At 32.2% G+C, this 288,358-nt stretch overlaps 11 protein-coding genes across 62 annotated transcripts; 4 read left to right on the top strand and 7 right to left on the bottom strand.

The window, feature by feature from the left end:
* Nucleotides 1-3,172: 3,172 nt before the first annotated feature.
* Nucleotides 3,173-7,828, bottom strand: LOC132734729 (bifunctional polynucleotide phosphatase/kinase-like). The gene is made up of 8 exons (XM_060721572.1): nucleotides 7,516-7,828; nucleotides 7,072-7,253; nucleotides 6,481-6,570; nucleotides 5,896-6,016; nucleotides 5,515-5,636; nucleotides 4,896-5,027; nucleotides 4,637-4,739; nucleotides 3,173-4,065 (listed from the first exon to the last, which is right to left on the bottom strand). Exons 1-8 carry the CDS (start codon nucleotides 7,760-7,762, stop codon nucleotides 3,824-3,826), a joined length of 1,239 nt encoding a protein of 412 aa, XP_060577555.1. The 5' UTR covers nucleotides 7,763-7,828; the 3' UTR covers nucleotides 3,173-3,823.
* A 19,181-nt stretch (nucleotides 7,829-27,009) lies between these two features.
* On the bottom strand, nucleotides 27,010-33,147 carry LOC132734726 (uncharacterized). 2 transcript variants are annotated; one of them, XM_060721568.1, is made up of 4 exons: nucleotides 32,661-33,147; nucleotides 30,604-30,773; nucleotides 28,058-28,156; nucleotides 27,010-27,927 (listed from the first exon to the last, which is right to left on the bottom strand). In XM_060721568.1, exons 1-4 carry the CDS (start codon nucleotides 32,671-32,673, stop codon nucleotides 27,481-27,483), a joined length of 729 nt encoding a protein of 242 aa, XP_060577551.1. In that variant the 5' UTR covers nucleotides 32,674-33,147; the 3' UTR covers nucleotides 27,010-27,480. The 2 variants fall into 2 exon arrangements, with proteins under 2 accessions (XP_060577551.1, XP_060577550.1); XM_060721567.1 differs by lacking the exon at nucleotides 32,661-33,147 and adding an exon at nucleotides 31,354-31,532.
* A 3,829-nt stretch (nucleotides 33,148-36,976) lies between these two features.
* On the bottom strand, nucleotides 36,977-65,413 carry LOC132734731 (lim and transglutaminase domain protein ltd-1-like). 3 transcript variants are annotated; one of them, XM_060721575.1, is made up of 11 exons: nucleotides 64,904-65,413; nucleotides 56,795-56,935; nucleotides 51,326-51,523; nucleotides 50,174-50,403; nucleotides 48,202-48,395; nucleotides 46,669-47,505; nucleotides 46,150-46,269; nucleotides 45,567-45,724; nucleotides 44,738-44,860; nucleotides 44,127-44,312; nucleotides 36,977-41,218 (listed from the first exon to the last, which is right to left on the bottom strand). In XM_060721575.1, the coding sequence occupies exons 1-11, from the start codon at nucleotides 64,934-64,936 to the stop codon at nucleotides 41,168-41,170; spliced, it is 2,271 nt and encodes a 756-aa protein (XP_060577558.1). In that variant the 5' UTR covers nucleotides 64,937-65,413; the 3' UTR covers nucleotides 36,977-41,167. The 3 variants fall into 3 exon arrangements, with proteins under 3 accessions (XP_060577558.1, XP_060577559.1, XP_060577560.1); XM_060721576.1 differs by lacking the exon at nucleotides 56,795-56,935 and adding an exon at nucleotides 53,176-53,211 and having other exon boundaries at nucleotides 64,904-65,412; XM_060721577.1 differs by lacking the exon at nucleotides 56,795-56,935 and having other exon boundaries at nucleotides 64,904-65,410.
* A 21,097-nt stretch (nucleotides 65,414-86,510) lies between these two features.
* LOC132734725 (uncharacterized) lies at nucleotides 86,511-90,368 on the bottom strand. The gene has a single exon (XM_060721566.1). The coding sequence runs from the start codon at nucleotides 90,366-90,368 to the stop codon at nucleotides 86,511-86,513; it is 3,858 nt and encodes a 1,285-aa protein (XP_060577549.1).
* A 9,087-nt stretch (nucleotides 90,369-99,455) lies between these two features.
* On the bottom strand, nucleotides 99,456-114,314 carry LOC132734723 (uncharacterized). Its single transcript, XM_060721565.1, has 6 exons — nucleotides 114,159-114,314; nucleotides 107,577-107,667; nucleotides 104,876-105,088; nucleotides 103,065-103,544; nucleotides 102,685-102,732; nucleotides 99,456-99,808 (listed from the first exon to the last, which is right to left on the bottom strand). The coding sequence occupies exons 2-6, from the start codon at nucleotides 107,650-107,652 to the stop codon at nucleotides 99,456-99,458; spliced, it is 1,170 nt and encodes a 389-aa protein (XP_060577548.1). The 5' UTR covers nucleotides 107,653-107,667; nucleotides 114,159-114,314.
* A 5,426-nt stretch (nucleotides 114,315-119,740) lies between these two features.
* On the top strand, nucleotides 119,741-141,132 carry LOC132734715 (uncharacterized). 2 transcript variants are annotated; one of them, XM_060721508.1, is made up of 16 exons: nucleotides 119,741-120,071; nucleotides 130,789-130,879; nucleotides 131,031-131,336; nucleotides 131,808-131,855; nucleotides 132,869-133,069; nucleotides 133,777-133,860; nucleotides 134,410-134,520; nucleotides 135,168-135,353; nucleotides 135,639-135,845; nucleotides 136,253-136,402; nucleotides 136,832-136,933; nucleotides 137,291-137,388; nucleotides 138,015-138,215; nucleotides 139,334-139,436; nucleotides 139,645-139,736; nucleotides 140,042-141,132. In XM_060721508.1, the coding sequence occupies exons 2-16, from the start codon at nucleotides 130,804-130,806 to the stop codon at nucleotides 140,111-140,113; spliced, it is 2,037 nt and encodes a 678-aa protein (XP_060577491.1). In that variant the 5' UTR covers nucleotides 119,741-120,071; nucleotides 130,789-130,803; the 3' UTR covers nucleotides 140,114-141,132. The 2 variants fall into 2 exon arrangements, with proteins under 2 accessions (XP_060577491.1, XP_060577492.1); XM_060721509.1 differs by lacking the exon at nucleotides 119,741-120,071 and adding an exon at nucleotides 129,303-129,325.
* A 3,630-nt stretch (nucleotides 141,133-144,762) lies between these two features.
* Nucleotides 144,763-154,423, bottom strand: LOC132734730 (polypeptide N-acetylgalactosaminyltransferase 5-like). Its single transcript, XM_060721574.1, has 13 exons — nucleotides 153,753-154,423; nucleotides 153,226-153,275; nucleotides 152,655-152,801; nucleotides 152,048-152,145; nucleotides 151,256-151,409; nucleotides 150,798-150,961; nucleotides 150,020-150,184; nucleotides 149,288-149,498; nucleotides 148,535-148,652; nucleotides 147,608-147,796; nucleotides 146,890-147,018; nucleotides 145,665-145,772; nucleotides 144,763-144,945 (listed from the first exon to the last, which is right to left on the bottom strand). Exons 1-13 carry the CDS (start codon nucleotides 154,134-154,136, stop codon nucleotides 144,763-144,765), a joined length of 2,100 nt encoding a protein of 699 aa, XP_060577557.1. The 5' UTR covers nucleotides 154,137-154,423.
* Nucleotides 154,424-167,247: 12,824 nt separating this feature from the next.
* LOC132734719 (uncharacterized) lies at nucleotides 167,248-217,712 on the top strand. 36 transcript variants are annotated; one of them, XM_060721525.1, is made up of 54 exons: nucleotides 167,255-167,411; nucleotides 167,996-168,039; nucleotides 172,100-172,221; nucleotides 172,429-172,470; nucleotides 172,862-172,900; nucleotides 174,699-174,869; nucleotides 175,383-175,550; nucleotides 177,497-177,658; nucleotides 178,255-178,323; nucleotides 179,385-179,549; nucleotides 179,930-180,109; nucleotides 180,537-180,701; nucleotides 181,075-181,254; nucleotides 181,604-181,777; nucleotides 182,403-182,576; nucleotides 182,883-183,056; nucleotides 183,615-183,788; nucleotides 185,803-185,976; nucleotides 188,222-188,404; nucleotides 188,608-188,775; nucleotides 189,246-189,281; nucleotides 189,619-190,092; nucleotides 191,434-191,595; nucleotides 191,808-191,984; nucleotides 192,456-192,608; nucleotides 192,808-192,972; nucleotides 195,051-195,212; nucleotides 195,971-196,129; nucleotides 196,595-196,759; nucleotides 196,984-197,148; nucleotides 197,408-197,572; nucleotides 198,017-198,181; nucleotides 198,424-198,588; nucleotides 204,190-204,354; nucleotides 204,801-204,965; nucleotides 205,208-205,372; nucleotides 205,638-205,802; nucleotides 206,246-206,410; nucleotides 206,857-207,021; nucleotides 207,263-207,427; nucleotides 207,693-207,857; nucleotides 208,301-208,465; nucleotides 208,704-208,868; nucleotides 209,130-209,294; nucleotides 209,719-209,883; nucleotides 210,331-210,495; nucleotides 210,922-211,086; nucleotides 212,137-212,301; nucleotides 212,734-212,898; nucleotides 213,322-213,474; nucleotides 214,202-214,366; nucleotides 215,045-215,209; nucleotides 216,673-216,837; nucleotides 217,553-217,712. In XM_060721525.1, the coding sequence occupies exons 3-54, from the start codon at nucleotides 172,107-172,109 to the stop codon at nucleotides 217,606-217,608; spliced, it is 8,334 nt and encodes a 2,777-aa protein (XP_060577508.1). In that variant the 5' UTR covers nucleotides 167,255-167,411; nucleotides 167,996-168,039; nucleotides 172,100-172,106; the 3' UTR covers nucleotides 217,609-217,712. The 36 variants fall into 36 exon arrangements, with proteins under 36 accessions (XP_060577534.1, XP_060577530.1, XP_060577510.1 ...); XM_060721521.1 differs by having other exon boundaries at nucleotides 195,965-196,129; nucleotides 204,193-204,354; XM_060721517.1 differs by having other exon boundaries at nucleotides 195,965-196,129; nucleotides 205,641-205,802.
* Nucleotides 217,655-246,422, top strand: LOC132734721 (uncharacterized). Of its 11 annotated transcripts, none has more exons than XM_060721555.1 (34): nucleotides 217,655-217,718; nucleotides 218,436-218,600; nucleotides 219,325-219,486; nucleotides 220,303-220,467; nucleotides 222,083-222,247; nucleotides 222,939-223,103; nucleotides 223,581-223,745; nucleotides 224,485-224,649; nucleotides 225,254-225,430; nucleotides 225,872-226,189; nucleotides 226,678-226,896; nucleotides 227,769-227,981; nucleotides 228,745-228,978; nucleotides 229,178-229,390; nucleotides 229,980-230,213; nucleotides 230,678-230,890; nucleotides 231,536-231,643; nucleotides 232,164-232,397; nucleotides 232,988-233,200; nucleotides 233,877-233,984; nucleotides 234,304-234,537; nucleotides 234,873-235,085; nucleotides 235,350-235,457; nucleotides 235,730-235,813; nucleotides 236,011-236,223; nucleotides 236,756-236,947; nucleotides 237,363-237,551; nucleotides 238,163-238,381; nucleotides 238,934-239,068; nucleotides 242,023-242,241; nucleotides 243,771-243,931; nucleotides 244,372-244,474; nucleotides 244,782-244,879; nucleotides 245,740-246,422. In XM_060721555.1, the coding sequence occupies exons 1-34, from the start codon at nucleotides 217,670-217,672 to the stop codon at nucleotides 245,845-245,847; spliced, it is 5,961 nt and encodes a 1,986-aa protein (XP_060577538.1). In that variant the 5' UTR covers nucleotides 217,655-217,669; the 3' UTR covers nucleotides 245,848-246,422. The 11 variants fall into 11 exon arrangements, with proteins under 11 accessions (XP_060577538.1, XP_060577540.1, XP_060577537.1 ...); XM_060721557.1 differs by having other exon boundaries at nucleotides 219,322-219,486; nucleotides 220,306-220,467; XM_060721554.1 differs by having other exon boundaries at nucleotides 219,322-219,486; nucleotides 222,086-222,247.
* A 1,928-nt stretch (nucleotides 246,423-248,350) lies between these two features.
* On the top strand, nucleotides 248,351-262,121 carry LOC132734718 (uncharacterized). 2 transcript variants are annotated; one of them, XM_060721512.1, is made up of 16 exons: nucleotides 248,351-248,528; nucleotides 249,723-250,301; nucleotides 250,552-250,575; nucleotides 250,864-250,976; nucleotides 251,249-251,333; nucleotides 251,771-251,956; nucleotides 252,295-252,480; nucleotides 252,995-253,075; nucleotides 254,554-254,673; nucleotides 255,321-255,482; nucleotides 258,210-258,403; nucleotides 258,780-258,846; nucleotides 259,336-259,454; nucleotides 260,216-260,324; nucleotides 260,803-260,891; nucleotides 261,759-262,121. In XM_060721512.1, the coding sequence occupies exons 2-16, from the start codon at nucleotides 249,728-249,730 to the stop codon at nucleotides 261,825-261,827; spliced, it is 2,178 nt and encodes a 725-aa protein (XP_060577495.1). In that variant the 5' UTR covers nucleotides 248,351-248,528; nucleotides 249,723-249,727; the 3' UTR covers nucleotides 261,828-262,121. The 2 variants fall into 2 exon arrangements, with proteins under 2 accessions (XP_060577495.1, XP_060577496.1); XM_060721513.1 differs by lacking the exon at nucleotides 248,351-248,528 and adding an exon at nucleotides 248,666-248,689.
* Nucleotides 262,122-262,373: 252 nt separating this feature from the next.
* On the bottom strand, nucleotides 262,374-282,928 carry LOC132734717 (late secretory pathway protein AVL9 homolog). 2 transcript variants are annotated; one of them, XM_060721511.1, is made up of 18 exons: nucleotides 282,755-282,928; nucleotides 279,767-279,887; nucleotides 279,203-279,288; nucleotides 278,560-278,631; nucleotides 277,540-277,689; nucleotides 275,860-275,949; nucleotides 275,090-275,159; nucleotides 274,678-274,792; nucleotides 271,109-271,715; nucleotides 270,125-270,638; nucleotides 268,740-268,951; nucleotides 268,338-268,472; nucleotides 267,152-267,290; nucleotides 266,408-266,488; nucleotides 265,994-266,162; nucleotides 265,381-265,469; nucleotides 264,954-265,045; nucleotides 262,374-264,901 (listed from the first exon to the last, which is right to left on the bottom strand). In XM_060721511.1, the coding sequence occupies exons 1-18, from the start codon at nucleotides 282,833-282,835 to the stop codon at nucleotides 264,890-264,892; spliced, it is 2,835 nt and encodes a 944-aa protein (XP_060577494.1). In that variant the 5' UTR covers nucleotides 282,836-282,928; the 3' UTR covers nucleotides 262,374-264,889. The 2 variants fall into 2 exon arrangements, with proteins under 2 accessions (XP_060577494.1, XP_060577493.1); XM_060721510.1 differs by having other exon boundaries at nucleotides 262,374-264,875.
* Nucleotides 282,929-288,358: the final 5,430 nt, after the last annotated feature.

The following is a 288,358-nucleotide window of genomic DNA, read 5'->3' as shown; positions in this document are numbered from 1 at the left end:
CTATTACTGTCAGTAAAGCATCCTACTAAACATTCATGAGTGTAAAGTGGTGAATATGACCCAGTTCAAAGTAAGGTCAGCAATGCTTTTACTTGGATAAATTAAGATACTAGTAACTTGGTCACTTACTGTTATCAATTATCAATTGTGGAAGAGGTGGGTTGACCAGAAGTATTGTTGCTCATGACCATGTAATCTTTATGTTCATTTTTGATAAGTCAAGCTGGATTCATTACCTTAAGATTACCGTAAGATTTTTTGTATTCTTGATTTGAAAGCAAAGAATGATTAAATTATACTGTATGACACTCTGTAATAAATGTACACTACATGTTTTACCTTGTTTAAAATACTAACCATACAGCTAGATGTGATTGTGTGAAAGATTTTTTAACAATTTTATGAAAGCACACTTGTCTGGTATTTGACCAAATATTTATAAGATAATTAATGAATTATTTATATCAACTGAAATAATTTATTGTTTATAATACTATGATTGATTGAGTGAGATTATTTATTTATTAAACAACATTGTTAATGCTATATTTATCTTTTTCAAGGGTTCTATGCCATGAATTTTTGACAGTTAATCTAATATCATTTGTCATTTTATGTAAAGAACAAATACTTCTATTGCTTGTATTGGCTACTTCATCAACATACGTGTATTTGACTAAAATTACAAATATTGCCGGTGATTATATGTTTAAAACTTCCAGATTTATATATGTTAAATACTAGATGCATCATATGTAAACTTTTGTGTATATGTGAAGACATGTAGGAACAATATAAGGACAAAACTTGTCATCTAGCCTTATTTGTGACTGATAGAGACATGAGCTGTAATTATTTACATTGTATGCAACTTTTGAACTAATAGATACCATTATTTGTAAATCATTATATGTTAATAAGTAAAAAATTACTGAAATATTGAATATATGAATTCCCAAATGTGAAATGGATTTCAGCTGTCGTACAGATTGTGACTATACATCACAAATACACAAGCAAGTGTTTCTATGTACAGTTAATGTAGATATGTCCTTATTATTATAGTAAACAACATGTGAGTTAGCTTTTAATCTACATGTCGATTATCAATTTAAGAGACATTGATTATGATATAAAAATATAAAGTTGTTTGACCAACAGTATAGAGTCTGGTCAGACTGCATAAATGTGCACACTAGCCTGGCTCTAGTAGGATGGCAAGGGATAATCACTTACAGCAGATTGAGGGTTTAGGTTAAGATTAATGATGGGGAAAAAATCATATATGCTTGCTACAAAATGATTGAATTGAAGCCAGTTCATATCAGTTATGATGTTTGTGTTTGTAACATTTTACATTTTTATCAACCTAGTACTAATATACATTTATTGTACTTTGTATATAATAACTTATTTGACTGTGTATAATAATATCAATGTCATAAATAGTCCTAACATTCTGTTCTCTTGTATTGTAACTTAAATAAGAGATTCCAATTTGAAACTGTAACTCTGTTATTTATAGCACATCATGGCAAGGTCTTTAAATCTACTTAGATCTTAAATCCTTACAGGTAAATGTAGTACATGTATGTATTTATAAAAGATGTTAGCTATATGATGTATGGTTACTTTGAAATGTTCAGTAAAATTGTTCACTTGTTTGTTAATTGGTACGATTTTCAAGTTGAAAACAGTTATTATAATAAGAACATCATATGTAATAACTATACATATATAACTTAAGTTTAATATTTGTATACATAAAGTATGCTCATCTTAAAATGTACATTGAACTTTATTGAATGAAAAACAACTCATTTTTGGTTCAGCAATTTAAGATACTGTCCTGACATTGGAAGGTCTTTGAAATGTTTATAATTATCCTAAAAAAAACTTTCTGTAAGTCTTGACATAGGGAAAAACCTTTAAAAAGCAGACCCTGGTGAAATCTATTAACTGGTATTCTGCCTGTACCATTATATTTGTGTTTTTAAATCAGATTTTTTTGTAGTGTGGAGAAACAGACAGAATGACATTGTCTGTATTTAGAATTGTTTTCATCACATTGATGAACATTTGAATTTTTTCACCTTTAATATCGAAGCGGGACACCTTCAAGTTAATGTTTATTGTTATGAAAATACAGAACTTGTATTAATCTATAACGATTACATACCTTAATCTAGCCAAATGCACTTACTGTCCTCCGTAATTATATATTTAAAGCCTGTGTAATTGTAATAGTTGATGACTGCATACTTGGGGTGTTTTTATTGTTTGTGGTTATGATATAGTAGGTTAATGTTTTGAAAGTCTTTCAAAGAGCTATGATTGTTTTGTATGTTGTAACATTGATTCATTTTGTTGATTTATACACATCCTGATGATTGTACAATAAAAAAAAATGGCAACAAAAATCCAACGTTTCATGTTATATTTGTTCTATATAGGTTGTTTTACATGTTCAAGACTCCCAATAGAACAGAATTTTCAGCATGTACCGTCTGACTAGGTCTAAATTTGATGCATTTACTAAGCATGTCAATATTATCATTATCCGTATAATTCAGTTACTTAAAAGGACATTTTTAAATGACATTTTTAATCAATATGTTACAACAATTTAAGTAGACCTTCTTGCAAAGTCTAGGACCCCAGCAGGTGTTTGACTCAATAAAAGATAGATAGAATTTAAACTGTTATTTTGATGAATTACCACCTATACATTACATGATGAATGGAATGGTAATTTATAATACTGGATATCAGTCAAGGTTTTATAGTGAATGTTCTGTGATAACTATTATAGTATATGCATTTGAAAGAAAAAAAATGTTGACGTCAGTCACATTGACAATTTACAATATACCTTTAAAAGATATAAAGGTATATCTAATGACATATTTTTATAACAATTATTATTGGTAAAATTATGTTATTTTTATAACTTTTAGGTAAATTCTCGTAGGACTTGTAACATAGGATGTTTTCTTATAGAACTTATCTTGGTCTTCACTTGTTACATCATAGAACAAACCACCATTAGTAGGCTATACGTAACGTAATTGCTACAATACTTAATGTAATGTAACATGTCCCACTGTTCCTTTTCATGCCTTTGTTAGACATATTTACTTGTATATTATGTTAAATTATTTAAAAAGCAAGATGAAAGTGCAAAAGATTTTATTTTACATGTATTAGTAAAACATCAACAATATTCAACAAAAGAATGGCAAAATGTTATAAAAAAAAAATAACATTTCATCATGCTTTGGTGAAAAATATTTACAAGTAAAAAGTATATAAATGATATGTATTTTAAAAAGCATTGTAAATCTATACTGTTAGTTGACCTTGCAATCTGATTGTAATATCACAATTATTTTTATAGTAAGAATAAACAGGGAAATTGATATGAATAAAGGAATTGAGATATAAAATGCATATGATCACAAATTTAAAACAATAAAACTTCATAAAAAATATATTTGAAATGTAAATAGATACAGTTTTGTGGGGTATAAAGTACATGACAGTATGTGAAATACCTTAGAAAAATGTCTCCAGGTGATGAAAAATAAAGTAAATATAATGTGCTGTCGTTGGACTGAACCACTTTGTTTTGTTTTAGAGATGAGGAAGAATGACTTTTTTATAAGGCTTAACAACTTAGCATCACAAGGTGAGAGAAACAATATCAAACATTTAAAACAATATCACAACAAATCTTGATGATGCCAGGATATTCTGTAATGGAACACTTTTATTTTTACAAATAGTCGAGGCAAAACTAAAATGTAATCAACAATGTTTTGTTTTACGTCCACTGTTTGAATATTTCTTCATCCTTTTTACTGTCAAACTTGGGAACAAAAGAAATTTGGATAATCTCAGTAAATCCCTCCGCTTTTGTTGGAGCTTCAAAGTTTTTCTTATAAACATTGTAGCCTACATCTGGAATCCGTCGAACACCGCCTTTTGTCTGGTTTTGCCGGACATAATTGAGATGATGGGCAAGGTCAATGGGAGTGTCCATCACAAAACACCGACAGAGTACACCTGAAATATGTTTAAATGTTTTTTTCCTCAGGCATAATTTATAATAACATATAATATTATAAGTTTCTCATATGGTATCACACTGTTATACGGCAGTAATACCACTTAAAAGCATACACATGTACATTATTCATGGGTCTGTATTATTTAAACAATTTGCCATTACCTGATAATGACCTGATTTATTATAATACATAGCTTAACTACTGGTGATAAATTTTAATCTATATAAAGAGAAATGCAATAGAAAACAGATATAAACTGTAATTTGCCAACAGGTGTTAAATAGAACACGCATTATTATGATATGGTTATCATTTGAAAAAAAGAGACCGCCTCCGTGGTCGAGGGGTTAGAGTCGATGACTTCTAATCCAGTCACCTCTCTGGCGTGGGTTCGATCCCCGGGAGATGCTTTGGTAGTTTAGCGCGGAGGAAGGTAGTCTAGTACTGGTGTAACTCTCCAGGAACGATGGTTAGGAAACTACCCGCCTATATGACTGAAATACTGTTGAAAAAGGCGTAAAATGAAACAAACAAACAAAATTTGAAAAAAAGATGAAATAAATTACCACTTTTCTTGGCACAATCGATGAATTCTTTCCTAGCTGCCTGTGTAGGGTTAGTATTGTCGGCAACAACACTCTTCCCTGTCTTCAGAGCCTCAGTAGCTGCCTGTAACCATAGTAACAAAAAGATAAAATCTAACGAAAGCAAATGATTGTAAATAGAGAATACTGAAAACAATCATCAGAATAAAGTTACTTTACTTTGGCACTGTACTGTAATCATTCCATATTTTTTATACCACAAATATACAGAAATATGTACCTTCACACATTTCTGCATGGTTCCCATGGTGTCTCTGTTGACAGCTATATAACCATGAGGTTCAAAATAACGTTTTCTGAATGTACTCTTTCCTGTTGCTGGTGCTCCTACCATAATTACCATCTCTGGTGACTGTAAAATAAAGTCATTACAAGATCAATGTCTGGTTTTATTAATGAAATCGTTAATCCTTATATACTCCCTAATTTTAAATATCACCATAAACTGAATTGGCAGTAGTTTATAAAGTGACTGTATAGATTTTTTTTTACTAAAATAGCATGTTTTCCTAAGGTGTTTAGTGTACATATATTATATCTTATGTTATATGAATGCATAGATGAGATGGACATTTAGCATATGTAGTACAACTAAAGCTTCTACAAAAATTTTCTTCCACATATTAAGTTCAAAAACGTCACATATCGTCTCTGTGTGTACTCAAAAGAGACATTTTAGCAATTATCACAGTATTTTCTATATCAAATTTTAGCATAATACATTGTTTATTGTAAATGATCATCTAGTCATCTCTTCAACCTGAAGCTTATTAACAGTGGTTATGAACAGGAGGTGACATACCTATATTTGTATAAAACTTGGTATTTATTTTACTTACTTTACTGTGGTATTCTTTACTTGCTACATCTGCCTTTTTCAAGACAGTGTTTGGATCAACTGACTGCCATGCAAATTTCGCTGGATCCTCTCCAAGGAAAAATTCTTCAGGGGTTTGAAACTCTGAAAATATATATTTTTGTTCTTTGTGTAACATAACATTTACATAGGGGATGTTGGGTTTTCTTGAATATCTAAATTACGTATGTCAAATATCTGGCTATAAAAGTTCTAATTTGAAATACTGTATTGAGGTATAGAGGGCATTTTCTGCCATTGAAATTAAAGATAGCAACTGAACAGTTTTTAACTAGTTTGTCTGCGTAACAGCACATACTTCTCCAAAAACAGTACAACTACATAAAGCATCTATAAAACTTACTAACTCCAAGGTTGGCAGCAAACTTTCTGTCACTACAAGAAAAATCTTTTGGTTTTCCTGGTGCCCACTCCTTGGCTCTCCCAGCAGCATCTCCAACATACAAACATTTAGTCCTATCAACCTGAAAATGACGTTAAATAATTGAGCCGCGTCACGACAAAGCCAACATAATGTGTTTGCGACAAGCGCAGTCTGATCAGGATTCATCCTGTTCGCTATCAGTTTCTCAACTTGTAATAGAGTTGGTAAGCGAACAGTATGGATCTGATCAGACTGCGCGGGCGCAGGCTGGTCTGGATCTATGCCGGTCGCAAACCCATTATGCTGGTTTTGTCATGACGCGGCTCATATATGGTTTTCAAAAATCCGGAATATGAAAACATGTCATATGGTGTCAGTTTTTACGAGTTTCAAATTGTTTCGGAATTGTATAATGACACCTTAATAAACTATAGGATTTCAGTGACATAGAGCACTTTAACTAATGACATTTTAAGGCATATAGTTCAGACAATGCTGCAGCAATTCGTATATCATGTGTACATGTTGGAGGGAATTTTTTAGAGCTTTATTGATTTTAGGTACCTTTACTCCTTGGTTACATTTTGTCTCCCAGTATTCCCACATCAAAGTACTTGGTTTTCTGTAATGATTCTCCCCGGTGCATACGAACGCCTGAAAAAAAGGCGGGAAATTATCTTTAATACCAGTTTTTGTTTACTTTTATTTCTATACAATGAGGAAGGGTACACATTTTCTTTAAAATCAGCTAAAAATGAAGCTATGGGTTTAAGATAACTCATCAGGTTTCTTTTGTAAAGATATGGAAAGATAAACGCACTATTTTCAAGAACGTTTATATGAGTCGCACGAGTGAAATTAAGAAATTTATGATTTAGTTATCAAGTTTTCTTCCCATTCGGAAGATTTAGCGAGACCCTGTTTGAATAAATTCGATCTAGTATTATAATAGCATATCGAATATAATCTCTATATACATTAATCTTTATGAAATAGAACGACCCGGAGAAACCGGTATGTAGTACATTTACGTCTACTTTTTAATTCATACCAATATTTTTCTTTATAAAAAAAACCACCGTCATGTTTTAATCAATAATTATAAGCAGGCAGGGTTATATATTTTATATGACTGAAATATGTAAGTAGACTTACTAAAACTGGTATATCTAACTCTTTGATAATAGCTTCAATTTTCCGCTGAAGTTCTTCTGGTTGGACTTTAAGTTTTTCTATTCCCGCTTGATTAGTAAAGAAAATCACCCTATATCCATCTTTATGAAGCTCTCTTATTTTATCTGGAACACTTTCATCCCACCATTCCCAGTCTGACGCCCCTGAAGATAATCATATAAAATGAATTAATAACAATAATGTCAGCACTATTATTTTATTGATTGGAATGCTAGAAAATATAACAATATTAATTATTATGATATTGCAATATAAAGACGCTTCTACGAATGTACATGTCCGTATAGTGTAAATATGGTACACAACATGTATTTATTTACTTGTGTACCTACTAATATAGTAATACATAAATAGAGATTCATTTTGCCACGCCCCTTTCTCAACATCTAAACGATTATTTAATACCTGTTGCGAATTTTCTCCCACTAGCAGTTTTAATCACAGTGAAATCGATATCGAAACCTGCGGCTTTCTGACTTCCCGGTAATGTTGGGGATGTAAGCGTTAACAGTGGACATACATTTTTCACAACTTCTCCATGATAATCCCACCTTAAACTGTCACTTAAATCCGTCTCCCCTTTAGCTCTTTTAGCTTTAACTTCTGCTTGTTCTGCAGCTTTACGCTTTAACCCTGCACGCCTAGCACTCATGTTTAGAACTGCTGATGTTCTCTTTATTTTCTTCTTTATTTATACACCTGATGCAGGTAAACCGGAAGTGATAATGTTTATATATATAAATCGAGCTAGACATGTTTAAACAGGTAAAACTGTACAGGTAGTCACCGATATAGTATCGATTTTCTACCGAGACATTCCGAAACTTTACGAAAGATAACGATACTTCTCTATACTATGGTGGCTATAGGGGCACTTTCAAATATTAATAAAATTCTTACAAAATGTTTCTGAAAAACAGAATGTTGATAGAGTTCTCAGGTGATTTAGTATATATATATACATAAATTCTAGAACAAAATATTATATATATGATGGATAATAATATTTTGTTCTAGAATTTATTATCTGCTATTTAAATATATGTTATATCCATAGATGATGCTTTCTTTTTAGTTATATCTACTATCAGCATAATTATTTATTGTATACCATTTATTGTATTCCAATGTAGGCTAATTCACTTTAAATAAGTGATAATTTCTACACCTTTTATATGAATGCTAATGTAGGTTTAGAAGTAAAATATGTATATGTTTTAAATATTCTTCTATAAACCTCATATTTACAAACAAAATAAAGTGTACAGACATGCATTTGCAATGTTTCACATAAAAATGTTCATACAATAATCTACCAGTACGTATTATTTTACATAAGTTCATGGTACGTTGGTTTATGTAGTTACATGTATGTTAATGGTATGTTTGATGGTTTTAAATAAAAGAATTTCTAAAGGGAAAAAATAAATCTTTTTTTTTGCTTACTTTTATCTCCCTACCAGTTTATCATTTTCAAATGATTTTAGCATTTCTTGCCAGTCATGTTCATAATATGAGGGAAATTATGACTACCTGCTCTTGAGTGTCTGTCAAACTTTAGCATGTGTGTAACGTATGCCTTACTATTGAACTCAACAGTTAGCTACAAGAAAGCGGGAAAAATAGTCAAAAGATCGACGACTTTGTACCTAATGTCTCGATACTGTTGGAAGCGATATAATGCGGAACTTATCTCAGACGTTTTATGTAAAATTGACAACGAGAAGAAGATGATTTTGAAACAAATTAAAAAAAAAAAAAAAAACGAACAGGAAAATGAACAATAGCGTCTGCTAAGCGGAACATTGCTGTCAATAACTATAAACTTAAGCAGGCTATTTGGGAGTCTCAACAAGAACATAACAAGTTTATTGATAAGGTGGAAAGTTTGCTTACTCTGGAAGTAAACCGGGTAGAAGAAGAGACTGAATGCGTTATTGCAGGAAAGACAAAGGTATTTGCACACTTTGACAATAGACTTGAAGCAACTATCCACAAAAATTACCAATATTGAAACGACAGATTTATCTATCTATCTTCCTTATAGTCGAACCCCTGCTGGTGACCTAGACTTGACGCGCGTCAACTGACAAGAATGTTAGTAAAAGAGCTGAAAAAAAAGAATATAAAAGTAATGGAAATGAGTATATTGTTAAAAACAGATTAAAAACAGAATAGGTATTAAAAACAGAATAGGTATTTTAGGGAGACGTATGTTCAGTCCGGCTTACAGCCAGACTGAACTCAGGGCCAGACAAGTTTATGATATCAGGTGGTAAAGCATTCCAGTAGACTATTGTTCTTGGGAAAAATGAATATTTATAGTAATCAGTTTTAGTTTGGACTTGCAGGAATGCATAGAGATTGGATGTTCTAGATGATCTTGTAAGAGGGATGATATACTGTACTTTGGGAAAGGGATAGCCACCTGGTCATGCAAGATGTTGTGAAACATGACCAGGCGTTGGTCAATACGCCAAAGGTCAAGGCACCTCCATTGAAGGCAAGTCAACATGTCAGTGACACTTGACATACGGCCGAAGTCATGTTTTGCCCACCTAGTAGCCCTATCTGGACGGACTTTATCTGGTCAATGAGAGTTCCTGTGAAGGGAGACCAGACCGTGGAGCTGTACTCGAGCTGGGGCCTGACAAGTGTCTTGTATGCGGTTGACTTTAACCTTTCTGAGTGAACTTTGATGTGTTTGATTCGCCTTTGTTGTGATGTTGTTTATGTGTTTGTTCCATGTTAGATCATTTGATATTGTAATGCCAAGGTATTTTGCAGACGGAACTGTTTCTAATGTGGTGTGATGTAGAAGGTATTGTGTTGGAATGACTGTTTTTCGTTTTGTGATTTGGATAACCTGGCATTTTGATGGATTAAATTGCATGTCCAATTTTGTCTCCCATTGTTCAAGTTGGTTTAAGTTACTAGTATGTTGCAGCAAGCTAGAATGAGAAGCGGCAGTCAGAGATAGATAGATGGCCGTGTCATCAGCAAATAGGTGGACTTTAGATGATTGGACATATTCAGGAAGGTCATTAATGTGTATAAGAAATAAAAGAGGTCCGAGGATCGAGTCCTGGGGAACACCGGAGGAGACTGGTATGGAGCTGGATGTGGAGCCATTTACCACCACGGACTGTGACCTGTTATCAAGAAAACCTTTGATCCATTTAAGAGTTTAACCACCTTATACCGTAGAAATGCAGCTTATACAGAAGTTTTTCATGGTTGACCATATCAAAGGCCTTAGAGAAGTCAAGAAGGATTAAGTCTACTTGGCTTCTCTTATTAACTGACTGTAGGATATCATCTATAAGCATTAATGTTTGGGATTGACATGACCTTTTTTCTCGGAAACCATGCTGCTATTCATAGAAAAAGTTTGGTCTAGTAAAGTGCTTGTTATATTGGAGGAGACAATATGTTCCAGGGTTTTACACAAGATACAGGTAAGAGAGATAGGGCGATAGTTGGCTGGGTCTGACTTGCTACCTTTTTTAAAGACAGGGGCGACATTTGCCATTTTCCAGATGTCTGGTAGAGTGCTGGACTGCAGTGATTTCTGGAAGAGTTTGGACACTATAGGGGCTAATTCTTTACTGGTATTTTTGAGCACAATGGGTCTAATTTGATCAGGTCCTGCAGCCTTATGGGGGTTGAGGTTTTGTAAAAGCTTCTCAACACCATTTACAGAGATATCAATATCACGCATGGGGTTATGGGGGCTAAATGATATGTGGGGAACCTCTCTACCTGTATCTGCCTGATCCTGTACCTTCATATCAGCCAGGTATTTAAGAGAAGCAGGGGATTTAGGAGTGAAAACTGATTGGACTTGGTCATTTAGTACTGTTGCCTTGTCTTGATCTGATGTATACAGTTTTTTGTGTTTTTTCAGTGAGTTAATGTCCTTGAGTGTTTTAATAGTGAATATAGCTTTTTGGTGTTTGGTCTGGTTTGTGTTTGTTCATGTTCTTGAGAGATGTTGTTGTTAATGTTTAGTATATCTTCTAAGTAATTTTGATAGGCTTACTTAGTTTCTTCTCTGCAGAGATGTTTAATGCTGAGATATTTTTCTCTAGATTTATTTGAGCTATGGCCATTGTACTGTTTGTAGGCTTTGTCCCTTTTCCTATATATACGTTTGAGGTTGATCTTGATCCAGGGTAGTTTATTTTTTTAGGATGACCATTTTGATGGGATGAAAGTATTGACCCCTTCCTCAATTGAGCTGGAGATTGTTTGCCATAACTCTTCCACTGATTTGTTGGAATAACTTTTTGACCTGGTAAGAGAATCATGAAGGTTGGACATATGTAACCTAAGACCGTCCCAGTCTGCCTTGTTATATAAGTGAATTTTACGTGGTTTTTGGAGCTTTATACGGGCGGAGGTATTTGTGTCGATCACGACAGCATTGTGATCATTGATACCTGGGATTACGTTGGCTCTGTTTACAATGGAGGGGTTATTTGTCAGGAACAGATCTAATATATGGTTTTATCGGGTTTGGTCTTTGACTAGTTTGATAAGGTTATTATCAAAAAGGATGTTAATAAAATCTCTAATATGTGACTGAAGTTTGCAGTCTGGGGTTGGAGTAATATTTGACCAATCAAGTTTTGGCATGTTGAAGTCCCCGCCTACCCATACTGTTGCATTTGACTTGGTAGCCATGGATAGAGATTTATTGAACTCATCCAGGCTATAGGGGTCATTTTCTTTTTGTTTGTAGTAAGAACCTACAAGCAGTGGTTTGGAACCTTGTATTTCTATTTTCACCCATATATTTTCACAATCAGTTTGGAGGTTGATAGCTTCTTGTGCTATAATGCAGTTTTTAACAGCAATAAATACTCCTCCCCAGCCTACTTCTTCCTATCTCGGCTGTAGGAGGTGTAACATAAGTCTGGGTGGAAAATTTCATTATCAAAATGTTTAGGTTTTAACCAAGACTCGTCCCAATTATGATATCTGGGTTTGTTGATGTTACCATATTTTCATAATCTAATTTTGTCCACAATAGATCTGCAGTTTACAATCAGGACTTTTAAGGAACGTTTAATATTGTTTTTGTGCTATGTTTTGCTTTCTTGTTATTACTTTTACTTTTCGGCGTAGATGTAGAGACTGTGTGCTCGCCGTTTTCGAAGTTTGACTCGATTGTACTAGAAGTGTTGGTTACCGAATTTGTTTGGTGTGTGGAATGAGTCGAGGCTGCAGAGACTTGATGTTGTTATATTCATGTTGTCACATGCAATGCACTTCCAGACCCCAACTCGAGAATCTTTTCCCAGTCTGTCATACATACTGTCAGATATGTTCTGGCAGTCTGCATGGTACCATATGAAGCAGAAGTCACACTCCACGCCCTTACATGACCATGTTACTGGCTGCTCACAATTACCACATGGAAATACAGTAGAGGTATTACCTACTACTTCTGGTATTAGGGTAGGTCCAGGGCAAGGGTTTGGTTCGACTTTATAGATTGTAAAAATAAGAGGACACTGAGGAATAATGCCGACTTGAAGCTACATTTATGTAAGTTTTTGAATCTACATGTAATTATTATAGAGTTATTGGTGCCTTTGTAAAATTCGAAGGACAAACAATTAAATAGTTGGAAGATTGAATACTTATTTATAAACAAGCAACAAGGTACAGTTATGCGAATTTATGAAAGCGAGATATTGGGTGAAATATTGACAAAATAATTACAATAAAATGGAAAATGAAAACGCCCGAGTTCGTCCGTCAAATGATCACAACATTAACAGGTCAAATACAATAAATGATAATGGATATGGAATCACATGGTACAATAGTAAAATCGAAGTAAAACTGGAGCTAACAATTTATATGCGTAAGTTTCATGTGCAGACTCGATCAAACCGAGTCTGCAGTTTTCATGTAGTTTTGCTGATTTTAATGCTTCCGAGGGTTCAGATATTTATTTATTTAGCGATTTTTCCAGATATTTATTATCGACAGACAAGTGAGTTGTATTGACGATCTACTAGAAAGAATAAAATTGATGAATATTCAAAGCAACATTATAAGGTAGTCACTTCACAACTTACGGCATCGCATATTATAATATATATTACGCTGTAGCAACAGTTCTATTTAGAAACTTTGTAAAATTCAAAGTATGACTGCTGATGCTGAATATTACGGTATGTTTCATTTCACGAAGGGATAAGTAATATCTTTCCATCAACAAATAAAAAAGTTGACACTTTTGCAGATAGTGTCTTTCAATCTTGCAAGAATCTGCATGGCATAATATTTGTCGGAAAATAAGCATATACAATATCATGCACATATTGTTTATAAGGGCGCACTATGAACCCAACTGGCCGTTATGGCGTTTTGCACCGACATATCAATATGCCTCAAGACACAAGGTATCGTTAGGTCAGTGCTGTAACACATTTACGAGTAACACAGAGTTGACAGAAAAACAAAACATGTATTGAATGCCTTCTTATACAAAAATGTTTGACTCAATAGCAATGAGAGAAATCATGTTATCAAGGATTTAATGAAGAAAATACATCACACGGACGTCACAAAACACGTCATTGTTATTTTTATTTTTTTTTTATCTCGCAAGGCGAATGTTCAAGATCAGCTACTATTCCTTAACGACTAGTTTGAACATAAATTTGCACTGTTTTAGAACCAGAATAGGTTCATATGTCCGTTGTATGTTTGTGTTCATTTAGCGATATGCCGGATGGCCGTTCGTGTACATCTACACAATAACACCGTTGATGAAAGAATAAGCCCGTTTTCCACAGCTTGAGACTTGGTGTTTTGTCCAAAGGATGATTCCGGTACAACAATGAAAACATTATTAATTACAGAAAGTCGCAGACTATCTAATAGAGTCTGATCTTAACAACATATCTCATTTTCCGATCTAAAGTTCAATGAAAAATACCGAACGTATAGGTATCAGAACAAAACAGGTATTGACATGTAATAGACACTTGTTAGCAACAGTGTCATACAAATTTATGTTAGTTCGATTGTGTTGGAAGCTTTAAGCTTATTGAAACACTCTCAAATCCGTTCCTGGAACCAACCAGTACTAAGCAATGAATGTAAAGTTTTTTTGCTCAAAGAAACAACGGCTTGCCCCTGACAGGGTTTGAACCCACGCGGTCATCATAGATTACTAGTCCGACGCGTTAACCACTCGGTCACGCCACCACTCAGCAACAGTATACACGACACTACATTTTTATGCATCACGTCTTTATTGAAAATAACCACAAACTGCTTATTCTTCTTAACTGTTACCATTAGACATGACTAGGCCATATACGTAGTATATATGGGTATCAAATATTGCTATTAAAAGTGCTCCATATAGTTTTGCATGCACGGATAATTGTGTTGAAATTTAACATGTAAGTAATGTTTCTCCCTTTATTACAATGAAACGAAACAAATTAATGTATTATATTTTTGTGATACTAATGCATTATATTTTTGTTACACAAAATACCTGTTTGAAAGAAACAAGTCTTGATTCGGTTGGATCGGCATGAATTTAGATTATTATTTGCAAATCTTAAGTTGTTTGGTTTTTAACGAGTAGAGATTATTCATAAACTGTCGTGATGTAGTTCAAATTGTTTGATATAGCAGTAAAATACACCGTGTATATCCCGTTACACAGTCCTGAATTTAAAAATGATGCAGGACTTGACACAAGAATGTGGGTAAAAGTAATATCGAAATGTGCGAATGTACGGTAAGAAATAGAGGATATTCAAGTTTGTTTTTATTATTAATATAGGATCTATTTTCATCGAGTTGTGTAGCAACGGTTGAAATATGATGATTTTTCATACCGCGGGATGAAAATAGATCCTGTTATTATAGGAAAAACTTTAATTTTCTGTTCGTTATATACTTTTCTCTTTTTCGCCCTTACGAAAATCCGAAAGACTTCTTTAAATTTGTGTATTGCTTAGTAGTCCGGCAAGACAGTAGTGAAAATATGGAAAATATGTTTCACTGCAGTGAAAAAAAACTTGCTCATCAACATTTCTCAATATTTCATTTATAATAATCGAAATTAATAACGGCTTATAATGTTTTTATTGACATGTTTGAATGGAAATTGATATAAAATTTTCTTTCTGGATAGTTTAATAACGCACGGTTTATTATACAAAACGATTTTCAAATAATCAGGGTTTTTGTTTTTGCTATTAAATTTTACATAAATCATACAAACATTTCTTTTATTACTCTTGGTTTTATTCTTGGCCATAATACAAGAGTTCATGGAAATCCCTTACAATTTGTGGTCTCTTCTTTCAGTTTAAATATGTAGACTGAAAATTCCTAAAGAATGGAATTACCTTTAAGTTATAAAAAAACCCACTCACTACAACTTCTTGCACATTTTTACACAGTCATTTGAAAAGAAAGCCACTTACATGAAAAGTGGAAAAATAAGGACTTGCTAGCCTTGATCATGAATTATCTGCCCTTTGATTAGGCATAATTTTCAAATTCAAGGACAGATAACTTTTAAATAAGCTAGGCGACCTCAGTTTTATCTGGTAAAATATTTTTGATATCTTTCTTTATGATCATGCAAAGTTTCTTTCATGATATGGACATGCATAGTTTTAATAAATTCTATGTTGTAGTTTTCATTCTGTTTAATGTCTATATATAACCCTAGCAAAAGGTTTCAGTATAGATCTATCACATACTATAAAAGTTGTTCTTTTTTGTTTTCTTATTTCTTCAATATAAATTGTTTCATTGTGTATGTGTTGCTGTAATACAAAAATTCAACGAATATAAAAATTCAATTAGAACTAACGCCTTCTAACCTGTTAAAAATAGAAGAAAAAACAACAGTTGCTACCTTTTTCTATAAGGTATGTTTTATTCTTTTCAGATTTTTGTGTGTAAAGTTAAATATGAGTCAGGGTCAAGTGTCAGGAAGGAAAGCTCTGGTACTTCCCAATAAATTATGTGACCGCTGTAATTACGGTAATGAGCAAGTTGTAGCGGATGGATATTGTAACACCTGTACAGAAAATCTCTGCAAAACATGTTTGGATGTTCATCAGAAACAGGCGATTTTCCGGGGTCACAAAATTGTAGGAAACGTCCAGATGAACAACAAAGTTACAAAAACGTCTCCCCATGGCTTAGAGAAACTATTACTTCTTGTTTTATCTTTGGCAGTTTTGTGGGCTTTGTGGAAGCTATTATGATTGTAAAAGTATTAGTATTCTAACAGCGGATAATGGACTACCTGGTAAAGTTCACTACAGACTAACTAAAGTCTTGAAAATATATAATCTAATATATAACTTGCATTTCAAATGTAAGTCATAAAGTCTATACGTATTCAAACTGGCTGATATTCAAAGGTAGAAAGTGGAAGTTTTCGATAAAACACAGGAACATTTATAATATACGGAAGACCGGTAGGGCCATATCAACTTCATGAATTTCCGATTTCATCTTCATGAATTCACAATTCAAACTTCGTGAATTCCCGTTTTCAAAATATAGAATTCACGAATTCATGATTTAGCTTCATGAATTCACGACTCCAACTTCACGAATTCACGATTTCAACTTCATAAATTCACGATTTCAACTTCACGAATTCAACTTCGTGAATTCATGTTTACAACTTCACGAATTCAAGATTTTAACTTCACGAATTTACGATTTCAACTTCAAGAATTCACGATTTCAACTCATGAAGTTGAAATCGTGAATTCATGAAGTTGAAATCGTAAATTCTTGAAGTTGAAATCGAAAATTCATGAAGCTGAAATCGGGAATTCATGAAGTTGAAATCGTGAATTCATGAAGTTGAAATACCCCCACCGGTCTTTCGTAATAGTATGTCTTTTGTCAATTACTATTCAAATTTGTGTTTTATTTCCATCGAAACATAAGTTTTTGTCTGTTAAGTAAGAGTATGCTTGTGATTATTGCAAATGATACACACAAATCCACCATTTTATGAAATAAATGGATTTTCTTCAAATAAAATGCATGTATATAAACCATACATGAAAAGCAACTATTACGGACTTTGTGTGAAGTTACAATCTTTTCCCGACTGGTCCAGTCAATAAAATGTTTTAAAACCGTGCACAAAGGAAGGTATTAAAAGAGTTGTGAACAAAAACAAGAAGTATCTTTAAAAAGATACTCGGTCGAAGTCAAACTTGTTAACTTGCATAGGATAAGCTACTACTAACCATACAGAACATTTATTCTTCCTCAATAGTTTTATTTCAGTTCATTTTTACCCGCAATGTTTTTCCCCATTAATTGTCATCTTAGATTTAAACAATATTACTGAATATGATATTGCTATCACTTTTCCGTCACAATAAGTAAACCCCAGCAAAAATGAATGCTCTGGAGTACGGGTAACTAATACCTGCACTCCAGTTAAAGCACTGTATACGATTTAACTCCGGCACATTTTCAACAGAAAGGTCCCCAAACTATGATACAAGTTGTGTTTTAAATCCCGTTAGCCTCTTTGTCACGCTTTTGATCCGCGGGGCGCCAGATAAAAACACGAAAATACGACAGAGTGGTTACTTTGTCGTATTTTTATGTTTACATCTGGCGCCCCGCGGAGCGAAAATACGACATGGCACAAATCAGCCAACATACAATAATACAATGGAAACTTTCAATTATTAATAAAACTCTTATGAAATATTTCTGAAAAACAGAATGTTGATAGAGTTCTAAAGTGATTTAGTATGAAGATATATATGATGAATAATAATATTTTGTTCTGGAATTTTATTATCTGCTATTTAAATATATGTTATATCCCTAGATGATTCTTTCTTGTTTTTTGTTTCTGTTATATCTAATACCTAATACTATCAACATGCTTATTTATTGTGTACTATTTAATGATTCCAATATAGACCAATTCACTTTAATTAAATAATAATTTCTCCACCGTTTATATGAATGCTTAAGTAAGATTAGAAGTAAAATAATGTATATGTTTAAAAGATTCTTCTATAAACCTCATGTTTACAAACAAGACATGCATTTGCAATGTTTCACATAAAAATGTACATGCAATAATTTACCAGTATTATTTTTTTGATTTATTTTACATAAGTTCATGGTACGTCGGTTTGTGGGGCGTCCGTGGCCGAGTGGTTAAGGTCGTTGACTTCAAACCACTTGCCCCTAACCGCTGTGGGTTCGAATCCCGACAGGGACTTTGTATTCTTTCATGCGAGGAAGCTATCCAGCTAGCTTACGGAACGTCGGTGGTTCTACTCAGGTGCCGTTTGTGCCTGAAATAATGCACGGAAGGGCACCTGAGGTATTCCTCCACCAATAAACCTTGAGCGTCGCCAAATGACCTATACTGTGTCGGTGTGACGTAAAACTCAAACAAACAAACGTCGGTTTGTGTAGTTATTGTCGATTCAAATATGATCGAGAATGGGAAAACCTAAATACAAAAGTACATAGGGGTGGCAGGAATAAGTCAAATACGAAAATGAACTACAAGGAAAACAGTTTAAGAAATATTATCTGGCCCGTTAGTGTAGTGGTTTGTGTACTTGTTTTGCATGCGGAAGGTCTTAAGTTCAATTCCCATAAGGGTAATACTTTTTTTAGTCTAAATACTTTTATAAAGTCTTTTTATTTTATTTTTTTTTTAAATTTATCCATTCATTTATAATTTATTTATATATTTACTTGTTTATTTTTATATATGTTTTCCACGATTTTATTTACGACAGTGTTATAACATATATAATAAGATACAATTCAATTCAATTTTTTCAGCAATTCAAGTTATGTCTTCGCCCTCTGTCGCACTCTCAGTCGCGCTAGCGCTGTCAGTCGTACCGAAATACTCCCCCTCGCTTGCAGTTTCCGTACCTTCATCTGATGAGTCAACTACAATGCATATTCTGTCCATCTCCTTATTGACAGCAATGTCTGATCCGTAGTACCTGCTCTCTACGGTCTCCACATGTTTGACACATGATTTCCAGTCATCAGACTATAAACATGTAACGAATAGTAACATGGAACCTTCAAAACTCCTTCAATAACCGCTTTTGCGTGTTCGCAATAAAATAAATGATTTTCTTTGCACGCCATTATGACATGTGTAGCACAAATTCTCGACTCAATTGTAACACACCTGAGGTGTGTAATTTATATGCATGACAAAAAACACGAAATACCCGTTCATTGAAAACAATATATCATAAAAAAATAGAACTACTGGGATTTGAACCCGCACAAGTATGATTGAGAGACCAACGGGCTAACACTATACACTACAGCGTCTCAATACAAAGACTTTGCTCAATAAGTATTACTATACTATTCTTGCACACTTGACTTACCTTTTTTGAAGTGCATCGATCCATACAATATTTACAACGGTTCCGAAATAAATAAACTTCAACAGTACATGTATGTTAATGATATGTTTAATGATTTTAAATAAAAATATTTCTAAAGGGAAAATATAAACACCACGACATTGTTTTGCTTACATTTATCTCCTTTACTTGAAATAAGATGCTAACATTTCAGATAATACCAGTCTATCCTTTTCAAATGACTTAAGACTGTCTTGTCAGTCATGTTCGTATGAGGCATATTATGATCCCTCTTGAGTGTCTGTCAAACTTAAACATGTGTCTAACGTATGCCTTACTATTGAACTCAACAGTCAACTACAAGAAAGCGGGAAAAATAGTCAAAGAGCGATGATGTTTGTACCGTACAAGAGATGATAATGTCTCGATATATACTTGTGGTTTTAGATCAAAAGCAATGTAATGCGACACTTATCTCAGACGTTTCATGTAAAATTGACAACGAGAAGAAGATAATTTTTAAACAAATTAAAAAAATGAACGGACCGATGAACAATAAAAAATATTCATCCTCTGCTAAGTGAAACATTGATGTCAATAACTTAAGCAGACAACTCGTATTATGGAGTTTAGACAAGAACTTAACATGTTCACGGGGGAGGAAGTGTTACACGAAGGATGGAGTTCTTATGATAACTTGTTTGGAGTTCTTATGATAACTGTCACGGAGTTCCTGGAAAACGTTACGGATTTCTGTGGAAAACTTTTCTATATACTTGGAGAACGCGCCTAAAAAATGGTTATTTTTCACTTTAAATGGGGAGTTTGAGGGGCTAAATTAAACTTTGATAATTAAGCTTGCCCTACATATTGTATTTTGTTTCAGAAAAAATATTTTAGTCCATATTTTGTCGCCTTTTTAAAAAAAATCTGCAAGTTTTGAGAAAAATTACCAAATTACTTGCTAATTCGTACATATTGACCTTTTCATTTGTGATCTTCTTCGTTGCTATACATATTCACCTAATTATAGTGGAGAGTTGCAAACATAAAGCCCGGGCTAATAAATGTATACCCGATTTTTCAAATGTTACGGAGTTCTTGTGATAACTCAAAATATGTCCTGGAGTTCTTATGATAACTTTTGTTACTGCCAGTGTGTTTCTTGTGCTTAATTACGGCACGCTTAAGCGTATTTTATTAGTCAGTAAGTGTGTAAATCATTATGAAGCATAGTACGCTTATCATTTGCACAAAAATTTGGTTATATAACGTTGGTTTTGATCGTGTTTTAGTTCCTAATTAAATCTGTGCGAAATCATATTGACTTTATAAAACCCAACGAATGCACTAAATGTTTCTGTGTATACTGTTCGTCAACAAAAGTGTTATGTCATAAGTTTCCGCAAAATGCAACATTGAGGCTATGTGGCAAAATTAAAACACGATCATTCAATATATCTGGAGAAGACATGAAATTGCTTTGGTGTACAGTCTACATAGGATAAACAGGTGCTAAGCTATCTTCAGGAACGACCGCCTCCGTGGTCGAAGGGTTTGAGTCGATGACTTCTAATCCAGTTACCTGTCTGGCGTGGGTTCGATCCCCGGGAGATGCTTTGGTAGTTTAGTACGGAGGAAGGTAGTCTAGTACTGGTGTAACTCTCCAGGAACGATGGTTAGGAAACTATCCGCCCATATAACTGAAATACTGTTGGGAAAAGGCGTAAAATGAAACAAACAAACAAACAAAAATCAGGTTTTTAGGAAAAACCTGAATCAGCGGTCACCTGTATTCAGCAGTAACATGGCTTAAACCGCCAAGGAAAAATTGTTTAAAACTGTTTTTCTCAGTTACATGTTTTAAGCAACTGCCTTTCTAAAGCAGACAATAAGTTGGGTTTCCCTCAAGAAGCGGCTAAGTAAATTGTATCCTTATATACCATGTATCGTATATAACCGGGATATCCTTCACACCCATGCACCCGAAATGTATGATCTTTTTATGCATAAAAATCAACCGATTACTACCGATCTCTTCGACAGATTTGCACGTGCACTACGGGTTGGAGCGAAAGAAGTTCGACAATATATTTTTGTAATCAATTACAGCAAAAGTTGTTGCAATATTTCCACTAGGACTCCAACTTTGATAAGAAAAATGTATGCAGTAATTTTCCGAAATATGGAAATTGCTGTACGTACGTCACGTGATGCTACATTGGATTTAATAGAGAAAGGAACAAGGTCGATAAACGGCATGAACCTTACGGTGACTCACATATCTTATTGAAGACTTACTTTCTATCGTCATATCATTGTCATAGAACTTTATACGTTTCTATGACAAAAACTGATACCTTTTAGAAATTGAAATTCCCGTTGAAACATAAAGACGACACCCATCTCATTAAATTTAGATAAAGGTAGTGCATACTACCTCCTATTTTGCTGAAAACCATTTACATGCATACCGATAGCATAGTTACTTAATGTTCTCTAAAACTGCCAGGAATAATGTATATATGACGAAATCATGATTCAAAGCGTATTTTTATCCTGTAAGTAAATGCTCTACATCAAGTATGTTTACAGTCATTCCAATAAAATATAAAAAAAAACACACACACAAAAAGACCAAAACAAACACAAAAAAACACAAGAAACGGAGGTAAGAAAAATAACTCTTGAACTGAAAAACACGATCAAAACCAACGTTATATAACCAAATTTTTGTGCAAATGATAAGCGTACTATGCTTCATAATGATTTACACACTTATTGTCTGATAAAATATGCTTAAACGCGCCGTGATTAAGCACAAAAACACACTGGCAGTAACAAAAGTTATCATAAGAACTTCAGGACATATTTTGAGTTATCGCAAGAACTCCGTAACATTTGAAAAATCGGGTATAAATTTATTAGCCCGGGCTTTATGTTTGCAACTCTCCATAATAATTAGGTAATTAAGTATAGCAACGAAGAAGTTCACAAATGAAAAGGTCAATATGTACGAATTAGCAAGTAATTTGGTAATTTTTCTCAAAACTTGCAGATTTTTTAAAAAAAGGCGACAAAATATGGACTAAAATATTTTTTCTGAAACAAAATACAATATGTAGGGCAAGCTTTATTATCAAAGTTTAATTTAGCCCCTCAAACTCCCCATTTAAAGTTAAAAATAACCATTTTTTAGGCGAGTTCTCCAAGTATATAGAAAAGATTTCCACAGAAATCCGTAACGTTTTCCAGGAACTCCGTGACAGTTATCATAAGAACTCCAAACAAGTTATCATAAGAACTCCATCCTTCGTGTAACACTTCCTCCCCCGTGATGTTTATTGATCAGGTGGAAGGTTTGCTTACTCGGGAAGAAGAAGAAGAAGAAGAAGAGACTGAATGCGTTTTAGCAGGAAAGGTATTTGCACACTTTGACGATAGATTTGAAGCAACTATCCACAAAAATACATCACCAATATTGAAACGACAACGATTTTCTAGTGTCTTTGTAAAAATCGAAGGAGAAAAATGAAATAGTTGGAAGGTTGAATACTAATGTAGATCTAAAAACAAGCAACAACTTACAGTTATTGGACTTTATGAAAAGCGAGATATTGGGTGAAATATTGACAAAATAATGATATTAAAATGAAGAATGAAAACGCCCGAATCCGTCCGTCAAATGATCACGATGTAAACAGGTCAAATGCAATAAATTATAATGGGTGTGAAATCATGTATTTTCCCGCGTTTGAGCGAACGAATTAGCGGGAAAATATTTTCTCCTCATTGGTTTAGAACGGTAACAATTTATGTTACGGTTAGTTGAATCGACATGAGTTGATTTTATCTGAGGGCGGTCATTCTGAAGCGTTAGGACAGCACATGTACAACATATGAAGGCTAAGTTTTTAAATTTAATTAAATGGGTTGAATGATAAGAATGTTAGTATGTTCACACTGACTAAGATAATGGCTTATATATGAGGGTACAAATATTATGTGGTGTTGATAAAATTATTGTCTTGCCATACTTTTAATGTATTAAATAAGTTTGTTTGAATATTGAACAGGGCAGTATTGAATGAATCAGAACGGAGTTTGTTTTTTCTACTTAATATTGAATTGTATACTGTAATGTATTTGATAATTCATTCATGGATAAAGGATTGTGGGTAATGGAACTTTGAAATAGTGATATATGTTTATAAAGTGTACGAGACAGTAACAGTTTATTCAGGACAATCATTTTGTGGAGTTATGAAATGAGACATTAAGTGATGATGTTTTGAATGGATTAATTTTGAGGAGTAATGAAATAAGACATTAAGTGATGATGTTTTGAATGGATTTATGAATGAGTTGTATTAATTGTGCATACCTAAACGCTTGCAACAAATTAAATTATGTTGATTAGTTGGTTTTATGTTGTGATGTTCTATATTTGGTACAAAAATGGTACACATAGATATAATCTATATCTTTGTGTTTTTTATGCATTTTGGTCGTAGGGGTACGTTATGGGTAAAGTAGGGGAAATATGGTACAATAGTAAAATTGAAGTAAAACTGGAGCTAACAATGTATATGCACAGGTTTCATGTACAGACTCGATCAAACCGAGTCTGCTGTTTTCATGTAGTTTTGCTGTTTTTAATGCTTCCGAGGGATCACTTTTTTCGGATATTTATTATCGACAGACAAGTGAGTTGTATTGACGATCTACTTGAAAGAATAAAATTGATAAATCTTCAAAGCAACATTATTATTATAAGGTAGTCACTTCACAACTTACGGCATCACATATTATAATATATATTACGATGTAGCAACAGTTTTATTTAAACGCTTTGTAAAAAGTATGACTGTTGATGCTAAATGTTAAGGTATGTTTCATATTGCGAAGGGATAAGTAATATCGTTCAGTCAACAAAATAAAAAAAGTTGACACAATATTGGCCGTTATGGCGTTTTGCACCGGCATATCAATAAGCTTGAGTTACAGTCCTAAAAAAATATGTATCGTGAGGCGTATGCCGTAACACATTAAACACAAAGTTGACAGAAAAACAAAACATAAATTGAATGACTAGTTTGAATATAAATTTGCACTGCTTTGGATCCAGAATAGGTTTCTATATAAACGGCTGTTTGTAAATATAACCCGAGCCTCTAGGCGATGGTTATATTGCAAACAATCGTTTATATTCGGCCATATAACCTGTCAGGAAAATTTATAAAGAATTTATAATACTTCAAACTTCTTTTTTAGAGAAAAATATGAGATTTCTTTATAGATAAACAACAGCCGTGTATATAAAACTATATAAACATCATGATTATCCATTGAAAAGCGACGTTACAAACGTGCAGAATTTTTTTTTATAAATACACAATGACACCGTTGATGAAAGAATAGACCCGTATTCCACAGCGTTAGCCACGTGTTTTGTGCAAAGGATAATCTCAGTACAACAATGAACTCATTACATGTATTAATTAGAGAAAGTCGCAGACTATCTATTAGAGTCTGATCTAAACGAAAAGTGCAACATATCTCATTTCCATATCTAACGTTCAATGAAAAATACCGAAAGTATAGGTATCATGACAAAACAGATATTGACAGAGTAGACCAGTTGTTAGCAACAGTTTTTTTTTTAATTTTAGTTCGATTGTGTTGGAAGCAACACTCTCGAATCCGTTCCTGGAACCAACCAGTACTAAGCAATGAATGTAAAGTTTCTTGCTCAAGGAAACAACGGCTTGCCCCTGACAGGGTTTGAACCCACGCGGTCAGCAATCCTTAGTTTACTAGTCCGACGCGTTAACCACTTGGTCACGCCGCCACTCAGCAACAGTATACGCGACACTACATTTGTTATGCATCACGTCTTTATTGAATAATCACAAACTGCTTATCCTCATCAACATAACTAGGCCATATACGTAGTATATATGGGTATCAAATATTGCTATTAATAGTGCTCTATATAGTTTTGCATGCACGGATAATTGTGTTGAAATTTAACATGTAAGTAATGTTTCTCCCTTTATTACAATGAAACGAAACAAATGAATGTATTATATTTTTGTGATACTAATGCATTATATTTTTGTTATACACAAAATAACTGTTTGAAAGAGCGACTTCTTTTGAAACAAGTCTTGATTCAGTTGGATTAGCATGTATTTCGATTATTATTTGGAAATCGAAAGTTTTTTGGTTTTTATAAACTGTCGTGATGTAAATTCTATTTGTTTGACATAGCAGTAAATGCAACTAAGAAAAAAGCTTGATGGAAATGCATGCAGCATGCTTGTTTCAAAAATAGCTAAATGAAATAAAACAAGAAGTATCTTTCAAAAAGATACTCGGCTGAAGCGTTTCTTGTTAACATGCAAAATTATGTTATTTCAAAGTATTTAATATAACAAAATATAAAAAAATGCCAGCAATGCTTGCATAACAATGACATAATAATTATTTCTTGTGGCAAAGAAAATAACCATTTTGTTCATATTAAATTTAAGATATAGCATATTTTTTGATCATTTTTCAAAGTAAGACAACTTCTAATTAAAGGAAGACACGGGCAAAATTTTTATTTCTTAGTTTTGAATTCTTCATTCATTATTCTGTAAATGCTCTCATAATGAATATATAAGACAGTCAAAGGAACAAAACTTTTGTCCATATAAAGGTTAGAGCACTAGTATTTCACAAAAGTTGTCACAGTGAACTCTGTAAACGTTAAAGAACATGTCAAATGAATGACCTAGACTTGTTTCAATCATACAATATCCACAATATCTTTTATTGTCACTTCAATGGTTTGTTCAAGTCACCTGACTTGTTTTAAAACTATTCGGTGATTCTATAGGCGTCTAAATTTTGTTCAACATATATAGATATATTTACGCTTCAAACCAAGAATATATAGACTTTAAACAGAAATTCATGCTGAGACATGAAGAAATGTCATTTAAAAGTGGTTTGAGTACATAAGATCATTTTAATATTTTGTCATTATTTTTCCTGAATATCCCTTTAAGATGTCCCTTTTACTTGTTTTACGTTTGACTTTATAAATTTTGTTATTATTTACAAAATAACAGAAAAGTTAAAGTACTATTCTCATTTATTTTAGTACTACCCTTTGTATTTCATTTTATAGTGGCAAAACTATCCCTTACATTTTATCTTAGAGCTAACCTTAAAATTTTGTTTTTAAAATGGTAAGAACTATCTTTTACATTTTATTTGGTTTAGAATGGTTAGAACTGTCCTTTACATTTTATTTTAGATTGACCAATTAGATTTACCGATTTTAGTTTGTAATTTTTCAAATACCCAATGAAAATTCTTCTTATATTCAGTCCTTCCCTATAATTATACAGGAAGTCAAACTGATAACAGACGGACTTCGTACGAAAAATACGATGTGTTTCGCAATTTTTTAACAATATTTATTTTTATTCAAATTTATGAATTTCCTTATACATAAAGTTCAAACGTTAATTAAATACATTTTAATAGTTTTACAAATCACAAAATGTCATAAAAATGGCTGCTGGATAAAATAACCCTAGATCAATTTTTGTGTTTGCTCAATCCTTACCTATATTTAGTACCGCAGTGTTTCTTTCCTTTCGAAATAATCTTACAAATACATGTACAGCATCTAAAAGATCGATTATAAGCAATAAATGCTGCAAAACATAGGTGAAACTAGACTTATATATCATAAGTGGAGCTAGTGTCATGTGAAACTATTGCTATTACTGTATGATACATTGGTGTAATTATTGTCAGTAAAGATCAAAGATAAATAAGACAGCGGTGAAGCGATTGACATTTAAGATAAGGCGATGGCCATTTGTAGTAAAAGAAGGGATTGGTCGTTTTTTTTTTGTTTTGTTTTTCGGCAGAATAAAAACCTTGAGTATTATTACGACTATTTTCAGTGGGAATAAGACGGAGCTGTAAAATTGTTCTGCTGTATTCCAAAAGATGTAGGCTGCTGCTGGCTCATTCCGAAATTGCCTTGTGATACCGGATTAGAAGACGGGTTTGACGTTGCGAGTCCTCCAGTATTGAAAGGTGGCTGTCCGCCATTCAGTTGACCAAAAGCTGTTTGGCCTTGAAAAAAATGGTTTCCATCGACCGTTGACGGGTAAGTTTGCATCATTCTTTGGTTATATTCCTCGCACTGGCAACATATCCCCGATGATGTGAGGGATATAATTGTTGCAACTAAAAGTAAACAGATCCCCGTCAAAATACACACAGCTAGAATAAAATGGATCTTTTTCTCCCCCTCAATATTTACAAGATATACTACATCCATCATGATTCCAGATACTGCAGGGAGGAATACAATGTATCCCAAAATCATGTTTGTAGTCACCTGAAATAGACCAGAAACGACAATCTGTATTGTTTTGGAATGGCAAAAAAATGTTTAAAATATTATAATAATGAAAATAAAAATAGTTCATAATAAGTATTAGAAACAAAAATAAATTATAATGACTTACTTGACAACGTACTTCTTTTTGAAGAACGATAACATCTTCGCCGTCGTACAACAAAGCTTTATACGTGGTGTAAATGCCAAAAGCACCTGCTACTGCACCCTTGAAGCAAAAAAAAATGATAAAATGTGTCAAATGTATCATTTAAAATTTTAAATAATTTCAACTAGAAATGATGACGGCTGTGACAAAACTGTAGAAGGGATAAGAAACAAATACCTTGACATTACTGCTGTAACGATGTTTTTAAAGGCTTAAGTTCGCTTTGTAAACAGTTTGTATATCCAATTTTACACCATAGGAACAAATAATCAATGAAGAAATCTATTTCAATTCTAATGCCTTATTCTAATGAATGTAATTAATACTGTTTAAATTGTTTCCTCGCAAAAACAAATTGTAAAAAGAAGACCGTTACTCTATACATTATTGTCCATAGATAATGGTTTGAATTGATTATATCCCATCAGTTAAATAAACTTTATTTGTCATTTCTTCATCAATATATTCCTATCATATTCCTATGGTGTTAGATTTTAACGAATTGTAAATTATGAGTTTGTGAAACTGTAAACTAAATAACATTGAATACCGGCGTCAATGATAACAGATTGCTTTAGCGACGAGAGAAATCTAATATTATACTGATTACTACAGGTAAGTTATAACATTGGTTGGCATATTTACATTACACAAAATATGACCACTTCAATGGTATCAACTTACTATCCATTAACTGGGGATAAAGTGCGGTAATTCTGGACTAGTTTCACCATTTCATAAAATACATTGTATTTTGAGCTGGTTAACAATGGCAGTATCGGGAAATTGCGCAAAGTATTGTTTTTATTCAAAATATCTCAAGTTTGAAATAAATTCAAATATTTCGCATGATACACAAATTATAATCATTAAGGGTCACGCATGCAAAATATCCACCATGTGTGTCTTTTTTTGCATCCAAAAAGAAAATTATGCCATGGCAGGCAGAAATGTATTTTCGAAGCTGCCACAATAATGGCAGAAACATGACAGAAAATCAAGATCACTCTCGGAAGGGTGATACCAATTAGTGTCATAGATTATTGTAAAACAGTCACACTTTGTATATCAAAAGCATTTACACAATACTTTTATTTAATATACCATATAACATGACATAGTTTGTATTTTTAGGATAATGTTTTTGCAAGGTTTTTATATTACAAGACTAGAACATATTTATGTTCAACACTTATTCATATTCATTTTGGTACCTGAGTCTGAATAAAAACAACAAAAAAACTTCAAAGTTGTAAAATAAAATTGTAATATATAAACATGGCAAAACAATATATGAAAACATTTTATCAATGCGTGGAACCGAAGTAGCAATATATTAATTGATTATCACAACACATGGCTTTCCAAAGAATGACCTGGATTTTCTGTCATTATATGTTAGCCACTTTCAGAGCGTTTCTGTTATTATCAGCAGCTTCGACAATAGGTTTCTACCTACAACGACAGCATTTTCACTTCTACTCGGGCTAGTTTGGAAGTCTGTAACATTCTAAAGAAAAAATTGAGGTATTTTAAACAAAAAATAAAAAATAAATTAATAAATAAAAACATACATACAAACAAACAAACCTTTCATTAATCAGCTCAAAATATTTTCTGAAAAGGTGAATCGAATTCAAATTTACAATATAGTTGATCTACTCAATGGACAGTAAGTCAATGGAATTTGTCCTTTTTGTGTAATATAAATATACCAACTAAGTATATCACCTAACTGTAGTAATCAGAAAATTTTAGATTTCTGATACCACTGCAGCGATATGTCAACACTGGCGCCGGTAATAATTAAAGTGTTCGTGTCGGGTAAGTAATACCGACATTGTAATGGTCTCAGCTTAACTGGTGTAGGAAGATCTCAGCGTCCCTCAATGAAAATTTCATGCTCGAGCTGGCAGCTGAGTAGAACCACCAACTAAGCTATCTGGATTGCTTCAACACATTATAGAATCCAAAGTGCTTTGCGGGATTCGAATTCCCTGTCGTTTAAATTGATATTCTGTATTTTCTTAGTAATCAGGTGAAAAAAAATCGATATTATAAGAGACAAAGTTATATTACGTATTGCATTCCTTATGAACAACTTCAATAATGTTTCTTCAAAGTTTCAATCTAATGCGTCAAAATTTTTCAGATATATTTATGGAAATTATCATATGTGGAAAATATTGGCTCAACTAAATTATAAAAACAAAGGTCAGAGATACGGAACAAGGCATGTGAACTGGTCTTTTCGGTGAAATATAAATTTTCTATTTAGCATACTTTATATTTTTACAATTCTTTATTCAAATATTTGTTGCCAAAGCAACAATATTTTTCAACATAGGGCAATAAACGAAAGTGAATTATTTCCTATCTGTCCAAGTTAATGTTCAAGTACTTTTTGAATAATCACAGGACTCATTTTTCGTGGTCGTGCGGGCGGACGAACAGACGGACGCAACGAGGTCAAACCGGTAGATGAGGATTAATTACAATTTACTTACCACAATACCACATGTATATCCCCCAACAAAGTATGCTGTAAAAATATCTTTTATTTCTGCATGTTTTGAAGTGGCAACAATGGCACACACTACCAGTCCTACCCCAAAAAACAGTTGAGCTCCTGAACTGTACTTCAGTCTTTCTATACCACCCTTCCGCTTTGACTTTTCTGCCATTTACAAAACAAACAAGTACAGTATATTAATTACTCATTTTTTGTTCATAAGTAGTTTATATACGGGACATTGCTGTATTATAAAATGTTGAAACGAATAATTTTATATGTGTCCCTCGTGTAACTTGTACGCGCGATTCTTTTCTGTTTGAAAAAGTGTACATTGAACATTGAATTCCTTTTAAGGAATGTATTCCGAAAATGGATTATTCGGTAATTGTATCTTATATAAAGCTGACATTCATGTAAAATTTGTATACATTTTTACACCTTTCGTGTCAGCTAAGTAAACCAAAATAATCCGGGTACATCTGTACTTAAAATATCAAGTGACGTTGGGTGGCTGTCTACCCCAGTTTTGTGTATTAGGCGGGTATGTTGCACAATCTCAATCACAATCAATTGTACTGATCTGTACAGAAGTATTATATTCCAACGCTAATTAATCATAAATTTTCAATCGACTGTAATTCAACACATGTTAATATCTTTATAAATCTTTAAACACCGGCAGAAGAATTAATAATAATAATAATAATAATAATAATAATAATAATAATTACTTAAAACTTACCAGGAGAAAACATGGTTTTCCAGTTACATATCTAAATCCAAATGACAATGGATACAGAAGGAAAACAATGCTATCGATTAATCATTCCGTCATTATTTCTGAACTTAAACATTTGATACCAGGTAAATACATTCTTTCACAATACCATAATACAATAATAGTCTGCTGATCAATATTTCGTCATATCAGGCGGTTGTTAGTTGGCAAATATTTCAAACTACAAAATGTTAAACACAGGTATCTTGGTAAATAACAATATAGAAATATACTTTATATATGTTTCCGGTCTGCTGGTAATGTGCAACACAGAAGACCGTGACAGATATACAGTATACTGACCCAGATTGTATTGTATTGTAGTTTGAACCATACTTGCAGTAAGAATTTACAAAGTTTACAAATTTACAAAAAATGGTTAAGAAAGGTGCAGCCGTTTGGTCAACACTTACTAATCATTAGTAATAAACATTGCGCCGCGCCTGACCAATTAAATTTGGTAAATACGTACTAATTTTAAACTTTATGTTTAACTTTATGTCGGATGAACACATCTGAGGATGTTTCTAAATTCAAATTTTCGCCATTTACATGATTAAATGTTGAATTCTGCTTAAGCCGGTGCTAGGGGGTGTGGAGGGTAACTTGCACCATTGACTGGCTCAATGAAACCGAGCCTACAACATTTTCAATTTTGTCTTTTTGGGCTTTCTTTAGGGATTCTTTATTTCTCTCTATTTTATCGCCACATCAGCGTTGTTAGTGCAGTGTGGAGGCTGTAAAACGTCGCTCCGTACATTCAATCAGGGACGATTTATTTTCGATTCTTCAAGATCGTTCAGAACGACATTATTGTTGTGTTTGTGGTACTTTCAGTTTTTACTTTTTGGCATTTTTCTTGGTTGGTGGTTCCAAAAGTCCTACTTGAATAATGTTGAATCACCCTTAGGATATGTTGCCTACTTTTAAAAATTTTCTTTTGACGTCATATCTGTGATATGCAGGCTTCATAACCTCTGATCCCCTTTCAAAATTCCATTTTATTTAGTTCCGTCCATTGTTTTCTCGTTGAGGGCACATGCATTCTTTTACATGGGGACCATAGGCCTCTTTTTATGGAATGGCACAAAGTGTCACATTGAAGGTTCCATGATAACCGCACAATCTCAATCACAATCAATTTACTGATAAATTCTCCATCTTTATAAATCTTAAAACACCGACGGAAGAATTATTATAAATAATAATAAAAATAATAATAATAATAATAATAATAATAATAATAATAATAATAAATACTTATAACTTACCAGGAGAAAACATGGCTTTTCAGTTACATATCTACTTTAAATCCAAATGACTTTGGATACAGAAGAAAAACAATGCAATCGATTAAACATTCCGTCTTTATTTCTGAACTTAAACATTTACCACGTAAATATATTCTTTCACAAAACCATAATACAATAAAAGTCTGCTGATCAATATTTCGTCATATTAGGCGGTTGTTAGTTGGCAAATAGTTCAAACTACAAAATTTATACTACACAGGTATTTGGGTCATTAACAATATAGAAATATACTTTATATCTGTTCCGGTCTGCTTGAAATGTGCAACACAGCAGACCGTGACAGATATAAAGTATATTTCTAAATGTTACTGACCCAGATTGTATTGTATTGTACTGTAGTTTGAACCATACTTGCAGTAAGCATTTAAAAAAAATACAAATTTACAAAAATTGGTTAAGAAAGGTGCAGCCGTTTGATCAACACTTACTAATCATTAGTAATAAACACTGCGCCGCGCCAGACCAATTAAAATTTTGTAAATACGTATTAACAAACTTTAACCTATACTCAAAACACTAAGAACTGATTAAAAAAACTAATCGTTACAATTTCTTACCGAAATGGTAGTGTAAGACATATAAATGTAATATGGATAATATGACCAAAAAAAAGAAGAAATATAACTAAATTTCTACTATATATATATATATATTCCTAAGTTCCTATGTGTGTTTTTATTTTATAAAACAAAAAAGTTGGGTTCTACACTTTGGTTTGCAATTGCATCATATCAAGTGTCATTCAAATCACAAAGAATTTCAAACCAAAAGTAATTTGATAAGTTATTGTTTATAACTATACATTGATCTAATCTAATCTAATCTAATCAAATTACTGAATAATTTGACTTTCGAATTATCAAAAATACTCCAAATATTCTTATAGTGATATAAACAATTATTTTACATTGTATTTATGAAATACGTATTTGATAAAAACAGAACAGAGCAGAATTTTATGTATTTAAAGCGCCTTTACATTTAAGATAGGTCGATTAGAATGTACGTACCTGCATGTCAACATGAATTTTTTAATTAACTTAAACTAATAAATACAATTTGCATTAATGTTCCACTAAACGTATGTCTTGTATACATAATTTAGTTTAAATGTATTAAGGATTTTTTCTTTTTGAAGTTAGAGCAAAACCATAATGCATATATGTATATAAACAAACTTTCTATATCCATAATTGATCAAGACTATAAATTATGTTTATTAATATGTAAATAGATATTTTGTGAATATTCTTCTTCCGCGAATATTATGATCGATGTCATTCAACAGCAATGAGGAATTATTTCCAATTTTGCTACATTACGACAGTTGTTCAATATATTATGCAGTAAGAAGTATTTTTTCTAATGTAGCTCGTGATTCTTGTGTTTGTGTAAACTATGGTCTGCTTTAAAGCATCTGCTTTCAAATGATACCAAAATCATGTGTGTAGTCAGCATATCAAGAATGTTAATCACATTTAAATACACCTTATACGAGTAACTTAATGCAAAATATAACTGTTAAACGCTCGGTTAAAAGTGCTGAAATACGGGATTAAATAAAAGCTCGAGTAAAACTTGGAAAGTCTGCTATGAATATTGAAAGTGGTATTTGTATTACTTATGGCATCAATAAAGTTTCTTGTGCAACTGTTTTATGGTGAATAATTGTCACGAGTCAATTAAAGATGCCTGCGATTCTGGAAAACTGACAAAAACAATCATAAAGTCAGCTTGTCTGTCAGATGGATACGATATTTGCTGATATCTGACCAGAAAAAAAGACCGAGTTAAATGCGCTCAAAAATTGCTAAAGCTTGTTTTCTTAATATGACGGTCACCGTATTTCGAATATTGTGACAAGTTTGGAAGATGGTTTCACTATTTTATGCCAATTCGCAAGTGTAATAATAAGAATTGGGCACCAAATATTGCCGTCGACCATGTATTGCCAAGCGATTGAAATGATAGCTTTTTAATTCTTCCGGACGTGTCTTTGCATTTTGTTTCATTTACTGTTGCGTCTGTTATATCTAAAACTCCTTCTACTGTTCCATTTCTATATGTCCATGGTCCTTCGGTATCATTGATACCTGCACTATTAAGTTTTGAGAATTAAGTACCGCTCAAGCCGGTGCTGGAGGGTGTGAGGGATGTTGTACGTACTCATTATCCCTCATGTACAGACTCAATCAAACCGAGTCTGCAATTCTCTTGTAATTATGATGTGATTAATGCTTCCGAGGGATCACTTTGTTTCCAGATTTTTTCCATATCCTTCACATAACGGTTTAGGGTCATCTACCAATGTTTTAGACGTTTCCTCCATATGTATCAATTTTTCATCTCTTTCAAGCGGGTTAACTCTTATTTTATATGCTTCACTAACGTTTTTCCTATTACATCTTCTGAGAAGTCGCATTTGACTCTTGATTCATTCTGTTTTTCTCATGTTTTTTTTCTATTTTCACGTAAGTCTTACACACCTCTCTATGCTTTTATCTTCATTATCTGTATCGAATAAAATTTATGATTTTCCTTTACCAAGTCTTGCTACGTTTTTACCTATAAAAGTGCCAATTTCATAATATATGAAAATAAGCTTGATGTTTTTTTTGTCTTCAATTTATAGTTGGCAGCTTACACATACCAGCACGACAATGTGATACGGTTCAATTTCAAAAATTAAAACAACACAACACATATATATATATACACTGATATTTATTCAACAATTTCAATAAATTCCGTTATGAACTTACACGAATTATATATTCTATTTATCACATGCCAAAAATAAAGACGGTTTAAAGCAAAAAAGTCATTTTTCGTCGAAGCCCCTATATATAATATAACACTTCTCTGTCGTTACCTCCCCTGTTCAGTAACGTAATGTAGAATCAACGGTCCAGAATGCAGGATCAAGAAGCTTTTAATATGACTTCACTCGGATTCAGAAAATGGTTCTTAGCGTGAAAACAACTAATTAATATAACTATGCAAATACAGTTGTATTGAAAAATTTGAAAGTGCTTTAAGTGCTGTGATTACTTAGTGCATTATAATCAATCCCTTCAACCCAGTACGCTATGAACAACTCTATCTGAACACTTGGTGAGTATATCAGTATAGAGTGGTATTGGCCAAATAAGTTAACCTTTCTTATGACTGTAAAGTTGTTACTGATGAGGATCTGTCTCGACTGTGTGGACAAATTTATTTGTTCACGTTAACTGTATCTTGCATTACTGCATGAGCATTTAGTAAAAAATGGTTGTTTCCATTGGAAATCCTCCTGTTACAAGTTCAGATTGCTATGAAACTATAAAAGATGTTTTAATAATGATCAAACTTGGCACAAATGCTGACTGGACCATAGCTTTTGTAACGGCATGCTCAATCTTAAAGTTCCTGTTTTCATGGTAATGAGGGAACATCTCAAATTTGCTAAAAAACACTTTTTTGCGTTAATTTTTCCATCAAAACTGATTTCCAAGTGCTGCAACTTCTCAATGGATTGGGATAGATTCAAAAGATTTTTTTCGGTACACATTACCTTAAGATCGACCTGAGGCCAATGTTAGGTGTTAAAGTAGTTTTTGTTTGGGGTAGATTTCATTTGTATAGTAAAATATGAAGAAGAAAAAACAAGACCATCAAGGAATGGCGGCGTTCAACGATCCAGCAACACAGGATCACCGGCAAGTATTGTGAATGATATTAATCTCCTCTCATGGTATGTTGTAACTTCGTATTTTAAAGATTTTTTACATTTTCATACTTTCTTACATCCTGACTCAAGGGTGGTTCATAAAATGATGAGTATATTTCTCAAATATCTGAAATATACTACACGTATATCACAATCACACCACAAACATTCTCACGTTTATCTTAAAGACTTTTTCACTAATATCTCACAATTATCTCAGATATAACTCACTATTATCTCACAAATAGTCTGACATTTTATCTCAAATATTTTCACTAATTTCTCGAAATATCTCGCGAAATTTTCATTACATAAAATATGGTAGTACTAATTTTCACTGAATTCTCAATGAAATATATTTTAACCAATTATTTTACACAATATTTTCAATAATAATATTTTTAAACAAAATATTCTCAATACAAATAGATAGTTCATTTTGGCCCAACGAATTTCACAAATAACAAGGCAATGTTGCACTACTAGAATGAGAAATTCTCGTTTATTCCGCACGAATATATCAACTTCATTCTCCTTTGAGAAATAAATATATACACACGTGGACAATTGGAGTGTTTAATTTGAATATATCACAGTCATTTACATGTAATGAAGTTCATGAGTTATGAAAAGCATATATCAAAAGATATAAACATATATAATATGTTTAATATATGAATTATTGTGTAATATATTTTTTTAAGTACAATCTTCAAAAAATTATATCCATATAAAATCATCATACAAATTTCATTTTATATAATAAAAGGATTGAAAAAAACATATGAAGTCATCCTTTTGCACAATTTCGAAAGTGCAAACTGTCAGTTCGTTGAATAATGTCAGTTCGTTAAATTGACTTCCGGAAAGGGACAATTAAAATCGACAAATAAGCCTAATGGCAATCTAAAGTCTGAACAGTGATGGTTTTTAAATAACTTCATTTTTCTGTTTTATATACTTATTATTCTAATTTAGTACTACTTACACCCATGTTAGTGCAGCTATGTTAAATTAACCTATTTTAAGCACGTTATTTCTTGTATAATCTGTTAGATTTTTTCATATTTAATCGGTCACAAAATCTTTCAAAAAATAGATATTTACAAAGAGGCATCTCAAAAATATCAAACTAGTTCCTTTACCAAAAATCATGTGATTTTACTTTTATGTAGTAATTCATAAAACATTCCCAATCAATTATAAACTAATGAACTAAATGAGTGTATTTATTTGAAATAAGTTGAAATCATGTGATTTTAATTTTCATGTAGTAATTCCAAAACATTTTCAACTTAAATAATAAAGCAATGAATTTAATGAATGTATTTGATTGAATAAAAATGAAACAACATAACGTCAAGCAACTTGATATCACAGACGACTTTTGGTACATGTACACATTTCGTATTGTAAACAAATACAGCAATACTACAGTAAATAATCACAGTTTTTTTTTTGTAAAAAATAAATACATAAAATAACTTGTAAAAGACGTGATGTATGTTCTTTAATTCAGACATGCATGCATTGTTTATGAAATGATTAAAGTGTGACCATTTGTGAAGTTTAATGAAACTTTCATAACGTGCGTGCCCCAATTATACGTATGTTAATAAAGAAGCAGTTGCCGTGTAATTGTATGTATGTTTAAACCGTGTAAATTAATGTATGTTTTTACCGTGTAATTTAATATATGTTTTAGCCGTGTAATTTAATGTATGTTTAACTTAACAGCATATAACACTGCGGTATACCGTACCCCGGATATTGCTCGATATTATGAGGACTTTCATCCCATTTCGCGACTTTGAACGAGGAAAGAAGGTAAGTTCAGTGGCGATATTTAGTCATTTTGAATTGGTTTGATATAAATTTTATAGAAAAATAAATACTTCGATAATTTCTCTAGTTACTGAAACCCCAAAAATGCTGAGAAATAGCTTTGAAATGTAATTATGAGGTAAAATTCGTCTCTTTGCTCACGTGATAAATGAGCTCGGATCAGCCAAATTTGATGTTTTTGTGCATATACCTTATTAACAGAAAAACTTGAATCGAGTGAAATGTGATAATGATGATAATGTTTATGTTGTAAATGTTCAATCAACAATAGACCTTCAGATGACAGTGCATTTTGAGAATAAATACACATGTCAGTGTACCGAGTATTGCGTTGGAGTTGCCCGCCGGTGTCACGAGTATTGCTTTTAGTGTAACGAGTATTGGTGATCAATATAGAGTAATGCAAGTAGTAAACATGTAGTATTTACTACATTTAATCTTATATATTTGTTATTGTGTATACTTATTTACACTATGTGTGCAGAATATGCAGAGTTCGGAGGTACTTTACTGGAAACATCTGCGAATAATCCTGCTCATGAAAAATCTCAGTCGAACGAACTCAGCAATTTTCTGTGTTTAAAAAGTTCTCGTTGCTATCGAAGGATCAACCTTTCCAGTATTTGTTAGTTATTATTGCATATCTTACTTTAAATAGTAACAAAATGCATCCGAAGTGAATTAATGCTGCCTCAAGATTGTAGACAGTATTGAGCAAATATCAACCGACTTCCTACTATGCCCAAAATACATATTAAGGTAACTTTCGGTCATTTTGCACCTACACTCTAGCAATGGCGGACTGTCTGCACGTGAATTTGTTACGTCATTAGCAATGAGTTACCATATGACTGCCGAGCGGGCACAGCTAAAAAAACGAATAATGCATTTTGACAAGATTATTATAAAGGGCAGCAGATGCAATAAAAAGTTTATGTTTCTTATAACCTTATACCTCATTAAGGCGTGTTTTGAAGGCTTTACATCCCATATCTTTTGAGGCCTCAAATAGTGTAAAACATGCGCTGTTTAGACCCTGTTTGAGAAATGTTGTTCAAAAGAGCTAGTGATCACTTTTTCGGCGCCACCCATTAAAAAGATTCATCAAGGGGTGCCACAGGGGGGGTGGGTGCCCCCTTCTCTGTTTGGGAATTTGAAGTTGGGCAGTAGCCCCTCTAATCGCCGAGAAGACTTTGGACTTGTGGGGGAGGGGGCTAAAATGGCATCAGGTCGATTTAAAGCTACCGTGTAATCAACGCCGAATACATTAGACTTTATCTCAATCAATTGAGAAGTTGCTGCACCTTGAAAACAACGCAAAATAGAGATTTTTGGCAATTTTGAGAGGTCCCCCGTTGCCACGTGGTAACTGGAAATTTAAGATTGAGCATGCTATTCTATTCCACAGGCTATGGTCCAGCCAACATTTGTCCAAGTTTGATTAGTATTGAAGCATTTTTGTTATAGTTTCATAACAGTTTGAACTTGTAACAATAGGCTTAATAAAATGAAAACAGACATTTTTCGCAATATGCTCATGCAGAAAAAGGTTAAGGTATCCGGCATGCTTGGACGGCATAAGCCCTCGGGCCAATATTTTACTAAGTGTGTCGATATGTTTCTTAAGGCAAACTTGCCCTGTAAAACCCTATTATTAATGGCATCTAAATATGCTTTTTTTATTCTTCTTCTTTTCAGAGATGGGTCTTCTTGATCATAGTTTCTTGGGACATGTATTTAAAGATTATTATCGTCAATTTTGATGGTTCTACCCTGCTCCCGACCCTGCACACACTTTATTTCATCCATAGTGTGATTTTCAATCAAATGGGAAACTAAATCTCTGTATTTGCCGTAGGAAAAGAACAGTAATAACACTGAAAATGCATTGTTAAATCTGAAATTTTTGAATAAATATCATATAAACAGTACATCATCAGCAAAATGATAAACAGACGTGAAAATTAGACAAAATATTGATTTTCCATACTAATGTGCTCATTCTGTTTTGCAATACACTGTACACTAAAGTTGGGATATTTTGCAATACTCTGTACACTTAAAATCAATACTCGGTACACTTTCTTGTTTCTTTTTTGGCCTGTATCTTTTTGTACTTTCACACTTTTTGCCTGAAATTTGGACAAAGCATACTTGGTTTGTGAATAAAAAAATTGCTCGATTCAATTTTTTTTATATTGGTAATATAATAATTTCTAATGATTCTACAGTATCGCGGTCACTATTTTCTAGTGAGCAGCGGTTCGTTTAGGGGTAGTTTAATCAAGTTTACAAATACCTGTAATACTTTTACGTCTTTTAGAGCTACAAAAATAACTCTAGATATATAAAACCCGTTGAGATAAATGAAATAGCCATTAGTTTAGAAAATATCTTCGCTGAACTTACCTTCGTTCCCCGTTCAAAGTCGCGAAATGGGATGAAAGTCCTCATAATATCGAGCAATATCCGGGGTACGGTATACCGCAGTGATATAACAATCAGAAATAATCAATCATTTTAAAACAATTGAAAAATATGTAAAGATTAGCCTTAACAATTATTTTATAGAAATGTATAAATCAAGAATAACGACTCTACATCAACCCTTGTCATGGTAAATTTAAACTGGTAAATTAACTATTTAATACAGACATCAACTATCCTGACCACAATGATTGCAAAGATAAACAACTCCTGGGATCGTCTAAATGTCTATAATAATAAAAATTAACACATGCGTCTTTTCATGATAATAAAGTTGTAATATGTATACATGTAGTTATTCTCATTTATGATGCAATGTTATGATTTTATGAGTACAACTAAAAATGTCAGGAGAAAATCATTAGTGAAAAATTTCTGTCAACTTTGAAGTGTTGTTTTGTTTTTTTCTCATGTCGCTCTGTTACTTAGCTTCTTGTTTCCTTAAATCGAATTCTTCGGTGATTCCGAAAGACTGAAAAAAGAAAGCAGAAGTTTACATCAACATCACAAATTAATGTTAAAATAATTGCATTATATGTAACATATGTAGTTATGATTGGTCGTACTATACTTTCTTCAATATTGTAGCAGATGTCATAACTTAATGTTATTCTGTTACGAAAGCAATATGTATCATATGTATCAATATTTTAAAATACAGTTTTATAAAGTTTACCACACCAAGTCAACAAAGATTTACAGTGAAATAATCAAATAATGTGTTTGCAATTTGTCTCAATGATAATAAATATAATATATCGTCACCTTAGAGCAATAACTGATTAACTGTTACTAGTATTCAAATTAGGAGTTAGTACGTTATTGCACTAAGGTGACGATATATGCTCTAAAAGCATTACAACATTTAAAAATTGTATGAATTGTATGTTTTTATTGCTAATTTCTGTGATGTTATTATGCCTTTATTTTACATCGTATATAGATTTATTTGTATATCATTTTCACATGCACATATCTACATATATTCCACGACGAGTATGTATAAACAATTTCTGTACTATAGTTATAATCTACTCATATACGTCCATGCAAGTTTCAAGTTAAACATTTCAGAAACTAGATCTATATTAATAACCACATTCATCTAATACAATACAGTATATACGAATGCAGTAAAGATCACACTATTCTAATGACTCCTATCTATATATTAAATATTCTGCAATGACCCTTGCTATTGACCTCTAACTAAAAGCTTTAATCCAAGCTATATATATTTATAACTAATTCATTGTCAATGGATATCATCAAGACAAACTAAAAATCAAAATTGTACACGTTGTCTAAGACGAATTTCCGTATCGTGATACACAGATATTACTGTCAAGTTATCGAATGATGGTAACACTTATGTATATCTTATAAGGCGCATCCCGTCATAAGTCTTTAGTCGACATTCTTACAATAATATTTATTAAGTCAAAATCAGAAAGACACGCTATGGGATTATCCACATTGACAGACTGAGCGTTTATTGGTTACTTAATAAACATTTAATTTAGTAATTACAAAATGCTGTATTTATAGTACATGTAAAAGGCATAGGGCAGAATACCCTTTAATGACGTAATACATAATGCGAAATATATCATGCATTTAACATAAAGCTGCTGATACAGTGTATATGTACACGATTGCATCACATACTTAGCTCAAAGGCGTCAATCGCCGAAACAACCTGCAAATATTTCTTTAATCTAAGGTACAGTTTTTTTTACCAAAGGATTAATATTTTGAAAGTGAAAGTCGTATATTTTTTTTATTCTGGAATTTTAAAAAAATTAAAGTAAATCTTTAATTAATTTCGTTTGAAAAAAGGGGGACCAGCAATATTTTTTTCTTCCTTACATGGACATTAGATTGACCAAGAATAAACAAAACATAATTATGATAGTATTTTTCCGATTCTAAGATATCTTAACAAAGATACTTGTAAATAAGCACAAAAGCGGAATACAAGAATATAAGCACCACCAAAATATAAATAATATTACCGAAATAAGTTTTATTCAAATAATCAAGTGAGAGACTTCAAATTAAAAATAGCATATATTGTCCATATACTTTTGATATTCACATTTTTCAGAGAAAATTCAAATTCACATCGATCAAAGCGAATCTCGAACAAAGACAGATATATTTTGAAAAACAAACAACACCGAGCATGCTTAATAAATCATCTAGTAAACAAGATGAAGTTATATATTATCTTAATATATAGAAAAGCTGTAGAGACATTTAGAAATGTGTACTTGTACCTTGTATTATACTTGTAAAAGTGTATTGACTAAATCGAGATTCAGCGATGGTAGCAAGCCTTTACTTAATGCACTTTCTACATTTTATGTTTTAACTGACTTAGATCACAAACTATATTTTCATAAGACTCGAAACACTACATGCTTCTTTGTCAGACGTTTTTTCAAAGTTGAAAATTGAGGTTATGTTCAATATAGAACATAGCTATTCAGCACTTCAAAAGATTCTGTTTACACTGTAATATCTGCTCACATTTGTTATGTTAGTATCTTTAACAGGTGAACGTAGTATGTAAAAGGGATTATATGATAATGTGTGTAATCATGCTCATAAAACAACGAGGACAGAAAAAAACTTCCTTCAATGACTATATTTGATATAGATATTTCTGAAATTTCAGATCTGTCAGCCTTATTCAAAAGTAATACTAATGTAGAAACTACTCCCGTGGGGCTGTTTGTTTTGTAAGAAAATGCAGTTTTGAAGAATTAGGTTAAAGTATGTGTTTATAAGTACGACGATACGACGTTACAACGTAAATTGAATGAATATAATAAAACAATATAAATTACAATATGAGAAACTCACCCAGGATATATGCAAAAATATACCTAACAAACTTCTACATAAGCACAAATGCCTTTCATAAACATGAAATTATTTCAATTCGTTTCCATATTTATCGAATTATATGTTATATGTAGAAAGAATTATATCTAATGTTATATATCATACAGTAATTATATAATTATTATATTATTATATTATTACATTCTTATATAACTGTATCAATGTTCAGTTCAGCGCAATCATCAAATGGGAGATTACATTAAAGTAATTCGTCCAATGAACTGTTATCAAACATCACATTATTTCAGTGTTAAAGTTCTTTTCGTATTTATTTAATGTTAGTACAAAAAACAATAGATTTATGTTCCTATAATAAAATATCTAACATTCTACCATTATATAATTACATTGATTATATGATTTTCAAATTATATGTTTTGTTTTAGACGTGTCCTTTTATAGAAATAAAATGCACAAGCTAAACTTATGGTTATGTAATATATTGGCTTATCAAGAGTACACTTTCTTACCCATGAGTAGAAGGTCGCAGCACCGGCGCTCACTATTACTATATCTTCCATTCGGATATCTTTTAGCAAAGCCTTTGTTCTGTTTACCGTGTCCGCCTTTAGTTTGTTTAGGTCAATTTCCTGGATTCTCCTCTTCAACGAGACTTTCCCAGTTTTACCTATCAGGGCCTGCACATTTTTCCAATCCTACATAAATGGAGTAATAAGGGTATTACGATTTCGTTAAAGGTAAGGGAGACAATTTTTGTCATACATATATAAAGGTAAGAGTTGTTTACCTTCCCAATATAAAAATAAAAAGTCGCACGATAAATAAGTCATTTATATTTCACTCAGTTTTTGCTTTAAAAATCTCATTTATACATTCATTTGTTCGTTCGTTCGTCGTTCGTCCGTCCATTCGTTCGTTCTCTCATTCCTTCATTCATTCATTCATTCATTCGCTCACACGTTCCTTCGTTTGTTAGTTCTTTTGCGTTCGTTTTTTTCCATGAATTGTTGATAAATAAGCTTCATGTATTAAAGACCGTTTGTATAACTGGCAAACGTAATGTAGGACCAGAATTCTTAATGTACGGGTACAATTGCTTGACTTTGAGATATTTGGATACCTTTGTTTCTTCTTCCGTGTTGCCTAGCAACATGAGCGTGGCTCTCATCACTGTATGAACCTCTACTGTCGGATGAGCGTAAGATTTTATCTCGGCAATTGTTCTCTGGTTCAACGTCATAACCTGGATTTGAATAAATAATAAGTATAGGTAATTATATAGAAGATGCACATATATGCATTTGTACACAAATCTAAAGTACTGCAACATAAGTTCGTCGAGATCTATAGTAACCTGATTAACAAAAGAAGAATAACAATGTTACAAAATACATGTACATCATTATTGAATGCTGATAATAATATTGTCAAATCACTGATATATGCACATATGAGCCGTGTCACGACAAAACCAACATAGTGAGTTTGCGACCAGCATGGATCCAGACCAGCCTGCGCATCCGCACAGTCTGATCAGGATCAATGCTGTTCGCTTACATACTCTATATATCAAGTAGAGAAACTGATAGCGAACAGCATGGATCCTGATCAGACTGCGCGGAGGCGCAGGCGGGTCTGGATCCATGCTGGTCGCAAACCCATTATGTTGGTTTTGTCGTGACGCGCCACATATATTTCAATACTTCGACTACGAACATATTTAATTCTTTTCTCTATTTCATACGTTTGACTGAAACAGATTCTTTTAATTCTTTAATTTTTTTCTAAAGAAAAAGAAAATAAGAAATTTATTCTTTATTTAGTTTTTTTGCAAGTTATCAAAGCATGTAAAGTGAAATCGATTTAATTTTTATATGCATTAAAAAGGGGGAAATTATTGTTGAAAATGAATTAAACAAACAACTATGCATATTATAACACTACTCTACCTCGTGTATGAGTTTTTGTAGACGTTTTAATCTTGCAATAAGATCTCTGGCTTCTCTAAGTTCAGGTCCGAGTTTGGGGGCATAGCCCTTACTCTCCACTAGGTCCACCGTCCGTTCCAGCTCCTCAAGATTCCGTGATTCTATAGCCTTCGATAATTCTGGTAAGTAAAACAGAGAGACAAAGGTTTTACATGAAAGATAATCTATTGATAAAACACATAAAGACATGTATATTTTTTAAAAAATGTTATTCAAGAGTGTGTTCAAGATTAGTCCTTTCTATTTCAAATGAGTACTGTTTGAGTTTCAAGTTGAGTTTAATTCACATTTAATTTATGCGAAGCCTACAGTCCTCAAACGTTTTTGTTGTTGTTGTTGTTGTTGTCGAGATAAATATGTAATTTTGAATGACCCGAATAGGTAGGAACATAGCAAAGGCCATGATTTTCTTTTGTCAAAGAAAAATAATACACACACTTGATGGCCAAGAAATCATATTTAAAGAGTTTCATCGTTAATCTCTGCACGTGTAATGCGTATTACTTTACTACATCACACGATGTCATTATTTACTAATACATACTTTCTCTGAGTTCTCCCTCTTCGTCAACTTCCGGAGTAGGAGTTCGGTCTCTAACCACCGGTTTAGGGGCTGGTGGAAGGGCACTTATGATATGGTAGTTGCAAATGTTCCGTTCGTGGCCTAAAATTATATCAGTGATAAAAATACTATGTTGTTTTCACTTTAACAATTTATGTTCACGTATATTGTATTGACTTGTTTGGTGTCAAACACGGTTTGAAGTTGTAGGATTTTATGAAATAATGTTATAGTAGATCTAATAGAAAAATTGATGCGCACATATGAATGCTGGTATATAATTCAGATGATAATTATAACTCTGATCTGCCATTAAGTAATTTTTCTTTATCAATTTCAAATATGTATAGCTTGGCTATGTTTCAACACAGATATTTCTTGAAATTATGTTCTTTTCGTGTTTTACAGATAAATTGTTCGGGTTTACTTTAAATTAAATCATCTTCTGTTATTGATTTAAACATTCAATGAGGACCATGGACTTTGTTTATGTATACTAACCTTCTCCAAACACGTGACTAATTTTCATTTTGAATTCTCCTTCGTTCACATTGAATGCTGCCTCGAGGATATCTCCATTTTGTTGGAATGGGTGTGACTCCGTCATTACATCATCTTCCGCCCCTAGAGGCAGCATCTGGTACATTATGTTTGCTTTCTTGAACTTATCATGGTCTATGATTTTAAATTTAACTTCCAGTGGCCCAGGTTCGGTCTTTATCGTGCCGTTTGGATGGCTTAAAGCCTGAAGACCGAACTCTCCCAGGATTTTTCCTGGTCCCCATCCGGCTGCCTCCACTACTGGGAAGAAAGTTTGGCGTTCTGGAATACTATTAACAGTCACTTTATAAATAGCTACCCAATCAAAATCATAATCCGGTTGATTAACAGTTATGTCTTTACCAACAATTTCAAGTTTGTATACACCAGTTTTTGGGAACCTGACTTTTATAGATAATACATTCTCATTTGGACGGTTGATGAAGTCAAGCTGCACGTTCTTTTGAGGCAATTCAACCGGCTTTGTTCGGATTTGCTTTGCGTTTTCGATGAAATGTGTAGGAATACACAGAAAAGTGTGGTTGGCTGATTTTTCAGGGTGTAGACCAAACAGAATATCTATCTCGCCGTCTTTCGCTTCAGCGTTGCACTCGGGATGGGATAAAACTCGCATTTCTAAATTAAAGAATCTGTCCTTTAAGAAAACCATGGTTTCAAATTCTTTTATTGTTTTCTTTGAATCTAGTAGTTGCCACATGGGTTCTTCAGGAAAATGGGTGTATATCAACTGCTGGGGGTCAGTCAAGAAAAAGTTTTCATCACATGTGTAGAAATAATCTGAAAAGGGAACGCGAAAATTATTATACCATTATTATTTTATAATACGTGGTGGCAATATAATAAATAACATAGATGCTTGAATGTGTTACTTTATAAAATTTCTTGCTCTTTATAAACTTGAAGCGGATGGGCGAAATCTGACAATTCACTTCAAACAAGGTAAATGCTATTTAAAAACATTTAAATTGTAAAAAATGTTTTCTGTCTGGTTCGAAAAAGAAATAAAATATATATGCAGCAAAGTAATCATAAAGAATTCGAGACTGGCATATGATGACTAAAATTGTTGAAACATTAATTGATTAAATCATGTATAAATAAATCAATTCAAGTGTTAAATGTTAACAGAAAGTGAAAATCAATCTGTAAAGTCAATATAACATATTTGCTTTTGACAATTGTTATTGACGTAATATTATCGTATTGTAAAATCTTTACATAATACTGGAATTTCATTTGACGTAAACAATAGTTAAATAGTTAAATGGTTAAGGGACGGGAACACTTAGTAGTTATGGTTTCATAACTAGAGATTCCGAGTTAAAACTCTTCCTTGTCGCGAGAAGGTTTCTTTTTTATACAAGTTAGTTCCAGGAGCTAACTAGGTTGTTATGACTTTTAACTTGTTATGCATGGAATTCGCTGCATAATGGCAATTTAATAGATGGTAACCAAATTCGCAGACTGAATTACTTTGCTTAGCATCTTCATCTTCATCACCAGACAATACGCATGCGCCCCAGAATGCATTGACTAAACGCCAGTTTCCGTCGATGAGGACAGCGTTCCATTCACCACGATGGACATCTTTATTTATTTTCTGACCAACTTCATACGTAGACCCTTTCAGGTATCCCCGTACTATGGCACATGGTAAGTCGGCATACCTAAATAATGAGAGAAATAAGGTTATTTAAGCATACAAAGTCTCAACTTGGATCTACACAAGTATTTGCCAACTTCTACACATCGTTTTATTTATTTTGCGAGAACAATATGTAAATATAACTACGTCAAGGTAATGTAGTTAAATGGTATCATTTAAATAAATTTAATTCTTAATTATTTATGAAGGTCTTAAACCCCTACGGCAAATGTTCTGTATAACATAATTTAACGTTTATCACAAGGCTTCAATTGACATATAATACAAACCATCCTGCTGATGATCTAAGAAAAGTTTACAAATAATTTAAAATATTGTGCATTAATGTGACTTCATCACAGGGGTACAAAGCTTTGTGTTATCTTTTTTTGAGAATCATAATTGAGCCGCGTTACGACAAAACCAACATAATGGGTTTGCGACCAGCATGGATCCAGACCAGCCTGCACATCCGCGCAGTCTGATCAGGATCCATGATGTTCGCTTATCTACTCTATTACATGTGGATTAACTGACAGCGGACAGCATGGATCCTGATCAGACTGCGCGGATGCGCATGCTGGTATGAATCCATGCTGGCCGCAAACGCATTAAGTTGGTTTTGTCGTGACGCGGCCAATATATAAATTTACATGTTGTGTGCGATAATTTACTGATTTTGCAGTATTTACATATATCACTATACATATCTTGTTACTGCGTGACTAATGAAATAAGGGATATTTGCATACTTTGACACATTTTGATAATTTAAAGTGACGTTTGCAATAAAAAGAGAAATAGCATGAATCTGGATTAAATAATGCATTGGTGAAATCATAAATGTTATCAATTCAAAAGGATACCAACTTTCTTTTAATATGACTAATCTGTCTTGGCATAGTTTCTTAATTTTAATCTTCAGTTCTCAACTTGTATTAAAAGTGGATTTCTTTACTTTGTGAAAAAAAGTTATAAAATATGACAGGACTTTGAATTTTTGGTAGACGTAATCTCTGACATGTCTATGGTATATATGAGCCGCGTCACGACAAAACCAACATAATGGGTTTGCGACCAGCGTAGATCCTGATCAGACTGCGCGGATGCGCAGGCTAATCAGGATTCATGCTGTTCGTTTACAAACCCTATAACAAGTAGAGAAACTGCTAGCAAACAGCATGGACCCTGATCAGACTGTGCGGATGGGAAGGCTGGTCTGGATCCATGCTGGTCGCAAACCCATTATGTTGGTTTTGTCGTGACACGGCTCATATATACAAAACGACGTTTAAGTGTTTGAGATTTATTTTCTATAGAGACATAAGAAGGGCATTAAGGTGGAATCGTCGGTGGGGTACGAAGATAAATGCTATTTTCTTTTTTTATATTCTCTTTTTTTCTTGTTTGATAAAAAATTGGAAATTTCTCGCAATAAATTATTCTGTAGAGAGTAACTTTAATTGTTCTTTACAGTTATATTACAATAAAGATAAAGACGTTATTTAAGTACATGCATATAGGTTAACAAACAGTTTCGTGTTTAGCCAGTAAGCAGAATGATTCTTAACAAAGATCTTTCAGTCTAAACCTTTATTTAAAGATATGAATACTTTCTTACTTACTTTATAAATATTAACGACAATAATATATTTTAGTAACACGTTTTTAACGCCTTATAAACTGAGCACACATATGCTCAAAATTTGAGATTTATTCATTAGTTGTACACAGGAAGCCTTCATGTAAAATATATAAGTATCAACTTGTTATTTCTCTGATTTCAAAGACGCCTCTTACCAGCATAGTAAACTGAAGAATCCAGCATAGGTATTCCTCTTATGTTTCAAGTTCCATAGCTGAAACATGGCGGTGTTCTGTTTGGCATTCTTCTTGTAGTCGGACGTCTCGACTGGCTGAGATGTGAACCAGCGGTAAAGGGCTCGAACCTTAGAGAGGTCATCGTCGTAGTCGCCAGTCAATAACCGGATGAGTTCTGAAAGTGGCTTTTCTAGAGCTTGATCTTTGACCTGTACATATATGAGATAGAGAATAAATTATTTTTCAATTATGCTATAACGGTTATCTTTATATTTGACTTCGAAATATTGGTAAAAATATGATACTCAAAGACCGACACAGAACAGTTCTGTTGTGCGCGTCGTCAGCTGAATTGAATATAAAAAAGACTAGATCCTACGAAAGAGCGTTGGGAACATTAAAACTTTGTGAAGTTGAAATCGGGAATTCATGAAGTTGAAATGGTCCTACAGGTCGTTCGTAATCCTACTGAAATGGTATTGTAATGCGTACATTCTAAAATTAAAGTGATAAAACACTTACGTGACATACAAACGCATAAAAACAAATACAATATGGATATAGATTACTTTATAATAGGGGAAATTTTTCGAAGACCACGTGGAGTTTTAATTCAATCATTTATGTAACAAGTTTAACAGTGAAACAAATCCATAAAAAGTTGATGTGTTTATTGATGATGGTGACAAGAAGGTAGTAACCGCTACAACATGGTGATTTCAAACGTTTTTGTTTACTTCTGTTTTTTATTCTTTAAATTGTTAACAACCTGGCATGATTATAAATTGTTACCATGATATCATGTAATCGATGTTCACATATTTATACACTCAGCGTGAGGTTTAGGTGTTTCAAATTGCTCGAAACTTCAACAAATTAATCTTTAGATTGTCATCGCGCTCGCTTTGATTCATTTGAAGTATGAAGTATAAAAAAACTCGTATTGTTTTTACATTAAATTGCATTTTGTTAATGCTATCGTTGAATAATATTGTCAAATAAACGTACTGTATTACCAAAGCGAAGAATGAAAAATTAAAGATAAAATAAAGTGAGTCACTCAGTTAAGTTATAACTAGGCCACGTGTTACCACATTACTACACATTACGAAGTAATAGATTATTACATACCGCGTCTGTCCTCTCATCCACGTGCACATAATCGTCTGGATCAAAGATCTCGTGTTTTCTCGTCGGTGCAGTGTGAGGTGGCGGGATATCCTCGAGACGTACAATGTCATTTGAGTACAGGAAATGTGTGTGCGAATACTCATAATGTTCACCGTAGGGTGGCAAGTAAGTTAGTAAATCCCAGGAATCTGGCTGGTCCTAAATAAAGTGTCGTAAATATAATAATTAAAATAAAACAAAAATAAACTAAACAAAAATGTTATGGCTTAAAACCGGACATTATAACATCACACCTGAAATGAAAATTCAATATGAATTTATTTATGACTCTGTATGACTACAACGTTTAAATTTTATGTTCATGTTAAACTGATAATAAACTTAAAGCAGCGAATTTCTATAATTTTAAAGAAACCAAGTTGTAATCAAACAAATGTAAAGATTTAGGAATGTTACATGTATAACCCACAACATTTATAATTTACCAGTATATGATAAAATTTCGATTTACATTTTATGTTTCCTCTTTTTTACGCACTAATTTACTTTGAAATAGTTGTTCATAATAATTATGTTGAAAAAAGGATAAAAACAGAGATATCCATATAAATATTATGTTGTTAATTCTAAAGGAAATATAAAAGTACCAAGATCCAAGTGAAAAAGAAAAAACCCAATGAAAAAAGTTGATGTGAATACAAAATTTAAACAGAATGCATTTGGAAGAAAGTAGTAAATACTACAGTTACAAAACTATTAAACTATTGTAACATAAGAAAGTAGTATGTTCAATATCGTTTTTATCACGTATAATGTTCGTAGTATTGCTGCATAATGTACATATATCATATACGTAGTATTGCTGTATAATGTATATACATTGTATATCATGTATGCAGCATTGCAGCATAATGTACGTAGTATTGCAGCATAATCAGATATCATATACGTAGTATTGCAGCATTATGTACATGTGTCATGTACGCAGTATTGCAGCATAATATACGTAGTATTGAAGCATGATGATATATGATGTACGAAGTATTGCAGCATAATTATATACCATGTATGCAGTATTGCAGCATGATGTACATATATCATATACGTAGTGTTGCAGCATTATGTACATATATCATGTACGTAGTATTGCAGCATTATGTACATATATCATATACGTAGTGTTGCAGCATTATGTACATATATCATATACGTAGTGTTGCAGCATTATGTACATATATAATGTACGTAGTATTGCAGCATTATGTACATATATCATATACGTAGTATTGCAGCATTATGTACATATATCATGTACGTAGTATTGCTGCAAAATGTACATCGTGTGATGTACATAGTAATGCGACATAAAAGAATTCGCTAAAAGTATTTAAGGCTAATTTAAATGTTTCAAATATTACACCTCTAGTTATAACAAAAGTGTTGAGATGGTTTGTTAAATACTAAACAGGATAACTATTTATTCAACATCTAAACAATAACCCTGTGTGTGCGAATTAGACGTGTTAGTAATTCCAGAAACGTTATAAAAATATATAAACAAATAAATAAATATACAAATTAAAAATATCGATTAATTATTTTCACGATTAGCTCAAACAAAAATATACAAGAATGATTGCATTCTATTAATATACTTTAGTTATTTTATGACAAAATAGTATACAAAGAAACATTTTTTTTTTCAAATTGCACTGTATCCAATTTAAATAGACAGAGTCAAATATAAATATCGTACTAAAGATACATGTAGATGCTAGATTTTAGAACAAATTGAAGGATGACTACTACTAGGTAAGTGGTTCAGTGAGTACGAATAAAATATTTATTACCGGAATCGTGTCCTGTTCAATGCTGGGAGGGCTTTGCTAAAATATTTAAGGTAGTCTTACTTTAACGCTTTCCCGCCAAAAATTCTAATATTCCGAAACTTTATTTTTTCAAAATCTAAGGGCATTGCATTACTTACAATCTCAATTCCGGTTACAAAGGGTTAAAAAATTATTGAATACCGATGATTGTGAAAAATAACGTTCCGGAAATGACCGATTTATTACGATGTTTGCCGATGTTAGAAATCTTTTAACTGGAAAGCATTACAGTAAGACGACCTTAATAAATGAACACTATACGCCGTCTATGGACAGAATATCAAATGTTGTTTAAATTACATGTTTTCTTGGTGAGATACATTGACAAAACTGTGCTGATTTGTTGGAAAATGGCCAGAATCTGATTTTAAGGTCTACCCATTCATTTTCCCTCATATTTATCTTATTTATAACTAATAATATATATTTGTGTGAATCATTTTTTTTTCATTTCCATAGTTCAAGTCACAAGTTCTTTTTTCAATGGCGTTATCTTATACTTTGAAGAGTTAAACAATGTATAAATAACACATGGGTTTGTGGTTAACAGTAAAAATATCATGAGGAAAATATTGTATTTTTATGATAAAGGATGATATTGTGACCGTTACTTACATACCCATGTGTTATTTTTTGTATTAACCCGAGCAATTATGTAATCTATAATACTATGTTTTAGGACACACATCTCATCACCAAATCTATATACTGTTGAAAAGTGCTGTTACCCTGTAACAGTATAAATTTCTTAGTCGCGTGGAACAATTGCCTTTACAGTAAAAATAACTCCCAGATTAACATTACACAAAAAAGTGAAGAGTAACAATATACAATACATTGATGTAATGATAATGGTGATGGGCAGCTAAAGCGGATATCTTTTGAAGACATTTCACCAGCATACTAACATTCGAACAATAGACAAGATAAATTTTTCCTGCTGGAATGAATCGTGATATTCACAATAAGATTTTATATTGTATGGCTTCGAACTGTGAGCATTGATGGGAATGATGAGACGATTATATATATACAAAACCATTATAAACTTTAAATGAGCCGCGTCACGACAAGACCAACGTAATGTGTTTGCGACCAACATCCGCGCAGTCTGATCAGGATCCATGCAGTTCGCTATCAGTTTCTCTATTGGAATAGGGTTTGTAAGTGAACAGCATGGATCCTGTTCAGACTGCGCGGATCCATGTTGATCGCAAACGCATTACGTTGGTTTTGTCGTGACGCGGCTCAAATATTGTTAAATCTAACGATTAATGTGTCAAGAAATGGCTAGCTTTTCTTTAAATATTAATACACCAACAATGCCAAAAACATAGTTTATATATTACCTATAAGACACAGTGATAGCCAATAAATCAAAGAGATAAACAGGTGTTAAAACATCATACCTCTTTAATCTAAGTATAGACTGCCAAATATAGTGTACCTTTAATCTAGTTTTTATTACTTTTAAGGACAATTACTTGAAATGAATGCGTTTACAAGTTAAATGCCAAACCAGTGTTATACTGTTCTGGATTGACCTCTTTTAGAAAGATTTTTTTAATACAACCACGTTGTTCTCTACATGAATCAGAAATACCTAAAACGCGACAATGATGACATAATAAGCTAAATTTGGTGTGAAGCAAGAAATGATCGAACAAATAATCAAAAACAATGACTAAGCATTTCAAAAGAAATACTCATGAAAAAACAGTCTTATCGTTTAATGATATCTAGTACGGAACAAGTTCAGTGAGAAAGGATCAAGTTCACTGAAAAAAGAGTAATAGCAATATGAAAAAAGGACAGCTTGGTGTTATAAGGGACTCCACTGACGTTTTTTGACATGTCGGGACTGGAAATAATTTTTCGCGATTATTACTTCATTTGATGTGGGTCTATACCAACAACCTGACTGTTTGCAAAATTTCAGATCATTAACTCCTTCTGTTTTTCCAGAATAATTATTTCAATTGTGAAAAATGACCCAAAGTTGAAAAGCGTTGCAACGCTTTTCAGTCAAATCGGACTGAGAATACCACAAACATACGATTTTCAACGCATTTCTGGGTATATGTCTTAGTTTTATTTTAATTATATCTCTGTTTTAAGTTCCCCAGTTGATCTATGTGAGGAATTGAAATTTTATGTTTTAGGCTTATAAACCTCAGTGGAGTTCTTTTGAGGATCCAGGCCAGTTAAAATGAAACAAGGTCAAGGAGTAAATTAAAGTATCAAGTCCAATGATTATGAGCCGATTAATAGCTGCAGATGGTGACGACAGAACAGAACAAGTCTAAAGAGAAACAGCTATTACAGAAATTATAGAATTCGTCAAGAGAGAAAGGTAGAAATCGAGCAAATAAAAAACACAACAGAACCAGGTACATGACAAGCAAACCAGTTCATTTGGAAAGGAACCAGTCCAGTCAGACAGGACTAGTCCAATGACAAACGAACTAGTCTAGTGACAAAGGAACCAGTCCTGTGAGAACGGAACCAGTGCAGTGACACGGAGCATTTCAGTCACAAACGAAACAGCCTGTAACAAAACGAACACGTCCAATGAGAATGGATGAAGTCCAACAAAAAAGCAGTTCATTGGAAAATGAACAAGTTCGGCAAGAAAAGATCCAGGTCAATGAGAAAGAAACTAGTTCAGTACAAAAGAATCAGTCCATTGAGAAAGGGACATCCTAGTGACGAAAGAATCGGTCCAATAAGAAAGAAATTAATTCAAGTAAAAAAGAACTGGGTCTACATTAATCAGATCAGTGAAAATGGAGGTTCAACGAGCAATAAACCGGTCCAGTGAAAAAAGATTCAGTCCAATTTTATGTTCTGTATGATCTATATTTACATTTTATAGATGGCCAGTCTGTATTAGTGACTAAGCTTCTATGCCTAAAATTTACTATGCATAAATACTTTCTCGGCGTGAACCAAATTTGTTCAGCTGTTTTGCCTTTCCTGGCCGATTGCATAAAATGGAAGAACAAATAATGTAAAGAGGCCAGATGAATAAAAAAAACAATTGATAAAGTTGAAAATAATGGACACTAGTTTTCTTAGAAATCTGAAATCTTGGTTCAGGTAAATGTGAATGTGTTTAACTTGGTATGCATCCGATTCTAAAAAAAACGTTTTACCGTCTTAATGACAAAGAGAACAGAACAGTGCATAAGTTACACTACTTTGATTCCCTATGTTGTTTTTGTATAACTCTGTAAAACGTGCACATCAAAAATAGTGATAGTGAAAGTGTTTGTTCTTATTCTTTAATAAATCCATTATATTTTTGAACATTTCATGCCCCAGCATTTGTTTAAGTTTTGGCGTTCTTTGCGGTTCATTGCACGATTATTTTGATACTTCGACCAATAAGAAAGTAATTACTGTTATTATGTTTTTATAATTTCATCAGTTATCTTTCGAGTTTGCCTTACATTCCGTGTTTTGGAATAAACACAAGATGAACAGTTTTAATATTCTAATGATACTTAAAAAAGCCAATATCAAATCCTCCACCAGAAACTCGTGCAATGTCAAATAACAAAATCGTGCAGAGATTCACCGGTCTTCCTTTACTTGACTTAGGCCTTGTTTTGCTTTTGGGTCTCGTTTTGCTGCTTGGCCTTGTGTTGTTTGACTTTGTCCCATTAGAATTTCCAACAACGTCGTAGACGTTAACGTCTGTTTTCGTATTAGCGTCGTCCTTTTTATTGATAAGAAAGTATATGTTTATAGAAATATGATTGAAAGGCAACCATCTGGTATGAAATAGATGAATGTGCTTCTTAAATTTACAAAAAAAGCAGTTTTATCAAACAAAAGGAAATTTACCGTAAATACGAGTATATCACTTTTTTATCCAAATCTAATTGCTTAACTTTGAAATGCGAAAAAGTTTCATTTATTGAATACTAAGTTATTTATTAATTTATTAATTTATTAATTTATTAATTATTAATTTATTAATTAATTTATTTATTTATTTTTCATTCATTCATTCATTCATTCAATCAATCACTCACTGACTGAGACAAATGGAACCTCAAATGTCTACCCCAAAAAACTCATTTGTGTGACAAATGTGCTCCGACCAGAAAGCCACATTTGTCTCATGATTTTTAAGGGACAAGAAAGCACATTTGTCTTCATGCAGATTTTTTCGAGGTTTCGCCCGTTTTACCTATACTGTCAAATGTAATCAACAATAGGTTTGGCAAATGTTTATTTTTTATGAATCTTAAACCTACAGTGAACTATCAATTATAATATCTCCTAATTCAAGAAATTTGATTGGCTAAACCTGAAGGCAAACACTGAAACATACGGAATCCCGTTCACGATGTACAATGGTAAAAACGAGATAGACACAATTGGCATGATGATGAAAACGCGATGGTACGCATGATGAACACACGATGATACAAACTTGAAACAACGCATTGTACGATGGTGAAAATCGTGGTAGTACGATGGCTGAAAATGCGATGGTACGATGATGAAACTGCAATGGCATTATGTTGAAAACGCGAAATTATTTTCAACATCGTGTCATCGCATCATAAATAATTTAAGCATCGTGCCATCATTGTTTTCATCATTCATGCCGTCGCTATTCTATCATCGTACCTTCGCGCTTGAAATCACCATTGTACCATCGTGCATATCGGTTTCAGGGAGACAAAAATGTTACGGATCACCGTAATCGGTAGGAGCAGTAGTCCAGTGGTAGGACGCGCGCTTAAGGATCGAGAGGTCCCGGGTTCGAACCCCACTAGGGGCACTGCTAATTTCCTTGAGCAAGAAATTTACCTGCGATTGGCTTCACTTCACCCAGGGTAAACGGGTACCTGTGAGGGTGGTATAAATCCGTTGCGCCCAAAGTGTCGGCTGCACTAAGCGGAGTTAAAAGACTCCCCAGGGAGATTGATAGATAGATACCAGTAGCCCGATGACAAGGGGTAATAGCTGTAAAGTCGCCGTGAACGTGCGTAAGCATGAAACTTAGACTATAGAATGCAATTATTTTTACTTTATTTACTTTAATCGGGGCGATATTTGAACGATACAATATCGCGACTCGTTCGCATCTCGCCTGAATCTCGCGTCTCCGCTTCGCATATCGTTCGGCGGCGCGCGAAAGAGGCAATATACGACTAAATAGTATTCCCTTTATATTCTATATAAAACAAATCCTTATCTCATTTTTAAGAGTTATGATAAAAACTGATATAAAATGATGAAAGAAAAATTTCTAACGTCATAATTTGTTACTGTAAAATCACTTAAGAATTACAGTGCTGTGACGTGAAAGAAGAACCACCCATTACTAAGACTGAAATTCACATAATCAAAGTACAACCTTTACTCGCATTTTTCAACCCAAATGTCAAAAACACTTTCCATGATGAAATTTAAACAGAAAATAGCTTTTGTGGTCGTCTATAGCCATGCAGTGCGTGAAAAAGTGTCAATAACCTGTCCGCCATTGGGCGACAAGCCCAGATGGCTCCGTTCCTTTATCATAGTCAGGCATTTAAGAATCACATGCACGAAGCGATGCGCGAGAGACAACAAAAGCGGCATTCCGGCAAAACATGAAGCGAGCCGTGAAATTTCGTGGTACGGGATACTTCGACATTTGCGAGATCTCGTGTTACAGTATCGTGCCTCGCTTCTGGTCTCGTCGGAATGTTGCGTCTCGCCCGATTCTGCGAGGTCCGATACCGGATTCTTTTAGGAACTCATGCACGTTGTAAGTGCTTTTCAATGGCGGTTCTGAAAGCATCACTTCTCTGATAATGGCGATATTTTTATATGGTTCTGATGAAAATAAATACGTGTCGGATGGTGATCTCATTTTCTTCCTTAGATCATTTAGGGGTCTCCGTGACCGGGTGATTTCAAAAAACTACTTGCCCCTAACCGCTGTAGGTTTGACACTCACTCGGAGCGTCGAACTATTCATGCGAAGAAGATTGTCCAGGGTCCAGATGCAGAATACCTATCCGCGTGCGCACGTAATAGTTATCGCAGGGGCACGCAATCACTATTCCTTTCGAACGTAATAGCTATCGCGTTCGCAAGTAAAAGTATCGAGTGGCCTCGTAAAAGCTTTCGCGTGCGCACATAATAAATAAGAAAATCCGAAGTCCCTTTTATGCCACCGTAAATACTACCTTCTTGTTGCTTAGAATAATTCCTAAATCATCTATAAAACTTTGAGCATCGGAAAGAAAAGTGTCACAATTAATAACGATAAAAATCTCGCTGCATGCAATGTGTTTGGGTTCTGGATACTGCACTGGTAGAAATTTTCATTGTGACACGCAGAACAGAGATATTCTTTAAGTTAATATGGGACTCCTATGCAGAGGTAGGAAGTTTTTGATTGACCGGGAGTGACATAGAAACGATATTATAAACACAGACAACACAGAACAATGACTGGTCGCCAGGAGACGGACGCGGATAATTATTACCTTTTTAGAATTTTATGAAAGAATGTGAGACAAATGTGCTTCAAGTGTTCTTTCTATTGTGTGTCGAACACATCTGTCTCATTTCCCATTTTTCGCAAATATGAATGTTTACGACCACATCGGTCACATCTCGTGAGACAAATGTGCTCCGAGACAAATGTGCTCCGAGACAAATGTGCACCTACATAGCTCACTCAACAACATGTGATTATCGTGTTTTTGTGAGATATTAAATTGTTTATTATGTCCACAGCTAAACATACATTAATTATAAAACGAGTCGGTCTAATACTTTCATTTACAGAACTGCTTTCAATTTCTAATGTCACATTTAGTTTCATTGAATTCTATATATTATACAGTATACATGAATATAAAGTAGAAATTTAACTTTCAATAAAAAAAAATAATCTTTTAGGTAATATATATTTTCGTCGTTCAAAAGTACAATACACCTTTTATGTTTACTCTTTATAATAAACAATTGACTTCAGTCACGTAAATATGTTATTCTTTATGAAATTTGATATCAAGTTTAAAAAGAAAAGAAAATGATTTACGCCAATGTACGGGTATTATATTGCTATTATTATATGCTATAATTATTGAGTGAGCTCGCCACATAATTTAGAGGACCCATAATGTATGATCTTATTGAAACTATTTAAATTAACACAAACAAGCTTCATTTTTTTTCCAAAGGTAAATACTCGTTACCTTACAATTCACAAAATTCAATTTCTGTTGGAAAATTGCCTTTGTCAGACTTTTACCAAAGTAACAATAACTACAAGTTGCGATATTTGTATTGCTAAAAAAATCTAATAAATCATTCCTGTTATATTAAGTCCAACAGAAAAAGTGACATTATACCTATTCAAGGGTATATAATAGTAAACAGACTCCAAAGGTATATAAAGAAATTTTCCAAGCTTAAACTCAGATCTCATGTATTTGATTGGTCACAAACTGTCACAAAATGTACACTAAACAATGAAGATCTTCACATTTAAGACAGACCTCAATGTCAAGATTACAAGTCTCGCATCTTAACCGATTGAGCTATGCGGTCTGGCAACAACTTCGCCTACCTTATATGACACAGTGCAATATGCGAATGCCACAGTCGTAACACTTAAGCTTACACCTTTAAAGTAAGGGCCAACATAATTTCCTTGTTCATTTCCCTTTGTCTAATTTTTCTTTCCTTTAAAATCTAATCTCATTAAAATCAATAACTATTTTGATCTCCACATTGTTATAATTCGTGATTAAAATTTACTCTCGATGAAAAAACAATTGACGCGAAACGATCCCGTTACTGCATTAAACTACATTGTATTTCAGTTCATTTCTCAAACGTTCAATAACTTTCAATATTAAAGGTTAGCCCGTACCCTGCCGGAACCAAAAGTGGTAAGGTCTGCCACCAGCGTCGAGCCAATTGACGCAGTCAGGCCATGATTGGTTATACTTCCATAGCGAAACAACCCCTTAAAGTCTGAATGGACACAAATTTAATGTAATGGAAATAACAGTCGATCTGGCGAAATAAGGAAACTGAAAACCAATGAAGCATAAATACAATAACAGGATTCCACAATACCGGTGAATATAAGAGGATAGCAGTACTGCCTGTTTTAATTAGTTTATTTCTTCATGAACACTTTCTATATTAATAGTACTTGTCCAACAGTCGGGCCTCGATCTTGATTTATAATAACTCGATTTTAAAAGATTTCTCCATCCTTTTGCATTCATTTCCCCCCCCCCCCCCAAATTTTAGCCATTTCTCTAAATGGCTTTAAAATGTTTTGAAGATCAAACGGCGTGATTTTTTCAATCAATATTTTTCTTTCAATTTAAACATATTTCTCAATGCAAGATAAGTAGCTATTAAACCAGGGACGTTAATCGCCGATATTGTAAAACAACTCATAATAAAAAAACATTAACACGTGAACGAGTGACCAAAAATAAATCAACAAGAAAAACAAAGTTTCAAACAATAAAACTTCCATCTCAAAGCGACCTCATACCCATTGTAATGATTTGTTTATTTGGGACAATGTCAGACATTATTTTAAAAATACTTCACCAGTCAAATTATCTGTTATTGCACATTGTGTAACGATATTAAACTTCAACAAAGTTTGAAATACTACTCGTTAAATTGATAAAAGAAACTGTGCATGCAACCACACGATTAAACAGATCAATTTTTTCTTGTTTAAAGATAATAAAGCGTTCGTATTGACCCTCTATCTTTTTATGGGTGTAAGGAGCCGTGCTAACATATAGAGATATAATCATTTTAAACCAAATACCAGCAATATAGAACAATCAATTTCAATAGCCATATAATACACTGCAGAACTGAATCCGGAAACATGGACTTTTTCCAAATTTCTAGCCATTGTCTTTTTTTTATTCAATTATAGACATTTCTAAATTGTCTACCTGCTGTTAAGACCATATTATACTAATTACTTTTTGCAAATTATACTAATTATTTTTGCGAATTATATTAATTTTTTTTTTTTGAGATATAACGAGCGGAAAAGAAGAAAGTGTTAAACGGAATAATATAAGCTCAAAACAAACAAACAAATCTTGTACGGCATGAATGCTATGTTGAACAGAACAGAATAGAACAGAATATTTATTTTGACTTCAGCATCAATTATGAAAATATAATACATTAAATCGCATGCAAATGAAAATGGCAGAATATGTTAAGGAAAAACAAGTGATCAGTAAACATCAAATTAAATTGGCAAATATATATTACACTGTACACTCAAGACAACATTTGATTTATCTTCACATACTGCGTGGCATCGTTTAAATGTATGAATGTTACATTATGTCGGACTTGCCGGCAAATATCGCAACATATCCGAATATAAGAGTCGCAACAGCTTATTACTGTAAATTCTTCTTTCTTGATGCAATAAGTTGGTTAAAACCTCACGAATATTCCCGTCGGTTAATCTGTCGCATCATCATCATTTTTTTTGTCTACCATCAATCAATCTGAAGTTATTTTCGATATTTCTGAGTTGGGTACAGCTATTGATTTTCTTTCTTAAAGGGACTTCACTGAGTTTTTTTGACATGATGGGACTGAAAATAATATTTCCAGATAAATTTACCATTCGATGTAGGCTTAGACCACTAATCTTTGTGCAAAATTTCAGATCATTCGTGCACTTCGTTTTTCAGAGTAATATTTTAAATTGTAAAAAAATGACCCAAAATGAAAAGCGGTTAAACGCTTTTCACTCAAATCGGGCTAAGAAAAGCATAAAAAATACGATTTTCAATGTATTTCAACATATATTTCTAAACTATCTTTGCATATATTTCTGTTTAAAGTGCCCCAGCTCATTTATGTAAGAAAATTAAATGTTATGTCTTGAGGCTTTTAAACCTCAGTGGAGTCTCTTTAAGCCTATAAATCTTCAATTTTTAGCTTTGTTGTTTGCGATCGATTATGTTATCTAAGCTTAAAATTATGCGTTACAGTTCATTAAACGACAGCAACCATATTGAAAGGCACTGAGAGTTGGTTACGTTATTTTGTGCGTGCGCCCATTCACTCGCCTACAATGGAAAATAGTGCAAGGGCGCCACAAATGATCATGGCCTTAATCTTGCCATAATGGCATTGAAATACCCTATATTTTGTTACTATTTATAGTAACATGGATACTAATATGCCATCTAGCGACTTTTCGCAACGTTTTAAAATCACTTGTTTGCCTTGACGTCAATATCATGATGAAATGATGATCCAGAAATGCATGTAGAGTTTTATTTCATCTTTAAAATGGTCTTAAAAGTTATTTGTAAATATTGTTCACCATCTTAAAATCTTACAGATAACAAAATAAACATACATGCTTGCCTGTAATTATGTTAAAATATTGTTATAACACATAAACCGGCCGTATCAATATTGAGAGAATATTTTGTCATAACTTTGTTGTAATTCACTCTCACCATAGTGGTCATTACATTATTAATCCAAGTATCGTTTGATTTCATATTATTAGCGGCGATTATTAATACCCTTATCTGTGTTAATACGAGATTAAAATACATTTAGATTTCTGTATTAATGTTATAATAAAGTGGGAAAAGAAAACTTCAAATTTATTTGTTCAAACACTTTTATAAACATTTCAACAAATTATTTCATTTCTGACGACATGATGTCAATCGAAATATGTAGAGGATAATACATGAGTGTAGGTTCCATTATGAATGTATTGAACGGATTGTATAAAATTATATAATGCTAGCCTGTCTCCTACCTAATACCATTTTGTTTAACGGGTTTAATAAATCTAATAATAAACTTATTCTATTTAGCATATACCAAAAAGACTATTTTATATAAGAAAATAATATTTTTATCAAAACGCTCTGATTCCCAGGCTTCACTTAACGCTACAGTATTTTGCATAACGTATATAACGTCACGTCGTAGCATGCTTAACAGCATGGCAGTGTAATACCGATTTTACGGAGTCGTAAAAGCGGCACTGGTATGAGATAAATAGACTAGCTTTTTGTTTTAGAAAAAAGATAAAATGTATCTTAAATATTTTGCCGACGAACAGTTTACTGGTGTTCATTACATTACATAAATCTTCTAGAGCAAAGCTCATGTAAATTATGTGTATGTAGACATAGCAACCAATAACGCCGAGTTTCAATATTTATAAAAATTCAATTAATTGTATTTCTCAGTTTTCCGGGTATAACTCCTAATTTGTCATTTAAGTTTAATAGTAAATCATATAATGAATACAGAATCACTTGTTAACAGAACAAAACTAAATACGAATTCAATCATTTTTATCAAATAAAAGAAGAATTTATTTACCAAACCATATATATTATGTTAAATTTCAATTAATATTACAAAATATTTATATATATACAATACTAACAAACACACATTTAAAATTTTAACATCCAGAAGCCTTCATAATTATATTTATGGTTAACACACACTGTAATATAGTGGAGTCACAAAACACGTGTTGGACAGTCATTATGATCATTAATGTCAATATACTATTTCATAATGAATACACATATTATATGAAGATTATGTCACATCAAATAATAAATAGTATCATTATGGTATAAAATAAATCCACGTAATTAACTACACTTACCGAAGGTGGAGGTTTTGAAGATCCACTACCCATTCTTACCACTATTTGTTATCTAAATTAAATCCACAACCCGCTATTGTAATCTCCAGTCTTTTATCTTTTATTCAATGCGCCCCGTGTCAATAAAACATTTTAACTTCCTTTTCCGTAACGTACAAATTCACCATGTACAAACAAATCATATTGAAAAATTCTATCCGAACAAAACAAGCATCCGTTTCGTTCCTTCAAATAAATCTAAAAATAGTATATACCCACAATATCCGACTTTTTGGAAACGATATTTGATTTAAATCAATGATTTGAATTTAATATAAACGTCCAAACATGCACCGTAAACAATCCCTAATAATAAATTTGCTATGTAACGCGCCGGTAAAAAAATCGATCACTGACAAATCTATTTCTTGTATGATTAACAATAACTTTTTTGAAATAATACGCGTTCAGGGTTAAAGTAGAACAATATAGCTTTTGTAAAATTTGTCACGATTGTTTTACATTCCATATCTGTTGTTGATACGAACCGCTAAACAATGTTAAACCTCCTTCTAAACTTAATGTTTAAGTACTCCGTTTAAGTAAACCGTTTGCTAGACTTGCAAGAAAATAATCGGTCGAAAATAAAGAAAATATAAAAAGAAAGGGGCAGTTTGTAAACCTTGCTGCAGTGTATGAAAATGATTTGAGCCGCGCCACGACAAAACCAACATAGTAATTGGCGCGAGCAGCATGGATCCAGACCACCTGCGCATCCGCGCAGTCTGATCAGGATCCATGCTGTTCGCTATCAGTTCCTCTACTTAATAGAGTTGGTAAGGGAACAGCATGGATCCTGATCAGACTACGCGGATGCGCAGGCTGGTCTGGACCCATGCTGGTCGTAAAATCATTATGTTGGTTGTGTCATGACACGGCTCATTTAACTGCACATTATTCGATTGATCGTGTAAACAGCTGATAAAGTGACATTATGCCCATCCATGAGTTATCGTTGACTGTTCAATAACTTTTCATTTTGTCGAATTCGTTTTCAATGTTTTATTTACATCATCTGAATAATCAATAACCCCCAGTAACCTACATGCGTCTATAAATATCCTTCAGAATTTATCTGTAATATTCAATTTATATAGACTTGGGCAGTCTTTTTATATTTTGTGTACTTTAAATATTGTATCTTTAATGTTAGTTAATCAATTATTGGTAAATATAACATTGATAGTCAATCTTTTGATATATATGATTATTCGGCGCTTAACTTGACAGTGGAAAAAGAACGTAGCGCCATAATCACTTTAAAGCGTGCGAGCTGGAGCGTCAGCACTTGTACATGTATACGCTAGAAGAAGCTTCTAGTCATTCAATTCATAGCAACCATTACATAGCAGCAGGTGCTATAGACGAGATAGCGAGTGCTCGTTGTTCCAAATCCTGTACATCATCACACCCCTATCCATGAGCGAGGCGCTTATATCCTATAGCATAAGAAGCGTTAATGCGCACGCTATGTTATCAATGACTATATACACTCTCGCTGACAAGCATCGTCTCCACTTACTTCCTGGCAGGCCAGGACCACCACGGAAAGTTACTGTGATGATCCGAGACGATCCGGGGTGAAATTATTGTTGAGGTCACACTTATCCCGGGAGCACTACGGTGATTCCCAACTAACCACCCAGGATGCGCTCCAGACCATCCAGGCAGAGCCCAGGTGAAGTTACGGTTCATGCCGGTGCTTCCTCGGTCGTACCCGGATGACGCCGGAAGAGCCCAGGACGATCCAGACAGAGCCCCGGCAGAATCCCGCTGGATTGAAAACGCGCGAAAATGATTAAATTGATACATAATTTTTATTTAATATAATATCTATTGTTCCAGAATAGTAATTCATGTTGATTTTCTGAAAAGTCCTCACGCAAGACCGGATAGAAGGGAAATGGAAAGGGTTTTAATACAAACAAGTGCAATCATCGCAAATTGTCGTGATTCTTTTGAAATGAGCCGAGATTTACCGGGGCTCTACCAGGATCAACCGTAGCTCCATCGTCATCCTACGGGGCTCTGTCTGCATCCTCCTGGGCTCTGCAGGCATTCACCGGGGCTCTGCCGTAGCTCTACCGGCTCTATCATACCTCGGATCATCCCCGGTTTGTGCCGGCAGAGCTACGGTAATTCCCCGGTTCAACCCCGGTCGTTCTCGGCAGAGCTAAGGATGAAGCCGACAAAACTATACTTCCTGGATCACCCCGGTGTATGTTAAATATTTTATTCCATCCGGGTCGAATGCCGGATGTTCCTTATCATCCCGGACGTTTCCGGCAGAGTTACGGATGTACTCCGGTTGTTCCCTGATACCCGGACGTCTACCGGGGCTCTGCAGGGATGTAAACGAGGCTGTAGCTTAACACAAAAGTAACGCCGAATCGTGCAACCATTTGGCCAAAACGAGAAACATGGCAAGTAAACCTGCCAAAATATTTTACCCTTAATCAAGTTTATAAAATAAACGAATAAACGCTTACGTTTCTATGACATTATACTTTAACCAGCATTTCTATTTTTTCTAGGAATATATGTTTACTTTTAATGTATTCGTGAGAACTACGACTGACTACCGTTTTGAAGTCGAAATTCATAAGTTCATTAACGCATTTAAAACTTTAATTTCTTCATTATCTGTATACCATATAGACATTTGACAAACTTCTAGTGTCGTATAATACTACACGGAATCAGGTAAAATAATATTCTGCTTTTTATGAGGTAACCATAGTTGCTTCGTTGCATGTTTCACGAATTCGGCGTAACTTCATAAAAAAGGTCTCCTTCCCATTTTAATTTACTGATTTAAGTTTAAAATAGTAAGTAGTTTGGCAAATGTCTCAGGTACATCGAATATCAAAAATCATAATGTAATATATATGTTATTTTTTTTTAAATATATATCGACGAAGCACAAAAATCGCCATTAATACGCTTGTCATACGTGTGTTGAAGTTCCGTTTTGCAACGTGTCAATTATTTTCATTGTTCACAATATTTTTTACCTAAAAATATTTTACTTAAAATGCAGTTTCAAAATGTTCATGAAAATTAGCAGGAATCCAGGGGATTGCGGTTTTTAACTTAAATTCAACTTTGTGCTACGAACGGTAAATCATCTGTTTTGATGTAAACTATGACACGATCTATTGTCTCCCTTAGTTTCAAAGATATCATATATAAGCACAAAGCTGAGGAACATAAATGAATTGTATCTCATTTGGATGTTGTGACCCTTAAACCGACAATTTATAAATAGGATGCGGGTTTGACGGAAGGTATTAATTCTGGTATTAAAAGGAATGTTAATTTATAAGCGATAGATCTTTAGCCGGGTTGTACAGATGAATGTCGGGCGGGCGGGTAAAACAATTTCGTAACAGTTTTCTCAGCAACTACTAATCACAGCCTTTAGATATTCGGTATACAGCCACAAACCATGGTCCCATGTTCGATTTCAGGTCAGTGGCTCATCCACTTCCTGTTTGCCGACTAAGTTAAATTTTCGACATAAATGGTCAATGGTAGGAAATTTTCCAAGCCTCGTGATATTTGGTATACAAACGCAACCTGGCCATTTCTGTCTTTGACCCATTTTTATAGTGTATTATTTCCCCCTTTTTCTATTTTACCATCTAACTAAATTTTCTCAAAATCAAGTTAAACAGTTAATTATCCCAAAATGCAATGATCTTTAATTATGTCAAATTCAAACAAGAAACCATAGATTACCAGTTGAAACTGGAAATTGGTCAAATATACCTGTCAATGAAAGAATGTGCATTTTTTGTAGAAATATAATCGGTGATGAGTTTCATTATCTTTTCGAATGTAATAGATTTTCTAATGAAAGAAGACAATTTATAAAAACCATATTTTTATAGACGTCCTAATATGTATAAATTAGAACAACTTTTTACAATGAAAGATTCGCCTGCATTTTATAAACTATGCAAATTCTTAATGATTATTATAAGAAATGTAAGAATGTAATCAAATATTTATGTTATCATTTTAAAGTCAGTTGTTATTTTGTAATGTTCTGAGATATAGTTTTGTTTTAATGATATTCACTTACCACTTTCTTTACTATACAGCAAAGGTCCTTTATACCTCACATATACTTTTTATTTTCATTTCTCATAAGACTAAGTTTTTGCTGTACTTTTGTAGTATTAAACGATTTAATCACTGGTTTATTTCATGAATCATCTTTTTCATTTCAAATTTGCTTTTAGAAATAAATACAAGTATAGTAAATAACCATTTTGTATGGAAGTTGAAATATTACTTTATTTATTTTACAACTTTTATGACAAATTATATCACATTTATAGCTACATTCTCCTAGTAATAAATATCTTACATTCTGTTCAAGCACTATTTAAATGTTGTAAAATTCAGGTTTGCATTTTCTTAAGAAGTTAAAAAAAATTGTTTCCTAAGCAAAAAATATGCATATAATTTAATGATATGTAATAAATATGTTGATATTGGTTAAGTAATTATATATGATCTCAATTTGTATAAATGCCTCGTTAAATATTTTGACATTATCCTCATATTACATGTTGTATGCATGTTTGAGTGAATAAAAGATGTGTTGCTGTTGTTGTTGTATATTCAGCATTCTGTCAAATTTATAATTAAAGAAATAAGATAAGATAGTATTCGCCACTCCGGCACACAAGCCGTGACCGATTTACCATTTAGGGGGACAATAGACAGTTTTAAAGGGTTACCGCGTCACAATCAAAACCTAATACAGAAGTCCTTACACACACGAAATTTCATTATTAACAGATACATATATAACTTGCAGCAACAATTAATATACGCTCCCATCACAGCTAACTTCAGACGTGAGCGATAGTGAAACATCCGACCGATGCGCAGGAGAGTACAATTATAACACATATCCAACTTCTACTTTTCTGGCACATGGTCATGTGCTTTCCATTTTTCCATTGCGGAATTAATGACAAAATATACATGTATAATGTATGCAGTCATTAATCAAACTTACAGACGTTTTGACTAAATCTAAATTGTGTCTTAGTTTTCACTTTATCAAACCAGATTATCTTACTGATCATATACGTATTTAATCAAACACAGCTGGATATACCTTAATGATAAATACAGATTCATATTGATATAAACTGATATACCAGTTATCAAGCTTTCTTGTAAAGTGGTATTCATATTTTATAACAAACTACAACTACATTACACTTTATAGTGAACATTGCCGCCTAAACTTTTTTAATCGATCACAAAAGCACTTATAATAATATTAATAAATAATAATTAATAATATTAATAATACCAAACATAAGGTCTGACATATAATATTATTTAAAGTCTAAAATTTACTTAAGATATTAAAACAGAAAAGATTCATTAAATGGCGACCATTTTGCGCCCTATATGAAACAAATACTTTTATTTTTCTTTCGTAATAAATAATTTTAACTTAATTTTATTAAGTGAATGGCATAATTGCAAATAGGCAGAAACATATCTTTACTTTTTACTTATGGTTACATGCAAATTATTACAAATAATCTTATAAAAACGAGACGAAATTTCTAAAATCAAACCAATTCAAACAAATTCTATTATCGTTCAGTCTATCATGCCCGATACCAACATAAGTTGTATTATAAAGCGATTTTTAATATATAAAACAACATATATAGTACATTATACAGAGAACAATGACAATATAGTTTGGTTATCCATCGTTTTAATAGCATTTCCAAATTAAAATATTTGTCAACCATAACTATGAAATGTATGAAAAGAATATGCAAGTTAATACAAACGATAAATACTTACTCAGATCATATGACATATGTAAAAAAACTAATACTTAAATCGATGTTTGCCATATCTGTGAATATGCTACTGATTTTTATTTCAATATTAAATCATCGACATTATCGCCTCGCGGGCAAATTTAATCTTAAAGAGAGTTTTAATGTTATCAAATAAGCAATGATATATTGTCCTGAAAATGTAATCCATCTTTAAACAGAAACATCTTCAACAACGCTCATTATCTGTATGGAGAATTGCAGGCTTGTATAAAGAAAAAATGTCAAACAGAAGATTAATGAAAGCAAATTAATCTTTGAACTTGATTATAAACAAAACTCCTGAGTTACCAAAGGCGTTTTCTTGATTGAATCAATTACTTGATAAAACATTTACCTTATGGAGAACATAAAAATACAACATAAAACATTAGTCAAACAGATATGAAAACATATACATGTATGATGATGAAAATATACACCTTACTTTTTACATGAACAAATGCAGGAGAGAAATAGTCCATGCTACAAAAGTTATAGATAAAACAAACCAAGCAGTCATGTTTTTAATAAAGTACAAATAGAGCTCTGTGAAAACGAATTTAGTCTAGTAGTTGTCAAATTCAATGTTGATAAACAGGAAACAAATGCTCGCTATAAGGCATAAAAACAATTTAACAGTTTACAAAGATTAAGCAAATGCCTAAGTGAAAACTTACGACTACTTTCAAAAAAAATCCTTTATATGATCAACACTTCTATAATTTACAGAATTAGAAATATTGCAACTGACATTTTTAAGTGAATTAACAACTGTATTTCTAATGTTAATCTTTAAAATATGATTTAAGATATGAGACCATATTACAAGTAGCACAAGTCGGGACAAAATCGAAGCACCAATTGTGTAACTGACTACGAAATGAAATGAGCGCACTAAACACAGAAATACATATTTTGTATGACTGGTTTGTACTGGCCCAAAATGTAATTTGTTGTGTGTCTATAAACTCTGTAACGTTTTGCAGCTTTTTATTAACATTTTGTTTTCATAAAAAACCTGTATCAATTATAATTTTGGGATGTTTCCTATTAGCCGTCGAACATTTTGATGAAATTTACAAACGCGTATTTCACTGGTATTTTTTTCTAAAGAAATTACATAGATTTTTACAAGGAGCATAACATAACATGGTGATTACAACTATTTAAATTGGAGAATGACAAACTATTCAAGGGGCATGAAAGTAACAATACATTTATAAATTATTCAAAGGCATATAGATAAGTAACAAATTTTAAATATCAATAGACTATTCAAAGGGATTGAAAGTGAGTATAAAACTTATTTACTCATTTTTTCTCGTGCCTCTGCTACACATATACACTATAATGTTAAACATCAATAACGATGCATCTTTACAGTTGCGTTTTTTTTTGTAAGACATACCAATTCAAGCCGAACTGCATTAATTCTTTATACCACAAATTTATTATATAGAATCTTCCTTTAATTAAACAATCATTGATTGATAAATTGACATTTGTGCTGGAGTAAACAAATTCTGTGAGAACTGCAGCTTTAATCAGATAACCACAGAATCATGTTCATCTTTTCGTTTAAATTTAGATCATTCAATAATGTTATAATAAATTTCAATCAATTATCAATTGAAATGTTTTTGCTCGCATGATTTTCTATATTAATTCGTGTTCGTGTAGTTTTCTTCCTTTAGTATCTATATGTATTATTCGTACATTGTAGCCTCTACACTACAATAATACAATGTACGTAAAGCAATAAAAGACACAGAAGATGAAAGTGGGTGTATAAATGTGGTGTTGTTTTTGCATTTGATGTCAAGTGACAACTTACTTTTGGTATAGAAAAAATATAGAAAAAAATCAAATAAGTTTAGAGGCTTTTTAAAGATGTAAGCTTAGAACATAGTTGAAAATATTCACCAAAAAGGGTATCTTTTTAATATGCAAAATAACTGTTTTAAGCCCGTTCTTAATAAAAAAAAATCATTCATTTTATTATGAGTTTAAACATGTCATCTGATATATTTTTTCATAAAATTAGACAATGCAAAGAAAATATTATATCAAAAACCTTGTTATGAAATGCAAATGATTATCAGAAATTTAATTTATTCTCCAATGGATGTAATATGCATGCTATTTGCTGTTGCAATAAAACTATTTTACTAAGCAAATTTTTTTTTGTCGAATGATTGCAAAAATACTGATCCTTATTGAGATGTTAATTGTTGTATTTCACAAATAGTAGGATTGACTAACAACCTATATTATTATAAGTAAACTAGGTGTACTCACTTTCGTTAATGAGCCTGCTCTTAAAAAACTTTTCCTTCTGTCACCACAACTGTACCGTCTTGGTGACATTTTTGACACCCGACGTATATCACCAATTGTTCTTCGTCTACTTGGAATCATTTTATGTTACACACACTTCATATAAATACATAGCTGTCATGAAGACAACAGAGTTTCAACAGTGATCCCATAGTCAGTCGAAAGCATCTTTGCAAAAAATGTTATTTTCACACGACAGTAATTTATTCCAAATATAAGAATTTGACTTTCAAAACAAAATCAATACTCACATATATCCATCTATGTGACTCTTTTTGCAAATCAATATTGCATTCAAATACAAAAACACGAAAACTACTGATTTCCTTTGAACGCATTATCTTTTTATTTGTCTTATCTGATAATACTGCTGCATCATTAATGCCGTGTTTATCCTATTTGAAAAATCTTAATTAAACAAAACCGGAGCTTGAAAACACCACCCTTGTTTCCAGAATCAAAATATCTATGCCTGACAATACGATTGTTTTTGATTAGAATTAGACATATTTTGAAATAACTTTTTCGCAGAAAATATATAAGATCTGTATACTGTTTCCAAATTTATTCACTGATTTTGATTCAAATTGAGACAATACTTTTCAACGGTATTGGATATGACATGTATGTAGGTTCAATGATATTAAACGAATTTAAATCTTATTTTTTTGCTTTTCCTGTCAATAAAAAAATCATGTAAAAACTGTGTGTTGTAACCAATCAGGTACAATTTTTATAATAATAGTTGTAATTATGGCTTAAATTAAAAAGCAAATAATGCCATCAATTTCATAGTGTTTTTGAAAAAAAAACATGAATTGTAAAAGGACATTATAATAAATCTTAATTAAGTAGAAATTGCCTACAAAGGTTAATATATCAACGAAGAATAAATATAATAATATATTTCTTGTGAACAATATACAATCATGCCCAGTGACACTCAAAATAGGCATATTATTAAGATTATGTTTTGTGTGAGATCAACTTATCCTTTTAATTATAAACAAAAATGTATATATCAAATGCCAGCGGCAAAATGAGTGGGTTATACCATTATTGTATCATTGAACACTGTTATTGCAATGCAATGATTTTCTATGCGAGGCTTATTACAACACTAAGAAAATGAGTTTTGAAAACAGAAAATCGTTTTAGGCTTAATGTTTTCATTTCCTTCAAAGTTATAGAACAGACATTGTCGAACACTTAATATGTGGTTATTTCAGATAATCAAAATAATAAAATACATGTCAGTTAAACTTTAGAACCATAATACGATTCCTTAAATAGTTAATTTAACTCCTACAAGTACGTTATCACATTTAATTCCATCAATTAGAATTACGTCAATCTTTGTAAACTAGACCTATAAATCCCTTTAGCTTAATGAATAAAATACCAATATTGGATGCACCATCAAGTGCATAAGTTCCTGTGATTTTATCGATAATTTACTGAAGATTATTCTGATATAACTATTTGATAATGAACATTTGTAATTTTCCTGCGTTTGTTTCCGATAGGTTTGCGAATATTATTTTTTTTCTTATTTAAAACAAGAGGTTAGTGACAACACAGTGAGTACAAATCCAGTGATCAAGAGTTGGATCCCAAACTTCTTACGTCTTTTTGATGATACATACTTTAAAATGAAGGTCTCGTGTATTTTAGCGTTACACAATCGGGTGTAAAATAACGAATGTTTTATCCTGAAATGAAGTAATATCTGTATCCATTCGCTACAACAATAATGGTCTTCTTGAGTGAAACACTTTTGTATGTTTCGAGCAAAGACTATAAAGGAACATATTTAATTCATCTGCGCTGTTTTCTAAATAACATTCTTTGACTCCAAATAATAATATATAACTATTTAAAGGATAGATAACAAAGTCTCGTACATTATTATTCTTGGAAGACATCTTATTTGTCTTCACATTGCTCACTTCAACTAATATTTCTTCATCAAAATTATTAACTTAAACTTTCTATTCATTTTTCTTTTAAATTACATTACATAAATTTCTCCCATTTAACTTAAATGGAAATTAGAAATAACCATCAACTTTTAAAAAAAAATGACAACACTTGACTAAGATACCAAATAATTAAGGCAAAATAGATACAAATAAAAATAAAATGAAATATCATTGTGCATGTTAAATAGACTTCGTTGCAAGAACTGATTTGATTTTAAAACATTAAATACCTATGGATATAAAGTTGTGTGGCCATACAGCATTTTCTGGTATTTACAGATTTTTTGTGTTAATATTTGAAACCACAATGAATATCGAGAAGATTTTTCTTCAAGATGTTTGAAATGTTGGCAATTTCACTCTGTGTAACATTAGTATCTAACATTGTAATGTGTTTGACATACATGATGAAATGTCACTTCATACTTGTGTAGAATGATTATTAAATAAAAGCAATACTCGTTTCCATCGCATTGTTTTGTTTTAATATAAAATGGCGCTTGCTCAAGAAAAGGACCTTAAAATAATATCCGATGCTCTCCCTCTTCAGTTGTTCTAGAAAAGAAAAATGCATTAATCATAAGCAATTATTTCACTTTTTTACAGACTAGATCATTATAAAGTAAATAATAAAGATATAGCATAGACATGTTACAAGTTTTGTCTGTCACTATGTATGCTATTTTACTTCATTTAGGCGTCACTTTACATGCCATGGCTTGATTTTATTTTTCTTATTGATAAAGTATTGTTTTATCAAAAATATTTCGAACTTTTTTAAATGACAATAAAATGATATAATTATATACTCTGTTATTATATCACAATTGTTCATATGTGGCTAATTCAAAGACAGATCTATGTTCATGCTACTGTAATAAATAACGATAAATATGTTCAGTGTAAAGAAAAAATAATCAGTTTTTTTTCAAATCTTGGAGCTCTAATACAAGACAATTTATTTTATGCGCTCCCTATACATGATAATATTTTCATGCTTATTTTGCAGTCCCCCTCAATCATAATAAATGTTGACTAGTTGATGTGTTTGTCGGCGACTTCAACTGATAAATTTACATAAAAGCAGCAGTAGTTAATTTAATACTTAGTTTGAAAATACATATACTCACAGATAATATATACACAAAATCAATACGTTAAATTCTACGAACATGCTTAAATTTACCTATTTGATGATATTAAAAGTTAGTTACTTAATTACACTTTTTCACATTAAATGCAATGTATTCATATCTTGCCTTTTGAATTTTTTGCTAGGTTTTACGTTGTACGCACAAACAAACTAGAGGCTTATACGACAGTTAAACATTTTGTGGAGGAATGTCAAGTGCCCGTATGTGTATTTGTTGCAAGCATGTACACGGGCCCTGAGTAGAAGCACCGACGTTTCGTAAGCAATTCAATGTCAAAATATACATGCTTCAGTTCCAATATCACAAATAACATATACATTGCATTTAAAGTTACGTTAAGCAATTTAGACTTTACTTTTAATTCAAGCAGATTCAAGTGCCCAGTATCATAGAAAGAACATGGAATATTCAGAAACATCTGCAGAGGAGTTCATATGGCTTATCATTGAACCTTCAATGTGACTCGTAAGTGCAATTCTATGAAAAGCGTACCTAAAAAGAAAATACAATGGACGAAAGAAAAAAAGAGAATATTTGAAATGTGGTCACAGATTATGAAGCATATGTATCACAAGCAAGCTGTCAAAAGACACATTTAAAAAAAGCTAGCAACAAATCCTTAGGGTGATCATATGTCGTGTTTAAACAAACTTCAGCGATCGGAAATATAAATTTCTGATAATTTGTATGGAACAACATTGTACGGCCTCCACACGGCACAAACAACGCTGATGTGGCTATAGAATAGGGAGTATTAGAATCCTTATAGAACATCCAAAACTGAAATGTTGAAAATGCCGCAGATTCGGTTAGCAGCCTCTTCATTGATAGTACAAGCAAACGTCCACATCCACTAGCATCGGCTTAAGAAGAATTCAACATTAACATGAAATTGTAAAATTCGGAAACACCCGCAGAAGCATTCATAAGTAGGTTATGCATTGAACCTTCACACGTTAGTGTCATTTCACTAGTGGAGCAACAAGAACAGCCATAAAAAAACAAACGCAAAAAACAAAGAAATTTAAGGTACTACAAATAAACAACGATAGTGTCATGTCCTTGTGAATAATCGTCGAACATTTGAAAAATATATTATTTCATTAGTCTTATTTAATATCTAAAACAGTGTACAAAATACAATTATTGCGTTTCTCATCATAAATTCTGAGAAAATATTTTACAATTCTTATATGTCTAACTTTATACAGAGGGTATCGTTCAAATTCACCACACAAAGCGGAAGTACATGTTTACATTTTTATATTTTGAATCCATTTTAAAATTTTTTAATGAACCCTTTCAAGATTTTCAGCTTTAAGAAATCCCCAAACTTTACATGAATAGTTAAGTATAGAGGCAACAAATGAATCAAATAGTACAAGCATAACAGCACTCTCACAGTTTTGCACAAAGCCCATTTCTATAAATACATGTAGTATCAAAACATTTCATAAGATTTATGAAACAGCAAAATAGTTTTTTTTGCTTAATCTGTTTTTCAATCAAAGCATTCAATAAAAATATAGCATCAACTGTACTATAATTTTGTTTCAACCCAAATTAAGCATCAGATATAACATCATTTTGTTTTGCCCAGCTTTTCAATCTTTCATTTAATACTACAGTAAACAATTTAGCAAAACAGCTTATTAAAGTAATACCTCTGTCGGAAAGGCCTTAAAAGCCTCAAATATACTGCTAAATAATATAAAACAATATGAACTTAGCCCTTCGATATCACTACAATTGTTTGATGCTTTTGTGGGATCTATCTTAAACTATGCCTGTTCGGTTTGGGGCTTCAATAAGTCTAAGGAGATGGATTGTGTACATCTCAAATACTGTAAAGCGATAATGGGCGTTAAATTAAGTACAAGTAACGTGTCGGTCTATGAGGAATTAGGGAGGTATCCGTTATTTATCACTAGGTTTACACATATAATAAAGTATTGTTTTAAATTACTGAATACGGATAACATTATATTAACATGCATTTACGAAAATGCATGTGACAAATGTAAAAATGGAACAAATAACATATAAAATTTAAAAACTGCTTGCGGTACTTGGTTTAGCCGAAATATGAAATTTTCCCGATAGTGTATTGGTGAAACAGTTCTTACCTATTTTTAAACAAGGACTTATCGATTGTTACTTACAAGAATGGCGTGCAGATGTATCTAGTAATGGTGTGCTCAGACATCTATATTCATATGTAAAAGAACAGTTCTGTTATGAATTATATTAAGATAAGATTAATTGTAAATAAGTTAGAAATGCTCTTACACGCCTTCGAGTGTCCTCTCACAGACTTAGAATTGAGTCCGGAAGGTATGGTCGAGGCCGTGTATAACGTCACGAAAGAACTTGTCAATTCTGTGATGCTAACGAGCTCGCAGACGAGTTTCATTTTGTTTTAAAATGCAGTGCTTATGAAAATCTACGTAGCCAATATATTAAGCGTTATTGTTACATTCGACCTAGTATGGCCAAATTTATAGAACTACTGCAATCTAAAAGCCATAAAGTATTTACAAACTTATGTTATCATTTAAAAAAGGCAAACATCAGACGAAATGATAACTCTAGAAATCTTCAATAGTATTATGATGCTGTTTTTATTGTGCCCCCACGTTAGTGGTGGGCATTTAGATTTACCCTTGTCCGTCCGTCCTTCCGTCCGTCCGTCTGTCCGTCCGTCCTTCCGTCCGTCCTTCCGTCCGTCCGTCCGTTCACTTTTGCACAATTTTGCAATTTTCAACTTGTGTCGCATGTAACTCCAAAAGTATTTGACCTACAGTCATGAAACTTTACAGGAATGTTGATCAGCATGTGTAGTTGTGCACCTGGGTATTTTCGTCTGGATATTTTTAGTATTTTCAGAGTTATTGCCCTTGACTTAGTAAAATTTTGCAATTTTCAACTTGTGTCGCATGTAACTCAAAAAGTATTTGACCTAGAGTCATGAAACTTTACAGGAATGTTGATCAGCATGTGTAGTTGTGCACCTGGGTATTTTCCTGTGCATATTTTTAGTATTTTTAGAGTTATTGCCCTTGACTTAGTAAAATTTTGCAATTTTTAACTTGTGTCGCACATAACTCAAAAAGTATTTGACCTAGAGTCATGAAACTTTACAGGAATGTTGATCAGCATGTGTAGTTGTGCACCTGGGTATTTTCATCTGGATATTTTAGTAATTTCAGAGTTATTGCCCTTGACTTAGTAAAATTTGGCAATTTTCAACATGTGTCGCACATAACTCAAAAAGTATTTGACCTACAGTCATGTTACTTTACAGGAATATTGATCAGCATGTGCAGTTGTGCACCAGATATTTTCGTCTGGATTTATTTAGTATTTTTAGAGTTATTGCCCTTCACGTAGAAAATTTTTGCAATTTTCAACTTGTGTCGCAAGTTTCTCAAAAAGGATTTGACATAGTCAATAAACCTTATGGGCAGGTTGCTCAGCATATTTAAGATTTGCACCTGGGGTTTGGCTTGTGGATTTATCCAGTATTTGTAGAGTTATTTCCCTTGACTTAGTAAAAAGATTGACAGAACAGTGTCGCGGTGGGGGCACCCGTGTCCTATGGACACATTTCTAGTTATATATACCTTGATGTTCTTTCTGTATATTATATAAATATTTTGTCAAACAAATTCGATAAAAAGCGAAGTTATAGTTTGTTCTCCGCTTAAATTTAGTACTCTTCATTATTCTTTTACAGAAGTAATTTATAGATATGAATATATAAATGATTAATGGAGTTTTGTCAGTATATGTAATGTATTGCATTGTATGTGTTAAATATCCCATTGCTCAGTATTGTATTGATTTTTTTCTTTATGTGTGATTTTTCCTAATTGTAAAATATGAGACCTGAAATTATATTTCAAAATGCTTGTTATAACGATGAACCTATGTGTGTACAAGTTATGAAATAAATTCTGTTCTGTTCTGTATGTATAATTTGTCTCCCCTCAGAAATGCTGCCTTGTTTTCTTCCCTGGCCTTTATCATGATCGGAAACAGTCATCTCCTATTTTCAAGGATTTCCTTCGGGTATTGTTCACTCACCCCGTATGGTTTTTCAATTGATTTTGAGTTTATGCGTACTTTTTCTCTATCAGGGAAAAATGCAATTTTTTTCCGACCTATATTTGCCTATTCTATGTGCGCGGTGAAATATAATATTATTGTTTGCATCTTTAATTTTCATTTTATACTCTATTACCTCCAGAACTTTATCTACAGAGCTTGAATTTGTTTCATCTTTCTCTTCTGGAATACCGTAAAATAACAAGTTATCTCTCATACTTCTGCTTCTTATATCTTGAATATCTGCTTGCATTTATCTCTCTTTTTATTTTTGTTCTTTTTCAAGCCTTTTCATTTTAAATGCCTAATCATATTTCCTTTTATTTCTGACAAATATCATCAACACGTTTCGATTCAAAAGCCCAACTTTGCTCCATATCTGACATTTTTGTTTCAATGGCGATGACATTTTGATCTAAGTTGTCCAAATGAAAGTAAATTTGTCTATCGTCGTTTAAATAGAATTAAGGATGGACAGTTTTTGTCAATATTATAACGAGGAAAACTGATCACTAGTCACTGTATTTGTTGATATTTGTTGAGGAAATGTTATATAATTTGGCATACCTGATGTAGCCTGATTCAAGGCTTGCATAAAGGAAAACTGCCGAGACTGAGGTGATATAACATGTCACTTAAATTGTTGACTTGAATGTGGACTATTAAATCCGTAGTTACATTGCCCACTCGGTGGCTGAAACGGAACTAATGGTGTACCTGGTTGAGACCCGCTACCCATTGTTGGTCGTTTTTAATCGTTTGATCCTGGGGGAGCTAATTTTTTTTCTTTTTCCCATTTAGCAAAGAATAACCAGTTTAAACATTACACATTTTGTATGATCCATGCCGAGATTGATTTCTCATCACTTTTGTAAATTTATTATAGTAAATGTTTTGAGAAAATCCTTATAATTCCTTTGTTGTATATATGTTTTGTCACTCAGATTTTTAAAAATCCGCCATTAAACGCATGCGCAGTTAATGTAATTGATCTCGTACAAGAATCCTAACGGTCATTTGACCAGAAATCATGTATTGTTTTTTTTGTTTGTTTTTTTTGTTGTTGTTTTTTTTTTGGGGGGGGGGGGGTTAACGTCACATCGACACAGTATAGGTCATATCGCGACGTTCCAGCTTTACTGGTGGAGGAAGACCTCAAGTGCCCTTCCGTGCATTATTTCAGGCACGAACGGGCACCTGAGTAGTACCACCGACGTTCCGTAAGCTAGCTGGATAGCTTCCTCACACGAAAGAATCCAAAGTCCCTGTCAGGATTCGAACCCACAGCGGTGAGTAGCAAGTGGTTTGAAGTCCACGACCTTAACCACTCGGCCACGGACGCCCCTTAAAAATCATGTAGGATTAGTAGTTTGTCACTAGCTGTGAAATTGGTAAGACTAGTTTAAGTATTCAATGAAAGCCGGTCAGTTGGGTTAAATAAAGGGGGTAAGAACGTTACTTTGTAAACTAGGCAATGATAACTATTTCAAGAGACATAAAAAGAAAGTTTAACACCCTTTAAACTAACAAATAATAAATCATTCGAAGGGCATAAATAGTACATTATAACTATACAATAATACATGATAACTATTTCAAGAGGCATGAAAGTAAGTATAACGCTCTTTAAACTAACAAATAATAAATCATTCAAGGGACATAAATAGTACATTATAACTATACAATTTTGAAATGATAAATCATTCAAAGGATATGGCAGCTACTATTTCTCTTTACAATTTCATCATATTTATAAATTAAACCATTTATCTGCTCGTTTATTTTCGTGCATCTGCTTAACATTTTCTATTATGCTTAACATCAATAAAGATTAATCATCGGAAGAAATATCAATTGGAAAAGAACTGCATGGATTCTTAATACAATAATTTTATACTATAAAGAGTGTTGCTATAATTAAACACTCAATCAATGATTTGTATATAGACTCTAATGTAGGACAAAACACCTGCTGCTAAAACTGCACATTCAATTTGATACACAAACAATATTTTTCATCTCTTCGTTTAAATCTAAGTCATTCAATAATTGTTCATGATGGATTTCAGTCAACTATCAATTCATGTGTATTTACTAGCATGATTTTTTAAACTAAAATTTACGTAGTTTTCATAATGTAACTATAATATTAATTATAAGTACATTATTTAACAAGTTTTCTAATGATGTGGTAAGAACCCATTTGAAAGTATTCACCAAAGAAATATGATTATTTAATATGTAAAATATCTAAGCCACTTGTCTTTTTGGGTCTTATTGTAAATATCAGTTGTGCATTATTTTTACATTAATTCAAACGTGTAACCTACTGTTTGTCTATATGAAATTATTCAAATACCTGATATTAGTTTTTTAATAATAAAATATAAGCGTCACTATTAAAATGCATCAGAGAGTTATCTAAAATTACAAGTTTTTGTCAGGAATCTTATTTATTCGCCAGTGGATTTTGAGAATTCTTAATAAAAGATAGATAAGTGAAAATAAAGAGTTACCATCGTAATACCAGTATCGTGAATTTTTTCTTAGTACGGAAAAACACTGGTCATATTTTATTTGGTATGCTTTTGCTATTGTCATAACAATGTTTGATCAAAATAAAAATGATCGGCAAATATGGCCTATAATTGGCCCAATCAGAGGCGTGCAATATTATTTCAGTAATAAAGTTGCCTTGGGTAAAATGACCAGCAATGACATTAAACAATAATATGTTTAAATACCAACAATAATAACTAATAATGTGTATTATTTATAAGAAGATTATCAACTAACAAATAAACGTACTTGAATATATTGACTAGTTTTCATTCTTTCTCAAAATTTAATAATTTACTGTATTGAAACCTAAAGATCTACTTTAAAAAATGTCTTTTATCAAAAACATGTATTGATGACATATGTTTGTTTTACACGTAAGAGATCGGAATTTATGTCACAGCGCGAACAACAGATAAAATATTTTATATATTAAAAAACAATTCGATTTATTTCACCTCTTTATGGATTTTAAGTAATTTTTACTGATTCTTGCCGCATACAGTCATTAATGACGTCATCAAATCATGCATATGTTGAAAAATAATTATGTGACTTTTCACGGTGCAGATATTTTTAATGTGCTTAATCATCCTATGAAGTTTGACTACTGTGGACCAAATGGAACTTAAGTTATGCTCCGGAAACCATTTTCAGTATTAAACTTATAGTGACCTTGATCTTTGACATTGTGACCAAAAAATCAACAGAAGTCTTGTACCCAACATGGGCAATCATCCTATGAAGATTGAATACTGTGGGCCAAATGGAACTTAAGTTATGCTCCGGAAACCATTTTCAGTTTTACGGTAATAGTAACCTTGACCTTTGACCTTGTGACCCCCAAAATCAATAGGGGTCTTCTACCCAATATGGACACTCATCCTATGAAGTTTGAATACTGTGGATCAAATTGAACTTAAGTTATACTCCGGAAACCATTTTCAGTTTTAGGGTAATAGTGACCTTGACCTTTGACCTTGTGACCCCAAAATTAATAAGGGTCTCCCACCTAATATTGGAAATCATCCTATGAAGTTTGAATATTGTGGGCCAAATGGAATTCAAGTTATGCTCCGGAAAACAAATTGTTAACGGACGGACGGACAGACGGACGCCAGGGGGTATAACATAATATGCCCGAAATACTTTCGGGCATATAAAAAGTGAAAGATCTAAAACCTTTTTGTTTTTTGTTGTTTTTTTTCTGATTTTTTTTTTACATTTTTTTTACCATATTTCCATAATAGTGTTTTCAACTAGTAGACTAAATTGAATGTTTGAAAAATAATATTCTAAAATATTTTATTTCTGTTCCTCTTAATACGAATGCTATTTCTTCAGGTGAGAGCAGAAATGAATATTTGATATAATATTTTATTTATAAATACCCAGATACAATCATTCCAAGTGCTACTTAAAAAAGTATAATTATGATTATGTTTCGTTCGAGATCAATTTATCCTTTTAATAAAAGACATAAATGTCAATAATAAATGCCAGCGGCTAGGTTAATGCTTATTATCATTATCTTATCTTAACATTGTACATCGTTATTGCTACGAAATGTATTTCTGCATGAGGCCTATAACAACAATAAAAATGTATGTTTGTATTGGAAACAGAAAATAGTCTGATATGCTTAATTTCCTCATTTCTAACATAGTTGTTATATAGTTGTCTAAAATTCATTAATTCTGTTGTTATTGAAGCTATTTTATATGATTAAGTACTTGTAAGCTATGTAGGAGCACATTTGTCTCGGAACACATTTGTCTCACGTAAGACCGATGCGGTCGCATTTGTCTCACATGAGACAAATGGGACCTCAAATGTCTTTCCAAAAAAACTCATTTGTGTGACAAATTTGCTCCAATCAAGTTTTTTAAGGGACAAGAAAGCACATTTGTCTCATGTCTTTTTAAGGGACAAGAAAGCACATTTGTCTCATGTCATTTTCTATGAATTACTTCACATGTTTTCTCAGGCAGGATTTTTTTTTATAGAAACGAGGTTCGCCGTTTAACCTCGTGTCAAGTGTGATCAGCAATACGTTTGCTAATGTTTCTTTTATGAAATAACTATTAATACTTATAATATCTAATTCAAAAATTTGATTTGCTGACCACTGAATCATACGGAATCCCGTTCACGATGGCACGGTGGTACGATAATGAGAATACGATTGTGCGCTGATGAAACTGCCATGGCATGATGTTGAAAACGCGATATTATTTTTACCATCGTGTCATCGCATCATCGTGATTTCACAATCGTTTCATCGTTGTTTTATCATCGTGTCATCGTCTTACCATTGCGCTTTCGCCATTGTACCGACGTACATCGCAGTTAAGGAAGACAAAATAGTTACTTATGTCCAAACTGAACACCGTAATCGGGCGTTATTTTAACGATACCATATTGTCATTTGTTTCGCATCTTGTCGGAATCTCGCGTCACGCTTTGCATCTCGTAGGTCGACGCGAGACAAGAAACTCCTTTGAGGCGATATACCACTTACTAGTATTCCCTTAATGTTTTATATAATACTGACATTTTTCAAAGATCTACAAAACATAGCTGGACTCACTTAAGAGAACAAAGCTTTATCTGATTTTAAAGAGTTATGATATAACTTATACAACAGGGGTCATGTATGTTCTAAGGAAAATTTCTAGCGTCACATTTGCTTATTTTAAAGGCACTTAAAATCAAACTGCTGAAATTCACTTCATCAAATGCAACCTTTGCTCGCATTTTTTCGACCAAAAATGCTAAAAATGATGAAATTTAAACAGGAAACAGCTTTAATTTAGACGTCTATGGCCATTCAAAGTGAATAAATAGTGTCCAATAACCTGTCCGCAATTATGCAACAAGGCCAGATGGCTCCAGATGGTTCATTTACCATAGTCAAGCCTATGAGAAGCACAGACACGAAGCGATACACGATATTTTACCAAGAGACACCAAAAGCGAAATTCCGTCAAAACATGAAGCGGGGCACGACATCCTTCCGTGAAATCTCGTGGTGCGGAAAACTTAGACATAGCTAGATCTCGTGTTACAATATCGTGTCTCGCATAAATGTCGCGTCTCGCCCGATTTATGGCATTTCTTGAATTCTTTTAAGAACTCATATACGTTGTAAGTTTTTTTCTATGGCAAATCTGAAAGCACAAAATGAAATTCTCGGAAAATGGCGATATTTTTTATAAATATATATTTATAATGAAAACAAAATACTAGGAATGGTATTTTCATTTTCTTCCTTAGTTCATTTAGGGCCCTCCATGGCCAAGTATTTAAAAAACTAGAACTGTGTCCAAAGGACACGGATGCCCCCACTGTGCAGATGTGCTCGTAAACAAGAGCAGCTTCATTTAATGTCTACAAAATTCTGTTCTTATCATAGCGTTTCAGTTGAAATTTCCTCAATTCATGTATTAATGATAAAAAAGTTACCTTACTCTTGAGGCATCATATTTGGTCTCTTTACAGATGGAATACAATATTAGTGTCTGAATAAAACAAAATTTTGAAACACATGTCTGGTCTCCTAAAACTGCAGGAACACAATGCTGTGATCAGAGAAATATGTTGGGTATACAGTTACTTTTGGCTGTGGCAACTCATCTTTTACATAGACAAGATCAATAATAGATCCACTTAAGTGTGTTGGTAATGTCACACACTGGCGATAATTAAGCAGAGGTTCAGATAGTCTTCTGTACCAAACTGAATCAACGTTGATGTTGAAATCACCTAGGATTATGTCAGGTTGCCTATCGTATACTGTGCTGGTAAGATCTGTAATAAATGTGGCAGGTGCTGTTGATGGAGATCGATAGAGTACCTGTATTGAGCCGACACCGGGTTTTGAAGATAATTCAACAAACAGCTGTTCCATATGAGGTTGGTAAGATGTAGTTGATGATACAACTGGAATGTTTTCAGAACAGTAAAACAGAATTCCATGGCAGTTACAAACTGATGACTTTTCTAAGCATTTCAGGGTCCAGCCCTCACGTTGGTAGTATCTGATCTGGTCATGGTAGACATTTGCTTCTGTTAAGCACACTATATCTGCTATCTTTAAAACTGGATGACACATGATATCTGTAAAATGATTCCTAGCTGATCTTGCATTTAACAAAGCAACAGTCAAATTTGCATTTGCTGAAAGCGATTTGAAAGGATTTGGGTGAAATGTGTCCTTCTTCATTCGTTCCATTTCTTTCTTTACGTGAGAACTTGTGACAATTTTCTTTTCATCAAAACTTATTAAATGGAGTTGGTTCAATTTTTTCACCCTACTCAGGGCAACATAGGCTTGTCCAGAATTGAAACGGTTTTCAAATGAAACAACAATATTGTCCAGCGTTGCCCCCTGCACTTTGTGTATTGATGTTGCCCAGCACAATCTAACTGGAAACTGTTTCCTGATTACTGTTGCTTTTGAACGAGTCGGGGAGAATGTTGCTTCTGTTTGAGAAATTGGTACAACTGGTTCTTTGTATGCAGACAGATCAACTTTACTGTTGAGACGAGCATTCTTCCCTACACTTGGTGAATCAAACAGAATCATGATGGCAATTGGTTTGTTAATTGATAAGAACTTTATTTCTCTCACAATGCCCTGAGTTCCATTTGTTAGACCGTCAGACACATCAACATTTCTTGTGAGAATGACTCTCGCTCCAACTGCAATGGTAATGACTTTAGCAAGTCCGCCAGTATGTTTTTCATCGTCTGACAACCGGTAATTTTTCAATGATAATGGTATTCTGTCAGTAGCATTAAGATGTATTTTTTCACTTGAAAGCTGATTCAGCATTTGAACGTTGTATGCATCAACTTTTGCATTTGTAGCAAAAACATGTAAGTATTTATCCAAGTGAACTTCATTTGAACATGTATCATCAGTAATAAGTCTGGATTTCAACAATGTGATGTCATCTGGGGTATGTGAACCAGTTCTAACTCTATTAAGCATTTCTGAGAAAGGTTGGTCATCAGCTTGTCTCATAATTTGCGTGAGTTCCATGTAAGTGAAATTTGTACCCCACAGTGATAGAGTTAAAGCTGCAAACATATTCAGAGCTGGTTGGAAAATATATCGCTGACAAACTGGAGGTAACTGATACATGTCTCCTACAGCTACAATTGAAATACCGCCAAATACATCTGTACCTCCAAATACTTCAGACAGTCTATTGTGTATGTCAACAAAAAAGTCACTTCCAACCATTGAAATCTCATCAATGATTATGAATTTAAGTTGAGAGAGTTTCACTCTTAATGTATTCTTTTTATCATCAGATAGTGGACGGGATGATGTGGATTGTTTATTTGATGCCTGGCTCTTCAATGCAAATAGAAGTGCTGAATGTATTGTTGCACCTTGTATGTTAAATGCTGCTGTTCCAGTAGGGGCTAGAAGAAGTACTTTTGGGCAATCTGGGGTGTCTCCTTCTTTCCGCAAGTTTAACTCAATGGTATGATATAATGCAGAAATCAAGTGAGATTTCCCTGTGCCTGCGCCGCCTGAGACGAACAGGTGCAATGGATCTGGTTTTTTGACATTCTTATTTCCGACACTCTGTATAAATGTAATGCACCAATTAAGGACAACTTGCAGCACTTCATACTGTTGACTGTTTAGAGTCCTAACATGTGCACAATAGTCTGGATATGGTAATGGTGGTGGCATTGAGTCTATAGCCAGTGCTTGGACACAACTGTCTGACGGTGTAGGTAACTCAACATGGATGTTCGGCTGATCACTTGGGTTTAGAATAGCATGCTCTTGATCTGATTGTGCTCCTTCATCTTCTGCGTCATACTCTTGTTGTTGATTTTCAGCTGCTATCTGATCCCATGCTTCTCTCGGCTGATCTTCATTCTGTAACTGTTCAAATGCAGCTTCAACAAGACTCTCATGTTTGAATAAGTAGGACCTGTTTTTGTCAATGATATCTTTTTGCTCAATGTAGCTGTCCTGGTAGTCCTCATAACCATTCAGCAAGTCTGTTCTCTCACTTCTCCAAGGAACAAACAAAAACAACTGTGAATGATAATATGAACGAGGCTGTTTTTCCTCAGAGAATTTGTGAAATCTTACGACTGCTTGTTTTCTTCTCTTCCTCATGACACAGTGAGATGATGATAACGGAACATGTATGGACTTTGGAGCATTTTCAACTGAAGAACTTGGAGAGGCTTCAGCATCATTAAATCGATCAGCAAGAATGTCTGGTTGAAAGTCACTTGGTTCATAGTCTTTGCGTGCTACTTCATACCATGCAGCAAACTGAGCTAAACACCAATTTTCCAGATTGGCAGGTCTCTTGCTGTACTTGTCACTTATACCACTAACAAATACGTCATTATCTCCCTCTTCTAGATTCTGCAGGACAAATGTAGGTTTGAGAAGACTTATCCGCTCTGATGGTAAGCCAGTAGGTACCCAGACACTGGTGAAATTAGATTTATGCAAAGGTAAACCTAAAGCTCGATACGCTGCTTCCTGTGCTGTAACAGATCGAGAATTCAAAAAAGCCTGTCCACATTTTTTCATTTGGTCCTTTATTGTGTCCTGTGCAGATTCCTTGGCAACAGCATGCAGCAGTGTCCCCATTTCCCTTTCGTCTTTTGTTATGTAAGAGACTACATACTGTATACACGCATATGGGTCTGTGACGAATTGGACATCCATGTTAGCCTGCCATGCACGAAGAATGTAAGCATTGTAGTTGTTTATATTCACAGCATTTGGATCACGTTTAAGGTATACCTTTGGTGATGAAGCAGACTTTGACAAAGCTTGTTGATAGACTTGTGGTAGTAACTTGCAATCTTGAAGTACGTCTTCATATGACATTTCATCAAGGCTATCTGCTCTTTCGAGATATTGATTCACAACTCCAGCAATTCTACAATTCCATTCTCTTTGGTCGGGTATGAGATGTGGTAGAGTGTCGTCTAAGCTTGGAGGTCGAGACACTAAAGTGTGTGAAGATATTGACCGTGGAAATCCAAATCTGCATTCCTTGCCAGATTTCCTACAGGATGCTGAATGACTGTGTCTTTGAAGTTGATTTACCAAGGAATAAAGTTCTTCATCACTGTCCTCATCAGGGAGCCTGCACTGTACATACTTGTCAATGAATGCTGCGATTTCTTCAGGACTGTTCTTTTCCAGATCTGGTGCATTATCTATCCAGAGGATACCATGCGCATGTGGTGATCCCCTCTGCTGAAATTCTATCCTGTAGAAAAAATGGCGTACGTGTCCTAGTGGCTTGGAGTCGGACAGGATCATATCTTTCATCCGCATATCTAGACGAAATTGGAAATGTCTCGCTGCAGTCACAGGATTTGATCTCAATATATTACATTTTTCTTCCCAAGTCATTAAGTCAATCTGGGTTTCACTAACATCAACACCTTTCTGCGATAGTATTTCTTGCAGTGTGTCGTGCCATTTTAGGTCAGCAGCAGACAACGTGAAAAAAATGTAAATATTCCAAACTGCTTGATAGCTGATAGTAGTTTCAATTGAGTTTTTTCCCAGTATGGTGGACTTCCTCGTACTGGATGCAGGTAGCGGTAGGCTTGATTCTTTAGAATGTATTTGTTTACCTTTGCTGAATCTCTGACAACTGCCGCAGTAAGTTCTTCATCTTCACCTGCTGTATACGACTTTCTCAATGCTATTGACATACTGTCTAATATTTGTTGTCTTTCAATAAATGTTTGTGCCACGAACAAATACTCAATATCCTTAGCAAAATTACAGCTTGAGTCTAGAAGTCTTTTTTGAAAATATTTTTTTGTGGAAATTTTGACTGGCCTGTGATCTTTAAAACCGAAATGCCCTGTTGGAAATAAATGAGGAAAAGCCATTTCTTCAAAATGTTTATCCATCAGTATGTTCATTGGAATCTGGTTTTCTCCAGGAGCAATGCTCAGACTTTTGTCAACATCAAGGGTTGGGTTGACAGGTTGCACACAAGTATCGTATTTTACTCCTCTTAATCTATTAACTGTATCATTTAGTTCATTATCATCACTGTCACCATCTGAACTATCACTTTCATCAACAACTGATGGAGAGTCTTCAAGTTGTTCAGATGCATGCTGGCTATTGTCTTCTTCATTCTGTACGCCCGAGTCTTGATTTGTGTCATCTTGAATCAATTCAGTAAACATTTCTTCATCTTGAGATCTAGCATCCTCCAGCCAAGTAGAATTTTCAGGAACATTCTTATAGTGAATATTGTGCGTTTTAAGCCACGATAATGCTTCCACTATCTTCTTAGGTCTGATATACTGGAACATAACATGACTTTTGAAATGTTGTCTTTTCTTTAATTTCAGAGGTATTATACCAGCTGAACTCGGTGTTCTTGGTAAACTTGCACAAACTTGTTCACAATTTACAGGAACATTTACAACAGAGCCCTTCAAACCACTTTGCCTACCTTTAGGAAGAGCAACTAATTTCATGAACGGGTATCTTTTACACAAAAGTCTAACTTCGAGTGAGGTCAATTCTTTTAATTCAGATGGAGCTGCGGGAACTTTCAAATTGTTTGAATCTGCTTGTGGCGGCAAGTTGTGTTTGTTTAAATAAGACCTGCATGTGCCACAAATCCATTCCAAATTAAGAGCGGATGTTTTGCCTTTTAAACACTGTGTGCGTAATTTCTCAGGTACTTCTGGGAAAGAAGATGACTTTACACGGAATACGCTTCTACGATACAACAGCCTGTTACAACAAGTGCAAATGTATTTGGCATAATCTTTGATATCCTTTTTGAACCTTCTTATAGCTATTTCAATATTTTCATTATGGCGTTCATCTGTTTTCCTTTTCCTATCATTCTGTTTCATTTTTTTACTAAAACCTGTCTTTCTAGCATTTATCCTACGTGTCTGTTGTCTTGCTCTATCATATTCTTTCTGTTTCTCGTTTCGTTCTGAATCTGTCTGTCTGGTCATTTCTCTCTGAGTTTTTTGTCTATTTCTGTCGAGTTGTTTGAGTTTCTCATATTCTTCTGGATCCACTCTGACCTTTTCTCTGGAAGTCTTTTGCCTATTTCTGTCGAGTTGTTTGAGTTTCTCATATTCTTCTGGATCCACTCTGACCTTTTCTCTCGAAGTCTTTCGCCTATTTCTGTCAAGTTGTTTGAGTTTCTCATATTCTTCTGGATCCACTCTGACCTTTTCTCTGGAAGTCTTTTGGCTATTTCTGTTGAGTTGTTTGAGTTTCTCATATTCTTCGGGATCCACTCTGACCTTTTCTCTCGAAGTCTTTTGCCTATTTCTGTCGAGTTGTTTGAGTTTCTCATATTCTTCTGGATCCACTCTGACCTTTTCTCTCGAAGTCTTTCGCCTATTTCTGTCAAGTTGTTTGAGTTTCTCATATTCTTCTGGATCCACTCTGACCTTTTCTCTCGAAGTCTTTCGCCTATTTCTGTCGAGTTGTTTGAGTTTCTCATATTCTTCTGGATCCACTCTGACCTTTTCTCTCGAAGTCTTTTGGCTATTTCTGTTGAGTTGTTTGAGTTTCTCATATTCTTCTGGATCCACTCTGACCTTTTCTCTCGAAGTCTTTTGCCTATTTCTGTCGAGTTGTTTGAGTTTCTCATATTCTTCTGGATCCATTCTGACCTTTTCTCTCGAAGTCTTTCGCCTATTTCTGTCAAGTTGTTTGAGTTTCTCATATTCTTCTGGATCCACTCTGGCCTTTTCTCTCGAAGTGTTTCGTTTTATTCTCTCTTTTTCATATTCACTGTTAATTTGTTCTGTGGTTGACACTTCCTTGTTTTTGTCTCTCAAAATTCTAATTCTCTTTTTCTCACTTTCTCTAAAAGAGTTTAACTGTTCTTTCGACATTTCAACTAACCGTCTCTTTCTGTAATTTTGCTTTCTTTTAGATTCAATAGTCTGAACACTTTGTTGGAGAGAAGTTAACCTGCACTGTTGTTTTTGTGATTCTTTTATTGTTTGGTCACTCATGTAAGAACTAAACCAATCATTATTGTTTATATCACATAATGGCATATCACTAACTGGAAAGTTCTCCACTTCACCATTTACTATACACTTTTTTAAATGAGCACGAGCACTATGAATATTGAACTGTTGTAATGTTGGGTCATTTCCGAGGAAGCAACTGAATGCAAAGGGAAATACCAACCCACTAGGATAAGCCCCCTGCGGTTTACATAAAAAATTTTTCTTTTTTGGAAAAAAAAGACCCTCTCCCTAAATAATTTTAAAGGGGCCCTACATTCTTTTGGGTTTATGGGTCTACTAATGATTTCAAACATAAAAACCCTGACTATCACACCTTTTAAAATGCTGTCCCCAGTGTTTTGTTAAGGGGGTTGAAATTTTCCCCGAATTTTGCCAAATTTAAATTGTATAAATTTTGAAAACCCCCCACTATAATTTGGTGAGAAAAACCAAAATGAATTAAATTTTTTGTAAATCCAACATAAAAATTCTGGTTTTTTTGCTATTACTAAACAGTAATCTATTGCTGCGGGAAATTATATGGGCGGGTATTTCTGTTTTTCATTTTCCAAATTAAACGTAAAAGGTATTCAGGATTTGCTATTATGTAAAGGTACAACCTGGAAAACAAAAACGGGGACTGAAAAGTCAATAAAGGCATGTATTTAATGCTGTTTCTCCCATTTTGAGTTTTTTGGGTATGTCATGGACTCATTGTAATAACATGTTAATTTTGAAGCATTCCTCCAAATGGCAAATAAAACTGGGGGTTGACGAAAACCCAAAAAAACAAAAAAAATTAACAAAACAAAATAATTTTCACAGAAAAAACACTAATGTGAATCAATATAAAAAAGTAAAACACAAACTGTATTTAACTGAAGTGTTTAGAAACTATAGCCATTACCTGCTGATGACCATCTTAAATCAGGACCTGCAGATGGTAAAATGATTACTGGTATGTTTTCTCACTGGTCTGGCTAGCAGCAATTGCTGGTGTAATATTGAAGCGCTGACCTCAGATGTAAAAATTACTGCTGGCAACTGCACTGAATGGTGTCATCTCCTGACACTGGGTTCCACGGTTTCAGCAGGATATGAAGCACTGCACCTGGCTTGAGGGTCCCAAGAGTAACGAACAGTGTCATGTGAATGTTCTATTTCGTAGTCCTAGGTTTATAAATGAAAAAGTACTTTTGTTTATTTCAGACTCAGGTGTACCAGGAATGGGTGATGGTTTCCATTTTCAGTTATAGTCAGTTCACTAACATTGTCCAGCACACAATCTAGCTTGGCGCATATGTTCCTTCCTTTTTTTCTTTTCTGGTCCGCGTAGAATTTTTTACGTCCTTTTTTTGGCATCTCTTATTCAGTCATTATTCATCTGATCTGAAATGATTTATTTCAAATTTTAAACATTTACATTGAATATTTGGGAAAATGCATAGAATGTAGCAAATTCGCATTTTCCCAGAAAAAGCAATGCAGTTGTACAATAATGCAAATGAAAAAATAGTTGTTTTTTTGTCATATGTATAATGTTTTAGTAAAAAAACATAATTTTATAGAAGAAGAAAAAGACAAAAGTACAAAAATGAAGTTATAACAGTAAAGCAGAATTTACACTAGTACAAAAAATTATATGAATTCTAGTCAGTAGAATAGGAATTTCTGTCTTTGCATCTTATAAGCGATGAAAGCTGATGAATGTAAAATGGATCATCATCAAAAATTGCTCAGGATTTGGTAAACACTTACATCATTATCCAGCTGCATTGCTTTTTCAAACAGATAAAACATAAACAAATAGAGGCCCATGGCAGCCCTTTAACCCCCACCGCCAAATAAAAATTTAACATGGGGGCCAAATTTTGACCGGGGGCCATATGTGAAAAAATTTTGATTTGTTTTTTAATGGCTGAAAACCCCAAATATCAAAAGTTTTTTTTGGGGAATTTTAAAAAGAAACTTTTAATATTTCCTATAAAATATTTAAAATGAATATCCCCAACGGGGTCATAGGACCCTACCCCAAAATTGGAAAAAATCTTTTCGGGATCAAACCCCAAACACATTTAAGAAATAAAAAATTGGATTTTTTTAAAAGGGTTTTTTTCCTAAAATTTTAAATTTTTCACTGAAAAATCAATGACGCGGGGGGCTGAAAAAAATATTAAACCCTGTCGCTCTAATTTGACTGATCCTTGTAAAGTCTTCTAGAGGATGATACACATTAAATATACTATCTTGGATAACATTTTAAATTTATGAAAGAGTGTAAAATTGAATGATTTTACTGTCTTTAAAAAAGAAAAAATATTATTTATAATCCCTTTCTCTATGTTTAAGAAAAAACAGAAACATATTCAATTAAAAATACAGAATGTTTTGGACAGGTATAAGATGAAAAGAAAAAATAACAATCAAGTTTTCCTTAAAATATTAATGACAGTAACTAATGTCACACTTCACTGAAACCAGTTTTTACTAAAATGGGATTATTTAACAATCCGTGTAAACTATTACTTTAGTATTATCCCTTTCCTTAGGTTCATGAAAATAATAACAAAATATATAAGCCATTCCATGACAAAACATGTCTTATTGAAAAAATTTTTAGTTTTAAGTATTTCATAAAAGAACTTTCACAAAACTTCTTATCTAAAATTTTAAGGGAATATCTTTAAAATTTTAAAAATTACCAAATTTTAAAAAACAAAAACCTTTTAACAAATGACCCCGGAACGCCTAAAAGCATTATACTTTCATAAAAAAAGGGTAGGGAGTACCCTTAGCCCCTGCTGCAACAAAAAAAGGGAAAATTCAGGAAAAAATATGGAAAACAGAAATTACTTTTTTCTTATTTAAAGGGAAAAATTTTTTGCATTGTTCTTTTTATTACAATAATTTAAATTTCTAGAAAATTTTTTTAAGGGAAAGAAAACAATGTTTTATCAAAATTTTAAAATTTTATATAGTGAAAATAATATCATTATTAAAAGGGTTTTTGTCAGGGAAACACATTCATTTTAAAATCAAAAAAGGGAAAAAAAATTTTTTAGATAGTTTTTACCCCAACAAAATCCCATGGGGGTATGAAAATCCGGGTTCCCCAAAAAAGTCATTAAAAAATTAAATACAATTTCAAAAAGCATTGTTTAAATTTTCCACACTGGGTCCGGGGTTTCCTTTTTTTTTCTTTGGGAGGGCACCTTTTCAATTATTTAATTCAGAAACAAATTTTCAAAACTTCACTAAATCATTTTTCTAAAAGGGGAAAAATTTAAAAGACCAGAAAGGTTTGGGGTAATTTTAACTAAATTTTGAAAAAAAAGGGTTATTCATCAGTTAAATACATTTATATTATTTTAAAAAAACGTTTTACACACAAAAAACTCCAAGCCAAAATTTTTAAATTAATAAAAGGGAAATGACCCAGTTTTTCTATCCTATTTGATTTAGCATGGGTTAAACAACCCTTTTTAATTTTCCACGTATATCAACGTTGGTCCTAGTGAATTAAGATCTGATTCCCTCAACCATTACGCACAAAAAAAACTGGACTTAACCCACAACAGTAAAAAATAATCAACCTTTTGAATATTTTCAAGTTAAGGGGAGGTAATAACATTTTTGCATAAAAATGCTAATATATATTTTTCTACAAGAAATCTTATCTTATTTAAGGGGTCATTTTGTTCGTTAAATAATGACCTAAAAGAATGTACAAACAGTGAAAAATGTTGAAAAAATATGTGTGAAACCTGATGGTATCCCTTTAACTATCTGTGTAAACTTTTACTTTAGTATTATCCCTTTCCTTAGGTTCATGAAATAACAACAAAATATATTTAAATCAGAGAAGGAAAAAAATGTTTAGATAGCTTTTGTACACAACAAACATGCATGAGGGTATGCAAGTGCCGGTTACACAAAGTCAAAACTTTTAATAAACAAATTTCCAAAAAAAAGGGATTTTTTCAATTTTTTAATTTGGCCCCGGGTTTGGGGGTTTGGTTTTCCTTGGGGGGAATTTTTTCCACCTGAAATAAATTGGAGTTTTTTGGGGAATCCCCAATTTCCCTCTTTCTTTTTCCCTTGTTTTTGCTTGTGAGCAGTTAAATTTCTGTCGTTCCGGGTTTTCATTTTGTAGTCATAGCCTCAAAAATCACTGAAAAAAACATCCATTTTAAGTTTTCAAGTTTTCTCTTCTATTTCCCTTTTTAAGTTCTTTACTTTGGGAGAAAGCTCTTTTTTTTTCCGGGACAGATGACACATACTGTGTAAATTTTGCTTTTTTTGTTCGGGGGAAATGCAGTCCCAGTTTTTTTTTTTGTTTTTGGGTTAGGCTGTTAGTTTTTCGTAAGCAAAAAAAGGGGAACCTTTGACATGAGAGTAAAACGTTTTAAATTTTTTCCTCATACATTTTATTTTCCTTTTGCGCCCTACAATCTTTTCTTCAGACAGAAAAATAAGACTTGCTCTATTTGGGGTTATCAAACGCTCTCTAAAGTTTTTAAATACTTTTCTGAAATTTTTGTTTAAAAACTTCTTTATTTTCAATGGGGGAAATTTTCTAAACCCTTCCAAAATTACAATGCTTTCTTAAGACTTCCAGCGGAGAGTGCAGTGTTGAAACTTTCTGTGATGTGTTCTTTTTTGGGGTAATCTAAAAAATTTTGTCCACTTTATTTTTAGGGTTACTCTGGAACCTTTTGGGGGTTTTGGGGTACTATAACGGGAGTTTAGAAGCCAGGGTTGTTGGGGAAAAAACCTACTAGATACCGGGTTTTGATAATTTTTATTTGGAAAATTTTTTCAGAACATTGGGGAATTTCCCAATTTAAATCACCTGAAAATACATGGAAGAACATGTTGACAGACTGTCCAGAGTCATGGTGAAACGACTTCTGCCAGGATTGTTGAAAGTGTATTGTTGATTTTCCATCGAGGAGCTGTATGAAAATATATGAAGATACTTCATTTTTCTAAATAAATAAAAAATGCCAAATACATTTCTCTAAATAATTATACATATGGCAAAAACTAAAAGCAGGTTAATATGTGAGTGAAGAGAGGGAAGTGAGTTCTGCAATGGTTACAATACTACATTCAAGCAATCCTGTTACCGGTGTCACCCCTGGGAGGCGTCGTTTCTTTACACTAATATATGGTTGGGTTTATTACTTTGATCATGTAAAGCTACACCCTACAATTGTTAGGGCTTTAGAAACAGCATATAATTAATTTCACATTATTATAAAAGCAATGGCATATTTGGAAAACCTTCACTGTGTAACAACAACTCATTCAAGAAGTATTAAATCAAATATTCAATCAAGATAAATCAAAGTATTAATTCCCAACAGATATATTAGTGTAAATGGCACCATATACATAGAAAAGTGGAGGAAGGATAATAAACCACATCTCAAAGACAAGCATAGCTACCACTACAAGCATTATTACCTATTATACTTTTTCCATCTTCATTCCACTGTTTCATTTCTGTACATATACCTAAAATGATCTACGGGTAACCTTATGTACATGTTAAATCAAATTAAAAATGTAAAATTTATATGTTCAATTATTTATATGGTATATAGTGAAAAAATCAACAAAGGGCCATAATTCTGTTAAATTTGGTCGCCGCGAAAAATTCCTTCCTTTACTTCCATCTACACTTTAAGGGTTTTTTAAACCTGGAATTTAAGAAAAATCTGCCACCGGGTTTTTAAGGGGTGTTCCCTTTCAAAAAATTTCCTTTATGGTAAAATATAAAAAAATAAAAAAGGGGGCCAAAATTTTCTTTAAATTTTCCCCCCAAAAATTTTCCTTTCCTTTTATTTCCCATCTAAAACATTAAGGTTTTTCATCCCTGGAATTTTAAGCAAAATCTCCCCCGGGGTTTTAAAAAGGGGAGTTTGCATTAAAAAATTTTCTGATTTTGGTTTAAAAAATTATTGAAAAAATCAAAAAAAGGGCCAAAATTGTTTTTAAAATTTGGTGGGCCGCGAAAACCCTTTTTTTCCCTTAATTACTTTAACTTTAAATTTCCCATCCCGAAGAAGGGAAAAAATCTGCCATACTTTTAAAGAGGATTTGCTTTTAAACCAAAATTTTCTATATTATATAGTGAAAAAAAATAAACCGGGGGCCATAATTCTTTAAAAATTTTGGTCCCCGGGGAAAAAATTTCCTTCCCTTTTAAACAAAACCATTTTGAAACCCCCAATTTAAGGTTTTCATCCCTGGAATTTTAAAGGCAAAATCTCCTTTTAAACCTTTTAAAAAGGGATTTGCTTTTCCCCAAATTTCTATATGGAAATTATAGTGAACAAAATCAAAAAAAGGGCCAAAATTCTTTAAAATTTTTCCAAAAAAATTCCCCCTTTTACAAACCATCTACACTTTTAAATTGTTCTTTCCTGAATTTTAAACAAATCCCCACCCGGGTTTTAAAAGGGGGGTTCTTTCAAAAATTTTGGGGACTAGGGCCGGGAGGGACTAACAGGGACTGACGGGGGGGCCGCACGGACGGAGGGCCCAAGGGCAACCAATAGCCCCCACTTTGTGGGGGCATAACAAAACCTGAAAAAACAAACAAGTATTGAATTGATAAACTACCTCTATTGCACACTACTTCTGTTGGTACATCACACGTAATTTTCTGTTGTAACTGAAGTCCTGCCCAATATGTCCCGAATGCACATGGCTGTAGTGTAGCATGATAACTACTTCTCGTGTCCTGCTGACAATTTATAAAATTACGACAGTCTAATTCGTCGGCCAAGTAACAATGCTCAGTCTTACATTTCTCCGCGCAAACTAAAATCAAGATACAAGATAATGTTCGAGTTTAAACACAAAAATATTAATCATAATTATAATTCATAAATTGATCGTACGTAACATTATAAAATAAACTTTACAAACTGTACAAAACATGTTATAACACCTTATTATTATATCTAATTTATAATAATTAACTACAGTGCAACCTCCCTTCAACAGCCAACAGTCGGACAGTCCAAAACTGGCTCGAAACGTTTTTGTCACGGAAGTATGCCATTGAAGTATGTAGGGCTGTAAAGACATAACAAATTGAGAAAAACAGGACCTTTACAAGTGGTTATCAGCTTTTGCTAAGCACCATAAGGTAATTTTTATATTTTATTACAGATTTCTTTCCAATTTTTGACAATTCTGATTCAGAAATGTTTTGAGATATTCCCCTGACATGAATCCGTGTTGACTAATTCGTTACAACTCATCTAGGTAGCATGGAAAGCATGCAACCCAATATTTTGATGTTTTTAATGCGGTGTACAATCACATGTCTTTTGTTATACGGCGACATTACCGGCTTATTTTAATTCAGCGGCTTACATTTCTTACATCTGTCACTTCGATATGGCAGATGCTAACATTAGGCGGCATTTGAGAGACACAGAGTTATGGAGGGCTGTAGGGATTGTGCAGCGGGAGGGCACCTTCCGCCAGGTTGGTGCGGCGCTTGGTGTACACCACACCGTCTTTACCAGAGCCTGGATGAGATACCGGTACACCCGCCAGGGGTATGCTGGAGGTCGGCAAAGGGTTACAACACCAGCTCAGGACCGGTTTTTGGTCGTTCAGGCACGTCGTGCAAGGTTTTCGACAGCATCTTCTCTTCGAAATGTCCGGGGTTTGTGTTTCCACGCAGACGGTCGTAGAACGCTGCATGAAGGTGAAATGCGGACGAGAAGACCTTGCATTCGTATCCCCTTGACGCGTCGACATCGCCAGACCCGTTTGAAATGGACCATAAAGCATACACGGTGGATCATGCAACACTGGAGACACGTTCTGTTCACTGATGAGTCCAGATTCTGCCTAGACTTCACAGATAGGCGTGCTAGAGTTTGATGAAGACGAGACTGCAAATATTGCTGAGTATGACCGCGGAGGGGGGTCAGTTATGTTGTGGGGAGGCATCAGCTGGGATGGCTGTGCTAACTGGAGGCACAATGACCGGTCAGCGATATATAGACGACATCTTAGACAACCAGGTTAGGTAGTGTTCTGGAGCAGTCGGCGATCAGTTCATTCTAATGGTCGATAAGGCTCGCCCCAATAGGGCCAGGGTGGTCCAGGACTACCTAGAGAGGGAGTCTATTGAGCGCATGGACTGGTCAGCTCGCTCACCTGATATAAATCCAATAGAACACATGTGGAATGAGCTGCAGGTTATTATTTCAGCTCGTCAGCTGCAACTCAGAACCACCCAGGAGCTTGGCAGCCATGTTGGTCCAAGAATGGCAGCCATACCCGTCAGAACGATCAGAAACCTAATAAGGAGTATAAAAAAGCGCTGCCAAGCTTTCATTGATAGTAACGGGTCACACACACGGTATTAAGTCTTAAACTGTAAACCAAAAAAGCAAACAATTTAACAAATTTAAAAAACACGCTGCATGTTATGAAATCTTCATAAAAGGGGTCATCCTCTTCTCTAGCACAAAAACTCATTTATATGGATAAAGTCGTCCTTCAAACAGTAAATCAACATTAAAAACCTTTCGTCCGGTGCTAATATAATTATCCCGAAAAATATTCACACTCAAACATATGGTGCTTAGCAAAAGTTGAGTAGTATAGGTATTCATTACCTAAAAAATGTTGATGCTGTCGAAAAAAGTTTGATCATTTAAAACCTTCATGATTTTATATTCATGCGGACTGGAATGAAATTTCTTGTTCAGTATCTATTATATAATTGTAGAACACATGGGACATTTAGAGATACATCTGAATAAGTTACCCAAAATAAAATTCTATGAGGAACACGATGTGGATTGAATTTATAACTGTTCAAAGCAGCCAAACAAAAATATTACAAGTGTTAATTCATATTTCATTTTAACATTTATTCAACAATGTAACCAGTTTTCATGTCACGAGGTCCATATCCTTTACATACAGAATGAAGTTTGGCTTTTTTCTTGCATGATGTATATGTACTGGTTTAAGTAATAGGAAGAGCATCGAACACGAGGCTATCTGATTTGTACGAGGGGGGGGGGGGCATAGCCCCCGAGTATTTTTCAGATTGCCGAGTGTATTGATGTTCTTTCTCTTTTGTATCATAGTCAAACATAAAAAACCGTTCCCAGTTGTCACAATATGAAACCCCAGAAAAAAGTAACCAATGAACGAGCATCTGAATATGATATTTCTGTCGCTTTCCCTTTTTCTGCTGTCACAATAAGTAAACCCCAGCAAAAATGAACCAATCAATGGGCATGCTCTGGAGTGCGGGTAACCAATACCTCTACTCCAGTTAACGCACTGTGCGTGTATATGTATACGATTTAACTTTTACACATTTTCAACAGAAAGGTCCCCAAACTATTATACAATTAAAGATAACTTACATGTGGGAGAAAATCCAATACGGTTAAATTACACAGCCAGTCAAAAAGTTTGGAGGCCGTCGGAATGGTATTTATTTATTTTGTAAGGAAAAATATGTCGTTATTGGTGGGAGTTGAGAGTTGGCCGTTGATGAAAGTTATGATGGGGAATTGAAACTGGCTGCTGTAAGGAGGTGGCTGTTGTCGATAGGTGACCGTAAGGGGAGGTTGCACAGTATACAAGTAATTATGTTTAATGAATATTCTAACCATAATCTAAAAATAAAGTTTTATTGTTGTGAAACTTACGTCGATTCAAACGTCTTTGCTCTATAGACGCTAGACCAGGAGACAGAACTGTAATAAAGTAAACATTAAAACTTGTTTTAACTTTATCCTATTAACAAAATATAACATCATAATGATTGGTAATTACAGAGACATATACGAAATAGTCATATCTATCAAAATGTTTTCGTTTGCTATATGATTTTTTTAATATATTATAGGATATATAACACATCATGACAATTATAATGCAATGAGTGGCATTTACGAATTTAACATGATTTTAATTGTTCGAAATGTTAAAAAAAATGAACGTGTTTTTTAACGGAAATATCTATGATACATGGATAATGTCGAAGTCGAACTATTCTATAAAGACATGTATTGTAGGGATACTGTACCTGTACCATTGCGGTCACGACGGCCGAAACTAACTGGACCTGTGCCCATATCACCGGCAACCATTCCTATACCACGGTCAACCATTCCCGTACCGCGGTCAATTTTTCCTGTACCACGGTCCACCATTCCGGTACCGCGGTCAATTTTTCCTGTACCACGGTCAACCATTCCTGTACCGCGGTTAATTTTTCCTGTACCACGGTCAACCATTCCCGTACCGCGGACAATTTTTCCTGTACCACGGTCAACCATTCCTGTACCACGGTCTTCAAATCTAAATCCCCTTCCCCTTTTCTTAGGGATGGTGACTCCGGTCACTCTTCCAGTTTCTGCCCGACCAGTGAAATCTGTCATTGCTTGAGTAGTGAAATCTGTCATTGCTTGAGTAGTGAAGTTTGTCATTGCTTGAGTAGTGATGTTTGTCATAGGTGAACTCGTGACATTTGACCCACCAGTCATTATTGCATCAAGTATACTGCCTTAAATCAGTTCAAAGATCATATACGTTTGTATTAGTTTAAACATATTTTTATTCAAGGTATATATACACATGTTAATACTTTACAATTTAAGCTGAAAGGAATTGTACCGAGAGCTACAATAGCTAATGGTAGTCCTCTCTTTAACAAAATCAATACGTACATATAATACATGGCTTATTATAAGTTTAATTGATATCCGGCCAGCAGTTTGACCTGTGGAATCCGGACATGATTTTTCTATTTATAGCTCTGATGGCCATTTTGTAAAGTAAAGTTGAGCATGCCGGCCATATGCATCTCTTGGGATGTTACTGATCACTCCTGTGTAGTTTCATTGAAATCCCAACAGCAGTTCATCTTGTAAAAGTCGGACGAGATTTTTCTATTTATAGCTTTAACGGCCATTTTGTGCAAAGGATGGTATTGACCACTGATATGGAGTTTCATTGCCATCCAAACAGCAGTTAGACATGTGAAAGCCGGACAAGATTTATTCATTGATAGCTCTGGTGACCATTTTGTAAAGTGAAGCAGAACTTGCCGGCCATATGCACATCTAGGGATGGTACTGATCATTCCTGTGTAGTTTCAATGAAATTCCACATGAAGTTCAACCTGTGAAAAACGGACAAGATTTTTCTACTAATAGCTCTGGTGGCCATTTTGTGCAGCGGAGCGGAACGTGCACGAGAAGGGATGGGACTAATCACTTTTATTAAGTTTCATTGAAATCCCAACAGCAGTTTGACCTGTGAAAGCCATACAAGATTTTTCTATTATAGCTCTGGTGGCCGATTTGTGCAGCCAAGTGGAACATGACGGCGACATGCACAACTAGGGATGGTACTGATCACTCCTGTGAAGTTATATTGAAAGCCGGCCAGCAGTTTGACCTGTGAAAGCCGGACAAGATCTTTATATTTATAGCTCTGGTGGCAATTTTTGCAGCAAAGTAGAATGGTCATGATCACTCCTATGAAGTTTCATTGAAATCCCGCGAGCAGTAACTGTTAGACCTGTGAAATCTGGACAAGATTTTTCTATTCATAGCTCTGGTGACCATCTTGTGCAGCCAAGCGGAACATGCTGGCGATATGCACAAATAGGGATGGTACTGATCACTCCTGTGAAGTTCCATTGGAATCCGGCCAGCACTCTGACCTGTGAAAGCCGAACACGCTGAATGCGGACGGACAGACGGACGGACGGACGGACAGACAGACAGACAGACGGACAGATGGCGAAGGCAAAACCAATATGTCTCCCAAAAATGAAGAAAACATAATTAAAAATATGCTGTAAAGACATATCGCAGAGATATTATATACCTGTATCATTGCGGTCACGACGGCCAAAACCAACTGGATCTGTAATCATTCCTGTACTACGGTTTTCAAATGTAAATCCCCCTCCCCCTTCTCTAGGGAAGGTGACTCCGGGCACTGTTCCGGTTTCTGCTCGAGTAGTGAAGTTTGTCATAGGTGGACCCGTGACATTTGAGCCACCAGTCATTAGTTCATCAAGTATAGTAGGCCCACTGCCTTAAATCATAACAAAGATCATATATTAATTCATGAAGATAATTTGACTTTGCACATGATATCAACAGAAATTAAATATAGGCATATTTTATATTATATAAGTATTGCTTTAAACCACTGCAGTGAATAAAGAAATAATTCAATCTTTGGCATAGAATTTCACGACAAACCTAACAACAAGTAGTTCTCAAAGCAGCTTAAAACTAGCGATGTAAAAGAAAGAAATGTTTTTATTTTGTTACAAGTATCCAAGAAATTACAACGCATTCAAATTTTAAAAGTAGTGTTGGCTTATAGAATTGTCAATAAATGCACAATCACAAATTACGCGGGTTTTAATCAATAAAAATGCCATTTTAGCAATGTCAATTACCAAATACTTTAGAGCGTAATACACAAATAAATCTGACTGTCGAGTAGTGGAATATATACATGTCGGACTGTTTTGGCGAGAGAAGATTTTTGCTAAATTATTTAAATCAGTGTTAAACAACAGGTTTATCGTGAAAATTAATAAAGATTACAAACCCGAAATGGAAATTCTAAATTTAGAATTATTTGATTTTATTCAGGCTTTCTTCATATAACTTACCCGTGGTGCAGGGGTAATGCTCGTTTAGGGTGTGAGAGGCTTGGGGTTCAAATCCCAGTCGAGGACTATCTATTTTTTAAGTGTCTTTTAAAAGAAAGTAGCCACGATATGCAAGGATGAAGTGAGGCTATCATAAAAAATGAACATAAATGATTTTTGATGCATCTCCAGTCATGCAGAACTCCGTATATATCACACTCAAACTGTTATAGTAAAAATCTAAACGCAGTCACTTCATCTCGGTGCCCTGTAAGATGACTTATAGTATATAAAAAAAACTTATACGAATATAAAACTAAGTAACAAACCATTTGTTTTCTGTGAATGGATGGAAAAGGGCGTAATTTTTATCGAACATATATACGATTATAGGAAAAAACAATTTTATAGCTTTAACGAAATCCAAAACCTTTATGGCATAGCCAAATCAAACTTTTTAAACTATCATCAACTCATAAAATGCATACCAACAGAATGGAAAAATAAAACTAAAATCTGAAGGGATACAATACAAAGCTAATAACTACTTAATTGATAAATTAAAACCGCAAATTAAAACCTTCCGATTTATTTATACTATGCTTATTCAAAAGAAAACAACAACAAACAATCATCAAGAAAACAAATGGGAAGCTGAACTCTCAGGCAACTTTGAATTGAAAAATATATTCCATCAAATAATAAACATAACGATTGATACCAAACTTCTAAGTTTTCAGTATAAATATCTTATGCGTATTTTGCCAAACAATGAAAAACTCTTTAAAGATCCTGTATGTTTTGTAATTGAGATTGCATACCACTCTTCATTGAATTATATATGTATGTAATTATGCAAATATGTCAATTTTCAAACATGGAAGAATATGTAAAATATATATTGCAAATATTTGTACATATTTAAGGTAATCATTAAATTATATGCATTCATTTCTTATTGGAAAAATTGACTTAGAATTTATAGAAAACTAAATTCTAATTACCTCCCTTTATTTACAGGAAATATTAAATTCGGTAATATCTTTATAATTAATGTTTTTTGAAACTTACAACATCGATAAATCTTAATTTGAGCATCATAATTTGTATATAAAACCATAAAAATAATGTGTTACAGGATCTTTAAATATAATATGGTGGAGTCAATGTTATGTGATTTTTGCAACTCTGCACCAGAATCTAATGTACATTTATATTGGGAATGCTCAAAAATCAACCATTTTGGTGTTAAATCAGGATTTTTTTTTAAAAACAAAATATTCTACAGACAAAACTTTGGTATCATACGAAACTGTCAGTTTGTGTAATGTGAATATTCAAAATAATATGAAATCAAACTGCATTAACTATATTTTACTCATAGGTAAATATTTTATATTTAAAAATAAATACCAGAAAACCGTACCAAACTTCAGTGAATTTTTAAATTATCTTATATATAAACTTAGTTTAGAAAGACTCATTGTTGAAATGAAAAATAAGGTCGATGTCCATAACAACAAGTGGAGCATATTCACATCATAAACATATGCGACTGACTGGAGTCTAATAAATATTATTTACACGCTTACTATGAAACGCTTCTTTTTTATTAATGAAAACATAACTATAAGTAATTAAAATTACATATATCATGCTCTAGATTACTTTTCCATTTTTACAATCATGTTAAATCAGTTTAAATTTACTTAGTCTTTATTAAAGTTTTTTTTCTGATATAACCATTGTTTATTCTTGCAAATAAAAAATTTGTAATATGTTTGTAAATTTGTATAATGTATGAAATGTATTTGTTTGTACGAACTGGATAATAAAAATTTAATAAAAAAAACCTATACAGGAAAATACATACAGATATACAGTACGATTTAGATTGCAGCCCTTTGATATATATACCTGGGTCCATCATAAGTCCGGCTTTTAATATTGGGAGAGTGATCACCAGTCCGACTAAAATCACAATGCCTGCCATTCTGTTACTTTAAATCTGGAATTGAAAAAGAAAATAAAGTTTTGATGCGCATTATGCAAAGGAGTTGTAGATAGAACTATGAATTCTAGTCAGAATGTATGCAACGGACAAAAAAAAAACAACAACAAAAAGAAACAATCAAAAACATGTTCTAAACAAAGAATAATCATCACTGCCTATAACTTGCATAATTTTCATATCTTACCCAGTCTTCATTACTTAAAATATCTACGTTCTCAACACTTTTTACAATAAAAATAATACCTTCCCCTGTCCTTGTTTTATTCCATTATCCTCGTATTTTACTCTGTCCTCATTACATACACAGTCCTTGTCCATTACCATGTCCTCACTACTTACAATACCTTCATATCATACCCTCTTCATATAAATGACGCACTACTCATACCTTACCCTGACCTCGTTACTAACACTATCCATATACCTTACCCTGTCCTCGTTACTAACACTATCCGTACACCTGCTACTGTCCTCGCTACTAACACTATCCGTATTTCTTATCCTGTCCTCGTTACTAACGCTATCCGTACACCTTTTACTGGCCTCGTTACTAACACTCTCCGTATACCTCATCCTGTCCTTGTTACTAAAACACTATTTTAATACCTTATCCTGTCCTCGTTACTAACACTCCGTATTCCTTATCCTGTCCTCGTTACTAACACTATCCGTATACCTTACCCTATCCTCGTTAGTAACACTATCCGTTTACCTTATTCCATCCTCATTTCTTACACTACCCGTATTCCTTATCATGTCCTCGTTACTAAAATTATCCGTATACCTTATCCTGTCCTCGTGACTAACACCCTCCGTATACATTACCCTGTCCTCGTTACTAACACTATCCTTAAACTTTATCCTTTCCTTGTTACAAACAATATCCGTATACCTTATCCTGTCCTCGTTACTTAAACACTATTCTAGTACCTTACCCTGTCCTCGTTATTAACAGTATCCGTATACCTTATCCTGTCCTCTAAACTAACACTATCCGTACACTTATCATGTCTTCGTTACTAACACTATACGTTTACCTTATCCTGTCCACGTTACTAACACTATCCATATACCTAATCATGTCCTCGTTACTAACACGATCAGTATACCTTACCCTTTCCACGTAACTAACACTATCCGTATACCAAATCCTATCCTCGTTACTAACACTATCCGTAAACCTTACCCTCTCCACGTTACTAAAACTCTCAGTATACTTAACCCTGTCCTACTTACTAACACTATCAGTATACTTTACCCTGTCCTCGTTACTAACACTATCCGTATACCTTATCCTGTCCTCGTGACTAACACCATCCGTATACATTACCCTGTCCTCGTTACTAACACTTTCCTTAAACTTTATCCTTTCCTTGTTACTAACAATATCCGTTTACCTTATCCTGTCCTCGTTACTTAAACACTATTCTAGTACCTTACCCTGTCCTCGTTATTAACAGTGTCCGTATACCTTATCCTGTCCTCTTAACTAACACTATCCGTACACCTTGTCATGTCTTCGTTACTAACACTATACGTTTACCTTACCCTGTCCACGTTACTAACACTATCCATATACCTTATCGTGTCCTCGTTACTAACACGATCAGTATGCTTTACCCTGTCCACGTAACTAACACTATCCGTATACCAAATCCTGTCCTCGTTACTAACACTATCCATATACTTTATCTTGTCCACGTTACTAAAACTTTCAGTATACTTTACCCTTACCTCATTATTATTATGTCGTCGTTGCTCACGCTTAACTATTACATGATCATTTCCAAGTTCATACACTTTCCTCGTTTCATGCATAGTCCAGTTGTATTTTATATCCTCGTTCCTTACACGTTCCTAATATTCCTAATACTTATACTATTCCTAACCCTGTCCTTGTTACTACATTATCATCGTATCTTACCATGTTCTCATTACTTACAATATCATCTTACGTAACCCTGTTCTTTCTTACACTATTCTCTTATATTACCCTGTCCTTGTTATTTACACTATCTTCTAACGTTACCATGTCCTCCTTACTTACACTATCCTCTTACGTTAGCCTGGTCCTTGTTACTTACACTATCCTCAGACGCTAGCCTGTCCTTGTTACTTTCACAATCCTCTTACATTACCCTGTTCCTGATGCTTACACTATACTTTAACGTTACCCTATCCTCCTTACTTAAATTATCCTCTTACGTTACCCTGCCCTTGTTGCTTACATTATACTTCAACGTTACCCTATCCTCCTTACTTAAGTTATCCTATTACACTACCCTGTCCTTGTTGCTTACACTATCCACTCACGTTACCCTGGACCTCGTTACTTACTCTATTCTCAGACGTTATACTGTCCTTGTTGCTTACACTATCCTCTTACGTTACCCTGTCCTTGTTACTTAAACTATTCTCTAACGTTACCCTATCCTCGTTGCTTACATAATCCTTTACGTTAGCCTGGACCTTGTTACTTACACTATCCTCTTAGGTTACACTGTCAGTGTTGCTTACACTATCCTTTTACGTTACCTTTTCCTTGTTACATACACTATCCTCAGACGTTACCCTGTCCTTGTTAATTTCACTATCCTCCCTATCCTCTTATGTTACCCTGTCCTTGTTACTTAGCCTGTCATTGTTACTAATGTTATCTTAATAATTCACCATGTGCTCGTTACTTACAATATATTTTCCCCTTATTCTGATGTACTTACTTACACTATCCTACTTCCTTACTTTGTCCTAGCTACTTATAACATCCCCCTTCCTTACACTATAATCGCCACTAATACTATCTTCGTTACTTGCAATTTTATTAAATCCTTGTAACTTGACCTGACTTCGATTTTACTTGTTCTCGTTACGTATTTATATTATTTCTCGTTTACTACCCTGTCCCGGTTACTTACACTTTTCTCATTGTTTATATATTATCCTCTAACTTACACAGTATCTGTTACTTCTCTCTCCTTGTTTCTTACCCATCATTCCCCCCCTTTACATCCCTTGTCATCATTGCTTAATTTTAAATCGTGCTAATAGACTTAATTGCTGCAATTATTTAAATAAAAACATAAAAGATCTTCATTACGACAACCAAATACACAAGAGGAAGAGAAAATATTCAACAACTGTTTATATAATAGATGCAGAAAAAAACATTGTGACTAATAACTGCATTTAACTAAAGTGTTTGTTTTACAATAATTCGGCAACAAGCTATCGCTCCTCTTTAAACACTTTAGCTACAAAGGAAATTGAAATATTCTTATGTCAAGTCAAAAGAAATGATAAAACAATGCACGGTTGTAGTTGAACACCGGAACATCTAACTGCCCTATCTTGTAAAAAAAGGTCATTGTGCAAGATATTTTTCTGAAAAAAAAAAAAACGTAGTGAGCGATTGACATAGACTTGCAGCAAATAATACAAAAAAAATCTCGAAAAAAATATTTCAAGTCTTTGCCTGTCAAAATCCCTCTGTGGAATCCATAGTTTCAGGCAAAGGTATCTTATCTCTTCCGATTAAAGTTAACTAATTCCAAATACGGTAATACCAAATAGTGAACTTTATTTCCGTAAAGGTAATACATTTAAAAATCCTGTAACACATTTTTTTCATACTTTTATTTCAAAAATGTGATGCTCAAATTAAGATGTGTTAATATTGTAAGTTCAAATAAGCATTATTTATAAAGATATTACCGAATTTAACATTTCATGTTAATAAAGGGAGGTAATTAAAAATTTATTTTCAGTCAAATTTTCCAATACATGTATATAATTTATTGATTAAATATAATGTGCACAAATATTTGCAGTACACATTTTACACATTCTTCGATGTTTGAAAATTGTTTTATTTGCATAATTATATACATATATAATTATTTGCAAGTGTGGTATACACACAGTAACAATATCAATCACAAAGCATATAGCATAAGAAGGTAGTACACCCCTAATGGGCACTATAAGGAACTGTAAAATTGACAACATAGGACAGTAATATGCGTTAAATGTCACCTGTATGCAAAATTTAAACGAAATTTACCGTGTGGTTTATGAGTTATGGACATTTTTCTGAACTAAAACTTTGCCATTATAAGGGCTTTTTTTCAGAAATGTGGAAACTCTTAATAATCTATATATCATCATTATTAAAAATGTTTTCCTTTTGCTCAATGTTAAGAAACACATAATGACATTTAGGTAACAAATTAAACAAGCAAAATGATTGTTTTTAAACGAAATGTTTTTAATATGTTTAAAAATGTAACCCTACCCCACCCACTTTTAACACTTATTTGACCATTTCCCTGTGTAAAAGCCTTATTTAAAATATCCCTAAAATTTCCCACAATGAGGGGCTGTTTTCAAATTTTGCCTAAATTTTTTTAAATGTACCTTGGTTGGTCTTGCAAAATATAAAAAACTTTTACCGTGTAGTTTTTATTTTATTAAACTTTGAAAATATCTAGTATCATATTTGCTATTAAATTTGGCATTTTTTAGTAAATAAATACCTACAAATATCATATAATTAAAATGAAACACTTTTTTCTTCCATTAGGGACTTGAGAGATTAATAAAAAAATGTTAAAAAGAAAAAAAGGAATAAAAAAAGGTTGCCCCTTGGGGTTTGAACCCACGCCCCTCAGTTTCAATAAACTTTACAGTGATTGTAGCCTATTTGAATACTCTTCAAAGTGGAGATAGTGCATTAGGGGTGTACTACCTTAATCAATATCTTACTTATTTTGTTTGGATTTTGCGGCTTTTTACTGCAGATGTATGGAAGACCTCAGGTGCTCCTCTATATATTATTTAAGGCACAAACGGGCACTTGAGTAGAACCACCGACGTTCAGTAGGTAACTTGGGTACATTTCTCACATGTAGGATCAAACGACGCTTGCTTGGCTCGGACATCCTTGTAGTTTAAAGTCCACGACCTTAAAAAATGCATTAACTCCGCGTTGAAGAGTACTGAATAGGCTAAAATAACTGTCAATACTGACACTGAGGGCCGTTGGTTCAAAGCCCAAAGGGGTAAAAAAAAAATTGAAAAAAATATTAATTAAAAAAGAAAACAAGTGTATAATTTTGCTCACTCTATAATAATTTTAGGTAGGTTTTGCTAAATATTGCTAGGGTTATTAATAAATGTGCTACCTCTGTCATGTTCAAAGTCTAATAAAATCAAAACTACACGTTAAAAGTATCTCATATTTGACAAGATCGAACAAAATAAATATATTTTTGAGAAAATTTAAGCAAACTTTGAAAACAGAACCCTCATTTTGGTTAACTTTGGATAACTAGGCTCTATTAGTAGGAAAATGGTCAAACAAGTTATGAAAATTGTTGGGGTAGGGCAAAATCTAAATTATACATGTTTCAAATTATTTTGCTTGTGTAATTTGTTCAGTTATATGAATGCTATAATTTGTTTCTTACCAATGATCAAAAGGAAACATTATTTATGAGGATGATATTAAAAATTATTTAGAGTTTCCTGATTTCTGAAAAAAGCAGTTCTAAAACCTAAGCTTTAGTTCAGACAAGTGAACAGTGTGGTAAATTTTGTTTAAATGTTGCATACAGGTGTCGTTTAGGGCATATAACTGACCTATGTTGTCAATTTTTCAGTTCGTCATAGTCCCCATTATTAGGGTCATACCTAAAAATCTATTTCGGCCCATGTCTGAAGGATTGCAAAAAGCGAAGTAAGAGACTCCTCATGGAGTAAGAAATATGCTGAAGTGTTTGATACATGCTGAAGAGTTTGATTTTTTTTCTGGAAGTTTTATTCAACCTTATAGGACGAATCTTATATCATAAGTTTGCGAATATCACAGCACTGTACCTATATTTGTTGATCTTTTACTATATCACCATTATTACTATCACTGGTTCGGACACAGGTCATAGTGTATTTCAGCTAGGTTTTGTGTGGAAACGAATGATAATGTATAGTTTTCATTATGACAATTTAAAACATTTTGCGTCACTTAAAAATGAAATGTTACTTCATATTATATGCTTTGCTTGCTACAATAAACGCACTACTTTTTGACTTTGCAATTCTTTTTTGCTATTGTGTGCCTTGAATAAAATTCAGTTTTGCCTTTTTACAATTAGATGCTTTGCTTTCTACAACAAACGTACTACTGTTTGCTTTTGCCATTCCTTTTGCCTTTGTTTGCAATTTTTCATGAAGAAAATTTCAGTTTTGCCTATTTCAAAATTAAATTGTGCATTATTATAGTGCATTTATGAAATATTAAATAAGCTGCTGATAAATTTTCCTCCAAAAATATGTTTGATCCCATGCCATTAATTCGTTTGCATGTTTTGACAATTTTAGCATTTATTTATAAATTTGCAATATTTTCATATAGAGTTGTAAGTAAGAGTAATTAAAATATATATTCTTTATTTTTAGATAAAACGCTGCAATAATGTATGAAACAATACCTTTATAATAATTCCTACTGTACTCAATTAGAAAACCGAAACAAATGATTTTTATAAAGTAATTAGTAGATTAAAAATACAATAAAGATTTTGACATCATGCCTTATCACATATATACTCCATGGTGATTGTCTGCTCGTCTCGCGCAGCAAATGACGTAATTTAAGTGTTATCTTGCGAAATCTTTTTGTTTACTTGCATTAAATTATTATTATGTCTTTGATGTGAATAAAATAATCATTTTAAACAATAGTTTACTTCGACCTTCTCAGGTTAATGTTGATGAATATTTACATACAATTTTTTGTGATTGGGTGTTGGTTAATTCTTATATCATTGCAATCAGTTATATGAAAGAAAACATTTATTCCACATCAAATGCCGCATATTTATATGTGGCCACAAATTGTTAAAATTTTAAGTGTAAAACGATTGTCTGTAAGCAAAAAGTAACCGCATATACATTCCGAGAATTTGATGTAGCGGTTTCACAAAATGAATGATTTTTTCTATAAAGTTAATAAATATAAATATACGCCTAAGTGTGATGCATGTATAGTTGAACGCGTATACCAGATAACACGTTTATAAGATGTATTTACCAACGTGTAAACATCAATAAGTACACACGTGTAACATATATAAGTACCTGTAACGTGTAATCTTAACACGCGTGTAACAGATTTAAGAACATACGTGGAACTTATATAAGTACACGGGTGTAGCTTATCTATGTTCAAAAGTTCCATATATAAGTAACCATGCGTTACATATATGTACATACCCATAACATATTTTTTTGTTCATGCGTGTAACATATTTAAGTACACACGTGTAACAGATAGAAGAACGCACGTTTATCATATATAAGAACACATGTGTAACAGATGTGTGCACAAATATGTAACAGATATAGGTACACTCGTGTACCACGTGTTACAGATAAAGGTATGTACGTGTCACAATCAAGAGCCACATGTACGATAATGAAAATAAATTTTTATTGCCACATGAATCATGAACTCGGACCCGAAAAATGTTTAGTGTTGCAATTTGTTCGTGACTAGAATAAACTAGTTTAAACATGATTGATACAGAATAAAACCGAGAAATTCGTCTGATTTATGACGCTTGTTAAAATTTGATAATTTAAGACGATCACGGTAAAATATTTTAACCAATCTTTTGTGAACTGATAATTCATTAATGAAAAGGAGATGTATTCAAACTTTTCACATCCCTACATAACGGTAGCTCTTTCGGATTTTGGTGAAGCCCTCTACAATCCCTTTGTAGAGGCCTCGATCAAAACAAAACGATAAAAGGGTTAACATATTTTGTTATATTTTCCGTGTATATTAAAAAAATGTCATGCCACGTAGAATAGTTTTCTCATCATTTTGTATACAATTTTGATACGAAATACCCAAAAATATCGTTGTTATGAAAATAAATGGTTGCGATGGAGGTCATTGATTGGTAAAGAAGTAACTTGTTACCATGCAAATCAATGAAATAATGGGTATGAAGAAATGGTTGTTATAAAAGTAAATGGTATGGAAGTCACTGGTTGCTAAGGTAGTCAATTCTTACTATGAAAATCACTGGTTGCCTTAAACGTTCAATGGTTGCTATAAAAGTCACTCACTTGTGGCTTTGGAAGTAAATGGTTGCTAACTTATTCATTGGTTTATTTGGAAGTCACTAGTTGATATGGATAGTCACTGAGTGCTAAGGGAATCAATGGTTGCTATCGGTATTGAATGATTGTAATGGATAGTCACTGGTTGATAAGAAGAGTCAAAGATTACTATGGAAAATGAATACCTACTATAGTCACTGGTTGCTACGAAATGTCAATTATTGCTATAAAAATCAACGGATGCTTTTGAAATCACTGGTTGCTTTGAAGTCACTGGTCGCTAAAATGTCAATGTCACTATGGAAGACACTTGTCGTTAGGGTAAGACAATGAAAATAATGGTAACTATGAAAATCACTAGTTGCTAAGGAAATCCACAGTTGCTTTAGAATTAAATGGTTGCTTTTGAAGTCATTTGCTACTAAAGAAAGTCGATGGTTATAATGGAAGTTTCATTTTGCTTAGGAAATGCAATAGTTGCTATGAATGTTACTTGGTGCTATGAAAGTCACTGGCTGCTAAGGAAGTCACTTGTTACTATGAAAGTCACACAGATAGCAGACGAGCATAGTTTGTACGAAGCAATTCAAGAGTATAAGGACTATATTTGTTTATTTTCGCGCACTTCAACAAAAGCTGCCAATTTCGAGTTGGTACCAGATTTATCAGATAAAACCTTTCAGATGAAAGCGTCCAGAAGATTTACAAGTCGAAAATCCAAACTCCACATAATGATATCAGAAAACTCAAAAAACATTCAACGCAGCAGCAAATACCATTCAACAACTCATGAGATCAACGGCAGAAAATGACGCTCTACACAACCATGGTACTGATTGGAGATTCATACCTAAGCGAGCACCATAGTTTGGCGGTTGGTGGGAGCGACTGATTGGACTAACAAAAACCATCATCAAGAAGGTGTTCAGTTATCAGTTACGAGAGCCTCCAGACAATAGTACTAGAGATTGTGGGTATAATGAACGACAGACCGCTTACTTACGTCACTTCCGATATAGGAGACGCGGACCCATGAACCCAGGCGTACTTGCTCTATGGAAAACGTGTTACATCCCTTCCATATGGAGGCAAAACACCAGAACCATAGACTGTTGCAATGTCTGACACAACAAAAAGGGCAACTGATCAGTAATTATCGTTTACGATGGCGTCATGAATATCTTACGTCACGACCTCAGTACCACAGAACAACAGGAGTTTGGGTTGGTGATGTTGTACAGATTAATTACGAATCACCAAGGATAAAGTGGAATAACTAGGAATCAATCAGCAGTTAATTTACGGTAATGACGGCCTCATACAAGCAGCAATTTTATGCACGAGTAATGGAGTTATTCCCTTCCAGACCTTCCATAACAACCATCGACTTTCCTTAGTAACAACTTACTTCAATAGCAACCATTTAATTCTAAAGCATCGTGGTATTTCCTTAGCAACCAGTGATTTCCATAGTCACCATTAGCTACACTGACTTTCTTTAACAACCAACATTGAGATTTTTAGCGACCTGTGACTTCCGAAGCAACCTTATACTTTCCATAGCAACCAGTGACTGTGATTTTTTATAGCAATATTTTTGGGTATTTAGTATTAAAATTGTATCCAAAATGATGCGAAAACTATTTTACGTTGCATAACATTCTTCAAATTAAAAAAAAAAACAACAAACATACTTAAAAAACGGAAAATATTACAAAATATGTTAACCCTTTTATCATTTGTGATCGAGGCCTCTACAAAGGAAATGTCGAGGGCATCACCAAAATGTGAAGGAGCCACCGTTTTATATACGTCAACACAAAAGAAAAATAAAATATTTTCACGTTATATCGCCTTTTTTTATCAACGTTTACAACAAAGGATTTTAACAAACGTCATAAATCAGACGAATTTCTCGGTTTTATTCCTTATCAATCTTGTTTAAAATAGTTTATTCTAGTCACGAACAACTTGTAACACTATAAATATGAACATCATTTTTTTTGAGGTCCGAGTTCAAGATTCATGTGGTAATTAACAGTTATTTTTATTTGTACATCTATTTATCGTTCAGGTGTCTATTGATTATGACACGTACGTACTTCTATATCTTACATGTGGATCACACGTGTGTACTTACACATGTTGCACGTGTTGTGTTCTTATATCAGATACACGTGTGTTCTTCTATCTGTTACACGTGTGAACTGAAATATGTTACACGCGTGTACATAAATATGTTATAGGTATATACTTATTTATGTAACACGTGTCTATTTATATGTGTACATACATGTGCTACACTCGTGTACTTATATCAGTTACTGTATGCACTTAAATCTGTTAAACGTGTGTATTTATTTATGTTTATACTTTGGTAAATATATCTTATAAATGTGTTATCTGGTATGCGGTAGTAACTATACATGTTACACACTTAGGCCTATATTGATATCTATTACACGTGTGTAGTTATATCCGTTAACACGTGTGAACTTATGTCTCTTACACGTGCTAAAGCTTAAGCCCGTCTCGGCTTATACGATTGGCCACTAGTGTAAACCGTACATACAACCGAACCAACCGTGGTGTTATTCGAGTTACACTCGGGCCATTCGAGGGTTTCCGTGTAAGCCGTGTATGATTTTTAAAACTTTTAAAAAACTGGCGCGGATGTCACGTCCGTGTATGATCGTATAAACGACCGTGCAAGACCGTGTGAGACCGTATGAGACCGTATTTACAACCGTATTTGAAGTCCACTCCACGAGTTAGCCCAACCGTGTCAAGATCGTATATTAATCGTATGAAATCGTTCGAGTCCTACATACAACACATGAGTAACACCCAAATGTCACATGATCACGATACGATTCACACGAGTGCACAGATGGTTTAATACGATCGCCATAGGACCAATACGGTTCAGACAAGGTACAGTACCGATATACACGGTCTTAACAGCCACGTACGTTCTTACCCGACCTCAAGTACGAACTAAAACCACAACTACCCACAGCCACCCTCAACTGCTAGATCTACCCAGAATACTTGCTGCATCACACTAGAATGCATCCAAAGAATAAGGTTCGTCCGCACAGAAGGAATAGAAGAAGGGCCACCCAGGCCCACCGACCACTCCAACCTGCTGACCTTGCCGATCCTGATGAGCAAGATGACCCAACAGCACTATCTGAAGAGATACCAATGTCTCCCAGAGTGTGTGAGTCGGATACCAGCTTGGTGGGCCCTCCAGCAACCGCTGCACCCAAGAAAAAAGGTACATTTTAAGAAAGTTCGACACTTTATGAAGCCAAGCTTGGGTAAATTTATATCAAAACATACAAGAATGTGTCGTAATTCGAGCATAAATCGAACAAAAGTCAGCGGGACCCTATGTTAACCCAGTGAAAGTCGAGTAAATCGAGTAAAAGTCGTGTTTATCGTACCAAACCGTACTAGACCGTACTTGGAACCGTACAACAATCGTATGTATTCGTATGCAAATCGTGTCCAAACTTTGATCGAGTATATCCGTGCTTTATTCGTATATACTCGTGCTATATTCGAATCTACATTTGTAACTCGTAGGCACGATTGGAGCTCAATACTCGTACCAGTCAACCCGTGTAAACCGAGTAAACCGTATGGCAACCGTGTGCCCAACATTGTTCTGTGTGAGACGGTCTTAATATTTACTTCAGAGAAAAAACCCTACCTTTTGTGAAAACGTTACATCAAATTATCAGAATGTATACATGTATATGCGGTTAAAAACGCATACAAACAATCGTTTTACAATTAAAATTACAACATTTTGCGGCCAATTATAAAATTGCGGCATTTGATGTGGAATATATGTTTTCTTTCATATAACAGATTGCACTGATATAAGGATAATCAACACCCAATCACAAAAAAGTCGTATGTAAATATTCATCAACATTAACCTGAGAAGGTCGAAGTACACTATTGTTTAAAGTGATTATTTTATTCATATCAAAGACACAATAACCATTTGATTATTATTCGTGTTGATTTTTAATGCAAATAAACAAAAAGGTTTGTTTCATAAGATGACACTTTTACGTCATTTGCCGTAAAAAGTCATAGCGCGAGACGAGCAGACGATCTCCGTGAAATCGCCGGAAGGAGTATATATGTGATAGGCATGACACATGACTTATTGTATTTTTTAATCTACTAATTACTTTATATGACGATCATTTGTTTCAGTTTCTGAATTGAGTACTGTAGGAATTATTACAAAGGTATGGTTTCTATACATTATTGCATCGTTTTATCTATAAATAAAGAAAAATATTTTAATTAATCTTAGATACAATTCTATATGAAGATGTTGCAAATTTATAAATGCAAAAAATGTCAAAACATACAAACTAATTAATAGCCTAGGGTCTAACATATCTTTTGGAGAATATTATATCACTTAAACAAGCAGCTTATTTAATGCACTTTTTTGATGCACGTTTAGTTTTAAAATAGACAAAACTAAATTTTATTCATTGACAAGGCAAACGAAAGCAAAACGAATCGCAAAGACAAAAAGTAGACTATTTGCGTTTATTGTAGCCAACAAAGCATGTGATACGAAGTAACATTAGCGTTTTTTATTTTTTAAGTGACGTAAAATGTATTTAATTGTCATAATATACACTGCACATTATCATTCATTTTCACACAATAAAACCTAGCTAAAATACACCATGACCTGTGTCCGAACCAGTGATAGTTATAATGTTGATTGTAAAATCTCAACAACAAAAATAGACACATTGCATAAATGTTTCGTCATACAAGGTTAAAACAAACTAATAAAAAATTCGGTTTAAGATATTATTTACATACATATTTTAGATATTTATTATAGTTTAAGATTCAGATATAATTATTATGATAATAAACCAGTTAAAAATTAAATGTTATAATGCATATTTTTCAAACAGTATAAGCATCATAAAGTTACAGTCTTAAAACAGGTAATATAAGTATGTCTTAATTAATTTTGTATAAGCGTTGTATGAACACAAATATCAACATAACGTCTGTATACATGTAACAATTATAAAATGCATTATCAGCAATACTTATTTCCCACCTTATTACCTTCCAATGAACTTCAAGGAATTGCAACGACCACGTGATGAAAATTAATTAATGGATCTAATCAAGTAGCCCCCCGCACCCCACGGAGTCCAAAAACCGTAACAAATGCATATTGTAGTCCATCTAACCTCTTATTCATTTTCTGATTTCAAAACATCCATATCAAACCCATATTGTACTCTATCTGACCTGTTTTCATTATCCGAATTCAATAGTTCCATATCAAATCAATATTGTACCCGTCCGATATAGTTTTCAAAGCTGCCCACCCGTCCAATAGAATAAGTATTGTACTCAACAATGTATATCAACATCATATTACAGATGGCGATAACATATATAAATATTTGCTGTTTTTTATTGACATCAATGATATTGATTACTTTTTTCATTAGTATCTGTCAATACGGAAAACCCATATTTCCAAAATTACGACAGCTTGCGACGACACATTACATAAACATAAAATATCAACGTGGAACGGTTACATTCTCACATATATAAAAGTAACATAAATATTCGGAAACATTGGCAGTGAATAAATCTAAAACAATCATATTGAAATCTTGTGTACACTAACAATGATTTTTTTTTCAAACAAGCAATGTGTATCCACACAAAAATGTGTACTCACAAAAAGTATGTGTACCCACACAATAACCCTTTTACAACAGCAGACTGTGTACCCACACAATAAACTATTCCCAATAACACATTCACATCAGAACACTGTGCAGCCACACAATAACACATTCCCATCAGCAGACTGTGCACCCACATAATAACACATTCACATAAGAACACTGTGCAGCCACACAATAACCCATTCCAATCAGCGGACTGTGCAGACACACAATAACCCATTCACATCAGAACACTGTGCAGCCACACAATAACACATTCACATCAGCAGACTGTGCACCCACACAATAACACATTCACATAAGAACACTGTGCAGTCACACAAAAACACATTCCCATCGGCAGCACAATAACACATTCACGTCAGAACACTGTGCAACCACACAATAACACATTCCCATCAACAGACTGTGCATCCACACAATAACACATTCACATCAAAACACTGTGCAGCCACACAATAACAAATTCACATCAGAACATTGTGCAGCCACACAATAACACATTCACATCAAAACACTGTGCAGCCGCACAATAACACATTAACATCAGCAGACTGTGCAGACACACAATAACACATTCACATCAGAACACTGTGCACCCACACAATAACACATGCACATCAGAACACTGTGGAGACACATAATAACACACTCACATCAGCAGACTGTGAACCCAACCAATATCCCATTCACATTAGCACACTGTGTACCCACACAATAACTATTCATACCAGCTGACAGTGTACCCACAGAATAACACATTCACATCAGCTGAATGTGTACCAACACAATAAAATATTTAAGCCAGTAGACTCTGAACCCACACACTATCATATTCAATGCAGCAGACATGGTAACTCAACAATAACCCGTTCACACCAGCAGACTGTGTACCCACACAATAACACATTTATACCAGCAGACTGTGTACCCACACAATAACACATTTATACCCGTAGACTGTGTACCCACACAATAACACATTTGTACCAGCAGACTGTGTACCCACACAATAACACATTTATACCAGTAGACTGTGTACCCACACAGTAACACATTTATACCAGTAGACTGTTTACCCACACAATAACACATTTATACCAGCAGACTGTGTACCCACACAATAACACATTTATACCAGCAGACTGTATACCCACACAATAACACATTTATACCAGCAGACTGTGTACCCACACAATAACACATTAATACCAGCAGAGTGTGTACCCACACAATAACACATTAATACCAGTAGACTGTGTACCCACACAATAACACATTTATACCAGCAGCTAGACTGTGTACCCACACAATAACACATTATACCAGCAGACTGTGAACCCACACAATAACACATTTATACCAGCAGACTGTGTACCCACACAATAACACATTTATACAAGTAGACTGTGTACCAACACAATTACACATTTATACCAGTAGACTGTGTACCCACACAATAACACATTTATACCAGTAGACTGTTTACCCACACAATAACACATTTATACCAGCAGCTAGACTGTGTACCCACACAATAACACATTTATACCAGCAGACTGTGTACCCACACAATAACACATGTATACCAGTAGACTGTGTGCCCGCACAATAACTCATTTTTACAAGTAGACTGTGAACCCACACAATAACACATTCATACCAGTAGACTGTGTACCCATACAATTACACATTCACACCACAATACTGTGTACGCACACAATAACACATTCACACGAATAGACTGTGTACCGACACAATAATACATTTACAACAGCAGATTGTGTAGCCACATAATAACACAATCACACCAGCAAATTGTGTACCCTCGTACCCTTGCATTAAGTTGTTCAAACATGCAATGCATAGTATGTTATTTGTTATTTGTATGTACAGCATACATGTTCAAACTTACACAATAATTCTTATACACAATTACGATGCGAGGTATTTTCAGTCGATAAATGGAAATCGTCAAACAAACAAAATGAATACCGCCAAACTGTTTTAGATGTACATGTTCACATTATTTACATATTTAATACTTGGTTACTGGATGAGTGGTGAGTTTGTAACCGTGCTACATTTTTAGCTTTAAGATACTTCATATGTTTTTGAAATGAATCTTTATTATAGCGTTATATTCTTGTCGCAGAAAGTTACACTGTACACATGATGTGTAAAATGATATATTCTACTTCTTTTTCTTTGATTAGCATCAAATTAAGAGACATTTAACACTCTTTTCGCGTAATTTGTAAACTATTTGATTTTTATTAAGCTTTACAAAGAAGATTTGACAAATGTCCCTAATCAGGAAAAGTCGTGTTTTGCTGTATTTTTTGTGTGTTTTGAATTTTATTTTTTTAAACTTTTTTTTAGGTTTCCATCAATCATGTTTTAGCTAATATATTCTATTCACGAGCAAATTGTTTATCAGCTTGTTAGTTTTCAAAGCTGGAGGATTGATCATTAGTATTTAAATGGCTATCCAACACGCCCTTTATAACGTGCACCGCTTAAAGTGACATTATGCTCATTTTTCCATTGTCAAATTGTGCTTAATTGACTATATATTTCTGAAGATTGACTGATATAATGGTGATTGACCAAAAGGTGGTATTTAAAAATGTGTAGAATAAAATATTAATCTGTCTCAAATTTAAAAAGACTGCCCCACTCTTTTTATAATAAAACGTTACAGTTGAATTCTGATTGATATCTTGAGCTATGTGAGTAATATGTCGTAAATTCAAAGTAAGTTATAAAACTGAAAGTAGTTATGGCAAAATGTAGACTTATCTTGACTTTCAATTGTTTACATCAGGTGGACATAATGTCACTTTAAAATAAACACTTCCAAAATATTTAACTGATATAACTTATATACAATATAATAATTATGAAGTAATGTATAAATTAACATTTGACTACAAAAGCGTGTTGTGCTTACGTACTTTTTTAACAGAAAACTCGATCATTATACATGTATATTGTAAGTTGTCCAAACAATTTTATTTGTTTTATATTTTCATCAAAAACACTGCCAGACCAACCTCACCTTTTTGTCATTAAATGTCGTAAATCTTAATAAAGATTTATTAGTTTAATCGTTGTAATTAATGTATACACTCAGTAGAGTAATTAACTTTTACGGTACAGTTAATAAAAATATAATTTATGTATCACATATGACATATAGAATAGGACAATTAGGTTATATTGTTTCAGTTTTTTAAGTTATTCGTGGATTACAGTGATTTATAGTCACTTTTTGTTTTTTATTTTATCTTATGTAAGCAACTTTTACCATATATATCATTCAATGGTGTATTAACCACAACCATTTGACATTTAAGACTTTCAGAATACATAATTAAACGTGGACTTTTTAATCATAATAAACACATAACATAGCTGGCTTTCTTATGATGAAAAACAAAAAAAAATTAGTTGATGTTATATGAAAAGTACATGTATTTCATAGCCTAGACATGCTAAGTTGTCAATGAATATCAAATAAAAAAACCCACCTCAGCATGAATCAAACACCTAAGCATGTATCAAACATCTCAGCATCTATCAAATATCTCAGCATATATCAAATTCTTCAGCATATATCAAACACCTCGGCATGTATCAAATTCTTCAGCATATATCAAACACCTCAGCATGTATCAAACACCTCAGCATATATCAAACTCTTCAGCATGTATCAAACACCTCAGCATGTATCAAATACCTTAGCATGTATCAAACTCTTCAGCAAGTATCAAACAGCTCAACATATATCAAACACCTCAACATGTATCTAATTCTTCAACATGTATCAAACTCTTCAGCATGAATCAAACACCTCAGCATATCAAACACCTCAGCATGTATATAACATGTATCAAACTCTTCAGCAAGTATCAAACACCTTAGCATGTATCAAATTCTTCAGCATATATCAAACACCTCGGCATGTATCAAACACCTCAGCATATATCAAATTCTTCAGCATATATCAAACACCTCGGCATATCAAACACATCAGCATGTATCAAACACCTTAGCATGTATCAAACACCTCAGCATGTATCAAACACCTTAGCATATACCAAACTCTTCAGCATGTATCAAACATATCAGCTTGTATCAAACACCATAAGCATATATATTAAACACCTCAGCATATATCAAACTCTTGCGCATATATCAAACTCTTCAGCATGTATCAAACAACTCAGCATCTATCAAATACCTCAGCATAAATCAAACACCTCAGCATGTATCAAACACCTTAGCATGAATCAAACTCTTCAGCGTGTATCAAACTCCCTGAGAAGTCTCTTAGTTCTCTTTTTGAAGTCCCTCAGACATGGACCAAAATAAAATTTAAGGTATAACCCTCATATTGGACTCTACAAGGTACTTAACAATTGACAACTTGGTCAGTAATAAGCCTTAACCATTTACACGATATACACGCATTTCAACGCCTTTTAACGCCTTTTTCACCCCTCCCCCCTTTGTTGTCTCCAATGGTGAAAAAAATGCCTTATTTAGGCCCCAACACTTGTTTTTGTTTGAGAAATGTTTAAAAAAGTGACCACTTAATCGGCGCGGCCCCTATCCAAAGGTACATCAGGGGGTTGCCAGAAGGGGGGATGAACCCCTTCTGTTGGGGGGGGGGGGGGTTGAAGGGGCGGCATTCCCCCTCATCGTCAAGAAAAATTTAAACTTGTGAGAAGCTAAACCTGACCCAGATTGATCATAAGGTAACGCGTAACTAACGCTGAAAAGCCTTTGTCTCTATCTCAATCCATTGACAAGTTGCAACACTTTGAATTCAATTTTGATGGGAAAAAATCAACCCAAAATATTGATTTTTGGCAATTTTAAGATGTCCCCTCGTTGCCATGGTAACAGGAAATTTAAGGCTGAGCAGCAAGTTGTTGCAAAGTTAATTGTCCAGTCAACATTTGTGCCAAGTTTAGTTAGTATTGAAGCAGTTTTTATAGTTTTATAGCAATTTGAACTTGTAACGGGAGACTTTTCAATGAAAACAACCATTTTTTACAAAATGCTCATGCAGTAATGGGTTAAATGCCCTTTATGGCCCAGAAATGCCTTTTTTTTTCATTAAAGTTTCAAAAATGTTACTCATTGACCAATTACCTGAACCACTTTTTTCTTCTTTTTTGTTTTAGCAATTTGTACAGTTATAGTGATTAAGTATTTTGTATGGAAGTCAAAATCCTTGTTTGATTACATTTTGTTACTTTCATGACAAATAAGTTCACATTTAGGGCTACCTTCTTCATACAATAAGCATCTTATATGATCTTAAACCATTATTTAAAACTCATGCTTGCCCTTTCTGAAGAAGTAAAAATTTATTCATTTCCAAGGTAGAAATGTGCCTTCAAAGAAAGTCTGTATGCAATAATCAAACAAAGTTTAGGACACTGATCTGAACAAAAGCTTAGGTGTTGGAATGGCTGTGGTTCTAAAAATGAGGAAACTCTAATTAACATCCTCCTCATTCCTATTGATCAAATAACATTCATATAACTGAACAAATCGCACAAGCAAAATGACCGTTTCTACTCAAATTGTTTGAAATATGTATAATTTGAATTTTACCCTACTCAAAAATATATTCATTATTGTTTGATCATGTCAAATATGAGATACTTTTACCGTGCAGTTTTTATTTTATTAGACTTTGAAAATAGCAGGTACCGTATTTGTTTTAAATTCTAGAATTATTTGGACAAATTAAATACCTAAATTAATTATTTGATAAAAAATAAACATTTTTCCCTTTAAAAAGGAATCTGAGAAATATATACATGTAGATAATAAAAAGAAGAAAATTAAAAGTTGCTCCTTCTGGGGTTTGAAACGTGGCCCTTCAGTTTCTATGCAGTTAAAAGTGATTCTAATCTAATTGTTATAAAAACTCTTCAATGCGAAAGAAATGCAGCAGGAAGGGCATACTATGCATTTTTTTGCAAGAAAGAAAAGATAATAAGAGGCAAGCATCCATGAACATGTGGTTTAGACCACTTGCCTGTTTACCCATGTGAGAAAGGTATCCAGCTACCTTACGGAACGTCGTTGGTTCTACTCAAAAGTATCCGTTTGTACCTCTTCAATATGACCAATACTGTTTTGGTGCGACGTGAAATCCAACCAAAAAAAGAAAGGTAATGATTAAAACATTATTCTTATGCTACTTAAATATAAATGCCATCAATGCATTTTATCATTTGGTATAATTTGGTATTTGTTCACTTTAATCGAAGGAGATAAAATACCTTTGCCTTTGGCTTTAGTGAGGTGATTCTACTGAGAGTTTTTGACAGGCAAAGATTGGAAATATTTTTTTTCGAGATTTTTATTATAACTTTGATGTAAGTCTAGACCAATAACTTCTCTAAAATCTCACTACCTGTTTTCAGAACAATTTTATCGTGCACATATGACTACAACCGTGTATAGTTTTGTTATTTCTTTTGACTTGACATATAAATATATTTTAAGTATTGTATGTGTGGCTGATGCCTCTAAGAGGCCCAGCATTTTCAATAAACTGTTCAAACTGTTCATTTCCTTTTTTGTTATAGTATTTATATCGTCGGAGCCCTAGGTTCACATTCCGTATATGTACTACATTTAATGATACGGTATACAGTAAATACTAGTAGACTGGGTTACTGAGGATATAGTTTTAAGAGACCAAAATTATTTTACTCAAAAAACCACATATTGAAAACAATTATTTGTCACAATGTTTTTTTCTGCATCTGTTGTACATACATTGTTGAGATAGATTTCAAATATTTCAGACACGTTATGTCAGCAAAATATAACTGCTTTCCTTCTGTAGAAAATGGTAAATGTTATAGATAATGGTTAAAGTATGGTGGCTGATTTGGAACACTATTGTGCGTCGTGTTAATGCTAGCGACAGCACGACAAAAGCCAAACGGCGAGATGTCGGAATTTTGTCTTGCCGTCCTGTCGCTAACGATTCACGCCAAACGGCGCGTTGTCGTGTGGCGTCTTGTAGCGATGGCACATTGTCGCTCGGCTCAAATCGAAGAACTGGCTATATATAAGCCAAGCAACAGGGCACCATTGCGACAATGCGCCGCACGACAACTTGCCGTTTGGCGTGCTTCGCTAGTGACAGGACGACAAGACGAGTGCGAGAACGCGCCATAAAGCTAGCGACAAGACGAAAAGGCGGTAACGATATAGGTTGTGTTGTCGGTATCGACAACGCAACGCGCAAAGTGTTCCAAATCAGCCACCATATTTAAGAGCATGTTTGATGCTTATCACCTGAAGAAAGTACGGTTGAATGTGAAAATAGTTGTGAAGAAAGTAGCAAAATGTAAATAACGTAGTATTTTGACTTCCATACAAGAAACTAAACACTATACATTTATCAATTGTCAAAAGATAGTTAGACAGTTAGAATATGAATAAAATTCTGGATACTGTAAATGACTTTGAGAAATAGAAATAAATGCATTTCTGTGACATCATGGGCCCTTAAGCATATGTCAAAAGTATTTCTTTTGATGGAGTGATATTCATTGATGCTTTTATGTTAATTGTTGCATTAGCTTTATCTAAAGTTATGCAGTGATAACAAAATATGTAAGAGGAAAATGATGGACTAGAGAGGTAACAGGGACTGCGTAAGTTACGAGGATAATATGTGAATAAAGAGAACAAGTTAAAGAATGAGGATAGTAAGTAACAAAGACAGGGTAAATAACAAGGATATAATTATAGAGTAACGGAGATAAAAAAAGTGACGAGGATGATATAAGTAACATGGACAAGGTAAGGAAGTAGGAGCAGAAAAGGGAAAAAGATATTGTAAGTAACGAGCACATGGTGAATTATTAGGATAATACTAGTATCAATCACGAGGGCAGGGTAAGGAACGATGATAGTGTAAGTATTAACAGGGTAACGTCAGAGGATAGTGTAAGCAACAAAGACAGGGTAACGTAAGAGGAAAGTGTAAGTCACAAGGACAGGGTAACGTAAGAGGATAGTGTAAGCAAAAAAGACAGGGTAACGTAAGAGGAAAGTGTAAGCAACAAGGACAGGGTAACATAAGAGGATAGTGTAAGTAACAAGGACAGGGTAACGTTAGAGGAAAGTGTAAGCAACACTGACAGGGTAACGTAAGAGGAAAGTGTAAGTCACAAGGACAGGGTAACGTAAGAGGGATAGTGTAAGCAAAAAAAAGACAGGGTAACGTCAGAGGATAGTGTAAGCAACAAAGACAGGGTAACGTAAGAGGAAAGTGTAAGTCACAAGGACAGGGTAACGTAAGAGGATAGTGTAAGCAAAAAAGACAGGGTAACGTCAGAGGATAGTGTAAGCAACAAAGACAGGGTAACGTAAGAGGAAAGTGTAAGTCACAAGGACAGGGTAACGTAAGAGGATAGTGTAAGCAACAAAGACAGGGTAACGTAAGAGGATAGTGTAAGTAACAAGGACAGGGTAACGTAAGAGGATAGTGTAAGCAACAAGGACAGGTAACGTAAGAGGATAGTGTAAGCAAAAAAGACAGGGTAACGTAAGAGGAAAGTGTAAGCAACAAGGACAGGGTAACATAAGAGGATAGTGTAAGTAACAAGGACAGGGTAACGTTAGAGGAAAGTGTAAGTAACAAGGACAGGGTAACGTAAGAGGATAGTGTAAGTTACAAGGACAGGGTAACGTAAGAGGATAGTGTAAGCAACAAGGACAGGGTAACGTAAGAGGATAGTGTAAGCAACAAAGACAGGGTAACATAAGAGAATTGAATTAGTAACGGGAACAGAGCAAGGTAAGAAGATAGTGTAAGAAACAAGGACAGGGTAACGTAGAAGGATAGTGTAAGTTACAAGGACAGGATAACATGTGAAAAGTGTAAGCAATTAGGACAGTGTAAGGTATAAGGATATTGTAAGTAGACAGGAAAGCTGAGAACGAAGATATTATAAGTAATTAAGACAGGGAAAGGTATGAAAATTATGTAAGTTACGGGCAAGCAACAGGGAAAGGTTTTATAGCTCAATTTTGATTTTGTAGAGACGATTATTTTTTATTTACAACATGCTTTTTTGTTGCTTTTATATTGACTATAGCATTCGTACTTTTCGTTGACTTCTTCATGTATTCTGCATTTCTGAACCTTTATTATTTGTAATTTCAGATTTAAAACAACAGAATGTCAAGGATTGTGTGTTTAGTCGCCCTGGTGGTAACACTCCCGATACTAAAAGCCCAAGTTATGATGGACCAAGGTATATACTGTTACACTGATAATGTCATTATGTTTGAAATAGACTGAATATTCATAGTAAATAAAGTATTATATACATAATATATATATACTTAATTTCTTTGATATCATGTGCCACATGAAATAATGTATGGTCTATTATATGATTTAAGACACTGGAAACATTGGAGTACTTGATGCACTTATGACTGGTGGGTCAAATGTCACGGATCGACCTAGGACAGATTTCACTGGTCGGGCAGAAACTGGAAGAGTGAGCGGAGTCACTTTCCCCGCAGAAAGGGGAGGGGGATTTAGATTTGAAGACCGTGGAACCGGAATGGTTGACCGTGGTATGGGAACAGGAATGATTGACCGTGGTATCGGTACGGGAATGGTTGACCGTGGTATAGGAATGGTTGACCGTGCTATGGGCACAGGTCCAATTGGTTTCGGCCGTCGTGACCGAAATGATACAGGTACATTATCCCTACAATACATGTATTTACAGAATAGTTCGGTTTCGACATTATCCAAGTATCAAAGAATTTTCCTTAAAAAGTTTAAAAAAAAAATTTAGGATCAAATCAAATCATGTGAATTCTTAAAGATCCTGTATGTCGTAATTAAGGTTGTTATCACACTTACGTGAAATTTTATATATGTATGTAATTATGCTTCTAATACAATTTTCAATCATCGAGGAATATGAAAATTATGAATTGCAAATTTCGTCTCCATTATATGTTATCATGAAAATATGCTTTCATTTCTTATTAAAATATTTGACTTAGACTTTATACAAAATAAATTTTTGATTACCTCACTTTATCATCTCGGTAATATCAGATGGAAACATTTTGACAGATATCACTATTTTTATACCTCTGTAATAACTAATTATTATTATGTTATATCTAAAACAAGTTTTGATGTTTACTATATTACAGTTCTGTCTCCAGGCCTGGCGTCTATAGAGCAAAGACGTTTGAATCGACGTAAGTGTCACAACAACTTTATTTTCATAGTCTTCAGATCTACATAAGTTATATTTTGCCGATGATTTGCTGTTTGAAAGGTCACGAGAAGGTGACCTCCTATTGGTACCCGTCTGATCCTTATGCGTAGCGTTAATTTGTAAGATTGATAGTAACAAATGCTTAAAATATAAATAAAAGATACAATTAATATAGTTAAGAAATAATATATCCAAAACAGTGATTTTATAGCTCAATAACATCACTGTTTGGAGTTCGGATGCGAGGAATTGTATCACGAGGGCGTACCCCGAGTGATATAATGATGCGCATCCGAACGACAAACAGTGATGTTATCAAGCGATAAAATCACCGATTTGGATATTTTATTTCGATTCTTACACGACATCAACAAATAAATGCTGTCGTACCTGATATTAAACAAAATTGGATTTAGCTCAATACAGGATTTGAGCAGTACCTCTAGACGCTTGCAGAAATCATGATCACAAAATAGACAAATATCGTTTTTTTCGCCGATTTTTACATTTTTCCTTCATTATCGTACTTAATTCGGTGTGAAAAGATAAATTAGACCTGTTTAAGTTCATTCCGTTGGGTTAAAAGGCAAGATTTTAGCATTTTATCATTCAAGCGCCTTGTCCGGTATGAACCGGAATACGGTATTTAGTGTGGTGCTCCAATCCTTTTTTTAGTCTCACTCAACAAAATTGCGCCTGATTTGTTTCCGTACTTATTTTCAGCGCGTTGGATTTTTTGTGGTTACGTCACGTGTATAATGATTACGTCACATGTCTAAATATAGAACGTCAAACTGTGACTCTGTTGCATAATAAAACACACTTTCGGTGTCGTGTTAGAATTAACTATAATAAATAAGAGATATAATGTAGGGTGTTATAACATGTTTTGTACAATTTGTGCAATTTTTATTATAAGTATTGTACGATCGATTTATATGTGATATGGTTTATATTTTTAAACTCGAACATTATCTTGTATCTCGATTTTAGTTTGCGCGGAGAAATGTAAAACTGAGCATTGTTACCTGGCCGACGAATTAGACTGTCGTAATTTTATAAATTGTCAGCAGGACATGAGAGGTAGTTATTATGCTACACTACAGCCATGCGCATTCGGAACGTATTGGGCAGGACTTCAGTTACAACAGAAAATTACGTGTGATGTACCGGAAAACATAGTGTGCAATATAGGTAGTTTAACATGTTTTCTTGGGTTTTCAGGTTATTTTTAGATGGAACAATCATTTTTGTATAGCATTCTAAATGAACAAAATTGCTGACATTTGGAGTAATGAAGAATTTTTTTTTGACACATTATTGTAGACCAATTATTTACAAAACAATGAAGAAACTATAAATGTGATGTCTATGTGAAGATAACTTTCGTCAACTGTCACGTGACGATGACGTTTCAGTTCCTTTGTAATCTTAAGTGGAAAAGTCTGCTTAAATTAATTTTCAATTTCTAACTTCATGAAATATATTTTTTTTGTAAAAAAAATAAATGTAAAGAAGTCAGCGTTTTGAATGGATTGAAAACCTTAAGTAAATTCTAGTTTTTTAACTAGAGACGATCTGTAGAAGTTTTATGCCATTTTATGCATTGGTCTGCTTCCACAGCTTTTAAAATGGAAATATGTATTGGATAAATTAGCCTCATAAGCGTTATTTTTAAACTTGTCAGCCTTAACTTTTCTGCGTTGTACGGACAATTTTTACTCTTAAACAATCATATGCCCAGTACAGTTTTAAGATTTCAAATTCACAATTCAATGTACAAAATAATATAATACATATTTATGTTTATATAATCACTTAAATTACAATATGCAGAATTACATTCACTTCATTTTTTTTGGAAACATTATTGAGTTTAGAATACATGACAATTATTTTAGATTACTGCGCCGGTCTAGCTAATGGTGCCAGGTACGACCACCCTGACGGAAACTGTAAAACATACTGGAGATGTGGAAGAACCGGTACTTTTTTCATTATATTTAATTAAAATAGTTACATTGCCAACTGTCTATGTTTTATGGAAACAGCTACAATCTAAAGGAACTTTATAGAGGAACTTTTAATCAAAGTACGGGTTGATACCATGACACGGGTTGATAGAGAAACTTGAAACCGAATTACAAGTTGATATAACCAAGGTACCGGTACATAGAAGTCCTTGAAACCCGGGCACGGGTTGATAGAGAGACTTTAAACCGATGTACATGGGATTTATACACAATACATATTTAAGTAACTAGTTGTTACTGTATTGGTGGAGCCTCCGATAAACACACTTCTTGACTGTAAACAACTTATTGTTGCTACAAAATATTATGACTGGTTGAATATAACTTTAATACTTGGCTTCAAAAACATGCTTAGAGCATGATGATGTCTTTTATAAAATATATAGTACCTTAAATGGCGGGCGAATCTTCATTAACTATACTTTGATGTCTTATCAAAGACTTTGGTAAATAACGGTTTAATTGTAACAAGGACTTGATTATGTTACTTTTTAATTGCAGGTAAACCGGAACCAAGATGTTGTCAAGATGGGTTTAGATTTGATAACAGACTGAACGAGTGTGTCCAAGATCTACTTGGCAGGTGTCATGATAAATGTCCAATTAAAACAGGTATTTTCAAAATATCTTAAATAGATCCTCTAGATCTTTCAATGACAACATAGCAATGTGTCATTTTAGGCACATTTCAAAATTAGTAGTGACTGCATAGCGAACAGTGCCGCCTATGACTTTGGTCACATTAGAAGAATCAGTTGAAAGGTTATACATGTATACACATTTAACAAAAAATAAGACTAAGCGCCGCGCCATACTGAGGAAAAATATACATGTGTGAAAAAATAGAACTTAACAATTTGACATTGCGCTTTTCTAGCTATCATATGAAATTTATCTACACATGTGTACGATAAATAAGTTTAGTATATTGTTTATACTTATTTATTTTAGTTTGATTGTGTTTGAAGCTTTTAGTTTATTGTAACACTGTCGATAAATTGATATGTTAATAAATATATCTTTAATATTACTAACTTCTATCTATAATGGGTAATGTGAAGATATTTTACCCAATTATAGGCATTTTTCCATTTCTTTGAAGGTTTACAAAGTGACTAAATGTTTGATAAGAGATGAAAGAGTTTGAATCTCTTTGAAACTCTTATTCACTAATTTATTACATTTCAGCACACAATCTTAAATTTTAATCCCGAAACAATTACATGTAGGCAGGCATATATTTTATTTTCCCTGTACAGACGCATGCGTTGGTAAAGGCAACCAGACAGAATTTTTTGATGATGGAAATTGCGTTACATTTTGGGATTGCGAAGATTTTAATCCACATCCGGTTTGCTGTCCAGAAGGTCAAGGTTATGATGCTGTTAGAGGCTGTATCAATAATCCTTTATGCAGGGACATATGCCCTGACCAGTACAAACCCGGTTTGTTGCTTTTGTTCTTAATATATATATTTGTATTTGAATATAATAACGTATTTATGAGTCGGTATATGGTACTGTAAAGTAGCCCTCCTTATTCAAAAATGGGTCGACAATTCTATTTACTCACGACTTTATGAGAATAAAAGTAAAGTGTTCGAAGATATTGAAGATATTTCGAAACAAAATAGGATTTAAATTCATAAACACTGTTGTTGTTTTTTGTCTGTCAACCAGACAATATGACAGATGTTCAAATATTTCAATTTTTGTACTTTCATTCTACAGATATCTGTCTTCGACCAAACGTTGAGAAATATTCACTGTTAGATGGATCTTGTAGAACATACATGAGATGTAACGCGGTCGAAGGTGATGAACGCTGGTGTTGTCCATCAAATTTCGTGTTTGATGGAAATACACAATCATGTATTGAGAAAACCCCCGATATGAATCTAACATGCTCAGATGTGTGCCCTGGTGGTTTCAAAGAAGGTTTGTTCAACATGTTTATGTTTGTGTATTAGCTACAATATCTCCTTATTTTCAACAAGTTGTACCCACTTACATGGAAGCAATATGTCTTATGTAATTTTACGAGTTTTTTTTTTGGACATTTTGGGTCTGGACTTATAACTATGTGCACAATTTCATTTGCTAGAATTATATACATGTATTATGTAAACTGACCCACAATTGGAAGCTATTAACTCAAGTCAGCATAAGAATCGCACAAAACAACAATTTTCAGTTTCATTCTGTGTATATTTAATTTATTATCGCTGTATATTTTTACATTCAAGTGCAGCAGGTGATCTATGTAAGAATCTAAAATTATATGTTTTATATATAGTTTGGACCTCAGTGGACTTTCTTTTAACTGAACGAGTTTCATATTTCAGTATGTCCACTTAGACCAGCTTTTAACGAATCAGATCATTTTCTGACATTTTCACATGGTATCCCAACAAAGATGCCATGTGCTCCGGGAACAGAGTTTGCCTTGTATGCATGTGGCTGCGGAATACCAGTTGAAAATCCTCCAGATAATTGTATGTTATTTTGGCTAATATTACGTTATGTTATTTTTTGAATGATCATGTTGTACAACTAAGACTGTTAAAACATAATTTTGTCATGCATATATTGCTAATAATAATAATAATAATAATAATAATAATAATAATAATACATTTGATGTGTAATTCTAAAAATGTATTCTGTTTAATTTACTCCACATTTACAAATTATTTTACACATTTTCGGTCGTTACTTTAGATTGTAAGAAGAATTAGATATGCGCTTGAAACAAAGCTGATGGCACGCACTTTGGACGGATTCAGTTTCGCTGTTAAATTGTTTACTGATACCCGAGATTATCTGCAACAGATATAAAGAACTTGTTTGAACAGATGTCATTTCTTATTGATCAAGATATAGGGTATTTATTACATATAGACCTGTACATATCATTATTTCAGCATGTGCCCTTGAACTTGATATATTGTTTGACGCCCCAACTTGGCACAGACTCGGAAGCCAGAGTGCTGTAAAGATAGAAAGTATTGGAACAATAGGGGAAGGTATGTTCAACTTTTGCACTAGACTTTCATCACATTTTATCATACAAAGTTGATAAGAGATTAATGTAAAACTTCGATATCCTGGTCGCATTTTTTATTATATTTAACAGAATTTTAGACGTTTTGGGCAGTGTGATGTTCTTAGGTGTTTTAAAGTGTTTTATATAAGAAGTTCTATACGTTTCAATTGTATAAAATTGTTAACATAATTATAATGAGGTGTGTACAACAACCGGTCTTGTTCACATAATTGTGTACATTACAGTGTTCTTACTTGTAGCTTTTACATGACTTCAAATGAACTATATATATCTTAAAAGAAGTATCTGCAGTGTAGAATATTAATTCATTTTACAGGGCCAAAACTGAATGGCAGAACTTCTTTCAAATTCAATGGAGATTTATACTTCCGAACACCATTTTTCCAGTCTCCATATGAAAATCTTTACATTAAGGTAAGTTGTTTCTGAAAAATAATTATAGTGAAAATAAACTTATCAAGGAAACCCATGTTGAAGCTGTAAAATATATCTATTTCTACATCCTTTTTTGACAAGAGCGCCATAATTTGGCGCCCGCCATAATTTGGCGCTGATTTTGTTCTTTTGGACAGGTCTGAAAATCATCCAGTGTCAAAGTTCAATCTGTACATGTACATTTAAATCCGCAGGGATAATTACGGGTATTATTTGAATAAACTTAAAAATATAGTGACCGTCTCAGCCGCTTTTATGTATGCTTAGAGGAGTAACCGTAAAGTAGATTTTACGACGCCAGCAATTTCCGTGACTGTCTTAACAAACCGCTGACACCTGATTTTTTTTAAAATTTCATTTCTTTTAAGAAAACGTGGTAGTGATTACCTCGTTTATGTTGTTATGATTTGCGGTGAAATAAAACTGACAGCTCCGTCCCTATATTGCTACGAGGCCGTTTCTAACACCAGATACATGTATTGTTGCTATCAGAAAGGTCTAATGTCAATTTATATTTCGACAAGCTACACACTTATATCATTTAATGTTTATCTTGTTGTATATTTTTATTGTTGTATATTTAGTGGACTTCTTTTTATTTTCAGCTTGTATATTTACCTGAAGCAGATGGCTCCATTGGAAACTACAAGCAAATTCTTTTGTCAAACTGTATGAGAGTTGATCTCGGAGCCCCGTCTCTAGAATTATATTTACAGAATAATGAGTTGATCCTTGAACTGGCCACTGACGGAACACAATTAAACACCTCCTTCCCGAATCTAGCTGTTGGAAAAGTCCAATATACAGTAATATGATCATGATATTTCTTGTTAGGTTCTATTATGTTATTTTATCCGTTAACTTACATTTATATGTTATGAAAAAATATGTGGAAGATATATAAATTAAATCCTATATTGTACAATTCAGTCTAACTGACATATTGTACTATAAAGTTATTATACAGTGTTGAGTACAATACTGAATATATCGGACGAATATACAGCAGTCAAACCTATATTGAGTAACTTGCCGGTTGTGATGGTAGAATATCCGTCATTTCGTCGTCTGACAACTATCGTTATCCACAATTTCTTTATACAACATCTCCTAAACTACTTGATCGATTTTGATAAAGTTTCACATGAGTGTTTCTTAGGTCCTCTACAATAGTTATATAATTAGTTCCAGTCTGGTGCATTATTAGGTCACAGGAACTAACATATACTTTATTTGGTTCACTTACATTACATAGACTTGTGTAGTAAAAATGTCTTAAAAATCTTCTTCTCCGAAAGAACAGTGATTGTGGTCTTCTATAACTGGTATATAAAACATGTCATTGGGGTCAAAATGGCCCACACCCGGTGGTTTATTTAGACTTGTATAAGTAAATATTAAGTCTTCTTTTGTGAAACTAAAATGTCAAGAGCATTTTGCATTTATCCTAGTGGATCTCTACATAATTTACATAAGTCTTGTCCCTGGGATCAAAAATCGCCCCGCTCTGGATGTCACTTAGTTAACATTAACTTTTATAATGAAAATGTCTCAGTTAATATAGACTTACACAGTAAAACATTTTAATAAAGTATTATCGTGCAAGGAGCATGAAGCATTTCGTAGCAGACAACTACATATATCTTTTTAAAAAGTATGCTTCTTTTGGTAAAAATTACCTCATTACTGACTTTAACATTGAAAAATAAAATTAAAATAAAATAATGACCTTTTTTCTAGCAATGTATCTCAGGTGAGCGGTCCAGAGCCATGGCGGCTCTCTTTTTATATAATCAAGTCAAATTTTATTAGAAATAGGCCTGTCTCTTGCAGTGCAGATACATGTTTTTGTGCTGTTTTTAATGTTTATTCTCCGATATAAAAATGTTTTTGATTTAAGACAGATTTATAATTTACATTTAAGCCTGGAATGTGGAATACACTAACTGTCATTTACAATGGTCGTGATGTGTACATGCTGAATGAAGGAACAGGATTACCTACCTTTGATAGAAAACCACTCACGGGTAAAAACATGTAAAAATATAATCTCCACAAAACGACGCATTATTTGCGTGTGATATTTGTCATAAATGAAACTTGTCATAAATATAAGATATATTTGGATCTTAATATTATTTCGTCGATTACACAAAAGTCTCGCTACATTTTTTATTTTACATTCTTTACATTTTTACGATTCTCTTAAACGTATGTTGTTTTTAATTAAAACAGGAGCTATCTCCGTGGCTGCTGAAGGGCTAGACTTTGGAGGATGTTACACACATAGAAATCGTACCGAGGGATATATGGGCTCCTTAGCTGAGGTAATGTATACGCCCCTGTAATATTATATATAAAAAAGTTAAAAAAAAATAATAAAATAAATAAGATCATACCTTTTAGTTCGCTCTAGAACAGTTTATTTGTGTCTACGTTTCTTTATTTATTTGTTAAGCACATTGGAATTCTTTTATCTAACAACTAAGATATGTGTTTTTTACTCAGAGATTTTATTAGCGATATATGTAATTTATTCTTACATATACGTACATATACGTCACAGAGTATGTTATATTATCATTGTATATAGAAGTGATGTCACTTATTATGTCATATCTTTATTTAACAGCTCCAGTTCTCCAAATGCTTGCACCAGAAATGGATCGATACTTTCAACGCGAATCTCCCGGATCAGCCTTGATCAACGTTTATAGTTTTTTTTATTAGAAACATATAGACCTTTTTACAATACGATTTTCCATTGCAACGAATGTTGCATTTCGCGCATGCGCATTCTGCGTAGGGCAGAAAGCAATAACGATGTCTACAGTTTATCATACTTTAAGGCTTAAATAGATGCTGTTTCATGTTATGTCAACCAAAAAACATTAATTTTGGGATGTTAAGTACAGAAAACGTGAATTTATTTTTTAAGAGATCTACGAAAATGTGCGGGAGTAAAAATTTCATGGTCAAAACGGGCACACACATATCTTTGTTTAAGGTATCATTAGACGACTTTTCCATCAGTAATTTAAATTGAAACAGCAGGGTGTTAAAGATAAAATTTTATTACCCCTGTATAACATAATATTACACAATTTGTATTGTACACTTCCTTTCAATAACTGTATTGGTCAGGCGGCAAGTGTCAAACAGATTGGCACCCGAATGTTTGTTCATTGAACCGGGACGTTTAAATATCATGATATAGTTAATCAGTTACGCTTATTAAAATGGTAATTTACGTAACTTTTAAATACACCGATCAATGTTTATGGATTTTGAGAAGAGAAAAATTGTGTCACGTGCATAATTAAAAATAACATGTATTACGAAGAAGCGGATAAAATGTGTGTGATATCCTTTCCAAACAACCGATCTTAACATCTCAAGATTTTGAAAAAAAAATCAATTATTTAAAATCTATTCATGTGCCTTAAATTTTTCTGTTTGCATCACAGGCAAATCGTATAAAGGATAAAATCAGGTATATATTGAACACTAAAAATGCATTATCACCTGTTCTGATATTTTTCTGAATGATAATTTATCTCCATTTCATGATATATATTTTGTTTGTTTTTAAATGAACTATTTCAACAGCAAATAAGTTGACGTTTCATTTGCATATAGATATATCTCCACATCTTCTTTAAAATAATGATCTCAGTGTCAGTTCCGTGATCGTAAATTCTTAAACAAGTATCTTTTCATGCCTTTTTATGGCATTCTTCGCCACAAAGCTATAAAGTCATCTTTTCTATATTTGTTAAAAGCTATTTTATATAATTTTCTACCGTTTACCTTGAACTTACTCGGAATTGTCTATGAACTTTTACTATATTTCTATGTAGGGCGAAGGATTTCTTGCCCTACGCAGATTGCGCATGCGCGAGAAAATTCTAATTCCGGTCGATTTTTCATAGCAACGGACCGCGTCGTAAAAAGGTCTATATATAATTTCGTCATGCTACATACTTTTGAGCAGTATATAGATACATGTACAATTTTATGTTGAAACAGTTTTATAAACCGCCATTCTCTAAATTATACCAAACAACTCGGAGTAATTTATCATGGGCATCTTTTGATACAAAATTTAAATATAACAAGTTTCAAATATTTTATATACATTTATTTAGAAACTTTCTATTCTGTAATTTGACAATTTGTCACATGACTCTAATCTATAATTACATATATGAAAGATTGCCACACCATTTCGATGATTTCATTCATCCGTTTAAAAGATTAAAAGTATTTGATGAAAATGAAGTGAAATGAAGTGAGTTTTTATTCAATCATAATAAGTATTTATTAGCATTTGAAAAAACAACCTTACTCTTTACTGTTATTTGACGAAAATCTGAAATGATTAATGTTGATTTTTAGCTTCTTTTACAACACTTGCATTCTAGTTAATACCTAAATAATAAAAATGGTGACAAAAACATTCAAGATTACTTCCTGAAATTTCTAAAATATCATAGTATACCATATAATAATTTGTAAACAGTGTAATATCAACTCATATTGTATAGGGAGAGAGGTTACAGCATTATGACACAATATGTATCACTATAATTATCATAACATATTCACAAACTAATGCATAATAAACTGCTATATACTAAAATGTCTCGTGTTTGTATTTTCTTACAATATTATATAGTATGAGATTATTATACATTGCTGAGTACAATATTGATTTTATTGGACGAATTGTCAAATTTGACGAGACGCTATCCTGGTCCGATATAGATGTGTACGGGATCTATAATAATCAATATAGTATTGTTCTCAATCATGTTAAATGACCTCTGTATTTCACACATGTATTTTGACAGAACTTTGTTACTTCAATAAAATATCAGTTTTATACTCAAAAAATGAAAACGAGGCTATATTGGGTGTGATATAGATTTGATATGAGTTTTTTTGGATTCTGGGAATGAAAACGAGGCTATGTATGGGTTGTGATACGGATTTTGATATGAACGTTTTGGACACGAAGCTAACTTCATAAAATTGGATTCAGTGATAAATTTTATTGAAGTATCTCTTGGTGCAAATGCTAAAAATGCATTGGCTCTATTCTATATGGTGAGTGGAACAACCCTGGCGAGACGTTATACTTGCAAAATTGAAAGCAGCCTTTCAAAATATTTCTGGTGTGTTGCAGCGGTTTTTCTAAGAAGAGCGTGTGGTATATTAGGTGCAAAAATATGAAAAAATATCTCATAGTAGTCGTTTGCCTTCTTTTGTGTACATGTTTATCAGACAAACTAAGAATATTTAAATCTACACGTATAAAACACTTGTATTTGATGTCCATACTCCTAGATTAAGCATTTTTGATGTAATAACCAGAAATATTGTCCGAAATCAAGTGAAATTTTGTTTTGAAATGTTTTTAAAAGTTACATATATTTAATGAAGGACACTGTCATTTTTTTCACAATCTGCTACCTACATAAACTTATCTTAATATATTGATATATATATATTACAAAAAAAGACATGACTTGTGTTATAACACAGCTGTGAAAGTGGGTCAACAACCCTACGGTGGATATCAAGGGTTAAAAACTTAATTTAATATGCGCGTTTTTATTCATATAATGAATCGTATGCCTAGAAATTCAACTTAGATATTATGATTTTAGGAAATTTTCTACGTTTTTCAGAAAGTATTGAAATTGTTTAAAAAGCAACGATCTTGTATTTCAAGGGTTCTCTTTTTTGTCAGCTAAATCTTTGCAATTTCCATTGTTAAACGGGTTTATTTTTTAAGAAATTCTGTATATTAACGGAGAAAGAAAAACGAAAATATTTTATTGATTCCGTGAAATTTTGTATTTAGATTAAAGATTAACATAAACGAAAAGTAAATATTTAATATTTACTTTTATTAAATACAGGATTTGTTTTTTAAAACTTAACGATAGTCCTAAATCATCTTACCTTAAATAATAAAAATGTCAAAACAAGGGCAGATAACTAAAATCAAACTCATTGACCACTTATCTCATCGCTCAAAATGTTTCTAGTATTATATTCTAAGGTCACGCAAAACTTTAATAGTAATGAACGGAGGGAATTGTATAAATATAATTTCAATCAATATGGATTATCTCAACAAAAGAAGAATAAATTGCAATAGAATGAAATAAGAAATATATTGCAATCATGGACATACTTGCTTGTCAAACAGGCATGAACACATTTATGGATCATGAACACATATATCGGTCAATCATGGACATACTTGTCAAACAAGCACGAACACATCCATCGATAATGAACACATTCATCGATAATGAACACATTCATCGATAATGAACACATTCATCGATAATGAACACATTCATCGATTTAATCATGGACATACTAGTCAAACAGACATTACCATATAAATCGACCAATCATGAACATACTTGTTAAACAAGTGTAAGACATATATTGATCAATCATGAAAATACTTCAACAAGCAGGAAAACATATCGATCAAAGATGAACACAAATATATCGATCAATCATGGACATACTTGTCAAACAAACTTAAACACATATGGACATACTGGTCATACAAGATGAACAAAAAAATATAGATCAATCATGAATATACTTGTTAAATAATATGAACACATAAATATCGATTAATCATGGACATACATGGTAGACAAGCATAAACACATTTATCGATCAATCATAGACATACATGCCTAATAAGATGAACACATATATATATCAATCAATCATGGACATACTTGTTTAACAAGTACAAACACATAAATATATCGATCAATCAAAGATACATTTGTCGAGCATAGATATGAAGATGTATATTAGAATGATAATACAGACACTGAGATATAAGCAATACTTCAATATTTGAAATGATTTCGGCTTTAAATATGAACGTAAATATTTGAAAAGCTTTTACTACACGTCTTTCTTGTTATCAGCTGCCGATATATACCTAAACACTTGAGAGGGTTTATCTTCACACGGAGACAGAATTATTGTATTGTCTGCAGTACGCTCCATACATGTATTTGTTTTTATATGAAAAATGTGTCCGTTCTGAAATAATAAATATATAATGACACGTGTGACATTTAGCTAATTTGCATATATGAAGATAATTCGTTTTACTTCACATTTACATTTCAAAATTCATAAGCCGTTGTTACCTTGAGCAAGAAAGTTTACATTCATTGCTTAGTACTGGTTTGTTCCAGGAACGGATTCTAGAATGTTTCAATAAGCTTATAGTTTCCAGCACTATCGAGCTAAAATAAACTTTTATAAACCTAATAGATATTATAGATTTACGTTACAAAATCAGGTAAATGTAAAATCATTACTAGGAAATACTAATAAAGTAATTACGTCTTGTTTGATCCACTGCTGAGATTTTGGGTCAACCTCGCCACACATATAATACCCAACTTTAAGTTTCCGTTCATTATATCCCAAGCAGCCCTCTGACAGTCTATACTGATTGTTTTCTGTATACTTCCAAAGCTACAAAAACAGGATTTTAAAAAATAAAAAACTATAATATTTAAAAGTAATTAAGTGTTTGAAATTATTTTTGTCTTATAGGGTTGTAGTACAATTATTCTAAAGGAATCGTAACACATTTATGTTGGTTCATGTATATCGACAAACTATTAATCAGTAAAAACAAACATCGTAGGTTATTAAATAATATTTATGAGACACCATTTTTCTTTCAAGATGAATATATCTAGGTGATATTTTCCACATATTTCACTGAACAGAAGATATCCTTATTTATGACATTTTAGAATGAATGGTAGTGCTTGCTTTACATTTTCACCAAAACCACAATGGCAAATGAAATCCCATTTTTATTCTTAAACTACAACACCACACCAGCAACATTTATTTTTGACATACAACAGAACTTATAATACCCCGATTAGAAGTACGAAAACAAATGTCAGAGTCAGGTCTGGAGCTTATGCTCGAAAAAATCCAAAGTTTGCGAGGGTCATGGCCTTTTAATGCAATGATTTTATGCCAATTTCATGTAAACTAATCGAACGTACCAAAACTTTGATATAACATTTACTAGTTTAAAATCTGACGTGGCTTCGTAATATACCAAAGATGAGAAAAAATTATAATTGTATACTTTTGAGGCACATGTGTAGCTTTCCATATCTTATTTTGCTCACCTAACAAAACTATCCTAAATCTATTAAACAAGTTTTTACCTGATTTCCTAGCATGCCATGACATGGAATCATTGCTACTGGTTGACCATTCGGGGTACCAGTCATACTGTCTAAACACATTTCCGGTGTAGACCTATGTCCTCTTATCTATATACAACATAATGTATATATATGTAAAATACAAGTTATTATAATATAGGAAATCAGTAGATTAATGTACAATGTATTCAGTGATGATGCGACGTCTTAACTAGTCAAGCCAGCAAATTAGTTCGTCACTTATGTCAGCGACAACGGAATCCAAGACTTGAAATGAACATCCGGTGCTTTTCACAATTTTAATAAGGAAATTACATCTAGATTTATACATTCTATTAATTTGTTAAAGACATATTGCTGTAAGAGTGAACTATTGCAAATCTTCCTTCCTGCGGTTAGACACGTTCATGCTATTAGTCATTAAAAACACGCACATCAGTGTTCACATTTGATAGAAAACAAGCCTTAAAAATGCAAAGGGTCATAACTGAAAGACATTATTTGATTTTGATAAGCTTTATTTCTTATTACCATACATATTCTTCCTGAGTGATATTACAATTCAACCAACCAATTGTAAAATATAACAAGAAAATGGAAAATTTCGATATTTTTTAAGTAACAAAGAGCTAAACATCAAAAGGTAATGAGTTAATTTGATGATATTAGGTGAGCCTCATTTCACATTCCTGCTAAAAAAATTTACATGGACAATCTGTTTCTATCATATGGATTTGGACAAATGTATAACGTTTCAATATACTCATTTCGATTTTAATCGGCAGAGGATGACAAAACTGCAAATTGGCAACATCTAAAAATAGCATGGTTAAACAAGAATGAACTTCACGATTTCAAAAGAATGCTTTGGGATGTTCTTGAAGTGAATATATCTCTTGGTGCATTGAGAACTGACAGTCATATTTCCGGATACTAATATTTTAAAATAAGAGTGATAGCAATTGTTACTGATCGAATGATTGGACACCGAACTAAGGTGGTGAAACATTTTATTTTATTTTCAAAATACAATGTACGTTCACATTACAAAGTAGTATAATACAATTAAACTTTGAAAAAGTATTGCATTTCATACAAATGCAGTTTTATGCTTTGTTAGTCACAATTCTTCTCAAAATGTTATAAATAATGTTATATAATGTTCCTGCCATAAAATTTTGAATACTAGTATACTATATTTCAAAAATGAAAATGTTAGATTTACCTCGCCAACAAATCGGCTAACCGGTGGTATCTCTATCTCAGGAAATACGTTCTTGATGTACCACTGGAAAGACTTACAATTTAGTTGTTCACGTAATTTCTTTCTTTCTGTGACGTCACCATAGTCACCCTTAAAATACATTTAAAATAAACACAATGGTATATACTTGTAAAAACACAATTTGCTTATAAGGACAATGCGATTAATGGAAATGTAAATTATTTAATTTATAATCACGATGACGTATATATAATGAACACAATTCACCCACGTTTACTGAAGCTTATTTTTGCTGTATGAATGTGTAGTTGCATTACACAACAGAATATGCATGTATATATAGTTAGTGCATAAGTACGGTGGGTGTATATCATAATCAGATGATTATGTGTGAAAGAAATCGCAGTTTGAGTGTTTCAAAAGATCTGTGATACATATGCACAAGTTAATAAGTTTTGCAAACGTGATGAAACATATTTATTCCATAAACAAAGTGTGGATACTACAATTCTTTTTCAGAAAACAACGCTATTGTTATTAGGTTATCCTATCATTGAATAATGTAATGTTAGAAGTATTTCTAATGTTTACTGGTCATTTCATTAAGATGTATCTAGTGAATAACTTTTTAGAGCAAAAATTAAACATAATAAATGCTTAAAGCTAAGGGAAGTCAAACATTATCTTGCGTAAACACATCCGAAATATAACATCTTACCAGTCTATAGCCAATCTGTTCATAATAGAATTGTTTGTATTCATCAAACCAAACTTCGACAAGTCTTACACAATTACGTCTCAATATTTTGTTGATATCTTGACCCCATTTATACGGACTTGTTCTGCGGAACACGTGAGCAACGTGGGAACAAGGATGTATTTCTAGAGACCCTCCACACATCCATATCTATATTATCAAACCTTATAGTTAATTACTTACATGACAACTTCAGACAAACAATTACATGAACACAATAATGCTAATCTCAATGTGTATTTCATCATACTTGATGTGAAATGTAATGTGACTAAAGGTATATCAATGTTAAATATTATTGACTGAAACAACAAAATGTCTAATGTGTACAACACGATGTCTAATTTGTACAACACAATGTCTAATTTGTAACAACAGGCCAGATGTTACCAAACCGTATCTTACATTTTTATATATGTATGTATGATTTAGTAAATTATTGAATTATGTCACAACCAAATTTTGTCAAACATTACCTAAAACAAAGATTCCCCTGAATCACATATGGTATAGTAAAAAAATGCTCATCACAAATGGTACAGTTCAATAATGAATCAGATGACATGATATATTCAAGTCTGACAAAGTAAACCAATGCCTCACACCATGTATTAAACAGCTTAACCTTTACTTCAATCGCATACGGTATACTATGCCAAAGTTAAAGCATGGCCCTTGCATATGATATGGTAACTTATTAAACATGATATTGTAAAGTAAACTTGGCTGACATAGCATGTTGAAGTTAACTTGCTTAACATAGCATATTGTAAATTCGACTAGCCTAACAAAGAACATTGTAAGTGGAATTTGCCTAGCCTTAACTTATTGTATAATTGCCGAACACAACATTTTATCAGACATAAGAAATCATTACTTTAAACTGACCCTTAAAGATATTTCAATGTTTTCAAACCCCCATATGTCCATGCCGGCATCATATTGTCCCATTTTAATAAAATAATCTTTGTTTATAGCAAACAGCCCTCCTGCTATCACCGGTGTTCTGAAATTATATGTGCAATTTGTTATCGCTCATGCATTCTTATTTGCTTATACTCTGTAAATAATTAAATATAAAACCAAACTAAACACAATGTTGGATAAAAAGTTTACACATGTCACCTCCTATTTTTTGTTCAATATCTGATATCAGGGTAAAGATAAACTTGAATTACATTCATGAAAACATATGCAACATTGTGTAATTTGTTGTAAATGTATTTCATTTTTAATAACTTAATGAAAATAATTTGTTTGAATGTAAATAAAGATGTTCCAAACTAAATATAAAAGGAAAAAACACAGCAATTATACACATCCAATTAAGTATGGCAACACCACATTTTAATGTCACCTCTTAAATCCTTTTAAATTAAGGAAGAATTTTCATATTCATATAGAATCAGATTGGTATGCAGACGGTTGCTGGGCAATCTGTGATCAATGAGGTTTCATCTGTCCTTTTAGTCACTGAGTGTACGGACCCGGCCTGCAGACTTCTGACTTCGGATAGCCAATCCTTACATATTATCACAATATAAAAATGACGTTGTTTTTGTCTATGTCTGTAATAATATGTAGTAATATATAAACAAAGAGACTGACAACCTAGTTCTTAAAATACTAGTAATATATCACCTTACAGGATCCGCTTTAGAAATTCTACGTTTACGTTCACGTTCTGGGATAGCCATCCAGTTAAAAGACGGATTATGAAGTTTAAACATGCCTACAGCTGTGTTCGGACCGCCTCCAGCTGAAAACGTCCGTGAACCTATCATGTTAATGACAGGGGCCACAACTCTTGTATTATCTTCGTGTACTCTTTCTAGCAATGGTTCAAGCCAGCCTATAGTATCAGTTTATAAAGTAAATACGTATGTTGGATGACATATTAGTTTTTTTTACGACAAACCATGACATTTGCTTTGAAACAGCGTATGTTGACCAGATTATTTACATTTTTCTCTTCGACAAGACCAGTGTTTAATTTTATATCTTAGATAAATTATCTTTCTTGTATGATTTTAACTTTTATGATAGTTATTCATATCAAATAAACTTTCAAAATAAAGACATGCATGTCCAAATCGCCCAGATCCTCCAGTACGGCAGAACACAACGGCAGAACACATATTATGGTGTTCGCATTTAGAGCAGCTGGGAAGAGAAATGTGGCCAACAAGCACTCAACTGGATGAGAAACTCTAGGGAACCTTAAGGTCCCCAGAAAACTTTACATTAAATCGCTATCGCTGTGGCTGGGGAAGGGCGAACGACAAGAAGAAGGAGAAGAAATTTATATAAATAATTAATTGCACTAGAAAGACCTCTTACTGTAAAACATAAAATCATCTAAATGTTAAATACCTGGGAAGCACTCGACGTGAGAGTCCAAGAAAGTAAGAACCTCGCCTATTGCTGCAGACACACCAACTAACCGCGCTCTTATCAAACCTACACGTTTTGTTGTTCTTAAAATGCGCACTTTCTTTAGTTTTGCCATGTAATATTCTAAAGGTTCCTTTAGGTGATCTAAATCAAATGAGCCGCGTCACGACAAAACCAACATAGTGCATTTGCGACCAGCATGGATCCAGACCAGCCTGCGCATCCGCGCAGTCTGATCAGGATCCATGCTGTTCGCTATCAGTTTCTCTACTTGTAATAAGATTGGTAAGCGAACAGCATGGATCCTGGTCAGACTGCGCGGATGCGCAGGCTAGTCTGGATCCATGCTGGTCGCAAACCCATTATGTTAGTTTTGTCGTGGCACGGCTCATTAATCATGTTTTAATGTAGCAGTTTTCCCGTCAAGTTAAAAAACACACATACGGTATGAACTAAAACAGTATTAACTGAAAAAGTGGTGTTATATCAAAACATTAACCTACATTTATAAATGATAATATTATCATATTATATTATATTATATTGAATGAAGGCATACAATTCCGTTTGTGGAAAATTTACAATTTCGACACCCGAACATTGGCTATGTCGATGATTAATATTCTTTCTTTTATCGCTTGCTTAGTTTCATGGAAATAATTTAATAATTTTGCTTATGACGAGGAAAAGCAAGCGCATTAGTTATTGCAATAACTTAAGATATGTCATTCTTAATTTCATTATATCAAAAAAGTACCCATGTCTGAAAAGTCATCAATCAGTATGATTTCTTTGATAAGATGTTCTGGTGATCTATCAAGAACGCTGTGAACAGTGCGAAGTAAAACAGACCAAGCCTCGTTGTGAAAACATATTAATACACTTGTTGTTGGAAGATTTTCCGGAAACAATCGGGAACAACTGCAAAATCGTATGCTTATATAATGTTTCATGATGTGAGTCTGTGCGTGCATGAGCGCTCATGTGTGTGATTACGAAAATTCAAAATAAGTAAGACTGAAAATTAGCAGTAGGATATAAATCGTATAAAGTTCTTAAGTACTGAGCATTACAAGATATATTTATTGTAAATACAAAGTAAATAAATCATACCGTTTCTTACAATAAATGAACTTTTTGAACAAAGAAATGATAATAACTTCATAAATCAACACACAGACTGACTATGAAAATATACTATTAAAATGATCATACCTGGGATCTCTTGTATCAGGCAAGCTTCTATGTACAGATATTTTATTACTTGCATATTCGTTGAAAGAATTTTTTCTCTCGCCGTCCATGTATTTCTGATGTTCCTCGGTGCTAAGCGCTGATTCATTTATGAATACATCTCTACCTCCTTCACCTACAAACAAAGCAATTTCATCAATTTATCTGTTTCGGTTTTAAGTCAAAGTCATATAGCGACTTTCAACCTTAAGTGGTGGAGGAAGACATCAGATGCCTCACCGTGTATTGTTTGAGACATGGGCGGGCACCTAAGTGCCAGAGTAATCAACGTTTACTTAGCTTGCAGGAAAGGAAAGTTCCTTACATGATTGATTCGAATGTTTCTGGCAGGAGCAATATTATTGAAATTCAACTGTATAAATTTGTTTATAATGAATAAACTAGAATAATTAACTTGCTCCCATTAAAAAATATCTTGTTTTCTCTTAACATTTGACATTCATATGTACATGCAAGACATCTCTTAGCAGAATGTGTTGTGTATACTATCATCATCATAGTTGTCACGTTTGTTTTACCAATCGGTTGTCAATAATATGTTAAATTAAACAGCACGAAGGAACAGAAGAAAAAGATTATGAATCTTATCTTATTATTGTATATTTACATGATTTATTATAGACATTTAGCTTGAAAGAAGCAACAGATGCTGCCCATGACACCAGCACATATCAATTTCAGACGATACGAGCCTATATGGCTGAGTAATACTATATTTAGTATTTACTTTTTAAAAGATTTAACAAATTTTACCTGGAGCATTAGGTGGCATGTAATCATAGACAGCCTCTGGGAGATTTGGTGGATTATTTAAAACATTGCTGTAATTTACTTCATATGCGTCCTGCAATCTGTTAAATACAATATTACACTGTCTACTGTAAAGTTCATGCGAACTAAAACTCATTTTATATTTGTCCCTTTAAATGCTTGTTAGCAACAATGTTAAAATTATATATATACATGTATAACAGCAATATAATAAGAATACATTTGTTGCATCACTTATGTTTCCACATAATTTATTCAAAATAACTGCAGTATACAAAATTTGAACGACAAACATGTAGAAAAAAAGTGATAATCATATGTTATATTATATATACTTAATGATCATTTAAAAATTGTATTTAATGGCATCACACAAGGACATGCATAATTTGTGACATAAGAACAATATCTTACTCTGTTGTATCATGTGTTCAAATCCTATCAGAGGCAAACTATTTTTTCCTCGAACAAGTAACTTTACACTCATTGCTATAAACTGGTTGGTTCCAGGAACGGATTCGCGATTGTCTTTAGCTTACAGCTTTCAATCAATCGGGTTAAACATATTTTGAGTAAACTAACATCTTACTCTTTATTTCGGTGTACAGCTGTAGTTGTGTTTTTCCCCTCTCCTTTACGTTTAGTGATGTTTTCACTCTGTTTGATCTTGTCTGGTTTGATTTGTGCTTCTTTCAACTCATTGTCGGTTCTTTTACTCATATTATCTTCATTTAACCTTAAAATAAAAAACAATGACAATAATGCTGTAATATCAAATATTACACATTGTACATGTAAAATGCCAGTCTCAGATTACCAAAGCAATGTATAATAAATGCTTATTCAAATATCAGAGAAAGTGTAAATTTCGTTAAGCTATAAAAACCTAGAATTGGTCATTCTAGATAAATTAATTAATATCAAGATTTGGTTTTCAAACTAACAATTATGGCATTTTTTTTTTTCTGTGGTGACAATATATTTGTGGTTTGACACAAGACATGTATGGAATCAATGCACACCAGGTAATATCGTGACACTTAAATAAAAACGATCGCAAGTACATGATATATTTACTGTAATAAATCATACCACTTTATATTATAGTTATCTGGTGTTATCCTGTCCTTATAACTATATTACTAAAACAGTTATAGTACCTCACTTTATCCTTTTGCCATATTTGGTCCTGTTCGATTTTAGCAATATTCTGGAAAGTAAAAACTGCAATTTTATTGATTTTATATCTTCCTACAAAATACGAAAATAGAGTTATATGAACATAACATAATATGATTATCATTTATATAAAAATTAAATGTCAATTTTATTAATACAATTCAATTATTAAAATGGGTTTCTTTTCTATAATCAAAGAACAGATGGACGAAAAAATCGATTTGGCGGCAGGAAAAAAAATGTCTTGTATTGATCAAAGTTTTTGTACAGATATCAAGACAAAAATATATATCTTATACCAAATAATAATGATAAGATATAATAATAATAATAGGATTGAAATAAATATATGTTATCACATGTTTTGATATATATTTTGATATATATTTTTAATATAATATAGTTTATGTATTATGAATTAGCTATTAAACTACTGATATTTGTGCCAATTTTTACACTCTAATAAGTTTCTCTCTGCAAATTATATATATTTTGATAACATATTTACATTGGAAAGATTGTTATTTTCTTCTCTGTGTTTCCTTATTTGTTTCAGTAACTCCTTAATTTCTTCTGAATCAGAAGGATCAGCCAATAAAAGTCTTTCATTTTCACTTATAAGTTTATTAATTTTGATATGATTATCTTTCGATTTGTCCATTAATGAACGAGTCAAGTTTCGTAAGAAATCAAGTTTGCTTTTTTGCTGTAATGAGTTTAGATATTTTGGTTTTAAATAAGGAAACGTTCCTTCTTCATCATGTGCAAATTGTTTAGATCCTACATGATCACCTTTCCTAGTGTCCAAATGTAAAAATATTAAAATTGTAGCCGAGGTGTAACAGAGAGCAAATGTTAGAACAGCACGTGCCGTATAAAATGTTCTTCCCATTTTTGCCAACCTTTAGTAATATTTCATAATTTCGTTTCAAAGTATTTGTTAAATTTATGTGTTAATCCGTTTTTCTCTCCATGCAATCATTTGTTTCATCCAGTCTCACACGATATAGCTATATCATTTTGATTTCATTCTTGCAAAATGAATTTTCCTATGTAAAAACATGCACGTTCCGAGTAAAGTTTGTTTAAAGTTCTTTTATTATTCACATTACACGTTTACATCTACACGGTTATTGCTATTTCTAGCAGTTGCTGGCTAACTGGTTATCAATATAAAAGATTTATACGGTGATATCAAGCTTATTATTACTATTGTTTAGTAAGATCAATGTTAAATGTTGGTTTTTGTCCCACTAACCAGCTGTTACATTGGTTTCGTGCACGGACTAATCCAAATTTAATCTACTTGTACTTATACAGTGATGGTATATTTTCAATATATTAAATCAAAATTACATTATATATCTATGTTAGATGTTAAAGCAGAAATTTAAACAATTGAAATAGCGAAAACAGCACATATAGTTTCTAATCATGTTAAAAGTTATTTATCGGATAACGTAAAACTTGTTATAATAAAGTATTTTAAACGGCCTAAATAATATTGACTGTTACATTTACAGGCTGTTACAAATATTTGAATCAATAAATTATTTGCAATATATGGTGAAAAGAAGTATCTTTAAAAAAGATACTCGGCCGAAGTCAAACTTGTTAACTTGCATAGGATAAGCTTCCACTAACCATGCTAACCGCAAAGAGAACATTTTATTCGTCCTAGTTTTATTTCAGTTTATTTTTAGCAGTATCGAACTTACACTCATTCAATATACTCTGTTTATCACATACCTGTGTCGCTTTGCGTCTCCGTAATCGTGTTTATTAAACGCATATGACGTCACTCAAAGAATTTACACGACCGTGCAATATCACTTTTTACGGAGACGCAAAAGCAGCATTGGTATGTGAGATAAACAGAGTATATGGAATGAGTTTTTTTAAGTTAACCCTTTCCCACATGAGCATATTGTGAAAAATGGCCGTTTTCAGTGAAAAGCCTCCGGTTACAATTTCAAACTGCTATGAAACTATGAAAACTGCTTCAATACTAATCAAACTTGGCACAAATGATGACTGGACCATTGCCTTTGTAAGGACATGCTCTGTCTTAAACACCCCCCTTCTCGCAACCCCCTGAGAGATCTTTTCGATGGGGGACGGCGCCGAAAAAGTGCTCACCTTTTTAGCAACATTTCTCAAACGAACACATGTGTTTGGGGTCCAAATAGGACATTTTTTTCACTATTTCAGGCCTAAAAAGTGGGGGGGGGGGGGGTCGAAAGTGCGTTTTTTCGCGTATATATGAGGTAAAGGGTTAATGAAAAATATTAAACTCAAACCTTTTTTAGGATGTACATTATTAACATTTAAAGGGAGCATACTTTATCACAGGTTTAAATCTTTTTTTATTTTAATCATCTTTTTATTATTATTTTTGTTCGCCAGTGTTATCCATTCATTCCCATTATGAACTAAGACTTCAAAGAAAGTGTATATATATACACATGTGTACGCAGTATCATAATGTCTATTTCCTGTAAATAAAGAAAAAATAATAAAGATTGAAGATATATTTGTGAAATAGATTCTACAATAAACTAACCTCCAGCTGTGTAAAACTCTCAGTTTAATCGACAATTTCTTAATTTCTGTTACATTTCAACGCTGTGAGTACGCAGTATCCAGAATCAAAATCGCATTCAACGCGAAATACTGACAAGAAAGGGAAGATTTGTGTCAAGGCATTTGGAATATTAAAGCTAGAAGTAAGGACATCTTCTTTGCAAAAGAAATTAAATTCAAATCTATACTGATTGCTTTAAATGACTCGTTTTTGTTCAAAATATCGGATGAAAATGTGTTCGCGGTATCAGAATTTGGAGGATGCGCGCGCATGGCATAACGCAAGCTCTTCTAAAGTTTCAATCGAACAGGCTATTAGTGTTAAAATGACCAATGAAAGTTCTGCCTATATTCATTTCTTAACTGTTAATTTAAGCGGAAGTCAAGGTGAAATCGGACGGCCTTCGGTCGAATAAAAAACTAAAATAATTATTAAAAATTTCTAAAATGCCATATTAGATACACATTGGTGACAAATAATAGTAAGATTTTCGCAGAACCTTGCAGTTCACTTTTCAACTGGACACATAGATACCTGATTAGATATTTTCGTGAGATCATATTTGGAATTAAGTATTTGGAATATAAATGTAAAGCTGATATCACCTATGACCACCTTGGTAGTCCAACCATCCATCCATATTTCTGTTACTTACTGCGAATTTATATAAGACCTCAGGCTGGCTTTGTTAAAAGTAAGCGGCCGCCATTTTTAAAAGTCGTGTATTTCACGGGAGAAAAATAATTGTGTTTGATTCAGAGGGATATCATTTTGATTTGTAAGTCATGCCCCTTTTTAATGAAAGAACATTTAGTTGAGGATTGTATCAGACAATAAATAAGTGTTGACAGATGTGTAAACATTCAAAAAGCGGCTAGGAAATTGGAAAACTTGGAATTGTTGTAAGGCTGCCTTACGAACGCTGGGTTGTTTACTTATTCTTCGGGCTGATGGCTGTCATTGCTTTCGAAGTTTTCATAAAACATACGGCAGTTATTGCTCGTAGGATACTTAAATGTACCCAAATGTCATCAAGAACAGTTTTGCGTGTGGAAGAAATGTATTTCTCAAACTGTAAAAATGAAACACAAAAAAATAAGAGACGATATTTGGTGATTGGTAATTTGAATGAATAGAAGTAAGTTTTCTTCCTTTTATTACTTTTGACATTTAAGATATTTATCAATTTCAGCATTGCTTTTCTTTAAACATACTGGCATTATCAGAATTGTCAGCAAAAATAAAATTAAGGTACCACATGAGGGAAATCTTAGAAAAGTAGTTTCCTCATTGAAAAGTGTGAAATTATATTTTGATAATATACCCTGTGAAATTATCAAATATAATTTTCACTGATAAATCAGTAATCCACTGAAATGCATAAAAAAGAAATTGATATTTTGGTAAGAAATATAATGTCGATAATACTGTTCACTATATATCTTAATTATGCTGTTTATGTGATTGTATGGTAATATTTGGAAAGCTAGAAAAAAGATTATTCAATCCTGACAATATACCGTTTATTATAATAATAAGGTCAAGACAACACAAACAGCTTTATGACTATTGTGCTTTTAAAGAATACTTTAAAGGTAAATGATCAACATAGTAATTAATACTTAAGAAAATATTAAATCTGACAGTACTTTTCAGGTTTCATGTTTGACGTTACACAATTTATTGAACAAGCGGTTTATATATGTTAAATTATCTTTATATTTAAAAATGCTTATCATTCACAGAGATAACAAATCTTAAATGGACATTTTTCATCAATAAATCTTTGCAGTATAAGTACCGGACTGTTGTATGGTACAATCATATTCTCGTTCACTATTGTCAATTCTATATAATCAAAACTGATGAATTTGACTGGTATTCTTTCATGATTTATTTAAAAATCAGTACTACTCGAAATAAATTATTTTTAAGTTGGCAGAAGATTAAGACATAATAGACTGTCCTACATGTATGTCGTGTTATGCGAGTATGTCCGAAAAGTGATATAAACTGCCCCTATAATGTCCAGTAGTATTTGTGGCTTAGCGCATTATTTTGCGAGTTTGTCAGTAAAAACATGTGTAGCACACTTTACCTGATCATCACCTTGTACTGCCATGTCTTATATTATAGTTATCGGTTTCAAGGCATGATAGTGATAACTAATATCCATAACATTTAGTACAAAAATGAGACTGTAAGGTTAAAAAATTATCGGTCGACGAACTTACATATAAATGATATATTTAGATTACAAATGACATAACATTTTATATCATAATTTTCTAACTGTGGTCAGTGACATATATGACACGTCTCTTTAATATCATATGACATTTATATGTGCCTTTAACAACGAGATTTATTGTTATTGTGTCTTGTTTTATTTCACGTGAGAATACACACAGACTGGGTTTAAACAATGCAAGATAGATAACTCAGATTATTCGTATAACTTAACTTAATTAACGACATGCTCTTATTATGATAAATTCGTTGCAAGTGTTTGCATGAAAACAAAATAAAGCAAGATTGTAACGTCAAAAATGGTTAATGAAATGGTACGTAGAAGTACGAAGGTACGGTTGAATTTGTTTAGATGCACCTCACAAGATCTCATGATGTTGCTGCCGTGATAGGAATTATATCATGTTTGATCTTACAGTTTAAATAAGTACATATCATGTAAGCATCTTAGTTTTTGGTAACGTTTGTTCGTTCGTATATGTTCCTTATTATAGAGCACGAGGACTCTTTTGTAAAAAAACAACAAAAAAACCCCTAAAAACAGAGACAGCATAGACAGATAGTAAATAAAGTCCATAATATGATAAAGAAATAAAGAGAAACAAGCAGAAAGAAAGAGAAATTATTAAGCTATGGTCAAAGTATTTATTATAAATGTTCTAAAATATAATTTCATATGTAATAATAGCCAATCGTACATTAAACTTTTGCATTAACTTTTTAAAGAAAACACAATATTAATGGATGTAAATATATTTCACCCTTGGTAACACTCTTATTAATTGTACAGTAGTTACAATAGTTTTTCTATAACATCAAGTTGTTTTATAAACAAGTGGTCCCAGGCGAAGGTAGCCGTCTATTAATATAAGTTTCAACATAATTCAGGTCATATGACGCCGAAACATGACAGCCATGGGTGTTACAAACTTAAAGCAACACCATGGGTCAATACCACCTAACCTGCTAGAGCTTAGAAATTCTTAGACTACAGTCGAACCCATTTAGTCGCCTCTTCACGCAGGGATAACCGGTCACTGGCAACCCTTCAGCCACAGCGGGAAACATACACTTATAAGAGCAATAATTGATACAGGCATTACTTTAACATGGTCTCTTAATATACACAACATCTAAAAGTGAAAAAGAAGAAAAAAGAGAAGAAAAAAACACATCGGCAGCGTCCTGTAAACGTTCATTTTATCTATATTTGTGCGACTATTGAAATCCCGTGGGCCAAGACAGTCATGAATTTGTAACTCTAAATATTAAAACGTATTTATTGCTTAAAACAACATAAATCTAGATAATTTCTTGTTTTGAAGGTCGTTGTTGTTGCATGTATGATTTTAACAAACACTAAGTAAATTCATTTAAAACATATGAATATAAATCATAATTTATTATAATATAAAACCGCACTGGGGCGTACATTTTTATGTTTTTTTCTTCATTATGTTTATTAATCAAGATATGTTAAATGTCATATATAAAAAAACAAAGGTTTCACCGACAATTATCTAATACATCATTGATGACTTTATTGCTGTCTGTGGTAATAATTGTTTTTGTTTTCAATTTTCTTAATGATTAAATAATTTGGAGATATTTTGTCTCTTTCTTTTCTATGGTATTTTTCAATAGCAAACGTTCGGTCAATTTTGTACAAAAAATAGATCAGAAAAGGTCTACTTCGTACTTATCAACAATTTGCAATTTACTATAGAATAGGAGGTACAGTGATTACACTGTAATATTACATTAATTGAATTAGCTACAAATCAAGTTGTATCAGTAATGTACGATTACCGGTTTTGTATAAAGCATGTGTTAGTTTTAAGTACATGTACATCTATATTAAGTCTGATAAGATAGGACTGGTCGGGTTTTTATCCTTCCATATCGTGATGGACAACAATCCAATTTCAATTTGACATAATTCCATGACAATGTACAATCCTTTTTATCTTGTTCTTTTCAGACGCCACTGACGTGTCAGCTGAGCTTGGTCTGGTCTACACTAGTCGTTTGAGTAGAATCTTTTACCGCCAACAGTCTAATATTTGAAAGTAAAATGTCTTTTAAAACGCAATGCATAAAATTACCAATCAATAGGACCGTGATATCAGCATTTCGTTGAAGGCATCTTTTGATATTTACTTTATTTATTTTTTCTTAAGTAATTTTGTGGTAGAACGAAAGACAAACAAGGTTTCTCATCCATTAATAGTGTAAAAAAGTGAGACATTCGAATGAAAGATTGCTTTAATTAACCACAGATAGTCCACATTGACATTTACACACAAGATAGATTTTCTACGATTACCCTTTTCTTGGGTGATATGTTTTACAAATTTGAACGCTTCTTTGAACGCAATTTTTATATAATGAGAAAATAATTACTTCAGACAAAACAAATTATGTTATCTTGATAAAGTAGACTGTAATCATTCTATTCTGACATTGCTATACTTTTAAGATAAAAATTATGAATAAATGAACTTATGTTACACCAATTTTATTCATTTTTTTGCATTTTTTACTGAATTGAAGTCATGTGCTTTTCTTTTAAATTTACAGTCGGTACTCTAAAAACTTCTTCATGAAAGTGTAAACAGTTATAAATCGCTTGTAAATGAACACATTTTAATGCCTTATGAATTTAAAAATATATTTACAATATGGTATTTTTTTTAAAACTGAACAATGCAACTGAACTGAAATTGACAAGTATTTACTTTTCTAACATAAAGTCCATATGAAACAGCGATGTGTGGCCCTTGTTTTTACAACTAAGTCGCTACGGAAACAAATATCACCAATTCACGCCCATGTAAATGGCATAGAAACTGTTGATAAAACAAAAACAAAATATATATATATCATTCAGGAAAGATGAAGTAATAAACATTACTTAGAGTTTTATTGTGTAACTTTTACAACTTCGATAATAGATTTTAACATTTTAAATCACAATGACTTCATAAAGATGACTAAATTAAGATTTATGTTGACTACGCCCTTTGACAGTAAAATTGTAATAAAAATGGAGTACAGATAAATCAGCAATGAATGTTATACTTTATGTTCCCTTGTCATGGCTCTAAATACATGGACAAAATTAGATACAACTTTCACGATGGCTTTTTAAATCGTAAACTCAACAATTATCGAAAATTCATATAACGTTTGACACGATAAAATATTCTTTTTTTCTTCTTTCAGATTTGAGGACAAAACGGTAAAAAGGTAATCATGCATAGCTTTGCTTGCGTAATTTCTTCCACGTTGTCCTACATTTCTATCCATATTGCCGTAAAATAGAAACAAGGATAAGAAGGGTAAATAATACAAACGGATACATCAATAAATAAAACAAGATATTGGAGAAACGAAAACAGACAGATTCATTCCTGCCATCTGCAAATGTATGAAGTAAACCTGAAAGTTTAAATTTAGTTAAATATTTGAATAATTTAACTAGAAAGTTAAAGAACTATCCTGTACTGTCCTTAACATGTTATTTTATAATGACAAAAATATTCTTTACATTTTATTTAAGAACTATCCTAAAAAGTTTATCTTAGAATGGCAAGAAATTTCCGTTACATTTTTTTAGAATGGTCAATGAGATTACCAAATTTCAGTTTTAATATAAAAATTAACAAAGAAAAATTGTCTTATATTCAGTTCTTCTCTGTAAATTTTACAGTAAGTCAAACTGATTTTATGGCTTGAAAAACTAAATCAGAAATGTAAAATTTTATACTAACAAAACATAATTAATAATGACTTTTTGGAGTTCTCGTACCTACTTACTCATTTAAGTTTAAATATGGCTATAAAGTATACAAAGATAGTGTTTTTTGTTGGTTTATGTTAAAAAACATCCTAATTGATAGTTGCCGCTGCTTTTGTCAACTATAACAAAGAAAGGTCGTTAGGAAGCTCAATGAAATTCGTTATTAAAGTGCATGTTTACTTGTGGTCATTAGATGAAGCATTGATCAAATCTAATGTATCGATATCGTTTGAACAACATAACATCAACTGTTTATTAATAAATCATTTCCTATATAAACCATTAATTTCAATTTTTATGTTTGAAAGTGTTCATTTAATCAAATACGCTTGACAAAGGCTTTGGTATAAGCACTTATTTCACTATTTGTGTAGTAATGCACCACCGCACAAGAAGACTATATTTGCAAACATATACAAACATTCATTATACACAGAAGATTTGAAGTACAATAATTTATTGTTGTAAGTTGTTGTATATTGATAATCCAGCATCTAGCACTTTAGACTTTTCTTTGAGTGACATTTTGCCATTAAGAAAGAATTAAAAGTTTGTCTTTTGTAATTGTAGATATATTTTCTCTAAGGAATTCCATTTACTAGAGATTTAAAAAATGGTAAATGATTTACACCCTCACTTGAAACGTGTTTAAACAAGCTATATTCTGAATAATCACTCATCTTTGTTTTTTTTTTTTTTCAATGAGAAACTAATGTCATTAAAATTCCAACTGCATTAAAAATAGCATTATTTGCATATAGAAATTGCACTTACATTATTCAAAAAATAAATGAATACAGTCAAATGGTATATAAATGAGATAATCATTTAACATCATACAATAAATAAAACAACAACTAGAGCCCTCATAGGGGTCACGAATTTCCCATCATCCCTTGTGCATTAGGTATTCTATCAAACCATTTATCATTATTTTTGAAGGTGAACACTTGAGAGAAAGTTCTTTAATGGGTATAGAATGTATAGTGCGGCCACGACATTGACAATTGACATTGACCTTGAGCCAGCACAGCAGAGACAAGCCTTCTGTAAATATGTTATTGACGCTAAGTTTGAAAAAAATCATTCAAAGGGTATACAATTTATACTGATGACACAAAATGGCAACATTCAAGCGAAGCTTTGACCACCAGGCAACACAGTGGCAGCACGTGTCCTTATTTGTGAACATTTGGGCCATGATTGAAGAAAATTCAGGGATAAAATATTTATAGAGCAAACACGAACTTGTCTGAAATTTAACGGTCAAGGATGACCTTGACCTTGCACCTTATGATTAAAACACTGTTCCTTGAACCATCTCAGAAATAAATAAATTGATTCAAATATTTTGACAACTGCAGTGTACTGTCAATTGTTCAAATATATAGCTATATCAAAAGATCATATAAAGGTATGCAAGAAGAAAATTGGCCCCTTTAACAGAAGAAATAACATTTTTATGGAATATTTATTAACCTTCTAACTATAAATTACCATTATTTATTTTCCAGAAATTCTACTGTTTCAAAAGAACAATCTAAAATAGAAAGTATAATTAAAAAGATACTAAAATAGTCTCAATAGACCGTTAATACAATGGTGCAATTACAATTTTAAGTGCATTTCATATTCATTTATACTTGGTATTAATTAGATTTAGCCCACAAACATTAAAAGGAAGTTATAAGGTGATGATGGAATCATCTTCGAACCGATAATTAGTTATAATATGCCATCATCTCCTTATTTAATGATATATATTTTGCTTAAATTTGATATTTGAGTGTCCTGATTATCTCTATACAAAGTCTTAAATGTAAATCAAACATTTTCTGAGCACACACAGAAAAGATATGTCAAGTTTTAAACTCTAAATACCAGAAAAGAAATGTCAGGTACATGCACACAATGTGAATCCATAGTGACATTAAAAAACTGGAATTGTTTTCTTTTTAAATAAAAGAACAAGTAAACTTGAACAGTTATGGGAAATGCAGCTTCCCAATGTGCATTTTCTTTTTCAAATCAAATTTTATTTTGCCTATAGATGAGTATAGTATATAAGTATGATAGCATGAACTCACGAACTAAAAAATCATTTTCATTGTTGGTTCATGCTACTGGAGTATCAATGACACACGTGTTAAGATGTCGATTTACAATCTATAAGAAACGATTGGATAATGAAATTAAGACAATACAAAGATAAGATACAAAACTGTTTGTCTCTGATAGCATATGAATAAGTTGAACTCTGTCATATATACTGCCAAACATAAGCGGATAGTTCCATAGCTAAAATACAAAACAGTACAGTTGTCACAATAACGCCTTAGCTTAAACATTTCATAGAAAATTTCAAGAATTCAAAACAGATAGCAGACAAACACGTTCATGGTGAATTTAAACTTGGAGAGTTGTAAGTCTCCTAAAAACGTTGCACATATTTAAAAGAAATTTGCAATTTATTTATTCTAAAAAATGTATCGATTGAAATCAGTTTACACATGTAACAAGTATTTGATGTCAGTTGGGTGTTCAATCAAACTATAAAAACGTTCAATTAAACTTACATTATTCGGAAAGACACGTGTAATTTAGAAAACAAAATGGAGAAAAATACAATTGTGAATGGTATAATGAAAGGCAAAGATCAATTAAGAAAACCGCGTTAAACTTGACGAAATAATCATTTCTCCAAACTAAAGATATCACAAGGTGATAAATAACAGATCTTTAAAGCCATTAAACCTCCTGCTAATAAATTTAAACAACTCTTTAGATGGAAATTGAACAGGCAAGATAAAATATTCAATAAAAATAAGCTAAGATAGATAAGTATTTGAAAATAAAAGCGATGTAACAAGTTTGGAGCAGCAACACATATACAATAACGTTTAATTACATTCCTGAACGTTTACACTAGTTTTGATAACAAAACACTGTTAGGTTCTTATTAATGAACGTGTATGCTGAAAACATGGCTCAACAAAAGTAATCACGTTATATTATGAAATTACTTAATAAGTGTCATGGCAAATATTTCATAAATTTGCTACTTAATAGTCAATGACAAAATTGTATAAAGTGGCAATTCAGATTACACGAATTATAAAACAATAATTTACGGACTAAATTAAAGTATGGGACTTGATCCACCATGTTTGTTATTGTACACAGTATGTATAATACAGCAATGTAGATATTAGAAATTATACGTTTATCTTACATTACAAATAGATTGCCCTAAATAAGTTATATTTCCCTTTGTACAAGATTCTGCACTACATTTAAGTGGTTACAATTATGTGACATGTTAACCACAATCAGTTATATTTGCTTGCTTGTGCACAACACACATACTGCTTTCTATACTAAATGTAAAATAAAAGCTGCAAGAGGTTTCTAAGAATAGGGAGAGCATTGGTACTCGGCGTCGCACTTTAGTACACGCTGGTATCTTATAGGTGAAGCGATAGCTCAGTTTGTTAAACCACTGGCTGCCACTCCCGATGTACCGGGTTCGATCCTGGGTAACAGCCTTGGGATTTTTTCAGGGATACTTACAGTGTTTCCCACCTAACTGGAGGTGTACTGTTAAGAAATTCAGGTTATCTAGGTTATCCTCGCATATATCAGTGCTATACACTGGGCATGTAAAAGAACCAAGGGGTCTTGTCAATAAGAACTAAGGACTGTTTCCTGGATTCCCTTGTATCTCATATCTGTCTCTGATTAGTCTAGAGTCATGTCTACCAAATCGACCTAAGAAGCTTAGCTTAGCATCCTTGATGATGTTTCGGCCTGAATACTATATTACATTACATCTCCAAATCTACTGGAAGGAATGGACTGAAACTTTTATACTGTTTGAGAGCATAACTTATGGATTGGACATAATTATGGCCCTTTTTGAACTTACAAAATTTTACATTATCCAGGCTCTTATTATACGAGTACTATCAAGCACTGAGAATAGTCGAGCACGCTATCCTTCTGACAGCTCTTTTTCCTACTTTGGTAATGTTAAGCCTTATGAAATAAGATTGCTCCAAAACATTCTTTCGCGATTGGTATCTTGCCTAAATTGATAACAAGTAAAATGCCCTAATGATGCGATTGTAAGTTCATTAAAAATTATTACTGTTTTAAAAGAACGCTAAAAATTTCATATATTTGATACTGGAGATGTGCCACTTCTTTAAAATGTTTAGCCCACGAATCTCTGAACCTCGTGATATTTTGTTAAATGATATCATAGAATGTGATTTATGTATTATGTTTGCAGAATATATTTGGGAGGAGAAGAATACCTCGGTATTCGGATGATTTCCTCCAAGATGTGGACTGAAAAATACAAGATGACATTCTATAAATATCTCAATTTTAGTCATATCAAAAAGCTAATACCAAGTCGAATCTTATTCAAAATGCTTTTGAAAGTTCACTTCAATTTCATTTTAGTATCTGCTTTAATAAAGTTGCCATCAAATACACGAATTACAATATATGCATAAAAGAAAACCATTCTTCCCGCATTTTTTATATGACTTTACGTCTTGCTTTCTAATTACTTCGTTGTTTAATGCATTTGAATCCTTGACATTTCGTTAAGAAATATGAAAATATTTTTAGATTTAAAATTATCATTCACTACGAATTGCTTTTAATCAGACATATGTTAAATTAAAATGTACGTTGTTTGTTGTGAATTAATCTGTTAAATTTGTTTGATGCTGTGTGTTAACTGACTAATTAGCCTTTCAACTTTATAAAAGTGACAAAAATTAAACTGAATTGAAATTAAGTGGTTAAAAATACAATTGAATGCATATTTTCAAGCATTTTTTTTCTTTATGTTTCATAGCAAATATTGTATAATTATATAATTTTTCATTTTAATCAGAAAGCAACATTTCAAGGTTATCATTTCATGTTTTTGTGACATTTAAAGACACTGCACGTCTTAAACAGATTGTTTATAATGTTAATATATTAAATATCTTTTGATATTCTATCTCAGCATTGGTGAAAAAAAATGCAAATAAATTTGTTTATAAACTGCTGAAAGATATATTGAAATGATTCCCGATTAATTTCATGACAAATGTATAAAAATGTGGTTTTAGTGGTTGAAAATATTCCCACACAAGTTTAATCCCGAACATGACTGCATGACGTTGCTTTTGGTTAACAAGTAACGTCAAAACAATATCTAAAGCTTTTAATCGCCATAGCTTTTGAAGTGAAATTTGTGCGTAAACAAATAAAAAATCTGAAAAATATTGTACTATTTTAATGTTTTTACGCTAGTAACATGCAAAGATAACAACTTATTTTTTTGCCATTACGTGACTATATTACATCTTTTTGTCCAAACATCGTAATGGTTATTGCCTTTCTACAACTATAAATTACATGCGGACATCATTCATGATATACGTATTTACAGAAAGTTATAGCGGACAAAGTACATCAATCATATTTTGAAATATTTTGAAATTGACACATCCCACATCTTTAAACAGGTAAGACCATATTTTTTTCTGTCAATATTGCTTTCTATATCTATCATCTAGATATCAAAATAACATCAATTAAATATACAAATATTGGGATATTTATACGTTTGTTTCTTTCTTCTGAATAATATTGCATTGTTCTGTTCTGTACAACGAGAGTTAACTAAAACAAAAAACTATTCTTATATAAAATTCTGCAACTGATGATTCGTTAACTTCATACGGATCAAAGAAGAGTTTTAAAAATCTACAATTATAAATTTAGTTTTACGTTTTTATCTTAATGGATGAATACATTTTTAGTAATTATGCATGTCTGCAATATTCGATGCTCTTTTTAAACAATAGATACAAAACTATACATTATCTAACGAGCCTTACTAGTTTACATAAAATGCAAAATAGTTAGAATAAAATGTAATTGATTATGATGTTACAAACTATCGTTTATATGTGGTGTACGAGCGATTGTATTTTTCTTGATTGATAACATCAGCTTGAGGGTCTAATGGTGAGTTAACAGTTATTCAAGTGAAAACAAACAAAAGACGTTAATTTTAATGTATTTTCTCATACTGTTTTCTTTCCAGAAACCTTTCGGAACTTTATAGAAATCCACTGATGAAAACCTAGGGTACGTTACATTATTTTTCTCTAGTATTTTTTTTATTTCATCGAGTAATATTGTTACAATTAAACTTTGTTTTTATTGTGCTTCCTATTAAAAAGAAGCAGTAACTATGAAATATTGTACATTATTTAAAAAGCGTCTACAAACAACGTTTATTTAATGTACTGCATATTTAATGTTTATTTCATAAAGTACATTGGTCATTCAAGTTACCAATGACATTTTATGAAGCAGGATAGTTGAGAAAAACCTTAGCAAGTTAAGTTGGACTTCTTGCTAAAGTGAATGATGATACAGTAAGACAAAGAGTAGTATAATTATAGAGTTTGGCAACACACAAACTTTGTAATATAAATGTGACTATATAGTCCTGCTAGAATAATAACACAACCAACAGCTTGTTTGTATTGTAAATCCTTCTTGGAAATATATTCATCAATATGATTTTTCATGTCCCTTTGAAGTGTGGACCTCTTGGTATCATAATGCTTTTTAGTTTTATAAGTGAAATGCTCCATCACCAAACTGATATTTATGCTACATTTCTTTGTTCTTGATTCACTTGTTATGATTGTTTTTTTTAAAGTTTTAATTATGATGAGACATGACATTTTGACAGCTTAATTGAATCAATTTACTTCATTTTTTAAGTTTTGTCGCAAGTTACATCAAAGACTAATTCTTGTTTTCTGTTTTCTAAACAACTTTCTCTGTTTAGAAGTGCTCTGACAACAATTTGTCATTGTTATTTTTGAATTATAAATTATAAACATTTGTCAAATTTTCATAATTCCAAAAACAATACTACATTATATTGTCAATTACACTACATTACACTCTATATTATTTGTGACATGATGAGTGAATATGACATTTTATTGCCTTGTATTATTATTATTAGACGGCGCGTGCACGCGCCGTCTAGTAGATATGCATTTGTCCGTATAGCAATGGGGAAAATTTTAGACTTGATTTTGTGCACTTTTTTTTGTTTCAACAAAATCACATTGTTTTCAAATTTTCTAATACAAATAGCTTTTCTGATGTACAACATGTCACGGAGCTTTAAGGGATTAAAATAAACGTTTAACTGAAGTAATAGTGTCATGTTTGAAAAAGTTCTAAAACTTTACCGTTGAGAGAGGTGACGACTGAAGCAGTGTCACTCACTCGCCAAATTTAATATGCTAGCATTTAGTTTTCGTTGACGGGGTGGGGGGACCAGGACAACTATGATCAATATAACTTGACGAATTATTAAATTACAAGTTACAAAGACTAAACCTTGCCCACTATCAGAGAGGCAGTTCTACCTCAACCCTTAGCTCAACACAGACCCGTCTATAGTCTAATGACGGGAACCAAATTCGGGCAGGGAACAAGAGGTATCATTAAAATACGCAACGGAGATTATTTTGGCGCTACGGACGCAGCGGAAATATTTTTGGCAAAACGTGTGCGACATGTAATTCATGAAAATAATTAACATTTAAGTTATAAGAAAGATCAACTGAATGAAAAAAGTACGTTCATTTCAAAATGTATCACAAATTTTTGCAATAGGTTATTTTAAAGGATTCTGTGCCTGACGATTCTTCTCTTTTGCGTAGATTTGTTTATTACATTTAGTGGTCCCAAACCTAGAGTCTAGGCGAATATGCAATCTTTTGTTAATTCAAGTAGTTAAATCTTTTATAAATAATTAAACAATACGTAACAAAGAATTGATTATATATATATATCAATTTATTCATAACTATAATTTGATATTACAGACATATTTCGCTATTTGTAAAATAACAGACAGTTTGTCCTCAAAATCATTTGAACATTATGCAATTCGCACGAATATTTAAATGGACATATTCTCGGCATATATTGTCTTGAATTAATTTTAAGGTTACCAATCATTTATCAATTTCTTTTGTTATCCACTTTATTTTGCTTCGACCAGCGCAACAGACAAACATTTCAGAATTTCAGACACATACCAAGAACATGGAGAAAAAATTGATTAGTGCTTCGGATATTCAACTGTAATAGAGAACGATTTTCAATTCTGATTTTGTACATTACCTGTGACTGTTCACATCATTTGGCGGCGTCTTTGATGTGCAGCATCAACATTTAACTTGTTTAACCGTGTAATGACATATCGATGGCGACATTGGAATGGTGTACTGTGATTTCAAGCATTTTATTTATCCTAATATTTACGTTGCATAATCAAATTTGTAAAGTTAGTTTTGGTATGATGAAAATATATTAGCTTAGTGAACCATATTGAAACTGTTTGCTATACAACGTAAAGCAATAAAAGTATAACATTAAATTAAATTAATTACGTGTCCAGAAAACACTTCAAACACGTGTATAGGCTCTAAAGCCATTAAATTAGATTAATGTTTTCATAACAAATGCAGAAAGACAATTATCAAGAGGCATATCCAACAATTAATTTTGTTTTGAGGGTTAAAGTTATTTTCTTCAAGTTTTACTTATGATGTGGCATTTTATGTTTCGCAAATGCTAACTGACACATCTTATTGTGTGCTTGCATGTCTGAGAGAAGAGTCAAATATTGGTTATAACTTAAATTTTCTGGAGCTTTCATTGTTTGCCACATCTGAATATTTCTTCGTAACTTTGCACTATATCATTTTATTGAAAGGGGTATGTATATTTTACACATGCGACTTGTTTTTTTTTCTTTACTGATTAAACATCCGGAAAAATAGATATGTATATACGAGTCATTTGCTATCTATAAGGAAGCATTATGTTTACTTGCAAAGGAGCACATACAAACATAAAACTTTTAAAGAAAATGTTACGGCAAGCGTAGGACTGCTGAATAGCTAGACTGGACAAAGTGCTACAAAGGTAACCATAAAGGCACGTACTATTATAAACTTTAATATATCACAATTGAAAGCTCAAATCGGTGCATAATTATAATGTCAATACGAACCGCAAACAGAATTAGAAATGAAAAGTATTAGAAAGAATTATTATCTCGAGGGGAAATTGTCTGCATTCTATTAAGATTCTTATTGGAGTAACTAGTAACGGTAAAAAAGAAGATTTATACTTAACAGAACAGAACAGAACAGAAAATTTATTTGTCTAACTTGAACATTTACAGTTCATCGTTACATACATACATACATTTATTTACATACATGAAGTAATGTGACATTTTATATAACATATTAGTAGATTATTATATACAATTAATACATATATATAAATATGTTGCTGTATTTAATTTTTAATTCATTTTTTTTCTTTAAATATATGTTTGAGTACATTCTAGTGATAAGTCATTTATTATGTCTTTTTTTTAATGATTTAATGAATTCCTTCGAACATCAAATGCTTTTTTACAATTATTGGCTAATTTATTTAAAATGTTTGCATTTGTACACTGTAACAATTCAGAAAATTTTAACATACTTGGGCGTGTATAATAATATCTAGGAATGCATTGTTTCCTTAATGTTGTATAAGCTGAGCAAATTAATACAAAATGAAATTCATCTTCAATATCATTACATTGGCATAGTTTGCATTTCCTATCATTTCTATCAATATTTCTATGTCTTCCAGTTTCAATAAAAAGTTGATGAGACGACAAACGTAATTTAGCAAGAGTATATCTTGAAATTGGACATTTTACCTTTGTTAAATATTCTGATATTTCAAAAACAGGTTTTATTTCTTTGAATAATAAAAGTGAAGATCTGGATGAGATATCCTGTCTCCAGTTATTAACATATATATCCTGAAGTCGTGTACGAAAAATTACTGTAAACTTATTTATATCTACTGAAGAAGGAAACAACCAAACATCATTAAAACCAGCATTTTGTAATAAATCTCTTACTTTTGAAGCCCAATTGACAACATTATTATCTTCAGCATCCTGTCTTAATTTACTTATGGTACTTGATAAAATACAATTATTATTTTTTTCATCATGTAACTTTAAAAAATACTTAACAATCCTTATTTCTCTATCTATATACTTAACGCTCATCATGCATATCTTCTCTTACTGCAGAAAGAAAATGTCCTGGTGTATCATTACGCTGTTGGTGACGACAGCGGTGTCGGCTGTGACGTCACAAGGAACGGGAATAGACGGAAACTCCGGTGATGTGATAAACAATATGCTGGCAGGAGGTAAACAGCATTATAACACAAATAAGTAGGCCAAAAACAGTATTACATTTTTAAGTTATTATTCTTAATTTCAATAAAGGTTGCAATGTACATGTTATGTTCAGAACAGCTATGTATCAAAGATACCTTAGCACTTCATTTATTATCTTATAACTAATATAGCAGTATTTATTTGTTTTGCATAAATTCTTATTTGTTTATTCAAAGGTCATGTTTCGTCCGACAATCTCCTGAGTGCTATTGGAATCGGTAAGGCTTTATTTTTTTTCCCCAAAACATAATTTAAAGTAACTACATTATGTATAAATGCTTGAAGAAAATTTTCACATTTTCTGTACTTGCGATATATTTATCAGTAAAATCTAATCCATTGTTCCCGGTGATATTTCACAAAACTAAACTCGAGCAATGAGACCTTTGTTACTATTAACATGGTTATCAACATATTATAAAGGTAGTTAGGTTAAGTGTTTTAATAAATTACTTTGTGAAAATTAAGTATGCTTACAGTTTGAATAGAATAAGTTCAAGTAGTTAATTTATATATTGTTTTGTCCCTACCAATGGAATGATTTATAATGACGATTGTCCTCATCATTTGATATAGTATTATATGACGAAAAGTAATTTATTTCTTTAGGAGACAGGACCAACGCCCAGTCGGGATCGTCAAGTCAAGGTAGGGGCATACTATTGTATAATATTGTAGATTCATACTGTGCTGACTTTACATATTTTGCATAGGAATTGATAATAGCAGCAAAATATACAGTCAACTTAATTCATAAGCTGATAAAACTGGTTGATGGAGAAGTGTTTATTAAATTATTCTGCCTATCTGATACAGGCGAAGAAAACAAATGGTTTGAAATGATTGTCAGCTGCAGGGATAGGGAATTCGGGGCGTAAATTGACTGTGTTGTTGTTTCTTGTCTTTCTTTTGTTAGTCTCCTCTTGTTGATGTTTAATGTCCTGAAATATGATATATAAACTGATAAACAATTCTCCCGCGTTTGACAAAGCACAGTCAACACTTACACACACATGATTTGATCTGATATGCTTTGAATTACTTTGTTCTGGTTAAGTTATAGTTATTTGGCATTACAATGTATGTTTACATTGATGTTCCTTTTTTGTAATTTCACTTACACACGAACACTTAGACAAACAGTTATCAAGATGCTCATTTATTCATAGTCAAGTTAGTTGAAACAAATTTCTTTTAATTCGATTGTGTTGGAAGCTATATGCTTATTGAAACCCAAGTGAAGTTTAACTGAATTGACTATATATTTCAAAAGATTGACTGTAATAATGGCGATTGCCCAAAAATTTATATTAGACAATGTTATGGATAAGATATAAACCTGTCTAATTATAAAAGGACTGCAGAAGAACGTTACAGAGATTCCGACGGATATATAGAGAAATGTCCTTGGGCCATATTGCGAAGTTAGTAGGAATGATGGCAAAACATAAAGTTATTTTGACTTTCACCTCTTCACTCATTATATACCATTGGGTGGGCACAATGTCACCTTAAGACTAAAAAGTTTATTACTGCATCACAGTAAATTTAAACTATACACTACACGAATATATAACAGACAATTTCCGTGCGAATAAAGGCATTAATGCGTTAGAGCAATAAAAACAGCTAACGCGTCAGAAAACTTTGAGACAAGAAAGACGTCATCACAATCATAAATAACACACCCAACAGAACAACACAGGCGCCCAAACCACCTTTACGGCAAACACGCATTTTAGAAGTTTTAGGCAACGCACGCGGCACAACATTTTTAGACAACACACTCATTAGAACACTTTAGGACAATACTTGCGCCAGGATACTTTTTAATAACAAAGCGTAAAAACATTAATTTTTAACTCATGCGCAACACCTAGAAATCGGGCAATTTGAAACAAAAAATGCCCCAGAACTATTTGGATAACATACACGTCGGAAAACTTTAAGAAACCTCTCGCGCTTGTCAGACATATATGTGTCAGAACATAGGCGCCATCAATCATGCCTCGACAACACACGTGTGACGGTTCTCGACAAGAAACATATTTTTTTGACAAACACATAAGAATAAGAGCGTTCGAAAACATTCGTATATATATTAATGCAATTTCCAGTGACAAATCATTTTACTGGTTAAAGTTTTGTTGACGTATGTACGTATGTATGTAAAATAAACTTTAAATACTAGGTAGTACAGTGTAAACGTAACAGCTACAATTACAATGAAATATGTACATGTTTGTACACAGTGAAAACGTCATTTAATGCTAACATATTGAAGCAATTTCAATTTGCTAGCAATTTGCTATGTTTTTTTTTTATCATTTTTTAATTTTTGAACATTTTAATAAAACAGTCCTGATTTTTAGAATCTGTTTCTTTGACAGTTTGTATAAAACTGTTTAACATATATACACAGTTAACAAAATATTTGCTTTAATAGCTGGCCCGATGAAGAAGTTCACCCTAAAGGATGTACAGACTATGTTAGATGGAGCCAAAAATGGTTTCCGGTATAAATATGACGGAACTGTTTCCAATGACATGAATGATGTAACCATAACGGAAAGTCAACTCATAGCAATGCGTGACCAACTTATACAGATGGGCAGAGGTAAGGTTATCAGTAGTAGATGATGAAACAATGTTAAACCATCTTATAACTGAAAAAATATATCGTTACACTATCGAATATATCCGCAATCAAGCACGTTTTGGTGATTTATATTTGTGCACCAACATTTCGTTATCGGTACTTTGTTTCGGTATAAGATATACACGTACTCAACCTTTCCTTTCATTAACAAGGAATGACGACACTTTTGAATTCATGTTAAAGTGAAAAAGATTGTAGTAATGAATTATGTACACTAATTATAAAACATACCTTATGAAACCTGTCGTAGTAAAAGCGATTTTTACATACGAAAGTTCTGTATAACAAGGCGTTGACGTGGTGATAGTGTAAGGCTCCAGATCAAGTCAGTTCTTTCTCCAGCAATAGGAAGATGATTGTTAATTGACCTTAAAGCGTAAATATAACCAAAAAAAAAACTAGTAAACAACAATATAATGTACCTCTTTACACATGTATGAAACATGTTGAAACTTAGTACAATGATTGCAGAATCCACAACAAAACAATTTTCTACGAATGAGTTGCGCACCATGATAGACGGGATGAACAATGGTTTGTTTTATAACCGACAAGGTCAGGTCACGACACAAGAATCAGGTGATGTATTGTATACACTGAAAGAGCTTCAAGATCTACAAACACAATATCAAGCTGAAGGTAAGAATGTTCAACTGCTGATGTATATATTTTATTTGCCACTGAGTTCCTGTTGATGTTTTACTGTATTTATCATACGTATCTAATGGAACTTTGAAGGAAAATTATAGTTATATGTTGTTTATTTATTCCTTTAGCAGTAGTACGGTCATTTAATGTACTATGTAGGGTTAGGTATTCTAATACATTCATGTCACACATGCTTATCTAGTTATCTTTTTAAGATTTTTCTAAAAAAATATTTTTATTGCACGATAAAGCAGCGAAATCTTCGTAGAAACGTAAACGTAACGTTGTGATATATAGAATAAGTTAAATCATATATAGCACGTATCGAATATGTTACACAAGTTCGACAGAATTTATCACATTAATTTGTAACGTATTGATTGAAAAATCACGTACGAGTACTTATAATTTGTGTAATGAATGTACTTGACTCGAAAAAATCATAAGCACACCGAAGCGAATATGCTAAAATGGACAAAGGAAAATTATGGTTTTATCGAATAGGTAACATAATCAAAGTTTTATTATCATAAAAATGTGTTTGGTTGTTTAATTTATATTTAAATAAGTTTTACAAGTTACCTTAACAACTGCACAATCTGCTTGATAACTTCACATATTTGACCACTTAGACTTTATATTTCCTGAACTATTGGGACAATGATGTTTGAGTGTGTCGTAGAATGGTCAATCTTATTTCAAAGTTTGTATGTCTGTCCGTACTTGCATTTGAGTTTTATGTGGCTTTGTAACAGTAAACTGTTTTTTTTAATGTTAATCATTCCTTGAGAGATTAATGTGGCTAATTTGATTCTATGTGGTTAAAAAAACTTATGGGATAGCAAGATAAAACCAAAGGCTGGCGTAATCGAGTTTGTAAACAACTTAAACATAAAAGGTTCGTTCGGTAAAAACCGCAATGTGGTCGAGTTGAAATTTGTATATTTGGACTTGAAAAAAAAAGAAGAAAAATGTTATTTTAAATGCTTAAATGCCGGTGACAGATGACTTTTTTTTGGTGGGGTGGGGTACAAGTGCTCTTATAATAAGAAGACATGCATAGTTCAGGACAATAGCGATAATTTTCATTGTTAACTTAATGTATTTGAACGATTTTATGCATTAAATAGAGGTTAGTACTGGGATTTAGTATCACCGACTGTTGCTTGGAGTCGTAAAAGAGATACATTTGAGCGTATTTCCTTCATCCATTTAAGCTAATAGATACATGTTATTTGAAGTTTGTATGAATGTCCGGTAACGTATGTATATTCGTCTCAAATGATGAAATTTAAAAAAAAGAGAAGACCTGACAAACCTGTCACATAAGAAAAGCGTCAATTTAACGGCCAAATATATGGAGCATGTGTTTATATATCCAGTCCATGCTACAAATGGTTCATGTCGCTATGTTAACGTAAGTGTTACGTTGTGATAAATATCGCAGTATCTGTCACATCTTGTGATCTAACTTAACAATACTATAACATTGTGATATATAAGTTGACATGACCGTCATGTATTAACGTACGTGTCACATTGTGATCATCATTAAGTGATTACTTAACGTCACGTTGTAATAGCTAGGTAAACTTATGTGTGAAATTGTGATAATTATAAAAATCATTATTTATTTAACGCCACGATTTATATCTAGGTTAATATAAAAATCGCAACATTAAGTTAATTAGGTGAACTTAAACCGCACGGTGCGGCGTGTGTCGTAATATATGTAAGAAAAAAATAATAATCACACAAGATGAACATAGGAATATCTAATTATGCACACCCATAGACTTGACATAAATGCGTTTCCAATAACTATGATGACTTTTTCTGATAAGAAAACTGATCGAGGGTATGAGAGATTGGGGTGAAAGGGAAATGTCCGGAAAAAATGTACAGTTCCGTAATATATTCTAATAATCATACTTCAGAACAAGCTCTTCAACAATTTAAAATTGACGACATCAGACGTATAGCGAAAGGTATGGAAAGTGGTCTGAAGTATAATTATCAAGGTCAAATTGCATCTGAGGGTCAAAGGACATTGTCTCAACCTGTACTTAGAAGATATCTACAACAGATTGAAACTACAGGTCGGTTTTTGAATTAAAGACAAAATTGATTAATTTTATGCCGACTGTTTTTTTAACTTCAGTAATTCATCAAGTTCATTGCAGAAATCAATTAAGGCAACGAGTAATTAATGAATTAATGTTTAGTTGACGACTGGACGAGACAACGGGAAACAAAGTTTATCTTTTTTTTCTTACCGTACAAATATAATAGAAACAATATAGATTTTACGTTTTCGGACAAAAAATGTCCATCTATCAAAAACTTCATTACCATGTACTATTTATATACAATTTTTCTTTAGCCGCCACTTTATTTGATCATATACTGTTTGATAGAGATATAAGAAAAGATAATTTTAATATTGAATTGAGCGGTTCACTGTCCATTTCTGCTTCAGTGTTACAAAAAAAAAAGAAAACAAAACGACGTGGTATGGAAACACAGAGAGTTAAAAACTCGGAATATTAAAACATTCTCTTTTAACAGTTGATATATATCCAAATTATGATCTTTAACAAGAAAATTAAAGAGTTTCATGTTATGACAGTCATGTTGCACCTTCTTACCACTTTAAAACATATAATCTCTACAAATCTTATTTATTCACTTTAAGCTGGGCCATCTGGACTTCCTACAGATGTGCAAACAATGCCAGATATAAATAAAGGAGGTATAGATTCAGGTTAGTTAAAATTTTATATTTTATTTACATTTGCTTATTGCTTGCTTTATATTTTTATTGTACGTCAATGTGTGTTTGAAACATGTTGTACGTTCATGTGTGTTCATTGTCCGCTATGGCATTTTGTTCATTGTTGCTTTTAATTTTGATAAAATTATATTTATAAGTATGTACCATGTTTTTTCTTTCCTTTTGATTTTTTTCCATCATGTAAACTGTTTACCTACATTCGATTTCTAAACATACGCATATTTAAAGGCTTGAAAAGTATCGCCCAGTTTACGTTATCACAAGTTGAGAGCATGATAGCTGGAGTGGAACAAGGCAAGCGCTATAATTATGAAGGCAAACTGACAACACTGCAACAGCAAACGTTAACCTTGGAACAGCTGCAACGATTTCGATCTGAAATATTGTCCCAAGGTTGTACATCAAAATAGTGACCAATAGATAATTATCTTCTTAATAATTATACTTAATCTTTTGTATGACGTGTGTCTTTCTGTCTTGCTTTCATCGTTGTGTTTGTTTTAGCTTAAGCTAGAAATTCTTTAATTATAGTATTATGGACAAAAAGAATTTAGCCTTAGCTTAGAATCTGATGTTCTGAGCGCATAAAATGCTGCTTTTTGCTTAAGCACATGCTTGCGAAATCTCGAAATACTGATTTTTAGAAATGGTCAGTTTCATAAAGTAATGAAATACTAAAGTTAAATAAATTTATGGTTAAGATTTTATGTCAAAACAATTTCATTCATTAAGATATTGTTTTAACTCTCTGTATATTTCAACGATATAAATTTTAGTTTAATGTAACTTGAAACTCCATGTATTGATATGTATTCACTTGCGTAATTGTTTATTATTTTAAAAATATCCTAATCACAGAACATTAATTAATTTTGTGAGAATTTTTTTTTCTCAAAAATTTACATATTAAAGAAGATAACTTAGTTTACAAAAAGTCATGAGTAGAGATAGAGTTAGACAGCATACTTTAATTGGTAATTTAGTAGAAAGAAGCTTTTAATATCTTTGCTTTCATTCAACTTTTCCTCCAGGAATAACTACGACAAAACAATTTACATTGGCCGATCTTGAACGCATGAAACAAGGTATTAAAAATGGTTTACAGTACAATTATCAAGGCCAAATGGCTACACAAGGACAGGCAACTCTAACTGCGGGACAAATAGATGAGCTTATAGCCAAACTGAAAGCAAAGGGTACGTGCAGTGCATGATTCACATATTGTTAAAATAAATCTATGATACATCTTAGAGAAATAAAAATGAGATTTTATAAATTGCGAATATCTATTTGTAGGTGTGTTTGTTTTGGTCTGTTTTTATATCTATATATTTTATTTTTATTTCTTAATTTCTCAGTAAACACAAACATATATTATAAGCACATATTTATCTTTAAAGTTACATGTCTGATAATAATGATTTCTTATGAATTCCTGTCTTAATTACACTTCTATTTTTAAGTTTTAAACAGTTGAAAAACTATTGATGTAACATTAGCAAAATACAAATTTTACTTTTTATAATATCAGTTGAAAATTTCAAGGGATAAAATCTTAAAAACTGTTATGTTTTAGGTCCAATGATTGGCACTGGACAAAGCACCAGCTTCACGTTAAATGATATTAACAGAATGCTGTCAGGTATGGACGGAGGAATGTCGTACAATTATATCGGACAGGAAGCTCAAGCAGGAGAGCAAACACTCACTAGAGATTATTTAACAAGACTATTAAATCAATTAAATCCACAAGGAGGTAAATTAACCTTTCTAATCTTCTTATAAAAAAGGTTTGACTCAGAAAATTGTTAAACAAAGTGAATAATGTACCATACTGTTTTATTGTCTTTTACCTATTTTAAACGAGCATTTTGCGTTTATCGTAACAAAGAATTTTGTTCATGTTATATATTTTTATTATTTCATGTAGCATATTGACCCTTTTAGTCTATAAAAATTATCGATTCAGTTCTCCTGTGAAATCATTTTAGACATATGAGAAAATATCTCAATTTAAACGGTGACAATGTTTCGAATTCAGCCACCCCAAAAAAGCTTAAGTAAGATTTTATAAAATACAATTAATATAACAATTGACTAATATTTGTCAACAAAATTTAAAAAAAACTACAATCGAAAATCTGTTATGAAAAAAATCATTCTTTGTTCAACTTTTCTTCCAGGAATAACTACGACAAAACAATTTACACTGGCCGATCTTGAACGCATGAAACAAGGTATTACAACTGGTTTGAAGTACAACTATCAAGGTCAATTGGCTACTCAAGGTCAGGCAACTCTAACTGCGGGACAAATAGATGAGCTTATAGCCAAACTGAAAGCAAAGGGTACGTGCTGTACATGATTGACTTTTTGTTAACAAAAATCTATACTACATCTTGTAAGAGTTGGCAAAATAAAATGAGATTATAAATAGTAAATATTTGTTGGTTTGTTGGTTTGTTTCGTTTTATTTTTATACATTTGTTTATAATTTTTATTTTCTCAGTTAACACAAACATTCATTATAAATACATGTTTATATATCTGATAACGATTTCTTATGATTTCTTGACTTAATTTCACTTCTATTTTCAAATTAATTAAAGTTTTAAACAGATGCAAAAGTTATTGATTCAACATAAACAGATAACAAATTTATTTTTTATAATATCAATGGGGAAGTTCAAAGGAAACGTCTTAAGAATAGTTATGTTTCAGGTCCAATGATTGGCACTGGACAAAGCACCAGCTTTACGTTAAATGATATTAACAGAATGCTGTCAGGTATGGACGGAGGAATGTCGTACAATTATCTCGGACAGGAAGCTCAAGCAGGAGAGCAAACACTCACTAGAGATTATCTAACAAGACTATTAAATCAATTAAATTCACAAGGAGGTAAATTAACCTTTCTTATCTTCTTATAAAAGAGGTTTGACCTAGAATATTGTTAAACAAAGTGGACAATGTACCATACTGTTTTACACATTTTAAGCGAGCATTTTGCGTTTATCGTTATAAAGAATTTAAACAAAAAAAAAAAAAACAAAAAAAAAAAAAACACAAAACAAAAACAAACAAACAACAACAACGAAAACAATATAAGAATCGGCTAATATTTGATACTTAGACTAAAAATTTGAAGGTACTACACACTAATATTCAAAATACTGAAAATATAGTCATTTAAAATATTTAGACATTATATAGTTGAGAGGTGAATTGTTTATATATCTTTAAATTGTAGGAATGGGAACAATGCACCAAACTGCGCGATTTACACTACAAGATATTGACAACATGTTACAAGGAATGGACCAAGGTCGGTCGTATAACTACCAGGGTACCGAAGCAAAACCAGGAGAATTGACGCTTACTAGAAAACAATTAGAAAAGTTTAGAGCTGAGTTACAGGCGAAAAGTAATTTTCAATTTCTGTTTGGAAATATATAAAAAATATTCAATAGGTGACGAGTTAAACGATCTTTGCATGCTAGAAACTATAAATTGATTCACACGAATGACATCTAAAATATATATTTGAGTTTGAATAATCAACAAGAGTGGGTTACCTATCTAAATTGGCAAACATCATTTAAAAAAGTCAACCTTATAGACTTTTTACACAGTTTCGGCTCATTTAAGACTTCCTAAATAGATTGAAGCTTAACATGATTTTACTTTTGAAATATTAAAAATTTAAAAAAGAAAGAAAAAAAGAGATAGAGAATAGAGAACAGGAATCTTTAGGCATGCTCCTTTTAAACTGTCTTGATTCACTGCTGGTTTATGGAACACATATTTTCAGTTCGAGTACTGCATATTACATATGAACGTACACATGGGTGATGAGTAAATGATATTATGGAGCCAAAGTCATCACTTAACTATCTCAAAATCTCAATGTCATTCATTAGGCTGGCACTAACCATATAGACATGGGTATATTTTTTTATAACTAAGATGCTGCTACGAAATACGTATTGTATAAGTTAATGATTTTTGCTACGTATATAAAAAACCTGAAATGTTATATCTATAATAAGGTATGGGTGGTTTGGTGACAACACCAAAGTTCACACTGAGAGATTTAGAAAGAATGTTTAGAGGTATGGATCAGGGGATTAAATATAACTACAATGGGCAAGAAGCTAAACGCGGCGACAAAATACTCTCCCGATTGCAGCTCAATGAATTTCTTGCAGACTTGAATCGAAAAGGTTGGTTAAATTTCCTGATTTAATTACAAAATAGCATACTCGTATATACAAAAGTTTGTTTGTTTGTGTAAAATATCGCCGTTTTCTCCAGTTGATTTTAGCATCCGATTCCAGATATTTTTCTAAAAGATAGTTTTAAAAAATTGTACTTTTTCAGGTCTATAATCAATTTTATAAAACAATCATAAAGTTCATTTACCTTTATTGGCCTTTGTTTGTTGGACATGAAATATTCTATAACGTTGCTAAAATTTGTATTTTCGTGTTTAAATGATATACTTTTGTGGTTTTCATATAATATCAAAGGTATGGGTGTTATGCTAGAAACTGGGCAGTTTACCCTTCAAGATATTGACAGAATGCTGACTGGAATGGACAATGGATTTATTTACAATTATAATGGACAACAGGCACAACCAGGAGAAAAAACACTTTCAAGGAATGAATTAAACCAATTTAAGAAAGAGTTAGCAGAAAAGGGTAATTTGATTAGAAATATTTATTGATTTAAAAAAAAAGTAGGAAAAGAGATTAATGTGAAATATCAATTTGATCCAATATGAATGCTAGAACATTAAAGAATCTACACTGAGGTCCACAAGCCTAAAAACAGTAAAAATTTGAATTTCCTACCTAGATCAGCTAAGGCACTTAAAGCAGAAAGATATGCAAAAATATTCAAGACATATACTCAGAAGAAATTAAATATCGTCTTTTTGTTTGGTGCTATTTGAGCCCATTATTTAAAAAAAAAATAAGATAATTAGTTTGTGGAAAAGTGAGAGTGAGCGAATGATCTGGAAAAAAAATCAGTGGAGTCCATTTTAAAGATGCTGGCTGATATTTTCAATGGTTGTCAACAGTATTTATGCATTTTAATCGATGTTTTCATAACTCTTATAATAATTTTTAGTACATGAACATTATGTTGAAGCTTTCTTTTTCCTAGAAAGAAACCTTTGTTTTTATGACTTTCTCTGAAAGACATGTATATTTTGTAGTGTGACTTCTATCTCTTTTATTTGTTTGTTATTTAAGTTACTGGCAGAGAGTTTGGCACTAAATATTTTACAATGGATGACATATTTAAAATGTTAGAAGGGATGGATAGAGGTTTAAAGTACAATTATCAAGGTACTATCGCAAAGGAAGGAGAACAAGCTCTGACAAGAAATCAGCTTGAACAACTGATGTCAAGGATAAACAAACAAGGTACAATCAAATCATAAACAAGAAACGATCAAATGATAAACAAGGTACGATCAAATGATAAACAAGGTACGATCAAACGATAAACAAGGTACGATCAAATGATTAACAAGGTACGATCAAATGATAAACAATGTATTATCATGTTACACACTCAGAGACTCAGATTCATGATCGCATAATAAACAAAGGAGAAGCACTTAATTAAAAAGGTTCGAAGTTCTATGAAACAAAGTATAAAACAAAGTTCGTCATTTTTTTTATTTGGTTTATGTCGCACCAACAAAGTTGAGATCATATGACGACTTCCCATCATTACCGTTTGAGGAAGACTTCAGGTGCCACACTATTTATTACTTTAGGTACGAACGATCACATGAGTGAAACCACCGAAATTTCATAAGGTAAATTGATAGCTTCCTGACATGAAGGAATCCAATTACCCTGGCGGGATTCAAACCTACAGCTGTGAAGGGTAATGTTTGTGAAGTCAACGCCTTTACCATTCAGCGCCCCATAGCTTTCGACAAAATAACGAAGAACGATCACAAAACAAATCAGATACTTTTTCTAACCAAGTATGGATGACCACATAATAAGGTTAAATTACAGAACATGAAAGATACCACATACCAAACAAGAAATGAATTCATAACAAGCAAGGCAATATTACATGACAAATAAAAGACACTTAAAAATCAAGGAACTACGGAATAAAATTAATGAAATCATATGTAGTTTTGGTTATAACCACATTAAAAATGGTCTTATACATTACTTCACAGGTAATAATTATAACAGAAGATATGAATTTTTTTACGTTTGAAACAATTTTCATATCTTGAAAATGGTATTATCATTAAAAAAACTTCTAGTTTGTTGGATATGCATAGGGAGACACTTATAAGCGTACCAATATAAAGTTATTTTTTTAATCTATACTTTTGAAATGTTCAAATAACTGCTTAAAAATGCATTATTAATGTATTAATTACTTATTTAGATGTATAAGATATTTATTTAGATGTTCCTACAATAATTTTGCGCTGGAGTTGTAGCTTAACTATCAGCAAAAATGCACATAGAACTTATATAACAAAAACACTTGTGCATATATAGTGTGAGCAATTCGGTAATGCTGCTCAGTGTGCCAAAACAAAAAACGTGCTCTCTTAATTCCGAGACATATGCAAGCTAAAACATCTTAGTTTTAAAACGAGATAGATTATGTTTTTTCCTTATTAACCATTTTCTTATAAATAATTTTAATTTTGTAAATTTTTTGTCAAAAAAAAGGTTACCTAACGTTCTATATGCAAAATATCTTTTTAAATGCGCGGGTGGCCATATTAAACGTAATGTCAATCTTTTGATATTTATTAACGAGCTCTATGTCGAAATAATATCCCTTAGCCTTATGTGTTGTTGATGAGGTCACGATTCTTTTTTGTAATAAATGCAGATGATGGGCATATATGGCTCTTTCTCTGTCTTTCTACATTCTGTCAAATGTGATGAGACTTTACAGAAAAAAATATACTTTGCAATTTCTGTATTTTGTATTGCTCAAATGCTTTACAAAAATTAGATTATAATTCAATAATTTGTTCGGAATTTGTATTACTTCATCATTATTCAACTACCAATTAAAATTTAAAGATACCCTTTATTAAAACCCACAGATATATATCTTTATAGGTATGACACTTTAAGTTCTCCATGTGTATAATGTTTTTTTACAATAAAAATACAATAACTAGCAACAGAAGTTATGTTTGATACGAAAAACACTCAGATCAGAACAAAGAAAATAAAAAGGAATTCATTGAAACGATAAAGTTGAACAGTTTACTAAAATACAAATTATATATCCTAGTTTGATGATAAAAACAGTATGTAATGGTAGTATGAAGGAACTGTATGACAGATGAAAGCATTTCATGAAATAAGATAATATAAAAGAAATGAACAAACTATATTTTATATACGTTACATGTCATACACCTGTGCATTACAGGTTCTGGAAATCCAACTGAAGCCGTGCCGTTCACACGTGAGGAAATAAATAAAATGCTTACTGGAATGAAAAGCGGTTATACATATAATACAAAAGGTCTTGAAGCGAAGCCAGGGGAAGAAGTATTGACGACAAATATATTGAACAAATACTTATCAAGTCTGCGTCTTCCAGGTAGGACTACCTTGTTCATGTTCTGTGGCGGTAAAATAATCATTTCAGTCAGCTACACATAAATAAGTCGTTTTATAAAAAAAAACTTCTTGACTCTCTACACTCTCATTATGCACGTTTTTCACTTCTGGACATATCTAACTAAGTTGTTAGACAATATAGGGTTAACGCACGTTTTTTCGTGTTATAACGTCTGCAGAGTCCCGAGGAACGGTTGGTGCCCGAGCCCGGTAGGGCGAGGGCGGGACACTGCAGACTTTATAACACGAAATAAACGTGCGTTGACGCTATTATAGCATAAAATTTTTAAAAAAGATTCATGATGTATATTTAATACAAAACACATACATTAAATCCTTGTGCTTGGACGGTATATACCCAAATCTACATGTTTTACGTATGCGTTTTATTTTTCCGGGGCCAACTACTTGGGAAATTCAAATGCGCAAAACCGTTTGAAAATTCGAAATTTAATTGATTTAACAAAGCTTATCATTGGAGATTTATTAACTCAAGAAAAAACAAAACAAAAAAAACAATTAAATTACTCTGCCCAAGACAAGACAAAACATGACCCTCAGAAATTCTTAGAATGATTTCAGATTGACCGTAGGAAAAAGATCAGTGACATCAGAATCGTTTTTTTTTCAAGCTCACAAGTTTATAAAAGAATATCAGGCACTAAACATTATTCTCTCAAAGAAATATAAATAGCATTTATCAATATAAACATCAATAAAACAACATGTTTTCATATTCATTTTGTGTTTTCTTGTTCTGTTAGTTAATTTGAGGGTTAAACTGAATGACATTTATTTGTTTACATTGACAACTGTCTGTTTCTTAGAAAGGGCGACAACCAAGATTAGCGGCGATGTATATACGCCGTATTTCCGTCATAGTTACTTGAATGCTGCTCGCCGTTATGCGATTGAGGCCATCGAATCAATAATTTCAATATAATACATTGGCAAACAGGTCAAATCCTCATTTTTTGTTTGTTTACTTGGCCCTGTATGTATTGCGCAGAGGTAAAACCGTGCTATAACAAGAGCGCGTGACTATGTTAACACATGGTTTTGGTCCCGTTATAACATGGGCAAAAGAGGGAAAAATAGTCGATTTTATGCTATAATTTCATTTAACATATAAAATGACAAATATGATTATGTACATGTAAAGGTTACACTAATATTAAGCATAAAGTTGGTCGCTTAGTTTTAAAATGGCACAGCTGATATAGAAATAAAAAATGGCAAGCAAATATCGAGCATTTTCATAGTATTGATTCACAAAGTATCTGATAGTGTTTTAAAATACGGGACATGAAATGCTTTAATCACCTTAGCATTTTTTTCAGTTGTAGTTTAAACAAATGTGTGGAGCTACTCATTCTAGTGACTTGGGATATTGTCAATTTGACAAAAGTTATAAATTTTATAGAAAGAATATGTCTACAATCTTCTGTAATAATATCATCAATACACTTTATTGGTTCACTATTAAAATCAAGATGATACAAATTCCAAATGAATAGCACATTAATAATACCTTGCTCCATATACTTATATATGTGTATGGATGGTCATATAATTTGCACATTTGTGAGTAAAATTCAAACAATTAACAGTTCGTTCTGCTGTAAGATAAGTATACTTATATTGACTACCAATACAAGAACCGTTCTATTTCTGTTTCATTTAAGTTTCCAGACTTGAACGTAAGCAAGTTCCTATCATTTATGTAAAATGTACTATATTCTATTACAGTGAATAACCCTGGCTGTTTTATTACTAAAACGAGGACTGTTTTATTACTAAAACGAGATTAAAACCATAGCGGTTTATTCCAGAAAAAATGTTATCAATCACTTTATAATCAGTTCCATAATGTACTGGTGATTACCCGCGTGATATTCAACATTGAGTAGAGAGACAAAACTTAACTATATGAAACTTCCTCCTGTCCGTTAATTGAAAATAAAATGAAATACATATTCTTTAATTAATCAATAAGATCATGTACAATTAATCACATTTAATCGTATCAAAACGTTCCACAAAGTCTGTTCTTCATTGAAATATGTAACATATATTACATGTTTTAAAACACTTTTCGCATATTCCCGAAACACAATAGTGATAAAATATATCTTGTTATGTTAAATAATTGTCTAACAGAAATATAAATAGTACGATATCAACTTAATAATGTCATTTTACGCCCTTGTCCATTTACATTAAAGGTTATCTACAGAATATGACAGGTCAGTTCTCCGTTGCTGATCTAGAAAATATGATAAATGGTATGCAAACTGGGCAGAAATTCAACTATCAAGGTCTGCCCGCTGCCACCGGGGAACCTTATTTGTCAACAACAGATCTCAATCATCTTTTGGAAAAGTTGCACTCTACATCTGGAATAAACCGTTAAGTTTGTTTAAGAATACTCCAAACTTTGGAATTAAAAAGATATTTAAATTCACTTTCGTAAATACATACATGTATATATTTTCTTTACATAATGGTAAAATGATTCAACACAAACTAAAATTAATATATACCTTAATATTTACCTATGTCAGATAGTGTTTAATAACAAATAGTTTACACATTGATGGAAATATTACAGGAACTGGAACTATAGATACCACAGAATATTCCTCAAGTTCTAATAAAAGTTCAGGCGGGCAAATAAGCGGAACAGGTCCTATGGGTGGCACTTTCGAATCTACCTTTTCAAAAGAGTCGTCACAGTCTAATACATCTTCCGAAACTGTTTTTACTTTTGGAACGGGAGGTATAATCTCAGTCGTGTTTAAATATGTGTATATATATTATTCATTTCATTTCTTTTCATTTAACCATTTTTGTGCTAACACTGACACCGGCATATATTTAGATTTTCATGCAATTTCATGTATCTAAATTGAAATGAAATTCGATATATCTAAATTGGAATGAAATCCTATTCACTTAAATTAAAATGAAATTCCATGATTTACTCTAAAATGATATTTTTCATACGTTTTATTAAAGTCGTACATTAAAAATGGTTACCGAATGTTTACAACTTAGTTTATCGTTGTTTTCGGAATGAAACGAAGAAATAAATGTCATTGCCATTAGAATCTGCTATTTATTTCTTTATGTGTTTTGTGTATGTATTTGCCTTACACCCATCGATTTATAAACTTTAATAAAGCTTTCATATCAACAATTTGAAGCATACAATTAGATTTAACTCTCCTGTGTTATAACTGATCGCAGGTTCCAACGTGGTAGATTTGAACCCTGTCGTTAAAGGTAAGTTCTGTTTTACATAAATATGTTTTTCTGAGAAAAAATCACAACTGTGCTTGGTTTCTTAGATTCAGAGCATTTAAAGTAATATTATTAGTTTTCGCTTTATATAAGCATGCTACAATTCAGCTAGTATTGGCGCTTTTTATTTTGGTATCTATCCTTATTGTACACAAAATTGGAAGGTTTCAACGATTTCTGTAGATTCATTATACATGTAGTTCTATCATTATATTTAGCTATACCTATATTAGATTAATAAATGAAAAGCGATGTAGAAAAGTACTTAAATTAAATGAATAATTGATTGTTGGAAGACACACGTTTATTTTTTGCGAAGATTCTGGACATTTCCGTCGAGAAACATCCCCCATCGGTTCAGGCGAGAATATTCGGACAGATTCTGGAAAAGTGTCTGGATTTACTGATAGCTTAAGAGAAAAATCTGTGGGTGCATCAAATAAGAAACTAAAAAATGCAACCATTGTCATAGCAGAAAATGGATCAACAACTATTCAAGCTGACGAAGGAAGGTTGTTAAGCAATATCAAAGCATCACAACGCAAAAATGACTCAACTGCTAACACTAAAAAGGATCGAACAAAAAGTAACATTACAAAAGGACTTACTCAGATTGGACAACTTGCTGACGAAATTGGAACCGTGAACATAATCATCCATACTGGATCTGATTCACTTAGTACCGATTCTAGCGAGAAAGGTGTGAGCGGCAGGCACGAAACTATTGTAGAAAAAGACATACGAGAGACGACGAACATAACCGAAACAAGTCGGACACATTTTATTCATTCAAGTAAGCAAACGAATACTAACCTACTTCACGGGATGGAACGATAACTCTGTGTGCTGGAAACAAAAATAATTTATTTGTATATGTATGTTTCTAACATAACGCATCATTCTGTCATTCTGTTTATCAGGTTAAACTGTTATCTTTTGGGCGGTTCCCTACAGCCCTGTTCAAACATGTTTACTGTACTATAAAGATATAATCTTGAAAAGGCAATTTTGCTCCTGCTTGATTTAGTTAACAATAGCTTGAATTCAAAGCCATGCCGATATGTCATTTTGCTCTTTGTAAAATTATATTTTTAGAAAACGTTTAGTTTGTACAACATTTGTCTACGTAAGCACGGTTCCAGGAAATCTAGGTTTCATAACAACATTAATGTTGATGACAATCATTTGTCATTTTTCTGGGGAAAAAGCAAAAGCGGATTTTATAAAGATTGTTTCTCTTAGAGATAAAGCGATGACTATATAAATAAGTTAGAGTTCACATTGCCTAACATTAAAGCGCACATACATATTGAATGTTTCATCTAACATATTATGCTATAAAATGATGATAATTCAATAGTTCAAAATTCAATGTACCTGCGTTTGAAAGTCAATTTACTTTATAGCTACACAATGTCATTGAGACAAATGTTTCCTGGATCCGTTTAAAATGAGTTCTTAATATTTCTCATGTACTGATGCAAACTAAATGAGAAAAAAATCTTTGAACTTTTGTTGCAAATTAACCTCTGTATATTTCGGTATAAGTTAGTTAATATTTTAAACTGTGTAAGTTGGTGATATAGAGCATAATATTGCTTGCACTTCAGGGAAGAGGTTCAATCAAACAAAACATGCATGCCTTTCAGCTTTTGGGTTACAGATTATTTTATATGCACCGGAATTTGATATAAATAATATAATCCACCGCACAGAAAATAAAATATAGATATTAAGTTGAAATAATTTTATGCATAATGTAAAAATAATGATATGATTATGCTGTTTAATTTCGACCAATTAATAATGCATAGTTTTTTTAAGTACATAAGTACATACTAATCTTTATTCTGGTATGGAAACTTGAGATGTTAAACATTAGTTTTTGCGATAAATTAAGTACAAATTGTTTAATAGTATAAGCCAAATGAATGTTAATTATTACACTGAGCAATATATATATATCTAACAAAAAAACTGATATACTGTACTTTCCTAGGTTTTATTTACATTATATTTTATGTTATTCCAAAGTGAGCATTGCCTGGCATTATTCTATATTATGAAAAAAATGCATTATTATAAAAAAAAGTTCGTGCCTATTAGCATCGTTAGCTTTGTATCTTATTTACAGATACCTTGATTCCCCGTTTCACGGTTGAAGAGATTAGGCGATTGATGGAAGGTATTAGACAGGGTTTGAGATATAATCAACAAGGTGAACCAGCAAAGTCAGGAGAAAACCCTCTAACAATGGATCAGCTAAGCCAATATTTGTCAAATGCGAAAACAAAAGGTGAGGGTGAGATATAAAAAGTTTTAGTGAAAATGTTAGTGTTCAATATGTGAGCATCGTTTTGGAAATTATATTATATAAGGTGTGGTAAGCATTGCAATAAAGAATCAAATAAAATGTTAAAATAATTTTATTTATAGAATGAACATTAATGTTTATAACTTTCTAATTTTATCTTATACTAGCATCTATTTTATATATTGAATATACAGACGAAAGCAGACCTGATATTCCGGCTTCTAGGTTTACAAGAGATGAAATTATCCGTCTGAGAGATGGCATCAGTAATGGTCAAGCTTATAATTATATGGGGTATCCAGCAAAACCTGGCGAAAAAACACTCACAGTTGAAATTCTCAACAGATTACTTAATGATATAAGTGCTACAGGTAGTGTATTGTCATACCAGATGTTCACTTAATCGTTAAATGAGTTTGAAGGAAAAAAAGAATAATGATAGTAATAAACCTGGTCATATTGCATGAATTAAAACAGAAAAGTAAAATTATTTTTGTTACAAAATTATATACAAATAAAGAAATGAACAGCAAAAAGCAAACAAACAGCAGGCAAAAACGAAAACTCAATAAATGTATTCGTTTCGATAATCGCTCTATTCGTGAATGACATATTTGACGACTAGCCTTTAAATCATGTGCATAATATTAACCAAACGAAAATATGGAAAGAATATTAACAATTTGAAAGAACAAAGAGGCCATAATAACGTTCTTTTTAAGCTACTGCTCATATTTTGGGAGTGTAAGACGGTTAGTGATATAGTCGGCAACTCTGAATTTTCTTTCACATTTATTGAAAAACAGATGCATCACATCTGCTAATAACAGACAATATTTCAGGAACACGATATACAAGAGAACAAATCAATAAAATGATAGAAGATACGAAAAGAGGCCGATATTACAATCGTGATGGAAGCCTAGCTGTTGGAAATGAACCAAGAATGACTTTGGATGATCTCTATAGATACCTTCAAGATATTGATACCACGGGTAAAGCAGCTAGAAAGAGTTTAATTTATTATTTTGATTCGATTTTTATTTTTCTAACAATTTTTGTCCTATTTTACTTCTTTTCCTGTTTATTGAATGCCTATTAAAAGGAATGCAATATGAAACTGTATTAATTTGAATTTTAAGGAATATCTCAATTTCCTAAACCATGGTTAATCATAAGTACTTCAATACACAGGTAACATTCCAAAATCACGATTTACAAGAGAACAAATCAACAGAATGATAGAAGATACAAAAAGGGGTCGATTTTATAACCGGGATGGAAATCTAGCTGTTGCCAATGAACCAAGAATGACTTTAGATGATCTTAACAGACTACTTCAAAATCTTGATTACACAGGTACTAAACATGCTTAATTTAACAATCATTTATAATACATAGAATTAGATAAAAATTCGGTGACAGTTGAGTATCAAATTAAAATTCGTAATGTTTCTTCAGTAATACTTTTTTTTATTAAACTAGAAATGTGTCCATAGGACACAGGTACCCCCACACTTCACTGTTTTTTTTTCAATCTTATGACTCTAGGTCAATTCTTTTGGGGGGCTACATGTGCCATAAGTTGAAAACTAAAGATCTTTTGCTAAGTAAAGGGCAAGGACTTTACAAAAACTGAATAAATCCACAGGCAAACAGTACACAAGCTGACCAACATTCTTATAAACTTTCAGGTACACAGGTCAAATACTTTTTTGAGTTATGCATGAACATGTTGAACTAAGACAAGGGCAATAACTTAACAAAAACTGGTTAAATCCAAAAGCGAAACCCAAGGTGTACAACTACACATGCTGACCAATATTTCTATTAAGTTTAAAGATTCTAGGTTAAATACATTTTGAGCTACGCACGACACAAATTAAAAATTGCAAATTTTCACTTGGTCAAGGGCAATAACTCTGACACAGGTGCACAACTACACATGCTGATCAACATTCCTGTAAAGTTTCAAGACCCTAGATAAAATACTTTTTGAGCTACATGTGACACAAATTGAAAATTGCAAATTTTCACAAAGTCAAGGGCAATAACTTTAACAAGTAGTATCTTTAAAAAAGATCGTCGGCGGAAGTAAAACAGATAAGCATGCAAAATTATTTTACTTGTAAGTTTTCAATACAAAAATAATGTAAGCATTATTTGCATAACAATGCCATAAAAATTATTTCTTGTAGCTATGAAAATTCATAGTTTGTAAACATTGAAATCAAATCATAGCAAAATAGCAAAGCTTCTATTTAATGTGTCTTTTCAACTTGTTTAACGTTTTATTTTATATTTTTTGGAATCATTTACAAATTAACCTTAAAGTTAAAGAAATATCCTCATTCTTGTACATTTTATTTCAAAAGTATTCTTACATTTTGTTTCATAGTGGCAAAAACTGTCCATTACATTTTATTTTAGAGCTATCCTTAAAATTTAATTTTTGAGTAGTAAGAACTATCCTTTTATTTTATTTTGGAATAGTTAGAACTGTCCTTAACATTTTATTTAAGAATAACCAATGAGATACACCGATTTCAGTTTGCAGTTCTAAAATGACCAATGGAGATTCGTTTTGTATTCAGTCCTTCTCTGTTGATTTAACAGGAAGTCCAACTGATAACATACGGACTTCGTCCGAAACATACTGAATAAATCCACACGAAAATACGCAGGTGCACAACTTCACATGTTGAACAACATTCTTGTAAAGTTTCATGCCTCTAAGTCAAATACATCTTGAGTTACTTGCGACACAAGTTGAAAATTGCAAATTTTTATTAAGTTAATTGCAATAACGCAAATACCCAGGTGCACAACTTCACATGCTGAGCAACATTCCTGTAAGGTTTCTTAACACTAGGTCAAATACTTTTTTACCTACGTACGACACAAAATGAGTACGGACGGACGGAAGGACGGATGGATGGAAGGACGGACAGACGGACAAGGGTAAATCTAAATGCACCCTTTAAAGTGGGGGTATAAAAAGTGCAAACTTAACAGAAACAAGGGAAGTGAAGGGCTGTGGTTATGAGCGATGCAATATTATTTTAAGTAGTTACTCCCAATACATCAAAAATAATAATGATAAAATGAACTTATTAATATTTCGATCTGGATAGCAATGTAATTAAACTTCGGAAAACTTATTTAGGAATGTTAATTTTTCATACAGTTAAATCATTTATTTCATTATTACTAAATTAAATCATTTTGAAGAGGGAAATTTGCCAGATAAAAGCAAAAGTGGCTTTTTATGATGTAAACAATTTTTTATGATACCTTCACAATCTTATTATATAAGGTACTTAATTGGATTATGTTTTTACAGGCATTATTTTCCTCTTTTCTTCTTTTGAAATTGAAATATAAATTATTTGAAAATAAATGGTGTTAAATGGTGTACATACATGTAATATTAACAGGTCCTCAAAGATCAAGATTAACGCGGCAACAAATTTTGAATATGATCGAAGGTATGAAAAGAGGTCTATATTATAACCAAGAAGGAAAAGAAGTGCTTGGGAATGAACCAAGGTTGACTTTGGATGATCTCAATAGATATCTTCGAGATTTTGATAACACAGGTAACGAAAACGCTTTTATATAATTTATCAAGCAGAATTATTGAACAATCTTTTCATGAATCTTATACTACATACCGTTCCAAGATGTTTTTGATACAATCACACTTGTCCTGTTAACATTTGCTTTACCTTCAAAACATTGATAATATCGGTATAAAACCTTTTTTTATATTTCATTTATTAAATATAATATTGATAAGAAATTAAAATAATTTCTTTTAAATTTGATTTTAGGATATTCTTGATAAAATATTGTATTGCTTTTGACTTTTGATTTAAGACATAATGTAATATAGAAGAAACAAAAACATGTTGATATTATAACAGAGATAGAAATTTAGTGGTTGGCAACTGACCAGAAACGACTTTTCATTTTAACCTCAAAAATGTTAATAACCTAAGTACATGTATCGATTGAAGTTATTCAATGGATAGATCCTTGACCTGCCCAATTCTAATGATCACATTAGTGGATACAATAAGAATTTCACCACAACATGTTTCTTAACAAAAGAGCAAAAATAATTTTCCAGAGAGTTTAATTCTAACAAATCATAATTGTTTTTCATACTGAGCGTTCATAACCTTTTTGACATAAGATAAACAATATAATGTAAGAAGCAGAATATTGTTTTATTGTTTCTATTATTCATATAATTTAATATTTATGCTTTAAAAACATTTATGGCCACCATTTTGTTTCGAAGATATATGATATCAAAACCACTCAATATTCCCATTTTATGTTACAGCAACAGTGCAAAGACCAAAATTTACAAGAGAACAAATCAATAGAATGATTGAAGATACGAACAGAGGTCGATATTATAACCAAGACGGAAAACTAGTTGTCGGCAATGAACCAAGAATGACTTTGGACGATCTTAATAGATATCTTCAAGAGATTGATAGAATAAGTAAAGAAAATAACTTGATAACAAATATAATTAGCAGTTGAATTATTCGTCATTTATTTAACAATTAGTTTCTCCTCTGCTTATGCGGTGAATTTCTGATATTAACGGACAAATAAATTTTATAAAGTTTGTGACAAACAGAAAACTTAAGTTTTAATGTAAGAGATATGATCATGCCTTATTCGGTATGACTGGCCATTATTGCAATTTTAAAGATTTCTCCAGTAGATTTTTAGCTTGTACAAGAAATATTCCGAAAACATTTTCGCTTTTTTCTTTTATCCCTTAGATAATTTTACTGTTTGTAGAGGATAAATATAACGAAAACAGTAACATTTATTGTTAAAAGATCAACAGTGATACTCCTACATTTGAAAAAAAGGTTTTAATGTTTTGTATTTGTAATTCTATTCCAAAATATAATTTCCTTTACTTACTCAGTCAATATCCACTATCTTGTTACAGCAGGTATACAAAGACCAAAATTTACCAGAGAACAAATCAATAGAATGATCGAAGATACGAATAGAGGTCGATATTATAACAAAGAAGGAAAACTAGTTGTCGGCAATGAACCAAGAATGACATTGGACGATCTTAATAGATATCTTCAAACTATTGATAGAACTAGTAAATAAATGAGCTTATTTACAAATAATATTACCTATTTTTTAACAATAAGTTGATTTTTTCATTATCCGGTGATTTTTTGCAATTAACGGACTTATAAATATAAAGTTTATGGCAGACATAAAAGTTAGTCTAATTGTAAGAGATTCTGTTTCATCAAGTTTGGTTGTTTTTTATATAGAATCCTAAGATTTCGCCAATAAACATTTTGTTTGTTTCTCCAGGTGATATTCCGAGATCAAAATTTACAAGAGAACAAATTAATAGAATGATTGATGATACAAGAAGAGGTCGATTTTATAACAAAGAAGGAAATCTTGCAGTTGGCAATGAGCCAAGAATGACTTTGAACGATCTTAATAGATACCTACAAACTCTGGAATATACAAGTACTTTTACTTTTTTAAAATACAAACTTAATTTGTTTGAAAATTTTCATCATTCTCTTTTTGTTTTATCCCCTAGATAGCTTTTCTGAATTTAAATGATATAGATAACGGAATAAGTAAAATGAATAAGAGAACAAATATTACTCACATTTCTGTCTAAATTAAATATTGACGCTTAAATCTCTTCATAACATAAATTCTTGTCAAATACTTTTATATATTATTCTCTAACTTGGTCAATATTCCAATCGTGTTACAGCAGGTATACAAAGACCAAAATTTACTAGGGAACACATCAATCGAATGATCGAAGATATGAACAGAGGTCGATATTATAACCAAGACGGAAAACTAGTTGTCGGCAATGAACCAAGAATGACTTTGGACGATCTTAATAGATATCTTCAAACAATCGATAAAACAAGTAAATAGATTAGCTTATTTAAAAATATGATAATGAAAAGAGCTCGATTTTATAAAAATGAAGGAAATCTGGCAGTTTGGCAGTAAACCAAGAGACTTTGGACGATCTTAAAAGATGAATGCAAACTCTTGATTATACAAGCACTTTTACGGCTTACTTTATATCAAATATAAAACTAAGTTTACATATATTGCTTAGATTTTTTTCATAAGATATTTCAAAAATGTTCACTTTTTTCATTATCCCTCAGATAATTTTCCTGCAATAAGATGATTAATATAATGAAAACAGTTATATTTATGGTTTAAAGATCAACAGTGCTTCTAAAACTTCTGTCTCCTACAGTTTAAAAATAACGCTTAAAATGATCTGTATTCATAATTCAATTCCGAATTATTTAATAATGTTTCACTTTCTAAGACAATATCCACTATCTTGTTACAGCAGGTATACAAAGACCAAAATTTACTAGAGAACAAATCAATAGAATGATTGAAGATACGAACAGAGGTCGATATTATAACCAAGAAGGAAAACTAGTTGTCGGCAATGAACCAAGAATGACATTGGACGATCTTAATAGATATCTTCAAACTATTGATAGAACTAGTAAGTAAATGAGCTTATTTATAAATAATATTACTTATTAGTTTATTTTTAATCTATTTCTTAACAATGAGTTGATAATTTTCATTATCCGGTGATTTCCTGCAATTAATAGACTAATAAATATAAAGTTTTTGGCAGACATAAAAGTTAGTCTAATTGTAAGAGATTCTGTTTCATACAGTTTGGCTTTTTTTTATGGAATCCTAAATATTTCGCCAATAAACATTTATTTGTTTCTCCAGGTGATATTCCGAGATCAAAATTTACAAGAGAACAAATAAATAGAATGATTGATGATACGAGAAGAGGTCGATTTTATAACAAAGAAGGAAATCTTGCAGTTGGCAATGAACCAAGAATGACTTTGGACGATCTTAATAGATACCTACAAACTCTGGAATATACAAGTACTTTTACTTTTTTAAAATACAACCATAATTTGTTGGAAAAATTTTCATCATTCTCTTTTTGTTTTATCCCCTAGATAGCTTTTCTGAATATAAAGGATATGCATAACGGAAAAAGTAAAAGCAATGGATAAGAGATCAACTATTTCTCACATTTCTGTCTAAAATGAATACTGTAAATACTGTTGCTTTTTTATCGGAATCTGAAGTTCGAAAATGAGATAATGAAATTGGTAATTTTAAATTTCTAAATACCTTTGAAAGTCTTGTATTTAGTTAAAACTTCGTTGAAATTAATGTATGTTATCCAAGAACAACAATTGTTCCTTTAAATCATTCTCACCACATAATGCTTTCATTTTTTGTATCTCTTTCTCTCTTTATCCCTTATTTATCTGTGCGGATGTTTTTAAATTACTATTTTGTAGATTACTTCATGTCAATACCCGGGCGTGCACTTAAATATAGTAATCCTCTAGTGTTGATATTCTTTCTCCTTTTTCTCAGTCTTGTATCGGGAATAACGTAATGTTTACTGAAAACAAAAAACAACTATACACTAGAAAACTCCATCTTAAGATTGATTCAAAACAAGCAACTAGTATCCCTATTTGCATGGTATGCCATCCTCAAATTTGTACTTTTAATACTCTTGATCTCCTTCATCATACAATTTTATCTAGCAGTCAACATTATTCATGTTTGTTCTATCTTAATTATATAAAAGGACCCATATTTAACATGTTTCCGGAACAGAACTGGGACTTCTCTATTCTTATACTGCGGTCAGGTGATGTTCATCGTAATCCTGGCCCAGCTTCTAGAAGTACGTCAACATCCTCTTTAACATCAAGCTTAAACGAGTATATTGATCTTTCAAGAAATCTGTCTTTGGTTCATTACAATGTTCAAAGCGTACTCCCAAAACTTGATATACTTTAAGCTGAATTAAATGACTCTGACATACTTGTTTTCTCTGAAACATGGCTAAATGTGAATACGCCCTCTTCAGATCTTATTCTTAGCTCTTATTCGCCACCAGAAAGAAAAGATCGAATCGATAATTACGGAGGAGTAATACTTTATGTAAAAGACAATATTAGTTATACGAGACGACTTGATCTTGAGATAAGGGGTACTGAATCTATTTGGATTGAAATCATATTCTGTAATAAACATATTCTACTTGGTGCTTTTTACAGACCTCCAAATACCGATTCTGTTCATCATGATTTGAGTGTTGATTCTATGCATCTTGCCATTGACACCCACATAGATAACATTTCAACTTGAATACTCAAAACCCTCCCTCTGGTAGAAAAGTAAATGCATTATGCTCACAGTTATCACTGTTTCAGGTAATAAACGCTCCAACACACTTCACGGAATCCTCCACATCAACAATTGACTTGATTTTCACAACTAACAAAAACCTTATACACTCGAGTGGTGTTGGTGACCCTTTCCTTCAACAAGACTTAAGATATCATTGCCCAATCTATTGTTTGCTAAATCTTAAAAAACCTAAACGCTCTTCTTTCTATCGTCACGTTTGGATATTTGACAAAGGAAATTATACCATGCTTAGACAATTAGCCGCTGAATGCGACTGGGAAAATTTGAAAAATAATGATATAAACATTTATACTTCTAATGTCACAAATGAAATTATCAACATTTCTAAGAAATGTATACCAAATAGGAAAATACTGGTACGCGAAAATGACCCCCCTTGGCTTAAAAATGATCTTCGAGTTCTTATAAGGAAACGTAAACGCTTGTATCGCATTGCCAAAGTATCAAATTTACCGCGTCACTGGGCAAAATTTCGTCTTCTTAGAAATCAAATCACTACACTTATTCGTGAGGCAAAGAAAACTCATTTTGACAAACAATCTTAAACATAAGCTTAAAGAGGAAACATGTAATTCCAAGAGTTGGTGGACCTGTCTGAAAACCTTCAGTCTCCTCTTCTATACCTCCACTCGTAAACGGAAATGATACTATTACAGATGAAACACAAAAGGCAAATTTTCTTAATGAATACTATGTGGCTCAAACAGATATTAATACAAATGCAGCACCTATTCTTCCTGATTTATCTAATTCTAGTGGTTCAACATTATCCGACATTTTCATCAGTCCAGACGAAGTAAAATCGGTCTTAAAATCACTTCCCCTTGGAAAAGCATTAGGCCCAGACAAAAATAAATAATAGAATCCTACGAGAACTCTAAATTGAACTCAGCGGCCCTCTTTGCTCTCTCTTTTCAACTACTCTCTCCAAATGTGTCAAGTTCCTGATGTTTGGAAAGAAGCAAACGTCTCTCCACTTTTGAAATCCGATGATCCTTCTCTAGTAAATAACTATCGTCCTATTTCTCTTATTAGCACTATCAATAAAGTTTTTGAAAGAATCATATTCAAACATACATTCAATTTCCTTCATTCTAATACAGTGTAACTTCCGAAAACCGAACACCCATGGGACTTGTCAAAAAGTTCGGATTTCAGAGGTTTCCGGAATTCAGAGGTTTATGATAATGTGGACAAGACTAAGCCACTTAATATCACTAAATGTCAAGGACGATGTGGCCATTACTGTAATATCATATCAGTTTGTAAAAATGTTGTTAATTGCATAAACTTACATATCGTCCGATGCTAGTTAATTAATTATTACATCAAATGCAATAAAATCCCTAAAGACGTTTGATGCATACATTGTCCCATTAATTGTCATTTAATCCGCTAATAAACACTTCAAATTAACTGACTTCCGTAAATTACTTTGACTAACCGCATCACTTCAAACATACTATTTCAGTTTGTGATTTTAACGCGTGTCAAATTACACGATCACCGCTAATTAGTAAACAATCGATAGGGAGATTAAATCTTCCTGCAGGGTTTACAATGTATTTCACACCTTTGGATATTTCCGGTTTTTGGAGGTAAAATTGCATTGATTTGACTCTAATTTTTCGAAAATATCGTCTGGAATTCAGAATTTAGAAGTTCCGGAATTCAGAAGTATTATATTAATAGAAAATAGAAGGGAAAAATCGGGACCGAAAAAATTGTCGGTTTTTAGAAGTTTCCGGATTTCAGAAGTTCCGGAATTCGGAAGTTACACTGTAATATTCTTACCCCATTACAATCAGGTTTTGTTCCTGGTGACTCTACAATAAATAAACTGACTTACATATACAATTTATTTACTCAAGCCATTGATTCTGGCAAAGAGGTGAGAACAGTTTTCTGTGACATCAGTAAAGCGTTTGATCGTGTATGACATAAGGGCCTTATCTATAAACTTAATAACATTGGAATTTCCGGTCGTCTTTTACTCTGGTTCACTTCCTATCTTGATAACAGAAAACAAAGGGTTGTTCTTAAAGGTTGTACATCTTCTGATAATTATATAAATGCTGGTGTCCCTCAAGGATCCATATTCGGGCCACTTCTTTTTCTAATATATATAAATGACATTGTTCTTGATATCAAAGCAAACATCAGACTTTTCGCTGATGATACTAGTCTAATCATTATTGTTGAAGATCCGCTATCAGCTTCAAATATTCTAAATACAGACTTGCAAACAATAGACAGGTGGTCAAAAAAATGGTTAGTCAAATTTAAACCTTCAAAATCTGAATCAATGTTAATATCTCGTAAAACAAGACAAGTAATTCATCCGTCCGTTATTATGCAGGGTCAACCAATAAATGAAATAAATAATCATAAACACCTAGGTATAATTCTTTCAAATGATCTTCGCTGGTCGGCACATCTTGATTACACTAAAACTAAAGCCCAGAAAAAAATAAATATAATGAAAAACTTAAATTTACACTTGACCGGAAGTCTCTTGAGATCATCTACCTTTAATTTATTAGACCTATCCTTGAATACGGCGATGTCTTATTTGATAACTGTACCAAATTAGAAAAAACGGAACTAGAACAAATTCAACATGAAGCCGCAAGAATAGTGACAGGAACAACCAAACTCGTCTCTATTGACAATCTTATGTCTGAAATTGGCTGGGAAACTTTAGAAAAAAGGAGATACAATCATAAACTTATCTTATTTTACAAAATGAAAAATAATCTCACTCCAGACTATCTCTCTGATCTTGTCCCTTCTTCTGTTGGCTACAAACATCGATATCCCTTCAGGAATGCCCAAGACACACAGACCATTCGATCATGCACAGATTTTTACTATAAATCCTTTCTACCATCTGTAATAAGAGACTTCAACACCCTTTCAGTTCAAACCCAGAATGCTCCTACGCTTGCCGCTTTTAAGCGCAGTCTTAAAAGTGAAGTATCAAATATACCGAACTTCGTCTACTATGGTGAGCGAAGAGACCAAATAATGCAGTCCAGACTTCGAACCAATTGTAGCTCTCTTGCATCTGATTTATTTGATAAGAATATTGCCGAGTCTCCATTGTGTGATTGTGGGGTGGTTGAAAATTCCTATCATTCCTTCTTTATTTGTCCAAAATATGTACATCTACGTCCCAATCTACTAAACACTCTTTCCAACTTTTGCACTCCAACTTTGCATGTTATTCTTTATGGAGACCCTCCTTTACCTGCGGACTCCAACACTGCTACCTTCGCCGCTGTTCATAAATTTATAAGAGATACTAGAAGATTCTAACATGTAATTTACTAGTTGTCATACAACATAGTGTTCACACAAGTTTTTTTTTCCATACATGATGTTCGTACCAAAACGACAAATGATATAGAAACATCCGCAAACTCCTCTTTTCTCCATCTTTCTCTTTATTAATTTCTTTCAATTGCATATATGTATTTGTATTTTTTTATTCTTTCTTCGTTTTTTTCTTTATAGGGTTTAATTAAAATTATGATAAGCCATGTATTATAAAAACATATTGCTTTTGTTAAAGGAGAGGACTACCATGAGCTATTGTAGCTCTTGGTCCAATTCCTTTCTGCTTAAATTGTAAATTATTAACATATATATATTATCTGAATAAAAATATGTTTAAACCAAATGAATACTGCCGCTTAAATCTCTTCATAACATAAACTCCAATTTTCTTTTATATATTATTCTCTAACTTGGTCAATATTCACTATATTGTTACAGCAGATATCTTCAAACAATTGATAGAACAAGTAAATAGATTAGCTTATTTACAAATATGATTATGACAAGAGGTCGATCACATAAGAAAGCATGAAATCTGGCAGTTTGGCAATAAACAAAGTGAATTTGAACGATCTTATATGATACCTGCAAAGTTTTGATTATGCAAGCATTTTTTACGGATAACCTTATATTACATGTTAACTTACGTTTACATTTATTGCTTAAAATTTTTTCATCAATTATTTCAAAATATGTTCACGTTTTTCATTATCTCCCAGATAATTCTCTTACATGATAAATATAACGAAAACAATCACATTCATAGTTAAAAGATTAAAAGTATTTCCAAAACTTCTGTCTCTTACAGTTTAAAATAACGTGTATAATGATTTGTATTCATAATTCACTTCCGAAATATATAATAATTTTTCACTTACTAAGACAATATTCCCTATCTTGTTACAGCAGGTGTACAAAGACCAAAATTTACTAGAGAACAAATCAATAGAATGATTGAAGATACGAACAGAGGTCGATATTATAACCAAGAAGGAAAACTAGTTGTCGGCAATGAACCAAGAATGACATTGGACGATCTTAATAGATATCTTCAAACAATTGATAGAACAAGTAAATAAATGAGCTTATTTACAAATATGATTATGAAAAGAGTTTGATTTCATAAGAAAGACGTAAATCTTGCAGTTTGGCAATGAATCAAGAGTCTTTGGACGATCTTAAAAGATGAATGCAATCTCTTGATTATACAAGCACTTTTACGGCTTACTTTATATCACATTATAAAACTGCGTTTACATATATTGCTTAGAATTTTTTCCTTGAGATATTTCAAAACATGTTCACTTTTTTATTATCTCTCAGATAATATTCCTGCAATAAGATGATTAATATAATGAAAACAGTTACATTTATGGTTAAAATATCAACAGTGAGTCTATAACTTCTGTCTCCTACAGTTTAAAAATAAAGCTTAAAATGATTTGTATTCAAAATTCAATTCCGAAATATTTAATAATGTTTCACTTACTAAGACAATATCCACTAAATTGTTACAGCAGGTATACAAAGACCAAAATTTACAAGAGAACAAATCAATAGAATGATTGAAGATACGAACAGAGGTCGATATTATAACCTTGACGGAAAACTAGTTGTCGGCAATGAACCAAGAATGACATTGGACGATCTTAATAGATATCTTCAAACTATTGATAGAACTAGTAAATAAATGAGCTTATTTACAAATGATATTACCTAGTAGATTACTTTTTTTTTATCTTTTTTAACAATTAGTTGACTTTTTCATTATTCGGTGAATTTCTGCAATTAACAGACTAATAAATATTCAGGTCATGGCAGATATAAAAGTTAATCTAATTATAAGAGATTCTGTTTAATAAAGTTTGGCTTTTTTATGGAATCCTAAAGATTTCGCCAAAAAATATTTTGTTTGTTTCTCCAGGTGGTATTCCGAGATCAAAATTTACAAGAGAACAAATTAATAGAATGATTGATGATACGAGAAGAGGTCGATTTTATAACAAAGAAGGAAATCTTGCAGTTGGCAATGAACCAAGAATGACTTTGGACGATCTTAATAGATACCTGCAAACTCTGGAATATACAAGTACTTTTACGTTAAAATACAACCTTAATTTGTTTGAAAAATTTTGATAATTCTCTTTTTGTTTTATCCCCTAGATAGATTTTTTTAATTTAAATGATATACATCACGGAAAAAGTAAATTTAATGGATAAGAGATCAACTATTTCTCACATTTCTGTCTAAATTAAATATTGACGCTTCAATCTGTTCATAACATTAATTCTTGTCCAATAATACTTTTATATATTATTCTCTTACTTGGTATATATTCACTGTCTTATTTCAGCAGGTATTCAAAGACCAAAATTTACTAGAGAACAAATCAATAGAATGATCGAAGATACGAACAGAGGTCGATATTATAACCAAGACGGAAAACTAGTTGTCGGCAATGAACCAAGAATGACTTTGGACGATCTTAATAGATATCTTCAAACAATTGATAGAACAAGTAAATAGATAAGCTCATTTTCAAATATGATTGTGAAAAGAGATCGATTTCATAAGATAGCATGAAATCTTGCAGTTTGGCAATGTACATAGAGAATTTGGACGATCTTAAAAGATAGCTGAAACTTTTGATTATACAAGCACTTTTACGGCTTACTTTATATCAAATATAAAACTGCGTTTACATATATTGCTTAGAATTTTTTTCATAAGATATTTCAAAAATGTTCACTTTTTCATTATCTCTCAGATAATTTTCCTGCAATAAGATGATCTATATAACGAAAACAGTTACTTTTATGTCTGAAAGATCAACAGTAATTCTAAAACTTCTGTCTCCTACAGTTTAAAAATAACGCTTAAAATGATTTGTATTCATAATTCAATTCCGAAATACTTAATAGTTTTTCACTTACTAAGACAATATCCACTATTTTGTAACAGCAGGTATACAAAGACCAAAATTTACCAGAGAACAAATCAATAAAATGATTGAAGATACGAACAGAGGTCGATATTATAACCAAGAAGGAAAACTAGTTGTCGGCAATGAACCAAGAATGACATTGGACGATCTTAATAGATATCTTCAAACAATTGATAGAACAAGTAAATAAATGAGCTTATTTACAAATATGATTATGAAAAGAGTTTGATTTCATAAGAAAGACGTAAATCTTGCAGTTTGGCAATGAACCAAGAGTCTTTGGACGATCTTAAAAGATGCATGCAAACTCTTGATTACACAAGCACTTTTACGGCTTACTTTATATCACATTATAAAACTGCGTTTACATATATTGCTAAGAATTATTGTCATAAGATATTTCAAAACACGTTCACTTTTTTATTATCTCTCAGATAATATTCCTGCAATAAGATGATTAATATAATGAAAACAGTTACATTTATGGTTAAAATATCAACAGTGAGTCTATAACTTCTGTCTCCTACAGTTTAAAAATAAAGCTTAAAATGATTTGTATTCAAAATTCAATTCCGAAATATTTAATAATTTTTCACTTTCTAAGACAATATCCACGATCTTGTTACAGCAGGTGTACAAAAACCAAAATTTACTAGAGAACAAATCAATAGAATGATTGAAGATACGAACAGAGGTCGATATTATAACAAAGAAGGCAAACTAGTTGTCGGCAATGAACCAAGAATGACATTGGACGATCTTAATAGATATCTTCAAACTATTGATAGAACTAGTAAATAAATGAGCTTATTTACAAATGATATTACCTAGTAGATTACTTTTATTTATCTTTTTTAACAATTAGTTGACTTTTTCATTATTCGGTGAATTTCTGCAATTAACAGACTAATAAATATTCAGGTCATGGCAGATATAAAAGTTAATCTAATTATAAGAGATTCTGTTTAATAAAGTTTGGCTTTTTTATGGAATCCTAAAGATTTTGCCAAAAAATATTTTGTTTGTTTCTCCAGGTGGTATTCCGAGATCAAAATTTACAAGAGAACAAATTAATAGAATGATTGATGATACGAGAAGAGGTCGATTTTATAACAAAGAAGGAAATCTTGCAGTTAGCAATGAACCAAGAATGACTTTGGACGATCTTAATAGATACCTGCAAACTCTGGAATATACAAGTACTTTTACGTTAAAATACAACCTTAATTTGTTTGAAAAATTTTGATAAATCTCTTTTTGTTTTATCCCCTAGATGGATTTTTTTAATTTAAATGATATACATCACGGAAAAAGTAAATTTAATGGATAAGAGATCAACTATTTCTCACATTTCTGTCTAAATTAAATATTGACGCTTCTATCTGTTCATAACATTAATTCTTGTCCAATAATACTTTTATATATTATTCTCTTACTTGGTATATATTCACTGTCTTATTTCAGCAGGTATTCAAAGACCAAAATTTACTAGAGAACAAATCAATCGAATGATCGAAGATACGAACAGAGGTCGATATTATAACCAAGACGGAAAACTAGTTGTCGGCAATGAACCAAGAATGACTTTGGACGATCTTAATAGATATCTTCAAACAATTGATAGAACAAGTAAATAGATAAGCTCATTTTCAAATATGATTGTGAAAAGAGATCGATTTCATAAGATAGCATGAAATCTTGCAGTTTGGCAATGTACATAGAGAATTTGGACGATCTTAAAAGATAGCTGAAACTTTTGATTATACAAGCACTTTTACGGCTTACTTTATATCACATATAAAACTGCGTTTACATATATTGCTTAGAATTTTTTTCATAAGATATTTCAAAAATGTTCACTTTTTCATTATCTCTCAGATAATTTTCCTGCAATAAGATGATCTATATAACGAAAACAGTTACATTTATGTCTGAAAGATCAACAGTAATTCTAAAACTTCTGTCTCCTACAGTTTAAAAATAACGCTTAAAATGATTTGTATTCATAATTCAATTCCGAAATACTTAATAGTTTTTCACTTACTAAGACAATATCCACTATTTTGTAACAGCAGGTATACAAAGACCAAAATTTACCAGAGAACAAATCAATAAAATGATTGAAGATACGAACAGAGGTCGATATTATAACCAAGAAGGAAAACTAGTTGTCGGCAATGAACCAAGAATGACATTGGATGATCTTAATAGATATCTTCAAACAATTGATAGAACTAGTAAATAAATGAGCTTATTTACAAATAATAATACCAATTTGATTACTTTTTATCTATTTTTTACCAATAAGTTGACTTTTTTATTATCCGGTGATTTTCTGCAATTAACAAACTAATAAAGTTTATGGCAGATATAAAAGCTAGTGTAATTGTAAGACATTCTGTTTTATAAACATTTGCTGATTTTTATATAGAATCCTTAAGATTTCGCCAATAAATATTTTGTTTGTTTCTCCAGGTGATATTCCGAGATCAAAATTTACAAGAGAGCAAATTAATAGAATGATTGATGATACGAGAAGAGGTCGATTTTATAACAAAGAAGGAAATCTTGCAGTTGGCAATGAACCGAGAATGACTTTGGACGATCTTAATAGATACCTGCAAACTCTGGAATATACAAGTACTTTTACGTTAAAATACAACCTTAATTTGTTTTAAAATTTTCATAATTCTCTATTTGTTTTATCCCCTAGATAGATTTTCTGAATTGAAATGATATTCATCACGGAAATAGTAAAAGTTATAGAAAAGGGAATAACTATTACTCACATTTCTGTCTAAATAAGATATTGACGCTTAAATCTGTCCATAACATAAATTCTTGTCCAATACTTTTATATATTCTTCTCTAACTTGGTCAATATTCACTATCTTGTTACAGCAGGTATACAAAGACCAAAATTTACTAGAGAACAAATCAATAGAATGATCGAAGATATGAATAGAGGTCGATATTATAACCAAGAAGGAAAACTAGTTGTCGGCAATGAACCAAGAATGACATTGGACGATCTTAATAGATATCTTCAAACAATTGATAGAACAAGTAAATAAATGAGCTTATTTACAAATATGATTATGAAAAGAGGTTGATTTCATAAGAAAGGAGGAAATCAGGCAGTTTGGCAATGAACAAAGAGACTTTGGACGAACTGAAAAGATATCTGCAAACTCTTGATTACGGCTTACTTTTATGTTTCTTGTAAAACTGCGTTTACATATTTTGCTTAGTATTTCCTTCAATTATATCAAGACATGTTCACTTTTTACATTATCCCTCAGATAATTTTCCTGCATTAACATAATAAATATATTGAAAATAACCACATTTATAGCTAAAAAATCAAAAGTATTTCCGAAACTTCTGTCTCCTACAATATAACGCTTGAAATGATTTGTATTCTGAATTCAATTCAGAAATATATAATAATATTTCACTTACTAAGACAATATTCACTATCTTTTTACAGCAGGTATACAAAAACCGAAATTTACTAGAGAACAAATCAACAGAATGATTGATGATACGAACAGAGGTCGATATTATAACCAAGACGGAAAACTAGCTGTCGGCAATGAACCAAGAATGACTTTGGATGATCTTAATAGATATCTTCAAACAATTGATAGAACAAGTAAATAGATTAGCTCATTTACAAATATGATTATAAAAAGAGCTCGATTTCATAAGAAAGAATGAAATCTTGCAGTTTGGCAATGAACAAAGAGAATATGTACGATCTTAAAAGATAGCTGCAAATTTTTGATTATACAAGCACGTCTACGGTTAACTTTATATTATATGTTAAATTGCGTTTACATATATTGCTTTTAAACTTGTTCATCAAATATTTCAAAACATGTTCACTTTTTCATTATCTCACAGATAATTTTCCTGCATTAACATGATAAATATAACGAAAACAATCACATTTATAGTTAAAAGATCAAAAGTATTTCGAAAACATATGTCTCCTACAGTTTAAAAATATAAAAACTTAAAATGATTTTTATTCATAATTCAATTCTGAAATATTTAATAATTTTCTCTTACTAAGACAATATCCACTAAATTGTTACAGCAGGTGTACAAAGACCAAAATTTACAAGAGAACAAATCAATAGAATGATTGAAGATACGAACAGAGGTCGATATTATAATCAAGACGGAAAACTAGTTGTCGGCAATGAACCTAGAATGACTTTGGATGATCTTAATAGATATCTTCAAACAATTGATAGAACAAGTAAATAGATTAGCTCATTATGAATATGATTATGAAGGAGTTTGATTTCATAAGAAAGAAGGGAATCAGGTAGTTTGGCAATGAACAAGTGACTTTGGACGATCTTAAAAGATATCTGCAAACTCTTGATTACGGCTTACTTTATGTTAATGTAAAACTGCGTTTACATATTTTGCTTAGTATTTTCTTCAATTATATTAATGTATGTTCACTATTTTACATTATCTCTCAGATAATTTTTCTGCATTAACATAATAAATATAATGAAAACAACCACATTTATAGTTAAAAGATCAAAAGTATTTCCAAAACTTCTGTCTCCTACAGTTTAAAAATAACGGTCAAACTGATTTGTATTCTTAATTCAATTCCGAAATATTTAATAATGTTTCACTTACTAAGACAATATCCACTAAATTGTTACAGCAGGTATACAAAGACCAAAATTTACAAGAGAACAAATCAATAGAATGATTGAAGATACGAACAGAGGTCGATATTATAACCAAGACGGAAAACTAGCTGTCGGCAATGAACCAAGAATGACTTTGGACGATCTTAATAGATATCTTCAAACAATTGATAGAACAAGTAAATAGATTAGCTCATTTACAAATATGATTATGAAAAGAGCTCGATTTCATAAGAAAGGAGGAAATCAGGCAGTTTGGCAATGAAAAAAGAGACTTCGAACGATCTTAAGATATGCTTGCAATCTCTTGATTATACAAGCACCTTTACGGCTTAATTTATATTACATGTAAACCTGCGTTTACATACATTGCTTAGAATTTTTTCCTTTAGATATTTCAAAACATGTTCATTTTTTTCATTATCTGTCAGATAATTTTCCTGCATTAGATGATCAATATAACGAAAACAGTAATTTATATTGTTAAAAGATCATCAGTGAGTCTAAAACTTCTGTCTCCTACAGTTTAAAAATAACGCTAAAATGATTTATATTCTTAATTCAATTCCGAAATATTTTATATTTTTTTACTTACTAAGACAATATCCACTATCTTGTTACAGCAGGTATACAAAGACCAAAATTTACAAGAGAACAACTCAACAGAATGATTGAAGATACGAACAGAGGTCGATATTATAACCAAGACGGAAAACTAGCTGTCGGCAATGAACCAAGAATGACATTGGACGATCTTTATAGATATCTTCAAAGTATTGACAGAACAAGTAAATAGATTAACTCATTTACAAATATGATTATGAAAAGAGATCGATTTCATAAGAAAGAATGAAATCTTGCAGTTTGGCAATGAACAAAGAGAATTTGGAGATCTTAAAAGATAGCTGCAAACTTTTGATTACACAAGCATTTTTACTGTTAACTTTATATTACATGTTAAATTGAGTTTACTTATATTGCTTGTAAATTTGTTCATCAAATATTTCGAAACTTGTTCTCTTTTTCATTATCTCTCAGATAATTTTCCTGCATTAACATGATAAATATAACGAAAACAATCACATTTATAGTTAAAAGATCAAAAGTATTTCGAAAACATATGTCTCCTACAGTTTAAAAATAACACTTTAAATGATTTTTATTCATAATTCAATTCTGAAATATTTAATAATGTTTCACATTCTAAGACAATATCCGTTATCTTACAGCAGGTATACAAAGACCAAAATTTACAAGAGAACAAATCAATAGAATGATTGAAGATACGAACAGAGGTCGATATTATAACCAAGAAGGAAAACTAGTTGTCGGCAATGAACCAAGAATGACTTTGGACGATCTAAATAGATATCTTCAAACAATTGATAGAACAAGTAAATAGATTAGCTCATTTACAAATATGATTATGAAAAGAGGTTGATTTCATAAGAAAGAAGGAAATCAGGCAGTTTTGCAATGAACATAGAGACTTCGGACGATTTTAAAAGATATCTGCAAACTCTTGATTACGACTTACTTTATGTTACATGTAAAACTACGTTTACATATTTTGCTTAGAATTTTTTTCTTCGATTATATTAAAACATGTTCACTTTTTACATTATCTCTCACATAATTTTCCTGCATTAACATAATAAATATAATGAGAAAAACCACATTTATAGTTCAAAGATCAAAATTATTTCCAAAACTTCTGTCTCCTACAGTTTAAAAATAACGCTTAAAATGATTTGTATTCTTAATTCAATGCCGAAATATCTAATACTTTTTCACTTACTAAGACAATATCCACTAACTTGTTACAGCAGGTATACAAAGACCAAAATTTACAAGAGAACAAATCAATAGAATGATTGAAGATACGAACAGAGGTCGATATTATAACCAAGAGGGAAAACTAGTTGTCGGCAATGAACCAAGAATGACATTGGATGATCTTAATAGATATCTTCAAACGATTGATAGAACAAGTTAAAATTAAAGCTTTTATAAATATGATTCTGAAATGAGGTCGAGTTGATAAGAAAGTAGAAAGTCATGCAAATGGCAATGAAGAAAGAGAATATGTACGATCTTAATAGATACCTGCAAAGGCTTTATTTTACGAGCACTTTTAAGGCCAAACTTATATTACCTGTAAAACCGCGATTACGTATTTTGCTAAGAAATTTTCATCAAATATTTCAAAAATATGTTCACTTTTTTCTTTATCCGTCAGATAACATCCGTGCAATAGATGAAAAATATAACGTAAAATAGACACATTTGTAGTATAGTGATCAGCAGTGGTTGTAAACCTTCTGTTTTATATGAAATAAGAATAACTTTTAACGTTCGAAATATTTAATAATGTTTCACTTACAAAGACAATATCCACTATCTCGTTACGGCAGGTATACAAAGACCAAAATTTACCAGAGAACAAATCAATAGAATGATTGAAGATACGAACAGAGGTCGATATTATAACCAAGAAGGAAAACTAGTTGTCGGCAATGAACCAAGAATGACTTTGGACGATCTTAATAGATATTTTCAAGAAATTGGTAGATCAAGTAGAAACATAGCTCATTTACAATTTTATTCCAATTAGATCACTTTTTATTTATTTAAACAATTAAAGCTTTATTTTTTGTATTAGTCAAGTGATTTTCGGCAGTTAAAGGACTGAAAAGCATAAATTTTTTGACAAAAATAATCAATTCATTTAAATATACAGTGTTCGTATTAGAGATTTGATCATGTCCGCCTTGTCCGTTTGTTTTTATGCAATTTTAAAGATTTCGCCAATAGCTATTATGTTTCTACAGTTGATATTCCGTGATCAAAATTGACAAGAGAACAAATTAATAGAATTTGTGATGATTCGAATAGAGGTCGATTTTTATAACACAGAAGTAAATTTTGTAGTTGACAATTAACCAAAAATGATTTTATTACGATCTGAATAGAAACCTGCAAAATCATAATTTTACAATCACGTTTACGACTAAATTGATATATTACGTGTAAAACTGCGTTTTTTTTTGTAAAATATTTTTCAAACCATTTTCACTTTCTTTCCTATTTCCCTAAGATATCTTTCCTGCATCTATATGATGAAAATAACGAAAACTAACACATTTATGGTTTAAAGCTCAATGGTATTTCAAAACTTCTACAATTTATAAATAACGCTTAAAATATTATGTATTCTTAATTCAATTCTAAAATATTTATCAGTTTTTCACTTACTAAGACAATATCCAATACTATAACAATATCTTGTTACAGCAGATATACAAAGACCAAAATTTACTAGAGAACAAATCAACAGAATGATTGAAGATACGAACAGAGGTCGATATTATAACCAAGACGGAAAACTAGCTGTCGGCAGTGAACCAAGAATGACTTTGGACGATCTTAATAGATATCTTCAAACTATTGATAGAACAAGTAAATAGAATAGCTCATTAACAAATATGATTACTAATTTGATTACATTTCATTTATTCTATCAAGTAGTTGTTTTCTGTATTTCTCCGTTTGACTTTTGCAACTGACGGACTGATAAATATAGCGTTTGAGAAAAAGATATAAAAATATGTTTAAATGTAAGAGATTTAAAAATGTCCGCCTTGTCAGTTCAGATTTCTCCAATAGATATTTAGCTTCTACAAGTTATATCCTGACATCAAAATTTACAAGATAAAAATTAACAGAATGATTGTTGATATGAAAAGAGGTCAATTTTATAAGAAAGTCAGAAATCTTGCAGCTGGCAATGAACCAAGAGACTTTGGACGATCTTTATAATAAATGCAAACTCTTGATTACGGCTAAAATTTTATGTTACGTGCGAACTGCGTTTAAATATTTTGCTCAGAAATTGTTTCATGAGATATATCAAAACATGTTCACTTTCTTCTTTATCACTCTTATAACATTCCTGCTTTTAGATGATGAATATAACGGAAACAGTAACATTGTTGGTTAAAAGATGAACAGTTGTTCTGCATCTTCTCTCACACATAATTTATAAATAACCTTGAACTTTTAAAATGTTTTGTATTCCTCATTCAACTCCAAACTATTTATTTATGCTACACCTAATGTTATACCATCTTGTTACAGCAGGTATACAAAGACCGAAATTTACTAGAGAACAAATCAATAGAATGATTCAAGATACGAACAGAGGTCGATATTATAACCTAGACGGAAAACTAGCTGTCGGCAATGAACCAAGAATGACATTGGACGATCTTAATAGATATCTTCAAGATATTGGTAGAACAAGTAAAACACTTAACTTATTAACAAATATTATTACCAATTAGATTACTTTTTTTTTTTAACAATTGATGCTTAATTTTTTTTTTTAATTCTGGTGATTTTCTGCAGTTAAAGGACTGAAAGGACAAATGTTAACACTTTATTTAAATTTACAGTGTTCGTTGAAGTGATTTTATCATGTCTACCTTAAGTTAGATTATTTTTTATGCAATTTTAATTATTTCGCCGAAGATATAATATTTCTACAGGTGATCTTCTTAGATCAAAATTTACAAGAAAACAAATTAATAGATTTTTTGATGATACGAGAAGAGGTCGATATTATAACAAAGCAGTAAATCTTGCAGTTGGCAATTTACCAAGAATGATTTTATTACGATCTGAATAGATACATGCAAAATCTTGATTTTAGAAGTACATTTACGGCTATTTTTTATATTACGTGTAAAAGCACGTTTAATGTTTTGTTTAGAAATTGTTTTGTGATATAGACCATCCTTACGGCCACTATACGGAAACATAGGTCAGATATATACCTTAACGGACAGCTGTATGCAAAATTTAAACAAACTTTACCTATCGGAAATTGAGTCATGGCAACTTTACTAAATTTAATCTTGGATGTTAGAAGGGCCCTTTTTTCAGAAATAAGTAACCTTTAAATAATCTACAATATCATCCTTATGAAAAATATTTTCCCAAGAAATAAGATTTAACATTCAGCTAACAATCCACTTAAGCAAAAAATTATTGTTTCTACTCAAGATTTATGAAATAAGTATAAAAATGTTACCCTACCCACCCATTTTTATAACGTGTCTGATCAATTTCATACTTAGAGAGCCTTATCAAAATATCCAAAAACATTTACTTAAATGAGAGACTGTTTTTAAAGTTCCCCTAAATTTTTATCAAAAGATTATTTGTTGATCTTGTAAATATTAAATACTTCGACTGTATAGTTTTGATTTTGCTGCACTATGACAATATCAGGTACTAAATTTGTTATTTGATTTACCATTATTTTGCCAATGAATATCTATATTAATTAAATCATTAAAATTATTTTTTTCCCCGAAAGGGATGTGAAAGATACATAAGTAATAATAAAAGAAATGGAAAATGACCCTTTTGGGGCTTAAGACCCCGGACCTATATTTCAATGAATTTAACAATAGTTCTAGCCTATTTGAATACTATTCAAAGCTAAGGTAATGCATTAGGATGGTCATACATTTAAAGATATTTCAAAACATGTTCACTTTTATGTTTTATCCCTTCGATATCTTACTTGCATATAACGAAAATAGTCACATATACGATTAAAAGCTTAAAAGGTTTTTCTAAAACTTCTGTCTCCTACAGTTTAAAGATAACGCTTAGCATGTTTTTTTATTCTTAATTAAATTCCAAAATATTTTTTAAAAAATTCACTACCTAAGAAAATATCCACTATCTTGTTACAGCAGGTATACAAAGACCAAAATTTACAAGAGAACAAATCAACAGAATGATTGATGATACGAACAGAGGTCGATATTATAACCAAGACGGTAAACTAGTTGTCGGCAATGAACCAAGAATGACTTTGGACGATCTTAATAGATATCTTCAAACTATTGATAGAACAAGTAAAATAGATTAGCTCATTATCAAATATGATTACCAATTAGATAACATTTCATTATTTTCAACAATTAGTTGTTTTCTGTATTTATCCGATGATTTTTTGTTATTAACTGATAAATATAACATTTGTGAAAAGGATAAAAAATAATTATGTTCAAATATAAGAGATCATGTCCGCCTTCTGTTTAATACAGTTTATCTGACCTTTTATACAATATTAAAGATGTCTCCAATAGATATTTAGCTTCTACAAGTAATATTCCGAGATCAAAATTTACAAGAGAACAAATTAAAAGAATGGTTGTTGATTCATAAAGAGATCTAATTTTATAAAAGAGTAGGAAATCCTGCAGTTGGCGATGAACAAATAATGACTTTGGGGTGATCTTAATAGATATCTGTAAAATCTAAATTATACAAGCACTTTTACGGCTTGATGTTTTTATTAAAACTGCGTTAACATATTTTTGTTAAAATTGGTGTATAAATATTTCGAAACATTTTTACGTTTCTCCTTTATCCCTCAGATAAGGTTTCTGCATGTAACGGAAACAGACACAATTAATTGTTAAAAGATCAACAGTAATTATTAGTTCTAAATCTTCTCTCTCCTACAGATTATAAATATGGCTAATAATATTCTTTATTTTTATATTCGATTTCAAAATGCTTAATAACTTTTCAATTACTAACGCAATACCCACTATCTTGTTACAGCAGGTATACAAAGACCAAAATTTACAAGAGAACAAATCAATAGAATGATTGAATGATACGAACAGAGGTCGATATTATAACCAAGACGGTAAACTAGCTGTCGGCAATGAACCAAGAATGACTTTGGACGATCTTAATAGATATCTTCAAACTATTGATAGAACAAGTAAAATAGATTAGCTCATTATCAAATATGATTACCAATTAGATAACATTTCATTATTTTCAACAATTAGTTGTTTTCTGTATTTATCCGATGATTTTTTTGTTATTAACTGAATAAATATAACATTTGTGAAAAGGAAAAAAAATAATTATGTTCAAATATAAGAGATCATGTCCGCCTTCTGTTTAATACAGTTTAACTGACCTTTTATACAATATTAAAGATGTCTCCAATAGATATTTAGCTTCTACAAGTAATATTCCGAGATCAAAATTTACAAGAGAACAAATTAAAAGAATGGTTGTTGATTCATAAAGAGATCTAATTTTATAAAAGAGTAGGAAATCCTGCAGTTGGCGATGAACAAATAATGACTTTGGGGTGATCTTAATAGATATCTGTAAAATCTAAATTATACAAGCACTTTTACGGCTTGATGTTTTTATTAAAACTGCGTTAACATATTTTTGTTAAAATTGGTGTATAAATATTTCGAAACATTTTTACGTTTCTCCTTTATCCCTCAGATAAGGTTTCTGCATGTAACGGAAACAGACACAATTAATTGTTAAAAGATCAACAGTAATTATTAGTTCTAAATCTTCTCTCTCCTACAGATTATAAATATGGCTAATAATATTCTTTATTTTTATATTCGATTTCAAAATGCTTAATAACTTTTCAATTACTAACGCAATACCCACTATCTTGTTACAGCAGGTATACAAAGACCAAAATTTACAAGAGAACAAATCAATAGAATGATTGATGATACGAACAGAGGTCGATATTATAACCAAGACGGTAAACTAGCTGTCGGCAATGAACCAAGAATGACTTTGGACGATCTTAATAGATATCTTCAAACTATTGATAGAACAAGTAAAATAGATTAGCTCATTATCAAATATGATTACCAATTGATAACATTTCATTAATTTCAACAATTAGTTGTTTTCTGTATTTATCCGATGATTTTTTGTTATTAACTGATAAATATAACATTTGTGAAAAAGATAAAAAATAATTATGTTCAAATGTAAGAGATCATGTCCGCCTTCTGTTTAATACAGTTTAACTGACCTTTTATACAATATTAAAGATGTCTCCAATAGATATTTAGCTTCTACAAGTAATATTCCGAGATCAAAATTTACAAGAGAACAAATTAAAAGAATGGTTGTTGATTCAAAAAGAGATCTATTTTATAAGAGAGAAGGAAATCCTGCAGTTGGCGATGAACAAATTATGACTTTGGGGTGATCTTAATAGATATCTGTAAAATCTAAATTATACAAGCACTTTTACGGCTTGATGTTTTTATTACGTTTAAAACTGTGTTAACATATTTTTGTTAAAATTGGTGTATAAAATATTTCAAAACATTTTTACTTTTTTCCTTTATCCCTCGGATAACGTTTCTGCATGTAACGGAAACACTCACAATTAATTGTTAAAAGATCAACAGTAATTCTTAGTTCTAAATCTTCTCTCTCCTACAGATTATAAAATATGGCTAATAATTTTCTTTATTTTTATATTTGATTTCAAAATGCTTAATAACTTTTCAATTACTAACGCAATACCCACTATCTTGTTACAGCAGGTATACAAAGACCAAAATTTACTAGAGAACAAATCAACAGAATGATTGATGATACGAACAGAGGTCGATATTATAACCAAGACGGTAAACTAGCTGTCGGCAATGAACCAAGAATGACTTTGGACGATCTTAATAGATATCTTCAAACTATTGATAGAACAAGTAAATAGAATAGCTCATTAACAAATATGATTACTAATTTGATTACATTTCATTTATTCTATCAAGTAGTTGTTTTCTGTTGGTTTAAACATATTTATTTAAGCTCGAGTGCGAAATAAGTTCTTGCAACTTATATTAATCACTTTCGAGTCTGTTTCCTGGAACCAACCAGTACTGGTGTCGTATGAAGAAACATGGTCGTGTATTTCTACGTTTGACCTTTGCAACTGACGGAGTGATAAATATAACGTTTGAGAAAAAGATATAAAAATATGTTTAAATGTAAGAGATTTAAAAATGTCCGCCATGTCAGTTCAGATTTCTCAAATAGATATTTAGCTTCTACAAGTTATATTCTGACATCAAAATTTACAAGATAAAAATTAACAGAATGATTGTTGATATGAAAAGAGGTAAATTTTATAAGAAAGTCAGAAATCTTGCGAATGGCAATGAACCAAGAGACTTTGGACGATCTTAATAGATACTTGCAAACTCTTGACTATACAAGACTTTTACGGCTTAAATTTTATATAACGTGTAAAGCGCGTTTAAATATTTTGCTCAGAAATTGTTTCATAAGATGTTTCAAAACATGTTCACTTTTTTCATTATCACTCTTATAACATTCCTGCATTTACATGATGAATATAACAGAAACAGTAACATTGATGGTGAAAATATCATCAGTGGTTCTGTAACTTCTGTCACACATAATTCAAAAATGACCTTTAAAGTTTATAATGTTTTGTATTCATCATTCAACTCAAAACTATTTATAAATGCTACACCTAATGTTATACCATCTTGTTACAGCAGGTATACAAAGACCGAAATTTACTAGAGAACAAATCAATAGAATGATTCAAGATACGAATAGAGGTCGATATTATAACCAAGACGGAAAACTAGCTGTCGGCAATGAACCAAGAATGACTTTGGACGATCTTAATAGATATCTTCAAGATATTGGTAGAACAAGTAAAACACTTAGCTTTTTAACAAATATTATTACCAATTAAGTAACAAATATTATTACCAATTAGATTACTTTTTATTTATTTTAACAATTGAAGCTTAAGGTTTTTTTAATTTATTCTGGTGATTTTCTGCAGTTAAAGGGCTGAAAGGCATAAAGTTTGTTACAAATGTTAACACTTTATTTAAATTTACAGTGTTCGTTGAAGTGATTTTATCATGTCTGCCTTAAGTTAGATTATTTTTTATGCAATTTTAATTATTTCGCCGAAGATATAATATTTCTACAGGTGATATTCTTAGATCAAAATTCACAAGAAAACAAATTAATAGATTTTTTGATGATACGAGAAGAGGTCGATATTATAACAAAGCAGTAAATCTTGCAGTTGGCAATTTACCAAGAATGATTTTATTACGATCTGAATAGATACATACAAAACCTTGATTTTAGAAGTACATTTACGGCTAATTTTTGTATGTTACGTGTAAAAGCACGTTTACTGTTTTGTTTAGAAATTATTTTATGGTATGGACCATCCTAACGGGCACTATACGGAAACATAGGTCAGATATATACCTTAAAGGACATCTGTATGCAAAATTTAAACAAACTTTACCTATCGGAAATTGAGTCATGGCAACTTTACTAAATTTAATCTTGGATGTTAGAAGGGTCCTTTTTTCAGAAATAAGTAACCTTTAAATAATCTACAATATCATCCTTTTGAAAAATATTTTCCCAAGAAATAAGATTTAACATTCAGCTAACAATCCACTTAAGCAAAAAATTATTGTTTCTACTCAAGAATTATGAAATAAGTATAAAAATGTTACTCTACCCACCCATTTTTAAAACGTGTCTGATCAATTTGCTACTTAGAGAGCCTTATCAAAATATCCAAAACATTTACTTAAATGAGAGTCTGTTTTCAAAGTTTCCCTAAATTTTTATCAAAAGTTTATTGGTTGATCTTGTAAATATCAAATACTTCTACTGTATAGTTTTGATTTTGCTGCACTTTGACAATATCAGGTACTATATTTGTTATTTGATTTACCATTATTTTGCCAATAAATATCTATATTAATTAAATCATTAAAATTAATTTTTTCCCCGAAAAGGGATGTGAGAGATACATAAGTAATAATAAAAGAAGGGGAAAAAATTACCCTTTTGGGGCTTAAAACCCGGACCTATATTTCAATGTATTTAACAGTAGTTCTAGCCTATTTGAATACTCTTCAAAGCTAAGGTAATGCATAAGGATGGACATACATTTAAAGATATTTCAAAACATGTTCACTTTTATGTTTCTTCCCTTAGATATCTTACTTTCATATAACGAAAATAGTCACATATACGATTAAAAGCTTAAAAGGTTTTTCTAAAACCTATGTCTCCTACAGTTTAAACATAACGCTTAACATGTTTTTTATTCTCAATTTAATTCCAAAATATTAAATAATTTTTCACTACCTAAGAAAAGTTTTTCGAAAACATATGTCTCCTACAGTTTAAAAATATAAAAACTTAAAATGATTTGTATTCATAATTCAAATCCGAAATATTTAATAATTTTCTCTTACTAAGACAATATCCATTATCTTGTTACAGCAGATGTACAAAGACCAAAATTTACTAGAGAACAAATCAATAGAATGATTGAAGATACGAACAGAGGTCGATATTATAACCAAGACGGAAAACTAGTTGTCGGCAATGAACCAAGAATGACTTTGGACGATCTTAAAAGATATCTTCAAACTATTGATAGAACAAGTAAATAGAATAGCTCATTATCAAATATGATTACCAATTTGATTACATTTCATTTATTCTATCAAGTAGTTGTTTTCTGTATTTCTCCGTTTGACTTTTGCAACTGACGGACTGATAAATATAACGTTTGAGAAAAAGATATAAAAATATGTTTAAATGTAAGAGATTTAAAAATGTCCGGCTTGTCAGTTCAGATTTCTCCAATAAATATTTAGCTTCTACAAGTTATATTCCGACATCAAAATTTACAAGATAAAAATTAACAGAATGATTGTTGATATGACTAGAGGTCAATTTTATAAGAAAGTCAGAAATCTTGCAGTTGGCAATGAACTAAGAGACTTTTGACGATCTTAATAATAAATGCAAACTCTTGATTATACAAGACTTTTACGGCTTAAATTTTATATAACGTGTGAACCGCGTTTAAATATTTTGCTCAGAAATTGTTTCATAAGATATATGAAAACATGTTCACTTTCTTCTTTATCACTCTTATAACATTCCTGCTTTTAGATGATCAATATAACGGAAACAGTAACATTGATGGTTAAAAGATGAACAGTTGTTCTGCATCTTCTCTCACACATAATTTAAAAATAACCTTAAACGTTTAAAATGTTTTGTATTCCTCATTCAACTCCAAACTATTTATTTATGCTACACCTAATGTTACACAATCTTGTTACAGCAGGTATACAAAGACCGAAATTTACTAGAGAACAAATCAATAGAATGATCGAAGATACGAACAGAGGTCGATATTATAACCTAGACGGAAAACTAGCTGTCGGCAATGAACCAAGAATGACATTAGACGATCTTAATAGATATCTTCAAGATATTGGTAGAACAAGTAAAAAACTTACTTTTCATTTATTTTAACAATTAAAGCTTTAGTTGTTTTTTTTATTCTGGTGATTTCTGCAGTTAAATGACTGAAAGGCATAATGTTTGTTGCAAAGGTGAACAGTTTATTTAAATTTAAAGTGTTCGTGTAAGAGGTTTTATCAAGTTCGCCTTCAGTTCGATTATTTTTATGCAATTTTAATTATTTCGTCAATAGCTATTATGTTTCTACAGGTAATATTTACAAGAGAACAAACTAGTAAAATGATTGATGATACGCACAGAGGCTGATTTATAACAAAGAAGGAAATCTAGAAGATGAATGTAACGGAAACAGTTACAATTAATTGTTTTAAGATCAACAGTAATTCTTAGTTATAAATCTTCTCTCTCCTACAGATTATAAATAACGCAAAAATGTTCTTTATTTTTTTATTCGAATAACTTTTCAATAACAAACTCAATACCCACTATCTTGTTTCAGCAGGTATACAAAGACCAAAATTTACAAGAGAACAAATCAACAGAATGATTGATGATACGAACAGAGGTCGATATTATAACCAAGACGGAAAACTAGTTGTCGGCAATGAACCAAGAATGACTTTGGACGATCTTAATAGATATCTTCAAGAAATTGGTAGAACAAGTAAAACCATAGCTCATTTACAAATATTATTATCAATTAAATTACTTTTCATTTATTTTAACAATAGGAGCTTTTGCTTTTTAGCTCACCTGAGCTAGCCGAAAATGACTTTGGGCGATCTTAATAGATACCTTCAAAATCTAGATTATACAAGTAACTGTTCTGATTTAATTTAATCGATTTCATGAAACTTGGCGTGTTACAGAAAGTAATTATTTTAGAAGAAATGATTTGATAATTTTTTTCCGGTATATTTTCTGAAAAATAAAGGACGAATATAATTTTCGAATTAGGAAAGCATTTATACGGACCCATCTGCGGTCCTTGGATTAACTGTCCGACGCGTTCACCCCTAGTCTCCGATATTACTTATAATCAAAACAGGAAACTAGTTTTCGGCAATAAACCAAGACTGGCATTGGAAGATCTTAATACAAGCCTTCAAAATCTTAAAAAACTAAAACTTATCTAAAAAACTAACCTTACTGAAATTCTTTTGTTCTGCATTATATTCTTTTTCCTTAATTGAAATTCTAGAATAGATATATCTGCCATAGTTTCTGTAATATTTCTGATGCAATTTATAAAATTGTTAAAAAGAGGAAGTCAAATTTGTATTTTCCGTTCTTTCATTAAATTTGAGAAATTAACTTTGTAAAATGTAACAATATAAAGCTTTCGTGACTCTTTTGATATTATTGATAAAGTTTGTACACAATACCAAATTAATTGTTTTTAGCAGATCCTCAAAGGTCGCGTTTCACCCGGCAGCAAATACTGGATATGATAGAAGGTCTGAAAAGGGGTCTTTACTACAACCTGGATGGAAAGGAAGCATTTGGAAATGAACCGAGGTTGACTTTGGATGATCTTAATAGATACCTTCAAACTTTGGATAACACAGGTAATTGAAACTTCATAATGTCATTTATCAAATAAAATTTGATCATCAAATAGATTTGTCTATATTTTCTTTTTACTATACTTTCAAGATATTCGTAACATAAATGAGTTTGATTTTGAAAGTATAAACAAATACATGTAACAAGCTGAAGTTCTTGGATTAATTGCATTTTTCAAAATAATATTGATAATAAAATATTTATTCAATGAGTAGTAGGCTAAAACACTAACGAATCATATGCTGGAACCAACCTGTATTTAACAATGCCGAAAAATTCTTACTAAGGAAACAACAACATGGTCTAGACAGGGCTTTAACTAACACGGTTAACTACCCAGCCACGCCGCAACATTTATTTTTATGATATCTACTTAGAAGTGCATCATGAAACCCTTATTCGAAAAATTGACATAGCATATACATTGCATACATTGACACATAGTCAATTGATACAAAATTACTTTTAGGTTATACAAAATTACTTTTAACAACCTAAATCAATTTAAAAAGTATAGCATATTACCATCGTCTTGCTGCCATGTGATACAATGTGACGTTAAACCCAAATTATCTGAAAGACATCAATGTGCATAATACATTTCAGCCGGAATTCCAGGTGGTACGACACAGTATACATTTACACTTGATGATATAAATAGGATGTTGACGGGGATAGGCCAAGGTGTGGCCTACAATATTCAAGGAAGAAACGCAACTGCTGGAGAACCAACACTCACAAAGGCACAACTAAAGCAAATGGCAAAAGATTTACTTGGATCTTGTGAGTTTGAGTGTGTTTTTGTTTATGTTGTTGTTAACTGATAGTTGATAAACTGCTTTGATCGGAAAAGTTGTCACAAACAGGCTTTTTTAACAGAGTTTCGCTAGAAATTAACCAAACAACGTCCGCCAACCTTAAAGTTCACTTCAAATGATTCACAAAATTGTACAGATGTACATTTTCTCTTAATCCACCTACTCCAGTGACTTTTACAAACCCATGTTTAGTGTTTCTCTTTGTCTGATTATGTTGATGTTCAGATAGTTTAAAGCAAAATATGTTGTTTTCTTTAACAACTGACGGGCTATAATTGTATTATAATAAGTTAAATTTTATGTATGATTCAAATGAAATAGTCACTCATTAATTATCTCAGTTTGTTTTTTATTTCATAAGTCATGAAAATTGGTAACTTATATAATTATGATGAGTTTGTTTCAGCACCACCTGAACCAACTAGAAGGAACTATACTGTAGATGAAATTAGTGCTATTTTAGACGGTATGGACAATAACAAGAGATACAATTATCAAGGGCTTGAAGCAAGTCCTGGTGATCAATATTTAGATAGAGGATATCTCACAAAACGTCTAGTAGATGCCGTTCTGCCTAACTATAATATACAAGATGTTCAAAATATGTTATATGGTATGCAGAATGGTTCATTATACAACTATAGAGGACGGATTGCCTCTCCTGGTGAAAGGACATGGCTCAAAGACCAATTAGAGCTTCTCCTCATTTTCTTGCTCGGTTTGCGTACGTATTTGTAATACTTAAGAAATATATTTTTTTACTAGAAAAAAATTCTGTAGCCTTTTAAATTCATACTGTAAATCAAATAAAATGCGTGAATCAGTCATTATACAGTCAGGCTTATTTTCAGTGCTGCAATAACATTTATATGTGACTTAGCAATTTAAATGTAGTATCAAGAAATGCGATTGCTTATCATGTAAAATCTCTACTTTTAATCGAAAACAACTTTTATAATGCACGATAAAAATGTATACATTAAAACATTTGAAAAAGTGGATGAGTCCGTTTTTTTGTAAGATAAGCACTTACAAACGCATAGTAACACACAACTGCAGAGATAACGACCCTAGGGATAATGGCAATGAGTGAAGAAATATATATACAATATAATGTAGTAAATTTTGCAAACATATTGTTTATTTAAAGTGTACAAACATCATTTTAAACTGTTGACATTCATGTTAATTTAAATATTTCCATTGCAACAGGATATGAAAACGTTGCGGCAAATAAATCTGCAGACATGTCTAGCGTGTATCATCCATCGTGGACTGCTGATAAAGGTGTCGATGGAAATCGAAACCAAAATATGTTCTTCGACTCCTGCTTCCACACAGCTTATGACAAAGATCCATATTTTATTATTGATCTGGGGGCCATTTATGATTTAGACACGCTTGTTATTTTCAACAGACAGGATTGCTGTGGTAATATCTCTAACGTTAACTTACACAATTTGTAACGATACTGATAAATAGCCTTCTTCACACATTGTGTTAATTTGTGAAAACACTGTTAAATAATCTTCACATATTCTGTTTCTTTATATTAATGCAATATGTAAAGACAATGATAAATAATCTTCACGAATTCGGTTTATTACGTTGTAAAACGCTGTTAATGTAACTTAGTAGGAACGTTTGTTCATTGTCCGTTGTCAGTAAATTACCTCTACTGGTTTTGAGGTCAGTAGGTCAAGATCAAAGTGACAGTGACATTGTGTGAAAGCTCTTTGTCTCTCATCACTTGAGAAGGAATACGCCTAAGTTGGTAAAACTTTTTAAGGACATTGTCTATGCCCAGAAAGTGACTCCCATCGATTTTAAGTACATCGAGTACAAGATCTAGGTCCCATTGAAACTGACTGTAAAATCTTTCTCCAATAAAGTACTTTAGACAAGAAATAATCTTAGGATTGTTAAACTTTGAAGGGAACGTCAAATACCAGTATATGGTTCTAATGATTTTGAAGTCGTAAGATCAAGGTCAAGTGACCACATAAATACTGCGTCTATATAAAAACTAAGGCTTACTCCGTCAATATTTTGATACTATTATCATATAGGTCGCTTATTTTACTATTTATAAACAACTTAACGTATGAAGTATGCATACGTTTGTAAATATGCCACTGTGACAAGCCAGTGAAGTTATGCATACGTATCCTCTGCACACATTCCAAGTTTTATAAATCCATAAAACTGTTTTAATGTAAAAGTACCATACATAGTTTGGGTTTATTTCAATGTTTTAATAATTAATAATGTGTCAGTCTAATTCACTGTTGCTATGGTTACAGAGGACCGTGCCAATAATCTTGAAGTATCGACTGGATTAACATTACATGACATGACAATACAGGATGTAATTATTGGCCCAGTGTCATCAACTGCTTTATTGAGATTTAAGCCAAAGCCTAGCGCTCGTTATATAAAGATTCAGAAGAAAGGAGTGAACCCCTCATTTTTCCATCTGTGTGAAGTTGAGTTGTATGGATCGTACAATAGAGAAGGTAATTTATTTTCACAGATATATTGCACCTGTGTCCCATCTTTTTTCATTTTCAGAATCCAAATAATTCATATCAAATGCTTATTGTACTAGAAGAGTTGTACTCGGCTTGCTCCTCGCCAAATATATGTCTGACAGCTGTGTACCCATTTATTCAGTATTATTCACGACAATGTATATTTACCTCATAATATCAAATAAAAGCGTATATCAGATATTTAAGTCTTTTTTCGACACGTTTCATAAAATCCGTGTCCTCTTTAAAAATAGCCCTTTGTTTTATGAAAATATTTTATAACTGAAAGAAAATGGTGTAAATATTGAAAGAACAAACAAAAAAACAAATAAACAAAACAAAAAAACATGCATGATGAAAGGGACTCTACTAAGTTTTATGATTTTTTTTGTTTTTTTTTTGCATAAAGGGACTTAATTTATTTTTTTCGAGATTTGTTTACCACCGTAGGTCTGTACCAATAACTTGTGTGTAAAATTTCAGATCATTCGCTATTTACATTTGTGCAAACTAATAAAAAATGAAAAGCGTTCAGAGGCTAATTATCATCAGAGCTGTTAGTAAATTTGGCACATTTTTACAAGATTTGTTGTTCTCATCAAAATTCTTATTATAAAAGTAATTAAATTTGTTGTCCTTGTTTATGAACTGCAAACAATCCCGTTAAGATTGATGCTTAATATGTAATTCTTTCTAAACGTTTTCCTAGTATGCGGTGTAATAATTTATATTGGTTTTGTATTTCAAGATGCTGAAAATATCGCGCTTGGTAAAAGAACGGAGTTGTCTTCCTTGTATCAAAATAATAATAACTACGCCGGTAATAAAGGTAATGATGGAAATCCAAATGGACAAGTATCTTCTGGAAGCGAAAACTCGTGTTTCCATACCAATCAACAGTTACAACCGTATTGGATGATAGATCTCGGAGATTTGTATGATATACACCGTATAGTTCTACACAATAGATTAGACTGCTGCTGTAAGTTATTTGAAATTCTAACGTTCATTTCAGCGTAATCCAAACATGCACCCTTCGAATTTTAATCGTTGCACTCCTACTCATTTCACTTAAATTAAAAAAACTTACGATTCCGCAATCTGAACATTTACATCGGAAACTTTGTCCAATATTGCTTTCTTATATTCAGTATATAATAATGTTTGCCGTTTGTTTGTAGCTGAACGAGCACATGACCTAGTAATACTTGCTGGTCCAACACATGAAGACACAAGCCCCATATATTACCATGCCGGTTCTCTAGGGCCATTAAAAGAGATACTGCTTCCTCCAGGACAACATGCACAATTTATAAAGATACAAATCAATGACACTTTGCCAGAATACTTACATCTTTGTGAAGTTGAAATATATGGTACATATTCTAAAAAAGGTAACATCATATTCTATGACAAATGTATAAGCTTTTCTTATAACAACTATCACGTTTCATGTTTTTTTCTAAATTCCACTTTACTTACTATTAAGAAAGGAAATTTATACAAGCTAATTCGGGTCTGCATTTTGTCTTTAATTCTAACATGCTTGCAACGTTCAGATGTATGTCTGACTATCACACTTTGACAGTGGATTACTTTTAATATTCTAGGACAATTTATTTATTGACATGAAATACTTACAAATTATACCTAAATATCTTGTTTGATTATATAAGTTCTGATGAAATTTCTTCTGTTGTATTAAAATGCTATCTTTTCCTCTTTAAATGTCCCTATGGTTGTTTATTACGAAATTTGATCTTTAAATTTTACAATTTAACTTCCACTTCAGTTCCTGGTCTTTAAATCATAGATAAAGGTCATTTAAGATCTTCCATTACTATAAATGCTGGAAAAGTTGTATTTAGACGATTACAGTGTTGGTGTGAATTAAAACTAACATAGACATTAGTAAGTAACCAATAAGCAAGAAAAATACTAACTAAAACCTGTCGTATTTTAACATACTCTAATTTTTTAAAGGTTCCGAAAATGTTGCTTTGAACAAAACAACAGAGATGTCTAGTTTGTTCCAAAATAATCCGATCTATGCCAGTGAGAAGGGTAACGATGGCAACTCTCATGGACATATTATTCCTGGTAGCGATAATACATGCTTTCATACTGAGAAAGACATAAGACCATATTGGAAGGTCGACCTGGGTGCCGTATATGACCTTGAAAGCATTGTACTTCACAACAGACTTGATTGTTGCGGTAAACAAGTTCATATTACATTTACCTCAGTATATATAAATATATCATTTTAAAGCTTTATTTAAATGTAATACAGGACATGAGTTGTGTTTGTTGTATTAACTATTCCCCAATACCCACCCGCTTAGCTCAATAGGATAGCATTGAATCGGAAATCCAAATCTCATTGGTTCAATCCGCAGGCGAAACGAAATGTGTCAGTGAAAATTGGGTATTGATTTCTGAAATTAAATCTTATCAATAAGTCAGTTGTCTCCTCCAATAGATTTACTGGTTAGTTCACCAGGAAAGCCGGTTAGGCGAACCTACAGCCAAGATGTGGCAAAAGAAATGAAATCAACGTAATAACCGAGGCAGACAAACAAACTAACATTAGTCCATAATGATATTTATTTAGATCTTGATGAAGACAATATTGTAACATTAAATATTTCTCCATCAAAATGTATATTTTATTATTCTAGGTGATCGAGCACATAATATTGAAATCCTCGCTGGTTATTCTGATAGTAATCTTGTTCCCGTTTATTACAATGCCGGTATTTTGGGACCAATAGAGACATTCTACTTTCCAAACAATACTGATGCGCAGATAATCATGGTTCGAATCAACGACTTGATTCCAGAAATACTACATCTTTGTGAAGTAGAAATTTATGGTGTATACAAAAGACCAGGTAATTTGCATATAGAAGCGTTTAGTATCAGTAAAATCTTATTGTAATTATATAAATATCATATAAACATACATATTTGCATGTCAAAAAAAAGACAAAAAGTCAACTATGCAGATAAATTTGTAAATTATCATTGAAGATTTAAAGGCAAAATATAAATGGTAAAATAAAGAATCAAATGCTTGTAGATTATAATGTATGATGACAAGATTTATTTGCTGGTGATATTTAAATAGTTCATACATATTTCAATGCATTATTAGTTAAATGTACATCAACAAGGGTTAGATAGAAATACATGTAGTTGTTCGCTCGTTTGATCCCGAGAATATTCTCCAACATTTATTATGATATTTATATTCAGTAATACGTTTTTAACAAATCTAAATGATATTTAATCATAATGTGTGGCTTATACATGTTCATGTTATCGCTTTAATTTGAAAAATTATAGGAAACAAGACATTACATATACATTGTACTTGGTTTTGTACTTGATATTTAAACTTTTAAAGTTGGTGAATTTGGAATTTTTATAATTCAATTTTGTCAATGCCAACATAGACAAATATGTCACTATTTTAATGTCGGAAAAACAAATAGAATAAACAAACTTAAAATTATATTTTTATATTTATTAAACAGATCTATGCGGAATTTCACCATGCTTGAACGGCGGTAATTGTACAAATATAGCTGGGGACAATTTATGTGTGTGTCCAGTAGACTGGATCGGCAAATATTGTCAGATAAGTAAGTTATGTCAGTAATTGAAGCAGCTGGCCTCCAGATTCTACTAATGACTTGAAATCTAAAAGTAAAATGAACAAAGAAAGTAATTGACACATTGCAAACGGCAAATGCGATTGACATAGATTACCAAAGATAGATCTAAATAAGCAAAATAAAACAGTCTATTTTGAAAGGAGTGTTTTACGCTTGCAAATGACACGCGCACTTTTTGATTTGCGTTCCAATCGTGTATGATTTGATATTTATTTTGCAAAAAGTTAAACATATACGAATATCACGTTCCGTCATGGATGAATGATCAATTGTAATTATATGCAAAAAAGGACAAATCATATGTGATTACATTCAAGAAAAAGAATTTGACTCGTGTTGCGTTAAGTGTACATCTTGTCACAGTCATGCCTTCAGAATAACGTTTTTAGGTAATGGGGTTATTCTAAATTAAATTGCTCGTGTTATACATAATAACAGCTTAAAAGACTTTGATTAAACTTGCATGTATTTTTTAAATCAATTTTAGGTGCAGACAATATTGCTTATGGTAAACCGACACAACTGTCTAGTCTGTACCTTAATGACCCTATATTCACCGGTGAGAAGGGTAATGATGGAGATTCTAGTGGAAACTTGATGTTTAATAACAACAATACATGTTTCCATACAAACAAGGAGCGCAGACCTTACTGGCAGGTAGATCTCGGAGCTGTATATGATCTACGGAGGATTGTCCTTCATAACAGACTTGATTGTTGCAGTAAGTGGATTAACTAAATGTAACTCATATTTGACAATTCATTAAAAACTAAATGACTGCTCGCATGGTATTGTACTTCTTTTTAGGTGAGGAATATTTTTAACGGCGTTGAACTTTTCTTACGTTATCAAATTGCATTCTGTTTAATACATAAACATATAAGGATTATTTAGCTTTTAAGAAGCTAACCATATTAGAGCTGCAAGATCCGAGTTCAAATGTATTCATTCATGTACAAAGCATTGTATATTAGCGCTTTTATACGATATACTTAATTGTATCTGACAACTGTCAAAATTCGTAGATTCCTTCCTTAAAGTACATTTTATCTATTACAAATATAAACATATTGATTTTTTTAACTGCAAATATGTTTTTATTTTGACTAATTTAGTTTTTATTGTAAGGTTTGTATTGGACTTCAAAACTGAGTAAAGGTGATTTTGCACAGACACGTGTGCATACAAATAATGGAATATATTTGTTCAGTCACATGACGCAAATAAGTATAAGATATAGATAATACTTATTGTCTTACATTGTGTTTCTAATTATTATGTATCTATAGTGTTTGTTACATGTATTTGTAGCACAACGGGCACATGATATAGAAATTCTAGCGGGTCTCACACCTGATGACATGATGTCAATTAACTATATTCCTGGGAATTTGGGAACCTCGAGAGAAATAACTCTGCCATCCGGTCAACCTGCACAGTTTGTGAGGATTCAAATAAATGATCTGTTCCCTGAATACTTACATCTTTGTGAAGTAGAAATTTATGGTAGCTTTTCTAGAGAAGGTAATGTGGCAGTTGAGTTGAAATATTTAACGTAAAAATATCTTTTGCTTGCTTGTAGGGTTTGCATTTTCCGTCATATAACAAAAGATATTTCAGCAGTATTATCTTAAATGATTACAATTTGTTTCACTTGTGGATAGATCTAATATTCAAAACCTTCTAGAAATAAATTGATTTCTTCCATAAGCATGTTTCAATTGTTATTTAATTTAAGAAATTGTTATCAGAATTTTGTGGCTACTCTTTTTCGTTTTGTTTTGTATTGATATTTTTCAACACATATAAAAATTGTTTGTAGTACAATAATTTTCACTGGCTTTAACTCTGATAATACAAACGGTGGTAAAGTCTTGCCAATACGACCCGCTTTAAGTCAAGCCAATCTTCACTTCCAAGCAGTCTAATCTACTTTCTGCTCAATTGTCATTTTGTGATAACCAAACCTCTAATACAATGGACAAATGTAAATTCTTAGACATCATGTCTTATTAACTATGTAAAGATTAAATACTTTCTGACAGTTCTTTTTATTTATCCATTTGTTTATTTAAAAATATATCTATTTGATTAAGATACACGTTACAAATTCACGAATTGTCATTATTTTTTACATTATTCGTAAATATAACTATTTGCTGAGTTTCGGTTATGAACATTTAGAAATGATGTATTTTAGATTTATGTGCAATTTCCCCATGTTTAAATGGAGGAACATGTACAAACAGACCCGGAGACTTCTTGTGCATGTGTCCCGTTGGATGGTCGGGCAATTATTGCCAGATCGGTATGTGCATTATTATGTTACTGTTTAAAAAATGTTTATAGAAACAAAATTCATTCAACTTTTTGACTTGAAAATATTCTAGTTCAGAATAATTAAAATGTAAATACAACATTATTTGTTTACAGTTAAATATATTTATGGGTTATATGAAAAGGTAATGTCCATTTTATGTTTTAAATGTTATCGTTATTTTTAAATCAGAAATGTATGACATTTGTTCAAAGAAATAACCTTATTTAACAATTACCCATACTCCATTTTCAATTTATAGCCCATTGTAGATATTGAAATAATGACCTATATATTTATACGTTTAAAGATTCGAACAACATAGCATATGGCAAGCCTACAGAAATGTCAAGTTTATATCGGAATGACATCAACTTTGCTGGTGAGAAGGGTAATGATGGAGATTCTAGTGGAAACTTAATGTTTAATGCCAACAATACATGTTTCCATACGGACAGAGAGCGCAGACCTTACTGGAAGGTAGATCTTGGTGACGTATACGATCTTCAGAGGATGGTACTCTATAATAGACAAGATTGTTGTAGTACGTATCTAATACATTCCTTTGTTAAAACACATTCCAATATCGAATATCTAATTATTAATTAGAACATGTTCCATTTACTTTTTGTACTTTTTGTTATTTTTTCTATTTGTCAGCTTTTCTATAAATATATTTTCTACTTGAACCAAAAACAAATAGCCATAAGGCATTCGTTAACATGTTTTCATTATGGATAAAATAGTACAGAAAATATTAAATAATAAATATTTGTTTTAATATTGACAATAAAGTGTAATTCGAAAATAATCAAGCTACGTGAGAATTATAAAATTTGATCACCAAGTCTAACAACTATATTGTTTATATTTATCCAGGCGAGCGTGCTCATGACATAGAAATCCTTGCTGGACTTACACACGAAGACCTTAACCCAATATATTATCATGCTGGTATCTTAGGAAATGTACAGGAAATCCAACTTCCTGCTGGTACTGAGGCAAAAGTTGTCATGATACATATCAAAGACCTACGTCCAGAATATCTTCATCTGTGTGAAGTTCAAATATACGGCACGTTTATGAGAAAAGGTAATCTTATAAATGTAGTGCTTGTTTTGTTTGCTTTTATGTTACATTTCTATGTTCAGATCAGATAATAAGATCATCATTATTTGTACGTTTCAAATCCCCTTAATAGGTTAAAAGAGTAATGTACTCGTATATGTGAAAATGCACAAAGCTAATAACTTTGTTTTTCAATAACTGTGAACAATAAAAATGAAATTTCATACGAGTATAAGGATATATAGAACTATTGAGAATAACAAATTAAACGGGAAATATTGTTTTCAGACCGATGTAAACCGAATCCGTGTAAAAATGGTGGAACGTGTACAAATCAAGCTGGAACACGAATCTGTAACTGCCCGATTGGATGGGGTGGCATATTCTGTCTGAGAGGTAATCTACATCTTGAATTTGTATTGTTGATTACGTTAATTAATCCAATATCTTTGTATTTAGAATACTATTGTTAATGGTAAGTCAGTAACTGCTATTCTAGTTTACACCATATTTTCCTTACAATTCTTGTTGTGTTAATTTTCTCACAATGATTGTGCAGTTGAACGCAATTATTCAAGTCGGATGATATTAACTTCTTTATTGTTTATTCCATTGTAATATTTATGCCAATTAACAAGTAAAGTGTTATATTTTTCTCTTTTAAAAAGATGAATCACAAACAGGACCCACTTATCCAACAGTAACAGATTCACCGGAGCCACCATCATGGAATGGATCTAGAGTTGACCCAGGTATTTCTTATTTCGTTAAGCTAAGTTTTACCTTTTTAAGGTTCTGTAAAATTAACAGTAGTTTCACGCTCATATTAAACGTATATATCCCGTATTAAACGTTGTCGATTTCCTTCGGCAATTTAATTCTGCAATCTTATATACACATTTGTCTGTTCACTTATTTCTTTCACGTTATTATTTATATCATTCTTCAGCTGTATGTCGTCGAGCGAAATGCAACCTTCCAATTTGTTACGTGCCATATCCATCTGATTGTAAAAGTTACGTCGTGTGTCAACGTACAGCCATTGGATCTTATGTTGCCTGGAAGATGAGGTGTGCGTTTGGATCGTATTGGGGCTTCGGAAGAACGTGGACATGTGAACGCGTTGAAGACCTTGCTAAACAGGGATATATATGTCCAAATGGTAATAGCAAATTACAATTTGAATAGCAGTATTCGAAAGCGAGTTGATCGGTGACATACTGATTAAGGTTTCTGCTTGTCAAACAAAGGACCGTAAGTTCGAGTTCAGCTGGTGTCAAGACCAAACTTTCTCATATAACATTAGTCCTAGTTAGTTCCAGTAATCAGATAGATTCAAATGTGATACATACGATAAATAGAAATTGTAAGAAATTATTTTACAATCCATCTTAAATCCTAAATGTTAAGAAAGCTAGTTATAAACATTATAATTTCTGTTTCCACTATTATTCATCTGTCAACATTGCCACAGTAATAAAAACTCACAGACTGTTTTATTTCACGATTCTATTATTGTAAACGTATAAGACATGGCATATCAAAATATCATTCACATTTGTGATTGAAATTTTCCGTTTCGTAAGATATGTGTTTAAATTATAAATTAAACATTGTTTTGTTATTTTATATTTTACATTTTTGCAAGCTATTATCCCTTGATTTCATGTATTTATATTCTTCTTTTCCAAAAGACCCATGCCGAAACTCGTCGATCACAAAATATGCAGATAAAGAAATATTGAACTGTCGTACGTTTTGGCAGTGCGAGAATGGTGTTTCCAAACCTGCATGTTGCTCAGCTGGAAAAAGATTCGATCAGATACAACTGCGGTGTGTTGATGATCCACTTGAAGTTTGTCGTGCGCCATGTCCTCTCAAGAGAGGTGTGTATATATTTCCAAATCCTATATAAAATTCAGCTTTAGTACAATTTACGGCCCTTAATTACATGGTTCAAACTTCTTATATGTCAACGTTGTTCCTAGCAATATATACTATAGTATTCGAAAACAAAAACAAAACAAAACAAAAAACATAAAAAACATGATAACGGCTAAAGTGGATTAAACCCGCAAGCATTATTTTTACTTAGAAATGAACATATTCAATAACAAATAACATTTTCTGTACACCAAAATAATCACATTTACGTGTATTTAAACATTCATTTATCTGCCAAGCCAAGTATTTTAAATAAAAAATCTTTCTTTATTGGAATTAGTTTTTGTTTTGTTTTTAATACTGTATATCTGAAGTTTTTATTAAGAGCCACAAAACAAATTGAGTGTATTGTTTTAGATGGATGTTCTGTTCCTGGTGCTCGAACACAACCGTTCTATGATGGAAACTGTCGTACATACTGGGACTGTCAAAGTGGACACGCCCATCCGCTGTGTTGTATGTCAGGCACGTCGTATGATGTTGACAAGGGTAGATGCAAAGATGATCCTATGTGCACTGACTCATGTCCATCTGAATACAAGACAAGTAAGTCTCCCTTCTCATCTATACAAGCTCTCACACGTGTTTATCCGTGTCAGTACAAACAATACATACAGGTATTTGTATGATTAACTTTAGCAAGGTGAAATACCAACTAACATTATAAAATACTTTTTGCTTGATGTGCTTTGAAATTATACATTTAAATACCAGGTTATCTCCGTTAATAGACTGACAAACATAAATTATACATTAAATTTCTCTAAAAAAATGCCAGTTAACGTTCTCACATTTTATGCAACGTAAACAAACTGCTGTTTATATAAACTTGTGAATGCTACGCATATACATAGGAACATTTTAATTCTAATAATGAATGTCAGTAGTTTTCTTTGTGACGTTTTGCATACGAAATACTGAATTTGGGCTTTTAGCGACAATAAGAATAGAAACATATCATGAAGAAGAAAATTTTCTTATAAGCTGTTTTATTACTTGTTCCGGAATTACATTAAGTCCTGGCAGGATAGAAAACATTTCGTTAGTTATCTGTTCAACTTTTCATCAAAACTAGATTAAACAAAGGTCATTTTTATGTTCAAATTTTTTGTTTTGATGTTTTGAAGTAAATATTTGAAATCGTTTTCAAATGACAGAGGTGTGTGGCAAGATAACGGGAGACAAACCTGTACAGTCGTATGCATTGACCGATGGATTGTGTCGTACTTACATGAAATGCACGGCTGAAGGATTTGATGATCCTTACTGTTGTCGTCAAGACTATTACTATGACGTCACTACTGGCCAATGTGAGTTAGTGGAAGATTTGTTTGATCCTTGTCGTCAGGAAATGTGTCCAAGAGGCTATAAAGAAGGTTTGTACATTTTGACGTAGATTTCTTATATATATTAGTGTTTGAAATTATTTTTGTTCAATGGAATTGCAGTATTTAAAATGAATCATAACACATTTACTTTAATAAATTGGCTTGATTTTATTCGTCTAGTAAATCGACAGTTTTATAAAAATAATTTCAAACACTAAATTAGTTAGTATTTATTACTAAGCATTACACAATTAAATTTGTTGAACGGCGCAGCCTAGGGTCGACAAATTTAATGTAGTAAATGCTTACTAAAAAACTCTAGCAAATACTAATTCTATTTTATCATATCAATATCTTAATTCTCATCAAATATGTTATTCATTTGCATATGTGAAAACGTTGTTTACTATAATAACCAGTTGGTTGAATTAAGTAGGTTCTTCAAGCCGGTATAGTCGGTCTAAACGTAAACGGTCAGTCATTACCTTAATATTTAACTATCGATATAATGATTAATTCGGTATAGATGAGTCACATTATCATCATTGTTTCTAACTTTTTTATTGATCTATGAGCTACTATAAGTTTGATATATTTTAGACTGTCGACTTTCGGCTATTGTGGGCAGACCGACGAAGTATTTTGACAATGATGCTATGCAAGAACTGAGCTGTGCGCCTGGTACAAAATTTGCACCAGATATATGTACATGTGATGGTAGTTCCCTAAATAACAGTAAGTACAGCTCTTTTATATCTATTCTGCCTGTTAAATCATATTGAGGTACATGAAATTTATATATAGATCTATTTTCAAAATGTCACATGTTTTATACAAGAAATATTAACGCCATAGGACTTACATGTTTTACAACAAATGAAGTTTTTATCTTTTATTATCTGGATTATGGTCAAGTTTGTTCTTGTAAAATACAAGGATGAACAAAGATGGATTCATTTTACACAAGGTTGAAAAATTTAGATTAAATATCTATCTGGTATAGTGATAATGGTTATACCAATATCTTGTAGCTTTTTTTACAGTGATGTTATGTTTTTATCAAATATTTAACAGTGCTTTCAAATGTTAGTTAGATGAAGCATAATTATATAGGAATTACATATGCTTATTGTTATAAACGTTGTGTAGGTATTAAATGTACTGTAACATTTCAACGTGTAACATGTTCTTCTTGAGAACATTTGTTCACGTCCCTTTTGTTACGAAATTAGTCATGATGTATCTATGTAGATATATGTAGGGAAAATGTATTAGATCAGGTAGTATGTGCGGTATTATCAAAAACAGTGGGTCATATAACAATGACAACGTGATAGAAATATACATGATATATCACATCAACGGATGTCGAGATATAACACATATGATGACCAAAATTCAAGAAATAATACATAAACGGCGGTCAAGATATCACAGATATGATGACTATGGTTCAAGATAAGTCAGATATATGACAACTACGGCGGTCAAGAGATAACAGATATAATTAAGACAACAAAGGTGGTCGAGAAATTACAGATGTATGACAACAAAGGTGGTCGAGAAATTACAGATGTATGACAACAACGGTTTTCGAGAAATTACAGATGTATGACAACAAAGGTGGTCGAGAAATTACAGATGTATGACAACAAATGTGGTCGAGAAATTACAGATGTATGACAACAAAGGTGGTCGAGAAATTACAGATGTATGACAACAAAGGTGGTCGAGATATAACAGATATGATGACTATGGTTCAAGATATGACAGATATAAGACAAAAAGGGGATCGACATATAAAAGATATGACGACTATGGTTCAAGATATGACAGATATATGACAACAACGGCGGTCAAGATATGACAGATATATGACAACAAAGTTGGTCTAGATATTACAGATTGATGACTATGGTTCAAGATATGACATCAAGGTATGTCGAGATATAACAGATATGATACCAATATTCAAAATATGACAGATATATAACGACAACGGTGGTCGAAAAATAACAGATATGATAACTATGGTTTGAGATATGACAGGTGTATGACAACAACGGGGGTCTAGATATAACACCATGATGACCAAATTTCAAGATATAACAGATATAATGATTACTGTTCAAGATATGACAGATATATGACAACAAAGTTGGTCTAGATATTACAGATATGATACCAGTATTCAAAAAATGAAAGATATATAACAACAACGGAGGTCGAGAGAAAAACACATATGATAACTATGGTTTGAGATATGGCAGGTGTATTACAGCAACGGGGGTCAAGATATCACATATCATGATGACCAAAATTAAAGATATGAAAAATATATTATAAATAATATATATAAACAACTGGGGCCGAGATATAATAGATATAATATATCGAGATGACCATGATTCAAAATATGACAGATGTGTCACAAAAAAAGAGTCGAGATATAACAGATATTACCACTATGGTTAAAGTTATGTCAGATATATGACATCAACGGGGGTCGAGATATAACAGATATGAAGAATCAAAGCGACATATGAAAGAAATGAGGACCATGGGTCAGGATATATGTATTTAACCTCATGATAAAAATTATAAATAAATGACAACAACGTCGATTAATGATATATATGAAAACGTGGTTCAAGATATGCCAGATGTTGGCGAAGAGAAATGATAAGTGATTTAATCTAAAAAACAAAACGACAAATGACAAAACGGTGTCGATACAGAAGAATTAAACATGGATCAAGGATATAACAAATGCCGGACTTTAATAACAATTTTGGCTTTAATGTAAATATGACCAGTCCTAACTTTTATCAAAACTTAGTAAAATATTACCTCTGCTGAGCGCTTTATTGGTGTGTGTTTTCATTTTCATGGTTCAATAAATTTACATTTAAATCAACTGTTGCATTTTCTTCATTTCAAATTTCCTGATTGAGATATCATTATTACACTAAAAATGTTAAGAGTAACGCCGCAATAAACATTTGAGCGGACATCATCTGTATGTGCGTCTGTTTCTAGTGTTTCACTAAAAAGTCGACTAACATACCATAGATCTATTATATTTTATCAATAACGAATAAAATAGAAAAAAAAGACTTGTGTTTGTTTTCCTTGAATATAGATATATCTCACATTGGAGTGAAAACAAATGCAAACATTTCCTTCCTCGGAGAGATATATATCCCTGATTATCAATTATATTCGCTCAAAACTAACAACTATCCTCTATATTTAACTGACAAAAATAACCATCAATGATGATTTAGTCACGTTTTTATTTATTTTTTTATTTATTTATTTATTTGGATGGAGGAAAGGCGTTTTTGACTTTATTATATCATGTGGTAAAACATATTACATTATCTGTCATTTCATTCAAACTATTGTGAGAATAATTTTAAAATATTTTCCTGGACACTTTTAACATAAATTTATATAAAATAATAATCATAATCTTTATTTAGAGAATGTAACATAAAGTTTTCAAAATAAGAGAAGAACACGTATACTTATTTTCAGACCTATGTTTGTTATTGCAAGACAGTTTTAAACAAATTAGGTAGATATTAGAAAACATAATATTGGAGACTACTTTTCCATGTACATGTACCAGCTTATTGCAACAAGTATGTTGGTATATAAACAGCAAGTTGTTTTTGTCACCGTAGTATGCAAAGCTGAAGTTTGGACAAAGTTTGACCATCTAGAGGAGAAATGGAGTGTGAAGAACTATGGCGATGGATGGATTTCCGTATTTGGGGAAATGTCTAAGAACCGTACCGAGCAGGGAGTAACGTATGGTAAATTTGACGGTTCTGGCGGTATGGAGGTGTGGCGTTATGATCATACCGCATTCCGTGAGGTTACCCTGGAAATCACATTCCAACGTAAGTTTCTTATATTTCCTTTTCTCGCTTTCATAGCATTATAAGTACTTAAATTATATGTTACCTTATGTTAAACAATTTCAGATAGAACTGTATCAACGGATTGTTTTAATGGCATAGATGGATTTATATACTGTATAAGTGGATATGTCCGCGTGTCGAAAAGTTAGCGAATTTAAAATTCCAGACATTTCGCGTGAGGAAATATTAGTAAATCATGGCCGGGTAGAATATAATGACAGGTTGGATGATAATTACGATAGAGGAAATGCTAGCAATTTTCATCAGTAAGCGAAATTCGCAAATATTTTTGCGTCGCTTACTTAACCACTTATACAGTATATACATCACAAGGTTAGCTTTTAAAAAAGCTAGTAGCGACTCGCTTCGTAATTTTTTTCCAGGGGTGTGTTTAAATGTAAAAATGACAGTTCTGTTAGCTGAAGAGACTTTAGCGAACATCAAAATAAAAGTGACATATAAAGTTATGGAAACCAGTTCTCTCAGTTTAACAAAGAGGAATATAAGTATATGATATATATGAAGATGCATGTAAACAGATAGAATGAAGTCCCTATGTCTATGCGCATTTACTATATGGCCTGTTGACCTTGACCAAAAAAAATGTTAGATAGATAGAATTCATAAAGATGTCTCTCTATACGAAGTTAAGTTGTAATATGTTATTTAGTATTGGAATGAGTGACAGACACAAGTCCTATACAGGAATATATTACTGAAGAACTCTCTTGGGTGTGGGCGAATTTAGATTCATGGGGCATGATTAACGTTTGATTTGTACAAGTTCTCAAGTCTCGTAAATCCCGGTCAAAAAAGACCGGGAGAGACCAGAAGCGACTGCACCGGAGAATAGTATATCCCAGTAAATCAATCGTAACAACTCGGCAATCTCCGTCAAGTTCGGAGATTGACAATTCTTGAAGTCGCCCGAGGTGATCCGATTGCCCAGTAAATACTAATCTGGTTCCCTGTCTTATTATTTTTAGAAGTTCGCAGGGGACCAGTCTACAGTAAATACATACACTAAATACCGGAAAGGATAAAATGACCGGAAAAAAGAAAAAAAAATGCACAGAACCAGATGTACATTTATGTTAATTAACCAAACGAAAACTTACTACAGAGAAAACAGGTGAAATCGCGAAATCAAAAGTCAGTGTAAATATGATTTATTGAAAAGAATTCATGAAAACAAACAATTTAATCATCATTATATCTTTGCGCTCAAAGCAATACTTGCTGCTTTTTAAAAATGGCGTGAAAATTGAAGGTTTTTTGACGCTATGTAAGATTAAATTTGATTGGCTAAATAATTTTGGATTCCAGCCCTGACAGATAAATTTTGTAGAAAGCTGGAAGCCAAGCTTCGATTAAATTTTTGGATGGATTCGGAGTTTTAGGTTGTTTCTAAGTAAAATCCTAACGTAATACCGGCTCGCCGTGGCGAGCCGGCAATATGGTGTTTATTAAATGTTATTAATATAATTTTTGTTTTTCGTTTTGCCCAGCGGTTGCAAGTGGTAGCAGCAAGCAGATTCTGGTGTCTAACTGTATGTCTGTCGATAACGGCAAAGCTTCTTTTGAAGTTAGTTTGAATCCAAGAACTTCAAATATTGAGTTTAGAGGAACGTCTAAGTTTGATGCAGTTTTCATAGAACTACCCTATGATGTAAGTCGTTTAATCTGTTATATAAGTATACTCTAAATCTCTTTTGTGTGTTTATTGTCTTCTTAACTTAACATCGGATTTAAGTTTCATAATCAAAACATTTTATTCACCATGTACATCGTTAAGTAAAATCTCTAATGGACCCATGTTTAAAAGGAAACATGTAGTTTTCCATAATAGTTATTTGTTAGCTAGATGAGATGAGGTAAAACAACATAAGATATTGTTTATCATTGCGACATGTGTTTGGTTATATAACAATAACATTAAATATAAGGACAAGAAAAGACACCCGTGTCCATTGGGCCTGTAGGTCACTATATGTGAATTATGGAACATCTAAGAAATATAATCATGATTTAGCAAACTATTTTTGTATGAGCTAAATAAAAGAAGAGTAACACATTATCAAACTTAATGGATTATAAATTTATTTACAGAGGCAAGGCTGGAACACGTTCAAGCTATTTTTCGATGGTAAACATATTGTTGGACTTGTAGAAAGTGGCAACAATACTTCTATTAGCTCGAAAAATCTTAGAGGTAAAATATGAACCAGTTTTATTTGATAATTTTTATAGAAATATACTAGACTTTTGATAAAAAAAAATAGATAAATACTGACTTTACGTTATATTTCAATCACAGTGACTTAAGATAACACCTATATAGTTTGTTATACATCTGGAACTATAATATTATCAATTCTGAAGCATATCATGTTACATAATAAAACATTATATTTATTTTGATTGAACGCATATTCTGTTTCTATTATACAACTTATATCAAAGTTTTAAGAATTGTATGACTTTTATATGTATAAAGAATATCTGTATTATTATTTCAGGTAAAATTACCGCTGGAATTGGAGCTTTGAAGTTTGGTCCATGCCTAGATGACTTTAGTATGCCGAAACATGATGGATTCACAGGGTTTATCTCAGAGGTAAATATAACTCTTCTTAAAGCAGAGTTCTCCGACAATTTTTATATTGATATGACATTACAATATTTGAGAAATACTGAAAAGATATTTTATTTCCCAGTGCTACCATAATATATATGCTTGATAGAATTTTAAAAGGCATGTTCAAAATGTTTAGTAAACAATTTACTAAGTTGGACTATATTCACATTTTATTTTAACCATTAGAACTACTAATTGCAACACCATATAAAATATTAACATGACAAAACACAAAACATACAATGTCAATATCATATACACCAAACAATACATTTTCTTGCAAAGCAGACTGGCGTGTCCGTGAGTTTTACACATACCGGAAATTTCACCATGGGACGCGTGTCATACAACAACGTTATTTTATCAATACAGACCATTAACAATACACACCACATACAATACACACCTCATACAGTACACACCACATACATTACACGCCATATACATTACACAACTAAAACAATACACACCTCATGCAATACACACCACATACAATACACACCACATATATTACACGCCACATACAGTACACGCCACATACAATACACGCCACATACAGTACACGCCACATACAGTACACGCCACATACCGTTCACGCCACATACAGTACACGCCACATACAGTACACGCCACATACAGTTCATACATACACACCACAAATAATACACACCACATCCATTACACACCTCATATAATACACACCTCATACAATATCTTACTACACAATAATGAATTTCCATGTGCAAAAACTGTACTTACTGCTTATCATAGTTTTATTAAAACAATACTTTAAATAGTTTTACGCGAGTCATAAGTTGACTGTAATTTTCTATTTTTAGGTTATTTTCTCGAAATGTATTGACGAAAATGGACGAGCTGTCATACAGAAACATGTTGTACCAGACATACCAGAATATAAAAGATCAAAGAACATAAATCAACCCTAAATCATGACTCAACATCTTCATTTAAATGTTCTCAGATAATTCATATATACACATGACAGAATAGCTTACTGTATATACATCGTCTGATTGAACATTTATCTATTTGCTTGTTTCATTTAGATTTATAGGTGTTTTAAAATGTGTCTTACCAACAACGGAAAGGGCGGAGAAAATTCGATTGATAAATTGATATAATTATATCTATGTTAATACAGATGCATTGTTAAAACATTTTTATCTGAAAAAGGAGTTACAACGCTATTATGTTTGCGTTCATTTTTTTAAGTAATTTACTCTAACATTGCACAATTTATACTGATCGAGTCTATGCATATTTATACAATTTGAAAATAAAATGTGAATGAGAAAATGAATTGACATATATACAACTATTTTAATGTTAATATACATGTATATGTGTTTAGATAAAAACAGATTGGGGTGTACGTAAAGTAGGAGAAAGTTGCACTGTAAAAAGTCTTGATATTATAAAAACGATGCCAGTAAAGTCAATATTATTGTTCTAATGCTTTAGTGTGGATGTGTTCCAAAATTAAATGCCTTAATACAAATTACTGCGAGTTTTTGTTTTTATTCATCTTCTTTATTTTGTTATTTATTTTTTACTGTTTTTGCGTTATAAGCTATCACAGTAACATTTCTTGTAAAATGTACCAGGATATCTGTTCATAAAGAACATGACATGAAAGTGCGATTCCAACGGGTTGTCCAATGTGGAAGTCTCAGACTTCTTACCACTTAGCAATCACTGATAAACTTTGGGGTTAGAAACGTATCATTCCTGCAATGTTATTCCATATATCACGTCAACAACTTCTATTTTACTATTAACATAACTGTTTATTTTCATGTTATTCCATATATCCCGTCAACAACTTGTATATTACACTTTAAACATAACTGGTTAGTTTATTTACTAACACTTAGGCGACCTTTTAGATATGATATATATGTGTATATAAGACATTGCATCAAAGCAAGCTCTTTAAAATCATTTACTAAATAACAACTACATATACATACATATATGATAGTAATTCAAAGATCCTTCAATGTATTTATCGTCCTTAAAGTTAACGATCTACCAACTTCTGACCTAACCACTAACGACCAAACAACTGACAACCTCGTAACTGTCGACCGAGCGACTGCCGACCTAGTAAATGTCAAACTAGCAGTTCCCAGTGTATTTCAATTGCCGACCTAGCAACTATCTACCTAGCAAAATTAATGATAACCTAACAATTTCCAGTATATATCAAGTGCCTACATTGCAAATGTCGACCTAGCAACTAACTACCTTAGCAATTTCCAGTATATTTTAACTGTCGACCTAGCTACCAAGTCGAAAATCAATGTAAACAAGAAACGAGCTGGAAGGATGTGCAGGATGACGAATTAATATATACTGTCTTCCGGAAATACTGTCGTGACTCGCCGCCAATGTTGTAGTGAAGTGTGGTATAAGATAAGAAATATATCCTATCACTTCGGTAATTAAATATGTATAGTGTTCCTCCAGCGTTCGTTAATTTCATGGATATTGGCTGAATGTTACTGTGCCTATAACATAAACACAAAGCTATCAGTGATTCCTTTTTCTCAATTAGTTATTTACTACTGTATTCTCCATAACTTTTGTAGAAAACAGAAGTAAACAACTTAATAAAGAAAATCAAGGACGGTAATAACCATACTCTTTCTATATTTGAGCCGCGTCAAGACAAAACTGACATAATGGGTTTGCGACCAGCATGGATCCAGACCAGCCTGCGCATCCGCGCAGTTTGATCAGGATCCATGCTGTTCGCTATCAGTTTCTCTATTTGTAATAGAGTTTATAAGCGAACAGCATGGATCCTGATCAGACTGCGTGGATGCGCAGGCTGGTCTGGATCCATGCTGGTCGCAAACCCATTATGTTGGTTTTGTCGTGACGCGGCTCATATATAAATTACATATAGATTACGTTCTATTCCGACAAAGAATTTATTGTCACGCCGACAAAGCAAACACTGTAAAAGATAGCATGGCGAATTTCCAGCATTACGGGTTGAGGAAGACCTCGTGTGATTAGAAATCATTCACTTTAAGTAACTCGGCCACTGAAACTGACCCGTTTTTTTTATTTAAAAAATGCAAACTAAGAGAACTTTAATCAACAGTGTAACACAAAGTTTCTTTCATTTTGTTGTTGATGTTGTTGTTGTTGTGTTTTAACCAGATATCATTTGTGTACTGTAAGCACTGGATACAGGAAAGTAAAAATATTTTGAAATGAAACAAAAATCAAATAAGTTTGAATATTAAAATTTTTCAACTATTTAAACAAATGTGAAATTAACTTAAAAAAAGAAATATAATCTTGTATATTTATATGTGCATATTCTGTTATTAATTATAACAACTTGACAAAGAGTAAACTCATATATCAAACATCTAAAATTTACATAATAAGAAAATGTTAACAAAAGCGTCATTAATTTACTTTTCAAGTTTCGAGAAACAACAATCCCTTGAGGGGAGTTATTATTTGCCTGTCATTTGTCACAATTACTTGATTCTTGATTAATTAACGTTAATTACACGTAAAAATATAGAATATTCTTACTTGGAGTAGTTTATAGATTATAAATGAGATAAATTTTCACACAGAAGGGGTATGTTGATCTTATGATATATCTTAATATATTTTATAACAAATGGTAGATTAAGTTTGTAACAATTTATCAAATGTGTCAACGTTTTATCAACGTTTGTTCTGCACGTTTAGGATGAGGTTATTTACGTGCACGTAGTTAGCTAGGGTTGACGTTATTACGTAATGATAAAGTTTAAATATTTTATTATAATGACTGATACGTTATTAAAAATTTGTTTTTATAACTTGATGCATATATTTATATACTATTTACGTTTTATTATGATAAAGTTTATTTATTTTTTCACATATTTTCTATTATTTCAACTATGAAATACAATAACAGTCACTGTACAAAAAAAATCATTTTTGATATTAATAAAACAGTACCGTAAGCAACATTTTTACTTCAATGGTAAAGAAATGTTGGATGCCTGAAGAAAGTAGGATTAAATGTGAAATAATTTATTATAAAAAAACAAAATGTAAATAAAGTAGCTTCTGACTTTCACACAAAATACTAAGTCACTTTTATTGTATTGACTGTGAAAAAGCAACAGAAGAAAATATGGTTCAGGGTAATTTCCCAATGAATGATATTTTGGAAACTGCAGCAAACAGTAAAACGCTTTTGAGAAATAAAAATGAAAGCATTTCTGGGGGCATAATGGGCCTTTAATTACAATAAAAATATGTTAATTTAACGCAAAATGTCCTTGTGTAAAAAGTTTTAATAACCTCGACTGAAACAGGATCTTGGTTATTTTGAAAACCATAGATATTTCGATATATATTATATTTTTCCCCCTATCCGCAACGATGCTATTCCCAATATCAAACACCGAAGAAAAAAACATCTGTTAATTCAAATGATGTCCAAATAGGGTGCTTTCAGTCCCGGACTCACGTACCGGCTTGCGGTTACAATTAACGGTAACTTTATAAATCATTTAATACTTATAAATAGTCACAATATTGGATGTTTTAATAATCGCCCTTTTTTTCTTGCACGAAAGTACGTGTCAGACAGGTGTGGTATTAATCATTTTTGCAATAAACTGTTGTTACATAAATGTTTTAACCCATTATTGTATCTTGATATTTTTGAAACCCTAATCCTTTACTCATTACCCAATCTTTGAAACAAGTCTCCAACACGTTAGCATTTGAAAAGTTCCGAGAGTTATTCACGTTGCTATGTGGCTACTTTCAGAGATAATGTACTTGGTTAACATCGCCACAATTTGTGTAGCCTTCCTGGGCAGCATAATATGTCAAGTTACAAATCAAGGACAAGACGCAGGACAAAATTTTCCGACGGAGGGAAGAGGTTTCTTGACAGACGGCATACTTTCATCTGTCGAACGCAGTGTTCCATTGCCCGACGGAAGACTTTCTGCAATGGAACCAAGTGTACCTTTGCCAGACGGAAGGCTTTCAGCGTTGGATCGGAGTGTACCCTTGCCCGACGGAAGGCTTTCTGCAATTGAACACAGTGTTTCAGGAGTGGATCGCAGTATTTCATTGCCCGACGGAAGGCTTTCAGGAGTAGATCGCAGTGTTTCATTGCCCGACGGAAGGCTTTCAGGAGTGGATCGCAGTGTACCCTTGCCCGACGGAAGGCTTTCAGCTGTGGAACGGCAAGTTGGTACAGTTGACAGAATTAATTTAGCAGGAAATGACAGAGGCGTTGCGAGCAGTACTAATATTGCTCAAGGGATAATTAATGGCAGCAGAATTCTCAGTGATGGTCGTACCTCAGCTATTGCCAGGGTGTTTTCAAGTCATAGGGGTTTGTACAGTCATTCAAGCTTTTAACAAAATCAAATAAATACATTTGATAAATCAACTATTTTTATTAAATTCTCCTTAAAATTGTTAAGAAATTTTAATGTTAACACAGAGTCAAATGCTGAAAATCTTGAATATCTGTTTATTAGATTACATGTTTGAGTTAGATAAAATGTTAATATTGCTTTTATTGTGAACCAAGAAACATTAAGACAATCTAAATTATATGAAAATCATTCATTTTTTTTCAGAAGACTACCAGTTAGTTCATACGGGTGAGTTAAATTCATTTTATATTTCATGAAATCAAAGTTGTAACAAAACTCCCATCACCACCACACACAAATGACCTACTCGTACTCTGGTGAACATTTCTTGTCATTTATACTGCTGGGCTCAAAATAATACAAGTGTTTAACGACATAAAGAACGGGTTATGGTTATCGCTAATTGATAGCTGCGATATTCCACAGGATTATGTTTTTATGTTGTATTCACATATATTTTTTTTAAAAATCTATGATGTATGGAAATTTAATTACCAAATACTTTTCATATTACAGAGTGTGAAAGGGCAGCTTGTTCTTACCCAAGTTTGTGTTACATTCCCCACCCTACAGATTGTTTTAAGTTTATCATGTGTCAACCTCTGGAGAACGGGAGAATTATGTCGCAGGTATGAATTTAATAGCTTCTATACCTAATTTCAAACCGGTCTTTTCTTTATTTTCCTGTAAAAAATGGTTTGGACATTTTGTTAATGCAGTAAAATTGTTCATTGATGTTTCAAACATTATTGATAGAGTAACTAGATAAATATAGTATAACTGCAACCAGACTCAAGAACAACTAGCAACAGCTATACATTCCCACAGTCAAATACATACAGCAAGTCAGAAAATTATTATAATGAGTAACGACGTCAAAACACATGTAAAACAATTGCAGGCGATGCCTTGTGCCTTTGGAACGAAATGGAAACAAGGATTCGAGCCAGCTTGTGACAGATATAACCTTGTAGATTGTCCTAATGGTAAAATTTTCTACCACTTACTTATTTCATATCTATTTAAGTTCAGCATGTAAAGGTCATGTTAATAAAAATCATACAGCTATTAAAGATTTAAAATGAAACAAAAGAAAAATGCTTGATAACAAAGTATGTTCATTAACTTTTTAACACTAGATAATATATATCAAATAATGTATATATTTTGGTTTACATAATTATTGTTCAATCGATCTCTATATAATTTTTATGTAACTCATAACTTTTAGCAAGAAATAATATTGTAGCATTTTTATCATTATTTCTTTTACTTTTTAGCGTCATAAAACTTAAAAAATATGTTATGAAATGCTGAAATAACAAGTTGATTTATAAATTTGCAAAATTAAAAAAAAAAAAGTTGTATCGCCACATTTTTATACGCTGGCTATATGTATTTCAACGTCTTTTCATAATTGTAGACAAATGTAAGAATCCAATGGTGAAGTCTTACTCCCACCATGATTCTAACTGCCGCACCCACTGGACGTGTGTGAACGGCAAATCAAGACCTGCATGCTGCGCCAGATACCATTCGTATGATGTTAACACGAACAAGTGTGTCAGTGATATCACCTGTGATGCTGCGTGTCCCCTTCTTAATGACGGTCAGTTGTCGGTTGTACTGATATTTTTGTGTGTTAATCAAGTAGCCAGCATTTCATCTGCCTGAACCGTAAAATTGTCTAACTGTTTAAAGCTATATTTAATAAATAAGATGACTGTTATAGATTTTTGTAAAAGTAAAAGATTATGTAATGCATTTTAGATCTAGAAGCAAAATATGCGTACATATATTTAACCCTTATAAAATCTATGCCTTTTGACTTTTCACACAAAAAATGAATAATAAAAAGTGATAATGTAGTGTTTCGATAAAGTTTAGTTTAACTAGATCAGATGCTTTTGTTTAATTATTATTCGTGTACATTGAATATTTTTACAGCAACATGTGGTGCTCCCGGAGTACGTCTGGCAAATTTTGCAGACGGCAACTGCCGGACACATTGGGACTGTGAACATGGTCACCCACACCCTGTATGTTGTCCCGACGGTCAAGGTTTTGATGTGTTCACATCCCGGTGTGTTCCTGACCGGAACTGCATACATGAGTGTCCAAAAGAATATTCACGTAAGAACTCTAGTTTACAAAAGTTAAGAACAATGGTGATGCTAATGTTATGGCCTATAAAAGCTATATACAGGCCCAAATCTCACTGTATCTGCCATGTTCTAGTATGTGATAGCTAAAACTTTTAACAGAATTGAAATTCTCTTTTTTCAGCATAAAAGTTGTCACAGGGTAGGAAATGTAAAATAATTATAATTACTTTTCCGTAGCGCCGAAGATCTTTTTTCGATATAATCGAATATTGCTCAAGGACCTTGCCGAATATTGCTTAAGCCGGTGCTAGGGGGCGCGGACGGTAGTTTGCACTTGACAATACCGTCCTTAAGCAGGCTCAATCAAACCAGTCTGCAACATTTTTAATTTTGCCTTTTTTGACTTTCTTTATTAATTCTATTTCTGTCTATTTTATCGTTTTCCATGCATATCATAGGTTTAATAGCAAAATTTTGATACATTTAATTTACTACTTCAAATAAGCTTACAACTAACTGATACGTGTTTATATTATATCAAGGATCCTGCTCTATACCTGGAACACAATCATATGATCTGGTAGACAAGAACTGTCGAACATACATGAAGTGTAACAAAAAAGGTGAGCTAACAATACAAATCATTATTCTTGTGACATTGTAATCATACACGCATTTACTGTTGAATGAAAACGATTCTTGGACATAAACACTTAATAATCATGAGGTTCCATAAGATCTAAGAACGGAGGACAAATTGAACAACAGAATGGACAAAATAACGAGTCTGCAGTAATAAACATAGTTGTTGAACCTAAAATGTTACAGTATACAATAGTAAGGAAAACCAACATGAATGAGTTGCTACAAGACTTTACTAACACGAGTTCACAAACAAAGTTACATGTGCAGTGCAATAGTTAAACACTGAGTAACCTGCTTATTACTTTTTAATAGAATAATAAGTTTAATAAATACTAAATATTGTAGAACGTGGGTTAAGTAGAGAGGGAAGTTAGGATATTTACTCTATGTTAAACAGTTATGAATTTTTAAAGAATTTCTAATTCAATGAAAGTTCTATTAATAGTTTTTATGAAAAGGAATCATCCGCCAATTCTTAGAAATACGCACACAAAGAAAGTAACTGCACAATTATAGCTATAACAATGTTGTCAGTAAATAAAAATGTAAATAAAAGTGAATGTTACATACATTTGTAATGAAATATTATTATAGATAACGAGGGATTATATTTTTACTGTTACTCACAAAACTGTGTGTTATTTACTTTATTACCCCGGGCAAATATTGTAATGATCTGAAAATTTCAACCAAATCTAACTGTAACAAAATTGAACCATGAGTAACAATAACTTATCTGTCCTTACCTCGCAAGTTGTCAGTGTACATGAGACGTTTTTACTTTTCTTTTATTCTTTAAGCAAATGACGATACATTCAATATGCTGTGTTACAATTAGAAATCAAAACACCAACCCATAGATACGGTTATGATCTGTGAAATCTGATCCTATCAAACAATTTTCTTTATATGGTTTTTGCAAACTCTTGCGATGCGGTCATTTCATATTTTATGAAAATAAACCACGTGTCCAGATTTTATACTGTTAAAAAGTACTGTTAGTAATAGTACAAATTTCTTAGTCACATGGTACACTTGCATTAACAGTATAGGAATAACTCCCGGTGGCCTATGGGAAATTAACATTGGGGTAATAATATTTTATAACGAACTATTCTTCTGACATTCTGTTGAATATAATTTATAAATAAGAAACATCGCATTGATTGTACTTTTGAACAGTTGGTTTGTTTTCTTTAACGACGCACAAACTAAGTATAGGTCATATGGCGCCGAAACAGGAAAGATGATTTAGGCTAACCTAGTGCGTTACAAATTTCAAAGCAATACCAAGGGTCTAAACCATCTCACATGCTGGAGCTAAGAGTAGCATAGACTACAGTTATTTGAACACATTTAGTCGCCTCTTAAGAGCATGCAGGAATAAATGGTGGCTGCAATTCTTATGCCACAAGAGGCATTTTTGAGCATTAAATATTAAAACGTGTTATTTCAGGACAAGCTGACCCTACATGCTGTTTAAATGGTCTAATGTATGACGTCACTCAAAGAAGATGCATTTCTGGTGTGGGTTCAACATGTATCAATGCAAAATGTCCGTTTGGCTACTTTGAAGGTAATTAATAAATCTATGTTATATATATTAAATGTTTGTCTGAAAGGAAATACAAATGTATAGTAAAGTTGTTGACGAGTTTTATATGACAACACAGTGCTTGTTTACTGCATTCCGTTACGGTTTGGATGGCGTAGACGTGTCTGTCCATCGTTTGCCACTTTTGCGGTTTAAGTATATTTTTGTAAAAAAAATCATTTAGCAAATATTTATATGGTTTATTTACATTGACATGTTTTTTCCACTTGAAATGACATGAAACTAATTAATGGCAAGTTGTAAATTAAGGAAACATTATGAACGTAATATCAAGTTAATTCATATATTGATGGTTGTATAAAGTCTTATTTCTATCAGATAATTTCTATCAAATAATATTTCAGCATTAATTAACCCTATAATCAATATTAGATATAATTCCTCTCAGTCTCTTACACATAACAAAGTGAAAATAAAACTTTTGCTCGGGCTCTTAATTTATATCAATATTACAGTGCAATTAAACTAAAACATAATTTGATCTGATGAATCACTCCTCTTCAATAAATCAAAGTTATTTTGACAGTAAAACGAGGTTATGTTATATGATGATTTTTGTTTGGATACATATTCAATCTTGTCTATAATATTGATTTATTTTCCGACAGAATGTCGTCTGGAGGCAGTTCCTGGTAATGCATATGTCTACAAGAATCTTGATGCTTATGGTGGAATGGAAATGCCATGTCCTGTAGGAACAATATTTAATGCGACCGGATGTCAATGCTCCCCGGACCCTATCCTGCTTGAACCAAGCCCTAGACCTACTTGTAAACACAATTTCTATATCGATATTACTTAAACGTTGTATATTTATAATTCTAACACTATCGGACTTTTTTCTATATAAACAAAGAAGGCCTGAAGCGTGCATTATTCTACAACAATGCACTCGCCGTTCTTATTATCTCCCTGTGTATTTTCACATTGAGGGCGCCATTTTGTTTAAAAACAAAAAACAATTTTTTGTCGAATTTTGTTGTGAAAACTATCTAGAATGAAAGAAAATGGTCTAACTAAGAAAATGAATCCGAACACCAATATCTTTAATTTAGTCGTTAACGCTGTAAAGACGTTTAAAGAGTTGTTTACGTGACGTCACAATGTAGCGCCAAACAGCACGTGCAAAACAATCAAATCAAGTACGCTATTTTAATGTAGCAAACGAGTTAAGTTTTACATTTAGATCTATTTCACTTTTGATAATTTGTATTTCGCTTGAAAAATTATAGAGTGAAATAAAATAAACAAACAAAGTTTTATCAACGTTTTCAAAATTCGTTATTCTCAAAATGTTTCTACACACGGAAGATTTATCGACAGTTTTTTTCAACCCACTGGAACAGCTTTTAAAGAACGTTTCTATTGGAAACTCTGAGGCAAAAACAAATTTAACCACCAAACATAAAGTCCAACATTATAATAATAATTATATTTTTTCTTGACGTGTTAGAATGGAAATAGATATTAATTCTTCGTGCATTATTGTACAATAATGCACGTTTTTCGTTCAAATGCTTTGTAATTAATCACTCAGGCCTATCGGCCTTCGTGATTATATTACTACGCATTTGAACTCAAACCGTGCATTATTCTACATTCTAACACTATCGGAATTTTTTCTATATAGACAAAGAAGGCCGGAAGCGTGCATTATTCTACAACAATGCACTCGCCGTTCTTATTATCTCCCTGTGTATTTTCACATTGAAGGCGCCATTTTGTTTAAAAAATCTGATAAATTAAAACAATTTTTTTCGAATTTTGTTGTGAAAACTATCTAGAATGAAAGAAAATGGTCTAACTAAGAAAAATAATCCGAACACCAATATCTTTAATTCAGTCGTTAACGCTGTACAGACGTTTAAAGTGTTGTTTACGTGACGTCACAATGTAGCGCCAAACAGCACGTGCAAAACAATCAAATCAAGTTCGCTATTTAATGTCGCAAACGAGTTTAGTTTTACATTTATTTCACTTTTAATAATTTGTATTTCGCTTGGAAAATTATAAACTGAAATAAATAAACAAACAAAGTTGTATCAACGTTTTCAAAATTCGTTATTTTCAAAATGTTTCTACAAACGGTAGATTTAACAGTTTTTTTTCAACCCACTGGAACGGCCTCTAAAGAACGTTTCTATTGGAAACTCTGAGGCGAAAACAAATTCAACCACCAAACATAAAGTCCAACGTTATAATAAAAATTATATTTTTTCTTGACGTATTAGAATGGAAATAGATATCAATTCTTCGTGCATTATTGTATAATAATGCACGTTTTTCGTTCAAATGCTTTGTAATTAATCACTCAGGCCTATCGGCCTTCGTGATTATATTACTACGCATTTGAACTCAAACCGTGCATTATTCTACAACAATGCACTCAGAATTGATATCTATTTCCTAAACAATGCACTCAGAATTGATATCTATTTCCTAATTACAAGTTCGCTGCTAAATGTAAATAATATTAGCTAATGCATCAATTTTGTGTGCATTAATATACGCAGAATGATTTATAATCTGCAGTTTGCATTTTGGGGCATCCATCTATATTTGTCATTTAAATAAACCTTGAATTTTGTGTGGATATCATAAAATTCTACCCTAACAGTTGTGGCACATGTTTATTTAATTCATTGATTTCACTACAAATAACGTTCTGTGATAGGAACAGTTTTCGGTCAGTAGTGAGCAGTTTATGTCCAAATATTTTAGTTGTTAAGTTAGTTATACAGAATTATTTCAGTACGAATGTTTGATAAGCTTTAAGCTTGCAGTCTTTTTTGGAATTAACTAGTAATGAGCGAGGTTGTAATGAAACAGCGGCTTAATTGCCATTAACAGTGATAGCGATCCTTATAAAAGCCAGTCTAACAGGTCATGCCGCCAACTTGTTAAGTTACAATGACAAGGAGACATTATGTTGTTACTTATTTACCGAATATGCATAGATCCCTGACCTATCTAATTCTTATTATCAGATTAGTGGATATAAAATTTCAACACAACCTATTTGTTAACAAAAGAGTCAATGTTTGTAGTTAAATCTATTGTTATTCAATTAAACAGTCATAGTAGGGATCTATCAATTACGTTCTTTATCACAAACCCTATACCATATTTAAGAAAGCGGATATTTCAAGAATGGTCACACATCGTAATTTCTGTCACAAGTTTTCATAGAATAAAAACGAAATATAACCACTATAAGCAAGTGTTTTTGGGTAATGCATGCAAATCGGTGTTTTTATTTGACAAAAGCTAAACTAAACTTGTATATTTCTCTTCCACCCAACCTGCCAATCTCTCAGTTGAGCGTTATAGTCAGGGGTTTAAGACATGTATTTTGGATGACTTGACCAGTTATAAAACAATGTTTAATTATGGATTTGAAACAAAATGCCCCTTCAAAACTTCGTACAAGGTTTATCATTATTGTTTCTAACTTATAAATAAATGTTTTACTAATTATTTTATGTCACATTTTTCAGTTTGCACTATAGACATAGTGGCGAAATTTCCTGACCTTAAAAACAAGGGTAGTGCTGTTGCCGCCTTGTTAATGATAGGAAAATATGGACAGGGTGAGACTGGTGTTGGCAACATGATTAATTTCTGGGACGGCGGTGCTGGTATTAATATACCATTCTATGGTTCACAAGTACTTAATAAACTCTATCTCGAGGTATGTACCCTGCAGTTAACATTTTTTTAAACAGAGTTACATCTTTAATTAGAGTTCAGATTGTTTTTATTTGTTTAGTTAAAAATGCTTTTGTATAAAGCATGTATAACTTTGTTGAAAATATGATATATAATGGAAATAGGAGACTAAGATTATTTTTCTTTATAATATAAAAAATGGCATTATGTCTATGCAGTCACTTAAGACATTTTTATTGTGTTGTTCAGTTTTGGAATGACGATTAGCTATAATATAATTTGTGTGAAAGTGTACCATAAATGCACTTTTTCAGAAAGATTTCAGCGTTTCATTATTTATTTTTTGATATTCTTAAAAGTATCTTATCTTTAAATAATTTTTTTCTTTTATTTTTAAGGCTCGTTTACAACCGACAGCAGGTTCACAATTTAAACAAGTTTTCGCAACAAGTTGTAACTACGTTGGTATGTTTTTACAGACATTGTATAAATTATAAATGTAAATTTATTTGATAACTACTGATGATATACAATATTTTAGAAAAAATGAAGGACGAATTATATCATAAACTATACTTTAATCAAATGACGGATTAATATTTTATTGGATTTTATATTAACGTTTATCCTTTTGGATCCAAAAGTGGTTACTGATAAGCCTTTGCCGCCATTATAAGGCCATCCAGACAATTGTGCAGCCTAAGCTGTTGGCTGAGCAACTACATACTTTTATTCTTGATATCCTTATACTTGATAATAGGATGTTCCAAAATGGAAGTGGACAAGTTCATTTAAGAAATTCAGTAGGTTATGAGGAAACTTGTTAAAGAGTAAACTAGTGAGTGTTTACCTAAACAACAAACCATCCTAGTAGATTATATGAGAGCAAAGTAAATCATGACTTTACATGTATATGATTTTATAATTAATATTCTTATCTCTATGTTTATATAGACAGAGTGCCGACATTCGAGGTGAACTTTGATCAGTTTCAAGGTACAGGTGGGACACTTACAATACTAGCAAGAACTGATGGTTTACCAGGGTTTGCAGAGATTTCCTTCCCTTATAATGTACGTAATTTCCCAGCATTATGTTTAACTTATAAGAATCGTACTTCATTTATTGTATTTTATCCTATAGTTTTAACAAATTTAATAAAATTCGTCTTTTGTTATCATTGATGCCTTGATATACAATGTCTGAGTGATTACCTATACCTATTTTACCACCTATTATGATTAAAATAGGGAATATAATGTACATAACGTGAATGATTTTTAGATTTACGATATATAAATGCGTCAGTATGTGCCAATTAACATATGACCGTTTTAAAATTGTGATCATATTATTATTGTTGAATGAAAACACAATACCAAAACTTATTGTCCAAACTTTGTGAACCACTTAATGTATGTCTGACCCAATAACCTGGTGCAAATTTTCAAGTCCTTCACACACCCCGTGTTTGCAGTATAATAGTTTGTATTGTCCAAAATAACCAAAAAATGAATTCACTCAAGTTTGGCGAAGAAACGAACAAAAATGGATACCTATTTTTATTCCGAGTATATTACTTTATTATCCTTTGCAGACTTTTTACATACACATGTATTTTAAGTGATTCACTTGATCATTGTAAAAACCATAATTTTAGGGGTTATGGACCTCATTGGATCTTCTTTAAACTCTTTTGATTGTCTGACGGAAAGTTAAAATGATATGGTATACCCCTGCCTTTTCGTAACGCAGATACCGTGTATCACTTTACGATACGTGATGTATTCGCTTATTCTATGGTTACAAATGTTATTTTTGTTTACTGTTTCAGTTCAACGATGAATTTATATTAAGGGTGATATATGATGGTCAGAGAATTGGTGCATTCCTTGATAGTACGGTGCCGAACATGTCAAATAGTGCTGCTCGTTCATTATCAGGTAACATGTGAACATAAAATAAAAAAAAAATATTGATTGTAACTACTTATGTGAAAATTAGGGTGTATATTTGCATAGTTAATTAACAAAAGTATCACTTTATTTGGGATTTTGTGTAATTTCCTTTTGATAATGTATTCTGTTTTTATGGTTGTGGTTTATTTTCGTCTATTTTATTACTTTGTCCTTTGCATAACATCATAATCTATCAATCGGACTTTAATTCTCTTTATTTTTATTGGCCATCTTAAACAGGCGTGTAGGATACACGTAAAGTTTGTAAGAACAAGTTGATGCGTATTTAATGGTCGAATTACAATTCTGACAAATTCTGATCTTATCCCATCATTATTTAGTTGTTTATTATTATATGAACAATAGATTATTTCAATTATACGCTGTATTAAATATTTATAACTTGCAAATAAAGTCGATTTCTAAGATAATTCAAACCAATGTTATCATTTATTGTTTTCAGGATTTATACCAATACATAGAAGTGGACTGAGATTTGCTCATTGTAGAAATAGAGACAATATGTCCGGTTTTATTGGGCACGTGTCCGAAGTAAGTGATTCCTTCTTCGTGTGCTTTGTCATCTTCGGTTTCCCCACGGTATATACTACATTCAACAACCTATACATGTACGTATATCAGTCCGTGGCACTCAGTGGGGCACCGTATAGAATTGGAGATAATCTAGTATGTACGGAATATATACCATGGGTAACCGACGATGACAAACCACATGATTTATACATATGTTCAATGTCATTTTCTGCTTGTTATATTAAGGGAATCTAGAATAATGTATAGGATATTCAACTGAGTTTACATTCAAAAGGCATTTATAAGCGACCAACATAGTGACTTCACTAACTACATTTTCAATCATTGCTAAATGTATGGACAACTTTGTACGAGGTATATATCATTATAAGAACCTAAATGCGAGGTTCTGCTATATCAACATACATATATTTCCAAGTAATAAGTTAGATCTTCATTATGTTGTTAGTACTCTTTATTTATTCTCAAGAACTAGTTGCATCCAAACAGTAAATGAACAAGAATTGAGGACAAGTAGAAAGAAATAATTATTTATAATATGAGCCGTGTCACGACAAAACCAACATAGTGCGTTTGCGACCAGCATGGATCCAGACCAGCCTACGCATCCGCGCAGTCTGATAAGGATCCATGCTATTCGCTTACCAACTCTATTACAAGTAGAGAAACTGATAGCGAACAGCATCGGATGCGCAGGCTGGTCTGGATCCATGCTGGTCGCAAACGCACATTGTTGGTTTTGTCGTGATGCGGTTCAATTATAGTGAACGCTAGGTAATTGGTTAACGTAGTGAGTTATTAAATATGTAATTAGCTTGCACATTGGGTGTTTTCTGAAACTTTTCCATTGTTCTTTTTTTTCAGATCAAGTTTGGTAAATGTTTGACCAGAGAGATGCACGAAGCTTTAAATTCCATTCCTGCCGTAGTTTAAAACACTTTGCTAACATAAGCAGACTATATGCACACCTTTTGTACAAATACGTTATTTAAATATCGACATGCGAGTGCAATTATTGGAACATATTAATGTGTAACATTTTAAAACAAAGGATATGGACGTCAGTGAACGCTAGAAGTTGATCTTGTAAACTTTATGTTTGTGTTGATGTAAATGTATATGGTTTCCTTTTATGCATTGCGATTCTTTTTTCTATTCTTTTTAACGATTTGTACATAATGTTTTTATTATAATGTATTAATTGTGAATATATTAACTTGAAAACAAGTTTGGGACAATTATTGTCAATGTATTAACCCAAACCAAGCTCAAACAAAAAATGATCAAACCAGTCTGCACATCCGTACAGTTGGTAGCTTAATTTTTCTATTGTGTTCATGAAATCTATGAACCCTTGAAAGAACCGTTCCAAACTGGGACAAGTCAAGAACAGAAATATAGAAGATATTATATAAAGGTCAAATAACATTATTGTAGTAAAACTATTATTTAGGAAAATAGGAAATACAATACTATAGATCTTGTCCCATTTTATATTTACAATAAACATATAATAATTATATATATTAAATATATATCAACATAATGTATCACAATTCTTAACAAACTCATTAAATAAAACACTTAAAACATTTTAACTACATCAGTCAATAGACAGAAAGTAGAATCTACAGAAAAAATCAAACACATCTCAATAAATAACAGTAACTTACAGCGAACATCACATGATGGTATCTTATTTTACACTTATCTTAAAAAAAAAACAATAAACAATGTTTTACACGAGAAAGTTTTTTCTTATTTTCTAAGAAAATCATGTTAACATGTATTTGTTTTTATTTTACATGAATACATCTTCATACAGGGCAAAAATATTATTACTTTACTGTTACAAGACCACAGAGCTGTGTTATACAAGTGTCTGACAAGACAACTTTTGTATGAGTGTTGTATTATATCATTGTGTTGTATATGTTGTAGACAGTGTTATTTTGTCCCAAAATGTTGTACACAGCATTGTTATTTTCTCTTGAACCGGACATCTTTTCTTATTAATTTTTACCAGTGTTCGTCATTGGTAATTTGTAAATTTACCTGCTTAGATGCTTAGAATTAAAAGCAAATATTTAACATACACGTAAAATACATTTAAAAAAAATCTATTATGCTTAAATTTTATAGCAACTATGAAGATTGTATTAACACTTCCTCCATGTTACCATGGCAATAGAACCTATATTAATATGCTAATAAAAATGTCTAGTAAATGATAGCAATAAATTACAATATCTGTTTACAAAATATTCAAACAAAAGTTGAATAGACCATGTCTCTAAATTCATATAAAACAACAACCAGGATTTATATAAACATCTGTGTAGCCACCCAATGCATCTATATTTTAGTTGTGTGTCTTTATCGCAAGTATTTCAAAACATGTTACTTTATCAATACTCTGTGAAGTATTTAGCATCAATTTTTTATCATTTGCATATACACTTGTAATCATTTCATCTGGGACAAAATCAATCTCATTTTCATTGTTATAGCTTTACACACAACCAAGTTGATAATTGTAACACTTAAAATATAACTGATTATCTCTATCTTTACATGAAAGAGTCTTATAAAATCAAAAATTAAGGAAAACCTATTGAACACTCCTATTAAATTTGTTATGGAGAAAATTCTATAAAATGATAACATATAGTGCCAAACAGGACTGATAGTTACATGTGGTTAACAAAGGGTGTGTGACGGTAACAGCTCATGTAGGCACAAATCTCTGTGTTCAAGCGAGCTAAATACAACAGGGTATCTAACTTATCTAAACTACGAATATCAGTAACAACAGAAAAGAAATACAGAACAATGTTATGTTGACAATACATATACAAAACATAAATCAATTTGCATAAGTAAATAGTATACATAAACAATGGATTGCACAATGAACAATAAAGAATAAGTATGAACATACACATATTAACATTGCACGTTTGTTTATAACCTTCCAGGTTAAATGTTACTCTAAGTTCAGGATGTTTCACATCAAGGCCAAACAAGGATTTCTCTATCCTTTAACTATCACTGAATGAAATCTTTAATATCTACATAATCTCACAACAAGTTCATTGCAAAACTACCACATATAGTAAAATCATTTTATGTAAAAAAAACCCAGCAGACATAGAGAAGCAAATTTTTACAACTATCATATATATGATGTGATGACACTACAACAATTTTATCACACAAAAAGTTTTCTATACTAAACATCACATGATTAGTATCATACCATCTTCGATTGTAATTATAAAGAGTAGATAAGTCATGCTTACAAACGCATGTTTAACAATCTAAAATTACATGTATAACACTTTAATGTGATTGTTCTCAAACCACTTGTCCCTCACTGTAGGTTTTAATCTCACTAAGAACTTTGAACTTTGAATGTGAGGTTTAATCTATTATAATAGTTCAATGACAATTGTCAAATCATATTTTATCATCTAAGTACAACCTTGACCTTTGACTTCCTGATGTAATATATTTTCTTCATCTCTTACCCAGCATTTGTGAAATAATCTGAATATCCTTTGATGAATAAACAATAACAGTCCGGATGTACATATTTACATATTCATGTATATAGATCTTCATAATAAATTAACTAAAGTAAGAACTTGACATATGTAGCAAGGACAAAAATCTTGTAAAACAAAAAATTACCTTCTTGTGCTGGTTACAGAATATACCTAAATGACATATTGACAGTGCAATTTTATTAAGCACATTTATTTACCAGAGCATAACTGGGGAATAACTGCCCATTAAAAATTCTTCTGATATCATTTTCACAATAAAGATGAACTTCCATGATCAATACTAGTATACATTTTCACTATTGATATTATTTCATAGTAATTATCATGTATTGATTATCAGGTAGTATTCAGGACTCCATCTATAATCTTGAAATCATTTTTACTATCTTGCCCTGGAACATTAGGATTGTATCTTGCCCTGGAACATTAGGATTGTATCTTGCCCTGGAACATTAGGATTGTATCTTGCCCTGGAACATTAGGATTGTACTTCTCCTGAATCTTTTGTTTCTTTATCATTTGAAGACTTCCAGTTAGAGAACCATGAAGACAATGAAGACTTGGCTTGAGTTAATGCCCCTCCTGTATATATATAAACAAATCTATTTATAACAAATCTATTTATAACAAATCTATTTATAACAAATCTATATACATGTTTAACAAATCTATTTAGATATATGGCAACCACAGACCTACATTGTTAACTACAATAAATATTAAATTGCTTCACATGATGTGGTTGTTCAAACCTTTTTTATATTTCTCTAATTCTCCCATTTTCAAATTGGTTGCCTCTCGGTATATAACAATAACCCGATAAAATGACATAAATTTAGCGGTCCCCTGAATATCGTTATATGCTGAGTTTACTTTATGTGTATGTTAATATAAAACAAAGTTATAACAACACATACCAACAGCTTTGCCAGTCTGGACGACATATTTACCAGTTGTTGACACAGCTGCATTGATTTTCTTCCCACCTTCTGTGTTGTTCATAGTGCTAGAAACAAGAAGAGCATCATGAGATAATGCTAGAAAAAGGCCAGAGTGCATCAAAAGTACAAGAAACAAAGGGGACACAATTAGATAATGTTTAAACGGCAGAGAGGGGGTGGACACAATTGGGTAGTGCCTGAAACATAGAGAAATGTTACAGACAAGTATCTTAAGAATTTATTTAAGTATATTTTATACCTTTTTTACCATAATGTGACTTGCAAGGAAAAGTTGTAAAATCTAACACATTATTCAACAATATTATGGTACTAGTCTACTTTAAAAACCATATATTAGTTTCAAAGTTAAGTTCTGCTTTTCTCAGAATGTTTATATAGAGCATTTTAGTAGTTGCTAAAAGCAAACTTAACTTAAAATCATGAGCAGGTCTCAATGTGTTGATGTTTTCTCACAAAAAATCATTTTTTTACATGTAGATACATGCTGAACTTAGCACGCAAGAAATTTTATCATATTTTGTGATGTTGATAATGTACATCTGACAAAACTCCACCATTAGAAACTTACTGTGAAAATCTATTTTTAATATCAGCCATGCTAAGATGACCTTGACAAGGGTGACCTGCTGGGATATCCTCAAATCTTTGATGTGCCAGGCTTGACCAAACCTTGTAGTTGTGAGTTGTTTTCCAACACTGTATGAATGACACTCCAAAATCTTCTATCAGTTTAGGATCTGTAAAAAATATACAGTATAAAAATATGAGAACATGTTGAAAAGATGAGAGAAAACTTTAAATGTTTGCATCAGCAATACATGTAGTTTATTTCACATTTACTTGCTGATGATTACTCAATGTTTATAACTTTAAGGATAAACATTTTATCAAATATAGTCACATAGAAATACATTAAGATACATAAACTATACAAACAACTTTCCTGTAGAATTTAAATAAAGATAAAAGGAAATAAACAAACCATCTGTTAGAACAGCAGCTAGCATCCCCTCTAGGTACAGTCTAAACTGAGCTCTTAGCCACTCATCATTTCCTTCCCATTCTGAAATATCATATGTGATTATTAAACTATGACTATAAATAGTTATCATACAAATTTAAAATTGACTAAAGAATAAGGAAGCATAATAAGAGCTTTCCCCTGGAGTATTCTTAAGCTAGAATTAGAGAAGGTATTAAAAAATTCTCAAAAGAAACATTAGCACTATTCTGTCAATGCTCAAGACAATTTGTTTGTTTGATGTTGAATTTTAAGTCACACCATAAACACCATATGGCAACTTTCCAGCTTTACTGGTACTGGCCTCAGGCCCCTTTGTGCACTATTTCAGGAAAAGCAGGCAGCGAAGAATATCCAGCAACCTTCTGTTACCTAACTGAATAGCTTCTTTACATGAAAGAATCCATTGTTCCTGATGGAATTCAGACCAACAAAAGTGAAGGGCAAATGATTTGACCATAACCATATATAGAGATATAAATTGTTGAAATAGGTCCATTGCCAGAAGATTAAAAGCAATATCCATAAGGGTATACTGGAAAACTCAGTACACAAGTATATACAGCAAAATGGAATTTAACATAATCTAATCATGACAAAAAGATCCTACTTTATTTAGCACTATAAGGTCCTGGTTGAAGACTTTTAAGCCTTGTATTACAATATTTGTCTACTCAAAATATCACAGAATGCTTGCTAGGTTACCTGTTCCTTCAAAATAGTTATCTTCTGTTCCCCCAGTGACACCCTTTACAAGTATATCAGTAAATCGAAGGTCTGCAGTTGTTAACACAAGTTGTTTCTGTAACTCTCTGTCATGCATGTCTACTTTGTACTCACTAACCTAAAATAAACAAAATAAAATCATGTATCAAAATTCACTGTAAATCAAAATGCACATGCAGGTTGTATTTACACATGGTCATGCTTGGCCGTATTCTTACAATACACAACTTGCTTGATGAGAAGTTAATTTTGAAGTTTCAACACTGATTTAAATCTTTAACTTCCATGTTTACCCTTAAAATTGATAAATTTCTTTAATATACTTGTCCAGTGTCCACATTCTATTTTTGAAATTGTCCATTATCAATTTTGGGGTTCTAAAGATGAAAATTAGTTTAAAGATGGCCTCATATAAAGTTTAGTGATGACCTCAAAGGTTAGTGATGAAAATTTGGTGATGATCTCATATAAAGTTTGAAGATGATCTCATATAAAGTTTGATGATGATCTCATATAAAGTTTGATGATGATCTCATATAGAGTTTGATGATGATCTCATATAAAGTGTGATGATGATCTCATATAAAGTTTGAAGATGATCTCATATAAAGTTTGAAGATGATCTCATATAAAGTTTGAAGATGATCTCATATAAAGTTTGATGATGATCTCATACAAAGTGTGATGATGATCTCATATAAAGTTTGATGATGATCTCATATAAAGTTTGATGATGATCTCATATAAAGTTTGATGATGATCTCATATAAAGTTTGATGATGATCTCATATAAAGTTTGATGATGATCTCATATAAAGTGTGATGATGATCTCATATAAAGTTTGATGCTGATCTCATATAAAGTTTGATGATGATCTCATATAAATATGGTGATGAAAATTTGATGATAATCGCATATAAAGTTTGAAGATGATCTCATATAAAGTTTGAAGATGATCTCATATAAATTTTGATGATGATCTCATATAAAGTTTGACGATGATCTCATATAAAGTTTGATGATGATCTCATACAAAGTGTGATGATGATCTCATATAAAGTTTAGTGATGAAAATTTTGTTGATGATCTCATATTAATTTTGGTATTGAACTATCAATAGATTCATAAGATTTTATTCAGCATGAAAATAAGGCAAGTACTTACATCAACAACAACATCAGTTAGGTGTCTTTTATGACGGAACAACATATTTGTAGCACCAATCACAAAACTTCGAATATTAACATCATTTAACAGGTCAAAGTACTGTAGGGACAAATATGGAAAACACACACACCCCTGAAAAAATAATGAGTATATTTATTCATTTTTGATTGGATACTATATCTGTGAAAGCAAGAACTAACTGTGGGTTGGATTAAGCAATTGTTTCATTAAGTCTTATTGGTCAATATATAAATACAACATTCCTATATCAACAGCAGTTCTTATATTTATCAGAAGCAATGAAAGATAATTATATTTGGAATCTCGAGATCCTTGATCTTTTTACACATTGGAGGAAGTTGAACTAACAAAACTGGTATAATTCAATTGAATAGATACCTTGGTGAAAATAGCCAATGGAAATCCTAGTTCATCTTGTTGTAGGACTGGAAGGGCAGATAATATTGGAGATGATGGCGTGCTGGATCCTCGTGATCCGGGTGTAGATGGTTCATTAGAATCTCTAGACACTGACTTACGAAGTTTACCTTTCAGACTAAATCCACCAAAAGCATTTGTCAGTCTGCTCTTTATGGCTGCAGCTTTAACACCTGTAAAAAACAAAATAACGATTCAACATAAATAGCTTAGCAGCAAAAAAATCAAAAACAAATAAGACCATGCTTGACAACAGAAATAACTGTGGAATACATAAAATATATGTTACAATTGTTTAAAGATGATTTCAAATTAACTTCTCTAACAGGGCAAAAGACCAAGGTCAATGTTAAAAGACATATACAAATTAGTCCAGGAAATGTGTGAGATACATGTTTTAAAATGTCATAATTATATAAAGTCATAATTTTAACAAGAGATGTTCCATTTGGAACCACGCTTCAAACATGTATGGAGATTGAAAAAATTAGGCCTCTACCAGACACAGAAACCTTACAAAGTACAGTAACAAACTCTAATAACAACATGAAAAATTGTTGCAAAAGTAAAAAAAAAATCACTTGCAGGTCAACTAAATGATGCTTGGCACAAAAGTTATATTTCAAATGATCTGTTCAAAGAGACTTTCCTACAAATAAAACTTACTAAAGACCCTTACATTATAAAGTGGCATTCTTTCATCACAATGATATCAATGCTAGATACTCTATCACAGCCAAAAAAAAGTTTGAAAGCATCAACATAATAAGCCTCTGAGAAAACTTTACACAACATCAAAGAATGTATCTTTCAATCAGACACACTTAAAAACATGCCAATTGTTTTTAAACAAAACCTACAATATGTATATAAAAACTTATTAATGCTGTCATAGACCTATTCTTATGATTGTGGCTATTTTTACTATAATGTTATATAAATACATTTATGTTAGAATGAACAATGTTGCATGTATATTAAAACTGATTTGTTATAATCTGTTTGTACTGCCTACAGTTATTACACATTAACAAATAGGAACATTCATCTGAATTTATTTTGCAAAGGTAAGATGAAAATGGCCATAAACTACTAATTAGTGACTTGTTGCTCCGAGTATAGCCCAGTCTATATTTTCTGATATTGCACCTGTGTAGTGAAGATCAATTTTATTCCCTTGCTTCAACTCTTCAACTCCAAGATATAAAGAGCCATTACCTCATTGATTGGTTCGTAACAAAATAAATAATAACTTGTATAACTATTAACACTGTTCCAATGAATGTAATGAACTAGGAATTTCTCTACAGGTTTAATGAAAGGAAATAAAACAATGCAGTATTTACCTGGACTAGATACATTACTTATATTCATGTCTTCTGTCTGTTTAGACATGAGATCATCAGTTCCTGCTTTACTTCCCTCAACCTCGGTCACCGGTAAATGTTCTAGTACAGATATCTCCTTGAATGATGAAGCAAGACCTGCCATTTCATCTAATCTATGATCTGTTTTATCAGTATCTATTGTAAGTGATAGTTTGTCATCCTCCCAGGAGAAACAATCTTCTCGATCAATCTGGTTTATACTTTCTGGAGAGTCTAGTTCATCAACTTTCTCACTAGATACTTTAGAGGTGATAATTTCCTTTTCTGAATGAATCAAGCTATTGGTTTGACCTAAATTTTTACCACGTTGTCCAGAGCTTGACACAGGCGTAATAAGTTCGAGTTTACCAGGATCAGGGGTTGGTATAGGACCTTCTGTTGGACTGGTGCTACTAAAATAGTCTTCTTTTAACTCTAATGAGCAATGCTCAATGTCAATCACAGAACCATTCTTTGGAATGTTTTTACCTGCCTGTAATGTAAAATTAAAATGTGAAATATTACAAGATTTGTGCCAGATATTTCTAAAATATCTAAATATCATATTTGAAGAATAAAACAACTGATGAAACACTTAAACACATATGAACTCATTGTGAATTCAGACGGCGCCTATGGAGTGGAGCATAATAATTAGAAAAGAGGAAACAATCCATTTCATGTTACTGGTAAATTATTAAACAACACCATTTCAATTTTGAAGTATAAAGAAATTATACACTTTTTACAGAGTCATAGGGCCATATGAGGCCCCAAATTGGCCCACAAAAGAGACACTGAAAATGTACTCTATATTAGGTTATTAATAATAAATAAACAAAAATTGTTGGCATTACATAAAGCTTATATTTGAACCAATCTACATGATGTTTATGATTAAATTTAAATAAATATATATGTTTTCTATGTTTACAGTTTATAATCTTGAACCAATGTTCCTACCTGTACAGCTTCATAATGTGCAAGACCTAACATAACATCTGTACTTCCTGTCATCACAACATGTTGCTGTGAACCACTAGCCTGTAAAACCTTCTCTTTGTCACTTTTCTCCAGTGAATGTCCATTAAGTTTAACTCTTCCCCCTTCACTATCACTCAACTGTCTACGAGCAGTTTCTTTTCCAGTATCACTTGTATTGCCATGAACTTTAACTTTACCGCCTGTTGTATCACTCATTTGTCTGTGAACTTTGACCTTCTCATTTGAATGTTTATGTTTTACAACCCCTAGATCACTGTTTCCAATCACTTTTTGAACTTTACCTAACCCATCCTTTGCATAATAATCATCAACATAATGAAAAGTTTCTTCATTTTCTGTACCAGAAGAGGTTTTCGTATTTACACAATTCCCATGAGTGCTAACCATCGTGTTTTTGTTACTATCATTGGCACTTTGTGTCACAGTAGAGTTTGGATGACTAGATAAATAAGTGTTTAAAGTATTATTATTTCGGAAAAGCTTTTCTCCCCCTCTGTCAATTGTCGGTGATTCTGGTTCGTTACTGTAGAACTGGTCAACTTCAGGGCGAGTATCTTCAGAATATCTGTTACAACATAGAAACAATATTTTTACTTCCCTATAACATCAAATTCTTTAAAAACAACTAACTCATCACCTTATCTTAATAATTTAATTCATTACTGCATCACACCAAACTTCTTTTACAATTTAATCATGTTCATCTTATTTTCTATATTTCCCTTTGCAATCTGAATTTATCTGATCAGATAGGACCATTGTATTAGTTAAAGGGAATAAATCTCTAATGAACTGGGTTTTCCATAATAAGACATTATTTTTGTATGCAGATTAATAATATCTGTCATATGTTGCGGTTTGGATCGGAAAATATCCGTCCTAAGGGAATCCACCCATTGGGCGGTAACAAAGTTTGCCGAGGGACGAATATTCCTATCTGTACCGCAAACATGCGAGATATTTTTTCTTGCATATTCTATCATATTTTAAAAATTATTTCCCTTAATGAAACAATTTTCCATGGAAGTTATTGTCATTTCATCTAAAACTGTTTTCTATTAAGTATGAAGTTACAATTTCATTCATAACGGCAAAATGACATCATACTTAGCATGCAGTTCCATTCGTAAATATGCCGAAATGACGTCATTTTAATGCGGTTAATTCAAAATGCGCTAAAATGACCCAATTGTATAGCATGCGACTCATCTGCCACTCCCTATGCCAGATGAAATTTAAAGCATGAGTAAAACTAATGGATATGCAAGAAACAATAGTAAATTCCTTATAAAACAACAGCTGTCAATAGAACAGAGTGTTTGACTATTCTCAATGCTTGATAGTAAAATTACAAGTGGGTGAGTACAATAGCTCTCCCTAATCTTCATAGTTGTCAAGCTAACAGGTGGGGAATGTGCAAAATCATCTCTCAATCTTTCCATAATCGCATTTAAAATTCTTGCTAGGAAGCATTTCAGTCTGTTTTCAAATTGTAACATATTAAATAATAGAGCAACCTTTTGTTAAGAATCTTTTAGGATATCACCAAAATAATATGAAAACATAACATTTTCATTTATTCGCTCAGGTACAGCTTTACATTCTTTAATGTTGGTTGAAATTTGAATTTACCATAAGAAATTTAGTGATTTAAGACATACACATGTACTGTAAAATAGGATATTTTTGCATAGCTAAATTATTACCAAATTAACATTTCTGACCATCTGGCTTGGTTAAATACTAGTGACTTTCTCCTTTTAGTTCAGTTATTATAATTCAAATGATAGTTCGCAAACTTTTTTTCTGTGTGGAAATCTCCAATTTGAGATATTGGCAGAATTTAAACTCTCTTGAAAAGTTTCAATTTTACTGTATGCAATGTATATGTTTCTTAAGTTCATTAACAAGCTTATTAATTTATATTGTTATTATTGCCAATATATTCATAAGGAGTTAAGGCCTAAATAGACGGTAGGAGTTTGAAGTACATCACCAATAAAAACTTAGATGTACAAGCAAATCTTTATGTGTGAAGGCTACTATTTTTTGAATTTGTACAACATAATACTAGTTTACAGGATAGGACATGTTCTATCTCTTAATTCTAGTACGATGACAGGAGACAGATTTCCCAATTATCCCCTGATAGTGTGTTTTAACAAATGAAATTCCAAAACAATTAAGGCTATAATGTAAACATAGTAGTAAACTCTTGGGGAGCCCCCCCCCCCCAAGTTGTGGTATGTTCGAATCCCATTTTACTCAGAGAATTATAATAGACTTTTTTTACTCATGCAAAAAAAATAATTTTTCATCGCAATATCAAAATACAGAACAGCAGACATTTTCACAAAAAATCTTACGACAATTTTTTATCGTAAGTGAAATCTTACGATGAAACTCCTTTTCACAAAAAATCTTAAGAAAATCTTAAGTGCAAAATCTGTCGTAACTTTACGATAGGTCTTCCCCGTTCGTAAGTGTAATTTTTTCTCTCTTAAGGGTAAAATATCATGTATCTCTTACCTAAACTGAATAAAACAAACAAAAAGTTGGAGGACAAATAGATATTAAGCAAACAGTATGCTACAAATAACACAAATTGAGCTATAATTATTTTTCAACATAAACATTTGTGACGTCATGACTTGATGACGTCACGATGGAGAGGGTTATGAATAGTTTAAATGTGAACTATATTGTAGTATTATTGAAAACTTATAATTTGTACAATTGGTGAGTTAGATTTCATTGCCAGCATGTACTAGTGGTGCCTTTTTATTTATTAATAACATAGTAAACCTTCTTTCTGAATCTTTTACATATATATAATAATCTTCAATCAAGATATGAATTATATCAGTTTGAATCATTTTATTGTTCTTATTGAAATTTGATTGTGTACTAATAGATATTTCAAGCTCTTGATTACTTGATTTTAAAACCGGAATCAAATATAGAGCATGCACATCACTATCAAATGAACGTTGCTAGGGATGTTTTTGTCGTAAGATTTATCGTAAGTGAATTTTTTATCTTAAGATAAAATTTTAACTTACGAGTGGCTTTGTGAAAATGACTTAAGATTTAACTTACGATTATCGTAAGTGAAAAACTTAAGATAAATCGTAAGTTTTTTTGTGAAAATGTCTGCTGGCTTTAGGATGTTCATTTATTTTATTCATTTCAGAACATTGCATTTCCTAAATGCTCTGCCCATGCTATCTTCAGTCTACCTCTTAACCAATCTTCATAATTGGTCAATACCAATAATTATACATATTTCAGTTATAATAGTGAATCTATTCAGGTATAATTGTTTTGGAGGGAAACACGGTGATTCATACAATATAGAATTACGGTCTGAATGCAAGTGTTGTATAGCTTTCAAAAGTGTACACCATATCTCTAATTAGTGTTGTACAGCTAAAACCTACCGTCTGTTGAGGGATTTAGTTGTTATTGTTCTATTCCATCAACTTTAACAAACATTATTAAACTACAGTGGTAACATATCAACTTACCTGATTTCAAGGAAATCTTCGGAATCACAGTCAATATTGGTAGTAGCTATGGTTGGTGATATCTGTTTATGTACACCATATGCTGTACTCTCTACTAAACCATGCTCTATCATACCTACAAGTATATTATATATACATGATGACCAACCAAACACTTAACCATCCAAACATACATGACATTACCAGACTTATAATTTTATTTACGGTAAAACTTTGGTGAACAAAATTTACATAAACTTACAGTCTTTTCAACAAGACTACAAGAGATGAAAATATCTTTATTAATTAACAAAGAATAACTCCCTGCACATCTGGACTGGTATAGATAGAATAGACAGAAAACATAATATGGTGCCTCTGAACTTTTCTACTAGTAAACATAAAGTAAACATATAAAACATTGTAAATGTACCTGGATAAAGGGAGAGAACAGATAAAATTGTGTTTCCTAACTTTTCCACTGGTGACCCTGTAAACAACACCTGAAAAAAAAACATCATGTTTAATTCAGAATACAGACTTATTTAATTTTAAGATCTTTCAACTTGACTCATTTTTTTACATACTGACATTAACAAGTAACGCAGACAACATATTTTTCTAACTAATGAGTGCTAATTAAGTCACACCAACACTTTGAAGGTCATTCACTTTTACTGTCCAGCTTTAGAGGTGGAGGAGACCTCAGGTGTATCTCTGTACATTATTTCAGGCATAAGTTCACACCTTAGTAAAATCACCAATCTCTGTAAGTCAACTGGATAGCTTCCTTGTATAAAAGAATCTAAATTAACTGACAGGATTCTAATCCTCAGAAGTGAAAGGCAAATGAGCCGTGCCATGACAAAACCAACATAATGGGTTTGCGACCAGCATGGATCCAGACCAGGCTGCGCATCCGTGCAGTCTAATCAGGATCAATGCTGTTTGCTTACAAACTCTATTACAAGTAGAGTAACTGATAGCGAACAGCATGGATCCTGAGCAGACTGCGTAGATGCAGAGACTGGTCTGGATCCATGCTGGTCGCAAACCCACTATGTTGGTTTTGTCTTGGCGAGGCTCAAATGGTTCAAGTTCTCAGCCATGAACATCCTCTAGTAAATGAGTGAATGTCTTTTATATATACATGAATGCAAATTAGACTTGAATTGTTGTAAAATGTTAACATTAAAATATTACCCTTCTTTCCAGCATAATGAGTTTGAACAAAACTAGAACTTTGTGTTTAAATGTCTGTACTAAATCCTTCACATCCATCCCAAGGTATACCTGTAATATATCAACAATAAACATAATTCAATGACAGTTTTTTCACCACATTATAGTACTCCAAAGATAAATTTGTATTTTGGTCACATGGTTTCTAAAGAAGTACCAGATGCTCTAGTATTGGCAGCAAGGGTGGTGGGTTTTTTTTATATCTCATATGAAAATAGTTTCTTTTAAGTACATACTTTAACAATGACAAGAGCTGTAGGTAGGACAGTGTGCTTGACTAATCTCAGTGCTTGATAGTAAAACTAGAGCTACATGCATGTAAATGTAGAATTTTCTAAGTTCAAAAAGGGCCATAATTCTGTCAAAGTACATGTTATGGACCTTTGATAATGACCTCCTATTATTCTCTCAAATAAGTGTGTAAAGTTTCAACTCATTCCCTGCAGTCATCCTTCAGTTATAAACTAAACATACTTATTGTAATTATGCCATTACAATTATGACAGACCTCGCTTTATGGTTAATATAATAACTTATATCTATGAAACAAAAGGATAACTTATAAATAAATAGACAATAATCACCTAGCATTTGTAAACATGAAAACATTCAGTTGTTACATCAATACAGACTGATTACAAGATTAAAATATCAAATTCAAAAATATTTTAAAAAATCAAATCTTCTTTTCATTTCTATTTACTCAAATGGCCCTCTATTTGTAGACTTTAGAAGTATATATTATGTCCTTAGTTTGAGGAAATAATAAGTGATAATCTATTTTCCCTGAGGTAGCAAAGTCACTGTTCTAACATTGAATAATTGCATGATATTTGTGGTTGATATTTGTGGTTGTATACTTGTATAAGTTCAGTTAGCTTCCGCTTAATCCACTAATCTATATATCAGAAACTTTACAAAGGAAGAAATTAAATATGCTTACAGTATGAATTATTGATGGATATAATGTAAACAGGTATATGATGTAGTGAGATAGTATCAGTAATTGTGACAGCGTAACTTGAGGGAATGCTCATCTATGAATATCTTATTCTGACAGCCACAATATGGTGAAGATCTCTCTATTGACTATCAAACAAGAACTGTCCTTGTGAGAACTATTATAAGTACTTGTTAGTGGAATACAAACAGCTCCTAAAAAGCTCTACTAGATAGGGCAAAATAAGAAAAGGTCTAAAAAAACTATAACTGATAGTCTGATACATTAAGTCAGTGTACTGATAGAAACAAAAAGGGTCTTATTAAGATTCATTATTTGAGAAAAATGTGCTAAAATTTTAAAAAAAGTAAAATGTTTAAAGATTCAATTAATAATTTACACAATATATGCGATTAAGGGCTGATTTTGCGGTATTTATCGCCATATTTCTACTGCGTTACTAGTAAGGGCTGATTTTGCTTATTTTGACCTCTTTTTGGTAATTTATGTGGATTGCAAGAGCTGTTTGCAATGTGTAAATTATTTTCTTTGTTCATTTCACAATATTTTACATTTAAATACATTTTTTAAATTTTCCTTGAAAATTAACATCAATCTGGAGGCATGCTGCTTTAAGATTAAACCATTTTATACTGTAACAAAACTTATTTTGTCTAGAAGATACCTAATGTATGGTTTACCTGAGATCCTCCATCTAGGAGGCTTTCTGTAAGTGAAGCATTAAGATTGTTGTATGTCTCTTCCAAAAGTGACACTCTACTAAAGTCCAACTCTTGAAAATAAGCATGTGTGATCAGCTCCAGTTTGGCTTGTATCAATCCATATAATGGCTGAAATTAGACACACACTTTATATACTTTATGGCATGATATATGTGCATGGTTTTCTATGGAAAATATAAAACATCTAGATATACTTTATATGATAAAATTACCTTGTCTTTAAATACATAACACTTCATCTTGTGAGGTGATGGCATCTGCCATTTATTGTTTTAATATGAGCAAAAGTGTTATCTGTTATTCTATTGGTAAATTTGAGGCTCTATTCTTAAATACAAAACAATATATTGTTCTTTACATAATTATAGCATTGAAATTTCAACATGTCAACAAAGGTAAGATATACATGAATCATTAAAATACATGCACATTTTCCAAGTCAAGCTGTCACCATGTAATAGAGTCTTTCTATGATATACATGTAATTATAATTGGCACATAACATAGTTAATACCGTAATTCATTGAAATGACCTGTCTTTATCACAGACATGTCAGAGCAAACATTTTAAAACTGAATATAAAAGACAAAGGAAACTTAATACATAAATTATACTTGTTGCATCTAATTTTGCATTAAATTCAATCTCACAGAAATTTTTTTAGTTGAACAATACACTGCCATACCTACCCAAATTTGATTGACCTAGGTTTTAAATCAAAACAAAGTTCTTCAAATTTGTAAAGTATCTACTTCATTTTAACAACATTTTTTTATCAAATCAAATCATCAAAACTAGAAGTGTAGGAATAAATTGTCAGTACTGAGATATTTGATGCAAACAGTGTACATGATGTCACTTATTTATAACAACTAACATACATTGTATATTATTTCCTTATATAATGATAGATATTGAATCCAGATATATATTCGTTATATTGTTTCTGTCATTTTTGGCAACAAATATTTACTTACCAAGTTACTCAACACACAAACACTTTTCTGTACTGTACTGCGAGTAATATCATCTGTCTTTATTTTCAACTCCTAACAAATAAATCAAATGTTTCTATATAGATTATTTACTTTCATAGACCTAACATTATATGTATATCTCATACAAGAAACAATACAATATTTCTCAGAGTTAGATAAAAACTGTTATACATAATGAAAAATAAATTTTACAAATAAATCTTACAAATACATTTTATGATTTTGATCATTCTCAGTGCTTTACAGTCAAATACTAACCAAGTGGCCCGGTGTTTACGCGCCAGACTAGTAAATTAAGGATTTCTGACCGCATAGGTTCAAACCCTGTCAGGGGAAAGCCTCTGTTTCCTTGAGCAAAAAACTTTACACTCATTGACAAGTACTGGTTCGGTCCAGGAACGAATTCAAGAGTGTTTCAATAAGCTTATAGCTTCTAAAATAAATTTGTATTAACTAAATAGTGAATAAAAGGGAAACAAACAGTGATATAAGTTATTATTTCCTTCATACATATATTTGTACCAAGAAATAACTAGAAATGTATCCATACAGGATACTTTTTAGTCAGTCTACATGATGGGTTATTCCTACTTTGATTATATTACACGGGAAATACTCTCACCTTTGCATCAATCTGCCTGTAGCATGCAACACCATACACTGTCCTATGTGTACCTTCTCTTGCTGGTAGATGGAAGTATATAGTATCTATAAACAAATAAATTGTCCATATCAGATCAAATTAGTCGGATGTCAATTAAAAATTACTACTTTTACATAAATCTGTATTATAACAATGGCAGAGTGACTGGATGATGCAAGAAACTGTATTGTTACTGTATTTACTAGCTTACATGTATATAACTAGTACTAGTAGACACTTTCTTGACATAACTATTTTAACTTTAAGGGTTATACTATTGCCCATATTGAAATGTCTTTCCAACATAACTCTCATCTTTACTGTCATGTTTAAAGGATATTGTATGATCAATCTTACTTAGAAACAAAGTCACTTAACAAAGCAGCTTCTATGTAACTATTACATAAAAACTTACACAAAAAGTTTAATTTCAAAATGTAAGCTTTACATATATGTAGTGTTATTTCACCTGACATGGAAGCAAAAGACCTCATCTGTATAACAAATTAAAAATTGAAATTTCCCATGATCAAAGTTTCTCACCTTTTATATAATTATGTGCCCCATCAGGTACTGCCAGTGATGGCAGGTTTTTCCACTCAGGAGGGCATTCATTACTGTTAACTTCACCTCCTGCTTTAAGGGGAGGATATGAGTATTCAACCTAAAAACAAATTCAACAAAATAAAACTTCTCATGAAACACTATTATTACCTACTACTGAGGCTACTAAAACACTATTATTACCCACTAAAGCAGGCTTGGACTCAACATTTAAAGTTGTAATCTAGCAATACAGCAGACATAACAGACACTGATCTTCTCTTCAGTTCTTAATGTTGAATTAATTGTAACCAAAATTTAGTATATCCGAAATAATGTATATTCATATCAAAAGGTTGATTGTTATTTATATTTTCATTTCAAATGACATTTGTACAGATCTAATTTTAAGTAAATTGATAAAAATATAAAGTAACAAACTTTTAAATGTTTAATTATTTAAAGAAACTCAAAATACCTTTTTTGGCAGTAAATATAAATATGTAATATCTGTAACATCATAAATCTTAATTAATATAAGTACATGGTGGCATCAAGCAGTGTTTCTATTTAGTTCCAAAATTTAGAAGTCAGAGACTGCAAAATGTCTGACACTGCAGGAAGTCATATTATATAGGTAAAGAAGGAAAAACATTACACTTTGGAAGTCACAAGCCCAAACCAATGAGTAAATGACCCCCTAACTTCCACTAACGGAAGCCCTGATCATGACTCAGCTAAAATATTTAGGAATCAGAGTGAACTAGGGACAATATTTCAGCAGCAGATACGCAAATGAGACCAAATTAAGACCGTCCCTAACAATAAGTTGAGTAGACCTCAACAACATATGATAAATTTATCATTTTGATGATTCTGACGATCTAACTTACATGTTTACCACCTGCATTAAATTTTTATGCATTAATCATACACTACACACACACTGTCATGCACTCATGTACTGTAAAAAATGAATAAAACTAAGAACATTGTCTGATTTTTCACTTCAGGGGCTGAATGATCTTTGTTTCTGTTAAATTTTAAGTCATAAGTAAGGCTAATGACTGTTCTTGACCATTATATGATATATCACAATATCATCATGAAGGTTATTAATAACATTAGATAAATGCAAAGAGTAAATTTATAGTTTAATAAGTTAATATACTGGTAGGGGACCACCAACCGGACATTTTTTTAACATTTTTCCATACAGATTTCATAATTTTAAAGCTAAAGATCTGAAAATTTGACACAGTACAGCTAGGAGAGTATCAAAATTAAATAAAATGTGCACACTACAGTACCATGTGTCCATACAGATAAGTCCATGATGCTGATTTAATTCAATAAAACTTTTATAAAAGCTTTGGTGTTTTAATTTTTTGTTTTTAACATGATATGAAATATTTCAGTTAAGTTTTGGATATTTTATTCACTCTCCATATGATTAAAGCTATTATAAAAGGTCAAGTATTGCACTCCTGACGTCCAAATTTCAAAGTCAACATTCTTGAAAAAGACATAAAAATATTACTGTTTACGAAATTTGAAATAAATTTAATTACTTAATTATAGAAAAAACATGCAGTTATTGATGATATAACAGTGACTGGTAGATCAACAACCACTGAACAAATATAAAAAGCTAAATCAGGCATTTACAGGGCCGTCTGGGTTAGGTGGTCTCCAACCAGTATGTATTTAATATTTACTTAGTATCTTTAAAAGATGTTCCCTGCTGACTGAAAAATGTCACCAGGTCACAAGGTGAGAAAATTATGCAGCCTGAGTCCTGACCGAGACTCAAAACCACAGGACCTTCAGAAAACCATTTCGCAGCTCTGCCAACTGAGCTATCTGGCCGCTTACACATCTTCTCAATCTCCTGTAGTGAACAGTTATGAACCGTGACATGCTATAGTGAAATTTGTCTCTGAATTTCTCAGGGTTAGACACCCAGAAATTGAGAATTCATGTGAAAATTATTCGAGTCAAGAAGTTTTATGATATCTGGACGTTACATGTAGGACAGGTAGTCCTTCATTGAAAGACATCGCATTTTCTTTTTTTTACATTTTGACGTTTATCGGAAAATGCGAAGTCTTTCCATAATTGGCTAATTTCCCATAGCACAAATCGACACGCTTCTCGAGTCGATTTGAATTTACCGGTAAATCACAACTTAAATGTTTTTTATCACAAAAAGCAATTGATTGCATAAAAGACGGAAGCATATTTTCCCAAAAACTGTAAAAATATGCAATAATTACTCACGATAAGTAGTTAATTTATCCATATATTTTAGAGGACAGTTTGCGGTGACCCCCATATTGGAAATTCCCGGTCATGCTGTGACGTCATTCAAAAAACAATAGTACGAAATTAGTCTGAACGAAAACATTTTCTGTTGTGAATTAAGACGCTGACAGGTGCACGCAGTAAAAATTTCGTCTAAAAAATATGGTTCCAGTATTTACCGCATTGCGTAGTGCACACAATATGGATGCTGTTTACACAATTTTTACACGGGATTTGTTTTAAATTGTTTAAAATTTGAATAAGTTGATTTTGATAAGGAAAAAACACATTTGTGGTAGGATTATGATTATTTGAAACAGTTTACATCGGAAGTTTGAATGATTGTGCATGTTTATTGTTTTTCATTTTGCTATGGATTTTTAAATAGATATCTTTAGACGTTAAAGCGGATTTGACCCATGTAAAAAGTAGCTTCAAATCCGCGGTTACGTCTAAATATTTGGACTGGTAGGACAGGCTTCTGTATGGTTCATTCATGGAGTCATAGGTGCCATTTGTGTTACGATGATGCATGTTACTAAAAGATTACAAGGGCGGCGATTCTTAACAGAAGAGAGGGTCATGGTCTGACCAGGTGCCCGTATCCCTCAGTGTCCCAGGTCAAATAATTTTATGCGTGCAGATAGACCTGTCCGTAAAATTAAATAAACCATATAGTCGAACCTGACAGCCTTTCTTGTGATGAAATCCAATCACCACAACATGTAGGACAGGCTTTGAGCCAGTGCTCAACAGTGACGACATTGTTAGAACATGTTTCGATCACGAAATTATCATCATTTGAGGATACAAGTTTACTATGGATCACTTCCGCAAAGATCAAAGTTCTGATGAAACCGACCGGTTAATTGGCCAAAACTTCCACTGAATATCCAATCAAAACCTTCCAGACAAAACTTCCTTTTAAACCTAACGACAAAGAATGATGCAAAAGGTGGCGGGTAAAAGAGGGTTGGGTTCCACTCTATTCACCTAAAAAGAACTTGCGAAGACAAAAACAAATAACTGCAATCTTGATGTTGTAAAGGATTGTGTGCCGGCGATATGGAAATTTTGTCTGCGCATCTGAGATTTTTCGTATTGGGGACACCTTGTACGTTTATAAATCACAATTATAGATTCTAAGTAAACTATATAGAACTTTAATGTAATTTTAATATTTTAATATTCAAATGGCCAAATTTCGACTTGCAATGTTTTTGAAAGATTATATCTTGGCAACTGATTTAATTAAATTAATTAAAGCCTGCCTAATTCTGATCATGAAAAACTAAACACATAGAACCATTAGAATATCCTATTTTCAACATATTCCAAAATAAAGGAAAGTAAATAATTTTTTAAAAGGCTATTAATTATTATTCTCAATTTGCATTACTTATTTCACGATTTTAAAATATCTTTACACATAAGATTTAACCTTCAAATCTTTATTTTCCGTGTCCATTTCTCCGTATGTCCATATTTAGACTATGATATTTTCAGTATTCTACCTAATAAAATCAAATATGTACAATATATGTTAGGAATATTAATATTACCAATACCAACTTTTCATATACTAATATTTGCTTTAGATATATAAAACAGTACATTATTTGTTAGTTTTGAAAATAATAAATCTTATATAATATATAATTCTTATAATCAAGAAAATATTATTGCTTTTAGATGATTTCTATAATTTCAAAATATTACTTTATTCATCACATACTAATGCAAATTCAAAAAATGCATTTTTTATCGTATTTTAATGTTATGTTTTAAATTTTACACTCTGTTGCACCCGTTGCGCCCGTTGCACCAAAAAAAATCTTCATTGTGTATTTTAGTGATAACTGAAGTATCATCCGCCGATATCCTTAATGAAATCGAGGGGAGTGGCTGTATAAAGAAAGAATGATAATATTACAAGAGAAAAAAATATGTTGGTCAAACGAGGCAACAATTAATTAAGTGTCTAAACGCATGAATAGCCATAGGTTTCATATCAACATTTTTTTTCAGATCCGTTTATATTGTCTACAAATGTCGCTACAAACTTTGATAAAACTAATATTTTCAATTTATGCCTTTAGAGATTGTCTCCTATGATATGGAACGCTTATTACAAAAATCATACTGGATCCATAAGCTTAACGTACACATCATCTCCTAATGGTATGAACGCAAAAGTTTTGTACAATGTATAACTTTGTCATCTTTCAAGCATATTATTGAGCCAGTACATACAGAGACTAAAGAAGAAGACTAAACGTCAAAAGCTGAAGAAAAGCGTTTGTTTTTATTGAACTGATTATATAATATTACAAGAGGACATATTTACCAAATAATGAAAGTTAGATCTAATAAGTCCCTGCACTGGAACTCATTTCCTCATCGCTTTATAGACGATTGCAATAATCTACCAGAAGACATTGTCAATATTTGTTCATAGGCTATATATAGATCAACATATACATGATAGAGATTCCGACAAGCCAGAATCTTTATCTTCAAGATCAATGTGAGTAAAAGTGAGCGTGAGTAAGCATGGACGTCGAGGAAATCTACTAGGGTGCATGGTGCATTAATACGCAGTGAAGGCGTGAAAGGCAGTGATCGAGGCTTCTTGATTGGCACAAACTTCCCTTATCTGGACGTACTAACTTACATTATCATTATTTCTTAGGTTACCGTTCAGGTGCTCAATGAACACTGTGCTCTCCTGCCCTATCCGCCTCCTGCTCATTGTAGGTTCAAACAATATTAACTTCTTCCATATTTTCAAAACAAAAGTACAAAAATCAGGATTGAGTAGAGAGTTGAAAGATTACATGAAGTAATTAACTCTTGAGTTTCCTTTAAGTTACGTACACACCTCTCTTGAATGTTAAAAAAAAGCAATATTCGCTGCCAGTAAGAAGTCTGTCCCAAAAGTTCGCATAAAGTTCCATTATGAAAATAAAGCGCACTTTTTGCATTTTTTTATAAACTATATGTACGAGTATTTATTATAGAAACATGGATTTCTATTAAAATGCGCATTATTATTCTATTCATATTTTCTTATTTTCTATTCTAATCGAAATTTTGTCGACCAACGCAATTAAAACAGTTTACGAAAAAAATCAGCATTAACACGTAGCAATTTTTTGTCGGCTGTATCTGATAACAAACAAGAAAATATATGTTTTCTTCAAACGTGAATTCCTTAACCAGTTCACGGCTTTAATAACAAAATATTTAAAGCTTAGACTAGTTGCATAGAAAAAAAGAAAAAAAAAGGCCGGTAAAGTTCTGTCACGTAACATCAAATATTTACAAACTTCACGGAATTGTTCTTACAGACTGGCGTTAAAGGACATAATGGTTGAAGATTGTGGCGCCGTTAAATGTCGCAACGCCGCTAAATGTCGCACTTGCCGCTAAATGTCGCACCATTGCCGCTAAATATCGCAACCGCCGCTAAATGTCGCAAAATCATTTGCCGTTAAATGTCGCAATGTTAACGCTAAATGTCGCACGAATTTCCCTTACCGTTAAATGTCGCAACACTACCGTTAAATGTCGCAAGATGTAAATCCATGTTAAAATCATGATTAAAGTAGTATTATATTACTTTTTAACATTCTCATAGTTATTTTTATTGTAATTGCCATCTTTGTTTTACTTGTTTTCTTTTATGAACCTAAATATCGAGGTTTTGAGCTGCTATATAATGTAATCTTTAAGTATTTTCTTTTGTTTCCCATTTTCATTTGTAACCCTGATTGACAACAGATTAAAGGTATTACGGTATTGTCGCTCTCAGAATTTGGTTTAAGTAATTTCATTTATTTTCCCAAACACTACCGAATTTACTTTAAATGTGGTTTATTTGTTTACTATGATCATATGATGCAATATCAAAGGGCAGATAATCCTAGATATAGTTTGCAAAGTTATTCCCCTTATTTCTCTAAGATGTTTTCGCTCTGATTAACCTTTTGGTTACGGCTAATTTCAAACATATTCACTTTAAACTTAAATACTTATTTCATATAAAAGTACTAATGCATTTCTAAAGGACAGATGATCCTGACAGGTATTTTTGCTAAATTATCTCCCTTTTTATATCCCCCCCCCCAAAATACATATTAAATATTCACTTCAAACGTGAAGGCAAATTTTTTTATTTTATCAGAAACGGCAAATACGTGAAAAACATAGTATGAAATGCACGGTCAATACGAAAATCGAAAACAAAAAATATCATGTAGTACTCCTTGATCATGTAGTATTCGATCCGCAGTCGGGCGTTAGATATGACCGAATTTTACGATTAACACATATAATATGCACCGGAATTTTTGTTAGCAGCCAGCCCGCATAGCTCAATCGGTTAGAGCGCGAGACTTGTAATCTCGACCTTGTGGGTTCGATTCCCGGACTGGCAAACTAAAATTACTAATCAGTCTTTCGGATATCACTTTTAATCGAGGTCCCATGTATGGGTGCTTCTAGGGGAAGCTTCTGGAATTGGGGCATCTTTCTGTACCTGTAATTGCACTATCTCCAAAATCTAAAATGACTAATACACTTCTGGAGGACTCGCCCATATGGGCAACCGGTGGCGAGTATAAATAAACGCAAATACACACACAGTCAGCAGATGTCAAAGTTAGAATGAGTTCACAAGATTTAGTACATTTTACGATTTGTCAAACACTATTTACGCTTTGACATTGTGGCAAGTGATATTTTACTCGCCAAGTCGCTTTATCCTATGAAAGATTCTCAGTAAATACCATATAATAAGAATACAAATAATGGGTTAAGCTCATATTGGCCTTTCTAGTTGGCTGAAGACAGCTAGCCGTATTGGCCAGAGAATTTAGGCTTTTTATATCATTGCTTTGCTGTAATGAAAATCTTAATCTGTAAGCTTCATTTTAAATATTTCAATGAAATTAAATCTGACATCTAGCGAAAAACACAAGACATGAATAATACATATGTAACGAAGATCAGTGAGTTGGCCAATAACGGATCACTAATGAAACTTCTAGTGTTTATGAACGTATGATTTTTAAATTCTTAAATAAATATATGTAGATTTGAAGTATTTTTATTCCTCTTTTACTGTATACTTCTTGTGAATTTGTATTTTGAATGCATCATTGTGCATTTACCTTTTTCAATCATCTGGTAAACATGCCAATAACGGGTCAAATCAGCCATTAGCGGATCACGTGACAAACGAATGGGGGATTGTCTCAAAACACGAATTTTCTGTCAAATTCGTCCTGAACAAAGAAAATATTGCACAAATATATGTTACCCCTGAATATCAGAGTGTAAAGGGTACCACTAAGTAAAGAATTCAAGAGGCAACTGAATGATTATGGTTAACATAGTAATGTTATGATTGTAATAATGGTGAACTAGATAACTGCTCTCAATGATTTGTGTAGGCAACAACCACAAGACAAATGGTTGACATTAAATGCATATTCATTTTTTTTCAGGATTACAGGGGACAAAGCAGCTCATGAAAACACCTTCTATGTAAAACTTGATTAAAGTAACTGTAACCTTAATGTGTTGTTGTTGTTGTGAAACAAAAGCTAAAAGTGCAATACCTAGAAATTTTCATGTTCTTCTATGTGGTCAGTATGATTAGGATATACTAAATGTAAGAATAACAAACAAAATTTTCAACATATACTGCTTTACTCCTCCTTAGAAAAATCTGCAATAAAAACGAACAAAATCATAACAAAATACATGTACTAGTGTAAAACAATTCTGACTATCATTCATAAAAGGCAATGTAATAATAAATCTAATTGTGCAGACAAATGGATATGAACTTCTATGTCACAATCACTAGCAACAGCTTAAAAATATGTAATTTAAGTAAAAAAGATTAGAATTCTTTTTTGTTAAATGTAACAGGCATGTGACTCAAAAATTGTATTTTTGTTGGGTTTCACGTCACACAAACACAATTTTAGGTCATATATATAGGGCTGGACTTCTGTGTACAATTTTTTTCTTTTCCTTTAGCCTTTGGAAGCATCATAATCTGAAACAATAAAACAAATAAACATTGAGCTAGCATGGATTCATTAAGTATAATTTTGCTATTTAATACTTTGACCCATTCTGCATTGAAATGTCTTTGTTTAATAACAATGATTTATGATGTTATATATAGTCTGGAAAAAACTGGATACCTACGTACATGTAGCCTGGAACTGTTGCAGCTGTTTATACTGCATAAAATACATTTTTTGCATGGAC

The sequence above is a fragment of the Ruditapes philippinarum genome, unplaced genomic scaffold (assembly GCF_026571515.1).
Source record: "Ruditapes philippinarum isolate M1 unplaced genomic scaffold, ASM2657151v2 ctg465_1_1_1_1, whole genome shotgun sequence".
NCBI lineage: Eukaryota > Metazoa > Mollusca > Bivalvia > Venerida > Veneridae > Ruditapes > Ruditapes philippinarum.
This window is presented reverse-complemented; position numbering and strand designations above follow the sequence as displayed.

Excerpts from the sequence above, each read along its gene's own strand:
- LOC132734726 (XM_060721568.1), bottom strand. Across the intron at positions 28,157-30,603 it reads GATATACATGTGGTATTGTG|GGTGCAGTAGCAGGTGCTTT; the intron begins GTAAGTAAATTG and ends TTTTGCTTCAAG. Across the intron at positions 27,928-28,057 it reads AAAAAGAAGTACGTTGTCAA|GTGACTACAAACATGATTTT; the intron begins GTAAGTCATTAT and ends GGTCTATTTCAG.
- LOC132734723 (XM_060721565.1), bottom strand. The coding sequence starts at position 107,652 with ATGGCAGGCATTGTGATTTTAGTCGGACTGGTGATCACTCTCCCAATA. Across the intron at positions 105,089-107,576 it reads CGGACTTATGATGGACCCAG|GCAGTGGGCCTACTATACTT; the intron begins GTATATATATCA and ends TTATGATTTAAG. Across the intron at positions 99,809-102,684 it reads GCAAAGACGTTTGAATCGAC|TTTGCGCGGAGAAATGTAAG; the intron begins GTAAGTTTCACA and ends TCTTGATTTTAG.
- LOC132734729 (XM_060721572.1), bottom strand. The coding sequence starts at position 7,762 with ATGAGTGCTAGGCGTGCAGGGTTAAAGCGTAAAGCTGCAGAACAAGCA. Across the intron at positions 7,254-7,515 it reads TGGGAGAAAATTCGCAACAG|GGGCGTCAGACTGGGAATGG; the intron begins GTATTAAATAAT and ends GATTATCTTCAG. Across the intron at positions 5,028-5,514 it reads GTAAAGAATACCACAGTAAA|TCACCAGAGATGGTAATTAT; the intron begins GTAAGTAAAATA and ends TTTATTTTACAG.
- LOC132734717 (XM_060721511.1), bottom strand. The coding sequence starts at position 282,835 with ATGTCGTCACTGTTGAGCACTGGCTCAAAGCCTGTCCTACATGTTGTG. Across the intron at positions 279,289-279,766 it reads GGCACATAATTATATAAAAG|ATACTATATACTTCCATCTA; the intron begins GTGAGAAACTTT and ends ATTTGTTTATAG. Across the intron at positions 268,952-270,124 it reads AAGTAATGTATCTAGTCCAG|GTGTTAAAGCTGCAGCCATA; the intron begins GTAAATACTGCA and ends TGTTTTTTACAG.
- LOC132734730 (XM_060721574.1), bottom strand. The coding sequence starts at position 154,136 with ATGGGAAGAACATTTTATACGGCACGTGCTGTTCTAACATTTGCTCTC. Across the intron at positions 152,146-152,654 it reads GCTGTACACCGAAATAAAGA|ATTGCAGGACGCATATGAAG; the intron begins GTAAGATGTTAG and ends TGTATTTAACAG. Across the intron at positions 145,773-146,889 it reads TTAGCCGATTTGTTGGCGAG|ATAAGAGGACATAGGTCTAC; the intron begins GTAAATCTAACA and ends TGTTGTATATAG.
- LOC132734731 (XM_060721575.1), bottom strand. The coding sequence starts at position 64,936 with ATGGGTAGTGGATCTTCAAAACCTCCACCTTCG. Across the intron at positions 50,404-51,325 it reads TGGATGAGAGGACAGACGCG|GTCAAAGATCAAGCTCTAGA; the intron begins GTATGTAATAAT and ends ATATATGTACAG. Across the intron at positions 44,861-45,566 it reads TACAAAAACTCATACACGAG|GTTATGACGTTGAACCAGAG; the intron begins GTAGAGTAGTGT and ends ATTCAAATCCAG.
- LOC132734719 (XM_060721514.1), top strand. The coding sequence starts at position 172,107 with ATGTCCTGGTGTATCATTACGCTGTTGGTGACGACAGCGGTGTCGGCT. Across the intron at positions 174,870-175,382 it reads ACTTATACAGATGGGCAGAG|AATCCACAACAAAACAATTT; the intron begins GTAAGGTTATCA and ends CAATGATTGCAG. Across the intron at positions 205,803-206,245 it reads TCAAACAATTGATAGAACAA|CAGGTATACAAAGACCAAAA; the intron begins GTAAATAGATAA and ends ATTTTGTAACAG.
- LOC132734721 (XM_060721553.1), top strand. The coding sequence starts at position 217,670 with ATGACTTTGGACGATCTTAATAGATATCTTCAAACTATTGATAGAACA. Across the intron at positions 228,979-229,177 it reads CAATAGATTAGACTGCTGCT|CTGAACGAGCACATGACCTA; the intron begins GTAAGTTATTTG and ends GTTTGTTTGTAG. Across the intron at positions 230,214-230,677 it reads CAACAGACTTGATTGTTGCG|GTGATCGAGCACATAATATT; the intron begins GTAAACAAGTTC and ends TTATTATTCTAG.
- LOC132734718 (XM_060721512.1), top strand. The coding sequence starts at position 249,728 with ATGTACTTGGTTAACATCGCCACAATTTGTGTAGCCTTCCTGGGCAGC. Across the intron at positions 253,076-254,553 it reads CATGAAGTGTAACAAAAAAG|GACAAGCTGACCCTACATGC; the intron begins GTGAGCTAACAA and ends GTGTTATTTCAG. Across the intron at positions 255,483-258,209 it reads ACCAAGCCCTAGACCTACTT|TTTGCACTATAGACATAGTG; the intron begins GTAAACACAATT and ends CACATTTTTCAG.
- LOC132734715 (XM_060721508.1), top strand. The coding sequence starts at position 130,804 with ATGTCAAGGATTGTGTGTTTAGTCGCCCTGGTGGTAACACTCCCGATA. Across the intron at positions 135,846-136,252 it reads CCCTGGTGGTTTCAAAGAAG|TATGTCCACTTAGACCAGCT; the intron begins GTTTGTTCAACA and ends TTCATATTTCAG. Across the intron at positions 139,437-139,644 it reads TGATAGAAAACCACTCACGG|GAGCTATCTCCGTGGCTGCT; the intron begins GTAAAAACATGT and ends TAATTAAAACAG.
- LOC132734725 (XM_060721566.1), bottom strand. The coding sequence starts at position 90,368 with ATGACTTGGGAAGAAAAATGTAATATATTGAGATCAAATCCTGTGACT.